This window comes from Carassius gibelio, chromosome A20 (genome assembly GCF_023724105.1).
Source record: "Carassius gibelio isolate Cgi1373 ecotype wild population from Czech Republic chromosome A20, carGib1.2-hapl.c, whole genome shotgun sequence".
Taxonomy (NCBI): Eukaryota; Metazoa; Chordata; class Actinopteri; order Cypriniformes; family Cyprinidae; genus Carassius; species Carassius gibelio.
The window spans coordinates 13,039,995-13,328,352 of NC_068390.1; the positions used below are offsets into that span (position 1 = coordinate 13,039,995).

General features: G+C 36.7%; 18 protein-coding genes and 1 non-coding gene across 32 annotated transcripts; 6 read left to right on the forward strand and 13 right to left on the reverse strand.

Moving 5' to 3' along the window:
• Window positions 1-1,615: 1,615 nt before the first annotated feature.
• Window positions 1,616-22,880, forward strand: LOC127938831 (fibronectin type III domain-containing protein 4-like). Its single transcript, XM_052535729.1, has 6 exons — window positions 1,616-2,094; window positions 10,808-10,923; window positions 12,485-12,689; window positions 18,137-18,226; window positions 19,309-19,442; window positions 21,538-22,880. Exons 1-6 carry the CDS (start codon window positions 2,019-2,021, stop codon window positions 21,577-21,579), a joined length of 663 nt encoding a protein of 220 aa, XP_052391689.1. The 5' UTR covers window positions 1,616-2,018; the 3' UTR covers window positions 21,580-22,880.
• A 318-nt stretch (window positions 22,881-23,198) lies between these two features.
• On the reverse strand, window positions 23,199-54,388 carry LOC127938830 (low density lipoprotein receptor adapter protein 1). Its single transcript, XM_052535727.1, has 9 exons — window positions 54,113-54,388; window positions 40,388-40,530; window positions 39,311-39,423; window positions 32,384-32,498; window positions 32,028-32,100; window positions 31,844-31,924; window positions 31,626-31,744; window positions 30,971-31,005; window positions 23,199-25,261 (listed from the first exon to the last, which is right to left on the reverse strand). Exons 1-9 carry the CDS (start codon window positions 54,195-54,197, stop codon window positions 25,165-25,167), a joined length of 861 nt encoding a protein of 286 aa, XP_052391687.1. The 5' UTR covers window positions 54,198-54,388; the 3' UTR covers window positions 23,199-25,164.
• A 1,842-nt stretch (window positions 54,389-56,230) lies between these two features.
• Window positions 56,231-72,132, reverse strand: LOC127938940 (E3 ubiquitin-protein ligase RNF19B). Of its 4 annotated transcripts, none has more exons than XM_052535866.1 (10): window positions 71,977-72,132; window positions 69,145-69,534; window positions 65,921-66,381; window positions 63,786-63,988; window positions 63,555-63,702; window positions 61,321-61,483; window positions 60,743-60,857; window positions 59,278-59,409; window positions 58,318-58,561; window positions 56,231-57,482 (listed from the first exon to the last, which is right to left on the reverse strand). In XM_052535866.1, the coding sequence occupies exons 2-10, from the start codon at window positions 69,301-69,303 to the stop codon at window positions 57,284-57,286; spliced, it is 1,824 nt and encodes a 607-aa protein (XP_052391826.1). In that variant the 5' UTR covers window positions 69,304-69,534; window positions 71,977-72,132; the 3' UTR covers window positions 56,231-57,283. The 4 variants fall into 4 exon arrangements, with proteins under 4 accessions (XP_052391826.1, XP_052391825.1, XP_052391824.1 ...); XM_052535865.1 differs by having other exon boundaries at window positions 56,231-57,479; window positions 58,318-58,582; XM_052535864.1 differs by having other exon boundaries at window positions 58,318-58,582.
• A 1,501-nt stretch (window positions 72,133-73,633) lies between these two features.
• Window positions 73,634-79,531, forward strand: LOC127938009 (zinc finger protein 513). Of its 3 annotated transcripts, none has more exons than XM_052534372.1 (5): window positions 73,634-73,962; window positions 74,179-74,297; window positions 75,764-75,898; window positions 76,990-77,685; window positions 77,750-79,531. In XM_052534372.1, the coding sequence occupies exons 2-5, from the start codon at window positions 74,258-74,260 to the stop codon at window positions 78,508-78,510; spliced, it is 1,632 nt and encodes a 543-aa protein (XP_052390332.1). In that variant the 5' UTR covers window positions 73,634-73,962; window positions 74,179-74,257; the 3' UTR covers window positions 78,511-79,531. The 3 variants fall into 3 exon arrangements, with proteins under 3 accessions (XP_052390332.1, XP_052390331.1, XP_052390333.1); XM_052534371.1 differs by having other exon boundaries at window positions 73,634-73,851; XM_052534373.1 differs by having other exon boundaries at window positions 73,635-73,851; window positions 77,756-79,531.
• Window positions 79,532-80,010: 479 nt separating this feature from the next.
• Window positions 80,011-102,321, reverse strand: LOC127938010 (sorting nexin-17). 2 transcript variants are annotated; one of them, XM_052534375.1, is made up of 15 exons: window positions 101,596-102,321; window positions 98,261-98,335; window positions 96,913-97,030; window positions 94,921-94,985; window positions 93,704-93,811; window positions 91,911-92,001; window positions 89,573-89,660; window positions 86,779-86,848; window positions 86,541-86,633; window positions 86,190-86,393; window positions 84,145-84,273; window positions 82,891-82,968; window positions 82,486-82,560; window positions 82,348-82,389; window positions 80,011-82,029 (listed from the first exon to the last, which is right to left on the reverse strand). In XM_052534375.1, exons 1-15 carry the CDS (start codon window positions 101,653-101,655, stop codon window positions 81,910-81,912), a joined length of 1,416 nt encoding a protein of 471 aa, XP_052390335.1. In that variant the 5' UTR covers window positions 101,656-102,321; the 3' UTR covers window positions 80,011-81,909. The 2 variants fall into 2 exon arrangements, with proteins under 2 accessions (XP_052390335.1, XP_052390334.1); XM_052534374.1 differs by having other exon boundaries at window positions 82,486-82,563.
• A 1,066-nt stretch (window positions 102,322-103,387) lies between these two features.
• LOC127938012 (all-trans retinoic acid-induced differentiation factor-like) lies at window positions 103,388-105,976 on the forward strand. The gene is made up of 7 exons (XM_052534376.1): window positions 103,388-103,540; window positions 103,751-103,878; window positions 103,937-104,005; window positions 104,100-104,171; window positions 104,694-104,815; window positions 104,899-104,999; window positions 105,082-105,976. Exons 1-7 carry the CDS (start codon window positions 103,424-103,426, stop codon window positions 105,184-105,186), a joined length of 714 nt encoding a protein of 237 aa, XP_052390336.1. The 5' UTR covers window positions 103,388-103,423; the 3' UTR covers window positions 105,187-105,976.
• A 15-nt stretch (window positions 105,977-105,991) lies between these two features.
• On the reverse strand, window positions 105,992-112,412 carry LOC127938007 (translation initiation factor eIF-2B subunit delta). 7 transcript variants are annotated; one of them, XM_052534367.1, is made up of 14 exons: window positions 112,266-112,409; window positions 110,838-110,875; window positions 110,372-110,537; window positions 109,563-109,760; window positions 109,286-109,368; window positions 109,108-109,149; window positions 108,574-108,665; window positions 108,278-108,392; window positions 108,123-108,199; window positions 107,911-108,013; window positions 107,693-107,820; window positions 107,431-107,608; window positions 106,802-106,982; window positions 105,992-106,689 (listed from the first exon to the last, which is right to left on the reverse strand). In XM_052534367.1, the coding sequence occupies exons 1-14, from the start codon at window positions 112,282-112,284 to the stop codon at window positions 106,490-106,492; spliced, it is 1,620 nt and encodes a 539-aa protein (XP_052390327.1). In that variant the 5' UTR covers window positions 112,285-112,409; the 3' UTR covers window positions 105,992-106,489. The 7 variants fall into 7 exon arrangements, with proteins under 7 accessions (XP_052390327.1, XP_052390325.1, XP_052390326.1 ...); XM_052534365.1 differs by lacking the exon at window positions 112,266-112,409 and adding an exon at window positions 111,364-111,831 and having other exon boundaries at window positions 109,563-109,757; XM_052534366.1 differs by lacking the exon at window positions 112,266-112,409 and adding an exon at window positions 111,364-111,830 and having other exon boundaries at window positions 109,286-109,365.
• trnal-cag (transfer RNA leucine (anticodon CAG)) lies at window positions 111,791-111,873 on the reverse strand. Its single transcript has one exon. It is a non-coding gene; the product is annotated as a tRNA-Leu (tRNA).
• A 1,883-nt stretch (window positions 112,413-114,295) lies between the features above and the next one.
• LOC127938136 (serine/threonine-protein kinase pim-2-like) lies at window positions 114,296-116,134 on the reverse strand. The gene is made up of 6 exons (XM_052534564.1): window positions 115,981-116,134; window positions 115,785-115,879; window positions 115,648-115,698; window positions 115,178-115,553; window positions 114,918-115,094; window positions 114,296-114,797 (listed from the first exon to the last, which is right to left on the reverse strand). The coding sequence occupies exons 3-6, from the start codon at window positions 115,663-115,665 to the stop codon at window positions 114,694-114,696; spliced, it is 675 nt and encodes a 224-aa protein (XP_052390524.1). The 5' UTR covers window positions 115,666-115,698; window positions 115,785-115,879; window positions 115,981-116,134; the 3' UTR covers window positions 114,296-114,693.
• Window positions 116,135-119,731: 3,597 nt separating this feature from the next.
• LOC127938134 (serine/threonine-protein kinase pim-2-like) lies at window positions 119,732-121,980 on the reverse strand. Its single transcript, XM_052534562.1, has 6 exons — window positions 121,828-121,980; window positions 121,648-121,742; window positions 121,511-121,561; window positions 121,058-121,433; window positions 120,798-120,974; window positions 119,732-120,677 (listed from the first exon to the last, which is right to left on the reverse strand). Exons 3-6 carry the CDS (start codon window positions 121,526-121,528, stop codon window positions 120,574-120,576), a joined length of 675 nt encoding a protein of 224 aa, XP_052390522.1. The 5' UTR covers window positions 121,529-121,561; window positions 121,648-121,742; window positions 121,828-121,980; the 3' UTR covers window positions 119,732-120,573.
• Window positions 121,981-126,428: 4,448 nt separating this feature from the next.
• On the reverse strand, window positions 126,429-134,129 carry LOC127938135 (serine/threonine-protein kinase pim-2-like). The gene is made up of 7 exons (XM_052534563.1): window positions 133,954-134,129; window positions 133,651-133,809; window positions 127,592-127,686; window positions 127,455-127,505; window positions 127,002-127,377; window positions 126,742-126,918; window positions 126,429-126,621 (listed from the first exon to the last, which is right to left on the reverse strand). Exons 4-7 carry the CDS (start codon window positions 127,470-127,472, stop codon window positions 126,518-126,520), a joined length of 675 nt encoding a protein of 224 aa, XP_052390523.1. The 5' UTR covers window positions 127,473-127,505; window positions 127,592-127,686; window positions 133,651-133,809; window positions 133,954-134,129; the 3' UTR covers window positions 126,429-126,517.
• LOC127938138 (serine/threonine-protein kinase pim-2-like) lies at window positions 132,227-133,385 on the reverse strand. Its single transcript, XM_052534567.1, has 4 exons — window positions 133,318-133,385; window positions 132,848-133,223; window positions 132,588-132,764; window positions 132,227-132,467 (listed from the first exon to the last, which is right to left on the reverse strand). The coding sequence occupies exons 1-4, from the start codon at window positions 133,333-133,335 to the stop codon at window positions 132,364-132,366; spliced, it is 675 nt and encodes a 224-aa protein (XP_052390527.1). The 5' UTR covers window positions 133,336-133,385; the 3' UTR covers window positions 132,227-132,363.
• Window positions 134,130-138,135: 4,006 nt separating the features above from the next.
• LOC127938137 (serine/threonine-protein kinase pim-2-like) lies at window positions 138,136-139,699 on the reverse strand. Its single transcript, XM_052534566.1, has 6 exons — window positions 139,560-139,699; window positions 139,364-139,458; window positions 139,227-139,277; window positions 138,757-139,132; window positions 138,497-138,673; window positions 138,136-138,376 (listed from the first exon to the last, which is right to left on the reverse strand). The coding sequence occupies exons 3-6, from the start codon at window positions 139,242-139,244 to the stop codon at window positions 138,273-138,275; spliced, it is 675 nt and encodes a 224-aa protein (XP_052390526.1). The 5' UTR covers window positions 139,245-139,277; window positions 139,364-139,458; window positions 139,560-139,699; the 3' UTR covers window positions 138,136-138,272.
• Window positions 139,700-151,229: 11,530 nt separating this feature from the next.
• On the forward strand, window positions 151,230-169,932 carry LOC127938066 (nucleoside diphosphate kinase 6). The gene is made up of 6 exons (XM_052534458.1): window positions 151,230-151,451; window positions 166,092-166,104; window positions 167,349-167,448; window positions 167,839-167,878; window positions 168,528-168,688; window positions 169,565-169,932. Exons 1-6 carry the CDS (start codon window positions 151,387-151,389, stop codon window positions 169,690-169,692), a joined length of 507 nt encoding a protein of 168 aa, XP_052390418.1. The 5' UTR covers window positions 151,230-151,386; the 3' UTR covers window positions 169,693-169,932.
• An 896-nt stretch (window positions 169,933-170,828) lies between these two features.
• LOC127938065 (brain and acute leukemia cytoplasmic protein-like) lies at window positions 170,829-175,380 on the reverse strand. Its single transcript, XM_052534457.1, has 4 exons — window positions 174,260-175,380; window positions 173,270-173,664; window positions 172,085-172,275; window positions 170,829-171,477 (listed from the first exon to the last, which is right to left on the reverse strand). Exons 2-4 carry the CDS (start codon window positions 173,451-173,453, stop codon window positions 171,304-171,306), a joined length of 549 nt encoding a protein of 182 aa, XP_052390417.1. The 5' UTR covers window positions 173,454-173,664; window positions 174,260-175,380; the 3' UTR covers window positions 170,829-171,303.
• Window positions 175,381-204,197: 28,817 nt separating this feature from the next.
• On the reverse strand, window positions 204,198-226,034 carry LOC127938199 (CD209 antigen-like). The gene is made up of 5 exons (XM_052534635.1): window positions 225,926-226,034; window positions 225,075-225,596; window positions 224,896-224,996; window positions 224,724-224,827; window positions 204,198-204,306 (listed from the first exon to the last, which is right to left on the reverse strand). The coding sequence occupies exons 1-5, from the start codon at window positions 226,032-226,034 to the stop codon at window positions 204,198-204,200; spliced, it is 945 nt and encodes a 314-aa protein (XP_052390595.1).
• Window positions 226,035-241,371: 15,337 nt separating this feature from the next.
• LOC127938949 (uncharacterized) lies at window positions 241,372-246,210 on the forward strand. Of its 2 annotated transcripts, XM_052535879.1 has the most exons (3): window positions 241,372-241,519; window positions 244,153-244,818; window positions 245,884-246,210. In XM_052535879.1, exons 2-3 carry the CDS (start codon window positions 244,307-244,309, stop codon window positions 246,029-246,031), a joined length of 660 nt encoding a protein of 219 aa, XP_052391839.1. In that variant the 5' UTR covers window positions 241,372-241,519; window positions 244,153-244,306; the 3' UTR covers window positions 246,032-246,210. The 2 variants fall into 2 exon arrangements, with proteins under 2 accessions (XP_052391839.1, XP_052391840.1); XM_052535880.1 differs by lacking the exon at window positions 241,372-241,519 and having other exon boundaries at window positions 243,402-244,818.
• Window positions 246,211-247,828: 1,618 nt separating this feature from the next.
• On the forward strand, window positions 247,829-256,465 carry LOC127938896 (neuronal acetylcholine receptor subunit alpha-2-like). Its single transcript, XM_052535804.1, has 6 exons — window positions 247,829-248,350; window positions 253,467-253,618; window positions 254,137-254,181; window positions 254,330-254,439; window positions 254,607-255,759; window positions 255,987-256,465. The coding sequence occupies exons 1-6, from the start codon at window positions 248,263-248,265 to the stop codon at window positions 256,110-256,112; spliced, it is 1,674 nt and encodes a 557-aa protein (XP_052391764.1). The 5' UTR covers window positions 247,829-248,262; the 3' UTR covers window positions 256,113-256,465.
• A 231-nt stretch (window positions 256,466-256,696) lies between these two features.
• LOC127938895 (protein-tyrosine kinase 2-beta) lies at window positions 256,697-276,389 on the reverse strand. The gene is made up of 31 exons (XM_052535803.1): window positions 276,260-276,389; window positions 274,053-274,285; window positions 271,918-272,096; window positions 271,752-271,839; window positions 271,585-271,664; window positions 271,261-271,323; window positions 271,117-271,171; window positions 270,182-270,322; window positions 270,004-270,078; window positions 269,794-269,895; window positions 269,567-269,699; window positions 269,278-269,317; window positions 269,059-269,087; window positions 268,884-268,931; window positions 268,657-268,751; window positions 267,623-267,704; window positions 262,318-262,418; window positions 261,706-261,821; window positions 260,929-261,029; window positions 260,659-260,748; window positions 259,823-260,027; window positions 259,407-259,509; window positions 259,250-259,309; window positions 259,011-259,133; window positions 258,719-258,868; window positions 258,589-258,615; window positions 258,420-258,444; window positions 258,233-258,279; window positions 257,985-258,119; window positions 257,803-257,883; window positions 256,697-257,673 (listed from the first exon to the last, which is right to left on the reverse strand). Exons 2-31 carry the CDS (start codon window positions 274,242-274,244, stop codon window positions 257,437-257,439), a joined length of 3,003 nt encoding a protein of 1,000 aa, XP_052391763.1. The 5' UTR covers window positions 274,245-274,285; window positions 276,260-276,389; the 3' UTR covers window positions 256,697-257,436.
• Window positions 276,390-288,358: the final 11,969 nt, after the last annotated feature.

The window sequence follows — 288,358 nt, forward strand, 5'->3', positions numbered from 1 at the left end:
GCATCTTCAGCTGCTCAAATGTCAGAGGTAAACGACGACTGCTATGTTCATTTTTACATCCAACAATAAAACACCTCAGTTGCTTAGGAGACATTCTTGTCTACCTCTGCTCCAGCGGTGAAACAATGGCGCACTGATGATGACAGCTCACTCAGGGCGGGTCTAAGATAAGATGTCAGTCCAGTCTGTGCTGAAACGCTACTGTCAATCAAACTATCATGGGAGGGGCCTGTATGTGTGACGTCACAAAGACAGGCATCTGAGATCTCCTCGATTTGAGAAAGGGGTAAAAATTTTAGTAGAAAGAAAAGGGTGGTCATCATAGGGTGGTTGTGTACACACACTGTCAACACACATTTCAGTGCAATCAACTTGTAAAAGTGCATGTAGAATCTGATTATCTCTTTAAAGTTTGTAAACCCCTCCCTTCTATAAGCCTACTCTGCTATGATTGGTCAGCTAGCCAAGTCTGTTGTGATTGGTCTTTCCTCATACAACACATGTCAGAAACTAAACGCCAATTACCATAATATATATATAAACAATGATACTATAAGGTTATAGAAATGGCATTGATATTACCTTATCAGTCTGAGCCCTAGTCGAAGATGTTGCAGTTACTCAATCGGAAACTCTATGGCAAGCAGGACTTGATCAGGAGTTTCTCAGTGGTAAGTTTAAACTTTGTATACACTTTACATGATGTGACAGCAGTTTTATTTATTCATTCATTATTATTATTATTTACTTATTTGAGATGCACGTGTGGGGAACTGTGTTAGAATGCCCATGAGGCTGAAAACACAGCATCTTCTTCACATTATGTAAACACATTAACTAGCGGAAGTCGGGGATTATGCAAATATTTTACCTTGTGACGTATATAGGCAGAAGATTCCTTAAGGAGGTTCAGAGTCAACTCTTTATTTTGAAAGATAGTATTTTTATTCATCATGCACTTTTTTGATTAACAACTTTGCAGACTGTTTACATCGCAGGAATGCTACGTTACAAACGGCAATATATATATATATATATATATATATATATATATATATATATATATATATTTTTTTTTTTTTTTTTTTTTCGAAAAACAATTTGATCTGCTCTTCAAGTTAGTTTGAAGCCAAGCAGCATTTTGTTGGTAGGCATGGTGAATTGTCTTAGTGACCAACAAAATGAGAAATCTGTCACGCGACATTCGCGATCGCGCGGGTTCTCCTTTTAAAATGGCTGTAAATTAATAATAATAATAAACAATTAAAATATCGGTAAATGTGACCGCACCTTTACAGAATAATTTCTGGACTATCCAATATATAAGAAACGATCTTCCTGTGAAGTCATTATTTTCCAAAACTGACTCCAAAACAAAATATGTTAATTTTTTACTATTTATTTATTTATTGGCTGCGTGAATGAGAAGAAAAGAAGATACCTTCTTCATGGAAATGCTTGGTTTCCGAAGGCTTTGAAATGAATGAGGGAACTCTCTTGAGTCTTGGCCATTGAGGAATGTAGTAACACTGAGATATCCACTATTGTCAGGATGCGCGCACATATATAAATAAATAAATCTGCTGTCTCTCTGACTCACGTTCGCGCGCATCAGCACTGGAGCTGACCGTGGTGCTGATCGCCGCACGCTCGTTCAAGAGCAACACTGGCACGGACGAGCATAAGGACGTGAACCCCTCCTGAACTTGACGCTCCCTCACAACCTTCAGTTTCGTAGGGAAGCCTGAAAGAATCGAGCATGAACCTGAAGTGAGACGGAAGCATTTTGGAAGTCGAAGAATAGTCAGTATTAAACCTGATGCTGTCATGGACGTTCCGGCACATGTTTTAATAGGATTTGCGAACATGATGTCCATCATGAGATTTTTACTGTATTTCATTTAAGATGTTTTTATTTGGATGAATTTATATTCAGAATGTTGCTATAAGCAAACCCGTTTAGAAGCAAAAGAAGATAAATAAATCTATTTGGATTCTTGGACATTTGAAGTGGAGATATGGCTCGCGTTCTTGTCCTTGTTAACTCAGTCGGACTGTTGCTCTTCGGTAGTGAAATGTTTCTGGCGGGAGCAAGTAAGTTTATTCTTACTATGAAACATTTGTCTGATAAGCAGCGTTCTTTCTTTGATGCACGTGAGCTTCTGCAGATGAGATGAGCTGAATCTTTACTGGTTTTGATTGGATGCTCTGTTTTTGGGGGTCTTTGTGCGTCTGTGAGCAAAATCATGGCATGCAATGTTACATAAATCGGTACTTTCACTGTAAGTTTTATAGATTACACCTGTCAAAGAAAACATAACAGAATAGTTCAATATTCATTCTTAACTGCTGTTATATAATTGATCTATTATCCATCTTTTCTCAGCCATGAATTAATATAAGCGCAATGTCAACATGAATGCATGCAAACTGCAAAAGGTCATGTCTCGTACATGCATGGCACAACAGACACAATTGATTAAATTTAAACAGAGGGATCTGTGAGAAATTATGATCATGCCATTTGAAATCTGTCCTAGTTTATCATTCAGAGCAGCTTCTTTGCTGAGATTTTGGACTGTAGAATAATTTAAATTCAATTTGGTTTCGTTGCCTTGAAAACTGACACCTGAAATGAGCTAGTTAATGTCATGCAGATGACAGCACTTCTCAAAATACTACAGTAAAATCACCCTTGATTAAAGGAATAGATCACCCAAAAATAAAAATCTACTGAAAATTGACCTATCCTCAGGCCATCCAAGATGTAGATGAGTTTCATCATTGGAACCGATATGGATACATTTATCATTACATCACTTCCTACAAATGAATCCTCTGCAGTGAATAAGAATTAAAATTCAAGCAGCCCAATAAAAATATTACAATTATTCACTTAACTTTACGTTTTGTGAAACGAAAAGCAGTGTGTTTGTTATATAAAAAAACCCATCAAGACAATATAAAAGGTATAGTTCACCAAAAAATGAAAATTACCCCCTAATTTTAGTAACCCCCAAAGCCATGTGGAGGAATTTTTATATTTATTTTAGAATGTATAGGCAGTTTATTGATATTCTTGGACTACTGAATATTACACATTCACTCCCCTTATAAAGCTTGCAAGAGCCAGGACATTTTATATTTTATATATTTGTCTGAAAGAAGAAAGTCATATATATATGGGATTGCTTGAGAGTAAGTACATTTTGGAGTAATTTTATGGATGAACTATCCCTTTAATAAAAAAATATTAAAATAAAAATAAATAAACCAACAACAACAACATGAGCCCTCTATCTAAAATGTGTCTCATCTGAATCTGGGGAGAAATATGCACAGATCATGCACCGTTTACAAGCAAAACCTGTCTAAATAAATCTGTTGGTGGATTTTGATGTGAAAAGACAACAATAGGCTTTTTCACTGCAGGAAGTTTTATTATGGATTATGGACAATATTTTTGACCAGAATAGATAGTTTAAAGTTAAAATGCTTTAATTATATATTTGTTTCTTACAAATATGCAGCTTTACACTTCACAACATATGAATTAATGGACTGGAGTCATGTGGATTAGTTATTGAATTAGTTAGTGAATTATTGCTTTTATATTTGTACTCTCATTCTGATGTTATACTTTCTGCAGTTGATCCATTGGTAAAGAACTGATGTAATGCTACATTTCTCCATATTTGTTCCATTGGCCTAATATTAGATCAAGACTGAGTTTGATGTTGGTGAAAAACAAAACAACACAGACCTGAACTTCACTTAACAAACTTATGAGTACCAGACCTGATGTACTTATGTCCAGATGGAAAGCACAGCAGAAGCTCTTATCGCTAAAATGTTGAACTTAAATGCACAGCAAGCACATATGGGTGTGGGTGTCATGTGTATGGCCATGTAGTGTATATCTGGAGGATTTGTGCTGAAATTGGCTGCCTGTAAAAATAATTGTCAGACTTCCAATACGTTATCTAGCCCTTGGTGAGGCGACAGGAGAACTGCATCACCGGGCCAGACCTGGTGGACCATGGTCATCAATTACACTGACCTTAAACTGCCACAATTCCCAATTCCACCTCTTGTGGACCCAGGGAGGAGAAGTGTTCACGGATCACTGCTAGACCCTACAAACCAATCAAATGAATTTACATAGCTAGGAACGTCACTGACAGCAGGAAATGAGGTCGCATTTGTGCACAGGTGACGTGGTGGAGCAGAAATGCATGACTGTGCCATCTCACTAGTATTCTTTCACTAGTATTTACTCTATTTGTCTGTAGAGTAAAAAAAAAAAGTTTAGTCCATGTACATTTTAATAAGTTTGGACAGACATTGGACATGTTTTCAAATCCTTTAAGGTTTATAGAATATATTATGAAACGAATCAGTTGATTTTATTGTATCTATAATTAATGAAATTATTGAAATATTCGATTTTTTTAAAAGCACACAGTGACAAATCAATACATGATCATGTTAATGGTACACTTTGAAACCACTTGTATTTCATATGCATACTTTTAAGATGACTGTATATGCTGTGGGAGATTATTGATGACATTTAGTTTAAAACAAAGAAAAGCAAAAATGCCTTTTCAAAAGGCGTTCAACATTTCCACACAATAAAATATGGACTCAATCTCCACATGTACAGCTTTGTTTGTGTGGATGACTTTTCTGTTATGTGTCTTTGAAAAGTGCTTTGCCTTGAAATATAAGGATATAAAAATGTAATTATAGAGAAACATCAAGTGTTGGATACTAGTTTCAGATCTAATAGAAAATAATACTCTACAAGGACAAGAAAAAAATATATAAACTCAGAAAAGGAAATAAAATATACCCTGTGCATTAGTGATGGGGAAAGTTTAGTGATTCTTTAATTAACTGAAGTCAATTTGTTACTTCAGCAGATGGCAAAAAGTGACAATTTTTATGAGTGAGTGCATAACCCTTTATATAACATAATCTTTACATAATCTTATGCGAGTGAATGTTATTAATAATAATTGTCACGCTCAACCTATACTTTTAAGTTTTTTGAAGCTGCTCAAAATAAGATTTTGGACCAATGGAAATGGTCTACAGTGAGCACCATTCTCTTGCATTAGATGGGGGAAAATCCTGGAATGTTTTCCTCCAAAATCATAATTTCTCTTCAGCTGAAGAAAGAAAGGCCTATTCTTGAGTTCTCCGTCTTGTCCTCAGAAAACCTATTGACTGTTCAAGGGCAGTGTGCGGTGTTGTTGTATAAACGTTGACATCTTGCTCCGTTGGGAAAGTGCAGTGTTCCCCTGAGGCTGAGATGTGCTCCCTCTGTGGCTTTGTGTTGATAGAACGCCCTGCAGCTCCATCTGTGAGCGCATTGTCTACCCTGAGAGGATCAGACAGCACATTTCACGAAATCTATCATGAAGCACTAAACCCTTACCAAAATCCATTGCATGCCTGCAGGTCATTAGAGCATGAGCTAACATAGTGGTGGACAGAGATGGTATGAGATAGATGTCAAATTTTTAGGCTGTGAAGAGAACTCTTTATTGCATTCACCAAACAGATCTCTTATGTAGCAAGAAGATTCGTTTAAATCCTCTATTCGGACGTTGTTCAAGCAATCAATAAGCACATTTGCAATTTAAACTAAAGTTAAACTTGCATGTTTAAGGTCTCTTTGAAGGAGATTTTGGAGCGGCCCGTGTCTGCTCTTAGATCATGGGGAACAGTTGAAGTGTTGCTATGTGCCCGTTTGCTGTGAATTACTCTGACAGGATGTCTGTGTCTCATGTGGCCTCTTGCTTTTTAACTGTATGCTCAGTGTTTTACCAAGGGTGACCTGTGCTACTCTTCCTGTTATGTAACAGATTTGAGTGCATCTGACTTGTGCTTGAGTGGTTTGAGACATGACAGAGATAACGATAGACAGTCTGATTTTACATCAAATGCATGCTTGCTTTTTGTGGGTTTAAGTTTAATCAGAGCTGTAAGCAAATCACTTCTTGTCAGATACTAATGGAAGTGTGCAAAGCTTGCATCAGTATATTCATCAGTGTTTGCAGTGCACATTTGTGAGATACTCCAACGTCTGACATTGTCCAGTTTAGTAACTGGATTTCTCTAAGGATACAGACAACATAAGTAGTTACTAAAGACTGATACTTTACATGTTGTCCTATATCTGCTGTAACAAATATATGCTGTTTTTCTTTAAACAGAAGTGGAAGCTGATTTATTTAAGATTTAAGACATATATATAATATATCATTAAATAATCTATTTATGCAGCTTAGCAGTGTAAATCACCATGTGTGGAAAACAAAACCATGGAGATGTACAGTATAATGCACTGGAAGATAATATTAGATTGAAAGAATTTGGGGGGGGGGGGGGGGGGGTGAATTATGTCTTTTTTATTTTTATTGTATATTTTAATTTAATTAGACAATAAGAAAATGCAATGCAAATGCTGACAGTACCACCATAACTCAAGTCTTCCTTTATCTAAACAGTTATTTTCCACATCACTAAAGAGCTTATGCCTGGCCATGTATCACAATTTATGGAAACTACCTTCAGACATGTGTAACCTCTATTACTTCAAGGACAATGAGCTCTTGCAGGGGAAGAGCGATGTTAATGTCATGGCTAAAATGACAAAAACCTGATGAATTGTTTCATAAGAACCTTCTATTGCTGGTCAGTGAAGAATGTTCATTATATTAAGTTAATGGACTGAAAAAAAAATTGACAGTTCATTATGTATCATTCATTAGTACTTTCTGGACACTGGCATCAAACTAGCAGAATGGATTCTTAGTCACTGGGACCTTGATGTGTTTGACATGGAAACATGTTGTTTCTGTTGCTGCTTTCTGTGACAAATTATCAGTTGTTTTGATGAGATATAATTTAACAGACAAACAAATACAATACGAGTTTATGAGAATCTTTCATTTTACACTTCGGTGAGCATCTGCTGGACGGATGAAATAAAACTGGCCTGGCATTAAGTGTGTAACAACAACACATTATAATACTGATGTGTTTTCCTCTTACACTAATAGACATAACCACCAGTATTTAGTATTTCTACAATCTGACAATTGTGTCTGAAAATATCTTTAAACAACTGATTTTTCACCCATTCATTACAACCACAAATGCAACAATTGACCATCTTTATAAGTTAGTACTGATTAATAAAAAATAAATAAAAAAAGTTTATTGAGTTAATTTGACTATGTCATTGAATCATTCACTCAACTGATTTGTTCAACACAGCTGATTGATTCAGGATCGAAACACTGCTACTGTGTGTCACTTTGAGATTAATGACAGCTCTAGGTTTGTTTGGCAAACTGGCAAAACTGTGTCTAAAATATAAGTTACTCTATATTAACTTAATGTTCATTCTCACAGTCATTCTGTTTTTAATTGTGTCTACAGTCCATGTTCTGCTCTGGTTTGCAGCCTTTTACACATGTAAAATTGTGGAAATATCTTATATAGCATATATATCTTTGGCTAGTGTTGATGTAGAGCTCATAATAACCCCTTGCAAGCAGAATTACACAAAAACAACAGTGTAGCTATATATCTCGGAACTCATTAAAACGGAAGGTTTGGTGAATGTGACCCCATAGACTCTCTGATGTCGCAAGAGGTGGCCCTCTCCTTCCTCAAAATGATTACCTTTGGTGCAGAGCTGGAGTCAGACCTCTCTCCATCCAATTTACACAGCTATTGCTTAGGGCAAGGAAGACCAGCATAATAAGCCCTGACCCCTGTTGTGTATGATCATAGCTGCATGGAGATGAGCGCTGCTTTACTAGTGACCTCCTAGGGCGTCAACACGGGGCATTGATTATCAGTCTGATACGGAGTATGATCCTTCAGCATTGTGATGCATCATGGGTTTTGTTGCTGATCATTAGCTCTGGAGAATAGCAGACAAATGACAAATTCTTTAAATCCTTTAACTGGATATGTTGTCTAATTTATCAGAGGCTACAAATAAGAAACTCCATGGAAGGTGTCGATTTAAAAGTAGGGCTTTTGCCAGGCAGTGCCTTCCCATATGCTTATGCGCGCGCACACACACACACACACACACACAAACACACACACACACATTACACAGACAAGATTTGTCAAGCATGGTGAAAACAAAGGGAGTATAGAAGACATGCTGTAAGAATAGTAATTTGTCAGTGGGCTTGAACATTTTTCACAAATTATTTTGCTTGAGAAAAATGTACAGTTATTTTCATTTTTTTTTTATTTTAATTTAATTAATTCATGATTTGCATCAAACAATAATGACAATTCATAGCAATAGAGCATAGACACCACAACTGTTATAGATCCGCTTACCCGAATGCCACAGATTTGTAAAAACAATTACCATTGTTTGGCAAATAAATAATCTACAGACACTTATAGTACGTACATATTCTCCAAATGTTATTATGCAACAATAACAATGGAATTTGTAGTAATGTTAATTTTAATTCCCCATTCCCCAACTCATTACTTGTAGTTTTCATCATTAAAAAATTAGTTTAATGCATTATTTGTTTTTCTGTTGATAGAACGTGCCTGCTCATGTTGGGATCTTTTGGTAAAAGATTTGGTACAGATCTGGATCAGAATCGTTGTACAACAAGCCACAACTCATTTCAGAACAGCTGTTATGTAACTTAGCTAAGAGTCTGTATTTGTTATTGTTGATGTCATTGCATTAGTTAGGGTACAGGAAAAAAAAACACACCCCTTCCCTTTTTTTTGCAATCGCCCACGCAGACACATAAAGTCCATTAGAGCACTGCTAAGAGGAGAAGCTAGAAAATGCTTTCTCAGTTCTGTCTAGTTCTCCTATCTATTTTCTCCAGAGTGACAGAGGCATGTGCTGGAGTATTGGACCTGCCACTGTTCTCCTCTGATTTTTGAGAGACTAATTAGCTTGTCCATTGCTTCCTAAACCATGATCAAGGACCCTACAGTTAAGCTGAATAAAAAAAAAAGACCCATATAAAAGTCTAGGACACATTGTGCCGAAAATCAGAAAGCAGTTTCAATAAATAGTCATGATGAGATCACTTCTGCTCTACAGTATATATTTAATTTCAATTTCTTTGTGTATTTTTTTTTATAAACCTTGTTGATTCTTTGATTAAATGCCTTTTGATTTTTGCCACTGTCAGTCTGATTTGAGTTAGTTTGCTTTGCAGCCACCTCTAAAAAGCAGACTCGTTTAATTATGAAAGAAGTGGTGAACTGGTAATATAGCAAACAGCATAATGATTTCAGTTTGCTTTTAGAGAGAGCTGTATTCCCTCAAAGAGCTAGTCGGTGAGTAAAGGTTTTACATTCGAAATCTGATTGGTCTTGGCAATCATCTCAGACAAGGACAGCAAATAAAACAGAGCATAGCAACATATTTCAAAACAGTGGATTTATTGTGTATTTTCATGGGAAGGTAATACGGTAGCTTGTTCATTACTTATTGCTCTGAAAATAGAGGGGAAATGTTGTAATAATATATCAGTTTAAGTATGGCAGTAAATTATTTCTATTGCTATTCCCCTATAATTAATAAGTTAGAATTAATAATTAGAATAAGTGGGCAATGAGCCCTGAGGAGTTATGAATGATATAAATTATTAGGGTTCAAAGATTCAAATGTTAATAGAGTAATTGGTAACACTTTATAATAACTGCATGCTATTAATCATTAGTTAAGCATTAGGAAACAGTTAATTAATAATTTATGAAGCATTAATAAACATTTATAAGCAGTTTATAAATACAGATATAAATGCTTTATACCTGATTCAAAAGCATATCTATAATGTGTTTAATAATAGTTTTTTCATAGTTTATTAATGATCAATTTATCATTTCTAAATTAAGTATAGCATTATTTACACACCAGTTATTAAGGAGTTGTCAGTGGTTCATAAGATCACTTAGAAATTGTAAGTAAATGATTAATAAATTATTTAAATGTGCATTCATACATCTTTTTATTCAGACATATAGTAATAGTTACTTATAGTGTTAATACATGGTTTATTAACATGTATTTCTACTGTAATTCAGGGTTAATTCAGGTAGTTATAAAACATATGTAGTTGTTAGTTAACTATTTTTGTGAGCTCATCTAAAGTAAGGACTATTTATGCCTTGTAAAACTTTTACAAATGAGATTTAAAGGCTGTTAATATTACTATGTTCTGTATCACTGTGTTGTGTTTGTTTCCGGTTTTTGTTTAGAAGATAACTGAGCCTTTAAATATCCTTTATAAATGCTTTACAAGGCATAACTAGTCCTCACTTTAGATGAGCTCACATAAATAGTTAACTGACCACTACTAAATGCTTTATAACTACCTGAATTTACTACATTTCTTGTGATCTTATGAATCACTGGCAACTCCTAAATAACTGGTTTGTAAATAATGCTATAATTCATTGAGAAATGATAAATTGATCATGAATAAAGTATGAAAATACAATTATTAAACACATTATAGATATGCTTTTAAATCAAGAATAAAGCCTTTATATCCGTATTTATAAACTGCTTATAACGGTCTATTAATGCTTTATAAATTATGAATTACCTGTTTACTAATGCTTAATTAATGATTAATAGTGTGCAGTTATCATAAAGTGTTACCGAATAATTATATATATATATATATATATATATATATATATATATATATATATATATATATATATATATATATATATATATATATATATATATATATATATAATTTTTTTTTTCTAGACCGTCCACCTGCTCCAGTTAATGTTTCAGTTATGCACCTGAGAGCTGATTCAGCAACCGTGTCCTGGGAGGTGCCTGAGGGTGACATCATCATCGGCTTTTCCATCTCTCAACAGGTAAATCATTTTACAAAAAATATTATCTGTTAATTCTAATATTTCTAAGTATATGGGCACTGACAGCTTGTCTTCTTCTTTGTAAAACAAGTAGAATACACATTATTATTATTTTTATCCAATGTTTCAGGTGGTCAAAGGTGCATCTGAACACCCATGGCACACAAATGGGCGCAAATGCATTTGCTATTTACAGTAAACAACATGGCACAGGATGTGAAAATGATAAGTGCATCAGGCTGAAACTAGCAAAATACTGGTATATGATGGGGACCCTAGATATCATGTGAATGTTTTAATCTGAATTAAATCATACCTGATTTTATTATGGCTGAAAAACTGTATTGACCAATCAGAAGACAGGATCAGAATTTTTATATAAACGTTTGTAAACATTCATACCTCCATGCTACCTTTTGTTAAAAAATGGTGTGGCCAGTAAATGTGAATTTGGTAATATTTAGATGTATATTACTTAGATATCGATGTGATTACTGTCCTATCCTCATTGTAAAAGATTAACATGGCTGTTTACTAAAATTCAGAAGCTATTTATTATCTAGGTGACTGACTGACTGATTTCACATTAGAGCAATTACAAATTTATCTTTATCATGTTATGCAATATGTTGTCTGCATGTCTGTAACGGCTGTGCAGGCGATGCTCACAGATTAATGCATTATTCATTTAGCCAAAGACTTCTATCAGACTCCCCCACACCTAGAGGCTGCTTCAGAGCCCAAGGGCAGAGGAAAGTGCCTTGGATCTATTTGGAGATTTTAAAGACCAACCAAGGCAAAGCTAAATGCAACATTAAGTTATAGGGCAGAATTATAGCTGAAATGAAAGGCTGTCGTGTTTGGCTCTCAGGGCTTCAAGAAGATCCTTTGGTGCCCTAATGTGTGATTTATACTTATTAGGTGACCTCATAGAAAGTGCTTACTGTTACTGTACTGCTGACCTCTAGACAGGGTGAGCCACTTGAAATGTCAGCAAATACCAGCGTAAAGCTGCAGGTGATGTTTCGGTGTTTGTGAAAGTTTTTGTTTGGAAAAACTTATAAATGTAGTTTAGACTAGGAAAGGATAGGACTACAAAACATCCCAGGAACAATAGCCCGTCACAACCCACAGTATATAATACCTCAATATAAATGCACCTCTTAATCATTGGATTTAGGTGTTTCAGTCAGACCCTTTGCCACAGGTGTATCAAATTTACTAATATTAGTGAAAAAAAAGGGTTATTCTAAAGAGCTCAGCGAATTCAAGAACAGATGGACTATGGAGCAGTGGAAACCTGTTTTGTAGTGTGACAAATCATGCCTTTCTGACTGGTAGTCTGGCAAGTCTGTGTTTGTCAAATTCTTGTGGAAAGCCTTCCCAGAAGAGCGGAAGCTATAGACCAACCCTATATATTAATGTCTATGCATTCAGAATGCAATGTCATTAAAGTCCCTGTTGGTGTAATGGTCATGTGTCCCAATACTTTATCCATATAGTGTATGTATATTTATATATATTACTGATCTATAGAGATCCAGTGGCTTAACTCTTTCAGAGAATGGATGGCAAAATGCAGAGGTTTATCAGAGAGGTGAACACCACTAGCAGATCCTGTGTGCTGTGGGACCTGGAGGAGGAGACGGATTACATCATCCAGGTGCAGTCCATCGGCCTGTACGGAGAGAGTAAGGCCAGCAATCGTATCCACTTCAGAACCCTGAAGAAAACGGACCGCTTTCCCTCAAACAGTTCAAACCAAGGTAACAGAACACTTTCACTCTTATAAAACAATGCTATGGCATTCTTCCCAGTTTTTATGCAGGCCACCATACTGGAGCTTGACATTTTGTGGGTTAAAAATGTGAAACGTCAAATGTGAACAGAGCAGTGACTGTTTACATTCTTAGCCGATTCTGCCATTGTGTTCAATGGATCCTTTTCTTACAACCTAATTAATTATTGATGAACACTTCACGCATGGATGCAGGTAGACCTTGTTACTGCCTCTCATTTTCAGCTTCAATCAGCTTGCTGCCTCCCAATATCCAGGGGGATATGCTGTATATTGGCACTAATAGTAGACCAACTGAGTGTATTATTAACATCCATTTTAATGTTGTGTTGATTCGAGATGTTTTTGAGAGATTTTCTCTTCAGTATGAAATCTAGCACAGCACTGAGAACCGGATAAATCAAGTTGCTTTCAACATGAGAGTTGCTATTTTTGCCAGCCATGTTCAGAACACCAAAACATCCAATCTCATGCACACCGACGCAGATGGAGTGCTCGAAATTAATCATCCAAGCATTCAAAGATGCACGTAGTTCAGAAATACACTCAATGTGACATTAATGCTCTCCTGCCTTGAACTGAAATAACATATTCAGCACATTAAGAATGTATCATCAAACTTGATTTGAAGACATCACTTTTGACTCTTGCTGACAGGAAGTTGTGTAATTAAGGAATTTCTCTGAAAATTAATTATTCCATAGAGCTTCATTTAAATTAAACTTCATTTAGAATTATTCCCAAAGCTCCTTTATGATTGAATCATATCATATCTCATATCTCTCTCTCTCTCTCTCTCTCTCTCTCTCTCTCTCTCTCTCTCTATATATATATATAAATATATATATAGTTTTTTTTTTTTTTGTAAAAGTTTGATTTTAGCTTTGTCTTGGCTGCCAGCTGTGTACAAGGCCAAAGTTTATGAATTGCATGGACAGAAGAAACCTGGGCGGAACTTACTGTCAACTCATTCTGAGCTATTTATATACATATATATATATTGCCATAATGACCAGCTTGCTTGCTGTACATTATCCTGCTTGTTATTTGGCTTATTGCAATGTGAGTATATTATTTTGATTTGAAACCATTTATTATTTCACTTTAGATTAGCTACTACTCTAAAAACAGTAAAATAGAAAACCAGACGAACACTGCCACAGTATTAAAATATTAAACTTAAAATTTCTGCATTTACATTTTTTATATGAAATTAAATGTTTCCATCCATGCTTTTCCCTGTACTGTTCAACTCCATTATTCTGTGACATTTTCCCCATTAAAAATGATGTATTTTAAAAGAACTGTTTGATCTTTCTGATCATGTTTGGTTATTCAGTTTACAGTGTTCAGTATTGAGAGTCATAGTTTAAAAATCGGTCATAGAAAAACCCATTCTGACCCCTATTCTGACTATGATTGTAGATTATTTCAGATATGATGTTCAACATCATCTGAATAAATGAATACATATATATTAGATACAAATGACAACACGGGAACATGTTTCTCCCAGAGAAAAAAATATAACAATGCATCATTCAAAGTTCCAATTAGTGTAGTCTCTCTCAATGCATCAGTGCATCTGTCTGTGCTTCTATAATAATGTCTCATCTTGATGCAAAAACAGTTAAATTCCAACGCTCCCATCTCCATCCTGCAGTGCATAGATTTGAAATTAGAAGCAATAGACTTAGCAGGGAGTATTTGCCATCTGCTTACAAGCAGGAAACACGATCCAATGCAGAGTTCTGTGTTTCAACTCTCAAAGTCAAATTGTCATGATCACCCGAGGAATCTGACCAGAATCCAAACAAATCCAAAAAGGAAAGAAGTCGTCTTCATAAAGATAATAGAGAGAGATAGGAAAGTGTGCCAAGTCACTGAGTAATGTGTCTTTTTTGTGACTCTATACAGTTCCACTCACATCTCCGAGGTATTTTTGGCCAATGCTTCTCATGTGCTGTCAGACTGAGTTGAAGATGATTCCCAGTGGACTCAATTACTGTGATACTTCAAAGAACTGTGTCTGTAGAAGCCGAGTCAAATATCAGGCCCTGCAGGTCTAACAAACAAACCTGTGCATCCTGATGAGTTTTTTTTTCTTCTGTTGAGCACAAAAGAAGATATTTTGAATAAAGTTGGTAATAAAGCTCTTCGTTCTATAGTTATGAAATGGAAGTCAATGGCGATGTCAGCTGTTACCAACATTCTTCAAAATATCTTCTTATAACATAAAATATCCTTTGTGTTCAATAAAAGAAAGAAACTCCTACAAGTTTGGAACTTCAGGATGAGCCTCAAAACAATCTGAACAATCTAAAGGCTCCTTATCCACTATAAAGTACTTTTTGTGCTAAGGAAATGTTCAATTAATGTTAATAAATCGTCATGGAACATCAATGCCAATAAATGCCAATAGAATTTTTATTTTATTTTTATTCACAAGAGTGTTGGATTGGAACAACGTGAGTCAGTAAATGAAGGCAATTTATGCAGTTGTATACTGATTCTCCTCATGCTACTCATAAGAATGTCACAATGATATATACATGTGCAATATTGTCTTCGAACTGATTTCAGGCTTGTGGAACTAATGAGCAGATGTCTTGCTTTTGGATCCTTGCACCAAAATTATGTTGTCTGGCATGTAGCAGATCCTTTTTAAAGGGCTCTAAAGAGATCCCCTGTTGGGCTTTTGGAACACAACCAGTTAAATAAACAGCACTGTGTCCCACATAAGGCTCTTATCTCTGGTGAGAGAGGTGGCAAGGGTAGGTTGAACCTGCTTATGGAGCACAGACAGCATTCATTTTCCACACAAGTGCAAAACCTCCACACTTATCGTTATAAATATTCATGGGGCTAATGAGAGGAGTCTATCCTGAGTCTTTAGCAGCAGAGAACATGAATGGGAGCGAGTGAGACTGCTATTGGAATTCACGGCCATGCATGTGATCCTTCTAGTAATTGGATGGGAAGAATATTCACCCGCTCCCTCCCCCTCCTCCTCCTCCCAACCCTTCATTTTCAATTTATGACAGCAGGTGTCTCAGTGACAGTGCTGCTTTCATCCAGAAAGCAACATCAATTGGAAAGAGTGGTGCTCTGGACCAACTCCACATAGGCTAAAACATATTTGGAGAAGGGAAATGGGCCTGAATTCAATCCCTTTAACACCGGATTAATAATAAAGACAGATGGCTGGGTGGATCAAGTAGTGGTGGTGATTGGGATGCTGGGAAATTGACCATCCTTAGGGCTTAACAAACGTAAAATTAATCACAAAAGCGGCTGACTGTGTTCTGCATACTTTTTTTGCTCTGCACAACTGTCGACACTCTCGTAGTTGAAGCATAGTTGAAGTTGCAGAGGAATATTGTTTTGGTCATCACATGAGTTGAGCTTCGTCTGTTCGGATTAATCTAATGGCTTGTACCTTTATTTATGGATATGACATAAACATGCACAAACAAATGCTGAAAGAATGAAGTTTCCAGTGAAATCCATCCTGACAGCTCTAAAGTATAGATAATTATTATTGGCTTACCATAGTGATTTGGTGTATAGCAAATACAGTTCGGAAGATGCATTTATAATGTAATTATTTACATTTTGTTAGTTTCAAATAAAAAAAATACATAGTGTAGCATATGACTTCTTATAAAAACATGTGACATTTTTTAAGTCTATAAGAAATGGCCAAAGCTACGCCAATGGCTTTGGAAATCCCTGAAAGTAATCAGGAGGAGAGGGAGAATTGTACGGGCTTGGAGATGGGCTGAAGGGTTATTTATACCCAAAGAGGAGAACTCTGAAAACTCTGAAAACATATCCTAGAGTAAGATATTTTTCAGTGTGGCCAAGAGACTCTCTCACTTCCTGCCGGGCAATAAATACATTGACACATGAGTACATAAGGAAGGCATATTCAGGGGGCCTAGAACATAGAGGCGTAGTGACTCAGCTCATCAGGGAGGCAAGAGATGACAGAGAGGACCTGGTGGTAATTTGGTTAGATCTGACCAATCCATATGGCTCAATACCTCATCAACTGGTAAAGATGGCGCTGGAGAGATACCATGTACCCCAGAAGGTGAAAGATCTAATCCTGGACTATAACAGCAAATTCAGCTTAAGAGTCCTATTGAACATGTTCTGAGCAGCTGCTCTCGGGTCCTGGGTGAAGGCTGTTATGACCAAGTCCTCGAGACCATTTCTAAGGGCAATCAGCAAGGGGATCATTGAGAGCAGAAAGCCCAGCACTACAGCCAGGATGATTACATTTGTTAAGGAGGGAGAGCAGCCCATAAGGAAAACCAACTTGCTCTTCACAGCACAAGATTGGTGGATGAAAGTTGACCTGAAAATTCCAGCTAACATCATTCAGACCACGCTTAGACCAGGAGTAATCTTGGTCTCTGAGTCAACAAAACAGTTCATTTTACTGGAGCTAACTGTACCTTAGAAGGAGAGGATGGAAAAGGCACACGAGAGAAAAAGGGGGAAGTATGAGGAACTGTTGGAAAACCATGTGCATGCCAGAGGAGGTGGGTTGCCGAGGGTTTGCAGATCATTCCCCCAGCAAAGCTTACAGGATGATGGAAATCATGGGCACAAGTCAGAGAAGAGCTATTAACAACAGCATGGAGGCTGCAGAGCGGGCATTGAGATGACTATGGCTAAAAAGGAGTGATGTGTGTAGACTGCGAAACACTACTTGGACACTGGCTGAAGCTTGATCAACTTCGGTCGAATGGCTTGGAAGAGGGTGTTTGTTGAAAAACCTGAAACACCCAATGACACCTGGAATCAACACTGATGATGTGTCCAAGTTGTGCATCATAGGATGTATAAACTAAATAAAGGTATCTAATTTAAATGAGTATCTTTTCATGTTTTCAAAACGAATGCTATCTCAGTCTACAGTTAATTTCCCTGAAAAAAAGACACATTTCTGAATAAAACATTCTGAATATTTTAAATAAATGAGTGTGTGTGTGTGTGTGTGTGTATACACCAGGAGTGTTATTTGTTTGGTTTTATTCCAGTTGATTCTACATTTATTTATTTAAATGGATTTATTTAAACTACCGTTGAAACGTTGGTGGTCAGTCACTTTTATTCAGCAAGGACACATTAAAATACACTTCAAATGAATGCTCTTCTTTGAACTTTCTATTTATCTAGAAATCCTGAAATGTATCACACTTTCCACAAAATACTCCAACATTTTTAACATTTAACATCTAACATTTTTACAGTACTGCATACAAAAGTTCAGATTCATACCTCAAGAATCAAAATCAAAATTTTTAATTTCAGAGTTGGCTTAGTGATAACTGTATCAGCTATAAATGATCATTCGGTTCTCAATACAATCACTCACAGATGACCCTCTGTCACCTCTAACAGATGACCCGACTGTCCAAGGCCTGGATAAAGCTCGACACTTGCAGACAGGAGAGATGATCATCATTGTGGTGGTGCTTCTTATGTGGGCAGGTGAGACACTGATGTCAGCTCAAAGGAAATGTGTCACCTGTTAATCCAAGTCGTGTAATTCTCTTCTGACTGTTTATGCCTACTGTTTGCAAACATTACCTCATGAATCGCTAACCTCAGAGAGAGACAAAAAGACAATGAGTTTGAGAAAGAAAGAGGGATCATATTTTGTCTAGGATCTGCTAATGGTTATTAATTTTTCACCTGAATAATTTCAACCTCACTTGAATTAAGTGGTGCTTAAAATTCCTCTATACATGCCAGCTCTAAAAGACTTCAAAGACCATAATATGCATTAAACTGATAAAATATGAATACTGGCAGAATACTGAGAAGGGTATGGGAAAGAGAAGCACTCCTCTGCTTACGTCAGGCACCGAGCCAGTCTGCCCCAATGTCACAAAATAATTCATGCACTCAATTGCAACTGCCACTCCAGCAAACAAGGAATGTCTTCACAACGCTATGCTTTGACTACTGAAAGGAATTCTGTCTGCTAAACGTGTCCAACATGAAGAGCAGGGGCAGCCCCACTGCCTGATTTAAAACCCTAGATCTATGCACATAAATGCTTAAAAATATTTAATAAATATCATTTCAAGTCCACTTGAAATGTGGTTAGTATTTTTGTGCCAAAACAGCCATATTTTCATCCTTTCTCCACACTTCCCCGCTGTGTCAATTTTGATCATACAAAAGGTGTTACTGAAATGTAAAGGATGTTCACTACAGTTCACATTTTTGGGATCACTAAGATTATTAATGATTTCAAGAAAAGTGTCTTCAAGGCTGCATTTATTTCATGAAACTGCAGTAAAAACTGCAGTGCATACTGACACTAAACTTCATACGAGACTCTCTATTAAACCACATGCTTTGTGATGAACTACTTAAGAATATGGGTCGACATACAGTGAGAGACAGATGTCAAATGAAGGTAAACAATCACAATCACACAATCACAGTTGTTTATTCAGTAATCCAACCCTTTTAGTCTCTATCAGGCTCTACCTATCAGTCTGGCTCTCCAGAGCTTTGTAGAGTTACAGTACAATGACTCCATGTCTTCTCTGTTTCTGCAGCTGTAATTGCCTTGTTTTGCCGGCAGTATGACATAATAAAGGACAACGATTCCAGCAACAGCAAAGAGAAGGTAAAACCATCCTCAGAGAGAACCACACCAGAGCACCACAGCGGAGGTCTGCTGCGGAGCAAGGTGGGACATCTGTAAACCTTTTCCTCAACATCAAACTGTCTTTCCTAATAACCTTTTAAAGAAAGATGAACATTTTGTCTGCATTTACTCTAAACCTGTATCACTCTTCTTCCAATTAAATTTCAAAGATATTGGGTGAACAAATGATGGACAGAACTGTAGTTTTTGAATTAACTCTTTGAATTAAACTCTCTCTTCAGTAAAGCACCCTATAAAATTAATTTTTTTGTTGTAGATGAATGTGCTGTAACATATTTTTACTTTCAATTAACATCTGTCACCACATCAGATCACATATCACCAGTTCTGTATATTTCAGTGCATAACGGATATGCATTTACACTTTCCCCTCACAATTCCCCCAATTTCCCTGTTTTCAAAACCTCACATTGAGTTGAAACTGAGACACTATACTTTCAGTTAGCTCTTAATGAAACGATGCATTTCGAGCTAAGAAGATGGAAAAACAACCAAATCCTTTTAAACACCTGCAGAAAGGAGAAAAGCATTTAGATAGCTATCCATCTCACTTTTCACAAAGACTGTCTTCCTAGGGAGACCAATTGATAAAACCTTTGATTGAAAAAAACTTTTTGTTATTGGTCGATTGAAACCTGCCAGCAATGAAGTATGAGGACAAACACTATAATGGCCAGAGCATCAGCCTGTCAACTCTAGGCCAGCCCTGCATTCCCTAACTCATGTGAAAAGCTTCAGGATCTCTATCTCTATTGTATCACATTTGTGGGGCCATAAACTAAGCCTGTGGAGCTTTATATTTGTGCAGACAATGCTACAACTCACTGTTAAGCATCTTTTTGGCTCTGATCAGTAGCGCTGAGCAGCTTGGAAGAGAAAGTGTGTCAGAATCATTATTTGTGTTGATAAATAATATAGAATAGTCAGACTGGGCTTCAATACAGATTTTTCCATTCACAAGGTCTTGAACTCATTCGGTTCTGATTCATATGTTTCAGTAATTTTATAAATAATTTTTCTGCTAATGCTGCAAATTAAACTGAGAATTAGACTGATTCAAATTGTTATCTCTTTTTGGACGATTTACTAAAAGAACCAGCTCAAAATAATCATTCATTTTGGGAATCAGACTCCACAGAAAGACATTCCTTGTCATTATTTTACAGTATTTTTTTTTTTTTTTTGTATAATTTTAATGATGCTCTTACTTTCTGCAAGGGATATGTAAATTTATTAATAGAACTGTAAATTATAACAATAACCATTTTAAAAGCTGACTACAGGGCCCAGATTATTAAATACTGTACATTAGCATGCAGCCAGACTGATTTTAGAATTTTAAGAATCAATATTGAAATTGTTCAAATTAAGATTGCAATTAATAAAAAAATAAAAACATTTTACCCAACTCTCTATAACAGCACATAAACATGAGTAAACTAATACTAATTATAACAATAATGGCCATAATATCATAATATTTACTACTTTGTAGCATCCATGGAGATACAGACTGGAGAGAAAAGTGGAAAATATTACGCATGGCACTTAATTTTAGAATCAGAGACTTTACAGCATAATACGTTCTATGGATCAAAACCAGAGCTATTGACCTACATCTAAAATAAACCATCTCAGGAAAACCACCGTGTGCCTTTTATCCTTCCCATATACCTTTAGCTCTTCATTTGGCATTTTGTCTGTTTTGGAAATTGAGAGCGATAAAAAAAAAAAAAACAGACACTTCACATTTCATCCGATCTATGTGCCAACATTAGTCCTTATAACACATGAAAAAAAAGGCCTTTTAGATGCATAATAAAATCAATATCAGATCTTTCTGATGATGTCATCTCTTGCACCAAGACCCAGATGGCCTCAATTTCAACATGCACTGCACTGCTACAGAGCCAAATGATGTGCATTAATCTCTGTGTGCTTACAGCTATATATACAATAATCTCTAGCTGCAAATACATCCAGAGGCGCTCTATCCATCCAGGAAGCCATCATGTTCCAGACTGCCACATAAACGATTGCAGACGTTAATGAAACAGGCCCCTCGGAGGAGAATCCCATTTTTCACTAGTTTCCTTCTTCTTCTTGTCTGTTGCAGTTCCACCAGTCTGTGTCATCTATCAGCATCATTGAGGTGTGATGGGAGTGTTGGGGACCTCAGTCACGCTCTCCGTCGCACCACCCGCAGTATCTGAATGAGTTTGTCGCCCTTTCATCAACACACGGTCAAAAATCCATAAGCAACACTGCAGTATTGGCCCACCCATAAACACAAATTAAAGCAATCTATTGGGATTGTAAATAACATATATTGTGTATATGACTGGATGTCTATATTTTACCATGGATGGAGAATTCCCAAACCTCTTACTGCAATATAACAAGACTAATTCTGGGATTTTTTTCACTTGTATAGGAAGGAAATTGTATTTTTGTAAAGGCATTGGTGAAGTATGACAGGGTTTCTACAATTTATTTAGCTTGTGTTTTGTTTATGAATGCAAGTTTCATGATCTGATAGGATGTGTACAGAAGCAGGTCTTTAAATTAAAGAAATAGTATACCCAAAATAAATACCCAAAAATTAACCCAAGGTATTGTAAGATGCAGATGAGTTGGTTTCTCTGTCAGAAAAAAAATATATCAACATTAGATCTCTTGCTCATCAATGGATCCGATGCAGTGAATGGGTGCCATCAGAATGAGTCCAAACAGCTGAAAAAGCATCACAATAGTCTGCAAGTAACTCCAATCCATTAACTAACGTCTTTTTGAGTGTATTTGTATTAAACAAAAAATAAATAAGAGTCATCTATCCATAATATTCCTTTTCAATTTTTTGTGTCATGCAATTTTTTTGGATTACTTGTGGATTATTGTGATGTTTTTATCATCTGTTTGGACTCTGGCGGCACCCATTCACTTCAAAGGATCCACAGGTAAGCAAGTAATGTAATGCTACATTTCTACAAATCTGTTCAGTTGAAAACTCATTTTGGATGGAATGAGGCTCAGTACATTTTCAGCAAATGTTAATTTTTCATCTGAACGTATCCTTTATGTTTGTGTTCTTATTCTCATTAGTTGGTAAGTGTGGTGGAATTGTGTCTGTTCTGCTTGTTAGAGAGAGCAGACTTATGCTAAATCTCTCTACTTGCAAATAGTTTAATTTCTTCACCTTCCATGACAGTTTTTATGTATCCTAAATATGACTACTAATGTTTATTTACCTATTTATCCATTTTGTTTTACTATATAATGATCTTAAAACTTGCCAGAATGAATAATGTACCTAATGTGTAAAAAATTTATATTGAATTATTGGTCGTTTTAAGAATATAAAGATGCTATAAACCTAACGATGAAAAGTGCATGGTTCTTTGAGTTAATTTTTTTCTTCTATTTCTCCATATCAGTTTTAATAAAGATAATGAATTACTGATGTAAGTTAGTTTTTTCTTGCTTTCTTATTGGCATCATAGCATATTTGGTGTATGAGAGAAGTACAACAGTACACAGAAAGCCAACCTAATGTTTGTTTCAACACAGACGTGCTAATGAAGTGGGAACTAATTTATTGGTGCATTCAACAACCAAACAAAATACATTAAGAATCATTAATGTTGACATAACTTTAGAGAATTTATCAAATGAACAATGTATTCAAAATGGAGACTTAAATCTATAATCTTTGATTATAAAAATATCCTAATGGCACAATTTGTTCATTAACTTCTAAAATCACAAGATATGAGACTATTGTATTTTTGAACAAATATTTTATTATATATTATTAAATATCAACCAATGTCTATGTACTGTATATATGCAAATGACCTCTTGAGCTCTGTTATGGTTTCATGATGGTTTAAATAATAAAAAAATTGTATGTGTACAAAGCCAAACATAGATTGCATAGTTTTTCATAAAGCACAAACTTCAATTTCTTTCTATAAAAAACATTATAAAAATCACACACAATATGCTATACTGATTGAACAATATATAAGAAATCATTTCAGACATTATGTAAATTAAAAAAAAAGGTTTTTACTATGTTTGTCCCTCCACAGATAATTTTTTTTTTATTTATTTTTTTTAATTTTTTTGTGGAAACTGCATAAACAGTCAAATCAGAACAAACATTAATAATTAACCCACAGACATATTCAATATGATTAATCAAAATAACCAGAACACCACTAATTGAACTAAGACAGAATACACTTCTATTACAGTATTTATTCTATTAAATTAAATTAAACTTATTTCAACAGGACAATGGTTAAAATGGTACAATGGTACAATATTTTGATCTGTAATTTTGAGCAGAAATAGTGCATGTTCAAAAATGCACGAAAGAGAAAAAAGCTGAGAGAGTCACTGAGGCCCAAAGACTTAATGTTTAATGATTTCAGGGAATGATGAAGAGATTTCTGAGCGTGCGTTTTAATGTAATGTAAAAAGGGCAGAATGGTAGTAGCGCTAGCTGCTGGAGACTGATTGGGACTCATGGGAATATGATTATTTTTCATTTCTGAGAGCCACAGTGTAATATTCTTTAGCTCTTATAAAGCAAAGAAATGACAGAACCTATAGAAAACAGTGATATCAATTTCTGTGCCTTTTCTATTCAACACCTATATTTATTTTTTACCAAATCAGTTATGATTTTGAAATCATTTGAACAAAAAAAAGTCAGTAAATATATGAAGTTGCATATATTTAAATGAATTCAAATTAAAAATAGGTTTCATTGATGACAATCAATAGGGTGAAACACTGTCCTGTAAATATAAACAATAATAATAATAATAATAATTCTAACACTTGAGGCTGGAAGCCAGTGTGAAAGGCTTTTACACGAGACTATCTTGGATTCTAAAGAAGAAAGAAATAAAAAATTTGTTTGAGGCATTTGTAAAATATTTCAAAATTTCACAATCACTTTCTGTTTCTGCCATGATTGTATAAGCAAACGTCACCCTGACCAACAATATATATCTGAAATTGAATTACATTTCTTCGAAATATCAGTCCTGAACAATTCTACATACTTCTATTTGAAAACGTTCACCTAGAGTGTATAACTGCACATCTAAAGCTCCCTAACACATGCGGCTCTGGTACTGTACATGTCTAATCACACTCGTCTGAGAGCTTTGCAGTGGGTTTGTTCAGCGCAAAGGACTCGACTGAAACAACCCACACACCATCTGACCTGAAGAACGCCGGGCTGAAGGACAGACGTCTGGTCTTTGTGGAATTAGGTTTCCCTTTCAAGTACATGTTTAAGTCAAGTCGAGTCTGCTTTATTGTCAATGTTTGCAGTTAATGTATATTAAATTAACACAACCCAAGTGTCTACAATATAGCACCAATGTGTTGAAAAGATTTACACTTTTTACATGATATAATGCAGTAGATTTGCTTACACAGATGCTTGAATACTACATAACAACTTACGGTTTCACACATGTTGCATTATCAAGTACTTACCCTGAACTTACAGTATTACAATGTAAGTACATTGGAATTTAATCGTTTTATAATTGAATTGTGCACGTTTCTGCTGCTGTTGTGTGGTATTGTGGCTGTTTTAAGTGGCAGTGGTGTGAATGAGTCCATCACTGAGGCATATGTCACACATTGTGTGCGGAGCTGGGGGGTGTTGTGTGACACTTTCTGATAGGCTGGTGAGAGTGATGTGTGTGTGTGTGTGTGTTCAGTCTGAGTCCTCACTGCTGAAGGAAAGGAGATCTTCTTCCACTGGACTCACAGCTGCATCCTCAGACATGGTTCTGCTGCGGGATGTTGCCAGTCTGATGGAGGGAAGAAGTAGAGTTATCTATACTATTAATTATTTTACTTTGCAATGTTTCCTTGTTTTAAATTTTTTCTAACAGTTAAAATGTTTTAATTTACAACTACATTTACACTGAAAGATGCACATGCAAAAAACTTTAGGAAAGACAATGCTTTTATCAGGGTTCCCATAGTCATCAACAACCTGGAAATTTCATGGCATTTAAAATGTCGTTTTTCAGACTTGGAAATTATTATCATGTATTGTATTATGTATTTTTATTTATTTTAGTAAATGTACATTTTTGCAAGCATAGCTCTACAGTCAAGACCAAATGTTTTGGCAGTGACATTCATTTTGTGATTTACAAAGTTTGTTGCTGCAGTATTTGTAGATTTGTCTCTTTTTTTCACATATCTATGGTATACTGAAAAACAATGATAAGCACATCATAAGTTTAAAAGGCTTGAATAGAATGAGTCAAAATTTACAGTGTTGACCTTTTTTCTTCATAATCTCTGTAGGGTGCTCTGGCAGTATCTGGTGTGACCACCATTTGCCTCATGCAATGCAACACATCTCCTTCACATATTGTTGATCAGGTTGTTGATTGTGTCCTGTGGAATGTTGATCCACTCCGCTTCAATGGCTGTGTGAAGTTACTGGATATTGGCAGGAACTGGAACATGCTTTCGTATACGCTGATCCAGAGCATCCCAAACATGCTCAATGGGTGACATGTCCGGTGAGTATGCTGGACATGCAATAACTGGGATGTTTTCAGCTTCCAGGAATTGTGTACAGATACTTGCAACATGGGGCCATGCATTATCATGCTGCAACATGAGGTGATGTTGGAATCTGTGGCATTGTGCTGTGATAGAACTGCACATTTTAGAGTGGCCTTTGATTGTGGCCAGTCTAAGGCCTGGTTCAAACGGGACAATTTTAAAATTGTCGGCCGATTTTCCAAACCTGAGAGACCCCACACACGGCGATAAAAAATCACGGGTCTAACAGTTTTGGTCGTTCAGTGTGTGGTGTGCAGCCACACGGCAATATCAACACATCACACACGAACCGATTTGACTCCTGAGCATTCCCAGGTAAGACGGGAAATCTCGCAAAATCCCTCGAGATCAAACGTGACTTCAGAGTAAACAATCATTGCGGACGAAGCGGACGCAGTGGCCATAGTTTGTGCTTTGTTTTTAACGGAAATAAAACATAAGAAAAACAAGAAAAGGCGATGGTCAAAGAGGTGGAGACAACGCGAGCATGGACTAACGTTATACTTGCTACATCATGATATGGAGGAAAGTTGTTGTTTTATCTCATATAAATGTTGTTACGTACTACACAGATTAATCGTTGAAATAAACGTTCATATATTCGTTTCCATGTACTCTGGTGGACTGCAGTTGTGGATGTAGTTATGCCCATCGACTTTATTTGTATTTGTTATATTATATACGCCGGCTGTTTTGATTTTGTTTCCCGGTACTTACTTCCTCACCACCTCGCTTTCTGATTGGCTACACGCCACAGTCCACAGGCTGCTTGATTGTTTGTCCTCGGGGGACACCACACACGAGAAGAAATCGGGCCAAATAAATCCAACATGTTGGATATCCCCGATTTGAGATCGGATCGGTCCCGACGTTCTTCCGAGCAGAGGAGAGCGGTCTTAACACACCACACACGGCAGGAATATTTGATCAGATTATTTTACGATAATCGGAGCATCCTAAGATTGTCGGAAGGGGTGAATCGGGGCTAAAATCGGCCCAATTATCCTGCCGTGTGAACCAGCCTTAAGGCACATCTGTGCAAATAATCATACTGTCTAATCAGATATTGATATGCCACATCTGTGAGGTGGATGAATTATCTCAGCAAAGGAGAAGTGCTCACCAAAACAGATTTAGACAGATTTGTAAACAATATTTGAGAGAAATAGGCCTTTTGTGTACATAAAAAAGTCTTAGATCTTTGAGTTCAGCTCATGAAAAATTGGAGCAAAAACAAAAGTGTTGCGTTTATAATTTTGATCAGGGTAGTTCTCTAAGTTGATCACAATTTGTGGGCTTCTGCTTTTCCACTCTCCTTTTCAGGACTGACCAAAGGTACTCTATGGGATTGAGATCTGGGGAGTTGCCTGGCCAAGGATTGATAATTTCAATGCAATAATCTTCAAGTCACTTCTTTATGGCTCTTGCTTTGTGACATGGTGCTCCATGGAAAATGCACCGATCATCACCAAATTGCTCATGGATCGTTGGAAGAAGTTGCTCTTGCGGAATCTTTTAATACCATTCTTTATTCATGGCAGTGTTTTTGGGCAGAATCACGAGAGAGCAACTTCATGCATGGATGGTCTCAGGATGCTTCACTGTTGGCACAACACAGGACTCATGGTAGCGTTCAGCTTTTCTTCTCCGAACAATCGATTTTCCAGATGTCCCAAACAGTCTTCTGCTGTCCAAATATTGTACCTCCTGCAGAATTTCAGTCAGTCCTTATCTGTTTTTTTGGAGATAAGTGGCTTCTTTGCAGCCCTGGTTGACACCGGCTGTTGTCCATTTTTTGGCCAATGAAGCTTTTAGCAATTATTTAAAAATCTGATCAGTCACAATAATCTAGAAACAAGGTGAATGAACACCATAACAGTTTAAGCAGCAATATCTAACAAACACATTTATTTAACTGCCAAAACTTTCGGCCATGACTGTATATATTTCATCAGCTACACTACCATTCAAAAGTATGGGGTCAGTACAAAAATGTTTTCTTTGATGAAGAGAAAGTTTAAAAGAACAACATTTATTTGAAATAGAAACATTTTGCAACATTATAAATATATTTACTGTAACCTTTAATCAGCTTAATTCAACTGAATAAAACACTGCTGAATAAAAGATTTTATTTATTTATTTTTGAACTGTGTGAAAAAATTTTCTGCTGACCACAAACTTTTGAACAGTAGTGCTGATATATTGTGCACGCAATAATCTGTGAGCAAATCATTAGTTTGAGTCAGTTCTTTTCAGTGAATAATTCAGACAATTGGTAACACTTTACAATAGAGTGCCATTAGTTAATGTATTAACTAACATGAATGAACAATACATTGATTACATTGTTTATTAATCTTTATTAATGTTAATTAATGAAAATACACTTGTCCATTGTTAGTTTGTGTTAATTCACAATGCATTAACTAATGTTAACAAGCACAACATTTGATTTTAATAATGCTTTAGTAAATGTTGAAATGAACATTAACTAAGATGAATAAATGCTGTAGAAGTGTTGTCCATTCTTAGTCCATGTTAACTATAGTAGTTAACTAATGTTCCTTATTGTAGAGTGTTACCAAATTTTTATTTACAAATTATTATCCAGTACTCACAAATGACTCGACAAGTCATGAAAATTCACCAGGAACCCTCTTGTATGTTACTGTTTTGAAGTGCAGTGGAAACTAAGTTTGATGCATGTCTGAAGTGTAATGATATTAGTCTCTGGCTGGCTTGATGATAACTGAGGCTCATCTTTAAGCGGTACGGTTTCTCTCACCTCACTTACCTGCGTCCATCTCCTCCACCTCCATATTGCTGCATGGCAGGTGAGAGAGAGCATGACACATGCTGACTGTAAGCTATGGTTAAACCATCACATCCTTCCCAGCATCCCACTGTTCAAACTATAGCAGCCTTTGTCAGCCAGTGGAGATCTAAATCTAATATTACAGTGTTTATTCTTTATGTTCAGTGAAAGGAAAGAGCTGACTATTTGGATCCACTTCATCTGATTCACTTAGATGAATCATGGTCCTTTGGCCCCTTGCAGGATGACAGTACTGTTTTTGACCTGCTGTATCTCAGTAATAAAGTCACAGTAATTCACTGGCATCACAACCAGTTACAACGTAATGGCAGCAGAGAATGTGGCAAGCAATCATAGAATGACTTGTATCGGGTTAAAATACATTGATTAGAAAGCACATCCCTGTGAAATTGTACAGAGGAATGCCTGTAACTCACTAAGCAATCAGTTCCTAAACATTAAGCAATGAAAGCACTGATGTTCATGATTTTATTGCTTGGCGCCCCTTTAAAGAAGCCCATACAAGCAGAGACAGTGAGTTAAACTAAAAATGTTTCCAAAAATCTAAAACATTTATTAAATTAAAACACACACACACACATTAAATACATTGATTGCATATTATAAAAATTTTATATTTACTTAACAGTTCTAAATAAATAAAAGTAAAAACTATTAAATTTTATTTTGTTTTATCTATTATAACTAATTTAAAATCTTTTTATTAAAATTATAATAACAAACAAGAATTATTAATAAAATGTCAGCTTTAATTATAAAATTCATCCTAATCACAGAACAGATTATACTTCACCTTAAACTTTTTTTTAATGCATGCTGTATTTGTATATGTAGTACATAAAGGGTTTTTTAATTTTACAGATACAAAACTGTACTGAGTAAGTGCAGAATCTTGTTTTTTTTTTCTTGTAAATTGTTTTTTAATTTTTCAAAATCCTAAAAGTTTCTTTATTTTAATAAATAACAGATTCACAATATGACCCAACTGAAGACCACTTTATGTGTGTGACAGTGTCAATTGTGTATTGAAATCTTTTAGTTTAATCACCGTTCTATTTTAATGTGCTGCTTCTACTGACACACACACACACACACACAGAGATTAGAGATCATACTGCGCACACAAATAAACATTCAGGAGCACAGAAGCTTGTTGTAAACGCTGCCCTGCGACTTCTATTAATTAAACAGATTCGATACAGAATCCCTACATTATTTCTCACACTCACAAGGGGGTAAAATAGCTGTTTTGGAAGAAACTAAACTCAGCTTCATTGTTTGTAGTGAGACATAGATGCAGGTAATTCACACACACAACTAAACTATTATTTTTAGTAAAATATGAATTAATTAATTATTATAAAACTATACATTTCATGCAGTGGAAGATCAGATTCTTTATTTGTTTTTGTTGTTCAACTTTGCCAGTTTCACTATCTGTTAATAAAAACATATTCATTATTTTTGGTCATTCTCGTTTTTGTATCTAATATCATTAACAGTTCACACAAAAGCTTGAATTTTGATATTGAATTTTGATATTTAATAACTGCGAGACACTAAGAATAAAATTATTCTCCACATTCATCTGAATACAGCATACAGATGGGCTCAAAACTAACACACACACACACACACACACACACACACAGAGAGAGAGAGATAATATGTTAGAAAAACCCATATTTTGATTTCTTGGTGTCTTTAAGGAAGCAAATCAGCCCTTTCGCCTCTTGCTAATAAACAAAGAATTTTAGAGCATCCCGGGGGAAATCATCTCTTTTTTTAAATGCTGTATTCGGATATTTGCTGAGCCGCTCTGCAGATAAAATGCTCTTAGAATAAACACAAGTAATTAAATAACATTCAGACCTTTTGGGGTCAGTAAGATTTTTAAGTTTACTGCATTTGTTTTTTACTACCATAATCAAATCTTTTCTTCTTTTTTTTATTTTGCATATGTATGTGAGTGTATTTTAAAGCACAAGTTGTGATCAATAAGCACAATATCTAAAACAAACACTTCACTGGAGGATCAATCTCTGATGTCATAGACAGGTTGACTATGTATGAGCAGAAGGGAACAGAAAGTTACCTTGAAAATGCATCATCGAGGCCATCTTCCGCATCCTGGAAATAAGAGAACATGAAATAACCGTGTGAGAAAAACCATCAGAGATCACATCTATATCATATCAAATACAGATTCACAGAGTAACTCTCAGCACTAGCATGCTGTAAAAACTGGAATGGCCATTCCAAAAAATGGAATCACCACCTAGAGGTCATGTATATTGCATTTAAGCAGAGAATGCCACTTAGTTGTGAATATGTGCTGTATCAACAGGACAGGACGTGCTGACTGATAATATAATGGCAATTAGCCAAGGGCAATAGAGTAATAACTGCCATGGCATGCTCTTTGAATGCTCTTTGAATGCTCTATCAGAACAACTGACCTTCATTTTGGAGCAGATACTCTGCACAATAGTGGCACTCTTTCAGTAAACATGTTTATGTGTAAAATTAGTTCTGCTCTAAACTGAGTTCATAATATTTATTAATATTATAAATATAATAAGATAATATAGTAATAATATTTGACAGAACTACTATTTTACTGTATTGCTGACCAAACAGAAGCAGCCTTAATAAGCATAAGAGACTTCTTTAAAAACATTATAAACTCCTACCAACCACAAACTTTGGCATGGTAGTATGTGGAAAGTTTAGAAAGGCTGGCATCGTACCCAGGAGTCATGTTTGATTGGTCGTCTCCTAGCTTTGCTCTGTGGGGATGGTGAAAGGAAAGAAGGAAAGAAGGGCTTCCTAAGTTTGTGCTCCATCAGATCCTGAGTCTTGTCCTCCTCTGACACAAGTAAAGAACACAAATGAAGAGTATTCCCATGAATTCAACAAAATTAAGACAGACATCCAGAAAACCTTTGTGTTCAAACAATTAATGTACCTGAAACACTGTTTGGTTCAGATTCAGGCTGAGATTCAGGGTCTGAACAGGAGTAGCACGTGCGAGCTTTCTTACTTTTGTCTGCAATGGGAAAATGAAGACACAGGAATATCTTCTTGGGATATATATATATATATATATATATATCGACCCAAGACAAAAAAAACAAAAAAAAAAAACTCACCTTCCTGTGCGACCTCCCACTGATCCAGAGCTACTTTAAAAGCTTGGGCAACTGTCAGTGTCACAGCCTGAGCCTGTGAAGGACACGTGATCACAAAATCAAAGACTGCCCTGCATGGGTAACATTGTGAAGAATCATGCTCTTGTCCACTAGATGGCGCTAGATACCAACTATAAATGCAGATCTAAAGAAAAGACTGTGACTTTCACAATAAGAGTTTGTCAAATATAATGCAAAACCTGTAGCAAGAAAATAGACAATCATGATCAAAATAGATTTTTTTTTTTTAAATGTAGATGGACAGACAAGGCAGGCAGGCAGGCAGATAGACATTATGTGCATCTGAAGAAACTTACTATTTTCTTTTTTTGGCACAGGAAGGCATGGCACTCTAGAGTTTCATTGAACTGGCTTTGGGAGACGTAAGCAAAGACCTTATCCTGAGTTTTGTCAGTTGTGCAGTAAGATATTCTGCAGAGGCAATAAAATACAGGCTTTTCACTGTTTTGTCCATAAAGACTCATATAATCAAATAAAATTTATTTGGGAAAGTATAATGTACAAACAGGGTCACGGTTATGAGGTTATTGTGTTATAGAGAAATTACAAGCTTCTTGGAGTTCAGTAACAAAAAAACAAAAACAAAAAAACACTTTTGTTATATATCGAGTCTTTTCTAACTTTCAACAAGAGTGATAAATGCATCTAGCCATGTAATGTAGGTCTATAAGGTCTGTAGACCAACCCAGACAACTTTGTCATAACCAGATTTGTAATTTTTAAAAAGTAAGATAGGTTTGAATTCTCTAAGATTCACATTGGTCAAATCTGTCGGTGAAGTGTACAGTAATAGCACCCATTTCTGTATATAAGTTGTAAGTTGTGTCTGCAAACGCATAAAATGTTAATAAAAGTCGATGAGGACTCGAGCTGCCAAGCACCAAAAAGAACCTAAAGAACATTGTTTCATTTTTTTAAAGAACAGACTGAAATTTAAGATGTTATTCTCTCAAATGAAACATTGCCATTGAAAATGTAGCTTGCCAGTCGCGGTCACCATTAACATTCAATAATAATGGAATATGAAAGTGAGTAAATGCTGACAAAAGTTTAATTTTGGGCTTTATTTTTTTCCACTAGACTGTGTTGATATCCTGTCAATCTACTTTTTTATTATTATTATTTTACAGCATTTCGTTTTTGTAAAGAAAGCCAGTGTGTATATTTTAGGGCCAATTATCAGATATAATATCAGACACAATTATAATTAAAATTAAACATGAAGCATCAAAAATGTAATAGAAAGTGGATTGTGAATGTCATTTTAGGAAAAGGAAAGAAATTCAGAGCACTAACCCAAATGCATTTGTCCGAAAATGATGAGATATATTAGACCAAGCCCAGGGAAAGACAGAGCTCTGATCTCACTTCATCTTCAATTGTTAGTGTACTGCTTCTGATGCCCGACCTAAATAGAAATGCCCAAGACTCTCTCTCCCCTTTCTGTCTCTGAACACAGGGTGTGTGTTGAATTATCATTTATTCCAATCTGTCGTGTATTGCACACCTTCATTATTGAAGAGTGAAAAGCTTAATGGGAAGGAAAGTATAAACTGGCTGATTGTAGCTTGTTTGTAAATCTGTTTAAATAGACTTGAACATGGGGGACATTTTATCCTTGGTTATACTGACAAGAACTTCTTAATCTTTGCTTTCATGGAAAACAAATAGGAAATTTTGAAAATAACTTCATGGAACATTTATTTACGTTTTACATATTTACATCCAGTCCTAGATTTTGATTGTCTGTGCGGCATAAGAGTGCTGATATATGCATAGTCCAACAAAACAGTTTGCAACTCTCCACTTTCGTGTTTCTGAATTCTACAGGTGAAATCCTTTTTACTATTTCTGCAGGTTACATTGGTTCACCAGAAGGTGGCAACAAGTGACCATTTTTATGAGTGTGTCATTGGAATCGGTCACTCAAAGGACTTGTTTAGAAATGTAGGCTGCATCCATATATGCTTACTCTCCTACTATTTAGTAGAAGCAGTATATTGAAGAGTTTATGATTGTGAAGATTATGAAGTGTGTGATGTCAGCACAGGAGGATTTGTGAATGGCAGGAAAGCAAGGCTGACACTGGTAGGTCACATGATAATAACAACATGACAAATGTAGTACCAACCATATGTCCAAATTACATTCATTCTACATAAATTCATCCTATATGGTACTTTTCACAGTCACACATTAACTACACAAAACACCTACTTAGAATGCATGCACTTTTAGATGCAGCATTTACTAACAAAACAAGTGACTATGTTTATGACTGAGTCTTTGAATCAATCAAGCTACCGATTTTGTACCAAATTATTCAGGAACAAAACACCTATTGCCTGTTGCTTGTGTAAGTTCGCAACATTTTTTTATTTATTTTTTGCAATGAAGTTAATGGCAATGCTGTGTTCAAAATGTAAGATATTTATAACATATTAACTGAACTGTTTTTTTACTGTCATTATGTTTTCAGACATTTGCACTCTACTCTATATTTATGAGAAAGCATGAGGTGGGTCATGTAAACAAAGAAATGTAATCCAGGCAAAGTTAAAAGCAGAGATACAATAAAGTCGAAATGCACATCAAAATAAGCGAGTGAGGCCTTTGCATGAATGCTTTCTGCTTTTGGAAACTATTTTTAGGTAAAGAGGTGACACACTTGTTAAATTTTAACAAATGTAAATAGAGCCTTAGTCGGGACACATTCAATGTACAGAAAAGGCTTTTACGTTAACAACTCAAGGGTGACAAACGTGGCTCTCTGACTACCATAAGAGCTTCCAAAATTTCTAAATGTTTCTGATTGAATTAAACAAAGCAATGCAAAGCAATTATTACTTTATACAAATATGTATATTTATTTTCATTTAATTAATATTTTACAGTATATATTTATAATTATATATATATATATATATATATATATATATATATATATATATATTAGGGGTGTAACGATACGCGTATTCGTATTGAACCGTTCGGTACGACGCTTTCGGTTCGGTACGCGGTACGCATTATGTATACCGAACGGTTCGTTTGAGTAATTAATTATATTTGAAAAAAAAAAAAAAAAAAGAGAGAGATAGAAATATAATGATATGCGTTCAACAAGGTAGCCCAATAACCCAAACAACGTAACAGGCAACGCCCCTGACACTCCCGAAGAAGAAAAAAACACCATCTTATATGTTTATGTTAGGCTACTCAGCAGGCGCTCGCTCACTCAGTACACGCTGAAGGCTCGTTGCAAAATAGCCAATGCGTTTAACAGACTAGAAATGAGAAGATCCCCCAATAACCAACAGGTCTGGTGTTTGGGTGCACTTTGGATTCCCTTTAAGCTATAATGGTGATGGCAAGAGAGTGGTGGATAAAAAAACAACGGTATGTCGCATCTGCAACATGACTGGGTACACCAGCGGGAATACAAAAAAAAAAAAAAAAAACACCAGCGGGAATATCTGGGATATATGCGTCAGTACTATCTGGGAAAAGACGAAAAAAAGGAGAAACATGCACGCAGCAAACTATCCCTGCAGCATTTAGACACTATAGCTTACAGGGAATCCAACCCAAACACCAGACCTGTTGGTTATTTTAGGATCTTATATTTCTGGTCTGTTAAATGCATTAGACATTTTGCAACGAGCCTTCAGCGCGTGCTGAGTGAGCGAGCGCCTTAGGGGCCGTTCACATATCGCTCCTAAAAACGCGTGGAAAACGCTAAGCACGTCTTTCTCCTCCTTTCCAAAGCGCTCGGGCAGAAGCGCTCATGAGGCGTCTGTCTTTGCTAAGCAACAATGACGTGCTCTCTCCATGAGACGCGGAAATTTCAGCGAAGGATAAATGGATTTGCAGCTCTAAAAATCGCTTGCAGTAGCTCTGCTACTAAATTTATTTCAAAATTGCAATCCATATACAACTATGATCAGCTGTTCCTTCATCTTGGCTGAGCTCTCAACCTTGTTACGGGAAAGGATGAAGCTGATTGGTTGGTTCTTGTCACATGACCCGCGGTGCGCTTGCGGCATTCTGAAAAGTTGAGATGTTTTTACATTTTGCTGTATCTAAAACGTATCGAACCGAACCGAACCGAACCGAACCGTGACATCAGTGTATCGTATCGAACCGAACCGTGAATTTTGTGAACCGTTACACCCCTAATATATATATATATATATATATATATATATATATATATATATATATATATATATATATATTAATTTATTTAATAAATGAATGAAAAATAAGTGTATTTAATAAAATGATTCAAAATATATTTTGATATTTCTATTTCTATACATATATAAAACATTAAATTAAAAAAAAAATAAAAGTAGATACATAAAATTACATATAAAAAAAAACAGTCAGTGAATATGTGAAAAAGCCCTTTCTTATTTTAGCTTTGGCAGTGTTTGCATTTGCAGGGCCACATCAGTGATGACCTACTGGCTCCTCTCTCTTGCTGAACACATAACAGTGGAATATGACATTCCCAGATCAGGAAAAAATGAAAGTGGGGTTTAATGTTTTTATGAGTCCCTATACAGTTAATGCGGGGCCACAGTGAATCTCATTACACAAATCACTGTGCAAGATTTCTGGCTTAGGAAAATAAAGTGTTGCAAACAAATATAGATGTTTTCTTTTCAAGAGACAAGCTGGCAGTAGAAAAGCTTGCACATAAAAAGTCTAAATTGCAGTGAGCATCGACGGAAATGCAACAAAAGCATAAAAAAAGACCCAGAATGCCCTTCAAACCTTCACAATTTCTAAAGCTGACAGCTTCTACTGAGCCTAGACAAACAACATCATCTCATATTTTTCACTAAAAATAGAACGGCTGTTTTCTTTTTTTCTTCATTATTTGTATATTTGGCTGTGGAGAGGGGGATGGGACTCAAAGAGGTGAATAAGATGAGGAAGAGTATTCACATTATCAGCGCTAATGTGTTTCCTTCTTTTCAAACCCCCAGCACTTCATTCAAAATGCTCTCGTTTTCCTTGCTGTCGGTGAAAAGGCACAGAATACCCATGATTCTGTTCTTCACCCTTCAAATGGCTGTCCTGAACCCCCTCAGGGTTTAAGGTTGAAATAGCATTTATTATAGCATTCCGTCTGAACTCTGATTTCATGGTCCCCTGGTACTTGTGTTTATTCTCCAGCCTTCTTTGAAAGTCAAACTTAGGCTGTATGATCAAAGTGTGCTCTGATTATATTCTGCAGTATAAGACATTTCACTCCAGGGTGTTTTCTTTTATCCTGAGGTGTGCTTCACCTGGATCAGACCAATAATACACTGTGGAAAATAAGCAGAAGTTCAGTGCAGTGGAGAGGAGTTTGTCCTGCTATGTGAGCTCTCAGCATTTCTCTGTGTTACACAGGAGTCCATATGTCTTCACACTAAATAGCCAGAACCCCACAGTGCACCTGTGAAGGGTGCAGGCAGGACGGTCCCGCGGGTGGAGGAGTTCCAGGTGAAAGGACAGAGTATTCTTTTGCAGACCTGATGCTCTGCTGACATACATTGTACAAATCATTTAAAAATTATTTCGGATTTTTGTCTTTCTTACCACTGAAAAACATCTAAATATCTGTATTTCATATTTATTACCCATTTAGAAAAAAATATATATTTGTATTTATTATTTTTATTTAAAAAGGTGCTTAGAACAAGTAGAAACAAAAGGAAAACATAATGTAAAAACAAATTTAAGAAATATGCGATTTTTAATTACTGTAAACCTAAAATAAATATATTTAAAAATATTATTGCGCTTTAGTTTATATGACATTTTAATTTATATTAAGACTAGACAGAGTACACAGTATTACTGTATAATTAAATATATAACAAAGTAATATTTAATATTTGGAATTTTTCTTGCACTTTGTAAAACTGTTATCTTATAACTGAAAACCTTAGTAAATAGTGCTTAGAACAAGAATTAACTAAATAAATAAACAATAAAAAATTGTAAATGAAAAATATAAGTATAAAAATGTTTTCTATTCTAAATATAACTATTTATTTTATTCACGTAATATCTTATGACATTTTTCTTTCAAAATATTTGGCTTTAATTATTGTTTTCATTTTAAGTTCATTTGTATTAAAGACTTTTCCTTGTGTAGGTATAAACTTCAATAAAAAGTGCTTAATATAAATATAAAAATGTGCTTCTCAAATAAATCTAGCTTTTCAACCTTTGAATTTAAGTTTTTACTATTTATTTTATTTCTTTGTATATTTTTTGCATTGTAAAGCGGAGGTGCGGTGTATGTACTAGATAAAATAAGAATGAGAGAAAGGAAGAATAGGAAGGATGTGGTAAGTTTTCTTACGGGAGAGGATTAAAGAGATGGGTGATTCCCGTGACTGTGTCTCTGGTAAAGCTGATAAGGGGATCAGCATGGGGGCTTCTCTCATGCCCACTGAATAATACACCTCCCTCCAACACGGGTATGATACTGACAATCTCAAATACATGAACACGATTCATGCATGTCACCTCTTGCATCAACATTTGTTTGACATACTCAAATGTTAATGATTCACTGGTTAGTGATGTCACTGCAGAGTTCATGTTGTTCTACAGACCTTGACTGACTAAAAATCTTTGAACAATTGATTCGGAGGGAGTGAAGTAAACAGGCTCATTCCAAAAAGTGACTCAAAGGATTTTTTTAATTCTAAGAACAATCATATTTATATAATTATTGTATAAAATATACATATTTTATAATCAAATAAAAAAAAAACTCTATACAATAAGTAATTTGTAAAGAAATTTGCATTTCATTGATCAAAAAGTGACAGGAAAGACATTTACATGATAATAATGATAATATTAAATGATAATAATAAATATTTATTAAGCAGCAAACCATCATATTAGAATGATTTCTGGAGGATCGTGTGACTGAATACATTTTAAAATATGTGTATTAAAATAAAAAAACAAGTATTCTAAACTGTAATAATTATAATAATATCTCACAATATTCAGAATTTGACTGTATTATGATCAAATTAATGCAGTCTTAATTAGTATAAGGGAATTTCAAAAACATCCAGCACATTTTAACAATTTATTTTTATTTTAAAGCATATTAAGGATACCTTTCAATTAGCACCACACTGGGATTGTCAAATTATGATACAAAAGAGGACAGGTTTTGTGATTTTGGTATGGTTTCATACCTGTAAATGGAGACGTCCTCGATGAGGTCATTGGTCTCTGTGTCTGAGATGATGATTCCTTTGGGGGAGACAGTGAGGGTCACTTTCCGAAACTTCTTTGTACTGGGCCGAGCCTGCATGTGGTTGACAAGCAAAAACTATTTGTGTGAGCCCTGGACAAATATCTTTGTCATTGTCAGCTTTAAAATGTCACAATAACTCACTGACCATAAACAATAACTTCTAAAGGTCAGCAAACTCTGTGTGGGCTATTAACTCCAAATCTATTGGTAAGAGCTGAAAAGAGATGATGCTTCACATATAAAATTGTTACTATATGATCCCGGCATATGAATTCACTGGTACATCACTGTGTGCTGGCAGAAAAAAAAAGAGGCCAGCATGGATGAGAACGAGGGGAAATTATGGTTGAAATGCAGCAGAGGAGAGAGAGGACTCGTCAAGGACAAAGGAAATCAGGCAAAGCATATCTGGAGGGTCTTTCTCTCTCCCCAGGAGACAGTAAACACTGATTTAAAACAAATGAAACTCTTCTCATGGATTCACAGTCTGACAGTTGTCACATTCTGATTTGATCGTGCCGTTACAGAAAGCAAAACTGTTTTTCATTTGCTTTCTGAGGAAAAAGGAATCATTTTGTGTATTTGGCATATATAAAATAGTCAGAAAAATCTTTTTTTTTTCATTATTAAAGCTTCAGACAAAATGTTAAAAAAAATTGTCTTTTTTTATTTTTTGTCTAATTTGATATAGCAGGTATTTATGGCTTATTTATTGTAACTTCATATGTGCTCACACTTGAGAAGAAAAAAAATATTATTCAGAGGACCAAAAAAAATAAAATAAAAGTGAAGATAATTCTGATGTCTGAGATCTTTGTGTTGCCGTAATCTATTAATAAAAAAGCATATTAATATTATTATTATAATTGCATGACAACATTATTTTATTCCACTTTAAATTGTCAAAGGCACAAAAATGATGTAAGCAAGATCTTGTGCCAAATTGGATCATGATCATTCCTTACAGTTCTCAATTTCTCAAGTCCTTTGACCCACTTTTCCGGCGATGACTGACCGTGGCTACAATCCTCCTGATAGCAGCTGCTGCCATGTCTTCTCCTTTAGGCTGGCCAACCAGAGTCATGCCCAGATACTTCACGTTGAACACCATCCCTTCCAAGAGTGTCTCCTTGGTGTCCGTCCAGTTCTCTGGGAGCTCTACACCACGAAAATAAAACATTTTCATCATTTAAAGAGTAATTTAACAGAATAGTTTACCAAAATACGAAAATGACTTATATGAGTATATTCACAGAAGGAGACACTGAATGACACTCTCAGTCACTACATGTATATGAAAAAAAATGTATATGAAAAACAAGTGACTGAATCTCTGTCTCTAATATTCTGTCAAACATCTCATTTTGTGTTCCACGGAAAGAAAGAGTTTTAAAAAAAATAATGACATAATTGTCAGTTTTGAGTGAACTGTCCATTGAAGAAACCAACTGAACATTTAAGGCTTCAGAAATGAAAGGCTCAAGAGAAACGTGAAACGTGAAAGCCTGAAACGTGAATGTGTATTTATTGATTAACATTGCAGGATATCAGAAGAAAGATGTATGCCAGCAACTATGAAAAAAAAATGAAAAGAAAAAAAAATGAAAAGAAAAATTTGATTAAATAAATAATGATCAACTGGAGGCAAAAGGTCCATTTACATATATAAATCTAAAAGTATATCCATTAAACATAGATGACAGGTTTCACACCTTTCCATTAGGAGAAGTGGGGCTCATTCCCATGTAAGGAGAAATTGAAAAACTGTGCCACACAGTGAGCTTTAAATAGCTTGCGGTCCCATTTGGGCCTAATACAAAGCCCTGTAGGAGTGCAGAGCTGGATCGAAAGATATGCAGAACGAACCTGACTAGACATCCACAGCCCTGCTATTGCAATTCTGAAGAAAAATCTATATAAAGCAAGCTCTGGAGTGCTGGACCTGTTGTGTGAATTATTGATTATTATCCTTCCAAAACAACAAAGATCCTCTATTATTATTTCATATACTACATTTCTTATGAAAGAAAAACCATCAGAATTAAAGGAAGAAAGCATTTAAAATAGTGCCTTCTTGATCATTTATATTCATCGTGACAGGTAAGCCCAAGTTTGACTCTTTATAAATTTCTTTTTGTGACCTCCAATAACTCTAACAAAGATATTTAAGTCCCTCCTTCTGACATATGCAGTCTGCTCTGATTGGCCAACTGACCCAGTTCATTGTGATTGGACGAACACCGCAAGCACTCGTCGGAAATGTAATGCCCCTTTACTTAATCGTGAGCTTCATCTTTAAGAATAAATGTAGACAGTTAATAATGTCCTTAGTTTAACCATCATTTCAAGCCTGAAATAGCTTACATGCACCAAGAGCTTGTAACACTCCAAAGAGAAAGGACAAATTGAAATCGCATCATATGACCCCTTTAAAAAAGTACTTCCTTGATATCTGTCATGACAGGTGAGCTGAATCAATTTTAAATCATGCAATTATGTGTGCCACTTTTCTTAAATTACACATACAGTAACTGATTACTTATACAATATGTCCCTTTGCCTAAAAAGGCAGCTATGGAGGACAGAACCCCATCTAATCTGACAGTCCCGTATCCTGCTCTGACAGCTCTGCTCAGAGCCATCTGTCCATCCCAGCAGCACCAGCTGTTTGAGGCCAGGAAGACAATACAGCATCATGGCTTTCTCAACTGCAAGTGAATTATTAACCTACAGGGACACAAAATCTATTTTAGCACTCAATAAGCCGGAAAACGAACCCTCAATACTCACACAGCAGTGTAGCCATCTCTAAATGACATGTTATAGCCCATTTAGGATGGGCCGCAGAGCATGGAGACATAACAGAAGTAGCTAAAAAACTCTAAGGGTGACTCACATGTATAATCTCCTTGAGCTGTTGCAGCACATTTGTCATACTGAAATCCTAAACTGGGAATGCTGACCCTCACAAAACATGGTCCTCGATAAAGCTGCAACTAGAACTTGAGGGATGCACCATACGTTCAGCAGGCTCCTAAATGAATAATTGATCAGATTCTTGTTGATGCTCCAGGCCTTCGCTCAGATTAGATTGAAGTAGGACATGCTTATGTTTATAAAACTTTGCAAAGGTTATGACAATAAAGTGAAGCAAATAAAGCAAAAAGGCCATAAGGACTGATAGTAATTGGATTTTTACAGGTTTGGCCAAAGGCAGGATGATATATGAAAAAATATTTTTAACAGCACATAATTTGATGTCTGGGTTGGTGCATGTCTGCGTGATAGAGTGATCCGATTTGTGCAAACATAAAATGCGATTACCACGGATGCTGAGATGTGCCGTAACCACATTTGTGTCTGCGCTACACAAAAGCTGCATGGCATTTCTCCAGACTGATCTTGCAGTCGTGGAAAGGTCCCTGTGAGTGCTTATGCTTTTGAAGTTTTAAATCGAAATATATCTACCTAAATATGTTGTTTAGAATATTATTATTATTTCAGATCTAGAATCTCCCAGCAAACACAGAACATTCCACTAACGTTACCTTGTGGTCCCTGTTTGGAAAAATTTACATGCAAGGTTCTCTAATGGTTATTTTCAGGATTTTGTTTTTCTAAACAAACATTCTCAAAATTATGTTTTTGTGTGCTAACCTAATAAGGACGCATACACAGCATTCTCTCAATTATCATATATTGTTTTATGAAAAGACTTATGTCATGACATACGGAGCCCCGCACATGACATGCAAGAAAAAATAAATAAATCGTCACACGATTACTATTGCGTTCCCTCGATTTACTATTGCGTTACAATTTATCGATTTAGCAAATCGAGGGAACGAATTAGTAAATTGTGTGCACTATTTATAAATCGAGTGAACGAAATAGTAAATCGAGGGAACTCCGTAGTAATCGTGTGCACATTTTAGTACATTGAGGAAACGAATTAGTAAATCATGCACACGATTTAGCCTACTATTTTTTAGTCATGTGCGGGGCTTCGTAATGACAACTCCCAGAGAGTTTAGCATAATAATGTGCATGACAATTTTAATGTGTTTGGGCATAGATGCAGTGGCTGAGAAAGTACCAAGACTTTCTGTTGCCAATACATCCACACACACACTGCTGTGAGCATGTAAGAAATTCTGCTGCTGCACATTTAATGTATATGAAATAACCCCAGTGTATAACATACATGAAATCAGCCTGTAGCAGATCTATACAGGTGGAGCTGGGGAAGTTGGAGGGGTTCTGAAGTGTGCTGCAAATCCAATAGCAAGCACAAGCCAAGTATCTGAATTTTTTTCATCTCAAAATTTTGCTGGAAGGTTTTTGTGTGCTCACATAATAATAACGTGATTCATTCATTCATCTAAATTTAAATTTAGGTTTTATTATTTTAAACAAATAAATTTCCCATTGACTTCCATAGTATTTTTTCGATACTATCAAAGTCAGTGGAGATCATCAACTGTTTGGTTACCCGCATACTTCAAAATATCTTTGTTTATGTTCAGCAGAAGAAACTCATGCAGTTTTGGAACAACTTGAAGGCGAGTAAATAATGACAGAATTTTCATTTTAGAGTGAACTGTCCCTTTAAATTTCTTAAGGGTGATCATTTTGTTTTTTCTTGAGGACATAAGAGTGTATTCACTGAGCCCATGGAAACCTTAAACTGTGGCACTGAAGGAAACAAGTAAGACGACTAGTCACAGATCAATTATATATGAATACCACATCCTTAATGGTCTCATTTACACTCAAAAGTCACATGAATACTCAAGCATGCTGAATCCCAGTAAATATAATGACTGCATTTACATGATGAGATGATTAATTAAAACATGAGCTCACACATGGACACACTGGCAGGACAGTTGCCCATGGCAACGAGTAAATAAAATGCCTAGATTCCTGGAATGATTATGCACTAGCATTTTTATGCATCATGTAAATATTGTTGAATATAAAATACCTCATAATTGAATGATTTGAGCCATCTGAGAAAAATTGACTGTTTTACTTTGTGCTGACGGCAGGTGAATAAAAGGCCTCTGATCTCTGCTCTGCATTTAGTGTCTAAGAATCTAGGACATTACCTTGACAGAATATAGGACATGATACGGCAGAGAGGGAGGGAAGAGGAGTTCCACTATTTAGTGGAATACACACTAAAAACTGAAGGGGCTGTAAAAACAATTGAAGAAGCTTTATTTTAGATCTTTTTTTTGGGGGGGGGGGGGGGGTGGGGGTTGTGCTGTATGGTACATGAGTTGGCTATATGAGTGATTACAAAATGTCTTAATGTTTCTTTAAGCTATTGGTGTACTCAAACATATCAAGTCGTAAAAAAATTTTCATTCTATTTAAAACCTTAATTTCTAAGAGTGAAAATGGCTGTTCAATCACATGTGCTTTGCTAAGGAGGAATTAGAGGAAAGTGTCAATATTTAATTTTGTGTTCTTAGAGTCGGAGCTGTTTGAGCTGTATTGAACATGCCATATATTCATCAAATATCTGCACTCGGGACAGCCACGCTAGTGTCAGGCCATGCTCCGTTGCCTAGCAACAAAAGTCACTGGGCATGAGACAGCCCTACAATGGGGGATGTTTGGATTTAAACATCAGCGGTCACATTAACACACACTAAACTCTGAGAAAGAATTATAATCGCTAAAAGTGCATACATAGATAAACATAAATATATTTACAATATTCTCTATACATACATTTTGTTTTTACTAAATGTAAAAAAAAATGGTGAAAGTTATAAAAAAAAAACTGTTATTATTTAAATAATTTCTGAAGAGCCATTATTTAAAAATAAAAATAAAAAAAAGAACTGAAATAGAGTTACAAATTACATTAAGGTCCATCTTTTTAAATTTATTTATATTATTTCAGTGCCACTGAATCTAATGATTCAAACAGCTGATTATTTGAAAATAACCTTCAGTCATCTCTGTTCAGTTTGCAGTCTGCAGAGGCCTGTAGTTAGGAGTGTTATCACTCATATTCATGACAGCATGAATGGAATTTATGAACAGAAAGCGAGATCTGTCTTACAGTTTTACTGAAAGAAGAAAGACAACATCTCTTGCCTCAAGGCAACAGGAGGAATTATCTTCCAAATCTGAATGAATTAATGGCTTTGCTTGACTTGCCAACCAATGGCAACTAACACAAGTGGGCTGCCTTATTAACATATAACATACATTTATTTACTATTACCTTTTTTACATTTTTGTGATAAAATGGCAGACTCCTTTGTCCTACTAAAGCTCATGTCATAGCTATTTATTTTATACATAATAGTTTATATTACATTAATAATTAAGGCATAATTTGACAAAATTACTGCATGATTGTAAATTACAAAATATTCGGTACACATTACTTACATTGATTGATTTTCAAAAAAATTTCACATCAGACACAAAAAAGTAAACTAACTTTAAAAAAAGTGTCCAAGCTTCAGTAATGATCTGCATGAATTATAATTTACTGCAACAAAATAAGCCATTTTTCTTTCTCAACTTTTACTAACTGTTCACAACAAAGTGTAAACATTTATCATAAAGACGTTTTCACCACAAATCCTCATACAAAAAAAAAAAGTGGATTATTTGCTTTTTTGATCCCAAAGTAATCCAAATGCAATGCAAAATGTTTCTTTCTCAAAATCACAGAAGCTTTGAGTCTTATCAGCAGCACAACAGCGGCTCAGACTTTGTGCTCTCAGGTTCTGTTTATACTGAACAGCATGCATATTAACATTTGGCTTTAAGAAAATGTTAACATGTTTTGTGTGTCAAAAAATAACTTCTTCTCCTCAGTTGTATTTGAAGCCAGTCACACCTTTAACTTGTGTCTGAAATTATATGAATGCAAAAACAAAACAAACAAAGAAATTAAAACAATGCATTAGATTTGTTATGCAAATTATTTAGCAAAAAGTAAGATTAAATTCTGATTATTGCAAAAGCACATCAAGTTATAATACAGGTACAAGTTCAAACAATACATAAAATAAATTAAAGTTTGTATTGCTCATTTCAGATTCTATGAGTTATGGGTGCTTCCTCAGCACTTTTTATGTTTTGTTCTGTTAAGGAAGCAGGCAACACTATTGGCTGTAGGTCAACTATATGCAAAGGTCATGTTTAAAACCATTTATCAAGGTCTGCTATTCAGGGGGATGTTCTGCTAGATAAGAGAAGGCAGGCGAAACTCGTCTCTTTTACAAATGAGTTGGGAACCCTGAAGTGGGAACACACAATTTTAAAGAAAAATGGTATAGGAAATGTATGGAGAAATCCGTATATTGACAGACCCATATGAGATGGGTAACAAAGTTATTTACAGGGATAGTTCATTCAAAAGTTTTCTGAAAGATTATACTGAACCTGCAGGCCATCCAAAATGTAGATGAGTTTGTTTCTTCATCAGAACAGATGAATGTATCATTACATCATTACGGCTCACCAGTGGATCTTTTGCGGTGAATGGGTGCCGTCAGAATGTCCAAAGAGTCCAAACAGCTGATATAAACATCACAATAAATCACAAGTAATCCACACAACTCCAGTCCATCATTTAACATATTGTGAAGTGAAAAAGCTGAATCTTTGTAATAAACAAATTCATCTATGACAAATATGTTGGTTGACTTTGCAGAGGATCCATTGGTGAGCAAGTGATGGAATACTAAATTTCTCTAAGAAACAAACTCATCTACATTTTGAATGGCCTCTGGGTAATAACATTTTCAGAAGGTGTTCATATTTAAATTAACTATTCCTTTGAACATTATTTATTGCAGACTTTTGTCACTATATATTATACATACAACATCATGCCTTCATCTGCTAATGTTAGATTATGTATCTAATGTCTTAGATTAAAGTTTAAACTAATTGTCCAGTGAAAATTTAGACCCACAACCACAAGAGATTCCTCCTCTAAAAGCCCAGCAATAGAATACAACTGCATGTGTATCACAGGGCCTCAGCTGGTGTGTGTGCTGTAAGTGATGTCCCATGGGGGTTTGGCACTAAAGCAGCTCCTCCCTGTGCTGCAGACTGGTGGGTTTCGGCTGGTTCCTGGCAGCCCTTTTGAACACCCTGCCTGCATTAAGTAATGGCTGAGGCTAAAGGTCAAAGCACTGAAGACACTAAGGTGAAGCAGCAAGCGCAGCATGCGAAAATGAATACTACTCCAAGTACGCCTTATGACCAACTGAGGAGGTTGAGTCTAAGCATTACACTATATTTATTGTCTGAATTTATGGCCTGGATAGCAGATTTCATTTCAAATTATTGTCATATTTTACAAGCTCTAGTTTCAGGTGTTCAGTCTGACTGAGCGGAGCTGTTTGAATCCCACTGAGACCAACAGCACAGATAAAAGACACAGAGAGCAAGTGTAGCTGGAGTGACGGACAGACGAAGAGAGACTATCAGTGACAAGGTTCACTAGGGGTAATGCTGGCAGCAGGGAAGGACTAAAATAGAATAAAAGACTGCTTTTTAACAAGGGAATATTTTATAGGAAACCACAAGCACCTAAAATCAACAGAGGAAAAGTGAGCTGTCAGATGAGCAGGAAGGACAGAAAGAGAAACAGGCGCAGAGAATGAGAAACGGGAAGAGATACAGAACGAGTGTCAAATTTCTCTCAGATGCATGTCTAGGTTGTCAAACAGGAAGGAAGGTTTGGATGTCATGGATCGCTCTATGGGAGGATGCGACGGCTGTTTCTCATGCAGTCAGTGTGCGGCTGTGCGCACTACTTAACTCTTTCTATACATGCTGTTAGAAGTTAGAACTACTATGGGAGAGTTGGAGTGCATGTTAAAAGAGAAATAGTAATATTTATAAGAAAACTAATGTAATTTAGAAATAACAATATAATGTTGTCACTCAAACACACTATTACAACTATTTTATATAACTAATATCAGTACATGTCTAAGCCTTCATAACCTGGCAATGGATGAACGTAATCTAATGCAGGTGTATTTAATGCTATAATGTTTTGGTGAACATGAGGAGAACAAAGACAATCAATATTTGGGAGGACTGTATAGTTTCCCTCTCTCTCAGTCTAACTGAGAAAAAGCCGGTTCAGGCTAATGAAAAAATTGACTAGAACGACTAGAAAGAACCACTTTCTATTTTACATATGAATTTAGAGAGTGTGTGTGTGCTGTTTAAGGGGAAACTCATCAGATAAAGGTATGCAACTGTATCAACATACAATAGCCTATTCATTGATGCCATGGAAAATGGTGAATAATATTAGAAAATATCTGACCACTGAATGCTATGATTGACCAATCAGAATCAAGTATTCAGAGAGCCACTTAATGCATGCAAGTTTGCATAATGAAGACCTATACATTACTTTTCAATAGTCTATTGCAAAATATTGGTATTACTTTCACATCTTTTGTGGTCTCTCTCTTATAATAATAATATATTAATTAATACTATTAATATAAATTAATATTAACATTGTTGCTATGTAACTTTACTTATGATTATCTATGTTGTATTATATAATTAAAACTCAATTAATAATAAAAAAAATAAAAAAAATAATACGTAATATTCATATATTTCTGTACTTGGTAAGACCACCTTGATTAGCATGTTATTTCTATTTTGAGGAAATTAAATCATAAAATATTCATACATCGCCAAACATATCACTGTACTAACATTTAAAATTACAGTGCTTGTGTTAATCATATTGCATTTTATCAATTACAGAAACATTACATCTAATTAGAATTTAACATGAATGTGAAATATTATTGTGAAGAATGGCCCTAATTCCTTGTTTGGTTTAAGCAGATTGTGTCTTGAGTGTGGACTCACACACATGGTGCATCCGTTTATCTCTGCAAAATAATTTTCTCCTCTTTTATTCAAGTCTAGCAGGGAACAAACCACAGGGAGTCTGCTCACGGACACTAAGGAAAAATAATGACAAAGACAGAAGAATCGAGACATAGAGAGGGGAAGAGACCTACGTGAGGTCTGAAGGGATTTTGCTCTTATTTGTTAGTGATTTGAGAGATACATAACAAGCAAACCAATCAAAAGAAGAAAGGAAAGCAGAGAGACTGGTTGTCATTTGGTTTAAAAAAGAAGGTATTTTTCTTTGCTGACAGATCTGAGAGCTGGCAGTTCAAACTGAATGCATTTATATTTGATCCAGGAAAAAAAAGTTAAACTGTCAAATTGTTTATATTTACTTTAGAACACATCAAAAAAGCACAGCTCACTGCTTTTTTTAAACTGACATCCAGATATTCACATCTAGAGCATTAAGACAATTGTTTGGCTGAATCTGATTCAGTGGAGGAAAGAGGTTCCATATATTGAAAATGGGGTTTCTTAACCTTAAATTAAAGTCAGTTTACTGGCAATAGTGCACATTAGTGATGGGTGCATTTAAAGCACTGCTTTGCAAAGCTTTTAAATGTTTGTGAATCTAGTGTTTCCAACCAGTGGCATGGTGTGTGTGTCCATTGAATTTCCATGTTATTTCACTAAACAAGACTTTGTTATGCCATAACTGTTTCAAAACTTTTTGAAATTTCAACGGTTGAGTGATCTCAAGGAAGTCATAAACCAGTGTTAAGCCCAACAGATTAATCAAAGAACACTTATTATGCAGACACTTTATGTTTAATTTACCAATGGATCCTCTGCAATGAATGGGTTACTTGTGGATTATTGTGATGTTTTTATCAGCTCATTATCACGGCACCCATTCTGCAAAGGATCCATTGGTGAGGAACTGATGGAATGCTATGTTTATCAAAATCTGTTCCCATGAAGAAACAAACTCATCTACTGTACATCTTGAATGGCCTGAGGTATTTTTTAACTATGCCTTTAACATAACTGAACATTAAACACTAACCAGTTCACAGTTTTTTCCTCTTGCTCAAAAAACACATAAATACAACTTTATTTGAGTTAATCATGTCAAACATGCAGCTAAAATTCCCTGATTTCTAATTTATAATGAAAAGCATTCATATACTACTAGACATTTCTGTTTATTTAGTCATTTTAATTAAGTAAATTAAGCAAGTGGCAAATTTATGTTAATTAAAAAGATGCAGTATGAACAGCTGTTCATTTATTCAGGTCCTGATTCACAGGCTATGTTGAGTTTGTCACTTAGGGGATAAGGTCTAATGTGTTTTTTAAGAAATTGCAACATTTACTGTTGAACATGAGCGGCTGAGTCTTTCTAAGACAGACAGGCTGTTGCACACGGATGTCACAGTGTTTGAAGGTGATCACAATAACAATGTTTGGGAGTCACCGAGGCCAGAAGTAATAAAGGAGTGTCTTTTTTCTTTCTCTCTCTCTCTCTCTCTCTCTCTCTTTACTTGCCTTCCAGGTCAGAATTAAGTCCTAATTAAGGGAGATGAAAATAGTTTCAGTCTTCAACTATGAAACGAATCCTTATCAAACCTAATAGGGTCTTTTCACACAGCATTGCTCACTCTTGATTTAGAAAAATGGTTGTGTTCGTGTGTTTCACCCAATGTGTATGAACTTTGGTGCTTATTGTTGTGGAAAAAGATTACAAAGCTTTCTTTATTACAAGAGTTCCCCATCTGAAAAATCTAACAAGCACCTCAAGTGCCATCAGAAAGAACACAAAATAGCCTCTTTATAGCTCATTACACAAGGAACTCACAGAGGAAACAACTGCTTATCAGCTAACCTTGAACATAATAGATACTCTTGAAACTCCCCTGACACCAGAAGAAATGAATGAAACCCAAACCTGGCACAGATTCATACTTATTCAAACATTTAAGCATTTAACAAAACACAGTCACTATATGGGTGAAATATCAAAGTAAATGCCTGCAAAAAATTTATATAAAGAACATGTTTTGACACTAACTTATAATTTGTATGATAACAAGCATAGGCTGAATAATAAAATGTAGAGACTGTTAACGAAACAGCCAAGAATCCTTCACCTTCTAGCAACAGAACTTGACACAAGAAACCATAGATCAAAAATAATGAGAAGAGTATAACGAGTATGCTTTTTCACCACATGCGCTTCATTCACTGATTCTGTGTTGTATTGGATAATTTTCTGCACACTATATGATCAGTATTTTTCCATCTATGAAAATTCAGCCTTGCCATCACAGGAATAAATGACATTTTAAAGTAGAAACCAGCTTATATGTATTTTATGAATTTTTGATCAGATAAAGTGCGTAAGAGACATTTTTCTTCCCAAACTATTAACAATCCTCACCAACCCCAAACTTTTGAACTGTGGTGTACATGAGCATATGTTTATGCATATGGGTATCAGTGTGTGTAAAAATGTTCTACCCAGTGTTCGTGTAGGTCAGTCTGTGTGCACGGTCACCTTATCCACTTCTGATAATTGAAAATAACACATGGAGACCACTTCTCTGATGTCAGTGACAATGTATCTTTCTTGTCCTTCACACTGTTCCTCTTCACAACGTGATACATTTGCTGGCATCCTTCCTGTAATTGGTTCATCCAAAGCTAGAATATCTGCTTTACTTAAACATGGATTGACACGACTGTACCAGCTCAGAGGGTCTGGCATACTGATTTATGATCGAACAGTAAAGTATAAACAATAATTGTGTTTATTTAAAAAAATAGCTTTCTTTATGTCTACATTAGATCAGCAGGGAAGTTACTGCTCAAGCTTGTTATTTTCCACCGAGGGGTTTTTACACTAGAAATTGCAAAAGCTTGCAATGTAAAAAAAAACGGTAAGGGCGTACAACACTTGCAGCAACTACTGTGACCTTTGGAACTGTCAATGTCATTTTAATGACACAACCACAATTGATAGTGACTTCTCTTTGTGTGCATGACATTACACACACCAACTCTGAAAAAAGACAGAATCTATAGGAAACCAAACATGATATTTTAGCTTGAACTTTCCCTTTTCTCAACATAAAACATGAAATTTCACTTTTAATGAGTGCCAGTGAAAACTCTGACCTTCATCAAGTCAAATGCACACTTCAGAGATAACACCAGCCTTTCATGAATATTCATCAGACCAGCACAAAAACAGTTCATTATTCACTTGTTTGTATGCTGTACTAGAATCTGCTCAGCTTTGAGTAAAACATTTTTCATTTCACTGTTGTTTTGAATGAAAGCACAAAGGTTTAATCATTTTCAAAACTGCATGCTCAGAGTGTTTCAAACCCATAGGCTAATAATTTGAAAAATGCTCTTTTTTTGTACACTACACTTTATAATTTGGGGTTGGTACAACTTGTTTAATGCTTTTGAAAGATGTCTCTTATGCTCACAAGGCTGTATTTGTTTGAACAAAATACAGTAAAAAAAAAAAAAATAAATAAATAAATAAATGTTTTCAATTTGAATATATTTTCCAAAGGTAATTTATTCCTGTGATGCAAAGCTGAATTTTCAGCATCATTACTTCAGTCTTCAGTATCAAATGATCCTTCAGAATTCATTCTATACGATGCTGATTTGATGCTCAATAAACTTTTCTTACTATTATCAACGTGCTTTCTTTGTGTTCAACAGATGAAAACATATGCATTCAGGACTGGAATTATATCAGGCTGAGTAAATGAAAATCCAATTTTTACTTTTTACTTTCAAAAAATAAAATAAAAAATGTAGCTGGCATCATATTCAAGATTTAGGTATACAATAGTCCTTTGTGAGAAATCACGCCTTCCTTCTCACTCTGTCTCTGAAATACAAACCATTGCTAGAGAGACAGCCATCAAATCATTAATATTTAATCCACAGGGAGCTCATCTAAATTCCCAAGACACAACTGTTGAGTTGAATAATTCATTATGCAAATGTTCTTGGTTTTTAGTAAATATACATACTCTCAGCAACAAGAGACAAGCGGGCTTCCTCCAGCTGTATGCCTGGAACACAGTTCAATTGGGAATGAGGATGTTTTGTCCCAGAGTGCCTCATGAACTTCACATCTCACACGTCAGAATGACAGTGTGTCGAGCCTCAGGCTCCTGTCTGTCACCGCTGATGTGACACGGGCTGTCAAATAAAACCACTGCCCTCTTTTCCATACAAGAGCTCTCGATTCTTCCTCCTGACAGAACAAAAGCTGACAGCAGCGGCCAACTGATTCAATCATTTAAAACATAAATGAATGAAGTGTGATTTAGAGTCAGCGAAAGTGTGAAAGTTGGAACTGTGATTGTATTTGCACAGTGTGGCCAGCTGTCTCTCTGAGCCTGACCAAGTTTCAACACATTTCATAAAGCCAGTCAACCTTGAACAGTTCAGTGGTAACATCTATGTGATCTAATTGGATTTTCTTACACACATGGGAAAAAGTGAGGATCTTTTTAGAGTACAGACTTCTGTAGGGGTTAACATTGGACAAGGATACAACGCACTGCAAACATTATAATTGGAATTAATTGTAGATGTGCAATTAAATTCAGAGATGAGTATCTCACACTATGCAGAGACAAATAAAAGCTAGCTATATGAACAATTAAGCAAATAGCACTGCATTATTTTTATTTATTTATTTTTACACTAAAACGACAAATAAATGTTGCTCAGGAAGCCAGTGTTATCAGAGCATCGCGTGATCATCAGCACTGATGCAGTTGTATTCAGTATATGTAAACAGAGATAAACGCAGGTTACTCACTTTCATGCTTGGACGTTCCCCATGTGTGCCGCGGAACTCCGGGACTTTTGATTATTGCTCTCCCGGCGGATTTTAACGCATCCATGCTGGAAGGTGTAGAGCTCTTCTTTGGTGCCCACTGTGGGAATGGAGAAAGTAGAGTAGCATGCAGCGAGTAATGGAGCGAGTGGACACGAGCTCACAGTCCTGTATCTGTACTGTAACATTAACCCTTCACTGCCCGACTCACGGAGCTCCACGAGCTGCACCCTTCACACACACCCACTGACGCTTCATGATGGAATGAGAAGCGAAACTTCGAGCGAACCATAATTAATCATCCGGGTCATTCTGTGACTAAAGTAAACGAAGACTGTAACAATGAAACTTTTAATAGACATGTTATTAGCGCTTTATGCATTATGTAGCGATAACATTAAGCCTACTATATATTTATATCAAATTATATATCATATCATGTATTTATTTGAATAAAATATCATTAAATCCAAAATATAGTTGAACTTGTGTCTCCATGTTGTACGTAAACCACGCTACCATCATCATTTCCTCTTATTAAAATGACAGTACCAGAAATACTAATAAAAACCCCTCATCATAAACATCATCATAGCCTACTTTCAATACGTGAACTTTCTTTTAGAAAGTAATTGTTTTTCTTTTTATTACTTTATTTTATGTAGCCTATTGTTAGGTTTGTTGTGGATGATCTTAAATAGTCAACCCTGTTACCTCAGTTAAGTGCAGTACACAATGTTTCATCACTGAAAACTGCATGTTGTAGAATTACTGATTTCAGTAATAACCTTCCTACAATTTTTTTCAATAGTTGTATTTATTTTAATCAAGTAACATTATTCCATATAATTCCATATAATAGCTAATATTTTATTTTAAAATATTTAATTAAAACATTTGTACTTGAAGTTGTATCCCTATGTTATTCAACAACCCTGTTACCATCATAATTCCATCTGATGAATTTAAACATTAAAACAACAACAAAACAGTAACATCATCTTACTTTCAGTTTATGAACAATTGATTTCAGGAAGTAATTATTGTACTTTAAAGTACCCCCCCCCCCATCTCTTTAATGTTTTGTTAGGTTTATAAGTAAAGGGCGATTTTGAATGGTCACCACTGTGATTTTGCACTTTTTCTTTTTCTTTCTTTTCTTTTCTGTAATTTTATCAAGTTGATCCAACCATTCACTGGTTTACAGTGAAGTCAACCGTTACTATGATTTAAATAACTTTTGACTACTGAAAACTGAATATTTGTCGAAATACCAGTATTAATTTTCTAATAAACTCATTGTAGTGTTACTAAAATATAAAAAAAAAATCTAAAACACAGAATAAATATAGTAATTAATGACTGGTGGTGACATAAGATGAATTAAATTATAATAATAGAGAATTATAATATTAGTAGTGTGTTTATTATTTGACGTCCATTTTAACTACTGTGAGTGTCAAGCTTGGCCACATAATAATAAAAAATATATATATATAGCCCATATATATATATATGTGTGTGTGTGTGTGTGTGTTTATATATATATATATATATATGTATATATATATATATATATATATATATATATATATATATATATATATATATATGTATGTATGTATTTGTATATAAATTATTTTAAATTGGGGTAATAATTATTATTTTCTTATTATCTGTCTTTCTATTTATTTATTTATTATGGTGCTACTGTTCTGAACCAATTTCTAATAGACAATAGAAATATTCAAGTATTATCATCAACAAATAAAGCATCGATTATGCCCCAAATCATATTTAGGGTCTGTATTAATTAGTTGGTAAGGTATTTTCTTAAAATTCTGTATTATTTTTTCTACTTTTTAGAGCTGAACATATATAACTCTGAACTGTTTGGATTTCTTTGGAGTCCAGATGCAGCAGGTATCATTAATCACGTGCGTTTTTAGAACTCTGGCGCCCTCTGTCTGTTTCTTATAGAACTTTTGATAAACAGATTTAAACAGAAACTACGTAAAATATAAAATAACATCCCACCAATAAATGAAAACGAGAAATAGTGCTCATACGAGAAGAAAACTTAACTCTCCCAGTCACCACTCAGTGCGAATGTTTTTATTGACATACTGTTCCAGTCATTGTTCCCAATCTGCAGTGCAGCTATGAAGGTTCAGTTTTGGAAACTCGTCACATCATGTACGTCACATCACTATCCAACTGTTGGCTCTGGGGTACCAATACAAGGAATTCCTTAGTAAACTGATCCGGTGTAGATATTTGAGATAAGGTGCTCTCTTTAGTTAGTGGACTTTTAAAACTTTTGATTCATTAACAGAAACAAAAACAAATGCCTTTACTACAGAAATAAAGATCTAAAGGTGAACAGAGAGAAACAAGATCATCAGTTTTGTAAGCATCAATCAAAATCAGAGTCCTCACAATGTTTAAGTTCCCTAAGATTATCAGTTTTGACCTAATATTATCATAATCGGACCACATTAAAAACAGCATGATGCTGAAGGCTAGTTCTAGACATAAATCCATATTTTGCTGCTCCTTCATGAAAATGCAATAGTTATGTAAAAAAACTGCATAATTCAAATGAATGAATACCATGAGGGAAAAGCCCATTACCCAAGTTAGTATTAGCCTGAAGCACAAGAGTTAGTGCATTTCACCATGTTTCTAGTCACACTGTATATCAGGCTAGCAACTGTGGCAGAATTAAATATGCTATTAATCCATAGTTTAATTATTTTTCCTTTTCCCCCTACGAATAAGTTAGGGGATATGAAACATATGGTCATTAGATAAAAGGGTATAGCTAAAACAAAAGCTAATTGAATAAATTAAACAGACCAGCATCCAAATAGGCAATTGTCTTCTATACAGTTTAAAATTGGTTAGCTCTCCTCAAACTTGTTGACAAACATGCTCTTGGTCATTTGAGTTCATCTGATCATCTTTAATCCCCTCTGTGACATTTGGGCAGCTGCCCTGGATTCTCATCTTCATCTCCCCCTCTCTTCTTTTTCTTTCATGCTCTCTGTGTTGGTTTCCATGTCGCTGACTCTCTGCGTTTGCTAGCAGAGACTGGAAGCACCCGGTGGGAGTGTAGGTGAGCCGTGGAAGCAGTGGTTTTCCAGGATTTGCTCAGACGTTGTCTATCTCAGGAAATGGCATGGGATCAGTGCTCCCTGTCTGTTGAGAGGCACACAGGGGTTCACAGGGCTGGCTGAGCGATTCCATCGACAGGCTCTCGCTAGACAGAGTACTGTTGAGACTCGGCTTAAGGCCGTCCCGTGGCTGGGCCTCGATCTCCACACGGACCTCAATATTAGTCCCTTCCCTGCTGTAAACAACAACAACAACTTTACAAAAAAAAAAAGATTAAGGAAAAATAAATAATTGACGTTCTAATAATTCAAAGATGAACACATTAACATGAAATCTCCAATTCTTACTTGAATGCACATATTCTATGATTAGCTATTTAAAAAAATCATTTTGATATATTTTTGAGGAGATATAAATGTCAGGACCATTTTGATAACATCATGAAATTAGAAATCTTGAATAAAAGAACTAAATATTTCAAAAGAAAACCTTAAATAGTTTTTTATCATTTCATCAATCAAAGGTTTGGGGTTTGTATTTTAATTTTTATTTTAAAGAAATAATCACATTGTTCTAAAGTTAATGTAAAGACATTTATAATGTTACAAAGTATTTATTTTCATGTTACGGAATCTTCTATTCATCAAATAATCCTGTAAAGTAAATAAAACAAATTATGAAGCAGCACAACTGTTTTCAACATTAATAAATGTTTCTCGACCACCAAATCAGCATTTCAGAATGATTTCTGGAGATCATGTGACACTGGATGACTGAGTAATGGCATCACAGGAATAAATTGCATTTGGAATATATTAAAATATAAAACATTTTTCACATTTTCACAATTTTACTGTATTTCTACTTTAATTTAATGAATGCTGCCTTGGTGAGCATAAAAGACTTGTTTCAAAAACATTAATTCTTGCCCCAAACTTTTGAATAGTAGTGTATACATTTTAACAGAATTTCTTCATTGCTTACTGATATTACTTTTTTTTTTTTGGGGGGGGGGGGGGGGGGTTGTGGAAGAAATCTATGTCTATGTCTAATCTATAAAATTTGCTGACCTCAGAACAAATGTTTGTGTGCTGCTGAAGGCACACTCTTCAACTACATCCACATGGTCTGACTGAACAACCTGCTCAGTGCTGTCAACATGTCCATCATTAGAAAGTTCAACTGAGCCCTCTGCTCCAGACTGGACCACACTGGTGCTGGGAAGCGGCATCACTTCCTCCACATTTACACTCACTTCCTGTATGCTTCCGTTGGATAGAGCTGGGTTGGTCTGGCCGGTCAAGTGATCGCTGACTACATGAGAAAATAGAAGATCTTCAAGAGAAGTTTAAATGTCATCAGATCAGGCCGAACTGTGAGATTAATAAAAAATAATAATAATCTTAATGAACTACAGTAACAATGTTTCCATAATCAAAACTCAAATACAAACTTATACATAATGAATGGCAATTTATAAGCAAAACAGTGTCATGAATAATGTACAGTATAGTTTTGGGTAAGCAGCAATAAAACTGCAGCTTTCCAAGCTAAAAAAATATTTAGAATCTAAAAATACTCTTTTAAACGAGTTAGCTAAAAATATTGCTAACATGTAGCTAGCAATTGCAGTTGCTCTTTAGTTACATGAAAAACACCTAGTTAAAAGCAGCAAACTACAAAGAAGCTGTTCAATGTTGTTAAAATACTCTTAAAATTATTTAAATCTAAAGTTGTTAAACGACAACAAAGATACTCTTAAAAGTAGTTCGCTAAATTAAAAGATCTAATATATCTGTTACACTATCTCTACATTGGTGTATCAGCTATATTTCTTGGGCACAAAAACAGAAATTTCCGTTCAAAATCGCTAGATAAATAGCCTCTAATTTTTATAATGGAGTTAAGAACAGTGCTATTTTTAATGCAGCTGAAATACATCAGGTTACTGAAATAAAATGAGCAGTACAACATTTAAGTTAACTGTAAATGTATATTCATATAACCAAATTTAAAGGAGTTGGACTTACAATTTGCCAGATCTTCCAATTGTATGTTTCGTACTTCAGGAAGTTCAGTTTGTGGCCTGCACCAGCCGTTACGGCACAACGCCATGGGCACGACCCCGTAGACATACGTCAACATAAGAGGCACCCCCACCCCTTCAAACACAGATTTACTAAATTAGAACTAATTTATAATGACATTTTTTATTATTAATCAAAGAAAATTTTATATAAGTGTGCAACTTAGGTCCCTAAATGACATATGGAAATTCTCAAATCACAGACATATTTAGCTCAAAAGTGAACTTATTTTCAGCTGAATTATCTTAAAGAAGGAGAGCAAGATACACATAATGGCAGCATAAATACGCAGAGGCATAATGCTAGCAGCAAAGACAAGAACAACACACAATAAAGGAGACAAAAGGCCATGATCCTCCTGGTTCTGGACAAGAACAGAGTGGCATTGTTGATGAGGACATTGAGGGGGACAAGGCCTCTCTGGGGCTCTCCTGAGGACAGGGCTATTCATCGAGGAGAATGAGAGGGAACGCAGGCTTTGGGTTTGAGAGGAGAGCACAGAATGTGCTGTGCTCAGGACTTCACACTATGCCATGGAGATCACTGTGGCATTTTAGTTGCATTTTAATCTTTCCAGAAAATAGAGGAGTCATGAGAGACGATGTATGCACGTATGTAAGCTTAAATGTGTGCAATATTGATGTTAAAGGATTAGTTCAGCTTCACAAAATATTGGTTGTTCATCCTCAAGTCATTCTAAAGTCGTATAAAATCATTGCTTGCATTTGTGGAACATAAGAACTCTTGAATAACGGGCCAGTTGCTCAATTTTATTCCATTTTATCCAAAGCGACTTAAAGTGCATTCAGGCTATCAATTTTACCTATCATGTGTTCCCAGGGAATCGAACCCCCAACCTTGCGCTTGCTTGCTTGCTAACGCAAGGCTCTACCAGTTAAGCTACAGGAACACGATTTTTACATAATTAATAACCTTCCAAGAACATTTAAGCTTCATAACATCTGAGCTTGATGAGCGCACCGGCTTGCTTCCAATGCTTGCGTGTCTTAAAACGATTGAACAGTGCTGCCACTTCACCAACTACAATGTCCAATAAAACAACAGAATACTCAAAAAACGCTAAAATATTGGGTGGTGAGTTACTGCCGAATGTCCCTGTCAAACTGATTGTAGGAATGTAACTTAAAACAGGACAACCTAACAAAAATATTAACCACTGTGGAACTCCACAGTGAGGTGGCCATCTGTGGCGCCATCTTGGGACCAGCTTTAAAAAAAAAATTATAATAAAACAGTAATGTATATCAAAAAACTCTTTGTGCATTGTGTAAAACATATGTAGAAGAATGTATAGAAGTAATAAGTACTGCCAGGTTAAATAACCACGGTGTTTTACATGTTCATCATGTTATTTGCAACCAGTAAGGTGGATGCATGATTTTCTTACCCACAGTGATGGCTGCTATGACTGGAGACACAAAAACAGACATCATGACCCCACTGGCCACTGTCAGATAATGCTTACTTCCTGAGGTATTGTTTTTCTTACAGCGACCATGAACCTGGTAAAGCAAACAGACGCAAAGTCAACATAAAACAAATTACAAATCTTTTCACATGACTCATAAATAAGGATGTTCATGGATAAATCATTTAGAATAAACACTGCAATATTCCATAAAAGAATAAGAATCATCAATCCTGATTTCATGGGGAGGTACTGTTCCTGTCTTTGTTCTTAGGGCCCTAAAGAGCATAATAGCATCCATAAACTAATAACACAGTGAAACTCTCTGTACTTTCTTTTCAAACATTTTCCATATCACATTTACCGGCTGTGTGAAGGTGACAGGTCTGGTGGATTTACATAAATTTACATAAATGCATTCGACATCACTTTTCTATGATGCACATACAGCCAAGGGTATGACCTTGTCTCATTATCATACAAGAGCTATTAAACAGTCTCCAGATACATTTCACGACAGAAAGGACATAATAATGCAGCAAACTTTAGGTCTTTACCTTGCGGCCCATATATATTGGGATGCCCACAATGATGACGGGTATCGCAATGCCTGCTATGAGTGAGATCATCACCGGAGCCCCGAGCAGCATGCCAACCTGCCACAAAACCTTGCGAGTCTGCGACCACGGCTTCTTTCCCCAGAAAGTGCATCCTGAGGGACTGTGAGGAAGATAAATTAAAGTATTGTTTTTCATAATCGCACATATATGTGGCATGTGCATGTCATGAGGTTAAAGATAAGACGTGAATTACAACTCTCTAAGCTCAATGTCACTTCCTGTTCTGTTCCGTGTTGTAAAGTATTACAGGCTACCAGCTTAAAATCCAATCTGAAGTAAATATTTGAACAACACTTTATTACTGATTAATGCTGATTATCCACTTATAAAAATAGGCAAATTTCCATCCAAGGTTTTTTTTTTTTTTTTTTTTTGCAAAACACATTTGAGCACCAATGTGTTACAGATATAGCTGATAGAAATGCTTCAAATGTAGCAAAAACACCTTTTGTTAAAAAAAAGGACTTTAATCACATCCATATGTTAATCCTATTAAAGTGTTTTTTCTCTGTAATGTTCAAGGGTTAAATCTAGGCCTTTTCAGACTTTACACACAATGGCCTAACAAAATCCAAATTCTGAACAGTTTTTTACTGTGTCTTGTCTTACCCAATAAAAATTCAGTCAACATTTAATCACCGTCATGTCATTTCAAACCTGTGTGACTTTATTTCTTCTTTGGAACATAAAGAATATATTTTTAAAACAATCAAAGGGTTCAAAACAACACTGGAGTCCACGGACCAAAAAAAGAAAAAAAAAACTCAGGCATGTTTCTAAATATCTTCTTTTGTCTTCCGCAGAAGAAATAAAGTCACTCAGGTTTGGAATGACATAAGTGTAGAATGATGACAGAATTATTTATGTATTCTGTAATTTCTCCACCCGACTGGAGCCCAGCAGAATAGGGTGTTCATTAAATTAAGAACCCCGCTTCTGGCAAATCGTGGGGGTTGGGTTGCATGGAAAGGGAAATATGACCAGACATTTGTACTGATTAATTGACGTAAGTTGCTGGCTGGCATCCAAGAATGGAAAAATCTATCAGGAATCAGCTTTGGCGCAGCGATACCTCACTGAAACTGGTAACAAAGTCACGATTTTAAAGATCAGACCTCTGAAACAGCTCAGATTCCGCAAGACTTGTGTTGATTAAGAGTAATTAAGCAAATCTGATAATCTGCTATGTTCATGAAGTCAGCCACACAAGAAACTCAGCAGAACCTCAGTACTGTAGGGCCAGAAAAACATATCTGACATTCTTGTGCTGCAGAATTACTTGGACTGCATGGGTGATGAATGTGGGCTGTGTGCTTGCAGGCAAATGTCCTATGCTTGGCAGTGTATGCTCTGCAAACTGGATAAATATTCTGTAGCCTAAACGTTAATTAATGATTTTACAATTGCTACAGTAACACAGTTAATAAATGCAGGCGGTTTCATTTACAAACACCCACAGACCAAATTCTGCATAAAAAACTGCAGGCACTTTCAGAAAATCACTTATTCTATGATTCTAGCTTTTAACAATGTCCAAAGGGAGAATTTTAGTTCAGTCTGCCTGCACATAAAGTATTTAGAAGGTACAGGTCAAAGTCAGAGGGATCAAATCTCTGAAACAGTTTGAGTCAGCATGTAAACTATATTCACGATCAAAACTGCATTGTCTCTTATTTTCAGATGTACGTCTATGAAATAATCTGTACTTAATTTTGTGAAACAGAAATGTTATAAATATGTAAATTAATACACAATTAAAGTTTTTTTTTTAAGGTTTTTTGCACCATTATTGAATCATAAGTTCAGTCTTCAGTGTCACTTGTTCCTTCAGAAATCATTTTAATATGCTGGTTTTGTGCTGTTTCAATTTTGAAACAAATTGTGTTGGTTTATGATTTTATGGAAACCATGATACTTTTATTTTCAGGATTCTTTGATGAATAGAAAGTTCAAAAGAACAGCATTTATTTGAAATATATAATGTTATAAAAGTTTTCTATGTATTTAACAGTCTCTTTTAATCTTTTAGTCTCTTAATCAATTTAAAGCATCCTTGTTAATTCAAATGATTAACTTATTTTTTCTATTTTTCAACTTTTGAACTCCAGTGCATGTCAAATAAACCCACTCTAACTGTAACTCTATGACTGTGTGCGTGTGCGTGTGTGTACCTGAGGTAGTGCACATCAGTGATCTCCTGCATGCACAGCCAGCAGAACTGACAAGCACAAACGGTACAGTTCATTCTGTTGCAGCTGCCATCATTAGTCTTCATTATGTAGGCACCACAATGTGGACAGGGCTTGATCTCCTCTGCATCTTCAAGATTAAAGCAAAACAAACATCTTAGCCGGTGGACACCAAACAGATATTAGGTTGGTCTCACAAGATTTGTGCCATACCACCAGGCTCCTCATTGAACACGTAGAGCGTGGAAACCTCACTGGCTCCTGACGTGTGGTGAGCGCGCTGACATCTGGCTTGGTCACAAGTCTGGTCTGGGTGCCACAGCTGGCGGCAGTGGTAGCAAAACTCAGTTTCACAGCCTTCCCGACCACAGCTTAGCTTGGGGCACTCAGCGCAGCTGTAAGCGATCACTGCATAGCTAATGAATGACAAAAATGCTTTTGTCATTCAAGATATGAATTGTTTAATTTTTGTATTGTGAGACGATGAACAGTTATACAATGCTATTAAATCAATATGTAAAACACATATAATTTTAGATATGATCATATGCCACCAACTAGCACATTTAGCGGTTGCTACCACTATCATTGTTATTGTTTTGCTTCTCAGTCACAGTAGTAAAGAGAGAGGATGCTCTCAGGTTCATGTGGAGAGACTGCAGGTGATACCTCTTACCATATTGTTGACAAGAAATGTAAAACAGCCACGGGTTCCCATCACTACCGTGATCACGTTACCATTACGAAACCTAAAACTATACTGTACATAATGCACCACAGAGGAGCATGTGCTTCACGCTGCAGCGCACGTGACACAATGATTCTAGCCAAAACCAGTTACAGCTGGTAGACACTTAGCTGGTTGAAGGTAGTTTGGACGGGTAATCAGCAGGACTATTAGCTGGGCTGCGTTCAGCCCCGACAAAATGTTGCACAACGTTTTTTTAAACAGAAATGGTGGTGCGTTGAACACACTGTTCTGATGACGCAAGAGTTGCAACTATGGCAGTTGAGAAGGCCATTCTTTGGTTTCTTTGTGAAGAATTTTTGGAGCCATCTATTTAGCCTCACAATCTGACTTTATTTGTAGTTCATACGGTTTTAATTACCTGTATTCTCTTTCTCATTTTTAGAAAAAGCACTTAATTACCATTGTTTGCAATGAAGCTAAAAATATTAACAACTACATCATTATGTTGATATCCTATATTTTTTTACAATAAAACTTACGACAAACATGTCTTCTAATATCCTCAGTTGTTGCGTATACCTAGCTGCAATGAACACATGTGTACATTATTTTCCTTGAAGCCATTGTGCGAGTTCACTTTAATACCGCATGCTTTATATACATGTTGCTGCTGATTGGACTGCAGTTCTGACACACCCACCAAACAAGAGAAAATGCATTTCAAACCCCGTTGCACACCAGGAAACATGACGTTCAATCTGGAAACCGTAGCAAAACGTTGTGCACCGTTTTGAACTTGAACATGCCCCTGGTGTGACTGGGGATGACCATGTGTCAAGCTGATTAGAGCTGATCTCCACCACCTTGGCTAAACTGGTGGAGAACCCATAGTCTGAGAAACTTCCAGCAACCATCCAGACCATGAGCATGACCACATTAAACTTTGAGAGACATCTTTTTTTTTTCAGGATAACTCATTTTATAAAAAAAATACATTTATGTGATATAGCAATTATGTGGTGCCTCTTTATCAGCAAGTTTGCTTTATAAAGCAATCTAACCTAAGTTAGCTAAGCAACAATATATAGTATCGGTACCATATGAGAAATGGACAATTTATGTATGTTAAGGTTTTGTGTATAATTTTTTTTGTCATTGTCTGACACCCACTTCGATTGTTAAATGTAATCTTTGGCAAATATCAAAATCTAAATTTCCATACCATACATTAAAATCTTATGATGCTTAAATTCACTTATAGCATTTAAAAAAACTGATATTAAATTTTATGGTTTTTATATATTTTTTATTATTATTTAAATTAAATCGTATTGAATTTCAATATTGGCCATAAATGTAAAAATTATTATCTGCCAGAATCGGCCAGAATATAAATTCTGCAAACTACAGTTAAAATTCTAATTTATATTTCAAATTAATGTTACGATCTGCAGTGATAAATTCTATGCACTTTTTCTACCACTTTAAATTTAAATTACAGATTTAAAAAACTGAGCAATTATTGTGACATGTTCACCTGTATGAAATTAAGATGTTTATGCACAATAATATGATATGTCAATAGTGTAAAAATATCTCTAAGGGCACCAATGGTACAGTGGTGGATGTGCTTCATCAGTCACATTTATGTGCTAACCTGCAATCTGGCGCCGGGCACCAGCGCGTGTCTGGGTCAGCAGCCAGAAAGCGTCGCAGCTGGAACTCTTCGAAGCGCTTCAGCAGTGCACCATCATCAAGAATGGCACGGACATCGGGCAGAGCCAGAGCTTCAGGGCACTGCGGGCAGGCGATACCCACGCGGCTCTCTGAGATCTCGATGCGTAGGTATTGGCGCAAACAGTCGTTGCAGGCACGATGCTGGCAGGAGGACAAGCGAGGGAAGTGGCCGCATGGTTGACTCAGGAGGCAGAGTGGGCACTCGACCAGGTGCTCCAGCAGCTGGTCCTGACTGGAGGAGGACAAGGACAGCACACCCATCGAGCCACAGCTCCCACACTCTGCACTTCCCTCGTCATCTCCCACTCCACCTCCTTCCCCTTTCCCAGGATCTCCTCCATCCCTAACGCCCTCTGATCCAACATCACTGTGAGCTCGGTCCTGAGAGGAGAGACAAAATCACTGAGGCCAGCAATGAAAGTTATGACTTTTTAATCAGTCTAATGAAGATAAGCAACTTTTTGTATTTTTGTTGTAAAAAATTATTGTATTTTTAATGGTAAAAGACTACTATAGTAAAAACCTGCTTATTGGTTAATGGCAAATTCCCTTACTATACAGAGTAAAAACTTGTAATAAAGGTAATGGGACATCTCATAATTTTATAGTAAAATACCATTAAAGTTTTTGGAGGTGTAAAATCTCATAATTTACAGTAAAAAAAAAAAAAAAAAAAGTAAATTGTCCGAATTCCCAGTGTGACAGCACTCACATTTGATGCTTTATCATTGACAACCGTTTTTTTTTTCTTCTTAGTTTGTTCTTATCAGTTATGTAGATCTTATGTTGTTAAATTCATGTTCATTGCATTATTTTAGTGTCATGATGGTGTTTTGTATTTGTGTATATGACACTGTGCACTTTTTGCATACACCGTCTACATATTATATCTCTGTTTGTTTGGTGGTTCTAAGTACAAAAGGTACAAAACAGATACTACTTCAGTAGGTTGGTATAGTAACATTATATGCACATACACTTTTTTTATTTATACATTTACTGTATATACAGGTGTAAATTTAAATATGTAAAACCTAAAGTGATGATACCGTATTTTTATTATTATTTAATTTTATATTATTTATTTTTTTTACTGTGAAGTTCTGGCAAACACAGCTGCCTTATTCCCCATACATTTCACTCATTTGTCCTGTTGCTTGATAAAACTGTTTTATCAAATAATAAAATGACAGTCTAACCACTGTTTCTTGGCAACAGGACAAATAAGACACTCCCAGTAAAACAAATTGGATAAAATGGTTTGGGGGAAGGGAAATGAACAGCATGGATATAATTTTTCCAGTCATTTAGATCTCTGTAGTGCCCCAAAGGAAGTGGTCCATATGGCGGTCCAAAATTTAATTTATGTGGGTAGATTTATTTATTTTCAATTGTATCATATGTAAAAGAGCAGGTTGTGTATTTTGATAAACATTTCCTTTTGTGTTCCATGAAGAAAAAGTCACACAAGTTTGACAGATGATAACGGTTTAAAGTGAATGAATTTGCAACATAAGATTTTATGCAGTATACTTACAGGCTCAAATTGTGAAACTCACATATTAAATAAATTCATTGCATACAGACTGAAGTAGTTTAAGTCTTTGGTTCTTTTAATTGTGATGATCTTGGCTCACATTTAACAAAAGTCCACCAATTAACAATCTCAACAAAATAGAATACTTCATTCAATTTTTAGTGAATTGTTGACCTTCTGGAAAATATGTTCATTTACTCTACATGTATTACTTGGTAGGGGCTCCTTTTGCTTTAATTACTGCCTCAGTTTGGCGTGGCATGGCGATGATCAGTTTGTGGCACTGCTGAGGTAGTATGGAAACCCAGGTTTGTTTGACAGTGACCTTCAGTTCATCTGCATTTTTTGTTCTCTTGTTTCTCATTTTCCTCTTGACAATACCCCATAGATTCTCTCTGGGGTTCAGGTCTGGTGAGTTTGCTGGCCAGTCAAGCACACCAACTATGACTGCCAAATTTTGTCAGGATCCTCAAAAAGTTGGTCAGCAGAAGGAAGCATGAGGTGCTCCAAAATTTCTTGGTAAATGGGTGAAGTGACTTTGGTTTTCAAAAACCAACACCAGCAGATGACATTGCACCCCAAATTATCACAGACTGTGGAAACTTAACACTGGACTTCAAGCAACTTGTGCTATGAGCTTCTCCACCCTTCCTCCAGACTCTAGGACCTTGGTTTCCAAATGAAATACAAAACTTGCTCTCATCTGAAAAGAAGACTTTGGACCACTGGGCAACAATCCAGTTCTTCTTCTCCTTAGCCCAGGTAAGATGCCTCTGACGTTGTCTTTGGTTCAGCAAATTCCTTGACACATCTGTGTGTGGTGGCTGTTGATGCCTTGATCCCAGCCTCAGTCCATTCCTTTGTTCACTCATATTCTTGAATCGATTTTGCTTTACAATCCTCATAAGGCTGTGGTTCCTTCGGTTGGTTGTGCATCTTTCTCTTCCACACTTTTTCCTTCCACTCAACTTTCTGTTAACATGCTTGCATACAGCACTCTGTGAACGACCAGCTTCTTTGGCAATGAATGTTTGTGGCTTACCCTCCTTGTGAAGGGTGTCAATGATTGTCTTCTGGACAACTGTCAGATCAGCAGTCTTCCCCATGATTGTGTAGCCTAGTGAACCAAACTGAGAGACCATTTTGAAGGCTTCGGAAACCTTTGCAGGTGTTTTGAGTTGATTAGCTGATTGGCATGTCACCATATTCTAATTTGTTGAGATCGTGAATTGGTGGGTTTTTGTTAAATGTGAGCCAAAATCATCACAATTAAAATAACTTAAACTACTTCAGTTTGTGTGAATTTAATTTATTTATTTAATACACGAGTCACAATTTGAGTTGAATTACTGAAATAAATGAACTTTTCCATGACATTCTAATTTAATGAAATGCACCTGTATTTATTTATTTAGGAAGTTGCATCCAAAAAAATCCACTTGGCTCAACAATCTGAGGAGTCATGATCAAATAAGCATAATGCTTTCGAAAGAAAGATGATAACTTGTCTACCAGGTGAAATAAAGTATTACACCTACTGCTTACAGAATACAGAGATTAAACAAACATATGTACTGGTTATAGAATAAATGAAGATGTTGTCTTACTTGTTCCACATGCTTATGCTCATTGGGCGTGAGAGTGATGGCCACGTCCTCCTTGTTCAAAGTCCCGCTGGGCTTTTCAATCCTGGAGTCAGATTTGGGCTTTCGGCTGAAGAAGCTGAGAAAACTGAGGGACTGTGACTGCTGCTTGGGTCTCTTCATTGTACAGAGCTGGACAGCCCAGCTAAAACAGCATGAGAGGATCAGGGCCCTTTTGTTAGTGTGTCTTTGTTTGTTGCTTATGGTCTAACACTGAACATTGGCAAAGAAAACATTGTGAGGAAAAACGAAAATTGTCCACAACAGAGTTCCCTGATCAAGGTCATCGTTTTCTTCTCACATGAAAAGTTTTCTGTTCCTTCAGTTATCCAAACGCACCACAAATGTTCATCCCTGAAAAGAAAAACATGAACAGAATTAGGAAATGCTAAAGTAAGAAAACATCTCTCAGTGGACATCCATTTAAAGCATCCATTTAAATAAGTTAGTTATGCTCACCAAGGCTGTATTTATTTGCATTTACAGTTATGCAGTGAAATATTATTACAATTAAAAATAACTCTTTTCTGTTTGAATATATTTTCAAATGTAATTATCCCTCAATTTTCAGAATAATTGCTCCAGTCTTCAGAGCTGCTCTATATTTTTTGTTTATTTTTCTGCATTCTTTGATGCATACAAAGTTCAAAAATTTCAAAAAGAAATCTTGTGTAATGTCCTCACTTTTATACATTTAATGTTCCTTGCTAAATAAAAGAATACATTTCTTTAAAATAAATAAATAAAGAAATAAAGAAATAAAATCATCATGTCATTGACCCTGCAAACAATTTACAAAAAAAAAAAAGTGACGTGACATTCAGCCAAGTATGGTGACCCATACTCAGAATTCTTGCTCTGCATTTAACCCATCAGAAGTGCACACACACAGAGCAGTGAACACACACACACACTGTGAACACACACCCGGAGCAGTGGGAAACCATCAGCCCTAAAAACTATTCCCATCTTGTTTCTCATTTCCAAAGCAGGTGTGACTAATTAATAAACTACAAAGACCATGATTATTATAAGTTTACTGTATACTACTGTATTCCACCAACACACAAAGACACCTGCATAGTGCATAACTGAGAGGGAGTTATTGTGTATATCTAATATATAAATATCAGATTAAAAACTTTCTAGATATTCAAATATTTTTATATTAAAAGTAGTAAAACTTGCACTGAAATAAAAAAAAACTTAAGCTAAATAAAATTATTAAAAAAAACTAAAACTAATAAAACTGACAAAAGCACAAAACAAAATTACTACCCTTTGCTACTGTAACTTAAAATATAAAAATGTAAATCTTTCCAAATATTAAATATAAATACTACAATCGTAAATAAATTATACTAAAATAACAATGCATTTAACAAGTTGTTCAGTTCTTCTGCTAGCTATATAAGAATGCTTCAAGAATACAAATTCTTCAATTTGCTAATGCTAATGCTGCAATAATAAAATTAACAATAGAAAGCATATAATCATGAGGATCAATTTTCGTTCAGGATTCAGAAAGACAGCGTTGCAAAGGGGAAACATTCTGACAGGGTCTCACATTTAATAAGAATAAATTTGACATTAAATGGTATTGCCTATTAAGCTACTTAGTACTTTAGTGTTACGTTCATTAAACATAAAATGGTCATGAGAGAAAATCAGTGACTTATTCTTTTTGTGGAAACAACTGCATTTCTTAAAGATTATCCATGCTAAAAACAATCTTGAGATACATTTATTTCTAAAGATATACATATTAAATACCTGGGCCAAAAAAAAAAAAAAAAAAAAAAAAAAAGAAAATTCAAGATTCTCAACAGAACAGAAACCAATAAAGATGAGAGACATATCGCTTAATATCAAGGTCATTCAACACACTGACAATCAGGGTTTTAAAATGCACTGGACCAAGATTTAACCACAAAAGAAAGCATTATGCAATTATAATGGAGTTCAAAGCTTGTTTTTAATGCTTACATGATACATCAACTAACGACTTGTTAGAGTATCTGGCATGCATGGAAAATAAATACTCTTATTGTGCATATTGCAGTGCGTCAATGATGAGATAGAGCTCAAATGTGTATTATAGCTTCTCTGGTCGTAGAGCAAAATCCTGTGGCTGAGATCTTTGGATTGGCTTCGGTGTGTTTTCTTTCTCTCAGGACTATTCCTGGACATGCACTCAGCAGTTTTCTTGTTTGACCACATTAAGCAAACTGGGCAACAATTTGGCAAACCAAAAATATCAAAGGCCGATGCAATGCAATCATAACTGTGTTTATAATATATCAGTCTCTTTTGAAGAGATCTCATTAATATCCTGACTAACAACTCAAGAAAACATCGTGGGTTCGTGGCAATGCCGTTTAGGGCGTTATATGAGGACACACCTCCACATTTGGGCCACGAGTGGTCCGTCATTTACATCAACTGTTACTTCAAGGATACAGGACGGACCTTTATATTACATGTATTTACGTACAGAATCTCACGCACTTCATACGACCTCTCGGTTGTGCTGAACTGTGTCTGTTTAGCGCCACTTTAAATTTAATGCACTAAAATAATTTGTCTAATGTCAGAATTTGTAATAATTAATCAGAAGGTCTGACCAGGGCATCACAGCACTGCAGGGAGTGGCAATGTTATTACGTATTGCCGTTCCCCCTGCCAAATAATATACTTTTATGCTTAAATGCAGCTTATAATACCCGAACGCATGAGGAGAAAAACATCCTCGGACTTAAAGATAATAATAATAATTGAATGTAATCGGTCTCTTACCTCCGCTCAGTGCGTTATCAGCTCAGCGCCATCGGTTGGCTCCTCCCACTGAGCGGATGAGGACCTCTTGTAAGGAAGCGCAAGCTCTCGAGGCTCCTCCCACTGCTGTAGAACGTCGCCTATTTGCGTGTCTTTGAGTGTTTTTCTGGACTCTGGTCCAAGATTCGCCACATGCAGGGGCGTAGCAAGCTTTTCAAAAGTGTGGGGGATGGATGTGGTTTGTTTATAAACAATAAAAATTATGAACACATTGATTGACAGAGGGGTACAAAATGCAGGGCTTAAAAAGGGCTGGGAAAAAAATAATCCTACATTAAAAAAAAAAAAAAGAAAAAAGAAAAAAAAAATCAGAAAAGGGGAGAAAAAAAAAACACAAAATCAGAAAAGGGGAGAAAAAATGCCCACACAAAGCTTTTTCTCTGGTGAAATAAATAATGTAACAATTTACTGTTTTTAAACATTAAAATAATATACACTTTTATTTCATAGTTCTTCAACAGGTATGCAAACAATATCCCAATAATAGCAATTAGCATTAGTCTAAAAAACGAAATATAATACCGAAAACACTCGACATGTCCACAAAACGATTAACAGAACATCTTCCCAAACACATATCAAGCTTATTTAAAAACCTCTAAAGCATAAACACTCATTCAAAGTACCTGGATAAGGGGGATGTAAATAACCATAAGTTCCCGCCTCCTCAGCACGAGCTGACCGATAACACCCCAAGAGAGGCGGGACTTAAGGCAGAACAGCCAATCATCAGCCGGTCACACTCAAAGCCGGTGTCAAGTTTGAGGGGGGGAGGCAGCCGCGGCGAGCGCAGACACAGAGCGGTCAGAGAAACGGAGGAACGACTGTAGTAAGGCGTTTGTGCAAAACTGCGGAAAAACTGCAGAAAATGTGCGGGTGTCGAACCCTCTCACCGGGAAAAGTGTGGGTGTTAAAACCCCCACATCCCCCACGGGTGCGACGCCCCTGGCCACATGATGTTGGCGAGGAAATCCCCTTGAACCCCGAGGTTCCCTCCTTAAGCTCCTCTGCTGCTTGACAGGTTGTAATGGCCTTCAGGAGATTGTGTGAATAATATTAATGTAATATATATATATATCTCATATCTCATATCTCTCATATATATATATAGTGCAATTGTAGTAAAAGCATGTTATATCTGTGTAGTAATTTAGCAAAGTATTAATTTGCAAATAAATATAATTGTCATGTCATTCTGAGACTTGAGCACCAATAATAGCAAACTATTTAATATAATGGCTACTATATTTTTTTTACATAACATTACAATAGCCTATACGTATAATTAACATTATTATTTACTAATGATAATTTGGACGACGGCTGTGTAGTTCGTATTGTTCTAATCTTATAGTAAGAAAATATTACAAAATGTATAATATAATATAATATAATATAATATAATATAATATAATATAATATAATATAATATAATATTGTTGTCATAAGCGAGATTTATTCATAGTTATTGCGCCCACAAAAAACATGAATCAAATGCGGTACAAAATTAATTTAACCTCCCTAAATCTAAATGCAGATTTTCCTTTATTTTAGCTTTAATATCGAACAACAATCCATAAAAAGAGAAATGTATAAACAGAGCAGCAACGTCCCCGGAAATGCGTAGGCGAGGAAACGGATATACGCAACGTAGCGGAAGAAAATGTATACAATGGCAATTTGGAAATCAATTAAGTTATGAAAAAAGAGCATTAATTGCCTTTCTTTGTGGTCGATGTGTTGCAGTATGGCGGACTGTGAGCAGTAGCGCCCCGTCAGACGCCGCTGTTTGCCTCGACGGGAACCGGTATTTAACGTGTCAGCTAGAAAGAACAGGTATATTTATGACATCTGCTGAGCTTGACAACAGAGCTGGAGTGGAGTGTTTAGATCTGTGTGTTGCATATCGACTGAAGAAACACACAAGCTGGGCGCTCGTGCACTTCAGTACGTGTAGCCTACTAACGTACATGAACACAGACGTGCATTCTGTTGCACTGCGAGATTAATATATATCTTATTTACTGTAAATGACGCAAGTCTTATTTATCTTATGTGTCACTGTAAGATTAGCATGTTAGCTCCTAGACGCGCAATGCATTTGTTAAATGAGTTGTTCTGACGTGTATATCAGTAACGTGTGTTATTTCAATGCTTTTAAAGGATATGTACCTTTGGAGAATGAGTTGATTGGTTTCGAGGGAACCCAGAGGAGGTTGCAAATAAAAAGGCTGACTGGAAGATGCCAAGAAGAAAACAACAGAATCCACAACCAGTCAAGTGTAAGCTGCTTTCTCATTTAATCTTGGTATTCGTTCACTCCTCTCACATGTTTAGTATTTGTTGGTGTTTACTAATTCAGAGAAAAAGTATGGAAATTGGTCATGTGTCTTGTTTTTTATGTGCTCTTTTATTTATGTGCTCTTGGAACCTATTACACTTGGTTACGACTTGTTGGTTATATGATTATATTTAGTTTATATATTATATATAATATAATATGAGAAATCTATTTGTATTGACAGAAACATAACAATTGCACTGCACTGTGTTTTGACTTGATTTTGAATTGTGATTTCAGGTGTCAGACAAGCTGACTGGTAGATTCTTCTGATGATTTTATATGCTGTGTGTATCCACTGTCCTTTATTTAAAAAGTTGTAATGTGTCTAACAAAAGTAGGAGTTAATTATATGTTTGTGTCAGATTAGGAAGAAATGCTGAATTTTGCCTGTAATTCATATTAATATTAAGCAAGTTTTAAGATTTTCAGACGAATGTGGTAAATCACTGTTATGGTAACTGAATGAATACAAATACTTGCTGTAAACATAGCCTGCTTCAAAAGTATTGGTTGTGTTCTTGTTTCTTCTTTATTAAAAAGTTGTGATTTATTTTTTTTTAGTTTCGCCCAGCAGATGGCAGTAAAATTACAGTAAAGCCAGAGCCTGTTACTGCCAAGTAAATGCTGCTAGATGGGCTGTTTCTTTAACTTATCCTTCCTCTTTTGTTTTATGAAATCACATTAAAACTGTCTTGAAAAAAAAAAAACTATTTGCCTTTGTTTATTTTTACAGTTTTTTTTCAGACATGTATAAAGCTGTTTTTTTTTTTCATCCAAGTAATGATAATTAAAACTCAAAGTTGTGGTGTAATTTCTACCGTGACTAGCAATTTTGCCATACAATAGTTGAAATGGATGAAATATGAGATGTGTGAAGAAGAAGAAATCAACACAAATTGGGTTATTTTATGTCAGCATAAATTATAAATTATTGTATTTCCAGTCCATTTTTAATTTTGTCATATTATGAAAAATATCGTGTGAATATATTAACAGGAACCATTAAGTTATTAATTTCATGTTTTTTTTTCCCTTCACAATACATAAATTGTGGCTTGGTGTAAATGACTTATAAAATAATTAGAATTGTTATTATTATTAAAAAAAATTCCAAAGGGCGCAATTCTATGATTGTTTTGTGTTTTTTGAGAGTTATATTTATTTTAATTAGTCATTAACCCAAGAGTTATTTCAAATGAATATAATCCCACAACATGGTGTGCAGTTTACTGTAAATCTTATATTTGTATAATCATGACTTAAAAGCTTACAGCCACTGTAGGGGTTTCACATGGGTTTAGTACACATTTTTACATCCTTTTTTATATGTATTTCATCTATATCTATAAAGATGTTTTCCAATGCCATTGCAGCTGTATTTGACTTTGGACTCTTTGCTTTCAGTGGATTTTGAAGATGGTTTAGGAACTGTACGTTCAGCAAGCCTTACCTTTGAGAGCGACTTCCTCCTGGGACAAGAAATCGAGTTTTCAGATCCTGACAATGACAACAAGATCATAGGCCTGGAAAAGTTCTCAGGTGAGTTACGTGAGTTTCTAAGCCTAACTTTGGTAGGGAATATTAAAAGGGTTTAGACTCTCATGGAAAAATCCAGAAATCTTGAGGAATTTTACATATTTCATTAAAATTTGTTTCTAAGTGAAAACAATTTCCATATTTTTACATAGGTCTTGTGACTATATATTTTTATAAAATGAGTTTTCGAAATAAATTAGGGTGCTCACTGAAACTTTTATGATTGCTACTGCTAATCTTGATGATTTTATACATATGCTTTAGTTTGCTGTATTGTTGGCATTCGTAAGGGGCCATATGTGCTTAATATGGGACATTAAGTGTGAAGACTGACTTGTAACATAAGTGCTGTCAGCAAGCAGTGTGGTCTTCATTGTACAGTTGAAAGAAGTGAGCCTAACGTTCTGGAAAATTTCAATGGTTTTGGCCTTCTGACAGAACATACTATTTCAAAATGTCAAATCAGGAAAAAAATACAGTATGTTACAACTATTATATAAAGGTCATCAAGACAGTCATCACCATCAAGGACACATTATAATAAGGCATTTAGTTGTGATCATCAGCAGCAGGACCATTATAGTCATCATCATCATCATTATCATTAGGCTGGGTAATCACCCACCTGGGGTTTCCGAAATGGGCACTATAAACGCCCGTTCAGACTTCAGACTCACACATTTCTACACAGTGCATGTACATCAGCAGCTTGCAGAAGGAAAACTACGTTTCATGGAAAGACAATGAGCAGAAACACTAGAATTTAGTTTTGTTGGGGTACCACCTTTTATTTGTTACTATCAGAATTTACTTAACGTTTGTCAGCTGGCTTAGTGGGTAAGTATAAATGCCAAATATTTTTCAGCTGATGATATTTTGTGCTAAATTTGTAGTGTTTTTTGAAAATTATAGATGCACGCAATCTTGCTTCATCAGCTTCACATATTACAGATGCTGAAAGAATGTCCTGTTATTAGCACTAAATTGTTGAAATTTCTGTTTTAATTGAATGCTTGCACACTAGCTCAGATTGCAGAAAATCTATCTATACAGCTGCATAATGTAATGCAGTGTCTTGCTGTGGTCCTGTACAGCTGACATCAGTTTGCCTGGCTTCCCCCTGGGAGACGAGGAGAGCTCTCCCTTCAGCCGCCTCAGTATGGAGAGTGACGCTGAAGACCTGCGTGCGACCGAAAGCGAGCGTGAAGAGAGGGTTTCTGAGTCGGCCTTTCCCTCTTACCTCTCTTGCAGAGGGTGTGGTCAGCTCCTGGAAGACCCCCTGGGATCCGGCGTGGACTTGGTGGGGCCCTTCTGCATGCGCTGTTGCAAAGGGAATGTGAATGGCGTTGCAGACAGGAAACTCTGCTCGGACTTAGGCTTACAAGTCGAGTCTAGAGGGGGAGGGAATGAGGGCGCTGGTGCGGAGGATGGTTCCCTGAAGCTCCACTCATGCACGCTCTGTGGTTTCACGTCACGCTACACCAATCATGTTAAGAGGCATATGAAGACGCACAATGGCGAAAAGCCATACGGGTGTCCGCTGTGCTCCTACGCATCAGCACAACTAGTGAACCTGCAAAGGCACTTGCGCATACACACCGGGGAAAAGCCCTATAAGTGCAACAACTGCACGTTTGCATGCAGTTCCTTAGGGAACCTGAAGAGGCACCAGCGCATGCATGCAGCTGTAAGCCCGGGTCAGAGTGCCCCTCAGCCAGTAAGTGGCAATGGTTTAAACCACACTACCCTGAGTCAGCAGGAAAAGGAAGCAGCTCCTGCCCCCACCGAAGGTAAGTAAGCTTCTGCTTTGTGTCCTGAAAGAATACTGAAAGGAGAGTTTTACAAAGAGTTCAGTTGCAGGTGCTGTGCAGTCTGCCTCGCGACCCCACGTGGGAAGGGATGGGAACTACTTGCACACACTTGATGGCCTGAGGCTTCCACAGCAGTCGTCGGCAGGGGTGTTGCAGTCAGGACAGGCTGCTCCCCTGCCCCCCATGTTCTTCCCCTTCACTTGTCGGCTGTGCGGCATGGCCCTGGATGACGAGGATGGATCCTCGGCCCAGATATGTGCTAAGTGCACCCTGGAAATGTTAACTAAGGACACACCCGGATGCCCCGCTGAACGAGGGGACAAAGTCTACACCTGTGCTGCCTGCCCTTTCATCACCCACTACCCGAACCACCTGGCCCGCCACATGAAGACGCACAGTGGAGAGAAGCCATACAAGTGCCCGCAGTGCGACTACGCCTCTGCCCACTTCGACAACCTCAAGCGGCACCATCGAGTACACACCGGCGAGAAGCCCTACAAGTGCCACTTGTGTGACTATGCCTGCGGCAACCTGGCTAATCTCAAGAGGCACCAGCGGGTGCATTCAGGCGCCAAACCCTTTCAGTGCGCAATCTGCAACTACAGCTGCAACCAGAGTATGAACCTAAAGCGGCATATGTTGCGCCACACAGGCGAGAAGCCCCATAAGTGCCAAGAGTGTGGCTACACCACTGGCCACTGGGACAACTACAAACGACATCAGAAGAAGCACAGCCTGACTACAGATGGCTGGGTTAAAGTGCAGATGCCTGGAAACGAGGAAGTGGACGAGGAAGAGGTGTAGCCTCTTATACGGGCGACCGTCTTGCAAATGAGATTTTACTTTTACAGCATACGTTTTGTCGGTTGTTCCTTCTTTTTTTCTTTGTGCCCAGAGTCATTATTTAAGACATTTCTTGGAATTATCCACAAGCTGCTACATGAAGTCATGCACAAATTAAAAGACAGTAATCTGAATGTCCTAATGCACGGTTTGTCCACTTCTGCTCCTGGAGGTCCAACCTTCCCGCAGACTCTAAATAAACACACCTGAAACGGCTAATCAAGGTCTTTAGGATTACTTGAAACTTCCTGCCAGGTTTGTGAGCGATGGTTGGCACTAAACTCTGCAGGAAGTTGGTCCTCCTGGAGCAGGTTGGGACACTCCTGATTAATGCCTTTGAACAAGGCAGTTTGTATTACCTAAAGCTCTCTAAGAGTATTCTGAGCCTGACTGTGGTTCATTTATCAGTGCCAAACAGACACTACTGCCATAGGAAGTACTTCTTTAAGCCTGGAGTTACATTGCATGTACTTTGACCTTGGTTGGCTTTTTTTGAGGTTTTATGTGATTGTTCATTTGTCTGTCAGAGATCTTCTCGAGCCTCCTGATGAAAATGTCTTCACAAATGAGTATTATGTTGTGATCTCTGATCGTCTTGTTTTTGCTCTCAATAATTTTGGGGGGTTGTGTTGCCTTTTAATGTGTGTATCATCTTGACTGTGAAAAACGCTATTTGTCCGAGTTTACATGAAGCAGAATGGTGCATAGTGGGTATTCGTGTCATGCTGAACATAGAGCTTTTATTTTTGTACGTGTTTTTATTATTTATCTCCGAGGGATGTTTGGCATGTACTTGCCACCCATGGCATTGTTAGCTAATAATGAAGGACGACAGAAACCAGAAACCCTAATATGCAGTTAAACCTTCAGGTTGCCAAAAACTCTTGTAGGTGTGTGACGCTTGAGTGTTTTCTTGTTATTATGCAGTGGTTTCATTAATGCCTTAAATATTCTCAAATAAAAGAGTTTGTGTTGAAACTTCCTTGTCTAGATTTATGTGTCATCTTTCAGTCACAACACTGCTCAGAAGCAAGTTACTAAATAACCAGCAGGATATGATTAAGCTGCTGTGGCAGGCAGTGTGTAATCCTCAAACTTCCATAATGAAAGCTGTAATCCTTCCTGCTCTCTGAAGCGAACAGCTCCGGAAAACATGCTAATGAAGACAGAGCCCCGTCTGTGCTTCACCAGAGCTCGAACAACTCTTGCAGAGATCTTCATGCTGTTAAGATTGTGAGGATGAGTTTTAGATAATTTTTTTCTGAAGTGTCAGAACCTGTTTTGAGGCAAAAGCTTACCTTAAAAATAAATTTGACCTTTAGCGGTGGGTTTACTGGGTGGGATTTTATTCTCCAGCTATGCATAGGAGTCATTGTGTCTATAGACAGTCCCCATATATGATGAAATACCCATCATGCTTGTGTTATTAATCCAAGGAACAGAAAACAACACAGAGTAGCATTGTTTGGCACCTAGATTTATTGAAACCCAGAAGGCTCTAACTTCCATTCTTGGATATAAAATGAAGTGAGAATTTGAAATATCATACTGATTTAAGAGAGATGCACAGGATTTAAGAGTACAGAGGGTTTACCCTTTTCATTCTAGATGATGATGATGCTGGTGAACATACTTAACATGGCAATCACAAATTACAGTCATCATCTCAAAAATAATAATCAGCCGTACAGCACACAGACATGAGAACAATCTTCGCATTAAACATATGTTGCACATGGGAGGCATCATATGCATTTATATATATGTCCAGGATGACGAAAAAGGGAATTTCATTCAGTATGACTATCATTGCAGTTAAAACCCCAGCATAAAAGTGAAATACAGCCGTTTCCCGAGCACCATGTGATCACAGTCCTCTGAGATGATTGGCACTATGTATTTAAGAAAATACAAAATGGATTAAATGTGTATAATAAAATGAAAGACTGGAATGATATTCTTCAAAACAAAATTTATAAAGTGTACGAAGACAATCACTGAAATTTAGACATGAAATTTGTAAACACTTGTTTTTCAATAGTTTTCTACAATTTGTAAACACTGATTAATGTTAGATTCTGATCTTCTATTATATATTTTTTAATTCGCCTGGATTATATTTGGTCAACTGTAATTGCTTGTAATATGCTGAGATAATACAGATATTAGTAAATATTCAGAATACTTTTAAAATTCCATGTACATTTATAAAAGTGACATTACCATGATGTTTGTGCAAAATGCTTTAGTGAACTATAATTTTGGCATTTATGAGAAACCTTTTTAATATATTGGTTTGAATAATCGAACAGAAACTAAATGCATTCACACATACACACACACACACACACACACACACACACACACAAACAGAGCTACAAACCTCTTGCGAATGTTCCAGGATGTTTTCCCACAGTTAATATCTCAATAAATACCCAAGCCATCTACCTTTCTTAATAATGTGCAAAAAAGACGTGAGTTCAGCTAGTGCAAGCGGGCCTGCCGAACACCCCCAAACAAAGCCAGATTTCAGGCCAGAATGAGAGAAGCTTGTTACCAAAATTGTGACGGGCGCTACATTTAAATTTGAGAAGTTAACACTGTAAGGCGTCTGAATCAGCATAAGGCAGAGAGAAAGCAGGCCACAATAAAGAGGGTCATTGAAATTCTGAACTTAGGATATGCAATGAATATGCAGTAGGAATCGGGTCGCAGAGATCTACCACGCTATTGGTCATATTGTCGCCTCCATGCAAAAGGTTGAGCAACATTGGCACACTGGACAATATAAAGCACATCTCTATAAAATAATATTCTCAACTGATTTTAAAAGGAACATAATGTTCTTGTATGGATCTTACTCTAGTAAGCAACTACAATCAAAAACAGCCAAGAGAAAATGAGATAACAGGAATTTTGTGCCAGTCAGTTTATGACATTTGAGAGGAAAAAGCACAGTTTTGTGTCTCTAGTAAGGAAGTACGATCCAAATAAAGCCCATCTTCAGCAACTGTCATCACAAGATTCAAATTAACGTCTCTCTTGAATGTAATAACTTGCCCTGAGGTGCCTGTATTAATTTAACCATTGAAATTGTCTCCAATTATGCCTCAAATCTGAAATTATCGTATTCTTGTTACTTTAAATGAGAGAGCATTGTCTTTGAGGCCTCTCATAAAACTAATGAGAGACTTGAGTCAAAATTATGTACTACAGGCTCATTTTGAGACCCCTGATGTGACTTTTTTTCAGAAAGGGATTACGATATTGCAGAACTGGGCATCTAATGAACTACACTCAGCACAGAGAAACCGCTAAACAAATCTGCCTCCTTTAGTCCAGTTTTTGAGGACGGCTCCATCACAGGTCATCGTCCCCTATTCCTTCAAAGGCATAGTTTCCGTGGAAATCATTGCCACGGATGTCACCGGTTGAGTTGGAAGAACTAAGTCCTCTCAGGGAGACAGAAGACAGCTTGGTCTGTGGAAATAAAAAATCAACAGAACAGCATGAAAAAAGTTGTTACTGTTAACTGAAATAAAATAAAAGATGAATATTAGATTTAAAAAAAAAAGGTGCCTTGGATGTAAAGTAAGTTTAAATTGAAGTACTAAAATTACTGAAATTAATAATAATAAAGTTAATCTAAATTACAATTAGAAAATGTGAGAATAAAAGCTAATTTAAAATAGTAGATACTATAATTCCGTGTAAATAATATTAAAATAAGATTGGTTCAAAACAGGATATTTCAATTGTAAGTTGATTACAAGGAAATGAAAAACGTTGACAACTCACAGAGATTTTGACTACTTGTTCACGGCTGGCATCAGGGGAATCCTGAAAAACAGTCATGCATGTCATATTTCAACAATAGTACCATCTTCCATATCAAAAGTAGAAGTGTTCTGTATGAACAAAAACCTCTAAGCCCACCAGTAATGGAGGAGACTTCACAGCTTGCTGACTGTCAGAGCGCTGGAACGAGCCATTCAGTCGCTTCTTCTGCATCTGCTGGAAACACATTATCATCATAAACGTAGAGAAAAAAATAAAGAATTCCCTTTTAAATTAAGACAAAATACAAACTGACCACATTTATTTTTTAAGTGCGCTCAGTTTTGCAAGTCTCTCTATTAAACAAAGATGATTTAACGAACATTTAACAACAGATTATCCTGATGGGGTTTATCAAGCCAAATCCACGTGGAAAAAATGTTTTAAGACTCAAACTCTTAAACGAGGCAAACACAGACACACACCCACCGACTGAAAGACATTTCAGAAACTCCACAGATATTTGGCAGGTCTTTACGAGAAGACAAACTTAGACCTACTGACCTTTTTAAGGCTTCCGCCAGATTTCTTCACCATCAGCTCATCCACCATAGACTGCAGACAGATACTCATCATGATAGCCTTGGGGAAAACAAAAAACCTCTTAGTCCAGTCATTCTCAAACCGTTTTTATAATTATTACTATTTATTGGTCAATATTGGATATTTATTTGTTAAAGCTTATTCACTATTTTTACCTTTGGCTTTATCTAAGCTCACTTAAAGGCATACTCCACCCCAAAATGAACATTTTGTCATTAATCACTATTACTAATACCCCCTTGTCGTCCCAAAACCGTAAAAAATGTAAGATATTTTGGATGAAAACAGGAGGCTTGTGACTGTCCAATAGACTGCCTAGTAAATAACAGTGTCATGGTTCAGAAAAGTATGAAAGACATCATCAGAATAGTCTATCTTCATCAGTGGTTCAACCGTAACGTTATGAAGCGTTGAGAATAGGGCTGTGAAAATGAATGAAAAACTACATTTGAATTGTCTACTTAAGCATTATCAAAATTCTAATTTTATTCAAATTTAAAAGACATAACTTCAGTTAGGGAAAAAATATTTTAGCATCTCTCGAGGCCACAAAAGGGCGCATCGCGCAAAATATTATGCACGTTTCTTCAAAGTGTAATAAGATAACATTTTACACACACGGATGCGCTGTTTTCTTTCAAATCAAAGTGTAAATACACGTAGAAAATGTAAACTTGTGGCGCAGCTGATACACAATATTGTAAGTTGCCTGCTGTGGTAAAGTGGTGAGACACAGAGAAGACACATTTTTTTAATAAAGTCGTTATTTTTGTTAGTGTATTAGTGTAAAGAAAAAAGTATTCCCGATGATAATAATGTTGCGGTTGTACCGCTGATGGCTGACGGACTATTCTGATGATGCTTTTCATACGTTTCTGGACCTTGACAGAATATTTTACTCGGCAGTCTATGGGTCCGTCACAAGCCTCCCGGTTTTCATCCAAAATATCTTAAATTGTGTTCCGAAAATGGAGAAAGCTTTTACATTGTGGAACGACATGGGGGTAAGTGAATAATGACCATATTTTCATTTTGGGGTGGAGCATCCCTTTAAAGTTAATCTTTAAAAACACTAATAATTTGACGAAATTTGAAATCTTCAGCAAATCACAAAATGAATGCCTGAAATAACTTTTAAGCATTTTATTTTCCATTAATTTAGACAAAATAGTTTCGAATTTCAATAACACACTCTGTGATTGACTCTGTTCTGACCTGTTGACTTGTGATGGTGACCCACTGCAGACGGTCTTTGCTCATCAAGTACTCGAAGGCCAGCTCTAGTTTCACGTCACATTTACTGGAACTGCTTGGGTTTGCGGTACCGTTCGTCACAGGCACCTGCTGTAGAATTAGGCCAGGTCATCACAAATGCGATCATTATAATCATTGTTATTTGTGTATTGCCAATTACAGATGCCAGTTTTTTAAACTCCTTTACATACCAAATAACCTCAAGCTCAATTAGTAATCATTAGCTCTGCTGTAAATGTCATCGTCCTCATAATTCCACAGCATCGCCAGCACAACCACACAAAAGTGTCTCATAAGAATTCTCTCAGAAGACACAAAACAGACAACTTCTTTACACACACACAGGAAACTCTGTCAGTTCCATTAGACAGACATGGCTATGCAGTCCCAGCATCCTCAGCGTCAGGTCCTGGTCTCAGAGGACAGCCGTTCTGAGCTCGTTAGTAACACTACTCTGCTTTTCCAGGGCAAAGACCAAGCCAAGACCACTGCAGAGTGGAGCAGAGACAACTTCCTCTGGCTAATGAAATGCCAGAACGTGCATTAAACTGTTTGTACTGGACCAAAGTGCAAATATTCAAAGCCTTTTCACATTCCCACAAGAAGTTGTTTAGATATTGAGCCGTTTGTTCATTAATCTACGGTTTAAAAACAAGGGACAGAGTAAAAACAAACACTTAATACTATTTAATAGATGTAGAATAAAAATTTTGATTGTCTTTATTTCCTTATTCTGGTATAATAAAATGCATGCAGAAAACCATGAAGGAATACATTTAGTCAATTCCCATAAAATAAATATATGAATGGATAGACGGATGTAGCTGATCGTTATAAGCGCGTAGGGAGACAAAGAGCACAGTCTATTTTCCTGTGGAAAGCGGCGTTTCTGTTCATCCCCGTTTCAACTTCCCATTTTCTGAAATGAAACAACCAGACATGCCTGAAGAGACGGTCATTGAAAGAATTTGGAGGAAATGGTTGTCTGGAGACACAAAAGGAAGTTTTCCTACATCCTTTCTGTAAAACGTAGTACATATCATTTGGAAAAATCAGGCTTTTGTGTTTAGTCGTAATACTAAAATACTACAAAATACTACAGAAAATTACTGTAAAAAGTGCTACAGAAAGAAAAAAAACGTTTTTTTTTTAAGTCACATTTTTGCCTTTATTTCACTTAATCTATTTTCATAATGTACATTATAATGTTTTTTTTTTTACATTTAATTTGTATTTTTTTTTTTTACTTTTTTTTTTTAAACAAAATAGCATAGAATTTCAATTTTTACTTATGCAAAAAGTAATACATAAAAAATACGTTTTTTTTTAAAGTTACATTTTGTAGCATGTTTGCCTTTTATTTTACAACTAATTAACAACAGCTTTTTTATAGAGATTTGATTATTACATGCTAAAATAAAGTTGTTAAGTTATTTCCGGTTTAATTTAAGAAACTGTCTAAAATACAAGTGGCGTGGTCTTTCTTCTAAAATGTGACCTCCTTTTGACAACTATTCAGTACTTTAGGAATGAACTCAGGAACTGCAAAATGACAAGCTTTTGTGGATTTCAGGTCAGATGCAGGCAGCCAGACTCTGCAAGAAACTGGAAATATCGAATCATGACAACAACACACTAAATAGTACCAGGTGTTTTCAACCTTAAGTTGGTTGCATGCACACAGTACAATTATTGGTATGATTACGCTAAATGTGTGGTTGCATTTACCACTGTTTGGCAAAATCAAGTCAATTCAGTAGGAATCCACTTGATCAGGAGTTCTGCACTGGGGCGAAAGGTTCCCCATGCAGATTTTGCTTGTGTTGGTCAAACAAATTTGCAACACTGACCAATAGAATCTGTCTGGTTTAAAAGTGATTTCTGTGTGAGCTGTGCTTCATACATCGCTATGCTATCAACAATGGACCTTTCTGCCTGCACAATTGCAATACTGTCTGCAATATTGTAAAATATGTTTATTTTATTTTATTATTAATTCAACTTACAGATGACGTGACCCGCCAGCATCTCATGCGTGTGACTTTGAAGCTGCCCTCTTTCATCTGATCATTGGGCAATTTGATGTGAAAGTTGAGTTCATTGTTGCCAGCGCTGACTATAACATGACAGCCCTTCTCTGGAAAATCTGTGATGCATGGATCAAACTTGATATAGCCGTAGTACTTCAGTGTCTGAGCCAATCTGATGAACTGTGGGACAAAATAGAGTTAGACACTGATAATTATCTAACAAACACAAATTACTGGACTATCGAGGCTACAACATAATACATACAGGTCTGAGAATGGACTTCAGCTTTTAGCTCCAGCTCATAGATGCTAGATCAAATAACGTACCTCCTTCTTTGAGCCTTTCTCCTGCAGGGATTTCAGCTGTCTGTGCTGCTCTTTGTTCACCAGGATCCATCCCCGCTCTATGTCAGACACCGTCTGAGTGAAAGGAGGAGGGATTTTTTACATTTTATTTTAGTTCGTTTTGGAGTCATGAAAATGCATTAGTTTTAATTTCTTTAGGACAACTTTTTTTGTGCAATGGACCATACACAGAGTATCTTTCAAACTAGGAGACTTTTACCTGAGAATATAACAAGTTGAGTCCCACGCGGTCGTCCATGACATCACTGTCGTATGCTGTGTCCCAGTAGCTAAAAATGGTGCAGGAGACAATGATAAGTTATGCAAGGGAAATACTATCATTTAACTTATTCATCTTTGATCACATCCATTTTCTGATGTATCATCTAAAAAGTTAATTAAAATCATGTGCACTGCATAATCACATAATTTCTGTAAACACGCCTGAACATCTCACAAAACGGAAGCTTACTTATAGTCTAGAAGAATTTTTATTAAATCTTCCTTTACGTTAAACTTAGCTAAAAGAAATGTTCTGTCCTGTAATAAAGCTTCTCTTTTATAGCTACACAGCAAGTTGCTGAACAAATGCTGCTACTGCAGTGAATGTCTCCATGAAGCAAATGACAATCTGGTAAATGAGCAGTCTTCAGCTTAATGGGCATCCTGACCATCCATATGTCAAAAACTATTCTCATCACGCCGTGGGCAGAACGAGGTCTGATAAATACGATTTAGCAGAGTCTGCAAGAGCACAAAGATGCAGTCCTGCATAACAATGGATATTGTTCACACAGCAGCCAAAACTGGATATGCATTAAATCTCATTTGAAAGCTTTTAGCGGTTGATGCTGGAACATTTTTTAACTATACATGACAGGCAACGAAAAGAAAAAAGGCATGGGAGCATTCTATGTGAAATTTTTGTTGTTAAAAAATGTACCCTAAAGTACTATCTTTTCACAGTAAGAACAAAATCCCATCAGCAGCCAGAACTATATTCCATTCCTGATGTAGTGAACAGGTGGGATCTGGCTGAAGGCTGTCTGTAGTCTCCTTTAAAGTAGGTCAAGTGGCCTGCGGTTCTCCTGAGGGGACTGAAAAGAAAAACACGGCTGCATCTTGTGCACCTTTTTCAACAGTATATGATGACGAGGTGTGAGATTTAGTGGGAAGGATGTATAAAGTGGGTGAAAGGTAAAACATTTTTAGCAAAATAATCTCTGCTAAGCTGTGCTAATGTGCTAAAAAAGGGAAATTTAGATTCACCTAACACTTTAACACCTGCTTCCAATGCACATGGTGAAACACGTGGTTTTTCAATGCCCTTGCTGGAGATTTTACAGAAATAAATCTCCCCTGATTCTCGCTAATTATTCCATTACATAAACCTCACACTCCAAAGGGCATTTGATGAATACTGCTGTTAATAAACCACTAGGATCATCAACATTTACACTCTGTATGTGCACTTTTCTGGGAATAAATAATGAATTTTGTTTTGTTTTAACCACTTCAGAGATTCTGTAAAGCAAAGGACTTCAGAAACCGTTTGAGTAATAAAAGAGGTGTCTAAATCCAGCAGTCGTCAAGTCCAAAAAGTCTAAAGTGCAGATATGAAAAACTGCACAGAACCACAGGATCAGACCGCTGAGGTAATGATCATACCCATGTCTACAACAGGAAGGCAAAAAGTGTTTCTCTACTCATTTAAACAGAGGGAAGATAGAGCCTTGTGGGACACCTCTTCCTGAAACAAATATCCATGAGTTGAATAGCCCTTTGAGAGCTGTTACAATGTTACACTTTGGGTAGGACTTATGAAGTTTCTGAGAAACGATTTTGAACTGGAAATCTGGAGAGTTTAAGGTTGCTTTCACACCTGTAGATCGATTGCTTTGTTCCAAAACAATTAAAATTATTACATTGTTGCTTTAAATTTTTGGTGCGGTTTACCTTCACACGTCAAAGTTTCTAAATGGACCAAATTTGTTAATACAGCTGTTCTCTCATTGGTCAAAGTTCCATGGTTTATTTTCGGGGATTCCACTTAGCTGTCACGGCAGTCATCCATTACTATCAAACAACAGCAGCTTTGCAAGCTTATTTTTTGCTTTTGTTTTTTTGAAGGTGTCCTTATATTAAATTTATAATTTTGAGCAGGAGTCCAGTATTCATTTGTAAAACATTTTTAAAATGCACCTACTAGGAAGAGGAGCAATAAGAAATGTTCCAAAACAACAGGCCAGGTCTGAAAGCACCATAAGCTCTATTAAAGGGATAGTTAAACAACATTCTATCATCTTTAAAAGCCTGTTCACAACAAGAGCAAGAACTATATAAAGATAACTATTTTAGCATCCTGACCAATGCATGATAATGCTCTGTGGTCTTCTTAGCATGCTCTGCAATTATGTTGTCTGCCACTTTAAATGTCAAGCACTCTAAAGCATGGTGGATTCTGATTGGCTGTCAATGTTTTTGCCATTCATCAGCTGAAAAAAAAAAGTTTTAAAAAAGTGATTCCCTAAAATGTCCACCTTTTTCTTGTCATTAAAATGGGCGTGGATTTGTTTTGCTGCTTGATATTGAAAGTTGGTGTGGCTTATCATATTATTTGAATGTATTATCTTAATTATTGTTTGTAGTGCAAAGAGTTTTACGTTTACTGCATGATGTTATTCTCATCATTATTTAACTATAGCGGCTATTGAACAGGAAGTCTCACCCATAGGTTTACTTCCGCGTTGAAAAAAAAGGTAGATATGCATATGCTTTCTCATATGTTCTCCAAAATATCTTTAATGTTCCACAGAAAGAAGACTAAATGATTTTGGTGATCTGTTCCTTTAAAAAGGCTGTTTTTGTTATAGATTTAGAAGCATTCTAAGGAGTTAACAAACTGTATAAGAACTTCCTCTCTAAGCTAAATAAGTGTATATTCTTATTATACCTGTATATACTTTGCTGTTTGACCAAATGCTTAACCAGTACACTCGAAATAAGTTATGTACCTTTTACGGAGGACGATGCGGTAGTCGGGACTATGCAGGCTGGTGATGGACACGTAGGGCAACTCAAATTCTTGTAGTTTTCTCACGTCTGGGGCCCCATGGGAGGTCAGCGAGGTTTGGACGAGGGAATGAGAGACCAGATGAATGGTATGAGTGCCTTCAGACTCAAGGACATTTGCAGAATAACAACAATGACAACAACTAAAGTGAAATGGGGGAGAATCCATCTGGCTCAAGCCATAGAGGGAACAATAACATGTTTATCACTTTGTGCAAGAGAGTAGAGGAGGAACAGAGGGAGGGAGGGAGAGAAAAAATGCTGCAGCTGTTCGAAAATACGTTTTCTCTAGAGATGGGAAAGGGGGAGAGACGGAAGCTTGGAACTGAACTGAAATGGACACTGAGCTTTTAGAAACATTAAAAATAGGAGTGTGAAAAGAAGAAGAGACGACAGTAAGATCTCTAGCATAGTGCATGCCTTCACAACTTTTCATTCTACTCTCTGGCTTACCCTTTCAGAGGTCTGACATTAGACAGCATGTTAAGACAAGAATGGTTTTATGTGCTAGGAATGTCTCAAAAACACATGTACTACAACAACAACATCATCACCACATTTCTAATTGTTTTTTAATGGTTGTCACTGTAAAGATTTCAAAAGCGTTATATAAATACACATTTTCATTATTTTGTTTTTAGCATAACACTGCCATGTTTTTTTGGCAGATTTCTTGATCTTGGCTCCACTGCTGGTCAATTGAAAACCAGGTTTTGTTTGTAGGCATTTATCTTTCTAAAAAATGTTTTTGCCAAGATTGGGTAGGATGTCAGATTCCTTTTTGTGCAGGATTCTTCTGGGGACTGTTGTTCATCAAATCTGACCCCGTATTAAGCCTGTTTCAGGTGAGGATCTTGCAATTGAGTGAGAGGCACATAGCATGTGGGTGATTATGTGCTAAAACTAGTCAAACAATGTCAGCTCAAAAGCAGACATGGAAAGTTCCACAAGCAAAATGACAACATTACATCCAGACAAGGAGAGAGACTGCCAGACATCTGCATAAAATCAGAGAAGAGATGCCCTTAAGTTTCAAGACTGGAACCAAGTCTGTGAAGTCTATATAAAAAAAAAAATTCCACTTCCAAAAACTCTACTGCTCTCCTAGGGGGTCATCCTTTGATAGATGTAACACGATGACGGCAGAATTGGAAACAGAACAATTGAGGGGAGAAAAAAAATTCTGGACTCCGGAAATATTTTTATTTTCTCTATATTGTTATTAGAAAAATGATACATGTCATTCGAAGCCAGAATATTATTAAATATTATCTCAAGCAAACAACTCCTCATAGTGAGTGTATAATCGGTTTAATTCCAGATGGAGCAAGTCATATTTCTCTGCACAGGGCATTTCAGGCCATACGCAATCAATCAATAGAGTGACAACCAATTAGAATATCGCTGTGGTTCCATTTACTCCTGCCAACAACATCTCAACAAACATTGTTTATCATCACAGAATAAGGAGAAAAGCAGATCTGTTTCTAATGCACCATTGTTTAATGTTGATTTTTAACCTCCAGTACTTTCTTCCTTCTCAGAGTTCTAACTTCTAATTTGCGGTTTAACACAAAGCAGAGATTGTTATTATTACAAAGTTATTATGCATACTAATATATATATATATATATATATATATATATATATATATATATATATATATATATATATATATATATATATATATATATATATATATAACTTGTTAGCTACTATTCCTAAAACAAGTGATGTATCAAAATCCGAAGAAAAAAAATTGTGTCCATGACATCAGAACAACATAAGGATGCATGTAAATTATTAATGTATAATCTCAGGGTTTGGCTGCATAATTTGAGGTATCATCCATATCTGGAGCTGAAAGAGTATGAGGCAGTTACACACCACATTTAATACTTATGGTTTGGGATTAGTTCAATCCCTAACCCAGTATGAGCAATACTAATAACCATGTTTGTCTAACATGCACTACAGGCCGACAGCAGAGCTGTGTGTGCCATGCCAACAACAGCTCGACCAAAGTTTGATCTACTTGACCTCAGTTTACTTTTGAGAAGAGTGGGCAGACATCTCAACAGAACAAAGACTTCTCTTTTGAGCTCCTGGGACTGCACTGACATTCAGTCCAGGGGAAGTACGTTGACTTTTAGACATGATTTACTAACAGCCAAACCACTAAAGCTAAAGCCAGCAGGTCACATCTAATGCCAACAGAGTTCTGCTTATGTTAAATGTTAAAATGGTCTTAAAATTAAAAAAGTCAAATATTATACTCACACGTGCAGCCCCCATCCCCCCTCTCCTGAACCAGGAAGAGGCTGAAATATCCCACCAGCTCATCAGGAAGGTCAAGCTTTGAGGCCACAGCCTGATGAAGATATTAAGAATCATCAATCTTGATAAATTATGTCTCTATGTGACTAAAAACAAGTAATTGTCCTTGCTACATTGCCATGCTTTTCTTGGGACAGATTTTCTCTTCAGAGAAAACAAACTTCATATTCCATTCTGTGTTTCCTTACTATATTTGCTGCATCATTCTATAAAAATACAAGCTTTTGTTTTGTGCCCAAACTTTTAAAAGTGCTTTGGAAGTTTTGTGTTTTAGGTGTTAACCATTACATCCCAGCAGATCCCATGATCAGATTACACTTACGTTTATGCCTGTTTTATGTGTAACACTTGACTTTCTTGCTTTCATCAGGTGCTAAAGTGTACTTTGTGTCGTCAGTGTGCTTGAATAACACAGCAGAGAGCTGAATATGGGTGCAGGGTGCATTTTAATGAGAGCTGTGTAGTGCACATGGGAAAGCTATGATCCACGAAGAGCTCCTTAAAGCCCTTAAATCCCAGGCACAAACATGTGTTTGCTGATTGGAGAGCAAGTCTAAGTGAAGAATCAGTGAAGAAACACATGATTTGTTTTTTGTTTTTTTTTAACACAGACTAAGTACAACACATATTGTATGAATTAATTTATTTGAAAAAGGAATAAAGTCTATAATAATGATTCATCTAAATGTTTAGACTTGTAGTTAATGTTCAGTGTTGCCTTCTAAATGTTTCATGCATTAATTTGATCAAATATACAGTAAAAAAAAAAAAAAAAAACAACTACTTTCTATTTGAATATATTTTAAAATGTAATTTATTCCTATGATGGCAAAGCTGAATTTTCGTCACCATTACTCTAGACTTCAGTGTCACATGATCCTTCAGAAATCAACAGCTGTGCTGCTAAATATTTTTGTGAAAACTGTAATTATTATTTTTTCTGAATTGCAGTGAATCCTTTAAAATTATAAGGGAACACTTTAGAATAAGGTTCTGTTAGTTAATGTTTTAATTAACATGAACAAACAATGAACAATACATTACTGTATTAATCAATCTTTGTTAATGTTAATGAAAACACAGTTCACAGTGCATTAACTAATGTTAACAAACTTTTCAACTGTAGTGTATATAAAAATGACACTACATAAATGCACATCTCATTTGCAGAAATACAAACTGATTAATAAAACAACTTTGGCCACACTTTTAATTCATAATTTTGTATTTACATTTAAAATTGAAAGACAATCTTGCTTTGGTTTATACATGATAAATGTTTTAAATTATTTAATTTTAATCTTGCTTTAGTTTATACGTGATATATGTTTTTAATTACTTAATGTTCAGACATATACATTTTATTTATTGATTGATAACAGCTAGAAATCACATTCAAATTGTGGCAAAACAATACGGGTTTAGTTTGTATCATAAGACTATATCTATAGCTGAGCAATAAACAAATGTAATGGAGTTAGAACAGTTTTTAAAGGCACTAACAAATATAAATCCTTTACTTGTAAAATCAAAGAAAAGTGTGCATGTCTTGTTTTTATCTATTTCTGGCCTTGACCATATCAATTAGAGACAAAGTTTAGAATTTGAAATATTCTTGCTAGCTCCCCATTACAATGAAAGGTGTCAGTAAACCACATACATTACTATTCAAAAAGACAAAGGCATAAACCTGGCAGATGTGTGCTTTGGAAACAATAACAAAACAACATTCTCACCTCCAGAACATCTTCGGTCTGGTCAGATGTGAGGATGTTGACTTTAACCTGGCCATTGGACAGGTAGATTTCCAGCTGCACCTCCTCAGTGGGGATCTGCTGGGTCTCCTGCAGCACAGACAAACAGTGTTCGGGAAAACAACTTCGTGCTGAACTCTAATTCAACTTCTGATGCTTCCTGTCAGATTCAGCTGATCTCAGAATAATCTGATGAACATGCAGTACGGATAACATTAAAATCATACCCTTACACTCACTCCAAGAGCACAGAACAGAAAAAACACACATAGTCACAGCAGTTTCATTTCCTGTGTATCCCAGCTTTTACGTCTGAGAACGCTTTCATTTTAGAATAAATGTAATGTTTTGAGTTGTGTGTTTTACTGTACAGATTCAGGCTTAATCGCAAGATATACATGCCTAGAGAAGAGAAGTGATTTGGTGATAGGTCAAAACAAGAGTCAAAACAACACATTGCTGACTGTTTTATTGATAAAAAGTAGCGTCACTGTTCTTTTACTGTCGTATCTTCTGCTTTTTGCAAATTCACACCCCACCCACCCCTCTTCCTACATGTTTCATCTCCCACTGCAGCAGATCTTTACAGAAATTGGAAAATGAAAACACAAGGCCAAGTCTAATGTCCTATTCTGTTCCTGCAGACTGCTCTCTGATGGGCAGCCGGGGGACGGACGGGATCTGACTGCGAAATTGCCAATATCTATGTGGGGTGGGGAACAAAATTCCTGAAGAATGAATGCAATCTATGCGATTCAGACAACAAATGTAGAACAGGATGGTACTGGAATGTAAGGAAGTGAACACAGAGGCACATTTACTGGTTCTTCACTCAATGCACTTGAGTATATCTTAATAAGGAAATGAGATAAATCAGACCCACCAGTGTTTGACCCTTTTACTGGAAGACTAAGAAAAACATTTTTGGCAGGGCGGAGGTTTTAAGACAGACAACTGCGTCACTTCTATATTTAGAAACCATAAGGTTGTTATACAAATGTTGACTGTTGAAGGCAAATGTAGAGGCTAGTGATGCAGAAAAATTACAAGGACATTTTTAAACATGGAAAGGAAAACCTACTTCACAGTATTTCAAAAAGCAGCAATTTATATATACTAGATTTGCAATTATGATAATTACTCAAACATTATAAATAATTGACCATTTTTACTAACTAAAAAGAATATAGAAATTCTACCTGTTGAGCTTTTCTCAAAAAGCTGTTGAACATATCACTGGATCCCAGAATGGGGTCCTGACGCACTGCGGGGAGAAAATAAAAAGCTCTTCATTAAAGGTGTTAAAACTTACAACTTGACAACCAAAGTACTTTTTATTAACCTTTCAGCTACAATGAAAGCTAATATAAACATGTATTTAAACAAGCTGAAGCCACTTATAGGGGCAACTCTTTTTAAAATTTTACTCAATAGCATGCTATTTGTGGAAGCACATGAAATTGCTTCAATGCATATAATGAAAAAATAAAAATTTAATTAAACTTTTACACTACCATTCAAAGGTTTTGAAAGAAATTAATGTAAAAACGCTATTACAGTTAAAGTAGCACAACTTCGCCATCAGAGAAATAAATAACGTTTTGCAATATATTATAACAGAAAACCATTAGAAAATAGAAAAAGCTCATCAAAACAAATATCACAAACAATTCACTTAAGCAAATAGAATACATCAATGCTACAAGGTACAAATTTCCTCTGGGAAAGTTTGTAGAATGATAGTCAGAATGTTTTTGTGTATGTTGAGGTAATAACACAACTTTCTTATTCTTGTGTCTTAACTGAACCTTAATGTAAACCTCAATGTTTTAAACAGTTGTCAAAGTCATGTAAACTTAAACTAATCTGGTAAACAATGCAGCCTTTTCTTTAAAAATATCACAATCCCTCCCTGACTGATAAAAACCTTAGTTAAAAAAAAAAAAAAAAACTAGTGAGAAACAGACCAACATAAACTATAATGTTTATTTTCACTTCAAATATAGCAAACAACCGCAAGGGATTTGCACAAACTGACAAAATATTTGCTCTGAACAGCTTGTGTGTTTGTGTCGGTTAATTTTCCATAACCATGTTTCTCAATGATGTAACTGAAGGGAGCCCCAGCCAAGAGCAGCTCCAGACTGTGAGCAAATAAGCTCAACAAGGCTTAGCTTGTTCGATGGAAAGAGCCAGTGCTGGAATGGATTAGAGCGAACGCCTCTTGGTGCTGCCAGCACTGCTGATTTCCTTTTGTGTCCATCTGTCAGTGGATCACCAGCTTCCTGACAGAAAGGCAGCAGCTAGTGAGGCTGGGAAAACTCACATTCAACACCTACACCATCAGCACTGGAGCACCTCAGGGCTACGTTCTCTCCCCACTGCTCTTTTCCCTGACTGCACCTCTACTGATCCCTCTGTCAAATTCCTGAAGTTTGCAGACAACACTACAGTCATCAGCCTCATCCAGGCAGCGACAAGTCTGCTTACAAACAAGAGGTTGAGCAGCTGTCTGTCTGGTACAGTCACAACAACCTGGAGCTGAACATGCTTAAAACTGTGGAGATGATAGTGGACTTCAGGAGAAAGCCCACAGCGCAATGTCCAGCTTAAACAGCTAACACATGAATCATTACCTGTGATCTGTAATTCATTCTCCAACTATAATTACTGCATCTTTCTCAAGAATTATGTAAATACATATTCACATGTCTTTATTTATACAGCTGTATAAAGAGTAAATAATGCACAAATCTGTACATAAATCTACTGTTCCAGATTCATACACATTATTATAATTCATTGTTAAGTCTTATTATTTAAATGATTTTCTGTTCTTATGTCAGATGTGTAAATTCCTCGTGTGTTTGCACAAAACAGGACATTTGAGTGGGATGTTTTTTTTTTTGATAACCAATAGGCTTCATCACAGTTGATTGCTAATAGCAAGTCAGCTGCAAGCAGTATTAGGGGAAGGGCATCCTAATTTTAGAGAGCTTCTGATTGGATAAAAAACTAGTGCAGAATTAGTCATCAATATTTTTGCAATATTTGCAATAAGAGTTTCTCAGAAGACTCAAAATGTAAAGTAATGATGCTGAATATCCAGCTTTGCATTACAGGAATAAACTGCATTTAGGAGCTAAAACACTGAGTCTAGTCTCAAAACTTTTTGTAAAAATAAATCTCACCAGCTTGCATGTACTTCTCCAGCTGTTCCCTCCTCTGTTCGACTTCAGCCGGTGTGAGGGTGAAGATCTTCTTTGGTGGAAAAGCTGGCACCACATTATTTCCATATTCTTTTTTTATCTGAAAGGACACAGGGAGAGAAGTTCATTTTAAATTGATGAGGTCAAATTCTGAAAACAGAATGTTTGGTTATTCTGAGAGGACAAAATTAAACTGACCACTGCCTGCCCTTGACCGCTGTGCACTGCTCAGTCATACATGCTGACTGCGGGTCTCACGGGCACCAAGCTAATAAATCTGTTTACACTTCACAGCATCTACCAAAATTATGCCTGCTATTGCTCCATCGGTGTTATCGGGTTTTTATTCAAAGGCACAATAAGAAAATGACATGGAAATATATATTTTCGATAGTTAAATTAAATTAAAAATTAAATTAAATTTATGCATTTTGCAGACACTTTTATCCAAAGTGACTAACATTGCATTCAGGCTAACAATTTTCTACTATCTTGTGTTCCCTGGGATTCGAACCCACAACCTGCTCTACCGGTTGCACAATTTACACGAAAACTAGAAATGGTGAATAAATAAATAACTTTAAGTTAAAGAACTAAAATTAATAGAACTAAAGATAGATAGAGGTATCTACAAATACAATTATTGAAAAGAAAACTTTAAAAAACACAAAAGTTCATGCTAAAGTATGATTTTTAAAAAAAATTTTTTTACAATTATTATCATTTGAAAGCCTATTTTAAGGGTTAACTGCAAGCCTCACACCACGACAGCTTTTATGGATTGCGTCATATGACCACGTATGATCTGACTAGGCCCTCAACGCCCTGTTACCTAGCAACAGTGGCTGCGAAACACAACATGCTCTTAATGGTGAGATCACTGAAGTTCTCTCTCATTCATGAGGAAACTTAGTGTCTGTAAACCTGGTAGGTGTTAGATAGGTAAGCGGATCCTTTTATGAGAACAATGTGTGACTTTCAGTGTGTGACCACTCAAATTATTTCCCAACATTGTGACTGTATGATCATAGCTTCACCACTTCTCTGTTCACACGAGAAGTAAATGTGTGTTTCATTGGTGGACTTTTGGATTTTAATCCTGCCCACAGATCAAACATGTCTGTGTTTTTCTTCACACAACTTCAGAAAATATTATTAAGCAAATTACAGTTTTTTTTTGGCTAACTGCAGAGTGACTAAAAACGACTGTGCTTTGTGACAAACAGCTTTTAATGTGCCAGTATTCCGAGGCAATCCTTGATGCATTTTAAAAAATGTGAGTGCAATACTGATTTCTGAAATGAAGGTCATGATGAAAATGTGTGTTCACCTGTTCATGGAGGCCTAGGAGTTGGCTGTAACGTACTCGACAATGCAAGACACCATTCACATGGATATTGTAAGCCTGCAGAAGGAAAAACATAAAAATAAACTGTCAGTAAAATTTTTAACCAAGGCTACAACTGCGATATTGTGAAATTTATATCACAAATCAAAACATGTCTATGTATTACGGGGACTTTGATTTCACAATAGAAAAAACAAATGAAGGGTGCCGTTTCAAAAACACTTAGCGGAAACATAAGAAAAAAGATTTCTTAAGGCATTCTAGCAGGTCATGTGGTCTTTAAAATTTGCAAGCAAATAGAGTAACACACAAAAATGCTTTAGTTTGTTTGACGTTGTTTTTAGGAAGTTGTTATGTAAAGTTCTCCATCTTACTGTGGCATACTATAAGAATGCTCTCAACAGACGCTATTCAATACTTCTACAAATATGTACAGCATGCGATGAACCAATTATTGACAGCACGGCACGCAACCTCCGCTACACAGCTAACACATGAGTCATCAAAGCTGGAACAAGTTTACAGACACAGGGAGGAAGAAACTGCCAGGCCTTTACTTGTCGTCAAACATAAAAAAGGAAGAATGAGTATGCAAGTCTTCACGAAATTCTGTACTTTTTTGTCCTTGTGTTTGAACAGGAAGTCTGACATTTAAATCGCAGCCCACTCTCATTTTTGTGGCTCTTCTGCAAAGTATGCATATTTGGTGACATGAACAGCTCCACTGCAAATATGCAACTCCCTGTCGAATATAGAGCAAGACAACATTACGCTCTCTGAAGAGAAATCCCTCCGACTGTGAGAGAATGCAGAGAGAAACAAAGCAGCTTTTAAAATCGGTTTTAGCTGACTTTCGGAAATTCAGGTAGAACTGTTTTCTTAAAAAAAATTACAAACATCTGTATATTGTAATAAAATAAAACATAAATATTACATGAAAAACAAACTAAATTTTAAATGTTCAAATGTTGTCTTGCCTTCTAAATAATAATAATAATAACATTAAAATCATTTAAAATTTAATTAAATAATTTATACATATTTATACATAATTTATACATAATTTCTACCAGTCAAAAGAATTGGATTTTTTAGTTTTATTTTTAAGTTTTTGAATGTCTCTTCTACTAAGGCTGTGTTTATTTAATCAAATATTATTAAAATTTTAAATTACTGTTTTATATTTGAAGATATTGTAAAATATAATTTATTTATGTGATAAAAATTTCAGGATTATTTAATTAAAGCTCAAAAGAACAGTATATATTTGAAACAGAAATACATTATAAATGTCTTGACACTTTACTGTCATTTCTGATCAATGCATCAATGCATATTGATAAATAAAATGACTAATTTATTTAAATTTCACCCCAAACTTTTAAAGGGTAGCGCATTATTGTTTCCACAAAATATGAAGCAGCACAACTGCTTTTAACATTCATAATAATCAGAAATGTTTATTAATCAGGAAAATCAGCATATTAGAGTGATTTCTGAGCCATTTTAAATTGTAATAATATTTCATAATACTTAATGGATTTTGATCAAATAAATTCAGCCTTGCTGAGCAGAAGAGACATTCAAAAGAAATGAAAATATCTAACAGATCCCCCTCTTGACCAGTAACAGGGAGAACTAGTTTATGCAAAACCAGTATAAATTATGCAAAACAACAAATATCTTGTCATCAAAGAAAATGAAACAAAAATATTAAGCAGTAAAAAGTGAGTCTGATTCATACATATCTCATATCTATATCTCAAATATGTTGTCATCAAAGAAAATGATAAAAATATTAAAGTAGTAAAAAGTGAGTGTGATTCGTACATCTGACCAATTTATATCTCGGTGGCCTTGAAAGGCTTAGCTATTGAAAATGTTACTGGTGAGAAATTCGCTCTGAATCACAGTCACAGGTGGACACAAACAATGTCAGCAGTCAATGTGTTAGGAATGATTCACAATATCTTCTTCGTGTCAGTGAATTAAAACCTTTGCGGGTCTACTGGAGGTGTTTTAAGACTGCTAAGAGCATGCATGTGCAGTGGAGCTCAAAAATGATCTCAGCCTCTTAATCAAATTATGTGTTGGTTAAGGAGAGTCAACATTACATCTGCAGACACCAACGAGAAAGAATTCAGGCAAAATATGCTTTGTAACCAATCCACAGTTCAGTACAATACAGATGAAACTGGAGCTGTCTGTTATTGATAGACTCAGTGTTTCATAGAAAAATAAAGTGTCATGTCTTCAGAGTATTAGGCCAGCTATGTTTCCAGTTATGCTAGATAACTGTTATGCTGAAAGAAATGGCAATCTTGCACTGCATATGGCTGAGGGAGAAACGCCAGCCAGGAGAACTGAGACACTGTGAATCCAATTCACACAACAACTCAAGAGTGTTTCTGAACGACCAAAGCTTCCTAATCTGATTCCACCTTCAATTATTTTGTGCCTGCCATTTTTATTATATATAATGAAAAACAAAAAATGCAGGCACAGAGTTGTTGTGTTAATTGGATTCACAGTATATATATATATATATGAGAACACTTCGGAATAGGTAACACCTATTAGTTGCTTATTAGCGTGCATATTACTAGATTATTAGCCATGTATTAGGGCTAAATAAGAACATATTAATGCTTTATTCTAATTGACCTTATTCTCCATCCCTAATCTTACCCAATAACTAAACCTAACAACAACCTTACTGACTATTAATAAGCAGCAAATTAAGAATTTATTGAGAAAAATGTCTTAGTTAATAGTTAACAAGTGTTACCTATTCTAAAGTATTACCACACACACACACACACACACACACGCACACACACACACACACATATATTGTACACAGCAGATGCTTTCCAGACGTATGTGTGCTATCTGGGTACAGAGTATTTCAAAATTTAAATTGATCTTGTTATCCTTTATTGAAATTCTAAAAACTAGATTTACTAGACTACTAAGAGACTCAAGAAAGAGTGTCAACAACGTACATGTACAATTTTGCTCTATTTTGTCAACTAGGAAGGACTTAAAAAATGACAATAGCCAACATACTAAATTAACTAAAACAGTATGCCCATATGTCATGTTATTTCTAGTTATCAGTCATTTTAACATATAACTGTTCCTCTTTCTCTTCTGAATGAACGGACATGTTCCTCTCATTCCATCAGTCAGAGAAAGATCCGTTCACTGCAAAGATTCGTTCACAACAACGATTCAAAGCAGCTCTGTTCTATCTACAGCGTCACCAAACCGAATGTAAAAGCTAGGCGCATCGCTTTGACCTCCACCACACTTACCACATATGTCGATCCATTTTCATCGGAACGGACCTCCGTCTCGGGGATGGAGAAATGCATTTTCTACTTTAAGTTTAAAAGTCTTTGATCAAGATGAAAATGCTGTTAAAAGCGAGAGAGTTCACGGAAAGCCCTCTGCTGTCATGCAGGGACTAAACTGAATGACTGCGAGCTACACTCGCTCCGGATTCCCTGTCCAGTCCAGTTCAGTCCTGTCCAGAGCGGAATTAAACCAGAAAACGTCTCTTTTGCGACGTGGGTTGTTTTAAAACTTTCTTAGTGTTCAGGGCTGAACTTTTCCAATAAACATCTAAGCAGCAGCCATGTTGCAACTGGAGGTAATTCCACGTTCATTGTCAGCAATGTATCGTCTAATCTGTCCTCTCACTTCCTCACGCACTGAAAACAACGTTCTGGTCGAGTCTGCAAAACACTAAAGGGTCGTCGCCAGGCTCGCGATCCAATAAACTTTCAGATTACTCCACGTAAAGGTGCTCCGCGGATGTGTACAGTCCCTCTACATACATTGGTACACACGAACGAGAGGAAACAAATAAAGAAATCGTTTGTCGTTTCAAGATACCAATTCTGTACTCCAACTTGTTATGGGGTTAAGATGAACACACACCAGTCTGCATTGTAACGAAACCTTCCAACACCATAAACGGAACCGCTCTGCTGTAATGTATTCAATATGTATCTGTTCTCCGCCGAAGCATTGCAACAGTCTGGATCAAACCATTCTTCTAGCGCGGGGGGAGGTCATTGCGTAAAAATATTCGTTCGAGATGAACCTTTGGCATGAACAAGTTCCAAGCGTTGTTTGTAGAAAACAATCTCTCCCAAACTATGTAAACTTATGTTTAATTATGAATGTAAGTGTTTTTAACTTAATATTAGGTTTAGCAATGAAATGGATTTAAAAATGGTTGATACAACAAGCAAAATATGAGGTTAAACTGCATCAGAGTATTTAAATATTAACTAAACCATATTTCTCAAGAAAGCTTTGTGATTGAGGTAGGCTATTTAAGGCGCTATTTTTTTCTCAGAAAATTGGTCACTGAAAAGACCGAGGCGCTTTATATATATATATATATATATATATATATATATATATATATATATATATATATATATATATATATATATATATATATATATATACATACATGTGTGTGTGTGTGTGTGTGTGTACTGTTTTTAACTGCTATGTTTAATACGTTTTACAACTTCATAACAATAAACATATAAAAAATAATAAAGAACAAAAATAATAAAATATGTTAATTATAAAACACCAAAATGACTAATAGAGTTGCCTAAATTAATAGGGCATAATTTAAATAAAAAAAATAAAAAAATCTAAAAATTCTTTCTTTCTTTCTTTCTTTCTTTCTTTCTTTCTTTCTTTCTTTCTTTCTTTCTTTCTTTCTCTGACCTGGGGCAATCCAAAATCCACATAGGATAAAGACACTTTTGTAGCCAAACAACTTGTTGTTATTGGAGTTTAACTTTATGTTTGATAATAGTAAATTAAACATTAATGAATTGAGCAACAAAGAATTTGTGCCTATAATGTTTTTTTTTTTATTTTTTTTTTTATTTTTTTTAAGTAATCCGTATTCGTGGAATGTGCGTTATTTTAAATAACCAGACTGAATATAAATGGCGAAAAAGATCTATATCAGCTCAATGACGTGAATTGTGTAAAAGCAACCTGGGTTTTGAGAGTGTTTCGTCTCTAGTGAGAAATGCACATTATGTGCGCCGCCTGGTGGTCACGAATGGAGTCGCGACTATAGACGTCACATGATCATCGAGTCACATGACTTTTCTTTTGGCGAAAATGACAGCAGCCGCTACAGCATCTATTGTGTATTCATTTACTGTTTTTATTGTTTTATTCAATGTTTATGTCGATAGCCAGGATACTGATGCACAGGTGAGACAGTTCGCCATGTCAAATGAATTCAGTCAATGTAACAGATAACGTTACTATAGTCATTTTCGAAATGACTGTAATGAAATAATAATACATGCTACGGTAGATAAGTTACATTGTTTTCATCTGTCTTCACTGTTGGAAAGTAAAGTAAAATGATGCATGTTGTTTTATAATATTTTAAAAGCTTTCACCTTTTTGTTTTGCTAGTTATGTAAAATGTGTCAAGGGACTGTACGGCAAGATAGTCCTGTCTGGGATTTTTGCCAAACAAAAGGCCATATTAGAGGACGCTGCTGTTTTGGAAATGAAACCAGCGATGTAGATGCCATTATAGGGTAGGAAAATTTTTATTAAATTATTATTATATATAATCTAACTGTACGGCTGTTTTAGGTTGGACTTGGCGAACTGCTCCATCAGTCGTGTAGAGCACCTGTACAATTCATCCACAGCTTTCATCATGTATGTACGAGAGCAGGTCTGTCATGATAATCTGCATGTGTCATTGTAGCACTTAAATTGAATATCTAACTGTTGTCATTCTTTATTTTCACAGCGATCTCTCCAACAACCCGATCTCCAATCTGAGCGATTTCATATTTCAGGGTTTCAGCAATCTTAGCCAACTGTAAGTTTTGCATGAGCACTGTACAGTATATTATGTGTAAAACATTTAAGTCAGGGATTTTCAACTTGGGTCTGGGGACCAGGGGGGCTGCAAGGTAGTGCTAGGGGGTCCATGGAAATAAAAATAGTGAAAAACTGTAAAATAGATTATAAAATCATAATTAATACAAGTATAACAATAATTATAATAAGCTATAATGTATTAAAATAAAAACATTGAAATAAACAAATAAACTATATAAATAAATAATAGATCTAACAGTCCGGTGTAGTGGGGGAAAGATTATGTTACTGATAAAAAAACAAACAAAAAAAAATGTTTATGCATATTTATGGTTGGGTAGACTATAAATTGGGTCCTTATACATGAAAATAGAAAGGTGTCTTTTACGTTTTCGGACGGGTGTCTCTTTGACAAGGATATTCATCCACGGGGTCCATAAAAGATCTAAAAGATTGAAAATCCCTGATTTAAACTAACACAGTTAGCTAACACAAGTTAACTTGACAAATCTTTACTTAGTTTACTACCCTTAAAACTGGAGTGTCCAGGGGGCAATGCATCATGGGAGAAGGTTGAAGTGAAAAACAATGCCAGAATCTGCGAAGGACAGAAAAATATTTGCAATCAGACTGCGCAGATGTGTAAGTAACCAAAAGACCTTGGATCTCAGTCTACAAAATGTATGTATTTCAGTGCATTTCTTGATTATGGTTTGTGTCTTCAGCCTGGGATTGCCCTGAAAACTCATTCTGCAGCCCATACGGACCAGGGTTCTTCGAGTGTAGTTGTCTACATGATTTCTATGGATACAAGTGCATGAGACAGGTGAGACCCCCCTCAAATCATTCCAAACAGACTGGCCTTTTCTCCTTTATTACAAACGTTTATTGTTCTTTAACAATTGCAGGGGGAGTTTCCTGTATTTAAGGTGCTTGGGATACTAACCGGATCGACAGTTGTGGGTTCATCTTTACTCTGGTTCACACAAAGACGAAAGGCCAAGAACATTTGACTTCTAAAGAAAACTGACTGTTGGACTGACAGTGGAGCCACAAAGTGCATCAAGCTTATTGAAAATGTTGCAGTGCACCAACCAGCTTCATACACTGGACGATTAACCATCTGCTGAACATTGGGATTTCTTTTTTATTTTTTTTTTATTTGCCCAAAGCAGGTTTGCATGACAATTTTTTCATGGAAACTTTTGTAGTTTGTGTGCGCTTCACTTTCTTTTGAACCTCATTGCCCTTAAATGTTTTTACTTATACATTTTACAATAGCTTTCATGAATACTGACACATTTTCACAGCCTTGACAAAGCTGGTTTGTAAAGAGAAAACTGACCATAGACTGACCTCGCTGACTGTGTTTGGAGGTCAGATGTTTTAAAAGCACCGAGATATTTTAGCAATGATTATTAAGGGCAAATATTTTGTGTAGTTATATTTTAAAGATGAAGTGTTTTCTGAAAGAATTATAGGTTAAAAAGAGGGGAAATGGATGTCATAGGACTTATTTTTTGTGAAAAATATAGATTGTTACTGTCACTTGCTGTTTACAGATTGCTGTTTACATTTCATAACTGACAACTCTTCAACTGTATGTTTTTCTTCTTGGCAGTGTAAGAGTGTAAAAGAGAATCTGTTTGATCTGCTAATATGAGATATATAGACGGACACACTATCAGTAGAATACTGACATAAATTACATTGTGAGTTTTTGCCAAGAATGTAGTATTGTGTTATGAAATTCAGCATGTACCTTGGCAACTAAAATAAAGATGTTACAATATCACAAAGAAATAGCCAACAAAAAACTTGTTTTTCTTTGTAATCTTACCCATTTATTTTTCTGTAGCATTTCCAAGGTTTTGATATATATAAACAAAACCCCTTATGCAACATAGTTAGCTTCTGCATGGTCTTACACACATTTGCACCATGTTCTGTTTCCCTTTTTCATATCTATGAAAGGACTTCGGCAAGAGCAATGATCCAAAAAGGATGATTGTTCTTATGTTTATGTTAATGCACTGAGCACCATGATGAGCCGAAACTGAAAGCACAAATCCTTTACAGACAATTTCGTGGATCTTGTGTACGACAATTTTAAGTACTAATTTGAGAATTTTCTGATTAGAAAATCTCATAAGATGGGCTTTTTTTTTTTTTTAAAAGATGGAGTTGAAACAGATACCACCAGTAAGGATGTAAACAGTGGCTTTGTTCCTATTCATAGATACGTATAAGCCCCATGTGCACAGACTCTTTTTATGTGCGGATGCAGAGGGAAGCAGAACTGTGTTTGTCTGTTCTTCACTGATCTACGTTCTTTACTCGCAGTACCACAGGCACAGAGGTGCAGGGGATCATGCCCAAGTCAGTGATCACAAGGTCCACAAAGTCCGGTGGCGTCACATCATACACCAAGTTCAGAAGCCCCAGGGATTTAACAGTCTGCCAGTTCTCTAGGTGGGTCTTCCCATTTCTGGTCACAATCAAATCATCGGGGTCATCTGTATATATAAAAAAAAAAAAAATGATTTGTGTGTATAAATACCTATATGTGTCACTTACGAAATAAAATAATAGTCAATTCACCATTCAAGCTAAACATCACAGAGTTACCTAATTCATTAGATACAAAAGAGTCCGTCTGCACTCGTTCACAGAACTTGTAGGTCTCACAGCAGACCAGCACTGGTACATTGTAGGCCTTTGCTACCAGGGCAATCTGGGAAGTTCCCACACGTGACATCACGTATCCATTGGCAAGAAGTGCATGGGCACCAAGAAATACCTTGGATACCTGGAAATAAAGAGAGCAAAGTCCAAGTCCTGATTCAGCATGTTTTTAATGACAACATAAAGGCCAGTTAACTTTAGTGCAATCATATCACGGTTCAAAAGTTTATTATTATTTTTTTATTAGTACTTTTATTCAACATGTATGCATTAAATTGATCAAAAGTGACAGTAAAGACAATTATCATATATTTCTATTTTAAAAATGCAGTTTTTTTTTAACATTCTGTTCGTCAAAAATAAAAAAAATCAAGTGACAAAAAACAACAAAAAGTTTATAAATATATTAAAACAGTTATTTAAAATTGCTATATGTTTCTACAATATTTCTGTATGTGTGTTTTTTTTTTTTATCAAATAAACAGCCTTGGTGAGCATAAGGGACTTTTACAAAATCACTCATGAGCTAAAAACGATGGTTGGAAAAAGCTTTACTGAAAGGAATGACTCACTTCAGGCAGAATGTAGGACAAGGCAGATATGAGGACGTAAGTACATCGGATGCCTTTCTTCACCAGACGCCTCAGCGCCTCTCTGCCCTCCAGCCTGGGCCGACTGTCCACAACTATGACTCTGAACTTCCTCTGCTTTTCAAAGGCTTCGCACAGAATGTGGTTGACAAGTGAAGAGCTTTAAAAAAAAAAGAAAAAGGCATTTCTGAATGAGATAATCCAGATTATTACAGGATTACGTCAATTCACCGAAAGATCTTACCAGCCATAAACAAGAATAACATCTCCATCACTTATCTTCTCGATAGCGTACTTAGAAATGGCTTGAGAAGCCAAAATGATCTTCTCGTTTATGTAACTATCAATACATTCCTGAAGTCTCCTTTTCGCCTGTTGAGAAAACATTTATTTTAGAAATTCAAAGGGATCCTATTGTATATAAATGTCTCTAAACTCTAAAGTGACTGTGATTACTCATACCTCTTCTTCTTTGCACTGATTGGGTATATTTGAAATCTCTTTCTTGATGTACTTGATGGCATTGCCCATGCTGGCTGAAAGCGGCCGACACTGGCTGAGAAAACTGCAGGTGTGAAGAGCATTTGCGGCGTTTGTTAAACATCTGTTTCCATGTAGGATCAGGGTTCAACTCAAATATGTCTATATCAGTATTCACAAGAAAGAAGGTGAACCTGATATAGGGCGACAGCTTGTTCACAAGGTCCCTTGACAACTCCTCATTTGGAGGAGTGCTATAGTCTTGAATAACCTTCAAAAATGATTTAAATGTTGATTAAATCGATAAATGACGAACTTCTGAGCATGTCATAGGCTTATTGTGCATTACCTGTTTAAAGGCATGTAGTAGGGCCACAGATCGAGCGTTGGATCCTGCTATAATGCCCTGAGAGTACTGCAGGCCCAACCGAACAATGGATGGGTGAATAGCTGTGACAGGGATGCTACAAAATAAACCATACCAAATAATAAATCAACCAACTATATCATTCAGGTTAAACAAGCTTAACTGCTAATGTCACTCCTGACTAACTGAGACTTGTCAAAAGATTAAGAGAAAGGGAGAAAAAAAGTATAACTAAGGCAAAATTATAACTAATGTAGAAGATACAATGTTTACAGTACCTGATTTGCTGGGTGGGAGGGTTTTTTCGGCTGTACTGGTGTAGATGTGAGAACAGGCTGACCTTGTAACCATAATCAGACCTCAAAGGAACCTAAGAGAAGTGCAGAACAACAGCATTCAACATGAATTTTTGTTTTTTCCCCTCAAAGATAAATGCTCTAAAAGGTCACATCCTCCCTCCTCAGGTCAAGAGCTGAGGCTGCAACAGAACATACATGACACAAATGTGCACAAATGAAGAAGAGCTCCACGGTGGACTTTAATAGCTTTATTCTAGTGTTATAGATCTACACCTAACAACATAAAATAATAAATAAAGAATAAAAAAATAAAAAAAACACTCAAAAGTTCACCCACACAGGACATCTAGCTCATCACATGTGCACAATGAAAAGACAAAAATCACTATGAAATCACCTCCAGCAGACATTAAAGCCAAGAAGAGTCAATAACTATCACCAAGAATAAAAAAAAACACATCACAAATAGAAAATATTCAACAATACACTGCACACAAAGGTGTGGAGCCAGACCTTGACTCCAGTTATATTTAAACTGCATCCCTGCCCTGACTTCTGTAAGACATCGGAAGGACCAGGGTTAAAAACGCTGCAAATTGGATCTCAGAAATCACCTGGGTGAATCCATCATCTGCCAATGGGCCACAATCAGACAAGGGGGCAAAGCATGACAATATTGATTTTGTCTCACCTGCTGTCTCTCAAGCTTTTTGGCCAGCTTCTTCAATGCAGCAGGGTCGTCCACCTGAACGTGCTCTGGTAACCTTTTCACTACTGAAAAAAATGGCAAACCTGCTCAGTCACAGATTCTCCCTAAATGCAGACACTGTAAATGGATTTTTATAAAATATTTGAATTAAGGGGAAAAAAATATTTAAAAGCATAGGAATGGCTGAAAAAAATTGGGCCAGTGTGTGAATGCCCAAACTTCCCACCCTGGAATAACCTTTTATGAAGCAGTGAATTACCTGGCTGAAGCTCACTGGGGGTAGCTTTAGGTTTGCTGGAGGTGGACTGCTGCCCCACTTCTTTCTTGCCCGGTTTTGATGCCCGTTCTGAGTCTTGCCTTGCCCGACGCTCTGCTCGCAGCTCTGCTTTGCTCTTTGCAGGCTTCTCTGCAGCCACAGGAGATTCAGATGCAGATGCATTTACAGGCACAGGAGCTGCTAATGAGATCAAAGTGCACCCAAAAAAAGAGACTTTAAACTTACAGTTGTGTTTACTCGGCAGGTTTGCTTCCATTAAAATGAACTCCGGTGTGGTCGCTTTGTTAGTGTGGTTAACCCTGCCATCTGAACCTTGGTGCACACCAGACAAAGCTAGCTGTGCGCTTCCACACAAACTCTAGTGTGGTTCAACTGAAACTATTTTTTTGCTCAAGCATGTCTTGCTCTTCTCCTCGGGGGGTCAGAGCTTCATTTGTGTGTCCAACAGAGGAATTCAACCTGCTGTTTTGACCCAATTATACATTTCAAAAGTTTTCCAAGCAGGTGTCACCGTATCCTTGTGTCTTTTGTTTTGTATCTTTAGTTTAGGCTGTAAGCAAACCAGAATGAAACGGATGACTTTTTTTTTTTTGGTCTGGACCAAATACTACATATTAACATCTTTCTATCCTAAAAATAAGAACAGATAACTCTGAAAGTCTTACTATTAATCCGATCTGAAAGAAATATTATATAAAATAAATAAATGTCTGTATATCCAATCTAAAATGTAACCATAATTACATTAGTTTTAATCAACTTTGGATGCAGAAATTATTCTGAGGCGGTACCTTTATGTGCTGGGCTCTGTGTGGCAGGCTTTGAAGGAGCTGGTACAGATGCTTTCTCTTTCTCCTTCTCTGGAGGACCCCTATCATCTTTTTTATTCTTTTTATGCTGTTTCTTCTCTTTCCTAAGACGCTGCTTTTCTTCTTTGGTCAATTCCTTACCTTCACCCTATAGATAAAATTAAAAGAAGGGAATCACAGTTTGCATGATTTAAAATAATCCGGTGTCACTGTAAATGTCTCTTAAAAGCTAGTCTGCATTTTGGGCAACTAGGCACCGTGCATGTCTGTTGAGAATGTGGCTATAATTCCCAAAATGCTGTCCAGGTAAGGCAGCTCACTAGGGATTGAGACAGCCGTTATGACCGTCATATTTTATAAATAACAAACAAAAACACATTTTATACATTAAAATACAATTAATTAAACTATGGATATTGAAGTTATAGAAAATAGAGACTTGACCTACCTTAGCTCGAATAATTTCTTGCTTCTTTTCATCTTCCTCTGTGACACACGTAAACATATATTTTTAAAACATATTCGAAGTTAAAACTGCTCTTTATTTGCATGAACACTAGTGGTAGGAAATACTAATTTACTGAGAAGTCCGTATACATTTGAATGAATGTCTCTGGTGACAGAAATTCTCGACACTGTCTTTGCTTCGACAAAGTTATTTCATCATGTTGGCTCATTCGATCTTTACCAAACTAAAGAATGTTCCACAGAGACTGACTTCGTCTTGCAGACACATCCAGTAACACATGCAAACAATATGGAACATCGCAACCGTGTCTATGTAGCATGAGTCTGATTTCAATACAAGTTCAAAATGACAAAAACCGCATGATGTAATTTCCACTGTGCATGTGTCATCATGGCAGAGTGAAGCAACAGCAACACGAGCTCTCCGTTAACGACTATAAACGACTGCTTACGTACATGTTTAATTAACAGCTCGGGTTTACAAAGCTTCAGTCTGTATATTTTACCTGTAGCGTGGTTGATGCTGTCAACCTGTCTCCCAACCGAATCCGCCATGTTTCATTCCTTCGTGACTTCGCGCTGGCAAACTGATGTGAAAAGCAGTCGTGATGAATTACGCCGCCATCTAGCGATTGAAATGTGTGAGCTGACTTTTCTTTTTATTATGTAGCATTTATGAACGTATGTATCTATTTTATTTGTACTAGTGGAAATAGTCTACGCTGCTTGCATAACAATAAAATAACAAGTAATGTTACAGTACTTGTTAACATGGTTTTAGATGGTGTAACACCGTTCCCAAACAAACACCAAGGATGATAAACTTCCGGTCAACCTCTTTTATGGAATAGATCGGAGGAAACACATTCGCTTGCAACAACAACACGTTCTCGTCGTTTCGAAGAAAAAAGGGTAAAAAACAAAAACATTTGTTGTCAGAAGTGGGATTCGAACCCACGCCTCCAGAGGAGACTGCGACCTGAACGCAGCGCCTTAGACCGCTCGGCCATCCTGACGTATTACATGTGATTACGTCATCACGTTATATAGTAATAACAGTGTTATAACTGTGTTTTCATACATTTAACCTTTTTGATGACATTTTATGAGTTAAAATTATGCTGTTTTTGACCTATGATTAAGTTATGCATTTAAGGATGCTATATTAGATTATTTTTAAGTATTTAAGTTATCAATAACTTAAGAAATTAATTGAAACAAGCGTCCTAATGAAACAGTCACTAACAACACTATTTCAATGCATCAAACACTAAACACGACTAACCGTGAGGATCACCGGCTTAACCAACGGCAAAATAGCTAAGTTTGGTTCTCTATTAAGAGTTTTAAACTCATATGTCGCTATGTAACTTACTTCTGTACATTTTAACTTAACAGTTAACGTTACCTGTAACTAGCATCGACATGTTGTCAACCTGTCTCCCGTCCGAGTCCGTTATATTTCATTTCCAAGCAACTTTTCGCTGGTTAAAAGTCTGAAATGATTTGGGATCAACAATGCTCAAATGTATCACCTTTTCACACAAACGGTTGCCTTTCACTCAAACTTTTACAGGGTTGAAGACGATACATCTTCGTTTCAAAGCGCTCCAGAGCCCTCTGCTGGTCAAAGGAATGTAAATATAATGCTAAAAAGCAACAGCTAGAAACAAATGTTTGGAAATCACGGTCACGTTAAATTTTTCAGGGTTAGTCTCAAATTCTTGTATTATTAGATTTGTATACTAATATAATATTTATGCTTCTCTCTCAGGTAAATTCCGAGTGGGGGTTCGATCATAGACAGTTCGATCTTAAGCTGGCTAAAAGGCTATAATTTCATAAAAAAAAGAGCGCTGCACGTTTCTGTGTCACAAGGTGGCGCTTTAGACTGCTTTAATGTGATTCTCAATCAATGGATAGCGAAATTTTATGACAAGCTGTTGCTCGTCAACTCGAGTTTATGACACTGTCTAAGTTATGACATTTATATAATATATTTAAGACCGTTGTAAGCATATTTTAATGTATATTTTATCACCTCATCTGAAGGAACAGTCCGCGACATTTCAAAATAAGAGTCCATGTGTATTTCAGGCTTGTTTATAATTAAAAATCAAAAGTATTTTTTTTTTTTTTTTTTACGGAGCCCCGCACATGACATGCAGGAAAAAAATATCAGGCTAAACAGTGTGCATGATTTTTTTTTATTTGTTTCCTCAATGTACTAAAACGTGCACACGATTACTATTGCATTCACTCGATTTATAAATTGTGCGCACGATTTAACTTACTAGTAAATAGAGGGAATCGTGTGCACGTTTTAGTACATTGAGGGAACGAATTAATAAATCGTGCGCACAATTTATTTTTTCTTGCATGTCACGTGCAGGGCTCCATATTTTTTAACAATACATTTTATTTAATTTTAAATCCATTTAATTCATTGGAAACTACTGTAGTGTTTGGCTGTGATGTTTCCCCACAAGACGAGTCAAAGAACATTATTTGATACATATTCAATATATAGATTTTACCCTTTCACTGATAGACACTCCATGAGAAAAGCGAGGAGAACTCTCATTTGAATGCCGTAACATATACAGCTCACCCCTAAACCATCTCGATTGGACTGTGGAGGCCAGGTCATCTGGCGCAGCACCCCATCACTCTCCTTCTTGGTCAAATAGCCCTTGATGCCTTCGATGTGACTCTAGAATTTCCATAGTCATGTAAATAAAGGAAACTCATTGAATGAGAACGCATGTCCAAACTTTTGGTCTGTACTGTATATAAAAAATAAATAAGTCAAACATGGGTCGTATTTTGTGTGAAGTATATCATTTAATATTAGTTTTCACTCTAACTTTTGTCTTATGGATTTTTATGTTATTATTTTTTAAATCCACAGCTTTCCAAAATAATAATACATTACAGCAGTCAACAGGAGAAAGAAAGAGGTCCAGTTTATAGACACTCTAGGAACACATAGCCTAGTGCATAACTATCTGTAAAGATAGGAAGGGCAATGAAGCAAATGCAAGTGAATGTAGTTTTAATGAGTAGATAAACAAATTAACAGAAGATAACCAGCAGGAACAGGATGGAGAGAGATGAAGTCACACGTGGCCAGGAAGTAACGGTGAGATGAGACCGCAGGAGAGCGTGATGCAGGAACTGAGATGAGTGATCCGGTGGAGAGGTGAGTGGATGGGGCTCCAGAAGAGCTGTGATCCAACGTAGTGAAGACAGTCAGAAACAGGGACGAGAAACCAGGCATGTAACAGGGAGCTTCAAACAACAATCTGTCAAACAAACCGAAAGACAGGGCAATAAATAGGGAGCAGATAATAAGTGGCAGCTGAGGCTGATGAACAGAGACGCCCGTTTGAAAGGATCAGTGCAGACGAGAGACACAACAAAAACTCCACGCACATAGTGATCAACAGAGACGACGGTTTTACCAACCATGACAATATCTTAACACAAATTTATTATTAATACTTAATATTTTAATACTTTTTTCTTATAAAAATGATTCTTAATACTCAATACAAATAACTAAAACAAATGATAAACATAAATAATGCTGCTTCAAGGGATGGAAAGGCCACTCATGTCAGTCTGCTGGACACAAAGCTGACTGGAGACAGAAAACAACACAGTGGTCCTGACAGGGGAGTCGTTTTTGGTTGTTTCCCATGTCTTACAGAACCTGAAACATAAATCAGTGTTATTAATCAAAATACCTTACATTTAGAGCAAACTTGACTTTTAAATGTTTAAAATGATTGTATGAAGAAGAAGAAGAAGAGAAGAAAAACATTTAGCAAATCTTAGACTCTTAGTACCATAAACCAGTCATGAAGCAGCATCTCCTCCAGAATAAGTCTCTGCTGTGGATCATGCTGCAGGCAAGAGCAAATCATCTGGCAGCACTCTGTTCAAAAAGATGAGTGGGGTGTCTGATTGTTAACTTGACACTGTTTTATATGTAGATTGTATATTTTTATGATTAGAGCTCAAATTGTCAGTCTTCGTTCTATGATGAAGATCTCACCTTTTGACAGGTCAGGGTTGGACTGAACGTTCTTACTGATCATGTGCAGGTCTTTGTCTTCTGGAAAATACCCGCACACCATCACAAACAGCAGGATCCCCAATGACCAAACTGTCGCCGGCTTTGCATGGTACCTGCCGTCGACATCAAACTCCGGTGGACAGAAAATTTCTGTGCCTAGAAAGAAGAGATTTTATATTTAATGCATTTATACAGCAGGATGTGTTTCAGTGAGCTAAACACGCTGCTGGCAAACATACCATTGAAGGCCACGTAGGCAGAATCCTTCATGAGCGTGCCGCACCCGAAGTCGATCAACTTGACCTCCAACGTGTCGGGGTTCACTATGAGGTTCTCCAGTTTTATATCTCGATGGAAGACTCCACGCTCGCAGCAAATCTTAGAGGCATGAATGACCTGAGACATAACATTTCGTGCCATCTCTTCATTGAGCCTTCGTTGGAGCTTCACAAAACTAAACATGCTCATGCTTGGCACGGGCCGCTCAAAGACCATGACATAGTGGTCCGGGTCATCCTGCCAGTCCAGCAGCTTAATTATCTGTGGAACACGGGGGCCCTTATTAGCCATGAGTGTCAGGCCGATCTCCATGGGAAGGTGTTTGGGATGACCAGGCTAAAAGGACAAAGTTACATTAACATGAATTTAAGATTTCAGAAATGGAAACAGTAACTGAGAAGCAATGATATACAGAGTGCAGGCTACTCACAACTCTTAAATATGGCATATTTGGAGTCTTTTCAGCAATTTTCACAGCCACCTGAGCAACAAGGCAAAGAATTAACAATAAGCATTTGCACAGAGGTCATTCCATTCATAAATCGGAGTAAAAATAAATAAATAAACCTTAAGGCCATCCTTGCAGCGAGTCCCTGCATGTACGTGGCTGTTGCTTCCTTCACCCAGCTTGGAGCCAAATTCATATCGCCAGAAAATGTGGTCTATTAGAAGATAAACAAATGTAGGTAGAATGAAATACATTTTTTAGCATTTTATCATTTATAATAACATTTTCTACTTCACAAACATGTATTATCCTTACTGTTCTCCGGCTCCTCCGCTTCATCATCTTCAGAGGAGCTAGCTGGAGTGTGGACGTCCTGAGGTTGGAGGACGCCCTCCTCAGCAGCAGGGAGGACTTCAGAGACTGGAGCTTCTCCATGATCATGAATCTCTACAATTTGCTGTAGAGAAATCTGGTCTACAGAGGGGAATACCAATAGTATGAATCCAGTCTGATATGAATACACTATTGCTTACTCAAATTAGTCAAATCTTTATTTACGGCACTTTTGAAAAATTGTGAATGTGATAATTGTTTTATAGATTATGGCAGTAAACTTACCCTTGACCAGTTCTGCTTTGTCATCTTCAGCAGAATTTACTGGAGCATCGATGTCCTGATGTTGGAGGACGCCCTGCTCCAGCTGATCCTCAGCAGCAGGGAGGACTTCAGAGACTGGAGCTTCTCCATGATCATGAATCTCTACAATTTGCTGTAGAGAAGACTGGTCTACAGAGGGGAATACCAATAGTATGAATCCAGTCTGATATGAATACACTATTGCTTACTCAAATTAGTCACATTTTTATTTATGGCACTTTTGAAAAATTGTGAATGTGATAATTGTTTTATAGGTTATGGCAGTAAACTTACCCTTGACCAGTTCTGCTTTGTCATCTTCAGCAGAACTTACTGGAGCATCGACGTCCTGATGTTGGAGGACGTCCTGCTCCATCTGATCCTCAGCGATGAGGACTTCAGAGACTGGAGCTTCATGAAGATCACAGATCTCTATAATGTGCTGTAGAGATGACTGATCTAAAGAAGGGAATACCAGTAATATTTATAGAATATTGTATAATCAGATTACAGCAGTTTTTCAAGGGGTCTTTTGAAAGAAATAAACATCTCCAAACAATGTAAATTGATTGGTTTCTAAATAAAAGTGTGTACTGATTGGTTTGTTAATGTACTGTGTGTACTGATTGGTTTGGTTTGGCAGTAAATTTACCCTTGACCAGCGCTTCCACTATGTCCTCTTCAGTCAAACCGACTGGAGTGTGGATGTCCTGAGATTGAGGGACACCCTGAGGTTGAGGGACGTCCTGAGATTGAGGGACACCCTGAGGTTGAGGGACGTCCTGAGATTGAGGGACACCCTGAGGTTTAGGAACATCCTGCTCCAGGTGTTTCTCTAAAGCTGGGAGGACCTCAGAAGCATGAGCTTCTTGATGATCATGGATCTCTACAACAGGGATGTGTTGTAGAGAAGTCTGATCTAAAGAGGAAACATTAATAACATAAGTTAAAAATTATGAAGAATTAAAAAGTATTGAACAATTCAATTTCTGTAGACAATGTAAACCTATTTATTTTTGGTTATGACACCTAAATAAATTTGTCTCTATAATTTATATACAATTTTATTTCAGTTTCAGTTTAAGTTATTTTAGTAACTTACATCAAGTTAACTAAGTGAAAATAAGAGATGTTGCTCTGGTAACATTGTTTTAAATATTTGTTTTAATTAATTTCAGTTGACATTTATTTTATTTGAAGTAACAAAAATGACTTTTCTGGTTTTGGTTGTCTGTAATAGTCTAAAAAAAATAAAATGTCATTTCACTTGTGATCTTTAAGCTCTCACTCTAAAATGTTTGGGATGATAATCTTTTTTTTCTTTTTCTGGTCCAGTTATTTTTCTTTTGTAGGTTTTTGCTTATAAAAATCTGTACACAAGAACAACAAAAGTTTCCCTAGTGAAAGAAATACAAACCTCTATCATCATATGTGATTTTACCATCGGTAAGTCCCCGATACGACCCCGCCTCACTTCGGTACACTTTCTCAGACTTAGCCAGGTCGTATTTTCCAGTTCTTAGGCGAAAGAGATTAAGAAAAGCTCTACAAAACCTCTTCTTAATTCTCTCTCGTCTCCCTGCCTCCCTTTCCCTATCAACGATCTCATCAGCACCACCAGGCGTCTCATCAAGAGGGTGAGGATGCCCGTGGTTTTCCGCCGTGATGGTCGTGTATTTGAGCAGCACACAGGTTTGGGGTGCGTCTACACGCTCCACTTTGCAGGCTTTCTTCAGTCGTGAAAACAGTCCCATGATAACACAGTTTTTTCCACTCTGAAAAACCGATTACTCCGAAACTTCAACCAACAAAATGTGCAAGTGAGTTCAAAGCCTTTAAGATAAGCGACACGTTCTAATTGTTATGTGACGTCACAGGGGCTCATACGCGGATGAAACGATAGGAATGCGTGACCTGTTCCTTTTGAATAAAAACATATCCATAACATAACAACGTATGCGTGGCCATTAAGTTACAATTATATAAAATAAATAAATGAATACATACAAATTATATGTGGAAAAATATGTAGCTAAAATGTAAACAATATTTGTTTCTAAACTATTACTCGGATGTTTGTATATGTAAACATATATTGGTAAAGATACCTGATTCAGCTGTTTATTTAAAACATTAATACATTAAACACAATAATAAAAATTAAAAAGTTGAGTTGTGATCTTATCACTTTATTTACACATCAATTCCACCTCGGGATATTTGGGGAAAATACCTTATGAGTTAAAAACACTGAATACATACACATTAGGCTTTATACATTTGAATAAAGTTAACTAAAAAATCAACACTTGTTGTCTTGAGCTTAAAAAATGTCTAGCTAATATGGGATGTGTTTTTGGATTAATATATATATATTATATATATATATATATATATATATATATATATATATATATATATATATATATATATATATATATATATATATATATAAAAGTGTGTGTGTGTGTGTGTGTGTGCATGTGTGTACACCCCACACAAAAATTTTGTGAAATGGGTGAGTTGGGATTTACAGTGTATTGTCTTCTCAAAATCAAATCCACAAACAGTTGCTGTTTTGGACAGTTTTCACTTATAAGCTTGATCTGTGCTGGAGTGGTGTGGATTATACTTATCATACTCTCATTCTGACTGGACCAATTCACTGTAGTAGTTTGTAATATTTTAGTAAAATTTTTGTTTATTTTTTGTTTTGATACTGTGTCGTTGTCATTGCAACGAAGAACCAATTGAGAAACACTGTCCTACAAAATTAATTCATGTTTCTAGTTTAAGAATAGTTAATGAAACAAAGGTAGGTGTCCACCTGCTTCTCCTGTAGTCTATCCAATGAACCACACAGATCATTCCAGACTCTGGGTATAATTCATAAACAGTCGGAGATGGAGTGACCTTGCTTTTGCTCTTCTTCTCCAATCTCAGATCCTCTGGCAGTCTCATCTCTTCTCTGTTCGTTACAAAGCAGTGATGCTTGAGAGCACCTGTCCTGTAAAAACACTGCTTGTCCGTCTGCTCAGCTCACCCCTAAACCATCTCGATTGGACTGTGGAGGCCAGGTCATCTGGCGCAGCACCCCATCACTCTCCTTCTTGGTCAAATAGCCCTTGATTCCTTCGCTGTGACTCTAGAATTTCCATAGTCATGTAAATAAAGAAAACTCATTGAATGAGAACGCATGTCCAAACTTTTGGGCTGTAGGCTACTGTATATAAAAAATAAATAAGTCAAACATGGGTCGTATTTTGTGTGAAGTATATCATTTAATATTAGTTTTCACTCTAACTTTTGTCTTATGGATTTTTATGTTATTATTTTTTAAATCCACAGCTTTCCAAAATAATAATACATTACAGCAGTCAACAGGAGAAAGAAAGAGGTCCAGTTTATAGACACTCTAGGAACACATAGCCTAGTGCATAACTATCTGTAAAGATAGGAAGGGCAATGAAGCAAATGCAAGTGAATGTAGTTTTAATGAGTAGATAAACAAATTAACAGAAGATAACCAGCAGGAACAGGATGGAGAGAGATGAAGTCACACGTGGCCAGGAAGTAACGGTGAGATGAGACCGCAGGAGAGCGTGATGCAGGAACTGAGATGAGTGATCCGGTGGAGAGGTGAGTGGATGGGGCTCCAGAAGAGCTGTGATCCAACGTAGTGAAGACAGTCAGAAACAGGGACGAGAAACCAGGCATGTAACAGGGAGCTTCAAACAACAATCTGTCAAACAAACCGAAAGACAGGGCAATAAATAGGGAGCAGATAATGAGTGGCAGCTGAAGCTGATGAACAGAGACGCCCGTTTGAAAGGATCAGTGCAGACGAGAGACACAACAAAAACTCCACGCAATAGTGATCAACAGAGACGACGGTTTTACCAACCATGACAATATCTTAAGACAAATGTATTATTTATACTTAATATTTTAATACTTTTTTCTCATAAAAATGATTCTTAATACTCAATACAAATAACTAAAACAAATGATAAATATAAATAATGCTGCTTCAAGGGATGGAAAGGCCACTCATGTCAGTCTGCTGGACACAAAGCTGACTGGAGACAGAAAACAACACAGTGGTCCTGACAGGGGAGTCGTTTTTGGTTGTTTCCCATGTCTTACAGAACCTGAAACATAAATCAGTGTTATTAATCAAAATACCTTACATTTAGAGCAAACTTGACTTTTAAATGTTTAAAATGATTGTATGAAGAAGAAAAAGAAGAGAAGAAAAACATTTAGCAAATCTTAGACTCTTAGTACCATAAACCAGTCATGAAGCAGCATCTCCTCCAGAATAAGTCTCTGCTGTGGATCATGCTGCAGGCAAGAGCAAATCATCTGGCAGCACTCTGTTCAAAAAGATGAGTGGGGTGTCTGATTGTTAACTTGACACTGTTTTATATGTAGATTGTATATTTTTATGATTAGAGCTCAAATTGTCAGTCTTCGTTCTATGAGGAAGATCTCACCTTTTGACAGGTCAGGGTTGGACTGAACGTTCTTACTGATCATGTGCAGGTCTTTGTCTTCTGGAAAATACCCGCACACCATCACAAACAGCAGGATCCCCAATGACCAAACTGTCGCCGGCTTTGCATGGTACCTGCCGTCGACATCAAACTCCGGTGGACAGAAAATTTCTGTGCCTAGAAAGAAGAGATTTTATATTTAATGCATTTATACAGCAGGATGTGTTTCAGTGAGCTAAACACGCTGCTGGCAAACATACCATTGAAGGCCACGTAGGCAGAATCCTTCATGAGCGTGCCGCACCCGAAGTCGATCAACTTGACCTCCAACGTGTCGGGGTTCACTATGAGGTTCTCCAGTTTTATATCTCGATGGAAGACTCCACGCTCGCAGCAAATCTTAGAGGCATGAATGACCTGAGACATAACATTTCGTGCCATCTCTTCATTGAGCCTTTGTTGGAGCTTCACAAAACTAAACATGCTCATGCTTGGCACGGGCCGCTCAAAGACCATGACATAGTGGTCCGGGTCATCCTGCCAGTCCAGCAGCTTAATTATCTGTGGAACACGGGGGCCCTTGTTAGCCATGAGTGTCAGGCCGATCTCCATGGGAAGGTGTTTGGGATGACCAGGCTTAAAGGACAAAGTTACATTAACATGAATTTAAGATTTCAGAAATGGAAGCAGTTACTGAGAAGCAGGCTACTCACAACTCTTATATATGGCATATTTGGAGTCTTTTCAGCAATTTTCACAGCCACCTGAGCAACAAAGCAAAGAATTAACAATAAGCATTTGCACAGAGGTCATTCCATTCATAAATCGGAGTAAAAATAAATAAATAAACCTTAAGGCCATCCTTGCAGCGAGTCCCTGCATGTACGTGGCTGTTGCTTCCTTCACCCAGCTTGGAGCCAAATTCATATCGCCAGAAAATGTGGTCTATTAGAAGATAAACAAATGTAGGTAGAATGAAATACATTTTTAAGCATTTTATCATTTATAATAACATTTTCTACTTCCTTACTGTTCTCCGGCTCCTCCGCTTCATCATCTTCAGAGGAGCTAGCTGGAGTGTGGACGTCCTGAGGTTGGAGGACGCCCTCCTCAGCAGCAGGGAGGACTTCAGAGACTGGAGCTTCTCCATGATCATGAATCTCTACAATTTGCTGTAGAGAAGACTGGTCTACAGAGGGGAATACCAATAGTATGAATCCAGTCTGATATGAATACACTATTGCTTACTCAAATTAGTCAAATCTTTATTTACGGCACTTTAGAAAAAATTGTGAATGTGATAATTGTTTTATAGATTATGGCAGTAAACTTACCCTTGACCAGTTCTGCTTTGTCATCTTCAGCAGAATTTACTGGAGCATCGATGTCCTGATGTTGGAGGACGCCCTGCTCCAGCTGATCCTCAGCAGCAGGGAGGACTTCAGAGACTGGAGCTTCTCCATGATCATGAATCTCTACAATTTGTTGTAGAGAAGACTGGTCTACAGAGGGGAATACCAATAGTATGAATCCAGTCTGATATGAATACACTATTGCTTACTCAAATTAGTCACATTTTTATTTACGGCACTTTTGAAAAATTGTGAATGTGATAATTGTTTTATAGGTTATGGCAGTAAACTTACCCTTGACCAGTTCTGCTTTGTCATCTTCAGCAGAACTTACTGGAGCATCGACGTCCTGATGTTGGAGGACGTCCTGCTCCAGCTGATCCTCAGCGATAAGGACTTCAGAGACTGGAGCTTCATGAAGATCACAGATCTCTATAATGTGCTGTAGAGATGACTGATCTAAAGAAGGGAATACCAGTAATATTTATAGAATATTGTATAATCAGATTACAGCAGTTTTTCAAGGGGTCTTTTGAAAGAAATAAACATCTCCAAACAATGTAAATTGATTGGTTTCTGAATAAAAGTGTGTACTGATTGGTTTGTTAATGTACTGTGTGTACTGATTGGTTTGGTAGGGCAGTAAATTTACCCTTGTCCAGCGCTTCCACTATGTCCTCTTCAGTCAAACCAACTGGAGTGTGGATGTCCTGAGGTTGAGGGACACCCTGAGGTTGAGGGACGTCCTGAGATTGAGGGTGTCCTCTTCAGTCAAACCAACTGGAGTGTGGATGTCCTGAGGTTGAGGGACGTCCTGAGATTGAGGGACACCCTGAGGTTGAGGGACGTCCTGAGATTGAGGGACACCCTGAGGTTGAGGGACGTCCTGAGATTGAGGGACACCCTGAGGTTGAGGGACTTCCTGAGATTGAGGGACACCCTGAGGTTGAGGGACGTCCTGAGATTGAGGGACACCCTGAGGTTGAGGAACATCCTGCTCCAGGTGTTTCTCTAAAGCTGGGAGAACCTCAGAAGCATGAGCTTCTTGATGATCATGGATCTCTACAACAGGGATGTGTTGTAGAGAAGTCTGATCTAAAGAGGAAACATTAATAAAATAAGTTAAAAATTATGAAGAATTAAAAAGTATTGAACAATTCAATTTCTGTAGACAATGTAAACCTATTTATTTTTGGTTATGACCCCTAAATAAATTTGTCTATATAATTTATATACAATTTTATTTCAGTTTCAGTTTAAGTTATTTTAGTAACTTACATCAAGTTAACTAAGTGAAAATAAGAGATGTTGCTCTGGTAACATTGTTTTAAATATTTGTTTTAATTAATTTCAGTTGACATTTATTTTATTTGAAGTAAGAAAAATGACTTTTCTGGTTTTGGTTGTCTGTAATAGTCTAAAAAAATAAAATGTCATTTCACTTGTGATCTTTAAGCTCTCACTCTAAAATGTTTGGGATGATAATCTTTTTTTTATTTTTCTGGTCCAGTTATTTTTCTTTTGTAGATTTTTGCTTATAAAAATCGGTACACAAGAACAACAAAAGTTTCCCTAGTGAAAGAAATACAAACCTCTATCATCATATGTGATTTTACCATCGGTAAGTCCCCGATACGACCCCGCCTCACTTTGGTACATTTTCTCAGACTTAGCCAGGTCGTATTTTCCAGTTCTTAGGCGAAAGAGATTAAGAAAAGCTCTACAAAACCTCTTCTTAATTCTCTTTCGTCTCCCTGCCTCCCTTTCCCTATCAACGATCTCATCAGCACCACCAGGCGTCTCATCAAGAGGGTGAGGATGCCCGTGGTTTTCCGCCGTGATGGTCGTGTATTTGAGCAGCACACAGGTTTGGGGTGCGTCTACACGCTCCACTTTGCAGGCTTTCTTCAGTCGTGAAAACAGTCCCATGATAACACAGTTTTTTTTCACTCTGATAAACAGATTACTCCGAAACTTCAACCAACAAAATGTGCAAGTGAGTTCAGTGCCTTTAAGATAAGCGACACGTTCTAATTGTTGTGTGACGTCACAGGGGCTCATACGCAGATGAAACGATAGGAATGCGTGACCTGTTCCTTTTAAAAAAAAACATATCCATAACATAACAACGAATGCGTGGCCATTAAGTTACAATTATATAAAATAAATAAATGAATACATACAAATTATATGTGGAAAAATATGTAGCTAAAATGTAAACAATATTTGTTTCTAAACTATTACTCGGATGTTTGTATATGTAAACATATATTGGTAAAGATACCTGATTCAGCTGTTTATTTAAAACATTAATACATTAAACACAATAATAAAAATTAAAAAGTTGAGTTGTCCTCTTATCACTTTATTTACACATCAATTCCACCTCGGGATATTTGGGGAAAATACCTTATGAGTTAAAAACACTGAATACATACACATTAGGCTTTATACATTTGAATAAAGTTAACTAAAAAATCAACACTTGTTGTCTTGAGCTTAAAAAATTTCAAGCTAATATGGGATGTGTTTTTGGATTAAATATATATATATATATAAGTGTGTGTGTGTGTGTGCATGTGTGTACACCCCACACAAAAATTTTGTGAAATGGGTGAGTTGGGATTTACAGTGTATTGTCTTCTCAAAATCAAATCCACAAACAGTTACTGTTTTGGACAGTTTTCACTTATAAGCAATGCTTGATCTGTGCTGGAGTGGTGTGGATTATACTTATCAGACTCTCATTCTGACTGGACCAATTCACTGTAGTAGTTTGTAATATTTTAGTAAAATTTTTGTTTATTTTTTGTTTTGATACTGTGTCGTTGTCATTGCAACAAAGAACCAATTGAGAAACACTGTCCTACAAAATTAATTCATGTTTCTAGTTTAAGAATAGTTAATGAAACAAAGGTAGGTGTCCGCCTGCTTCTCCTGTACTCTATCCAATGAACCACACAGACATTCCAGACTCTGGGTATAATTCATAAACAGTCGGAGATGGAGTGACCTTGCTCTTCTCCCTCTCCAATCTCAGATCCTCTGGCAGTCTCATCTCTTCTCTGTTTGTTACAAAGCAGTGATGCTTGAGAGCACCTGTCCTGTAAAAACACTGCTTGTCCGTCTGCTCAGCTCACCCCTAAACCATCTCGATTGGACTGTGGAGGCCAGGTCATCTGGCGCAGCACCCCATCACTCTCCTTCTTGGTCAAATAGCCCTTGATGCCTTCGATGTGACTCTAGAATTTCCATAGTCATGTAAATAAAGAAAACTCATTGAATGAGAACGCATGTCCAAACTTTTGGGCTGTAGGCTACTGTATATAAAAAATAAATAAGTCAAACATGGGTCGTATTTTGTGTGAAGTATATCATTTAATATTAGTTTTCACTCTAACTTTTGTCTAATGGATTTTTATGTTATTATTTTTAAATCCACAGCTTTCCAAAATAATAATACATTCCAGCAGTCAACAGGAGAAAGAAAGAGGTCCAGTTTACAGACACTCTAGGAACACATAGCCTAGTGCATAACTACCTGTAAAGATAGGAAGGGCAATGAAGCAAATGCAAGTGAATGTAGTTTTAATGAGTAGATAAACAAATTAACAGAAGATAACCAGCAGGAACAGGATGGATAGAGATGAAGTCACACGTGGCCAGGAAGTAACGGTGAGATGAGACCGCAGGAGAGCGTGATGCAGGAACTGAGATGAGTGATCCGGTGGAGAGGTGAGTGGATGGGGCTCCAGAAGAGCTGTGATCCAACGTAGTGAAGACAGTCAGAAACAGGGACGAGAAACCAGGCATGTAACAGGGAGCTTCAAACAACAATCTGTCAAACAAACCGAAAGACAGGGCAATAAATAGGGAGCAGATAATGAGTGGCAGCTGAGGCTGATGAACAGAGACGCCCGTTTGAAAGGATCAGTGCAGACGAGAGACACAACAAAAACTCCACGCACATAGTGATCAACAGAGACGACGGTTTTACCAACCGTGACAATATCTTAAGACAAATGTATTATTAATACTTAATATTTTAATACTTTTTTCTTATAAAAATGATTCTTAATACTCAATACAAATAACTAAAACAAATGATAAATATAAATAATGCTGCTTCAAGGGATGGAAAGGCCACTCATGTCAGTCTGCTGGACACAAAGCTGACGGGAGACAGAAAACAACACAGTGGTCCTGACAGGGAGTCGTTTTTGGTTGTTTCCCATGTCTTACAGAACCTGAAACATAAATCAGTGTTATTAATCAAAATACATTACATTTAGAGCAAACTTGACTTTTAAATGTTTAAAATGATTGTATGAAGAAGAAGAAGAAGAGAAGAAAAACATTTAGCAAATCTTAGACTCTTAGTACCATAAACCAGTCATGAAGCAGCATCTCCTCCAGAATAAGTCTCTGCTGTGGATCAGGCTGCAGGCAAGAGCAAATCATCTGGCAGCACTCTGTTCAAAAAGATGAGTGGGGTGTCTGATTGTTAACTTGACACTGTTTTATATGTAGATTGTATATTTTTATAATTAGAGCTCAAATTGTCAGTCTTCGTTCTATGATGAAGATCTCACCTTTTGACAGGTCAGGGTTGGACTGAACGTTCTTACTGATCATGTGCAGGTCTTTGTCTTCTGGAAAATACCCGCACACCATCACAAACAGCAGGATCCCCAATGACCAAACTGTCGCCGGCTTTGCATGGTACCTGCCGTCGACATCAAACTCCGGTGGACAGAAAATTTCTGTGCCTAGAAAGAAGAGATTTTATATTTAATGCATTTATACAGCAGGATGTGTTTCAGTGAGCTAAACACGCTGCTGGCAAACATACCATTGAAGGCCACGTAGGCAGAATCCTTCATGAGCGTGCCGCACCCGAAGTCGATCAACTTGACCTCCAACGTGTCGGGGTTCACTATGAGGTTCTCCAGTTTTATATCTCGATGGAAGACTCCACGCTCGCAGCAAATCTTAGAGGCATGAATGACCTGAGACATAACATTTCGTGCCATCTCTTCATTGAGCCTTCGTTGGAGCTTCACAAAACTAAACATGCTCATGCTTGGCACGGGCCGCTCAAAGACCATGACATAGTGGTCCGGGTCATCCTGCCAGTCCAGCAGCTTAATTATCTGTGGAACACGGGGGCCCTTGTTAGCCATGAGTGTCAGGCCGATCTCCATGGGAAGGTGTTTGGGATGACCAGGCTTAAAGGACAAAGTTACATTAACATGAATTTAAGATTTCAGAAATGGAAGCAGTTACTGAGAAGCAGGCTACTCACAACTCTTATATATGGCATATTTGGAGTCTTTTCAGCAATTTTCACAGCCACCTGAGCAACAAAGCAAAGAATTAACAATAAGCATTTGCACAGAGGTCATTCCATTCATAAATCGGAGTAAAAATAAATAAATAAACCTTAAGGCCATCCTTGCAGCGAGTCCCTGCATGTACGTGGCTGTTGCTTCCTTCACCCAGCTTGGAGCCAAATTCATATCGCCAGAAAATGTGGTCTATTAGAAGATAAACAAATGTAGGTAGAATGAAATACATTTTTAAGCATTTTATCATTTATAATAACATTTTCTACTTCCTTACTGTTCTCCGGCTCCTCCGCTTCATCATCTTCAGAGGAGCTAGCTGGAGTGTGGACGTCCTGAGGTTGGAGGACGCCCTCCTCAGCAGCAGGGAGGACTTCAGAGACTGGAGCTTCTCCATGATCATGAATCTCTACAATTTGCTGTAGAGAAGACTGGTCTACAGAGGGGAATACCAATAGTATGAATCCAGTCTGATATGAATACACTATTGCTTACTCAAATTAGTCAAATCTTTATTTACGGCACTTTAGAAAAAAATGTGAATGTGATAATTGTTTTATAGATTATGGCAGTAAACTTACCCTTGACCAGTTCTGCTTTGTCATCTTCAGCAGAACTTACTGGAGCATCGATGTCCTGATGTTGGAGGGTGCCCTGCTCCAGCTGATCCTCAGCAGCAGGGAGGACTTCAGAGACTGGAGCTTCTCCATGATCATGAATCTCTACAATTTTCTGTAGAGAAATCTGGTCTACAGAGGGGAATACCAATAGTATGAATCCAATCTGATATGAATACACTATTGCTTACTCAAATTAGTCACATTTTTATTTATGGCACTTTTGAAAAATTGTGAATGTGATAATTGTTTTATAGGTTATGGCAGTAAACTTACCCTTGACCAGTTCTGCTTTGTCATCTTCAGCAGAATTTACTGGAGCATCGACGTCCTGATGTTGGAGGACGTCCTGCTCCAGCTGATCCTCAGCGATGAGGACTTCAGAGACTGGAGCTTCATGAAGATCACAGATCTCTATAATGTGCTGTAGAGATGACTGATCTAAAGAAGGGAATACCAGTAATATTTATAGAATATTGTATAATCAGATTACAGTAGTTTTTCAAGGGGTCTTTTGAAAGAAATAAACATCTCCAAACAATGTAAATTGATTGGTTTCTGAATAAAAGTGTGTACTGATTGGTTTGTTAATGTACTGTGTGTACTGATTGGTTTGGTATGGCAGTAAATTTACCCTTGTCCAGCACTTCCACTATGTCCTCTTCAGTCAAACCAACTGGAGTGTGGATGTCCTGAGATTGAGGGACACCCTGAGGTTGAGGGACGTCCTGAGATTGAGGGACACCCTGAGGTTGAGGGACGTCCTGAGATTGAGGGACACCCTGAGGTTGAGGAACGCCCGGAGATTGAGGGACACCCTGAGATTGAGGGACACCCTGAGGTTGAGGGACGCCCGGAGATTGAGGGACACCCTGAGGTTGAGGAACATCCTGCTCCAGGTGTTTCTCTAAAGCTGGGAGAACCTCAGAAGCATGAGCTTCTTGATGATCATGGATCTCTACAACAGGGATGTGTTGTAGAGAAGTCTGATCTAAAGAGGAAACATTAATAAAATAAGTTAAAAATTATGAAGAATTAAAAAGTATTGAACAATTCAATTTCTGTAGACAATGTAAACCTATTTATTTTTGGTTATGACACCTAAATAAATTTGTCTATATAATTTATATACAATTTTATTTCAGTTTCAGTTTAAGTTATTTTAGGAACTTACATCAAGTTAACTAAGTGAAAATAAGAGATGTTGCTCTGGTAACATTGTTTTAAATATTTGTTTTAATTAATTTCAGTTGACATTTATTTTATTTGAAGTAAGAAAAATGACTTTTCTGGTTTTGGTTGTCTGTAATAGTCTAAAAAAATAAAATGTCATTTCACTTGTGATCTTTAAGCTCTCACTCTAAAATGTTTGGGATGATAATCTTTTTTTTATTTTTCTGGTCCAGTTATTTTTCTTTTGTAGATTTTTGCTTATAAAAATCGGTACACAAGAACAACAAAAGTTTCCCTAGTGAAAGAAATACAAACCTCTATCATCATATGTGATTTTACCATCGGTAAGTCCCCGATACGACCCCGCCTCACTTCGGTACACTTTCTCAGACTTAGCCAGGTCGTATTTTCCAGTTCTTAGGCGAAAGAGATTAAGAAAAGCTCTACAAAACCTCTTCTTAATTCTCTCTCGTCTCCCTGCCTCCCTTTCCCTATCAACTATCTCATCAGCACCACCAGGCGTCTCATCAAGAGGGTGAGGATGCCCGTGGTTTTCCGCCGTGATGGTCGTGTATTTGAGCAGCACACAGGTTTGGGGTGCGTCTACACGCTCCACTTTGCAGGCTTTCTTCAGTCGTGAAAACAGTCCCATGATAACACAGTTTTTTCCACTCTGAAAAACCGATTACTCCGAAACTTCAACCAACAAAATGTGCAAGTGAGTTCAGTGCCTTTAAGATAAGCGACACGTTCTAATTGTTGTGTGACGTCACAGGGGCTCATACGCGGATGAAACGATAGGAATGCGTGACCTGTTCCTTTTGAATAAAAACATATCCATAACATAACAACGAATGCGTGGCCATTAAGTTACAATTATATAAAATAAATAAATGAATACATACAAATTATATGTGGAAAAATATGTAGCTAAAATGTAAACAATATTTGTTTCTAAACTATTACTCGGATGTTTGTATATGTAAACATATATTGGTAAAGATACCTGATTCAGCTGTTTATTTAAAACATTAATACATTAAACACAATAATAAAAATTAAAAAGTTGAGTTGTCATCTTATCACTTTATTTACACATCAATTCCACCTCGGGATATTTGGGGAAAATACCTTATGAGTAAAAAACACTGAATACATACACATTAGGCTTTATACATTTGAATAAAGTTAACAAAAAAATCAACACTTGTTGTCTTGAGCTTAAAAAATTTCAAGTTAATATGGGATGTGTTTTTGGATTAAATATATATAAGTGTGTGAGTGTGTGTGCATGTGTGTACACCCCACACAAAAATTTTGTGAAATGGGTGAGTTGGGATTTACAGTGTATTGTCTTCTCAAAATCAAATCCACAAACAGTTACTGTTTTGGACAGTTTTCACTTATAAGCAATGCTTGATCTGTGCTGGAGTGGTGTGGATTATACTTATCAGACTCTCATTCTGACTGGACCAATTCACTGTAGTAGTTTGTAATATTTTAGTAAAATTTTTGTTTATTTTTTGTTTTGATACTGTGTCGTTGTCATTGCAACGAAGAACCAATTGAGAAACACTGTCCTACAAAATTAATTCATGTTTCTAGTTTAAGAATAGTTAATGAAACAAAGGTAGGTGTCCGCCTGCTTCTCCTGTACTCTATCCAATGAACCACACAGACATTCCAGACTCTGGGTATAATTCATAAACAGTCGGAGATGGAGTGACCTTGCTCTTCTCCTCCAATCTCAGATCCTCTGGCAGTCTCATCTCTTCTCGGTTCGTTACAAAGCAGTGATGCTTGAGAGCACCTGTCCTGTAAAAACACTGCTTGTCCGTCAGCTCAGCTCACCCCTAAACCATCTCGATTGGACTGTGGAGGCCAGGTCATCTGGCGCAGCACCCCATCACTCTCCTTCTTGGTCAAATAGCCCTTGATGCCTTCGATGTGACTCTAGAATTTCCATAGTCATGTAAATAAAGAAAACTCATTGAATGAGAACGCATGTCCAAACTTTTGGGCTGTAGGCTACTGTATATAAAAAATAAATAAGTCAAACATGGGTCATATTTTGTGTGAAGTATATCATTTAATATTAGTTTTCACTCTAACTTTTGTCTTATGGATTTTTATGTTATTATTTTTAAATCCACAGCTTTCCAAAATAATAATACATTCCAGCAGTCAGCAGGAGAAAGAAAGAGGTCCAGTTTACAGACACTCTAGGAACACATAGCCTAGTGCATAACTATCTGTAAAGATAGGAAGGGCAATGAAGCAAATGCAAGTGAATGTAGTTTTAATGAGTAGATAAACAAATTAACAGAAGATAACCAGCAGGAACAGGATGGATAGAGATGAAGTCACACGTGGCCAGGAAGTAACGGTGAGATGAGACCGCAGGAGAGCGTGATGCAGGAACTGAGATGAGTGATCCGGTGGAGAGGTGAGTGGATGGGGCTCCAGAAGAGCTGTGATCCAACGTAGTGAAGACAGCCAGAAACAGGGACGAGAAACCAGGCATGTAACAGGGAGCTTCAAACAACAATCTGTCAAACAAACCGAAAGACAGGGCAATAAATAGGGAGCAGATAATGAGTGGCAGCTGAGGCTGATGAACAGAGACGCCCGTTTGAAAGGATCAGTGCAGACGAGAGACACAACAAAAACTCCACGCACATAGTGATCAACAGAGACGACGGTTTTACCAACCATGACAATATCTTAAGACAAATGTATTATTTATACTTAATATTTTAATACTTTTTTCTCATAAAAATGATTCTTAATACTCAATACAAATAACTAAAACAAATGATAAATATAAATAATGCTGCTTCAAGGGATGGAAAGGCCACTCATGTCAGTCTGCTGGACACAACGCTGACGGGAGACAGAAAACAACACAGTGGTCCTGACAGGGAGTCGTTTTTGGTTGTTTCCCATGTCTTACAGAACCTGAAACATAAATCAGTGTTATTAATCAAAATACCTTACATTTAGAGCAAACTTGACTTTTAAATGTTTAAAATGATTGTATGAAGAAGAAGAAGAAGAGAAGAAAAACATTTAGCAAATCTTAGACTCTTAGTACCATAAACCAGTCATGAAGCAGCATCTCCTCCAGAATAAGTCTCTGCTGTGGATCAGGCTGCAGGCAAGAGCAAATCATCTGGCAGCACTCTGTTCAAAAAGATGAGTGGGGTGTCTGATTGTTAACTTGACACTGTTTTATATGTAGATTGTATATCTTTATGATTAGAGCTCAAATTGTCAGTCTTCGTTCTATGAGGAAGATCTCACCTTTTGACAGGTCAGGGTTGGACTGAACGTTCTTACTGATCATGTGCAGGTCTTTGTCTTCTGGAAAATACCCGCACACCATCACAAACAGCAGGATCCCTAATGACCAAACTGTCGCCGGCTTTGCATGGTACCTGCCGTCGACATCAAACTCCGGTGGACAGAAAATTTCTGTGCCTAGAAAGAAGAGATTTTATATTTAATGCATTTATACAGCAGGATGTGTTTCAGTGAGCTAAACACGCTGCTAGCAAACATACCATTGAAGGCCACGTAGGCAGAATCCTTCATGAGCGTGCCGCACCCGAAGTCGATCAACTTGACCTCCAACGTGTCGGGGTTCACTATGAGGTTCTCCAGTTTTATATCTCGATGGAAGACTCCACGCTCGCAGCAAATCTTAGAGGCATGAATGACCTGAGACATAACATTTCGTGCCATCTCTTCATTGAGCCTTTGTTGGAGCTTCACAAAACTAAACATGCTCATGCTTGGCACGGGCCGCTCAAAGACCATGACATAGTGGTCCGGGTCATCCTGCCAGTCCAGCAGCTTAATTATCTGTGGAACACGGGGGCCCTTATTAGCCATGAGTGTCAGGCCGATCTCCATGGGAAGGTGTTTGGGATGACCAGGCTAAAAGGACAAAGTTACATTAACATGAATTTAAGATTTCAGAAATGGAAACAGTAACTGAGAAGCAATGATATACAGAGTGCAGGCTACTCACAACTCTTAAATATGGCATATTTGGAGTCTTTTCAGCAATTTTCACAGCCACCTGAGCAACAAGGCAAAGAATTAACAATAAGCATTTGCACAGAGGTCATTCCATTCATAAATCGGAGTAAAAATAAATAAATAAACCTTAAGGCCATCCTTGCAGCGAGTCCCTGCATGTATGTGGCTGTTGCTTCCTTCACCCAGCTTGGAGCCAAATTCATATCGCCAGAAAATGTGGTCTATTAGAAGATAAACAAATGTAGGTAGAATGAAATACATTTTTTAGCATTTTATCATTTATAATAACATTTTCTACTTCACAAACATGTATTATCCTTACTGTTCTCCGGCTCCTCCGCTTCATCATCTTCAGAGGAGCTAGCTGGAGTGTGGACGTCCTGAGGTTGGAGGACGCCCTCCTCAGCAGCAGGGAGGACTTCAGAGACTGGAGCTTCTCCATGATCATGAATCTCTACAATTTGCTGTAGAGAAATCTGGTCTACAGAGGGGAATACCAATAGTATGAATCCAGTCTGATATGAATACACTATTGCTTACTCAAATTAGTCAAATCTTTATTTACGGCACTTTTGAAAAATTGTGAATGTGATAATTGTTTTATAGATTATGGCAGTAAACTTACCCTTGACCAGTTCTGCTTTGTCATCTTCAGCAGAATTTACTGGAGCATCGATGTCCTGATGTTGGAGGACGCCCTGCTCCAGCTGATCCTCAGCAGCAGGGAGGACTTCAGAGACTGGAGCTTCTCCATGATCATGAATCTCTACAATTTGCTGTAGAGAAGACTGGTCTACAGAGGGGAATACCAATAGTATGAATCCAGTCTGATATGAATACACTATTGCTTACTCAAATTAGTCACATTTTTATTTATGGCACTTTTGAAAAATTGTGAATGTGATAATTGTTTTATAGGTTATGGCAGTAAACTTACCCTTGACCAGTTCTGCTTTGTCATCTTCAGCAGAACTTACTGGAGCATCGACGTCCTGATGTTGGAGGACGTCCTGCTCCAGCTGATCCTCAGCGATGAGGACTTCAGAGACTGGAGCTTCATGAAGATCACAGATCTCTATAATGTGCTGTAGAGATGACTGATCTAAAGAAGGGAATACCAGTAATATTTATAGAATATTGTATAATCAGATTACAGCAGTTTTTCAAGGGGTCTTTTGAAAGAAATAAACATCTCCAAACAATGTAAATTGATTGGTTTCTAAATAAAAGTGTGTACTGATTGGTTTGTTAATGTACTGTGTGTACTGATTGGTTTGGTTTGGCAGTAAATTTACCCTTGACCAGCGCTTCCACTATGTCCTCTTCAGTCAAACCAACTGGAGTGTGGATGTCCTGAGGTTGAGGGACGTCCTGAGATTGAGGGACACCCTGAGGTTGAGGGACGTCCTGAGATTGAGGGACACCCTGAGGTTGAGGGACGTCCTGAGATTGAGGGACACCCTGAGGTTGAGGGACGCCCGGAGATTGAGGGACACCCTGAGGTTTAGGAACATCCTGCTCCAGGTGTTTCTCTAAAGCTGGGAGGACCTCAGAAGCATGAGCTTCTTGATGATCATGGATCTCTACAACAGGGATGTGTTGTAGAGAAGTCTGATCTAAAGAGGAAACATTAATAACATAAGTTAAAAATTATGAAGAATTAAAAAGTATTGAACAATTCAATTTCTGTAGACAATGTAAACCTATTTATTTTTGGTTATGACACCTAAATAAATTTGTCTCTATAATTTATATACAATTTTATTTCAGTTTCAGTTTAAGTTATTTTAGTAACTTACATCAAGTTAACTAAGTGAAAATAAGAGATGTTGCTCTGGTAACATTGTTTTAAATATTTGTTTTAATTAATTTCAGTTGACATTTATTTTATTTGAAGTAACAAAAATGACTTTTCTGGTTTTGGTTGTCTGTAATAGTCTAAAAAAAATAAAATGTCATTTCACTTGTGATCTTTAAGCTCTCACTCTAAAATGTTTGGGATGATAATCTTTTTTTTCTTTTTCTGGTCCAGTTATTTTTCTTTTGTAGGTTTTTGCTTATAAAAATCTGTACACAAGAACAACAAAAGTTTCCCTAGTGAAAGAAATACAAACCTCTATCATCATATGTGATTTTACCATCGGTAAGTCCCCGATACGACCCCGCCTCACTTCGGTACACTTTCTCAGACTTAGCCAGGTCGTATTTTCCAGTTCTTAGGCGAAAGAGATTAAGAAAAGCTCTACAAAACCTCTTCTTAATTCTCTCTCGTCTCCCTGCCTCCCTTTCCCTGTCAACGATCTCATCAGCACCACCAGGCGTCTCATCAAGAGGGTGAGGATGCCCGTGGTTTTCCGCCGTGATGGTCGTGTATTTGAGCAGCACACAGGTTTGGGGTGCGTCTACACGCTCCACTTTGCAGGCTTTCTTCAGTCGTGAAAACAGTCCCATGATAACACAGTTTTTTCCACTCTGAAAAACCGATTACTCCGAAACTTCAACCAACAAAATGTGCAAGTGAGTTCAAAGCCTTTAAGATAAGCGACACGTTCTAATTGTTGTGTGACGTCACAGGGGCTCATACGCGGATGAAACGATAGGAATGCGTGACCTGTTCCTTTTGAATAAAAACATATCCATAACATAACAACGTATGCGTGGCCATTAAGTTACAATTATATAAAATAAATAAATGAATACATACAAATTATATGTGGAAAAATATGTAGCTAAAATGTAAACAATATTTGTTTCTAAACTATTACTCGGATGTTTGTATATGTAAACATATATTGGTAAAGATACCTGATTCAGCTGTTTATTTAAAACATTAATACATTAAACACAATAATAAAAATTAAAAAGTTGAGTTGTGATCTTATCACTTTATTTACACATCAATTCCACCTCGGGATATTTGGGGAAAATACCTTATGAGTTAAAAACACTGAATACATACACATTAGGCTTTATACATTTGAATAAAGTTAACTAAAAAATCAACACTTGTTGTCTTGAGCTTAAAAAATGTCTAGCTAATATGGGATGTGTTTTTGGATTAATATATATATATATATATATATATATATATATATATATATATATATATATATATATATAAAAGTGTGTGTGTGTGTGTGTGTGTGTGTGTGTGCATGTGTGTACACCCCACACAAAAATTTTGTGAAATGGGTGAGTTGGGATTTACAGTGTATTGTCTTCTCAAAATCAAATCCACAAACAGTTGCTGTTTTGGACAGTTTTCACTTATAAGATTGATCTGTGCTGGAGTGGTGTGGATTATACTTATCAGACTCTCATTCTGACTGGACCAATTCACTGTAGTAGTTTGTAATATTTTAGTAAAATTTTTGTTTATTTTTTGTTTTGATACTGTGTCGTTGTCATTGCAACGAAGAACCAATTGAGAAACACTGTCCTACAAAATTAATTCATGTTTCTAGTTTAAGAATAGTTAATGAAACAAAGGTAGGTGTCCACCTGCTTCTCCTGTAGTCTATCCAATGAACCACACAGATCATTCCAGACTCTGGGTATAATTCATAAACAGTCGGAGATGGAGTGACCTTGCTTTTGCTCTTCTTCTCCAATCTCAGATCCTCTGGCAGTCTCATCTCTTCTCGGTTCGTTACAAAGCAGTGATGCTTGAGAGCACCTGTCCTGTAAAAACACTGCTTGTCCGTCTGCTCAGCTCACCCCTAAACCATCTCGATTGGACTGTGGAGGCCAGGTCATCTGGCGCAGCACCCCATCACTCTCCTTCTTGGTCAAATAGCCCTTGATGCCTTCGCTGTGACTCTAGAATTTCCATAGTCATGTAAATAAAGAAAACTCATTGAATGAGAACGCATGTCCAAACTTTTGGGCTGTAGGCTACTGTATATAAAAAATAAATAAGTCAAACATGGGTCGTATTTTGTGTGAAGTATATCATTTAATATTAGTTTTCACTCTAACTTTTGTCTTATGGATTTTTATGTTATTATTTTTAAATTCACAGCTTTCCAAAATAATAATACATTCCAGCAGTCAACAGGAGAAAGAAAGAGGTCCAGTTTATAGACACTCTAGGAACACATAGCCTAGTGCATAACTATCTGTAAAGATAGGAAGGGCAATGAAGCAAATGCAAGTGAATGTAGTTTTAATGAGTAGATAAACAAATTAACAGAAGATAACCAGCAGGAACAGGATGGAGAGAGATGAAGTCACACGTGGCCAGGAAGTAACGGTGAGATGAGACCCCCGGAGAGCGTGATGCAGGAACTGAGATGAGTGATCCGGTGGAGAGGTGAGTGGATGGGGCTCCAGAAGAGCTGTGATCCAACGTAGTGAAGACAGTCAGAAACAGGGACGAGAAACCAGGCATGTAACAGAGGGCTTCAAACAACAATCTGTCAAACAAACCGAAAGACAGGGCAATAAATAGGGAGCAGATAATGAGTGGCAGCTGAAGCTGATGAACAGAGACGCCCGTTTGAAAGGATCATTGCAGACGAGAGACACAACAAAAACTCCACGCAATAGTGATCAACAGAGACGACGGTTTTACCAACCATGACAATATCTTAAGACAAATGTATTATTTATACTTAATATTTTAATACTTTTTTCTCATAAAAATGATTCTTAATACTCAATACAAATAACTAAAACAAATGATAAATATAAATAATGCTGCTTCAAGGGATGGAAAGGCCACTCATGTCAGTCTGCTGGACACAACGCTGACGGGAGACAGAAAACAACACAGTGGTCCTGACAGGGAGTCGTTTTTGGTTGTTTCCCATGTCTTACAGAACCTGAAACATAAATCAGTGTTATTAATCAAAATACCTTACATTTAGAGCAAACTTGACTTTTAAATGTTTAAAATGATTGTATGAAGAAGAAGAAGAAGAGAAGAAAAACATTTAGCAAATCTTAGACTCTTAGTACCATAAACCAGTCATGAAGCAGCATCTCCTCCAGAATAAGTCTCTGCTGTGGATCAGGCTGCAGGCAAGAGCAAATCATCTGGCAGCACTCTGTTCAAAAAGATGAGTGGGGTGTCTGATTGTTAACTTGACACTGTTTTATATGTAGATTGTATATTTTTATGATTAGAGCTCAAATTGTCAGTCTTCGTTCTATGATGAAGATCTCACCTTTTGACAGGTCAGGGTTGGACTGAACGTTCTTACTGATCATGTGCAGGTCTTTGTCTTCTGGAAAATACCCGCACACCATCACAAACAGCAGGATCCCCAATGACCAAACTGTCGCCGGCTTTGCATGGTACCTGCCGTCGACATCAAACTCCGGTGGACAGAAAATTTCTGTGCCTAGAAAGAAGAGATTTTATATTTAATGCATTTATACAGCAGGATGTGTTTCAGTGAGCTAAACACGCTGCTGGCAAACATACCATTGAAGGCCACGTAGGCAGAATCCTTCATGAGCGTGCCGCACCCGAAGTCGATCAACTTGACCTCCAACGTGTCGGGGTTCACTATGAGGTTCTCCAGTTTTATATCTCGATGGAAGACTCCACGCTCGCAGCAAATCTTAGAGGCATGAATGACCTGAGACATAACATTTCGTGCCATCTCTTCATTGAGCCTTCGTTGGAGCTTCACAAAACTAAACATGCTCATGCTTGGCACGGGCCGCTCAAAGACCATGACATAGTGGTCCGGGTCATCCTGCCAGTCCAGCAGCTTAATTATCTGTGGAACAGGGGGGCCGTTATTAGCCATGAGTGTCAGGCCGATCTCCATGGGAAGGTGTTTGGGATGACCAGGCTAAAAGGACAAAGTTACATTAACATGAATTTAAGATTTCAGAAATGGAAACAGTTACTGAGAAGCAATGATATACAGAGTGCAGGCTACTCACAACTCTTATATATGGCATATTTGGAGTCTTTTCAGCAATTTTCACAGCCACCTGAGCAACAAAGCAAAGAATTAACAATAAGCATTTGCACAGAGGTCATTCCATTCATAAATCGGAGTACAAATAAATAAATAAACCTTAAGGCCATCCTTGCAGCGAGTCCCTGCATGTATGTGGCTGTTGCTTCCTTCACCCAGCTTGGAGCCAAATTCATATCGCCAGAAAATGTGGTCTATTAGAAGATAAACAAATGTAGGTAGAATGAAATACATTTTTAAGCATTTTATCATTTACAATAACATTTTCTACTTCACAAATATGTATTATCCTTACTGTTCTCCGGCTCCTCTGCTTCATCATCTTCAGAGGAGCTAGCTGGAGTGTGGACGTCCTGAGGTTGGAGGACGCCCTCCTCAGCAGCAGGGAGGACTTCAGAGACTGGAGCTTCTCCATGATCATGAATCTCTACAATTTGTTGTAGAGAAGACTGGTCTACAGAGGGGAATACCAATAGTATGAATCCAGTCTGATATGAATACACTATTGCTTACTCAAATTAGTCAAATCTTTATTTACGGCACTTTAGAAAAAATTGTGAATGTGATAATTGTTTTATAGATTATGGCAGTAAACTTACCCTTGACCAGTTCTGCTTTGTCATCTTCAGCAGAATTTACTGGAGCATCGATGTCCTGATGTTGGAGGACGCCCTGCTCAAGCTGATCCTCAGCAGCAGGGAGGACTTCAGAGACTGGAGCTTCTCCATGATCATGAATCTCTACAATTTGCTGTAGAGAAGACTGGTCTACAGAGGGGAATACCAATAGTATGAATCCAGTCTGATATGAATACACTATTGCTTACTCAAATTAGTCACATTTTTATTTATGGCACTTTTGAAAAATTGTGAATGTGATAATTGTTTTATAGATTATGGCAGTAAACTTACCCTTGACCAGTTCTGCTTTGTCATCTTCAGCAGAATTTACTGGAGCATCGACGTCCTGATGTTGGAGGACGTCCTGCTCCATCTGATCCTCAGCGATGAGGACTTCAGAGACTGGAGCTTCATGAAGATCACAGATCTCTATAATGTGCTGTAGAGATGACTGATCTAAAGAAGGGAATACCAGTAATATTTATAGAATATTGTATAATCAGATTACAGCAGTTTTTCAAGGGGTCTTTTGAAAGAAATAAACATCTCCAAACAATGTAAATTGATTGGTTTCTGAATAAAAGTGTGTACTGATTGGTTTGTTAATGTACTGTGTGTACTGATTGGTTTGGTAGGGCAGTAAATTTACCCTTGTCCAGCGCTTCCACTATGTCCTCTTCAGTCAAACCGACTGGAGTGTGGATGTCCTGAGGTTGAGGGATGTCCTGAGATTGAGGGACACCCTGAGGTTGAGGGACGTCCTGAGATTGAGGGACACCCTGAGGTTGAGGGACGTCCTGAGATTGAGGGACACCCTGAGGTTTAGGAACATCCTGCTCCAGGTGTTTCTCTAAAGCTGGGAGAACCTCAGAAGCATGAGCTTCTTGATGATCATGGATCTCTACAACAGGGATGTGTTGTAGAGAAGTCTGATCTAAAGAGGAAACATTAATAACATAAGTTAAAAATTATGAAGAATTAAAAAGTATTGAACAATTCAATTTCTGCAGACAATGTAAACCTATTTATTTTTGGTTATGACACCTAAATAAATTTGTCTATATAATTTATATACAATTTTATTTCAGTTTCAGTTTAAGTTATTTTAGTAACTTACATCAAGTTAACTATGTGAAAATAAGAGATGTTGCTCTGGTAACGTTGTTTTAAATATTTGTTTTAATTAATTTCAGTTGACATTTATTTTATTTGAAGTAACAAAAATGACTTTTCTGGTTTTGGTTGTCTGTAATAGTCTAAAAAAATAAAATGTCATTTCACTTGTGATCTTTAAGCTCTCACTCTAAAATGTTTGGGATGATAATCTTTTTTTTCTTTTTCTGGTCCAGTTATTTTTCTTTTGTAGATTTTTGCTTATAAAAATCTGTACACAAGAACAACAAAAGTTTCCCTGATGAAGGAAATACAAACCTCTATCATCATATGTGATTTTACCATCGGTAAGTCCCCGATACGACCCCGCCTCACTTCGGTACACTTTCTCAGACTTAGCCAGGTCGTATTTTCCAGTTCTTAGGCGAAAGAGATTAAGAAAAGCTCTACAAAACCTCTTCTTAATTCTCTCTCGTCTCCCTGCCTCCCTTTCCCTGTCAACGATCTCATCAGCACCACCAGGCGTCTCATCAAGAGGGTGAGGATGCCCGTGGTTTTCCGCCGTGATGGTCGTGTATTTGAGCAGCACACAGGTTTGGGGTGCGTCTACACGCTCCACTTTGCAGGCTTTCTTCAGTCGTGAAAACAGTCCCATGATAACACAGTTTTTTTTTTCACTCTGATAAACAGATTACTCCGAAACTTCAACCAACAAAATGTGCAAGTGAGTTCAATGCCTTTAAGATAAGCGACACGTTCTAATTGTTATGTGACGTCACATGGGCTCATACGCGGATGAAACGATAGGAATGCGTGACCTGTTCCTTTTGAATAATAACATTAATATCCGTAACAACGTATGCGTGTTCCGTTTTATAGGCCATTAAGTTACAATTATATCAAACAAATAAATGAATACATAAAATTATATGTGGAAAAATATGTAGCTCAATATTTGTTTCTAAACTATTACTCGGATTTTGTATATGTAATAATTATATATATATATATATATATATATATATATATATATATATATATATATATATATATATATATATATATATAGCCTATTGGTAAAGATACTTGACTCAGCTGTTTATTTAAAACATTAATACATTAAACACAATAATAAAAATTAAAAAGTTGAGTTGGCATCTTATCACTTTATTTACACATCAATTCCACCTCGGGATATTTGGGGAAAATACCTTATGAGTTAAAAACACTGAATTCATACACATTAGGCTTTATACATTTGAATAAAGTTAAATAAAAAATCAACACTTGTTGTCTTGAGCTTAAAAAATGTCTAGCTAATATGGGATGTGTTTTTGGATGAAATATATATATATATATATAAATGTATATAAGTGTGTGTGTGTGTGTGTACACCCTACACAAACATTTTGTGAAATGGGTGAGTTGGGATTTACAGTGAATTGTCATTTTCTGTTTTGGACAGTTTTCACTTATAAGCAATGCTTGATCTGTGCTGGAGTGGTGTGGATTATACTTATCAGACTCTCATTCTGACTGGACCAATTCACTGAAGTAGTTTGTAATATTTTAGTAAAACTTTTGATTATTTTTTGTTTTGATACTGTTTTGTTGTCATTACAACGAAGAACCAATTGAGAAACACTGTCCTACACAATTAATTCATGTTTCTAGTTTAAGAATAGTTAATGAAACAAAGGTAGGTGTCCACCTGCTTCTGCTGTACTCTATTCAATGAACCACACAGACATTCCAGGTATAATTCATAAACAGTCGGAGATGGAGTGAGTCTCGCTCTTCTCCTCCAATCTCAGATCCTCTGGCAGTCTCATCTCTTCTCTGTTCGTTACAAAGCAGGGATGCTTGAGAGCACCTGTCCTGTAAAAACACTGCTTGTCCATCTGACACACACACACAACACACACACACACACACACACATACGCACGCACGCGCACACACACACACACACACACACACACACACACAGGGACAATGTGCATGATGCAGGTATAGACAGACAGACTATTTTAGTGCATTTATATTTGTTTTATTTCTGTTAATTGAGAGCTCAAACATAAATAAGGTACAAAAGAAAACTCATATTTTTCCCCCTTCATCAGCCAGTAAAACAAGGCACTTACTGTAACATTTAAAAAAATTAGATCATTAATTCTAATTATATTCAAAAAAAAATTCACTATACATTTTTCGAATAATAAAATGCAATAATTTCATTATTTAATCATTTATAAAATATAATTAAATAGACTATTTTACACATTCAAAACAATTCAAAAAGTTCACAAATTAAGCACCCTTCTTTTTCACAAGGGCAATGAATGACAAGCTCAGGAACCGAATGATTTTTCTATAAAGAATAACTTATTACTATTAAGAAGGAGAAAATAAACACAACACTGAAAAGGAAAATAGTTTATTGAATTTTAGAAGAAATCATAGACAATAAAATAATGAAATACTTTAAAGGACCAGTACATTTTAAATGACAAATATCAGATTTTACTGAATGACTCTCTTATAATATTTGCTCTTTGTGGGCTGTATTCACGACGCAGTAGCTGGTTGAAGGGGACCAAACCTTGCAGAAACACCTGACTTGGTTCCATTTGACCAGCCACAGCAAGACGTGCTTCTTCAAAAAGAGAGAACGGCGGGCAAAGGGAGGAAGATTAATGAAGTTTATGTTGACAATGTTCATCAAATCACTCTTGCAGTTTACCTGTTGAGAAGATAAATGTAAAATGTAATAATAATAAAACAAATAACAAAATGAAATCAGCTTGGCCCCATTTACAAACTGTGTCTTCAGTAAAGTGTCATTTTATTTTCTGTGCTGTTCAGTGAGTGAACATTGCCAGATAAGTTCAGCATTGTTAATTACTGCCTTTTTGTTAAATGTGCTGATATTTGGGAAAGAATAATCTAGTGCCCTCTTTAATAAAACCCATGAGGTTTAGTGAAGTGAGGGACAGTTGTACTCTGTCAGTCTGCCCTGGATCTTCAGTAGCTATGGGTCAGTGAGAGATGATCAGGGTGTGGATGCCCCAAACGTGCGTCTAAGGCAAGCCAGCTCACTAAAACAACAGCTTTACCACCTGATCCAGAATACTTCATGCAGCTCAAATGATTTTTGTCATCTGAGAATACAAAATGACACAAATGTATGTCAGTGTTGGGATTAAAACTGTTCAGTTTATGTTTAATGAATCATTTTATATCCATCATGATGTGTTTTATTTGCATGCTACAGTCCTGTGGTGATGGATTCCTCCTGAAACCACACACTTCCTTACATTCCATAACTTGAATATTCATATGGGATTATAAGGAAGCATGTCATCACAAGCGGCAAATTTTAGTTTCTTCACAGAATAGAAAAAATGCATATGTCGTATATAAAGAAGATAAATGTTTTAAACAAAATAGAGTGAGGAGAATTTTGCTGCTTCATAACAATATTAAGTTATAGAGAAAATCAAAGGAAAATGCTGGATAACGCCAAAGTGGATGCATAAATATTGTCCAGAAACACATAAAAAAAAGCAGTTTTTAGCATTCATTCACAACAAACATTTGTTGCTCACAAAAAAAAACTCTCTGTAAAATAAGTTATATTACAGCTCAAATGCAAAGAAAAACAGAATTTACCTGTATTTAGTTATTTCCTCCTTTTCATTATTATTTTTGTGTTGACAAGTATCCATACACAGGGAAGTACATGGAGGTTAGCCAGCCAAGCGGGAGAGGACTAGCACATCTTTCTCACATTCAAATAGAACAGAAGGTTTCTCATTCCACCACATGGAAAGCTAAAAATGGGCACACTGCCCCCTTTTTACTCCTTCTTGATATAGAGACTGATTTACAGTAGATCAAAGACAAGCTATGACACCTCAGGTGAAAACCCTGTAACACGCTCATACCTCCATTTCCTTTATCAGCACCATTTCCAGTGGCAGAGGTGTAAAATCTTCCATTTGCTGCCTCGTAAAACAGAGATGTCACCCAGCATCTCAGTCCAAACGTAAAATAAAAATGGAGCTATATATAATATACATAGCTTTATATATATATATATATATATATATATATTTCTGTGTATTAGAAAGAGTTGAAAAATTTCATCCCATACATGGAATGGGTACGTGTTTGTCTACTCTTATTTAATTAAAAAATAATTTGATTTTTAACCTTCACTGCCTTGCCAATAAAGAATTTATATATATATATATATATATATATATATATATATATGTATGTATATATGAACAAAAATAGATTAGAGAGGTAAAAAAAAAAGTTATTAATAAATAGTCCCAATATAATATAAAATAATATAATTATAAAAAAATCAAACAACAAAAACTTGCCTACTATTGCCAACTCAATCTAGCCACAAATGAAAACTCTGCCCACACCTTTCTGTTCCCATCTTCCTTCTTCTGCTGAGTGCTACAGAGTATGGTCCTCTTTACATGACTGGTGGATTCTGCCCAGACATAGCCACATGCTCCCGGCCTTTTCAAGCGCTCAGCCTCCCTTATACTCCCCCCTCTGCCCCGTGGTCCTCCACCTGTTGGTGTCCTTTAGAAGCCAGGGCCTCTCCTATGCCTGCTGTCCAACCCAATCAGGGCAGTGACAGGGGAGAGCGAGCCTGTGAAATCACACCTCAGCTGTTCACATTCGCCTTGAGACACCCTACACCCACTGCTCCTCTTTTTACACCAAATTTCAATGGCTCCTTTAGGGAGAGAGAAGAGAAACCAGAAATACAACTGTGGGCAAGTGACTTCTGTACAGTTGTGGGTTAGTAGTCACAGCTGAAACAAGCTAGTGTTACTACAGTCTTGGATTTGATAAGCTAGCGGGTTTTAGGCTCAAGGCTGGAAAGATTTGAGATCAAGATGCTTCAGTTTACTTTGATAATGGCAAACATTACAAGCACAGTTTTTCTGAGCACCAACAATAATGTTTATATGACAACACATTTTTCTGAACATTTGTTTTGTGGCATTTTACATAATGCTGTATAGCCAACAAAACACTTCGATGATATTCTAACTTAATAAAATATTGTCTTTACAGTGGGGCCCGAAAGTCTAAGACACCTACTCAATATAATGCTCATAATACGGTTATTTTGTTTTGTCTTTTAAACAATAAAATGAAGTCTGTGTTTGTGGTGATCATGTTATATAACAAGATGATGACTATATATATATTTAAATCATAATCTTGTTATATAACATATATATATGACATATCTCTCTTTCTCTCTCTCTCTCTCTCTCTCTCTCTCTATCTCTCTCTCTCTATATATATATATATATATATATATATAAATTAAGAATACAATTTATTGCATTTATTAAATCAAAAATACAATCAATAATTTTGAAACTTAATTTCAATTTAAAAGAACTGTTTCCATTTTAATATATTTTCAAATGTAATTTATTACTGTGATTTCAAATTTCAGATGATTCTTCAGAAATGTCATATATTTAATATATAAATTTTATATATTAAAATATTAATAATTCAGTCTTACAACAGTTGTCACAGACATGAAACTTCATAATAAGCATTAAAAAAAAATGTAGTACAGACTTTTGTTCATTACATTCTTTTTAATGTGAATCGTTAAAAAATGATACTCATTTGATACTCTTATTAGTTTGATGAACTGTCCGGTTTTGCACTGTGCTTGAAACCACATGATTTCATGAGCCACCCACAGAATGAACCCGACCCAGTTCCATGGAGGAAATGGGAGAGGTCTGGTACATTTTCCCCTGCAACAAGCACACCAGTACCCCTGAAGTCAGCACCTGTGTTCTAAAAGAAGCCCAGGCAACAGGAGACCCAGGGCCAGAGATGAGGCTTGCTCTGAAACCCAACACTCTGCACCCTTTTAACAGCATTAAACTACCACAAATAGCCAGCAGCATTGCTCTTCTCAGGAATAGTACCATGCATGCTCAACAATTACTGTTTCCTGTGGCTGCACATGACAGTAACAAATTAGACATTTCTATCTATATCATTACCGAGGATTACAACATATGCCGCCAGTAATAACCACAGGTCATTACACCTGTTAGTGAAGATAGTTTTGCTTCTAAAGCTAAAAATATGTCGTAGTTTCCCATAATTTTAAATTGTTTACTGTTCAAATGAACATTGAGTTAAAAACATAATCCATACAATAAATATAACAATTAAAACCATGAACCCTGATCATTGATCCATGATCTACCATGACCAGTCATTTTTAGTAGCTAATCCAATGGAAGCTGTGAAACAATTGTAAGGTTATGTCTTTAATACACTATGGAAACAATACAGAGCAAGTGTTCACTCATGTCAATGGGAAAATAGTGAACGAAAGAGAGAGGGAGAGAGAGAGAGAGAGAGAGAGAGAGAGAGAGAGAGAGAGAGAGAGAGAGAATGAGAATGAGAATGCTCAGTGTTTGAGGAGAACGTAAGCTCCAAATCTGACCGCTCTGTTTATTTTTAATGCAGGCAGTCAAGCTGGGCCCCACGGTGCTAATAACTTTGTTACTCTCTGACACTAGCATTTGGTCAGCAGCATCCCAGTTTATTCTAAGAGGTCATTTAGCTCTGTCTTTTTCCGGAGGCTGACATATAATTTTTCAGGCAGTGCCATTTAAACAGCTGATTCCCAGGACAAACGCACATCACAAGACTGGAAGTAACTAGCTATAATCTTTTATTATATTTCTGCTCCGTTGCATAGAAACAATGATACTGTGGTTGTTGTGTTGAATGGCGCTTACTGATCATATAACTACAGTTATACATACAAAGTTATACATATAAACATCCACCCATAGGCCTATAAATATACATATTAACATTCACCCATAACTAAAGCCCTTAGTGTTGAGAAATAATTCCTTTCTTTCACTCAGACCCTTAATCTAGAGGCCCTTTATGACAGATAAATGCAAAAGGTTGTGAATCATGTTAGGTCCCAAATATAATAATTTGACTGAAAAATTTGAATGTGCATTTTGAAGTAATATAACAAAAGTAATACAATATATTAAATGTATTTTTTGAGCAATATCAAAAAACATCAATAATGTGTCATCCACGTTTAAATTTAAATTGTAAACCTCTGTTATGCAGCACTTTGTTTGCCCCCAAAAGTTACATTTTAAAAAGTTTATTAAATTGTTTAGTTTTATGCATTCAACTGATAACCACATTTTGATAATTTGTATAATATCATAAAACACATAAAAATTAAATCAGACAAAGCAGAATTTCAGAAAAATAAAATATTTTTTTAGAGTGCTATTGCTAAAATTTAAATAAATTGCTAAGTTGTTAAAGATTTATGAATGTAATTGATTAGACATATTTTTGATTGTTAAAATGTAATTTATTCAAATTGAATAAAAAAAAATCTAACAGAATCTGGGAAACAATTAAATGTTTTTTTTTAGGACTCTAGACAGTCCCGCTTTATATTAGGTGTTTGAATAACTATGCACTTAATTAATTGTTGCAATTTATTTACTGTTACTAATCCTGTTTTATTGCAAAACACTGTTGTTGTTATTGAGGTGGGATATGGTTAGGAACAGGACTGTTGGTACGACTAGGTTTAAGAATGGGTTAAGGAGTAAAGTAGGGTCAAAAGTGTAATTACAGATGTAATGCAGATATTTTTTTATATATGCACAATGTCAAAACATATGTGCACAACAAATGTACTGTATCAAATGATTAATTTAAATCTTAGTATATAGTAATAAAAGACACTTGAATATGCAGACAGAAGCATGGCACTCGAAAAAACAAGGTCAACGCTCAAACAGTCAAGCATGGTGCTAGCAACCCCAAGGACATTGGTTCAATTCCCAGCAAAAGCAAGTAAATCTATACCTTGAATCAGAAAAAAAAAATCATAATAAAATGTAAAGCATAAATGTAAATGTGGTTTCTTAAAACAATGGAAGATCATATTTTTAATCCGGAAAAGTAAATTCATGTCTTAGATGTATGACAAACATGATTTTTAAAAGAGGATATTTTAGATCACCTGGGAAAACATAAATGCAGTTTAATTAAAATTTACTCACACTCATGTCATCCCAAACCTGCATTACTTTCTTTTGTCTGTGGAACATAGATATTATGAAAATCTCTCTCTCTCCCTCTCTGTGTGTGTGTTTTCCCTGAGTACACAATGGATGTCAATGGGGTCACACTGACTTTCATTGTATGGAAAAACACTTTAAATATTCATCAAAATATGTCTTGTTGTGAAGAAGAAAGTAAGTCATTCAGTTTTGGAATGGGTAAATGATGACAGAAATGCAGTTTTGCTTGTGTGTGTGTGTGTGTGTGTTTGATACATGTGATTTCTTGTGTAATATGAAAGTCATCAATACACATCTAAAGTGGAGCTGGTTAAGGCACATCATAATTCTTCAGCTTTAAAAGTCTTGTCCTTCTGTAGGTATGACAGTTGCTCCCGCTGAGGTTGACACAGCTGTCTGTGAGAGTCTGGTGCAGCGCTGTGAAGAATGGGAATAGAAAAGGTCAAAGGACACTTGCATTTCAGTAGATGTCAAAACAGGTGCTAGCAACTGAGAGGTACACAGCTTACTCCCTGCCCCACAAAGATGCTCTTTGAATAAAAATAAATAGTTTTGTTTTATGTTTTTTTATTATTATTATTATTTATTCGCAATTCACATTACATGTGAGAAGCATTTCTGTGATTTGCTGTTAAATCTCTGACTAGCTGGTGAACACCTTCACATGTATTTTTCCAGTCACAAGTAGGCTACAGTTTTAGTAAATGAAGGCTAGATTTTACTAAGCAGCAGACCAAATGATCATATGGCAGGAAATGCACCTCTGACCCCATCCTGCCACTCCTTAAAACACCCACAAGAAATAGGCAGGGTGTCAAAACGGGATATGGATTGGTTCAACTGGTGTCAGCAATCTCACCGAAAAGCGGGGGGTTCCCAATGAATGAACGTGTGAGCATTGGTGGTCAGGTTAAAGTTGGGGTAACTAGGTCAAAACTGACATAATCGTACTGCCTGGCAAATGAACGAAGGACAATATGCGTGTGAAAATCAATGATTCTATTCTCTGCAGCCTGAAGCTGTGACGTGACAATAAAAATAAATATACCATGATTATAATATAATCAGATCAGTGTTAAGAAAATAATTCCCAAAAATCATCAATTCCCAAAAATCTTTTTTGTTACTGCATCATCACTATAGGTTTCACGGCTGTCTTAAAACAATTTTCATGCTTGATCCCTCACATGCATGTAAAGACAAACTCACATGTAAAAGCATGGGCATAGGTTTGGTCTCAGCTTTGGTGGGGACACCCCCCCCCCTTTTTTTTGTTGTAAGATACCAGTGATTTCATGACTTCCTTTTTTTATTTCAGACTGTTGGCAATACAGAATATCACAATAAAGAAGTGAATCTACTTCATCTCATTATACTGTGCCCTGACCCCGATATACCATCCTGTATACTGTCCCTAAAGAGCTAGTATAACTGTATAATATCAAAAATGCACTCTCAAAAAAAAAAAATAAACACCTGAGACTGTGTAATGCTGAACAACCAAACGTTTATTAACATAACGTTTATTAACATAAATTATTATGTCTTAAACGTCTTTATTATTCTTATATATATATATATATATATATATATATATATATAGCTGCTCCTATTGCCTACAACAGGGAATGTGTAACATTGGGCTACATCTGTAACAATTATTTTCTGTATTTTGTTGAAAGTTTTCCACAGCATTGCTAGGAAATGGGTTGTTGTACATATTATATATTTTATCAAACATAATATACTTTTTTTAGCACTAAAATAAAGAAAAGCATGCATTGATCCCCTGTTAAAATGTGTTTAAACCAGCAAGATTTTTATTCGAGGTACAGTTTACTTCGTTAAAAACAAATATCAGCTATTGTGCTGGCTAGTTATAGATTTATTGTCAAAAAAGCAGTTACATTGCAAGGGTTGGTCGAAATAGAATGACTCTGGTGAGAGCTGCGCGTGTGCGCTGTGTAACTTCCTATGTTTACTACCGGGCAAGATGGCGGCGCCCATGTAACCACAGCGCAGAGCACGTTTATAAAACAAGCCTTATTTCTCTTGAGAAATCAGACTGAAAACTAGTTTTTTTCGATCGTTTTTTTTTCGCCTATCGATTAATGTATCATGTTGCACAGAGCATTGGAAAATGAAAGAGCTGTGAAATGTTCACGAGCATTTAAGTGTTTCAAGAGCTGATGACCTTTGATGATTTTTAGTAGAAGTGTAAGCCCTGAAGCATGCGGTGTGTGAAGGCATTGCAGCTCACCCTCGCGGTCGTCAAACCCGATGCTGTGGCCCACCCGCTCGTTCTACTGCGGTCAAGCCAGCCGCCAAGTAGAAAAGCACGGTCAATCTAGCCGCCACGTTATTTCGAGGGTCGCGCATAAACTACGTATTACGGTCACACCGTCAGAGAACTGATCTGAATGGAGTGCTCTTCCAGCGAACGCTACTTTTTTCCCCCAACACACAGTCCGTTACTGTCTGATGCTCAATACCAAAATAAAAACCCTCTAATACTCATATTACAAAATAAGAACAATAATATATGCTTGTTGCATCTCTACATTCGAAAAGCTATACAAATAAAAGTTCTAGAATGCACAGACAGAAAGTACAGTGTCAGCTGCATGCTGCTGCATCTACTTTAAAAAATTTATAAAAATTAAAGTTATAGATTACACAGGCCACTTTCACCTCAGATTGAGAGTACACCTTGCCACGATGTCAGATGCATCGTTTCAGGACAGTCCGATGTGGAATTACAATATAAGAGCCTCTCAAATCTCATAAATGGGATGCTGCATCTCTATTTTCAAAAATCTATAAAAATCTAAGTTATAGATTGCACAGGCCACTTTCACCTCAGATTGAGAGTAGGGCTGAAACGATTCCTCGAGTAACTCGAGTAAATCGATTACAAAAAATGATCGAGGCAAATTCCTCTGCCTCGAAGCCTCTTTTAATAACTTTTAATCTCACGTCAGGTTCTTTCGCAATGATTGTTTTAATGTGACACAACGCGTTTACGTCACCCACAAAGCGGAAGGAGACACAAGCGCTGCGTCTGAAGTCGCATACTGCAAGGAGACAGCAGTGTTTTGATTTGAGGGCGCGGGCAAACGTAAAGAGAACGTCGTGGTGTGTGTCCACTGCAAGATCGAGCTGGCATTCCACAACTAGGGCCCTATGATTTCCGCGATGCAGAAAATACGGAGGAAATCGCAGAATCCAGTCATAAAAACGGAATTTACAGTTTAATGCGGAATGCCACGGAATTTGCCAAATTTTGAATGAATTAATAAAAAATAGGTCATTGCACTTACATCAAATCACGATATGGACTAATCTCTGTAAATATTAAGCCGGAACAGTCTATTTAAATATGAATCCTGCATGTTCTGCATGTCTGTGTTAATGAATGGAGCAGAAGCGCGTCTTCATTCATTAAAAACACTGAATCGCGCGTGACGCTGCGGTGAATTCAGCGTCTTTCCTCTCACTAAATAAGGACGTGAACACATGAACAACATCTCCAGAACTGCTCTGACAGTCACTTCATGAGCATTTGACCGTTTGATTTGAGTAAAACTAATATCACATCACATACACAGAACTGTACGTTAAGGTACGTCAACCCGTCAAAATAAAAGTCCGGTTAAAGACTATTGTTCAACAGAATGTACATAGCCTACTACTAAAAAAAATATATTTTTTTTTTTAAGGTTTAATCACAAAACATTTCTTCCATGTTTTATTTTTTATAGTAAATCCCTTTTGTTTACTAAAAAGTTAAGTTTGCTTCATTTTTAATAATTAAAAGATAAATTAAATTAATGTTGTATGTGTTTTAATGTTTAATGTTTTAATAACAAATGTTATTTTTGATGTATGCATTGCGTTCTATGCATTTAAAATCTAAAAATATTTTTTTTCTAAAAAAGGAAACTTAGTTGTTCATTTTAAGAGACCCAGGAGTCTTATCTCTTGCATAATTAATATTGCACTTTAATTAAGCAAAAACACATTTTATCCGATTACTCGATTAATCGATGGAATTTTTGGTAGAATACTCGATTACTAAAATATTCGATAGCTACAGCCCTAGTGGCCAGTGCAATGTATAACTGTATTTTTTATAGATTTTTTTATATAGAGATGTAGCATCTCATTTATTATATTTGGGGGCTCTTATCTTGTAATTACACATCAGACTGTCCTGAAACGATGCAGCTGACATTGTGGCAAGGTGTACTCTCAATCTGATGTGAAAGTGGCCTGTGCAATGTATAACTTTAATTTGTATAGATTTTTTTATATAGAGATGTAGCATCTCATTTATTATATTTGGGAGGCTCTTATTTTGTAATTCCACATCAGACTGTCCTGAAACGATGCAGCTGACATTGTGGTAAGGGGTACTCTCAATCTGAGGTGAAAGTGGCCTGTGCAATCTAGAACTTAGATTTTTATAGATTTTTGAATATAGAGATGCACTATCCTATTTATGAGATTTGGGAGGCTCTTATGTTGTAATCTCACATCAGACCGTCCTGAAACGATGCATCTGACATTGTGGCAAGATGTACTCTCAATCTGAGGTGAAAATGGTCTGTGCAATGTATAACTTTAATTTTATAGATTTATTTTTATATAGAGATGCAGCATCCCATTTATGAGATTTGGGAGGCTCTTATTTTGTAATTCCACATCAGACTGTCCTGAAACGATGCAGCTGACATTGTGGCAAGGTGTACTCTCAATCTGAGGTGAAAGTGGCCTGTGCAATCTATAACTTTAATTTTTTATAGATTTTTATAGATTTTCTAATATAGAGATGCAGCATCTCATTTATGAGATTTGAGAGGCTCTTATTTTGTAATTCCACATCAGACCGTCCTGAAACGATGCAGCTGACATTGTGGTAAGGTGTACTCTCAATCTGAGGTGAAAGTGGTCTGTGCAATGTATAGCTTTACTTTTTATAGATTTTTTTATATAGAGATGTAGCATCTCATTTATGATATTTGGGGGGCTCTTATTTTGTAATCTTACATCAGACCGTCCTGAAACGATGCAGCTGAAATGGTGGCAAGGTGTACTCTCAATCTGAGGTGAAAGTTTCCTGTGCAATCCATAACTTTTTTAAATATATAATTTTGAAAGTAGAGATGAAGCAGCTTGTTTATGAGATTTGGGAGGCTCTTATTTTGTAATTCCACATCAGACCGTCCTGAAACGATGCAGCTGACATTGTGGCAAGGTGTACTCTCAAGCTGAGGTCAAAGTTTCCTGTGCAATCCATAACTTTTTTAAATATATAATTTTGAAAGTAGAGATGAAGCAGCTTGTTTATGAGATTTGGGAGGCTCTTATTTTGTAATTCCACATCAGACCGTCCTGAAACGATGCAGCTGACATTGTGGCAAGGTGTACTCTCAAGCTGAGGTTAAAGTTTCCTGTGCAATCCATAACTTTTTTAAATATATAATTTTGAAAGTAGAGATGAAGCAGCTTGTTTATGAGATTTGGGAGGCTCTTATTTTGTAATTCCACATCAGACCGTCCTGAAACGATGCAGCTGACATTGTGGCAAGGTGTACTCTCAATCTGAGGTGAAAGTGGCCTGTGCAATCTATAACTTTTTTATATTTACATTTTTCAAAGTAGAGATGCAGCAGTTTTTTTTTCTTAGATGTGAGAGGCTCTTATTTTGTAATTACACATCAGACTGTCCTGAAACGATGCATCTGACATTGTGGCAAGGTGTACTCTCAATTAGGGCTGTAGCTATCGAATATTTTAGTAATCGAGTATTCTACCAAAAATTCCATCGATTAATCGAGTAATCGGATAAAATGTGTTTTTGCTTAATTAAAGTGCAATATTAATTATGCAAGAGATAAGACTCCTGGGTCTCTTAAAATGAACAACTAAGTTTCCTTTTTTAGAAAAAAAATATTTTTAGATTTTAAATGCATAGAACGCAATGCATACATCAAAAATAACATTTGTTATTAAAACATTAAACATTAAAACACATACAACATTAATTTAATTTATCTTTTAATTATTAAAAATGAAGCAAACTTAACTTTTTAGTAAACAAAAGGGATTTACTATAAAAAATAAAACATGGAAGAAATGTTTTGTGATTAAACCTTAAAAAAAAATATATATTTTTTTTAGTAGTAGGCTATGTACATTCTGTTGAACAATAGTCTTTAACCGGACTTTTATTTTGACGGGTTGACGTACCTTAACGTACAGTTCTGTGTATGTGATGTGATATTAGTTTTACTCAAATCAAACGGTCAAATGCTCATGAAGTGACTGTCAGAGCAGTTCTGGAGATGTTGTTCATGTGTTCACGTCCTTATTTAGTGAGAGGAAAGACGCTGAATTCACCGCAGCGTCACGCGCGATTCAGTGTTTTTAATGAATGAAGACGCGCTTCTGCTCCATTCATTAACACAGACATGCAGAACATGCAGGATTCATATTTAAATAGACTGTTCCGGCTTAATATTTACAGAGATTAGTCCATATCGTGATTTGATGTAAGTGCAATGACCTATTTTTTATTAATTCATTCAAAATTTGGCAAATTCCGTGGCATTCCGCATTAAACTGTAAATTCCGTTTTTATGACTGGATTCTGCGATTTCCTCCGTATTTTCTGCATCGCGGAAATCATAGGGCCCTAGTTGTGGAATGCCAGCTCGATCTTGCAGTGGACACACACCACGACGTTCTCTTTACGTTTGCCCGCGCCCTCAAATCAAAACACTGCTGTCTCCTTGCAGTATGCGACTTCAGACGCAGCGCTTGTGTCTCCTTCCGCTTTGTGGGTGACGTAAACGCGTTGTGTCACATTAAAACAATCATTGCGAAAGAACCTGACGTGAGATTAAAAGTTATTAAAAGAGGCTTCGAGGCAGAGGAATTTGCCTCGATCATTTTTTGTAATCGATTTACTCGAGTTACTCGAGGAATCGTTTCAGCCCTACTGGCCACTTTCACCTCAAATTGAGAGTACACCTAACCACAATGTCAGATGAATCGTTTCAGGACGGTCTGATGTGAGATTACAACATAAGAGCCTCCCAAATCTCATAAATAGGATGCTGCATCTCTATATTCAAAAATCTATAAAAATCTAAGTTCTACATTGCACAGGCCACTTTCAACATAGATTGAGAGTACACCTTACCACAATGTCAGCTGCATGGTTTCAGGACGGTCTGATGTAAGATTACAAAATAAGAGCCCCCCAAATATCATAAATGAGATGCTACATCTCTATATAAAAAAATCTATAAAAAGTAAAGCTATACATTGCAGAGACCACTTTCACCTCAGATTGAGAGTACACCTTGCCACGATGTCAGATGCATCGTTTCAGGACAGTCCGATGTGGAATTACAATATAAGAGCCTCCCAAATCTCATAAATGGGATGCTGCATCTCTATTTTCAAAAATCTATAAAAATCTAAGTTATAGATTGCAAAGGCCACTTTCACCTCAGATTGAGAGTACACCTTACCACAATGTCAGCTGCATCGTTTCAGGACAGTCTGATGTGTAATTACAAAATAAAAGCCTCTCACATCTAAGAAAAAAAACTGCTGCATCTCTACTTTGAAAAATGTAAATTTAAAAAAGTTATAGATTGCACAGGCCACTTTCACCTCAGATTGAGAGTACACCTTGCCACAATGTCAGCTGCATCGTTTCAGGACAGTCTGATGTGTAATTACAAAATAAGAGCCCCCCAAATATAATAAATGAGATGCTACATCTCTATATAAAAAAATCTATAAAAATTAAAGTTATACAATGCACAGGCCACTTTCACCTCAGATTGAGAGTACACCTTACCACAATGTCAGCTGCATCGTATATGGACGGTCTGATGTGGAATTACAAAATAAGACCCTCCCAAATCTCATAAATGGGATGCTGCATCTCTATATAAAAATAAATCTATAAAAATTAAAGTTATACATTGCACAGACCATTTTCACCTCAGATTGAGAGTACATCTTGCCACAATGTCAGATGCATCGTTTCAGGACGGTCTGATGTGAGATTACAACATAAGAGCCTCCCAAATCTCATAAATAGGATAGTGCATCTCTATATTCAAAAATCTATAAAAATCTAAGTTCTAGATTGCACAGGCCACTTTCACCTCAGATTGAGAGTACACCTTACCACAATGTCAGCTGCATCGTTTCAGGACAGTCTGATGTGGAATTACAAAATAAGAGCCTCCCAAATCTCATAAACAAGCTGCTTCATCTCTACTTTCAAAATGATACATTTAAAAAAGTTATGGATTGCACAGGACACTTTCACCTCAGATTGAGAGTACACCTTGCCACAATGTCAGCTGCATCGTTTCAGGACAGTCTGATGTGTAATTACAAAATAAGAGCCCCCCAAATATAATAAATAAGATGCTACATCTCTATATAAAAAAATCTATAAAAATTAAAGTTATACAATGCACAGGCCACTTTCACCTCAGATTGAGAGTACACCTTACCACAATGTCAGCTGCATCGTATATGGACGGTCTGATGTGGAATTACAAAATAAGAGCCTCTCAAATCTCATAAATGAGATGCTGCATCTCTAAATTAGAAAATCTATAAAAAATAAAGTTATAGATTGCACAGGCCACTTTCACCTCAAATTGAGAGTACACCTTGCCACGATGTCAGCTGCATTGTTTCAGGACGGTCTGATGTGGAATTACAAAATAAGAGCCTCCCAAATCTAATAAATAGGATGCTGCATCTCTATATTCAAAAATCTATAAAAATCTAAGTTATAGATTGCACAGGCCACTTTCACCTCAGATTGAGAGTACACCTTGCCGCAATGTCAGCTGCATCGTTTCAGGACAGTCTGATGTGTAATTACAAAATAAAAGCCTCCCAAATCTCATAAAAAAGCTGCTGCATCTCTACATTCAAAAATATCTAAAAATAAAAGTTATAGATTGCACAGACCACTTTCACCTCTGATTGAGAGTACACCTTGCCACAATGTCAGATGCATCGTTTCAGGACGGTCTGATGTGAGATTACAACATAAGAGCCCCCCAAATCTCATAAATGGGATGCTGCATCTCTATATTCAAAAATCTATAAAAATCTAAGTTCTACATTGCACAGGCCACTTTCAACATAGATTGAGAGTACACCTTACCACAACGTCAGCTGCATCGTTTCAGGACAGTCTGATGTGTAATTTCAAAATAAGAGCCCCCCCCAAATATCATAAATGAGATGCTGCATCTATTTCAGAAAATCTATAAAATTTTAAGTTATAGATTGCACAGGCCACTTTCACCTCAGATCGAGAGTACACATTGCCACAATGTCAGCTGCATCGTTTCAGGACGGTCTGATGTGTAATTACAAAATAAGAGCCTCTCAAATCTCATAAACAAGCTGCTTCAGCTCTACTTTCAAAATTATATATAAATAAAATGTATAGATTGCACAGGCCACGTTCACCTCAGATTGAGAGTACACCTTGTCACGATGTCAGATGCATCGTTTCAGGACAGTCTGATGTGGAATTACAAAATAAGAGCCTCACAAATCTCATAAATGGGAGGCTGCATCTATTTTCAAAAATCTATAAACATCTAAGTTATAGATTGCACAGGCCACTTTCACCTCAGATTGAGAGTACACCTTGCCACAATGTCAGCTGCATCGTTTCAGGACAGTCTGATGTGTAATTACAAAATGAAGGCCTCCCACATCTAAAAAAAAACTGTTGCATCTCTACTTTCAAAAATGTATATTAAAAAAAGTTATGGATTGCACAGGCCACTTTCACCTCTGATTGAGAGTACACCTTGCCACAATGTCAGATGCATCGTTTCAGGAATATATAATTTCGAAAGTAGAGATGCAGCAGCTTATTTTTGAGATTTGGGAGGCTTTTATTTTGTAATTACACATCAGACTGTCGTGTAGACATTTTGGCAAGGTGTACTCTCAATCTGAGGTGAAAGTGGCCTGTGCAATCTATAACTTAGATGTTTATGGATTTTTGAAAATAGATGCAGCATCCCATTTATGAGATTTGTGAGGCTCTTATTTTGTAATTCCACATCAGACTGTCCTGAAACGATGCATCTGACATTGTGGCAAGGTGTACTCTCAATCTGAGGTGAAAGTGGCCTGTGCAATCTATAGCTTTAATTTTTATAGATTTTCTAATATAGAGATGCAGCATCTCATTTATGAGATTTGAGAGGCTCTTATTTTGTAATTCCATATCGGACCGTCCTGATAAGATGCAGCTGACATTGTGGTAAGGTGTACTCTCAATCTGAGGTGAAAGTGGCCTGTGCAATGTAGAACTTAGATTTTTATAGATTTTTGAATATAGAGATGCAGCATCCTATTTATGAGATTTGGGAGGCTCTTATGTTGTAATCTCACATCAGACCGTCCTGAAACGATGCATCTGACATTGTGGTAAGGTGTACTCTCAATCTGATGTGAAAGTGGCCTGTGCAATGTATAACTTTAATTTGTATAGATTTTTTTATATAGAGATGTAGCATCTCATTTATTATATTTGGGGGGCTCTTATCTTGTAATTACACATCAGACTGTCCTGAAACGATGCAGCTGACATTGTGGCAAGGTGTACTCTCAAGCTGAGGTGAAAGTTTCCTGTGCAATCCATAATTTTTTTAAATATATAATTTTGAAAGTAGAGATGAAGCAGCTTGTTTATGAGATTTGGGAGGCTCTTATTTTGTAATTCCACATCAGACCGTCCTGAAACGATGCAGCTGACATTGTGGCAAGGTGTACTCTCAATCTGAGGTGAAAACGGCCTGTGCAATCTATAACTTTTTTAAATTTTCATTTTTCAAAGTATAGATGCAGCAGCTTTTTTGTGAGATTTGGGAGGCTTTTATTTTGTAATTACACATCAGACTGTCCTGAAACGATGCAGCTGACATTGTGCTAAGGTGTACTCTCAATCTGAGGTGAAAGTGGCTTGTGCAATCTATAACTTAGATTTTTATAGATTTTTGAAAGTAGAGATGCAGCATCCCATTTATGAGATTTGGGAGGCTCTTATTTTGTAATTCCACATCAGACCGTCCTGAAACGATGCAGCTGACATTGTGGCAAGGTGTACTCTCAATTTGAGGTGAAAGTGGCCTGTGCAATCTATAACTTTATTTTTTATAGATTTTCTAATTTAGATGCAGCATCTCATTTATGAGATTTGAGAGGCTCTTATTTTGTAATTCCACATCAGACCGTCCATATACGATGCAGCTGACATTGTGGTAAGGTGTACTCTCAATCTGAGGTGAAAGTGGCCTGTGCATTGTATAACTTTAATTTTTATAGATTTTATTATATAGAGATGTAGCATCTCATTTATTATATTTGGGGGGCTCTTATTTTGTAATTACACATCAGACTGTCCTGAAACGATGCATCTGACATCGTGGCAAGGTGTACTCTCAATCTGAGGTGAAAGTGGTCTGTGCCATCTATAACTTTTTTAAATTTACATTTTTCAAAGTAGAGATGCAGCAGGGTTTTTTTTAGATGTGGCATGCTTTTATTTTGTAATTACACATCAGACTGTCCTGAAACGATGCAGCTGACATTGTGGCAAGGTGTACTCTCAATCTGAGGTGAAGGTGGCCTGTGCAATCTATAACTTAGATTTCTATAGATTTTTTTTTTAAAATAGAGATGCAGCATCCCATTTATGAGATTTGGGAGGCTCTTATTTTGTAATTCCACATCAGACCATCCTGAAACGATGCATCTGACATCGTGGCAAGGTGTACTCTCAATCTGAGGTGAAAGTGGTCTGTGCAATGTATAACTTTAATTTTTATAGATTTTTGAATATAGAGATGCAGCATCCTATTTATGAGATTTGGGAGGCTCTTATGTTGTAATCTCACATCAGACCATCCTGAAACGATGCATTTGACATTGTGGCAAGATGTACTCTCAATCTGAGGTGAAAATGGTCTGTGCAATGTATAACTTTAATTTTTATAGATTTTTGAATATAGAGATGCAGCATCCTATTTATGAGATTTGGGAGGCTCTTATGTTGTAATCTCACATCAGACCATCCTGAAACGATGCATTTGACATTGTGGCAAAATGTACTCTCAATCTGAGGTGAAAATGGTCTGTGCAATGTATAACTTTAATTTTTATAGATTCATTTTTATATAGAGATGCAGAATCCCATTTATGAGATTTGGGAGGCTCTTATTTTGTAATTCCACATCAGACTGTCCTGAAACGATGCAGCTGACATTGTGGCAAGGTGTACTCTCAATTTGAGGTGAAAGTGGCCTGTGCAATCTATAACTTTACTTTTTATAGATTTTTTTATATAGAGATGTAGCATCTCATTTATGATATTTGGGGGGCTCTTATTTTGTAATCTCACATCAGACCGTCCTGAAACGATGCAGCTGACATTGTGGTAAGGTGTACTCTCAATCTATGTTGAAAGTGGCCTGTGCAATGTAGAACTTAGATTTTTATAGATTTTTGAATATAGAGATGCAGCATCCTATTTATGAGATTTGAGAGGCTCTTATGTTGTAATCTCACATCAGACCATCCTGAAACGATGTATCTGACATTGTGGCAAGATATACTCTCAATCTGAGGTGAAAATAGTCTGTGCAATGTATAACTTTAATTTTTATAGATTTATTTTTATATAGAGATGCAGCATCCCATTTATGAGATTTGGGAGGCTCTTATTTTGTAATTCCATATCAGACCGTCCTGAAACGATGCATCTGACATCGTGGCAAGGTGTACTCTCAATCTGAGGTGAAAATGGTCTGTGCAATGTATAACTTTAATTTTTATAGATTTATTTTTATATAGAGATGCAGCATCCCATTTATGAGATTTGGGAGGCTCTTATGTTGTAATCTCACATCAGACCGTCCTGAAACGATGCATCTGACATTGTGGCAAGGTGTACTCTCAATAAGAGGTGAAAGTGGCCTGTGCAATCTATAACTTTACTTTTTATAGATTTTTTTATATAGATGTAGCATCTCATTTATGATATTTGGGGGGCTCTTATTTTGTAATTACACATCAGACTGTCCTGAAACGATGCAGCTGACATTGTGGTAAGGTGTACTCTCAATCTATGTTGAAAGTGGCCTGTGCAATGTAGAACTTAGATTTTTATAGATTTTTGAATATAGAGATGCAGCATCCTATTTATGAGATTTGGGAGGCTCTTATGTTGTAATCTCACATCAGACCATCCTGAAACGATGCATCTGACATTGTGGTAAGGTGTACTCTCAATCTGAGGTGAAAGTGGCCTGTGCAATGTATAACTTTAATTTTTATAGATTTTTTTATATAGAGATGTAGCATCTCATTTATTATATTTGGGGGGCTCTTATCTTGTAATTACACATCAGACTGTCCTGAAACGATGCAGCTGACATTGTGGCAAGGTGTACTCTCAAGCTGAGGTGAAAGTTTCCTGTGCAATCCATAACTTTTTTAAATATATAATTTTGAAAGTAGAGATGAAGCAGCTTGTTTATGAGATTTGGGAGGCTCTTATTTTGTAATTCCACATCAGACCGTCCTGAAACGATGCAGCTGACATTGTGGCAAGGTGTACTCTCAATCTGAGGTGAAAGTGGCCTGTGCAATCTATAACTTTTTTAAATTTACATTTTTCAAAGTAGAGATGCAGCAGTTTTTTTTCTTAGATGTGAGAGGCTTTTATTTTGTAATTACACATCAGACTGTCCTGAAACGATGCAGCTGACATTGTGGTAAAGTGTACTCTCAATCTGAGGTGAAAGTGGCCTGTGCAATCTATAACTTAGATTTTTATAGATTTTTGAAAATAGAGATGCAGCATCCCATTTATGAGATTTGGGAGGCTCTTATATTGTAATTCCACATCGGACTGTCCTGAAACGATGCATCTGACATCGTGGCAAGGTGTACTCTCAATCTGAGGTGAAAATGGTCTGTGCAATGTATAACTTTAATTTTATAGATTTATTTTTATATAGATGCAGCATCCCATTTATGAGATTTGGGAGGCTCTTATGTTGTAATCTCACATCAGACCGTCCTGAAACGATGCATCTGACATTGTGGCAAGATGTACTCTCAATCTGAGGTGAAAATGGTCTGTGCAATGTATAACTTTAATTTTTATAGATTTTTGAATATAGAGATGCAGCATCCTATTTATGAGATTTGGGAGGCTCTTATGTTGTAATCTCACATCAGACCATCCTGAAACGATGCATTTGACATTGTGGCAAGATGTACTCTCAATCTGAGGTGAAAATGGTCTGTGCAATGTATAACTTTAATTTTTATAGATTTTTGAATATAGAGATGCAGCATCCTATTTATGAGATTTGGGAGGCTCTTATGTTGTAATCTCACATCAGACCGTCCTGAAACGATGCATCTGACATTGTGGCAAGATGTACTCTCAATCTGAGGTGAAAATGGTCTGTGCAATGTATAACTTTAATTTTTATAGATTTTTGAATATAGAGATGCAGCATCCTATTTATGAGATTTGGGAGGCTCTTATGTTGTAATCTCACATCAGACCATCCTGAAACGATGCATTTGACATTGTGGCAAAATGTACTCTCAATCTGAGGTGAAAATGGTCTGTGCAATGTATAACTTTAATTTTTATAGATTCATTTTTATATAGAGATGCAGAATCCCATTTATGAGATTTGGGAGGCTCTTATTTTGTAATTCCACATCAGACTGTCCTGAAACGATGCAGCTGACATTGTGGCAAGGTGTACTCTCAATTTGAGGTGAAAGTGGCCTGTGCAATCTATAACTTTACTTTTTATAGATTTTTTTTATATAGAGATGTAGCATCTCATTTATGATATTTGGGGGGCTCTTATTTTGTAATCTCACATCAGACCGTCCTGAAACGATGCAGCTGACATTGTGGTAAGGTGTACTCTCAATCTATGTTGAAAGTGGCCTGTGCAATGTAGAACTTAGATTTTTATAGATTTTTGAATATAGAGATGCAGCATCCTATTTATGAGATTTGGGAGGCTCTTATGTTGTAATCTCACATCAGACCATCCTGAAACGATGTATCTGACATTGTGGCAAGATATACTCTCAATCTGAGGTGAAAATAGTCTGTGCAATGTATAACTTTAATTTTTATAGATTTATTTTTATATAGAGATGCAGCATCCCATTTATGAGATTTGGGAGGCTCTTATTTTGTAATTCCATATCAGACCGTCCTGAAACGATGCATCTGACATCGTGGCAAGGTGTACTCTCAATCTGAGGTGAAAATGGTCTGTGCAATGTATAACTTTAATTTTTATAGATTTATTTTTATATAGAGATGCAGCATCCCATTTATGAGATTTGGGAGGCTCTTATGTTGTAATCTCACATCAGACCGTCCTGAAACGATGCATCTGACATTGTGGCAAGGTGTACTCTCAATAAGAGGTGAAAGTGGCCTGTGCAATCTATAACTTTACTTTTTATAGATTTTTTTATATAGATGTAGCATCTCATTTATGATATTTGGGGGGCTCTTATTTTGTAATTACACATCAGACTGTCCTGAAACGATGCAGCTGACATTGTGGTAAGGTGTACTCTCAATCTATGTTGAAAGTGGCCTGTGCAATGTAGAACTTAGATTTTTATAGATTTTTGAATATAGAGATGCAGCATCCTATTTATGAGATTTGGGAGGCTCTTATGTTGTAATCTCACATCAGACCATCCTGAAACGATGCATCTGACATTGTGGTAAGGTGTACTCTCAATCTGAGGTGAAAGTGGCCTGTGCAATGTATAACTTTAATTTTTATAGATTTTTTTATATAGAGATGTAGCATCTCATTTATTATATTTGGGGGGCTCTTATCTTGTAATTACACATCAGACTGTCCTGAAACGATGCAGCTGACATTGTGGCAAGGTGTACTCTCAAGCTGAGGTGAAAGTGGCCTGTGCAATCCATAACTTTTTTAAATATATAATTTTGAAAGTAGAGATGAAGCAGCTTGTTTATGAGATTTGGGAGGCTCTTATTTTGTAATTCCACATCAGACCGTCCTGAAACGATGCAGCTGACATTGTGGCAAGGTGTACTCTCAATCTGAGGTGAAAGTGGCCTGTGCAATCTATAACTTTTTTAAATTTACATTTTTCAAAGTAGAGATGCAGCAGTTTTTTTTCTTAGATGTGAGAGGCTTTTATTTTGTAATTACACATCAGACTGTCCTGAAACGATGCAGCTGACATTGTGGTAAGGTGTACTCTCAATCTGAGGTGAAAGTGGCCTGTGCAATCTATAACTTAGATTTTTATAGATTTTTGAAAATAGAGATGCAGCATCCCATTTATGAGATTTGGGAGGCTCTTATATTGTAATTCCACATCGGACTGTCCTGAAACGATGCATCTGACATCGTGGCAAGGTGTACTCTCAATCTGAGGTGAAAGTGGCCTGTGCAATCTATAACTTTACTTTTTATAGATTTTTTAAAGTAGATGCAGCAGCATGCAGCTGACACTGTACTTTCTGTCTGTGCATTCTAGAACTTTTATTTGTATAGCTTTTCGAATGTAGAGATGCAACAAGCATATATTATTGTTCTTTTTTTTGTAATATGAGTATTAGAGGGTTTTTATTTTGGTATTCAGCATCAGACAGTAACGGACTGTGTGTTGGGGGAAAAAAGTAGCGTTCGCTGGAAGAGCACTCCATTCAGATCAGTTCTCTGACGGTGTTACCGTAATACGTAGTTTATACGCGACCCTCGAAATAACGTGGCGGCTAGATTGACCGTGCTTTTCTACTTGGCGGCTGGCTTGACCGCAGTCTCGTACTGGAGGTGAGAGGACACTGCACTGCACCTGTCTGATTATACAAAAAAATTAAGAAAAAAATCTAACGAACCTTGTGGTGTCTGCTTTACATACACCATGTGGATGTGCTATTTTTGAGTCCCCCCTTGACATTAGCAACTGAAATTCAGGAGGGGTCTGTGACTTGTTACAAGGTATAATAATAAGATTTTGATTATAAACTCCAATTACTACATGAAAGAGTATTTTTTCCTCTAATAGTTGTTTTGGAGGCTATTTATATACATTATTGTATGGTCAAAAAAAAACAACAACAAAAAAAAAACAGACATTTTTCAAAATATCTTTTATGTTCCGTGTTTAAATTTTCTAAAATAAATACGAATTATAGAATTTTCTTTTTCATTTTTGGGTGAACTTTCAATATATATGTCTGTGTGTGTGTGCGTGCTTGTATATTAAATTCAAATGAGCAATAAAAATGAAACGATTACTACAAAAGATGAAATATACTTAATTGCATGTCATATGGCTATTAACCAACTTCAGAGAACTGTGAACGTGTAGATGTGATGAATGAAAGGCAAAACAATTATAAAAAAATATTATAAAAAAGATTGAAATAAATCTGAAAGTTTCAGGGGGTACTTCAAGTAAATATTTTCAGTCAAAGGGGTTTGCGTGACAAAAAAAATTGGGAATCCCTGGTTTACTTCTGATTGTTACTCATCCTGCTATAAAAAAGAAACCTATCATGAGCAACATTCACTAACAAGTAACAAGTGTGACACCTAGCCCGTCTCCCCAATACCCATCCTGCTGAATGTTACCTTTTTAATGAAGAAAAGATGGATGACTTATAACTCTATATGTGGAGGCTTAAAGCTACATAATCATTTGTCTTTACTAAAAAAATGAATCCAATGTATCGTCTGATTTAATTTCCACTGTCTTTTGCTTCAAAGAGATGAAGGTGCTTTTAATTAGTAACAATTTCCTCATACAAGTGGTTTAAAACCTGAAGCCCTGATTGCTTTCATTTACACCACCGAGACTAAACCTCTTAATTAACTACTTTTATTTTTGTTAAGATCCTTTGTCATCTTGTTTTTGAGGGCAAACGTTAAATGAAAAGACCTACTGCAAAACAGCAACAGGCTTCCATTAGCATAGCAATGCATTTTCACCGACAGTGAGTTTAAGTTTTAAGAGATGCGGATGGGCACAGGAGAACAGCAACATTTTAATATAATATTTGTTTTAATTTCAGGCTCTTCATCAGAAGATTCTCAAAAACTTCATTATAGTCAGAAAGAAGGATCTGATGTGGAGAACAGAAGATTCAGAAAGGTTTTATGCTGAACATGCAGGTAGAAAAAAATCTTTCTTCCTAAATTATGCAATGCATGAATGAAAAAGGTCTGTGTTTGTAACGGATTAAATGGTTAAGTACATGTGTGGGTGTCTGTGTGATGCCTGATTTTAAACAGGTTGAGTCATAGTAAAAGCTTTACACAACCTAGAGTTAAAATGTTGACACAGCATGTGGAGAGAGAACATGGTACTCAGTCTCAGCTTATCATATCCTGACTCCAAAGAAAAGCAGCTGCCTCACATTCATATGTCTGTATTTTGAATGCAAGAGCCTTTTCAAACCATATAAACAGATTAAACCACACCAACCTCGTTGGCTTAGTGGATAAACTGATCAAAAGATAAGCAGCAGTTTATTTTTGGTTATTTTTGTTTTTATTTTACAGGACGTTTTTTCTATCAAAGACTGGTTGAATTCATGGCAAGGTAAATGTTTACTGTCATTTCTACACTATTTGATACAGTGGCTTACAATATTACAGTATTTTGTATTACATAAATGCAACCTTGGTGAAGAAGACCTTTCAAAAAACATTACAAAATGTTACTGACCCTAAACTTTAAAGCGGTAGTGTATATTGAATTATTGTGAATATACAGATGCTGTATGCTGTACTGCTGCTCTTCCTCTCAAAAGGAGTAATTAATGCAGATATATGTTCTCTCATTTGTGGAGAGGGACATCAATGCTTGTTGTTAATGTAGCCGTTGATCCAGTTTAGACAGTGAGGCCGATGTTACCATGGCATCCTGTCCTCAGAACATGTCTCTGTCTGAGAAAGATAAATCATTAGCACAGTGCTCGAACTGACCTGTGTCTTTTAGTGTACGTCAGAGTCATTTCAAAATAAGAAGCTGATTATTCCCAAGCTTTTAGTTCCATTTGTGCACCAGCAGTGCCACTAAGGCAGTACTGCTCATCTTTTGTGACTAGTCCTGAATATACTATTAACGTCATAAAGGGAAAAAAAAATCTATGTTCTTTTGGATTCAATTATATTTAGCCATCTGTGCGAACACAAGGTTGTCACAGCTCCCTGTGTAATACTGCTATTCACTTATATTCCCGCAACAGTGGCCCAATGAGAGCATACATCCTAGCCAGGGAAGATGCTATCACTCACTGGAGGGGGATGATGGGTCCAACAAAAGTGTTTAGAGCTCGCTTCACTTCACCAGACACCCTGCGAGGCCAATACGGGCTGACAGACACCAGAAACACTACTCATGGTTCAGGTAGAGTAACACTGAACACTTAACAGTTAAAGCAATAGTTCACCCAAAAATTTAATTAAGCTAAAAATCTACTCATCCTCTGGCTATCCAAGATGTAGAACAGTTTTTTCTTCATCATAACAGATTTGGAGAAATTTAAATCACTTGCTTACCAATGGATCCTGTGTAGTGAATGGGTGCCGTCAGAGTGAGAGCCAAAACAACTGATAAAAACACAAGTAATCATTGTGACTTCAGTCTATAAATTAACATCTTTTGAAGTGAAGAGCTAAATGTTTGTAAGGAACAAATCCATTATTAAGGTGGTTTAACTTTAAACAGTTGCTTATGGATAAAATGCAAGTCCTTTATCCGTAATACCTCTTCTTCCAGTACAGAAGCAATGGTTTAAAGTTAAAAACATGTTAATGGTGTATATTGTTTATTACAGACATGCAGCTTTTCATTTCTCAAGATGTTAATTGATGGGAGTTGTGTGGATTATTGTGATGTTTTCATCAGCTGTTTGGACTGACGGCACCCATTCACTGCAGGGGATCCATTGGTGAGCAATTTTTTCCAAATCTGTTGTGATGAAGAAACATACTCTTCTACATCTTGGATGATCTGAGGGTGAATACATTTCCTGCAAATGTTCATATTTGGGTCAACTATTCTTTAAACTGGCTAAATAGTCTAGATCAAATACATATCAAATACATATACAGTTAATAACCTCTCTAGAAAAGGCCTAATCAGTGTTTGTTTTAAAACTCTAAATAAATCCTATACCATAACACATATTTTAAAATAAAAACTAATTTCTTAAATACATTAAATGAAAACAATATTCTTTTATTCTAAAGCTTCAACATTTTCTTATTTTCTTTCTCTCAGATTCAGTTGACTCTGCCAAGAGAGAGATTTCATTTTTCTTTCCAGAATTCAATGCCGATGAGTGGATGTCGAGGGAAGAGCCACGTCTTAGGTTGAGACAAATACATAATCTCCAACGGGACACATGATGATCACATGATGATCACTGGTTTGATGGTGCTTTTATAGGACTACATGAATGTGACTTTTCACCAGATATTTCAGCATTTTATGTTGCCATGTTACTCTTCTGTGGCCACAAAATGCCTCTACAGAAGCTCTGCCAAGACTTTTATATTCATTTATATGAGTTTTATATTTATGTATAAATTAACATTTGTTCTAGCTTTGTAGTAGATGTCAATAAATATTTACTTCGACGTAGCAAACTCTAAGCACAGTTCTTTTTTAAGTTAACACAGTATTCCTGTTATGATGTATTAACAGAATATAGTTAGAGGTTTTATATGCAAACAGTATTCCTCTCCATTTAGGAAAATTAGTACATTTTGTAATGATTGTCCATTCATTAAAATGAGTTATTGCATTAGGTATCAGAAACTAACAATGAACAATACATTTTTTTTTTAAGTTAATGTCAGTTTATTGTTATTCATTGTTACTTCAGTTTATTATAAACCATTACTCAAAAAATATTTAGGCCTATATATATTCAAGATTTAAATTTGTAATTGATCAAATTTCCATCCATCTGGATTAAACCGTTTTAATATTAATAAACAATCGGATGTATATTTGTCAGTTAATCATGAATGAAACACGAATAAGATTTATGGATCTAATAGTATGTAATAGTATTAAACCAAATGTTTTAAATGCACTACAACCAGGTTTATAAATTCATCATCCCTCAATTCAAGTCATAAATCACATACCATTTAACTAATACCACAACTTGCCATATTTGAAGTTCATACTTTATATTATATACCATTGTTTTCAAAATCAACCAATTTAATGCCAATTTTAAGGAATTTGAAAATATGACTTTATATCAAATAGATTCAAATTCTTAATAATAACCTATGCCAAGTATACCTAATGTTATTGTTTACAAATTGATAGCAAAATATCAGTTAAAAAATACAAATTTTAGTATATGTAGAAATCAACATGAACCTATATTAATAAATGCTGCTCATTGTTACTTTATAATACCTAATGAATTAATGTTAATATATAGAAACTTTTTGTCAATTGTTAAATCAGAGACTGAAGCAGGAGAAAGATTGGGATTCCGTAATAGTTATTATGCACTTCCAAATTACCACAATAGGTATTTAATAATTCAATTATAAACATCATCTTTCAGTGAGTAAAGCAGTAATATATCAAACAATATTGGAATAACAAAACAGAGCTGCTTTACTTTCTTGCACAGCACTTTTCGCAGTAGTGCTAGCTTGCTACAGAAACTGTACTTAGGTTTTGAACAAATGTTTGAACTTGTACCCCAAAAAGCTAAAGGCAACAATAGTGTGGTAGTAAGAGCCCTGATTTTAAAAGCAGTACATCAACTTCAAGCCACCCCTTTTCTGTATGTTATTAAATCAGTCAAGTAAAACAATGAATAATGAAACTAACAATTAACTGACCCTTGAAACCCGTTTATCATTGCACTGATGAACTTCTTCATTTAGGTGATCCCTGGTTCTTTTTTACTTCTCTGGTCCCTGACATCTTCACCAAATCTTGCCTGAAATCCAAGATACAGTCTTCATGAGATCTTGGCAAACACCTCATTGAGGCACTGAGTCAGCTGCTGCGTCCATCAAACCATCCACTGGTTTCATGAGCTCATAGGTGGTTTGGGATGTTTCCTTGATCTTCCCGCTCTTATCCACCTGCCGGATACTTTGAGTCACAGTGATGGTCACTTGCTTGGTGGACATCCGGTTGTCCTGCCATTTGGTCTAATGATGACATTGAAATATTATAATTATTATGACATAATTATTACCAAACCTTTTTAATTTTATTACAATTTCCCCTTTATTGCATTTCTTGAAACCTATTGCATTTCTCAGATAAATAATCAGAAGGTCACATTTTATTTCCTATTAACGGTATTTCTTATTATTGTTATTTTTATTTCAGCTATAGTTTTCAGTGCACAATTGCACATTATAATTTAGCATGTACTAAAATAATTACATCTAAAACTGAGATAAAAATGTATAAAAAAATGAATTGACAAAAAACTAAAACTTTAAATGAAATTAAATACAAAAATATAAATATAAATTATAATATTAATAAACAGTATCTCAAAGATACTAAAATAACACTTGTTACCATATCAATTGTTTAAAGATGTTTTAATGTGCATAATTGTAATACAGTCCACTTTAATAAAAAGGAACAATAATGCTAAATTCTATTCTGTATAATAAGTCAAAAGAAATAAATTTCTTCATACATTGGTGTGGTGTAGAAACACAGATATAGTGTCTTGTTCACGCATGCTGCATGCAGAAGACTAAACCAAAAACAACCATTATGTTGTATTAAAATACTCACTATTTCCTCAGTTCGTAACATGCTCCTCCTCTGCACTGTGGGGCCAGAAGAAGACAGCGCTTCCTGTTCTTGAGAAGAGAGCATTGCAGGTGTGCTGCCAGGTTTCACATCATTCAGACCCACCTCAGACATGGCAGAACACACTTTCAGATACGCCTGAGCTGGAGCAGGCAGAGCATCATCAAAGAGATCTGTGCTCAAAAAGAAATATGGAAGTTTTTTATTCTCTTTTACAAAATCACTGTAGTAGTGATAATCAAATTCATATCTATCTATCTATCTATCTATCTATCTATCTATCTATCTGTCTGTCTGTCTGTCTGTCTGTCTGTCTGTCTGTCTGTCTGTCTGTCTGTCTGTCTGTCTGTCTATCTATCTATCTATCTACCAGTAGATAGCATTCCTTTAAGTGTCATATTATATACCGAATTAAAAAAATAAAAAAATAATTTAAGATATATACATAACATAGGCATTCATAAATATATGTAAGATATAAATTATTTATAAATCATACATATGTACACCACTGGTGCATACAAGGCCAATTTGTTAAAAAATAAATAAAATAAAAACAGTAGTACTGTGAATATAATACTATATTTACTAAAAACATACTATTTATATATTTATAATATATACTTTATATGCTATAATTACTAATACAATAATATATTTTAAAATGTAAGGAATCACTGGAATAAATAGCATTTCAAAATACATTCAAACAGCTATTTGAAATTGGAATAAAATTTCACAAATGTTACTATTTTACTTTTTAAATTCTGCGTTGGCAAGCATATAAGACAAAATATTTATTATTTACATAATAATAATAAACAATTATTTAAAACTTTTGATCAGTGTGTGTGTGTGTATATATATATATATATACACACACCTATGTATAAAACTAACAATTGTGCCATCCTTGCTCGTATTGTTGTACTGAAGTACTAAAGGGATTTAACCATCTCCATGGCAACAAGAGGCCTACTTGAATGATTTCACCAACAGCAGCCTCACAACACTTTGCCTCTCCGTTTTGAAAGAGAATATCATTCGAAGAACATGACATGTAAAACTGGAGTGGCTAGGTGAACTGATGAGCTAATTAAATACAAAGACATTAATTTCAGATGCTTTCAAAAATGAGATATGAAATATGATCTCAGTCAGTCTCACCGAGGTTGGCGTTGTTCTCTGATGGGAAGCCCTCCTCTGTAGAGTTTTCTGAGGGGATGCTCTGGATGGAGGACAGGGGTATGTCTGTGTCCGTGCTCGTCAGCCAAGTGGACTCTGTCTCTTTGGTCCAGCTCTCCATATATCTGGGCTCCAACACATCTGTCCTGGAGCCTCCACAGCCCATGATGTCCAAAACAAATCCACACCTACACAGCCTTGGATCCTAGGTCCATTATAACACCTCCCGAAGAGCAAATGAAAGGTAGAGGTTTGTTGTATGGTGTTCACTCAGTGATGTCATTTATTATCAACAACCCATAGCAGCATCATTTTGATGTAAAAATCAGTCCTCCACTGGCCTGGTGTCAGTCGAACATGAAGATCCGGGACTGATTCTGCGGAAGAGAAATAACTGTAATGTTTGCTGTGATCCTAAGCAAGACAACAAGTGGGATTTAAAATACTAATTTGATGTTATAGTATTGGAAGATTTAACATTTGATTAATATAGGTAGCCTATAATTTTGTTTTTTAAATATTTTAATATTATGCATTATACGCCAAACAAGCTTAATAAGTGATATCTGAATGATGAATAAGATGTATTAAACCGTTTCCAATTTCTAGGCACATGATGTAAACAAAGACGAGTTTGACATTTTCTCTCGTTCAAATAATAAGGAAAGCATTAATTATATGCCAAAGAGATTTCTAATTTAAATCCAGCGAAGCACATTCAACCTTTTTTCTTGTCATGCAATCATTAAGCGAAAGATAATTCATTATATGAGCGCATCGTATTTTTCTTTGCTGACGCAGCACGCTGCTTTCATATGCAGATATACAGCGGAGTATATAGTATATAGCCTACTAATATAATAATGAGTAGAAACATGCATTACGCTTATTTGTAAACAAGTATTAAGTCTATCAAATGTGCTGGGTGCGTGGCTTGTGGTCTTTCGCGCGAACGAAGATTTTTGACATTACCTTAAGTCGACAGAGAGCCGTGTCAGGACAGTTTTCTTAGTCATACGTTCACTCTTTACAAAACATAATTCTACAAAATTCGTAGTGTGGCTCTACCGAGACGAAACTCTCTCTCTCTCTCTCTCTCTCTCTCTCGATGTGAACGATGCTGACCCTTCCATCTCTTGTTCTTAAAATGTACAGCACATCGAGATTACAACGAGGTCTATGTGTGGTTCTTTTTGACAGCGCTTAAAATTCCAAATTTCTGTGTTACAGCGTTGTGATATCATGTCTCTCTGTTCAAGTCATTCAGTTTTTTTTACTGAACACAAAATAATATCTGATAATAGTTTTGTAAACAGCAGTTTGTTATCTGTTGTTATTCAGGACCATTCCATAAGAATTGATGACATTGAAATCGCAATGAATCAGAATTTGATTGCATTTCTGGAAGATGCCTTTTGGATAATGACAACTGACCTCCTAATGTGATTTAGATGAATAATTGTTTGACTGAATGTGCAACACTGGAGGTTTTAGCTATTGATATATCAATAATTTTGTCTATTAAATATTTTTAAATATTTTATTATGTAGCTACATTATACATGATTAAATAATTATGATAGAAATTATTATTTCAGGTTAGGCTGTTAGAATGGTTTCCTAAATTATTTCTTTTTAGAATTTTTTGTTTGTTTGTTTGTTTGTTTTTATTTCAATTTATTTCAATTTTTTATTTCATTTTTTTTGTATGCGTGTCTGAGCGTGTGTCATTAAAAAACAGTTTGGTTTAGAATATCTACTCTTGTGCTCTGCAAAATAAAAATGTCATACATGTTTGTAACAAAAACAGGGGGAGAAAATGAAGAATATTTGAATGCTGCAGTAAAAATTTTGCAGTTGACATTGTTTTTTCCCTCCAGTATGTCAAAGAGAAAATTACAGAAGCCTTCTATCCGCAATGGAATAAAATGTTTTTAAAAGGTTATGGCATCATTTTTTCCACATTTGTCCTTTTAACCACAATTCTGAGATTATATTTATAGTTTATATTCTACTTTCTTTCTTTCTCTCACAATTCAGACTTTTTTCTTTGAATTCTAGGATTTCGTAATGATTTTGTGTATGTGTTTCAACTTTTTTACCTCACAATTGATACTTTTCAAAATTTTTGTACGTTTATACCACTTCAATCAGTCACTTGGTGTGCCCATCTCTCCACATAAAGGATATCCATTCATTCAGACAAGGTTCAGTCCGTTCGACATCAAATTTATATTACCCAAATGATCTTTAGTTGGTTAACTCTATATACCTGTGTCAAAAAACTTATATGAAAACATGTATCCCTTTATAATACCCCAATCCCAATATCCGTAGTTACACCAATTTGTATGTGTGATTCTGATGATTACGGTGTGTTTTTCTGTTCCAAACCCATTCACCATATGCTTGAAGTTGCCATTGTGTTAATGAAACCCCTGCTAAACAAAGGAACCAATGAAAAGAGAGACAACATTTCAGTAATGCAAATGTTTAAAACTGTGTATGTGTGAATGCACTGTGTATCTAAAAATGACTGTGTAAATCAGAAAACTAGAGGATAAAATGTAGCTGCAGTATTATAGTCATCAAACATTTTTCTGACAGTATATTACATGCATGTCTCAGCTCTTTTAAGAGAATGAAACAAGTGACTGAATGTGCTTGAACACTGTATAGACATCATAACTGTGAATATTAAAGCCCAATGGGAAAAGGAAAACCTTTTTATTAATCACTGTAACTTGCAAAACTAAAAGATATCGTAAAATGCTGATGGAAAGCAATGTAATTGGGGTTTAAAATTCAACACACAGCCAGTAAAACACCAAGTGAGCATAGCAGTTAAGTAAGTCTGAGTCCTGTAGTGTGGTGATATTGTGCACTTTTTTACAGATGGGGGCAGTGCAGGCACTGTTTTGAGAGGATCACTTTTGTCTTTTCTAGTTTTGACCTGCATTAACGTTTTGAAGTTGTTCTAACTAGGGTTAAAACTGAGGCTTGCACTACAACATTGACTGCTGTGCCACCTGTCCCCTTAAAGTAGAGGAAAGAACAGCAATATTGAAATATTATTTCAATTTATAAGAATAGGTTTGTATTTTTATATATTTAAAAAATGTGTTTTATTTCTGTGAAGCTGAAATTTCAGCATCATTACTCCAGTCTTCAGTGTCACATGATCCTTCAGAAATCATTCTAATATGATGATTTGCAGCTCAATAAACATTTGTTATTATTATCAGTTTTGAACAAAGTTGTGCTGCTTAATAATTTTTAAGGAAATGGTGATTTTGATAAATAGAAAGGTCAAAAAAGTGTAACAAATCATCTGTAACATCATAAATGTCTTTATTGACATTACTGCCGATTTAATATGTCCTTGCTAAATAAAACGATCATTTAAGTTTTTATTTATTTATTTGACATCTTACTGGCTCCAAAGCTTTTAGTCTTTATGTCATAGTATGCCATAATATGATTTACTACTTGCTAGTTGCTGGTGGTATTAAGAGGATGGACACTGAAACTAGAAAGCATCCGATTGGACCAAAATCTGTGTAGTGCAGGATTTTACATCATATCTGTCAATGTTAAGAAGTACACTTGCATTTAGATGCGCTCAAAGCTACACACATGCACTACAAGCGTGATCGGGGCTTTAATAGCATAAAACATTACTCAAGCTCATATCTGCTATCCACAGACATCCTCTTATTGTATTTATTTCTGACTTGTTTTATGCTTGTTGTTTCCCCCTCCAAATACAGCCCCTTCTTTTCAAGGCACAGTCATTGTGCTCAGTGCAGCGGTGCAGTTGACTTTGAAATTAATGAAAGGGAACTTTTAGATAAATGAAAGAGAAAACCATGCCAGCTGCATGTTGAACAAGCTCTTTTTTTTCATCTGGCCAGAACTGTTACTTTTCTCACAATCACACTTCCCTACTTTATATGCAGTGAGAGTATAGTTGCCCACACTGGATTTTGCTTCGTCAAGGTGATGGGGTCCTGCTTTCTGTGGCAGCTAAGATTCCCATCAAGACTAGCTTCTCCTGGCAGAATACTCCACTCTTCTGATCCCACGAGTTTTCGCTCATTCGAGCCAAGCCCAGTCCACACAATGCTGGGAGCTAAATCCACCTCATCCATCACAGCCGGACCTAATGCAGTCAGCACACACATATAGTGTATATGAGGAAGAACCAAACTACATAATCTCACAGCCCTAAAACAGGAGCAGGTGTGAACAATTTTTTAGGGATGTATGATATCCAGGCACGTGCAGAGGGAGGGGGCTTTGGGTGCTTGAGCACCTGCCCCTTTGCCCTTTGGTGCCCAAAGTGCCCTTTTGTCAAAGCAAAATTTCCTCAAATTTTTTTTGTCATAACGTTTCCTTTTGTGAATGCCTACTCATGCCCAATCTAAATATTAGTAAAATTTTGAATAATAATTTAGCCATCAATAAGCTGTCCAACATGATGACCTTTGACCTGACGACGACTACCTCCTCACCTGACTGGGACGATTCGTCACGCCGCACGCGCATTTTTAATTGTCAGAGGATATTTTCAACACTGCAGAAGCTGGTAAGTGGTGTTTCATTCTCAGCGAAGTAATTTTTATTTTTATTTACTTATTATTATTTTACAAGAACGACGTGATGTGAGAACATGCAGATATGTTGTTTATATTGCGGTGTGTAGCCTGTAGTGTAGAGTAACGTTAGCGTGCTGTTTGAGGGAGAAACGTTTCACAGGCATCGAGGGTAGAGGCGTCATGCCCATTCAAAGATTTCAAGTTGATTTTAAATGCAGCTTCCAAACGACAAAAAAAAAAAGAACAGCATAATAATATTTTTTATATATTGGATATAATCACACTGTTGTGATTAGATCGTTCAGTGCACAGCATCAGCTGCTAAATTCAAATCTGTGTTCGCTGGCTGGCCGCTGAGCCAGAGATGTTCGTTCGTACAACGCTTCATCATAACCAATCAACGGTTCTGTTGCGCGAATGCAATGGCCAATCGGAGACGTGCAGAAGAGTCATCATGAAACGCGGTGTTTTTGTCCACTTGCTCGCTGACTGAATTATTTAGCAAATTCTTTCTTCAGGGAGAGAGAGAAAAAAAAATCCTGATGTGGATAATGTAATGTAAAGTGCTTCAGTGATTTTAATGGGAGTTTTTGAGAGTGCCTGAACTCTGGCTAGACTGAATGTAAATGTTCTTTACTCTCTGTAAAATTTTATGGCATGATATGGGAAGTCGTGGCCTAATGGTTAGAGGGTTGGACTCCCAATCGAAGGGTTGTGAGTTCTAGTCTCGGGCCGGACGGAATTGTGGGTGGGGGTAGTGCATGTACAGTTCTCTCTCCACCTGCAATACCACGACTTAGGTGCCCTTGAGCAAGGCATCGAACCCCCGGGCGCTGCAGCATAAATGGCTTCCCACTGCTCCGGGTGTGTGCTCACAGTGTGTGTGTGTGTTCACTGCTCTGTGTGTGTGCATTTCGGATGGGTTAAATGCAGAGCACAAAATCTGAGTATGGGTCACCATACTTGGCTGAATGTCACTTCACTTTCACTTTCACTTAAGTCGGGGCTTTATGTGTAGTTAATAGATTACAATACCTTTCCATTTATTGATCAAATAACAATCTATAAAGGTGCAGAACGCGTTTACTTACACGTTTGAGAATCGAGATATTTCCTGATATATTAAGCATGTTTGGAATTGTTTTGAATAAAAAGGAAAAATAAATAAAACATAAGCCTATATAAGTTATACAGTGCTTTCATAGCATGACTCAGTTGTTTATTGTTTTGTATCAATATTTAAGGTGGACTTATTGATTAGGTGCAAGAATAGTAGTGATGGTTAAAATAATAGATTGATAATGAAATAGTAGATTGTGCCTTGATCCTTGATGGGCATAGACTGGAAAGTAATAGATCAGATGAGGAGATGGAGATAGAGGAAGAAAAAGAGGCAAATGTAGACGCACAAGTGACAGAAAGAGCTGTTAAGCAAGCCAGGAGACAGAGGCTGGTGAGAAAGAGGAAAATGTAGAGCGTTTTCTATAGTTTTTACTATAACAGCTGTTCTTAATTATTCGGTTGAACAGAGAAGAAAAAGCCATCAGGTTGGGACAATTTAAGACATTTCAGTTTCTAATGCCAGAGTTATTATTAGGTGGAAATAATTTTTCTTTTTTTACTTTTAAACTTAAAATTGTCTCTTCTAATCTTTTTCTTTTTCAAAATTGCATCACAGCATTTGCTGTTCCAAAGAATCTCACATGGACCAAGAATGAGTGCATTTTCAGCAAATCTTCTTTTTTTGGATTAACTACTTCAAGTCAACATTTAAAATCACTAATAACTGATTTTAGTTTTAGTGCTTTCATTTCTTTAGGCAAAATAGCATAGATCTCTCTATTAATTAGTTATCACTAATTATCGGCTTATCAATAATGGCCAGAATTTTAAGATCAGTGTCTCCCTAGCATTATTACTTATTTACAAAAATCAACTAAGTGCAGGCAGTGCAAAATAAAAAAATACAATAAAATAAAAAATCTGAAACTAAGGAGTTATTTTTCAGTATTTATTTGGCCCTGCATTTTTAAATGAATAGCTGTGCATTGTACATTTCAGCAAATGTAAATCAGCAGAGTCAGTCTGCTGTGGTTATATTCCCGTCAGTACAGACTCTTTAACTTGGGAAGAAGAATCAATGGTATTCATTAAACCTTGATGGCCTCTTGTTGATGGGCCTTTCGTCTGTTTCCTTTTACTACAGTAAAAGAAATGTGGACAGCTTATTTAAAAATGCTGACCCCTGCGCTGACTAAGGATTTGAGCAGAATAAAATAACTTGGCATAAACAGTAATGTTTAACTTAAAGAGCTCAAGCATATTAGCATAATAAGAGCTTACATGTTGACAGATGGAAGCAGTCTGTGGATGTCAGCTAGCCAGCTGGCTCTTTCTGATATTTTGGAAATGTTCCGATTTTTATTTATTTATTTATTCATTTATTTTTTTTCGTCAGGCATAAAATTGTTTGGCTTTTGCATGTTCTGCTTTGCGTTACTTCATTTTCTAGCAGACAACAGAGTTCAGGAATGTTCCAGACTGAGGATTATCAATAGCTTGTTAAACAATGATGAAAGGAAAGTCTGTAACAATTTAGCTCCATATGAGCATTTTTGAGAAAACAAATCTTTAATAAACAAAAAGCCAGACAAAGCTTTTCATTAAACAGACATTAAGAGTGATGCACAACAGTTTACAGAATAAATGTGCGGCAGTCTTTGGCATGGCAATATTAGTTTGGCTCTCTTTGTGTTTTAGTGACAGTTTCCACTACAAGAAGCACATAATGCTCAGCTTCACTGTTAAAAGATAAACCTTCTTTTATAAACTAGAAAATATGAGCAATATGCTTTGTTGAGATGTACATTATATATGTGATGTAAATAAAAAGAAAGAATTGTTCTTTCATTTCACATCACAGCAATGTTCACGCATATGAAAAACAAGTGTACCTAATTGTATTGAAAATGCACTTGTTGTGTACTTCACATTTTCAAAGTATATATATATATATATATTTATCAAATCTGTATAGGTTATATAATACGAAATTAAATAAAAGGCCTCTTGATAGACTACTTTTTATGACTATAAATAAATCATTATTTAATAATCTTTTGACCTGCTTTAAAAGACACTTGATATTCTGACTAATTTCCTACTAAAGAACATTTGAAGTACTTTAAAATAGATTTTAATTTAACTGAAATGTGTTTTTCAATATTACATGTAAAGTATGTATATGTTTGTGTGTGTGCTATATTGTTTATATTAGTTTACATTAAATGCTTTTCAGTGCACTTCAACCATTTTTCAAAGACAACAGAAAAAAATTATGAAACTACATATAAGGTCCTACTTACAGTAAGTGGGTCAAAACAGTGTTTTAAAGTTTAGCTAATTGCATCTAATATACCCTGTTAACCCTTGCTGTATTTTCTAGGGTAAATAACTGTAAAATAGCCAGTGTTTTGCTGTATCTTCTGGGAACAATATCTTACTGTAATATGAGGTGCATCTTTAAGAATTTATGCAGCTCAAATAATAAATTACAGTAAATTACTCTATGTACCCATTACAGGTACCAACTGTAACATTAATCAGTAAATTACTATCCTCCAACACTACTCGAGTGCATTATGTCAAATTATATTGTGAAGTGTACACATATTCATGGAGAAACCAAGGATTTATGCAATATGCATTAACACACACACACGCACTGACTGCCTTATCCTAAAAGTGAAGGTGTTGCCTCTTTAAGGCAGCCTGGAGGTCAAGTCATTTGTTTACTTTTCAGCGTGCATTGTAAGTCAACCAGTTGCAACATTTTCACGTTTTAAGCCTTAAAATTGAACCTTACACAAGGAGTAAGTAAACTGTCCAAATATAAGTGTGGTTTCTAGAATACTTTATGTGAAGTTAAATCGTAATTATTTGTTCTTGGACTTCCTTTGTTTCCAGAATGCTATGTGGTTAGTTGAGTTTTGAGCCTCTCCTCGAAACTTAGAGTGACATCCCTTGGTGTTGCAAAATATTTAATTGATCAAAAATTTACCAACTCAGATTGTTTATTTATTTAGTAATGTTTTATTTATTCATTTAATTGGTTAGTCAACATTTGCCACAATGTACAGATGCAAACTGTGCAATGTGCCTTTCCACCAGCTTAGTGCTTTTTATGCCCATATAAAAAGCCACCAACATAGAGCAAATTTTCAATATGCCTGTGGAATGTAGAAGTTCACTTGTACATTTAAGAAATTCTCCTAGTTTAGGTCTCAAATGCACAGAAATCACAGGCAGTCACAAAAACAAGATAAAGTCATACATAGGCATCCACAGGCGAACCTCCACTGTCAGGTCCTAGGGTGTGCATTTGTGGCTTGTAACTTTTCAGAGCTGTGCTTCCACTTGCAAATTCATATGAGATGGTAGAAAAGTTTGCTCACTCCCTTTAATGCACTATTTTTTATTTAAATAATTAAATAAAACTATTAAAATAAACCCCTTTAAAGGGAATATTGCTATATTGCTTTTATTTAAGGAATATATTTTTTGCCAATATGTATTTGTTGTTGTACTTGGTTCTCATAATACAGGTATATATATATATATATATATATATATATATATATATATATTTCTGTGTATTATTCTTTTTCTTTTTCAGCGGCAAATCTGGGTCTACAGTTAAAAGAAAGGTTCAAAATGTGAATCCACATGTCCATACATTTTTGCAGAGCCTTACCGTATATGAATAGAAAAACGTAAGCAAAAGCAGTATTTCTTAAGACTTTCATTATAAAGACATAAACTGGTAATTTAATTTTTGTTGAATTATTACAGGTATTACACTGTTGCCAGTTAGTTACTGTTAAAGATTCATTACAGCAACTAGCTGGCAACAGTGTTGCCAGTATTTTACTGTAAAAAAACAGTAAAAGGTCAAAACAGTGTATAGTAAATCTAAACTATGATAAATTTACCATCAAGTGTCAAAAAAACATCACATTCCGTTTACACTTAAATGTATTCTTTTAAAGTATATTATTTTTGTAATACTCTTTTTAAAATAATGCTGAACTGCACTTCTTTTTCACATGGTGAAAATTATGGAGATGTATGTGACAATTAAAGCCCGTCTAATTCATGTTTTGGTCTTGTTTTGTTTTGTACTGTATACTGGCAGACGTGACCTTGAATCAGCAGTGACATATGTGTTTAGATGAAAACATGTGAAGATGAGTAAGATGTCTCCTTTGCATGATAAATTATTCTTTATATAATGGACAGCATAAGAGCCTATATACAGCATCAAATCAGTCTTTCTAAAGCTTGTCAGCTGCATTGATTACCTGTATTGAATGAGTAGTGTTTATGAATTAAAAAGAGTTAAATGCATGTCTAAAAGTAGCCTGCTACAGGGCATTCACATCAGGCTGGATAAATGGAGAAGAGAAGCAGCTTGACACATTCTGAATCCTTAATGTGCAGCACAGCATTCTGACTGACAATCCATTCATCAGTTTCTTTAGCCTATTTAAAATGATCTTCTACTTTTTTCCTCTTATTCGTCCAGATGTTGCACCAAAACTCAAGCATGCAGGTTTTGGGAATAAGCTGCAAACTGCACTTTTGCAAAACTGCAGGTGTTGCTGTAATTTTAATTACAAGGTCATGGAAAAAGTTGTAGTCCCGAGAGCCAAAATGAAATTAATACGTTTATTATTAAATTTGTATCATTATGTTTCAGTGGTAGCGGAGCTCTAATCTACCCACAGGTTTTTCACACTATAATTATGTGTATCCTCTGGTGATAAATATTAATGAAACTATGCAAAACTGTGCAAAAACATTGCATTGTCTTGGGTGCTAAAATGGCACTATTATATGATTTTCTAGCTTGCACAAATCTAATCCATGATCTGATATTTAATTGCACTAATAATTGTTAAACTGAGCTCTTAATCTTCCTTAAAGGGACTGGATATGATTTTACTGTCTCATTAACTTTATTCTGTCATGATTTACTCATCCTCACAGTTCTCTATTCTGTGGAATAAAAATAAATAAATAAATAAAAAGTGAAAAAAGAAACTATTTTGAGAATAAAGAATAAAGAAGGTTTTTTTGAAAAAATGTTTTAACTATTTTTGTTCATAAAGTGAAAGTCAACCGGGTTCAAAAGTCTAAAGTTTGAAAAGAGACATAAAATATTCCTCATACTCCAATCCAGGTTAATCCATTCAACTCTTTATTGTTTTAAAAAGTCTAAGAGATAAGATCACTGATTTTTTTTCTTCACTTTCAGATTAAATCAAATCCTTGATCATTTTACATATACAGAATTCAAATAAAACATTGTGTCATGAGCAATACCATCAAATCTCATTGGTTCTTGTATGTCACATGACATATATCCGGACATAAGTGCCAGTGAGGTTTAGTTTCTTTATTGATTATACTACTTTTATATAATTTTTGTAGCTTACAACTTTTGGACTTTCATAATATGAACAAAGCAGCTGAAAATGTTTTCAAAATATCCTCTTTCGCTCTGCAAAAGTAAGAAAGTCACGTTTGGAGCAGCATGAGTAAATGATGACAGTATTTATTTTAGGGGTTAACCATCCATATAAATTTGCGCTCTTCAAATGACAAAATTAGGGTTTAGCATTAAATGAGTGGATGTTGTGTTGTGTTGTTTGTTTCACTGGGCTCTTTAGGTGTTTCGTCAGTATGGTGACTAGGTTCTGGGGCTATTTTGCAGATAAATGCTTGACAAAATGAGAACAGACAGGCAAGCTGATGACAACAGCACTCTAGTTAACTAACCTCTTCTATCACAATACCTTCAGCACAAGCTTATTTTTGTCTTGCTCTGACTGCAAACCTCAGAAAACGTTACATCATTGTATTTGCATAAACCAATGACTTTTAAAAGAAAACCTGTGTTAATAGGGAAAGAGCAAGTGATTGAGAATTAAAGAAAGCAAAGAGAGAGCGCAATGATCCGGTAAAGAATGGTAAGTCTGTTCTTGATGAGTCGGCCATGGATGACGGCTGAATGACTCTTGCTAAACTCAATATGCAGAGTCATCAGTGAGATCTGACAGACAGAGATGATTTAAAGCTTGTGAGGACAGTGGTGGAACTCCTCTTCTATTTGCCCTTTATCTTCTCGGCCAGAGAGTTTAGTATAGTTTAGTAGAAGTCTGTGCTGATTTATGTGACTGGAGAAGTTGGAACCTGCAGTTCTCTGCTCCTATAGATATAGGGAGAGAATGAAATCTGAGACTGAATCGCTTAAAAATCTCTTAAAACACACTTCGCACTCACACTGGCTTAGTTAATTGATCTGCTAAAACTGAATAATGCACGACAGGGGAACTGTGACATTGTTTTTCTGAAAGTAATAACAATTTTCACCTCAAGAGCTCCATTTCTGCATTCCATAGCATATTGAGTTGGGTGGTGGAAATTACAGTTTACCCCCACCCCCCCAAAACATAACAAATACATATATAAATATCCTATTATCGATCTTTACTGTTGTCTCCTAAGAAAGTACACTGATATTATTAGTTTAAAATAGTTTGGTGTGGCAGAAATGATGCCACAACTGCAGATCAGTTGTACATTTTGAATGTTTATTGCACTCTTTGTTTATATTTTACACTCTCTGTTTACATATGCACTCTTTGTTAATATCATTTTTTAAATCATATTTTTTTCATTTAGCATAGTCTGAAAGGCCAAAGGTAAAACAATAAATATTTTACATAAAAGGTATTAAAAAATAAACAAATAAAACAAAATGTAAATATGTAAGTTATAATTAAAATTCACACCTGAGACATAAAAATGCCAAATGGTGAAGAAACACCCATATCTTGATTTTAACCTCCACAAATGACCAAATAGGAAGCAAACACATTTCTGTACAAGGATAAAAGAAGAAGAAGAAGAAGAAGAAGAAAACATTGGTAAGCCTGTGCTATGTTGTGCTGTTGCATGTATGACTGCACATTCTCAAAAAAAAAAACAATACTTTCGTGACACTTCAGGGTCTCAAGCTATAAACTGCATGCAGAATATAAATGCAGACATAGGTGTTGAAAAGCAGCACTTTGTAGAACTTAGAAAGTTTATTTCTTTTTGAGAAGTTGTAGGAACAGTTTTAGTAGTGTATTTTCATTTACTCTACTGGATTACCACATCACTCATTTGGATCTGAAAAGGATTCTAGTCATAAAACAATACTGGACATGGCAGGACACCACAGTAATCAGTACAATACAATACATTATGTCATGTCTATTTTCAGGAAAACAGATGGTGTACTTATGTTAGTAGTCCAGAGTTTGTCAGCATTGCACTTATTCCGACACCCTGCATAAATAACCGAATGTGTGAGAAGTAACAAACCATAAACAAGTATGATTTATGTCATTAATAACAAGTTTGAAACAACAGTCTCATATATAGAGTCCGCTAATGATGACGAGGTATAAAACAGAGATCGACAGTCTATTTCTATTGCCTAAGAGCCTGCAGTGCAGTGCTGCCATATAATACACAGCCTGTGAGTGACTCAGTGAGCCATTGATGATTGGACTCACTAAAACAATAAATATTGTAGGTGGTTCTTACAACATGAAAAGGTGATACTGTTCTACATTCTATATAATCTCCTGCTTCATTATAAGCCAGGACATAAGAAATATTTCTTTCCAGCCTTACGTTCTTGTTCTTTGTATACTCACTGCTTGACTTACAAATCTTTCTTATTTGGTTTAGTTGACATTGTGCGTGTCTTTGTGCAGAGTTTTCCAAAACTGTAATTATTTTTTCCAGACTGTAACACAGCTGAAGCTTTGCAGGTCTTGTGGGATTTTTTGCTTCTGGAGGACATTTGTTGAGACTTACGACAGCAGGATTGGACAAGATGTTTTCCATTTCTCTGAGGCGAAATGAACTGCAGGAAGCAAGAACATTTGGGATTGGGATTAGGGAGATTTCAAGTCAAAATCTCCCTAATCCCAATCCCCCCCAAAAAATGAAAAAGATTTCCTGAGAGACAGGGACAGAGAGGAGAATTTGTTTAGCACACATTTTTGAAGAAAGGAGAAAAGCTTTTATTTCACATCTATGTCCAGATTTTACAATAGTTCTGGAAAAATAGATAAACACCAATAAATCTGTTTAAAACATTAAGACATTTTTCTATTGTGTCAGGAGAAAGAGACAAGAAATCCTGGGATATCAAATAAACATATTTGACTGCAGAAAATTGATTGATCAATTTGACCAAAAGTATTCTAAAGAGACGTGCAATAATAAATCATAATGAATAAATCACACAGCCCTCAAGAAAGCTTGGACTGAAATATCTCTCTAAATTAGCACAGAACAGGACCATATTAAATTTTACATCTTTTTTAAATGTATGCCACATGGTGGCAACAGTATAACACATATGAGAGCAAAGAGTGTTTGACCCCACCTCAGTTTAACCAGTTGAAAAAATATGTAAAACAAACTTATTTAAATTATGAAATAAACTACATTTTTTATTATAGATTTTTATCAATTTGATAAACCTCAGTTTTATACAACCACAAAGTAACCTCAGTTTAATACAGCATTAATAAGAATCTGACTTTTGACATTTCTATTCCACTCACTCTAATTAGAATTACAATGTGTCATTATTTACAGCAAAAAAAAAGAAAAAAAAAAAAAAGAAAGAAAATTGGAACTAATGGAATTAATGTAGATTATTTATTAAGCTCAGTGTGACACAAGGTTTCATCTGGGCTTGTCTGGTAGGCTTCCACTTATGGTGTGCTATTTATATAAACACAAACCAGTATAAAAAAGAGTGATTAAGTTTCAATATTAATATAATGGATATTATGCAGTCATGGCTTCTGGAATCATTCTGCAGAACTGTGGCCTTGATTACAGCCAGGCCACATGTACAAATTACCTTCATTTATGCAGGGTAGAGTAAAAGAGCATCTCTGCTCACTTATAGGTCCACTGTTTTTAAAGCAATCACGTTTCTAAATGTTAGTTTAGAAAAAGCAAAATATGCAATATATGCTAAAGAGCTCTTGAGGGCGGATTTGTCTCCCTGTTCACTGCTCCTTTGCAAATAATGTATAATGGTCCCCTAATGATTGTCAGCATCAAAATTTGTTAAATGGACAGAGGTATGAAAGGAAGAATGCAAATAAAGTAATACATAAGTATTACAGTCTAAGATATGCATGTCATAAAGTCCCATTTCAAGTGCCAATAGTAAATATGTGCACATGTAGGCTATTTACACTTTGAAAATATATAGTATATTTGTAAATGTGATTGCTGTGACTGAAATGAGATTTTCAGATGACATGTTCATTCAAAATAAATGTACACTTTGTTTGCAAATGCTTGCAGCAAATGTGTGTGGCTAAATGGAGGAAAATAAAAATAAATCTCATTTGTTATCTAAATGGGCTGAATATTTAGATTCAGACAGTAAAGAGATGCTAATGAATGTGACTGAACACACAAATATTTCATTTCCAATGAAAATAAACTGACCACAAATCTACGCTCATTTTTTCAGTGTTAATAAGCACAAGAGTTTAAGCTGATAAAAAAATCTGTTGTCACTAACATCCTGTTGGCTATGAAGTATAAAGTGGACTATAAAGTGACAGGGTCTAAAGCCCAGAGAGAAGAACTTGCTAAGGAATTCAGAAACGTTGAGAGACAAAACAAAAAGGAACATATGATCCACCTCTTTCCCATCTGGTGGATAAATGTTTAAAAGATGATGAGTCTTCTGAACTCCAGCTGATAATCTACAGCAGCCGCTCCGGCACAACTCATTGAACCAAACTTATATGACACAAAATACTTTTTAATAGAATATTTTAAGTGCTATTTTCCATATAACAAATGCAAAGGACTGATACTGTTGCTCTCCAACAATTAAAAAAAAAAAAAAAAAAAACTCCTGAAACATTGATATAGCACATAATACATCACTGTAATCGCAATTTGTGTGAAAAGGGATAAAAGTATGTGTGTGTACTGTCTCTATTGTTCACTTCAGCTGGAAACTGCAGTGATTGTATGTAAGTACATTTTTGGAGTTTTGCTAAAATGTAGACAGAGGCACGTTTTCATTCAGTCATTCAGTCAGTCATGAGGACTGCAAGATAGAAACTGAGGCATCTACATGGATAAATGTGTCTCGTGGCAAAAATTTTAAGACAGAGTTGTGTGTGTTTAAAGGCAGATTTTATATGGACATTAATTACCATCTGTAGATTTAGAGCCTTTAAATAAAGTGCTAGATGTAGTGCCACCATTGAACTCAATATTCTTATTCTGCATCTACGTGTGGAACATAAGTGGGCCAAAAATTAATCACTCAGGGCTAGTTTTAGAAAGTTATCAAGCTACACTATTAAACAATTGTGTATTTTTTTGATTATTAATGAGGTTGCTATGTGTGTGTAATCAATAGTTTATGTGCAAGCATTTTACTTGTGTTTGTCTGTAAGTTTATCTAAGTAAGTGATCCTGTAGCTCAATTGGTAGAGCACTATGATGTCAAGTGCAAGGTTGGGGGTTCAAATCCCCGGGAACACATGATAGGTAAGGATCGATAGCCTGAATGCACTGTAAGTCGCTTTGGATAAAAGTGTCTGCTAAATGCATACATTTATAATTTAATTTATAATTTAATTATTATTAATTTATAATTAATTGTGAGCTCTTATTTGGAACTCTGTTATGTAAAAGGGTTTTAATTCCTCAGTTAATTAGGTTGAAATCCTTAACTACACAAAGCAGCTCATTAAGTATGAGCTAATGCTAACACAAAGCTAATTAGCCAATTTTCCCTCCTAAAGATTACAATACTTTGCTGGCCATATATGTACATACACTATCATTCAAAATTTGACCCCCAATCGTTTAGGGTCTATTTGTTTTTTGAAAGAAATTAATACTTTTATTCAGCACAGACAGATTAAATTGATCAAAAGTGACAGTAATATATACAGTATATATATATATATATATATATATATATATATAAAATAAATGCTGTTTTTGAACTTTCTAAATATCAAAGAATCCTGAAAAAGTATCATGTTTTCTGCAAAGCAGCTCAACTTTCAATATTGATAATAAGAAATGTTTCTTGAGCACCAATTCTGAATATTAGAATGATTTCTGAATCATTGTGTGTTATATATATATATCTTCGGTAAAGACTGAAGGCAAAGAACATAAGACTGGACCTCCAAAGCGCATCTTGAGGCTTTAAACTGATAAACTATCAGCATCACAACCTTTTCAGTTGATTCACATGGCACATGGTGTTTATAGTCCAGTGAGGAAATCCGTTATCCGTTATCAGACAGTGGCTTCCATCTTAACGGCTTTGGATTAATGGTGCTCGACTGCTCGTGGGTCTGCCAGTGGACAGGAAGCTGTACTTTTTTTTTTTTTTTTTTTACAGCAGGTATCCAGAATGGACATAAATCATGACTACCTGTTAGACTGACAATAAAGTAACCATACTTCCATTTCTATACACAAAAAAAAAAAGTGTGGAAGTGAGTGAGACAACCACTTTTCTGAGGTTTATAACCTCAAAACATTCCATCATTTGCTGAGGCAGAAAAATGCCATAGAATATATATATATATATATATATATATATATATATATATATATATATATATATATATATATATATATATATATATATATATATATATATCTTGTATACAATGAATCCATTTGAATACTTGCAGAGACAATAGCTGTGTAAATGAAATGAGTCTGTGTTATGATACACTTGCCCGATATTAGTCTCATCACAATTGGCTCTTCTGCACAAGACATTACCATTTGAGCGTCCCTTTTATATTCTCACTTGAAATTACTTTGAAGTTATTTTGCCCCAAGTTAACTGAATGAGCCTTTCAAAATAATGGCAAAAGTCTGCAATCTACAAATTCTAAGTGACAAGAAAAAGGCTGTTATTAATTTACAGTATGTGCTGTAACTTTTTTTGTTCCATCATCTCTCTCTCTCTCTAAATAATTTGTCCGTCCATGTTTTATCTGTTCTATAAATTCCCTTTCATAAGGCTTTCATAATTCATGAATATTAAAATGTAATCATTTTGGAATTTCACGGTTAAAAATGTATCTAAAGCAGATTTGTTAACTGTACTGACCAGTATGTGGTTAAAATAATGGATTCTCTGATAATGAGCATCTGGAAATAATACTAAAATAAAAACCCATAGGTCTGTGGAGAAGTCCTGATGTTGAAGTAAGGGTTATCAAATCAAAGCTCACTAAAGCTCAGCAAGTGTAATTATAGCACAGGATGAGTAATGCTGCTGCAATGGGTCATGCTGAGAAGAGCATACCTTAAATCCAGACTTCATTTGTTTATTAAAAATCTGGTTAAAAAAATCATTATAGCACTAGTCAGAAATGATCTAATAGGAAGGTAATTAACTGAAGGGCTCAGGTCTTCTGAGTCAACATTCAGTTTTAATGGCTTGAGCTTAATGAAATCTACTGTGAAGAGAAATCACAGTTCACGCACAGACAGATGTAAAATGGCCACAAGATGATGTATGATGTCCAGTGATGTAAAGGTATAAATAAAAATGCAAAACCAGGTCACAAGACTTTCACCCAGGCTTATTGTCATTTTAAATTCAAAGCAAAGGTCATAAAAATAGAGCACAATAAAAGGGGTTTTAAAATGAGCGGTTAGTATTGCTTTTAAAACTGGGTCATGGTGCCAAACATGTGGTACCTTACAAGTTGTTTAACAGCAGACAACAAACATTAAATGTGTCTTTACTTTCCTCATTAAATATTCCTGGCCTTAAAACACAGCAAAATTGCATGCTTAACTGTCGGGTAAAAAAAAGAACAATGACAGCATTATCACGGCTCAATCCTTGAAGTACAAAATGAAACCCATTACCTGGCTCTAACTAATCAAAACAGCTTTTCATATTCATCTATTTTTTTTATATAATTTCATAATTCTGTTGTCTTTAAAATATGGTTAAAGTATGTACTGACAAGTGATTATGGAAGCTAAAAATACTTCAGTGTAATTTCTATTGATACTTGTATGATGTTTTTAAATGAAACTAAAAACTGTACACATTTTTAATGGTGATATGACATTAAGTACACTATATATTATTAATAATAAACATTAAATCTACTAATGTTAAATGTAATCAAATACCAAACCACAGTTAAAATCATGTTGCATGTGCTTTAGAATGTTAGTCAACACATAAAAATAAGTGTATGCTTCTTAAACTTAATTAAAAAAATACTTTTAAGGTACACCTTTAAATAATAATAATAATAATAATAATAAGAAATGTTTAAGATTTGAAGTACACTACAATTAATAAATTCACAATCCAATCGTTTTCTATAATACCCCTAAAAATTCTTAAACGTAGCAACATGTTTACAGGGTCAAGCAATTATTAAAATAGACTACATGTAGGTACAGGTATTTACCTTATAAATATGCAAATAAGAATGCTAACCCAGGGTTTACTAACGTAAACAGTGAAATATTGAAACCAGAAAATCTATTTTGCACACTATGTCACAAGATATTATATCATGAGGGAATTAAAGCAAGGCAAGATATTCTAAACTTTTAGGCCCTGGCTATAATTCTGCATACAGCTGCCTCTTGTAAATGGCTGACATGCATGAGAAAGCTGGACAGATGTGTGACTTCTGCAGCATCTAGAAGGCTGTTCATTGATGGTGGCTGTGGATAGCTGTGCGGTGGCATGGGAGTATAATTCATCCTAACATACACTTTCAGAGGTTAATCAGGTTGAGTTAGACTGTGTTTGATAAATGATGCAATACTCTACCTATTTTAACAGTCCTGGGGATCAATGCAATCAATGGTGAGAGTAATGCGAGGGGATAGTTTGGACAGGTGCCTTTGAGCATGTCCCCTGTGATAACACACGCAATGAACCTCCGTTCAGAAGTCAAACCAAATAAGTCACATTGAGCTGTGTGACGTGCAGGAACAGGCCAGTGATTCAAAGATCTAATGGATTTCTAATCCAAACCAGAAAAATGATCTCTGAATCAAAGCTATTTATATCTAATAGAGAAAAGAGATGAATCATGCTTTGAGATCATTTTTATTATGTTCATCATTGAGGTGTAAATTGTAATTGTGACATGAGTGAAGTTAGCCATTTTAATTGAAAAATGTAAAATAACTTTCGAGGTGAAATTTTTGGGACCTGATGTGCAGCATTTTATGTCTTTTTAGTGTTTCCTCGTGTATTCACAATAAATACGCTGCATATATTAACTCAATATGAATACAATTTGTGTGCTCTTTTGTGGGAGAACTGAGTGAATAAGCCAAATAAAAGAACCAAAGTCATTACATACATAGATAACAAGACAATAATAAAAAGGCATAATATCATCTGGCTAGATTTTTTGCATGAAACTGGCTTCTTATAGGCAGGTTAAATGAGCATACAAATAGCCCAAAGCATGGTCCTTTTATGTCCTTGCACTTCTCTCCCTCCAGACAGCTGCTACAGGCTCACTGTCTGATTCTATAGACATTTATTTATACCCTGGCAACACTGGGCTGCTGAGGTGAGAATGATTGTGATCCATTTTTCCAAACGATGCTGGAGGCTATGGCTAGAAAGTAAAACCAATGCTGCAAAAGTGACACAAGACTGAGACTTGTAAACATAGAGACTGAAAGCATGTATAGAGATAGCACAGCAAAGCCCTGTTCAAAAGAGCTGATCTGGCAAGAGTGATAAAGCGATGGATGTGTATTACTGAAAGCCCATTCCTTGGATAAAAAGCAGAAATAGGCTAAAGTAAATGAAACCATTCTAATCTGGTGATTTGAACAGACGAAGATAAGGGGAATATTTTCTGAAAGAAAACACTTACATTTTGATCTATTTAAAGTTATTTTATGACTTTTTACAATACAGAATCCAATGCATATGAACTGATTTTATGGTACTTTTTGACAGCAGTGGTCTAACTGCAGCAGGGGTGGGGAATGTGTATTTCTTACAATATCTACATCCTTGCAGTGATACAGTGCTGTCAGACAGAGTCCAAGCAGCCATTTTCTGTGAGAAAAGCAGCAAACAGTATCTCTGTAGAAACACATAAAGAGAATTCTGTGTTTAGTCGGTGCTTTATAGTGACATAATACCCATTGAGAAGAAGAGACCTCCAATTCAAAGCCAGAGCTGCTAAATGCTTCAATATCAGAGCTCTGACCCTAAAAAAAGGGTTGAAACCAGTCTAAATAACTCTAAAGTTAAAAACTCCTCACTGTACACAGCAGAGTATTTTAAAGCTGATCCAAACTCCTCAGATTCCACTAGTGCTCTTAATGAAAAGCTGGTGGCCCATTATTCTCCACATTATCTGCTGGGCACAAGCTGTTTCAGATTCTGCCCTTGAGATATGGCAAGTGTTAGAGGACCAGATTCCAAACACTGAGCCTCAGAAATGTGTGCAATGCCAGAAACAGGATTCCAGGCTTATACAGACAATAATAATGAAAAAAAACTGTGGCTTCAAAGACATTTTTAGTTTTATTTTTTCAAATGCACGAATAACAATAAAGAAATGTTTTTTTTTTTTTTTTTTTCATAATACACTTGAGGAACTACTGGAAGCTGTGTGGAAATGAATCTCACCCATAGCAAAATTTTATAGTCACCTACAAGTACTTCATGCATGGACATATTAAAATAGATTTCATCCGTCATCTATCCGTATCCACTTCACAGCGGATGAAAAACATTTTGCTACACTGAATTTACAGTGCATATCAATTTATGCACAATTTCTTCCAAAGCTATCTGGGAAAAAACTGTATATTTATGAGGACAAAAAATTCATACAATTTAAAATGAGAAATAGCGTGCCACTGTGAGATTGTCGACTGTTTGAAATAAAATAGCAATTACAATATTTAAAGTCATGGCCATCTTGGAAACTAATTCTGGCAGCTATTTTCAGTCATAAAAATCAAGACACATGAACTAGATAACATGACATATAGAACAAAGGAACCAATAAGAATGAGAAACATGAAGGAACAGGAAAACACTTGACTAGGTCAGGGAAACATATGAGAGGGTAAGAACCAAGACAAGAAAGTACAAAATAAAATATAAGAAAACCTAAAAAAGAAACAAAAACCAGCGTGACATACAACTATCTAATTAAACGTAAAAATAATTAAATCTAGCCAGACACCCATTTTAACATACTTTTAATCACCAATAAAATCTGATATGAATGGTATAATACATATATATATATATATATATATATATATATATATATATATATATATATATATATATATATTGCCTCATAATAAATTGCTCAAGCTGATGTCTAATGAGGTGTAGGATAAGGTATGTACTGAAGAGTAGCATTCCAGCTCTGATACAAAGACTGCTCTTTCACATCTGTCTCAGTGGAGAACCTTGTTAATGTGCACTTACAAAGGGCATGTCCCCAATATTCACTTCATTTTATTCAGTTCATCCTCTAGCCCTGACTATGACTCAAAATGAACCTTGACTACTACTCTCTAGGAGCCTTTTGAAAGACTTCAGCCGTAGACAAGAGTTCTTTATTGAAATGAAAATGAGAGTCGTGGATGGGTTGAGGGAGATGGTGGATAAAACAAATTTAGGGACTTTCAAGCGTTTAAAAAAAAATCACATGAGTGAGTCTAGCCCTCCAGATTCCAGGCTTTTTTCCATTAAAGAAATGAAAATTGTACTCTATGACTGAATTTTAAGGATTGTGTGTCATTCTAAACATCTCAAATCAGAATTTGTGATTGGTGCCATCCATTACATGCCATAGCAAGAAATGTTTCTAAAAAGAATTTGGCAGATAAACTGTTGTAATTATACCACAATGTACATAAGCAGAGATTACATTTCCAGCATTTTGCCAGCTAAGTAAAAGTCATGCATACATAATTATTGTAATAGCTGATGACAGAAACCCACTGTCTGGGAAGGCTGTAGCTTGCCAAGCTACAATCTACTCATAATTTAAAGTAGTGGAAAATAGTGAAACTGAAGTCAACACAACAAAAACAAAAAGCAGCTAACTACATTGAAATTATTTAAGATTATTTTTAGAATATAAAACACAATGTAATTAATGTATCATTTTAATGAATAAAGCTTTACAAATATATTATAACACACACTAATGTATATTAATCAAAACTACAGCTGCATGTAATTAATAATTTGGTGTAAAAACGTATATATATATATATATATATATATATGCTATTGGCACAAGCACTAAACACCATCATGGTGAGACTCATTAAACTGACACATGCTATAAACATATGCACAAAAATATTCCTGATTTAGGCCCATGAGACCCCAAGGTGACCAGCAGGTATGCAGAATTGTCAACCAAGTGTCAAATGTACAAGTCCTTTTTCATGAAAGCTCCTGCCACCTCATTTAGCTGGACCGGGCCGAGACCTCCCGTGCTTGGCACTGGAGTTACCACAGCAAAAATTCACGACTAATTAAACAGTCCCACCAAAACCCCTCACATGCAGCCCATTACTAATGTAGCTGTTGACAGTGCGGTGCCTGCAGCACACACACCCAGCTACTGGCAGCAGGGTCAGGCACGGGCCACCATGTGTCATGTCAGTCTCCTCTGTGTAAATCCACTAGTTAGGCACAACCATCGACTTCCTGTCAGCCAAGACAAATTTGCAAAGACCTCCTCTGATCATCGATCCGACACTAGCCTAGCACTTTTTCCGATCCTGAGTTGTTTAGATGTTTAAAAATTCAATGTTAACGAATTGGTTACAAAGAAATCCTTTAAATCCATGCACGAGTTGGGCATTTAATAGAAACTAGCAATACATCAGACATTTTTAATTTATTTATTTTGGACTAATATTAAAGGGGGAGTGAAATGCTACTTCATGCATACTGAGTTTTTTACACTGTTAAAGAGTTGGATTCCCATGCTAAACATGGACAAAGTTTAAAAAATTAAGTTGTACGTTTGAAGGAATATTTTTGTTCCCAAAATACTCCTTCCGGTTTGTCACAAGTTTTGGAAAGTTTTTTTTCGAGTATGGCTCTGTGTGACGTTAGATGGAGCGGAATTTCCTTATATGGGTCCTAAGGCACTTCTGCCGGAAGAGCGCACGCTCCCGTATAGCGACAGGACACAATGGCTCTTATGCATACACTTCCCCTGTGCACGAATGCCGCAGGTTTTTCCATGCACGGTAATTTAATGTGTATTACAGCGTTGCAGAAAGTGGAAATTTTGAGACCACTAGTATGGTTTCGGGCCGTGTGGAACGCTTGCCCGGCATTTCTCAATGGGTGTTACGCACAATTTGTCACGGATACACTATTCAGTTTTTTAAGAGGTCCGCCTCTTTCCGCTGAATTTTTTCCACGGTGGTAAACCGATGGAAATAGCGGAGTTGCGACAGGAGATGTCAACTCTGCTGAGCAAATGGGCTATAGAAGACGTACACCCCTCTCAGATGGAGGCAGGGTTTTAAAGACGTTATTTTGTAAAAAAAAAAAAAAAAAAAAAAAAAGACGGCGGATTGTGACCGCGTACTTCTCAAAATGCATGGATGCAGCTCTGGCCCCGTTGTGGCTCCAGGGCGTCCGTGTTTGAACCACTTAGACGATTGGCAGGTTTTAGCGCAATCGCAGACTCAAGCACATTCTCATCGGGTTCTTGTGCTGAATCACTTAAGAGCCTGGGCTTACACACGAATTTTCAGAGAACTGTTTTATCTCCTCTCAACGGATAATCTTTCTGGGAATAGAATTGGACTCTCGCGTGATGACAGCCAAGCTTTCTCTCCCGCGCGCTCAGTCGATTGCGTCATGCATGTGGCGCTTCAAAGTGGGTCGCACAGTGACAGCGAGATTGTGCCTCAGACTTTTAGGTCTAATGGCAGCGGCATTCCCCGTAATTTGTCTGGGGTTACTTCACATGCGCCCTTTTCAGTGGAAAAATGGGCGAAAAGATGAAATATTTCTCCCCGTTGTCTTCCGCATCGGACGATTTCGGTGACACGGAGTTGTGTGATGTCGTTAAAACTTTGGATGACAACCGAATTTCTCCTACCGGGGTTCGGCTGGGGATTTGTGCTTTCCCAGAGACCGTTATGACGGATGTGTCTTTGACCGGATGGGGAGCTGTTTGTCAAGGGCGACCAGCCCACGGAGTGTGAACAGCAGCACAACACAGTTGGTATATAAACAGGTTGGAATTACTGGCAGTTTTTCTGGCTCTCCGGCGAATCTGCTGATCGACCGTCTTGTGCTGCTTAGATCAGACAACACAGCGGTTGTGTCATACCTGAATCATCAGGAACGATTACACTCTCGCCCCCTGTGCAGGCTGGCGAGACATGTTCTTCTTTGGTCTCAGAACAAATTTCTGTCGATCTGAGCTGTTCATGTCCCCGGACGTTTGAACTTCGGAGCGGATATGCTATCCAGACAGGCTCTGGAACTCGGGGAATGGAGATTACACCCCAAACGATCTCTTATGGCCTACGCATTGCCCACTATGCTTCTCCCCATCGCCCCTGGGCTTTGCTGCGTTAGCTCACAGTTGGCCCAGGACCAGTCTGTATGTTTTTCCCTGATTCATTTGATCCCAGCGGTATTATCCTAATAAGGCTGGATGGAGTGGAACAGCTACTACTGGTGGCTCCGCGATGGCACACACAGCCGTGGTTTGCGGACCTGATCAGTCTGTTAGCAGGCTCTCCATGAAGTTTCCCCTCAGACAGGATTTATTATCACAAGCACAGGGACTGATTTGGCACCCGAGGCCAGATCTTTGGAAACTGTGGGCGTGGCCTCTGAGCAGAGTGAGTTGGTATGTCCCGGTCTTTCTGTTGAAACTACCGAGACTATTCTGAATTCTAGAGCAGCTTCTACGAGACGCTTATATGCTTTCAAGTGAAGACTGTTTACGACCTGGTGTGAAAATCGTAATGTGGATCCAGTTTACTGCCCAGTGGTTTCAGTGCTGGAGTTCCTTCAGGATCGTTTTTCGAATAGAGTGACGCCAGTCACTCTAAGGTTTACGTGGCAGCTATTCAGCTTACCACAAATATATAGACGGTACCTCAGTGGACCGTTATCCACTGGTTTCTCATTTCATACAGGGTGCGTGACTGCTGAGGCCTTTCTGCCCCGTGCGAGTCCTTCATGGGATTTATCCATTGTGTTGCAGGGTTATTAGGGCATCTGTTGAGCCCTTGGAAACTGTACCAGTTAAAATCCTGACTCTGAAGACACTTCTTATGGCTTTATCCTCCCTCAAGAGAGTTGGGGATTTACAGGCTCTTTCTGTCTCACCCTCGTGCATGGAATTTGCACCGGGATCTATGTAGGTGTTGTTGCGACCGAGGCCTAATTATGTTCCTAGGTCGCATCTAATCCCTTTCGCTCTCAGCAAATGGTCCTGGAAGCTTTATCCCCTGCTGAGGCAGGGTCAGAAGATCTAGGTCTTTGCCCCTTAGGGCTTTAAAGACTTATGTGTATCTTACAGCCCCATGGTGTGAGTCTGACCAGCTGTTTGTCTGTTTGGACTTAAGAGTAAGGCCATGCGGTTACAAACAGCGCATGTCCCATTGGCTGGTGGAGGCAATATCTTTAGCCTACGTTCCCATACGTGGTGACGTCACCGCAGCATCGAAGTGACCTATGAAAGGGAACATTTCGGTTACGTATGTAACCATGGTTCCCTGAATAGGGAACGAGATGCTGCGGTCCTGTCCGTGCAATACCTTGATAGCATTCTTCTTCTTCAGTCATGAAATCTGAGCGAAATGGCGTGCGGCACCCGGGTATACGATGCGTACACATGCGTAGGGCGGTGCCAAGCGCTATTTGGCCAATAGGATTGGCGGGATGGTATAGGGCTTCAGACATTCGTCACACCGAAGGTGTTCCCATACGTGGTGACGTCACCGCAGCATCTCGTTCCCTATTCAGGGAACCATGGTAACATAGGTAACCGAGATGTTCACAAGGCCCAGTTTGACGACGCATTTGCGTATCGTTTATTTCTTAAGGATGATGCAATCCCAAGGAAAAAGGGTCACGATCGTGTGTTGGAACCGCAGGCGGTGAGTAAAACTGCTTCAAATATCTCTGCCTCCTTGTTAGTGCGTCCCCTCCCATGCCAGAGACCCGGGTTCAAGCCCCGCTCGGAGCAAGTCATTGCTGCTGTTGCTTTCGTTCAGTTTCAGCCTCTGGATCTGATTCTGGATCATAAATAAACGGCTGAATCTGACTGTAAGCCATGGTTTGTTTTGGATGATGGGTTTTCCCTCACGGTAATGTCACAGCTTCCACATGCTCTCAACGCGAAAGCTTACTGGCGCTCGTGATTCTTTAGCTCCGCCCACACGTCACGCCTCCAGCCGGTCGTGTTTTTCCGGGAAAAATCGGTACAGACTATCTTTCTCTTATGAATATAATAAAACTAAAGACTTTTTGGATTTATGAAGGATGCAGTACTACTCTATATGTACTCAAGATTAACAGGATATTGAGTGAAAACGAGCATTTCACCCCCCCCCCCCCCCCTTAAAGTTAAGGCTATATTTTAGATTTATATATAAGTAGTGCATATATATATATATATATATATATATATTCGTAAAATAAGTAGTGCATATATATAAAGTGGAGTTAAATCAATATATAGCTTAAGTTTGTAACACTGACTAAATGTGAATCTCAACTCACTTCAAACACTTTCTTTCTTCTGTGGAACATAAAATGAAAAATTCTTAATTTACAATGGCAGTGAATGTGGATTGAGGCATTTAGGCTTCAAAAAAGATGCAAAAACTTAAACAAATTAATAGCATTTTCAAGAGAAAAACTTATTTTAATATAAACCTTATTTTAGCTTGTTGTTAACTTTCCAAAATATTTAAAACTGAAATGAAAATTTATAAAAACTATTTAAACATATTTAACAACGATAACAACAAGCTTAAACAGGTGACAAAACAAAATTACTAAAACTTTAAAATTAAAAAAGAAAACAGAAAATATATAAAGATTTTAGTCAACTTATTAATAAAAATTATAATAGTATTATAGTGATAATAAAACAACACCTTTGCACCTACAGTGGTGGGAGTAGCAAAGGTTTTCAAAACTTTGACTAGTTTTGCTAAATTATTTAATGGTTTCAAAATAATCTAAACTCTAGACATCTACTGACAAAAGCCATCTAAATGCATCACAGCAGATGATTTCAATTACATGCTTTACAAACAAATGCAAGTGTTCTCTTTAAAATCTAAGCTATAATATCAGTAAGTTACACAGCTTTAAAGCGTCATGAGGGTGACTGAATTATTAAAATGTTCCTTTATCCTTTAGTATTCTGTCACAAAGATTGTATTAATGACACATTTAACACATAAAATAGCAGAGTTCTTGCAAGATTAATTTCTAGATATTTGATATGATAATACTGAATGAATTACAAATCAAAAGGGATTATTCCTAAAAGCAACACTAAATGCACAGTAAAGTTATGAAATATATGCTTGATACGTCATGGTAGATGTTTTTGTTTTGAAATCTAATAACCAAATGTGTTTCTCAAAATAAAAACCCCAAAGGCACAGCTATATTGGCTAATATGCTATGAATCTTTTCCTTTGTGGTAAAGTCAAGGCAATGTCATCAGTCATGCAAACTCTGTGTTTTGAGTCTCTCAGCTCTTCATTTAATAAAAACTTCTAATCATATCCAAAGTAAGAGACAGAACAGAGAAACAGAACAGCTAAATGCTTAGTCTAAATTGATATAAAGCAAAACAAAATGCCATTTTCTGGACAGCTCCATAGTCCCAATCAGTCTGGAAACAGTCAGCACAAAAACTGATAAATACTCTCCAAACCTTATCCCTGTAGTTTTCCCAGATTTATTAGTCACAGAAAACCAAAACACATTCAAGCCAAACAAACAGGGAGTGTATAATGACCAGCAACTTAAATCTGACTGAATGAAACAGTGACTAAACTTCTTCCATGTAAAACAGCAAACACACAACTGAACACATAAACAGTTTGCTGTGGTAAAAGTGTATGTTGCTGTCTTAATGATTCCGCTGAATGATTTGCACCAGATGGCAATTACCTCCACATCCCCAGCTCTCTGCTTCTGAGGCAAATGATGCTTGTTAAATGAGCATCTGGCCCCATAACAGTTGTGTACAGACACCAGTCACAGAGAAACTACCATTCAAAAGAATTCAACCAAATAATAAAATGTAAATAAATAAATAAAATGTACCTGGCACCACTGCTTGAATTGACTCAGATCTAATGATACTACTAAACTTATGAGCCTAACAAACTAACAAATAGCACAATTAAATAATTAATTTGTTAACATATATTATATTAATAATTTTAAATAATATAAATAATTTTACTGAAATATTTTTGCTGTATAATGCACTGAATTGCAAGCTGTGGACATGTGATAAACAATTTAATTTCTATGTGACACAGAAATGACAATAAAGTATCTATCTATCTTTAGTATGGTGGCTGAGAGAGCTCAGTGCAGTGCAAATGAAAAAAATAAAAAATCACCTGCAAATTATGGAAACATATTCATCAATTTGACAACACACATGCTGCAAATACTCACAACACAAACAAAAACAGAAATGCACTGCAAATTCTCACAAGTCCTTTTCTTCTGTATTCGTGAGTATTAGCAGCACGTTTCTATATTTTATTTGGTTGTGTTGTATTTGCAGTGCATTTCTGTATTTGATTGTGTTGTATTTGAAGCATATGTGTTGTCAAACTGATGAAGATGTTTTCTTAATTTGCACTTGTTTTCTGTTTGCATGTGTTTTTCATTTGCAGTATGTTGAGCTCTCTCGGCCAGCGTATATTAGGGTCAAGTAAGATTTCAGAATTGTTTTTAATAAAACAAGATGTAATACTATTAACAGTATTAAATGTAATAAAAAATCTGATAATTTAGTACATAACCCTGATAAAAAAAATTGCATTTTATTTTACAGTTTCATTGACCGTTGTATGGCTCTCTTACATTAGCAATTCATTCCTTCCTCGTGTTTTGGCTTCTGCAGATAAGGAGACTTTGTAAAAGCAGTCACATTGTGACAAAGTCAGAATTGTGAGATATTACAGGGAGTTAAAAAACAGTTAAATGAAATTAAGTTGCAAAGTTGAAAGTTACACTATAAGAAATAACTTCCCAATTGTGATATATAAAGTTATATAAAGTCATATAAATGATAAGAAATAAAAATGAAACTGTGATATAGAATCAGAATTATGACAAACAAAATGTTGCAATTGTATAAAGTCACAACTATTGCAATCGTGATATACAAAGTCACAATTACAAGAAACCAAGTTGCAGTAATGAAGTATAAGTCACAATTATGAGAAACAGTATTGTTTACAACATGTAGTTGTGATATGCATAAAGTCACAATTCTGAGAAATAACATCATAATAGCGAAGTTGTCAGGGACCAGGCAAGTCCAACCCCAGCCAACCCACAACGATCACGTGTCACAGTGTCTGGTCTGTGTATCACTGGGTGTCCACTAGTGGTCTCGCTCCCCCATAGTCATTCCACTGCAGGAACTACATTTCCCACAAGCCTTTGTCCGATTCATCACTGTTAATTGTACACCTGTTAATTGCACTCAGCTGTTTCCCCTTTATCATTTTCACCTGTCCATACATACCCGGTTTGTTTCTATCTATTTCATGGAGCCCTTGGTTTATGTCACCCTAATTTCTTGTGTTCCCTTTAGTGATTCCTTTTTTTTGGACTGCTTTTGTTATTATTGACCTCTTGCCTGTCTGGACTAAGATTTTTGGATTCTCACTATTAAACACTGTGATTGGATCTCTCTGTCTGGGTGTACGTTCGTGACATCACCCTCCCCTGAGTATTAATTAACCTCACCTGGTCATCATCAGCAATCTCATCAAGGCACTATAAAACACTTACCTCAGCCCCAGTTCAGTGTCAAGCCTCAAACAGGAACAGACCTCATGCTTCCGTCCTCTCCTCTCCCCTGTCCCGTGGAAACACTACTTTTGAAACCCTAACCTTTGTGTCATTGTTCTGCTGCCTTTAGGATTCCCGAGCCATTCCTGTTACCTGATTTCCCAACGATCTCCTGAATCTCCTGTGTTCCTGTCGAGCTGGCTGGAAAGTTTCCTCTCCTGTAAAAGAAAAGGGACAAGCATTAGTGAACCGTGATTGTGTGGCATTGACCTCTCTTCTATGGACGTACTCACCTGCATTCAGCCCCTCACTAAGTGATCTGCACCATATCCATACCTGAAATTATTACTCAGCGTGCACTTGATCTTGTGAAAAATAAATGTTGTGTTGAATTCACTTACCTCTGTCTCCCGTAACTATCCTGACAGATGTACTGAATAAAGTCAAAATTGCAAGAAACAAAGTTGCAGATGATTTTGCAAATTACTTTTTATTGATTTTATAATTATTCATCATTATTTAATAATTTTCACATCTCATAAACTTGGGGACTCCCAAGTATTTTCAAGCAATTTCAATGTCTATCACTGTGTTAAAATTATTAACCCTCTCAGGCTCAAATTAAGTTTTAGTAACAAGTTTTTAATAAGGTTTTTAGTTTTTAACTGTTGCAAATCAGCAACGCCTGCCTTGAGAGGGTTAAGTTACATCAAGTAAGGCTGTAAGTCTTTTGTGCAATTTTGAGCAAATGTAGTATATTTTCTTGATTTGAATGACAAATGCAGTAGAAATGGGAAGAGGAGAGGTGGAGATAGGAGGTAGAGCAAGATGAAAGAAATGAGATGACTTTGACTGTTACAGATGTCAGAGTGTCATCATTGTAGAGGGGGTGTGTGAGAAGCTGCCACTCTGTGCACATCACCTGGCATTTAACACATCAGCCGGGCCTAACAAAGTGTGACAATCCCAGTGCCTCGTGGTTGGGCTGCATATCAGTCTCTCCACACACTTCTACTGAAGCTGACATGCCAGACAAATGATCTGAGAGAGACACCAAACACAATCTTCCTTTTAACGCCATCATTTCTGAGGGTTAAAGGCAAGCCAGAAAAACAAGAAAGGTTATCAGAAGATAAAAAGGAAAGATTCTGAAAGGATCGGCAATGAGGAGGAATCTCATTCATGATTTTATGCATATTCACACACATTATTAAACTCTTGTGAAATGCAGCATTCATTTATCTTATGATTAGACATTGTCAAAGGCCTGTTTTCTCCCAGAATGCTTTGAGATATAATTCCAATGAGGTCTTTGATATATAAAGGTCACTAATGAAGGCCGCTCACTTGTGAAATTTTAATAGTAAGTGGCCTGTAGAAAATTGAGATAGGAATTATTTTCATTCTTGGGTATGCTTGATAAATTAAAACAATAATTAATCTAACCAGCTATTATACAGATCACAATTACATTGAATGATAAACAAAAGCTTTGATGTCATTATTAATGTGGCAATATTCACTTTTCATCGTGTGAGTCAGCATTAGTCCACCAGGAATTTCCAGGAAAATAAAGCTCCCTCACATAATATTTTAGTATTATAAAGACGCATCTTCTATCCCAGCAATCAGAAGCTTTAGGCAATTAGTAATCCATGCAGCCATAGACCTGGAAAACAAATTCAAATCCTAATAGTCATAAAGAGGTCTTAAAAAGTCTTAAATTTGACTGATTAAACCCTGCAGAAACCCTGACAACAACTCGTCATACACAGGGCAGGAGGTTTGGGAAGGCTCAGCTTCTTCGCTGTCCTCAGACATCTCCTGCTCTTCATGGGGTGAACCCAGCAGAGCACTAGCCCCAGGATCAGACGATGTTGAGGAAATAACATCATCCTCCGGCGACTCTCTCTCGTCCAGAGCCGATGACCGCAAGAGGCAAAGCCCCTCTTTAAAGGGGGGGTGGGGGGATGAAATGCTATTTCATGCATACTGAGTTTTTTACACTGTTAAAGAGTTGGATTCCCATGCTAAACATGGACAAAGTTAAAAAAATTAAGTTGTACGTTTGAAGGAGTATTTTTGTTCCAAAAATACTCCTTCCGGTTTGTCACAAGTTTCGGAAAGTTTTTTTCGAGTATGGCTCTGTGTGACGTTAGATGGAGCGGAATTTCCTTATATGGGTCCTAAGGCACTTCTGCCGGAAGAGCGCACGCTCCCGTATAGCAGAGCACTGAGAGGCTGAGCACAGACATTCACTGATCAGAGCGAGAGTGTCGCGAAAAGTCACAAAAGGAGTGTGTTTTTGGTTGCCAGGGCAAGACAACCCAGCACAGATTACCAAAAAAAAAAAAAAAAACACCATTAAGGGACCAGTGGATGGAGTTTATTTTTACAGAGCATCGACGGAGTTGTGCACGTGTTTGTGTTTGTTCCCTGCATTTCGAAGATGCTTGTTTTACAAACAAGGCCCAGTTTGATGCCGGATTTTCATATCCTTTATTTCTTAAGGATAATGCAGTCCCAACGAAAAAGGGTCACGATCGTGTGTTGGAACCACAGGCGGTGAGTAAAACTGCTTCAAATATCTCTGTGTTGTTAACTTAGCTATTGGCGCGTAAACACATCAAGTAAACAACATGCGATGTTGTCATCAAACTGCACTTTCCACATGTATGCTTTAAAAAAAATAAAAAAAATAAAAAGACGACATAAAGTGGAACTAAGTCATTTTCCAAAACCGCTAAGCAAATATATACAGTTTCAATACATACCACATAGAGACGTCGTTGCTGAGGCTGCTCTTGTTAAATTTCAGCCTCTGGATCGTAAATATACGCTGTATCTGACTGTTAGCCATGGTTTGTTTTGGATGATGTTTTGTCCTCACGGTAATGTCACAGCTTCCAAACGCTCTCAACGCAAAAGCCTACTCACGCTTGTGATTCTTTAGCTCCGCCCACACGTCACACCTCGACTATCTTTCTCTTATAAATATAATAAAACTAAAGACTTTTTGGAGTTATGAAGGATGCAGTACTACTCTATAGGTACTCAAGATTAACAGGATATTGAGTGAAAACGAGCATTTCACCGCTCCCCCCCCCCCCCCCCCTTTAAACTCATCGGTCAGATCTGCCTGCGACCCCCACAAGCTCCTTCTCCTCTGTGCCTCATCAGCAGCAGTTCCTGAACCGAGAGAAGCAGATGGCTGCCCCTCTTTCCTCGAAAAGGAAACAGTATGCACCGAACCGAATCAAAATACAAAATCTTTACTTTACAGCCTATTTACACAAGTGCCTAAAACTTCTCACTGTACTGTTGCTTTGGAGGAAGGTGTCTTAAAATGTCTTGAAGACGTTTCTATAGTTCTTCTGGATTTAGTTTTTCTCAGTTTCATCTGTTTCTTCATGTAATAACAGACAGATTTGATGATTATGAGATCTGCTTGTGCATTCAAAAATCTTTGGAAATGTAAACTGATATTTCCTACTGACACAAAATATATAAATAACTGTCTTAAAAGCCTTTTTGGGGTGAAAATACTAATGTGCCTAAGACTTTTGCACAGTACTGAACTTTACAAACGACATTGTTGCTACATTATAAAGAATGACCATACAGTCATTCACAGAACTGATTAAAGACAGTGACAGACAGCACTCATTTTAATTAAATATCAGAGTGAGTGACAGAGATACAGTAGAAACATTACATTTGGTTTTGTATTAAACAATGACCCAGATCATTAAATACATTTATTAGCCTTAGAGCAGTGGTTTTCAACCTGTGGGTCCCAATTGTATTACAGGTGGTCAGCCAATAATAATGTTGTTAATATATGTAAAATGTCTAAGTCATAACATTATAACATAATTTCATATATATATATATATATATATATATATATATATATATATATATATATATATATATATATATATATATAATTAAATAACAAAAATAAATATTAAATTGTAACTATGCTTCCACTATTCGAGCTCGCTGATTGTTTTAAGAATAAATCGTATCTTTGTTTTTGTTTTTCCATTCAATGCAGTAGCTGCATGCAGCGCAGCTGCTCATTGGTTTCTCACCAGTTTTTTTGCTCTACGGGTGTATCTGCTCTCAGTTTGCGCTTGTCACTCAAGTCTGACTCTAGTCTTGCTTTGTCCAGTGCTCCAGTTCTCTGCCAATTTTGACTGCTCATCTCAACACTGCACTGCATGTTCCCTCCTGACTGCTTGCTGCACTGACTTTCTGCCGAGCTCTGCCTGGATCTGGATTTCCCATTTATTCCCTAGTTATTTTCTGTTCATTGCCAGTTTATTCATTAAGACAGTTAACAATATAGCTTCTGAGTACTAAGTTATTAACCCAACAATTGCGGGGTCAGTAAATTTGGACCCACTTTATATTAAGTGGCCTTAAATACTATGTACTTACATTTTAATAATAATTTAGTACAATGTACTAATTGTGTACATACATGTTTTTACATTGTACTTATATTTAAAAAATAAAAACACGTAATTACATCTGTATTTAATTTCTGTAATTACATTTATAATTACACTGTTGACCCATACTTTACACCTTAACCCACCCTTAAACTTACCCATACCTCCAACCTTCTCCCTAACCTTACCCCTATCCCACCTCAGTAGCAGCAAAAGTGTTTTACAATACAATATGAACACAGTAATTACACTGTACTTATTATTTTATGTAAGTACATAGTAGTTAACCTAATATAAAGTGGGACCGTAAATTTCTTTGCGGTAGGCTGCGCAAACATGTGTTTGGTTGTGTGGGCCGCTAGTTGAAAAAGGTTGGGAACCACTGCCTTAGAGTAAGGGAAGCACAACTTGGAAAATCAGAGCATCCAAGAAGCGTGTGAAAGCTATGGATTTATTTTAAATAAGTTTAATGTTCTTTAATTTTTTTTTCATAGTTTTTTTGTGGCTCTTTTCTTGTTTTTAAGTATCGGTTCAGGCACTGTTTAGGTACCATTAAGCAACCCTAGTGAAGACGAAGAAGAGGATGACATGTTCTCCTGGCGCCTATATATAGTTTGGGTTTTTCAATGTATTCTTCAGTCAGTGTATTCTTTTATCTATCTATCTATCTATCTATCTATCTATCTATCTATATACAGTATCTATTTTTTTCTGTGTATTTATTATTTTTTTTCTGTGTTTTTAAGCAACAAAAACGTTTTTATTGTTTCATTTTTCGTTTTCGTTTCAGTTAACTGTAATAATCCATCTTAACCATTAGATCTCATATATTGACTGGCAGAAGCTGCTGCACTTTGGCAAACATCTTTAAAATTATCATTTTATGAAGTATCAAAATGTTCTTGATTTAGTTTTTATGCTTTTTACTTACTATTAAAATGGAAACATATGTAAAAGACATAAGTACAACCATACATGCATGAAAAAAGAAATATTCAGACCTCAAAATTCCCTGTACCAGTACAAAAAGTAGATACTATTATTCCTAAACCCCAGAAGGTAGCAGACTTTATAGGTCTGATGTGCTGTTCGTGGCTCTGTAGGGTAACACTCTCACGGTTGCAAACAATACCGGACAAAGACCTCTGAACAAACACTCCTTAAGAACACAACATAATCCAGGGAAGGTAATACACACCAGGAAACAAATTATAAGCAAATAAGGGCAAGGAAGGGGAACAAAACACACACAAATCACGAAACAGAGACTGACACACCTACAGCTCTACATTTTGAGATCCTTCTAAAAGGAAAGAGTGCTGGTTTTTGATGTAATGTAAAAAAAAAAAAAAATCAAGACTAATTGGTAAAATAATATTAATAATAAACCCATGCACATAATTTCTTATACAAATATTCACAGAGCTATGAACTGTTAAAATATTAGTGCATATTATTTTGTCTGTTAACAGCCACAAGCATCATATTTCTGAGATATGACTTGTTTTGACAGCACAAGAGGGTAGGATTCATGTTTGGAATTGAAACACATTCATACAGTATAGTTTGAGCAGAGAACTGACAGAATTCATATCTTTCCTTTTATTTGGTACAATATTACATTTTTAGCTTTTCCTTGTATTGCAGTACAAACAAGTTGAAACACAAATGGTGAGACAGAAGAGATGGATAGCGTGTATGTGTGTGTGTGTGTGTGTGTGTGAGAGAGAGAGAGAGAGAGATAGAGAGAGAGAGAGGGTTGTTTGTGTGAGGTTAAGAGAGCGAGACAGCAATTTTACAGAAGGGTGTGAGTGGAGGTACGGAAAAGGCAATCCCAGGTGACAACTGGTTTTGTCATCCATCACAGTCCAAAAGGCAGACAGGAAACCGGTGAGCCATCCTCATCTGTCATCCAATCACAGGCTCTGCCTTTTCTCCATCACCAATCTCATTTGTTCCTCTCAACAACTCATTCCATGCATGCTTGTCGCACACAGTGAGAAGACACCTGGTTGTCACCTTGAATATGTTCATTTATTTTTGTTTTCCTCAGCACAGGCAATGATGACACAAATTAAACCTCAGCATTCTAACCAGGGCAAAGATGCAAAAATTGAGCTGGATGTTGTTTGTGTAGTAGAACACACATTTTATTTATTTATTTATTTATTATTATTATTATTATTATTTGTTTTTTTTCTTGGTTGTTGGTTTCAAATTTGATTTAGAGTAAAATTAAGCAGCTTCTCAATCCATTTATTGTGGCTTCAGAGTGAATTCAGATTGTTTAAAATGCAAAAATAAGAAACAAGAAAAAAAAAAAATAAATAAATAAAAAATAAAAAATATATATATATATATTGCACCAGCAACACTAAACATAAGGGTCACAGCAGGTTGAAATAGCTCCTTTGGGTAACAATTGCAAGTTATATGTTCTTGCACAATCTCAAAGTGAAAGAGTTTAATATTAGTTAAAATAATACTGTTGCACATGGCAATGCACACGTTTTATATCTGAAAATTTCCAACTGATGGCATAGGAAACTTGTTTTGAGTTAACAATCCTTTTCATGTATTCCTAAATTCCATAAACTGCTTATTATATTAAAGCACTTGTATTTAATAGAAAGTAACATAAATGTATGTCCTTAACTGCGGTCCTAACTTGTGATGCAGGAGTTTCCATTTGAATGCAAATCATCAGAAATTTGCCTTTGAACACAACAAAGTCTTCCATCAATGTCAAGAATTTAATTTTTAACATAATTTTCACAGACGGCCAATATGGGCTGGTTTATGATTGATTTACTGTCTTCTGGGGAAAAACTGTTTTCAGAAGAACTGCTTTTATAAGCACAGTTCATGCCAGTGAACCAATTAACCAGTAAAGTACATGTGTCACTTAAGATAGAGAAAGAATCAGTATAATACAAGTAGGGCTGTAGTACTCGAGTCCGGTCTTGGACTCGAGTCCGGACTCGAGACATTTTTCTGTCGTCTTGGACTTGTCTCGGACTCGTTGAATTTGCACTCGGACTTGTCTCGGACTTGGCCATTGGACTCGCCAAGTCTTCTAGTTGGTCTCGACCGAGTCCAGCAAAAAAAATAAAATAAAAAATTTCTCCTTCAAAACAAAACCACATTTGCATGATGTCGCGACTGAAAACGTGTGGAAAACGCTAGGCGCGCCGCTCTCCTTATTTCCAAAGCACTCTGTAGCCTGCGCTTGCGCTCCAGTGGCGTCTGCTGTTGCTGGGCAACCATGACCCGCTCTCCATGATGACGCAGAAGTTTCAGCAAAGAATAAATGGAATTCCAGCACTTAAAATCACTTGCAGTAGCTCTGCTAATAGATTCATTTACGAAATGGCTATCCTTGTACAACTATGATCATCTGTTTCTCCATCTTGCCTTAGCTTTCATTATTGTTCCGGGAAAGGATGTGCATGACCAGTGGTGCACATACTGCGACCTGAAAAGTTTAGATGTTTCTAATTTAATTTTCTACCTGTTAGATTGTGTTTTACCTAGATAGCCTTTTTTTATCAATAAACGCGTATTAATGTATAGCCTTATGCAACAATTACATATGTAAATTTTAAAAACTTTATATATGACATTACATATTTACATTTTCATGTAACAGCCAGTATTTGTATCTGTAACAATCACAAATTTTTTCCTATCTGCATTCGGATACAACATCGTACAGTTATTTGATAAGACTGTTATGACATTTTATATATTTTTTTCGTAGTTATCACTGAACAAGTATGTCGTGTTAAACTGAAATAATTATTAATTTCTAAAATAATATTTATCATGCAAGCAGAGAGATGTCATGACAAACGTTTAGTGATCATTTGAACACGACTGAATCCATTCAATGCACACATTCTCATTACGCAGAACGCTTTGAGCGAGTCTTAATGTTAATGAACTTCACTAAACAGATGTGTGTGTTCCGCGCAAACCAGCAAAAGGTAAATATGCAAACATGTAGGACAAGTAGACAATGTATCCGTATCGAAGCTGATTATTAGCCTACTCTTGAGAGAGAACTGATTTGGTTTTTGAGAGACTGAGACGCGCAGCGCGGCTGTTTGATTGGTGAGCGCGCTATGCTTATTCCATTCATTCGTATCATGGTAGCCTAAGCTTTCAATATTTGCCTTTTAAATATATACAAATAATATAACGTGTAGCTATGATGTATTATTATAGGTAAAATTACTCTTGCAACGCTCTGATTTCTGAGAGATAAACAGAGAGGCGACAACAATGCGGTGTTTGATTTGCTCTCTTTTCACTCATAAAGTTTACATTCATTCACTTCTGGCGCTGATTCCCTGGTTCACCTGTTATCTAGCAAACACCAGACTGTGTCAGCTTCAGCCGAGTATTCAGGCAGAATTATTCCTTGTGCGTTATTCGTTTTTTAAGTCATTATCCTTGCCATTCCGAATAAGGTATTCGGCTTCAGGCACAACCCTAATTATTACATTACATATTTTATTTTTACATGCAACATAGATAAGGTCATATAGTAACAGCTCCACGCAATATTGTAATTCTAAAATTCACGTCGTACTTGCAAACACTTTGTGTGAATTATGGTTAATGCATGCTGGAGTAGACGATTGTTTCCGACAGAGCTCGACTAGTCTATGCAAACACTAGCACAGTATGACAAAAATTTCGCTGTATTTATGTGCGCATGTCCAGTAGAGCCAAACGTATCCCTTCCTTGTTGCGCGCATTTGTCATATCCCGAGCTTTGCGTGTGTCTGTGCACTGTGCCAATTAGGCATAGTCATATACATTTTTGACCACAGATATAATGTCAACAAAAAATAAAGTACATAAAAATTATTTGACCTTACAGTTCCAAACTTTGTTTGTTTATCCAAGTTTAGCTCCCAGGGTCGGACTGGGGGTAAAACCAGTACTCATTAGCAAGGCCCCAAAGGAAGAGAGGGCCCTTGAAAAGTATGAATCTGAAATATATATTTTTTACCTGGATATTTTCATGGGTGGGGGCCTTGGGCGCCCATCAGGACTGCCTATAAATAGGGCCCAGGATCTTGTTTAACGCCCCTGTTAGCTTTAACCCTAATTATACACAATAGAGCCTAATCAAGCTCTTACTAAACACACTAATCTTCCAGGTGTTTTAAGGCCAGTTGGAGCTAAACTTTTCAGGACATTGGCCATCCAGGATGTAATTTGGAGACCCCTGTCCTACAGAGTTGTTACTTTGCACATGCTTTTGATCATTACAAATAATAATGTAAAATGATTTTCTTAGAATAGGAGATATGCTTTCTCTCGCATCACAAACATTATCAGTAGTTAAGTATGTGGTCTTGAAGAGGACCCTTTTTTCTTTCATTTGGACTCGGTCTTGGACTTGGACTCGAAACTTTTGGACTTGGACTTGACTTGGACTCGAACCTCTTTGGACTCGGTCTTGACTCGGTCTCGACTAGTCCTGGACTTGGACTTGACTTGGACTCGACAAAGCCGGACTTGACTACAGCTCTAAATACAAGATATCATTCCAATCAAACGATTAGAAATGGACCCAGATACATTAAGACTTTATCTACAGGTATTAACTAAGCTCTGCACAGTCCAAAAAGGCATTTCACTTTTTGGATGATAACAGCTACATGGAGCCACAGAGTAATGTAAAATAATTTAGCATTCATCCTTTTGCAGGGTTTGCTGACTAATTAACACAAGTGCAAAGCACAGTGAACCTTGCAAATTAGAGTGGTGGAGAATCATTGCAAGTTCTTAAGAGTCCCGATGAAATATGGATGTCCTGCTGTCTTGAGCTTTTTGTGGATAACGGCTGATTTCAGCGAATGTGTCAGAGGCAATCTCATAATGGCCGAGATCTGTAATGGGATAATTTTAAGGTGCAATTTCTTTGACCTATGAAAAGATGAATCAGTTTTGGAATGAGAGGTGCTTTAGCTGTGATGGTTCAGTCAAGATTTTTGCATTTCGCCTGACTTTACAGAAGCGTGATCTGTCTAGAACACATTAACCGTATGGCGTGGAACGAGCAGAGCTGAGCAGGCATTTTCAAGTTACAGTGCGTTTCAAACGGCACAAATAATGACTACAAAGGGGACAGAAGGGAGAACAATCATGGAAGCCATAGAAGGGTCATTACAAGGGCAAATTGAAGTTGGAAGTGGGAGCACGGCACTTCATAATGTAGCTGTATGGAATGCACTTGGCAAAGGGAAAAAGCAAGGTAGCGTTATTTGCTCATTGTCTTCATTATTATGACAACACTGTGTGGCGTCCATCAGCCCCTTAGTTGGTCTTTAAAAAATAATTTCTTATTATTGTGGTTAATATAATTGTAGCAAATAAATATACATTTTATAAAGTTTTTAAAATATGGTTTGTATGTGTGTGTACTTCTCTGGTCTTAACTTTGGACGGTCCAGGTAGTCATATTTAAGGAATCTACTCTTACTTAAAGTGGAAAAATATGTCAAAGCATTTTCTCTTAATTTAAATATGTCAGAAGCTCAGGACAAACAGGCAATCATATGAGTAAATGATATTTGAATAATATGCTTATGTGCTGATGATATATTTCCTAAAACAACAGAGAGAACGATAAGCTGATCATATTCAATAACATGTCAATCATAATCAAAGGTTCTGTATTATTATCTGTAGCAGGTAGTTACGTGTGGTTCCATCTCATATTTCACACATAATCACTGTTTTGTGGACGACAGCTGCTGATTAGATCGTTTGTGACAAATGTGCAACTTCCATGATAGATATTCTTTGCTTCGCTTTGCCAGCGTCAAATCTTTGTTATTATGTGGGAAATTAATGCAGGGATTTCTCATGTCATGCTCTAATCTTGACAGAGAAGAGAGCAATTTTCTATTGATTGGATATTACGCTGTTGTCACAATAATATTCTTCACATCACAAATAAATCAACAGAATCACTCATATGCATTTCATCATGAACTACAAGTGTAAACAGATAGAATGTCAAGGGATGAAATCCAGCCCGTTTCATAATTTATTATTCATGCTATCTGAACACATCAAAAAAGTGTCTCTTATCCCCTTCAGTGTAATGAGTTTAGACTAAGCAATATACGTAGAAGTGTCACATGTCATTCAGTTTGGACTTTTGTTTTCCTCTTTCACAGTTCCTACTGAGTTAATTGTTTCATTTTGTTCAGGTGTGTGTAGTCAATTATGCTTGTTTGGTCTGTGTATTTAAGTTCCATAGTGTTCAGGTCTAGTTTGTCCAGTCTCGTCTTTATTAATGCTAATCAGTGTGTTGGATTAAAGACTTTCTAGATTAAACATCATCATCATCATCATCTTCTTCTTCTTCTTCTTCTTCTTCTTCTTCTTCTTCTTTGTCTTTGTGTGTTTAATACAGTGTAGCTGTGACAGAAGAATGATGAAAACCCCTCTTGTAGTTCAACTGCTGTCATGCTGTATTACCAGAATATCCCATTACAGGTTTAAAATGCAAATATTCAACTTATGTTATATTCATGCATTCATACATACATATGCAAATTACTATTCAAAAGGGTCTGAAAGACTATTGAAATGTCTCTTATGCTCACCAAGGCTGCATTTATTTGATCAAAATACAATAAAGCAATAAAACACAAATATTGTGAAATATAATTGCAAATATTACAGCACTTTTAAACAACTATAGGCTGTTAGATAAAATAATAATAACAATAATACAAAAAAATCTTGTGATGCTGATTTAGTGTTCAAGAAACACTTATTATCAATGTTAAAAACTATGCTTGATACTTTTTGTGGAAACTTTTTTTTTTTAATTATTCTTTGAAACTTCTGCAGGGGTCCTATATGACATAATTTCCTGTTTTTTTTGTTGTTGCATGTTTGCAACACATAACATTGAAATTACATGCTGTGAAAAACTTGCTCATAATAAAAGAGCTGTACAGTATTTATGTCACTGTACAGTATATGAATAGCATATTTCACTTAAAAAAAAATTATAGGAAAAAAACGATGTCATGTAACTGATTGGTGCCGTGACCCGGGTGAGAGTGAGGTTTAGGGGGGTGACTGTAACGGAGGCCAGCTGGTAGGTTCTGTGCAGGTAAACCTCACTCCTCTCAACTCAGGAGGCGCACTACAGGCAGTGGTCTTTAGCCTCCTTGTTAGTGCACCTGTCTCCCATACCGGCAACCTGAGTTCGAGTTCAGTGGGACCCGGGGGGTTACAAGCACATGATAAAAATAAAAAGGAACACTGATTGTGTTAGACAGATCTAAAGAAGTAGCTTCTTAGGTTATTAAGTTCTTTGCCTTTGGCAAGGTTACAGCTGCCCGTATCTTTATATATTAAATTAGATCTGGTGTGAATCTAGTGAAAAGACAGTTAAGAATATGGATGGAACTTTAAAGCACTATTGCCATCCAGGTCTTTGACTATTAGTAATGCTACAATGACTGAGAAGACATCTTTAAAAGAGAAAAAAAAAAAGGGAAAAAAAATCAAGAAAACTCAAAAACCAGCAAATGTTTAGAGGACAAAGAGTTTAATTGATTTTCCATGATGACATTTTCAGGACTGGACGATGATCTGGGTCATACTCTGGATGCCAAAGAGTGGGCGTGTATGTGTATGCAATACAAAACCTGTCCCAGAGCAAATGCCAATGGAAAGGGTTCAGCTAGATAAAATGTCTTAATCTGATAATGCAGATTCGATTTAGGAGGCTGATCTCTCTAGGCACTATTTTACTACAGTAACCAATCAGAGCTTCTGGCAAGTTACTAAGCTTAACCATGCTGTGGTAGAAACTTTCAGGATTTTTCATGATTTGTTTTTTTATTTGGTATTCCTCTTTGAACAACTGTAGTGTCTAGTAATAGTAAGTATGGTATGGTATTTCTGTAGAATCAGAGGCTAAATTAGAGGCTCAGTGCATGTTCGAGTGCAAGTCATGACATTTGCCAAGTATTGTAACTCATACTCAGAATTGATGCTCTTCATTTAACCCATCCAAAGTGCACACACACAGCAGTGGGCAGGTATATATCCAGCACACAGGGAGCAAATGGGGGTTAGGTGCCTTACTTAAGGGCATTTTAGATACGGGTATTGAGGGTGGAAGAGAGCACTGTTTATTCACTCCCTCCCCCATCACAACTCCTGCTAGCACCAAGTCTCAAACCGGCGACCTTCGGGTTACAAGTCCAACACTCTAACCATTAGGCCACAGTTACCCCAATTTTTTTTTAATGAAAATTTATCATATTGTGTAAGTATAAATGTGTAAGCCAGGCACAGATTAAATTTCATATTGCAGCACAATCACATCAATTCATAAATATTTTGGTGAATTGGTGGCAAATTTGTATGAAATTGTTTATGCCCTAGTGACGATTATTTTGGTGGATGGAACTTCATGCTTACTTTTTTCTTTTCTAAAATGTATACATTTTCATTAAAAAATTAATACAATATTGCCATCTCATTAGTTACGTTTTCCCATGAGATCTGGTACAGGTTTAAGAAAATTAAAGAGCTTTGAGTTAAACTCCACCATATCCAAAGTTTTTTTTTTTTAGAACAAGAGATTGATTTATAACTGTAAGATTGCTGTGAAGATTGTCCATCAAAAACTGTGAATAAAAAGAAAAAAAAAAGTTTTAAAGAATCCTTTTTTCCTTCTATAGTGTGCCATTAAAAGAGTTTCTAAGAAATTCACAATGGAATATTTCACAAAACAAAATTCTAATGCATATAAAAATTAAAAAAAAATAACTTACAAATTGGTTAATCAGAAAAGTATTTTAAGTAGCAGCGGGTAAAAGAACATGTCAAACAGTGTAAGGATTACGGTCTCTGAATGAACCTACATGAACTCCATTTCCTCCTGTCATCTCCGTATCTGACAGCTCACATTTCACCTTTGGCAAAGTGTCCTCAGCAGGGAAATGTTTCTAACACCACGCCACCATCTGTTTCATTGACTGCGATGTGCCCTGAGATGAAACGCATGCTAATCAATACTGTTGCATCCCGCATCTACTTAAAAATCTCAATTACATCTAATTGTAATCACAGCAGTTTTGATGTCAGGACCCTGTCAAAACAGAGGATGTGCCCTGGCAAAAAATAAAATGAATTATGCAAGGAAACCGACAGACATTGGTTTTAAGCTGTAAAAAAAAAAAAAAAAAAAAAAAACACATACTGCAGACAACTTCTGTTTACTTTTATAAAGAAGACATCGCAGGGGAATTTACATTGAGCAGCCATAAATCAGGAACAGCACCTGAAAACTGTAGCATGTGGCCTCAATCTGACAAACTGCCCTTGGAGCTCATCTTATTTATTTTCTTTTACCTTAAAACAAAAGATTTATGAGATGATTTACAACCCCTGAACCTCACCTTTACTTCTTTAGCGAATGATTGTTTTCTCCTCTGCCAGCCAATTTAAAAACAATCAAGCCCTGCTCCTATTTAAAAAAGTAACGCAAAAATAATGTGACCCATTAATTTCCATAAAAAGTAACTAAGTAACGCAATATTGTAATTAATTACTTTTAAAAGAATTTTTCCTCAACAATGGTCACCGGTCTATTAAAATGCACATCATATTAAAGCGTCTTTGGGTTCTTCCATGTTTACTACAAAACAAAACCATTGAGGGGTTATGATGTCACTGGCAGGCAAAACAATGACACTGTGGACACGGTCTGTGTCACTAGTTAAAATAATCTCTAGTTTCATTCTTTGAAACATTTGGGATAATGTATGTACACAAGTCAGCAAAATATATAACACTGTTCTATTCATTTTTGGATATTTTAATAAATAAAACAATATATATACATATTGTATATATCATGCCTTTAAGTTAATGAAACATTATTTCCTCATGAGATTGGAATATAAAGTGTGTCTGAAGACACGCATGCTGCAGAATCCTAAATGACACTTTAGTCTATATTATTGACATTAAAAAGCTTGTATTGGATTTATATTTAGAAAAAGACCATAGCCGCCTCTCTACTCACCTCAAGCTATTTTTTATGCTACAAATGGCTGTCAGTAAGAATTTTGGTTAATATAAGAAGTTTTATTTATTGCAAATGTAAAATTTCTTTCACACCAAAAAAGTGTAATGAATAAAACTGAAGAAAAAGTAAATTCACATCTGTACAGTGTACAGGAGAAGAAGGTTCAACACTGTCCAGCAATAAAAAAACAGTTAGTTTATCTAAAGTAATCTTTGCTTATTAGTATGCATCAAAGGTCAGTGGCAAAGCCATTGGTTAATAAAATGGGATTAGTTGGTGTTATTTAACATATTTAATTATTGCAGGTTTTCATTATATTCTGAGTTTGCATTTCACTGTTTTAATTTATTTTGATAATCACTAAATGTTTTTTTTTTTTTTGCTAGTGGGATGAATTAATGCACTTTCACATTTAGTCTAGAACAACATCATTTTCACACAGTGCACACAACTCCTCTATACTTCCAATTTCTCCCATAATGGGGACAGAAGACTTGTCAGTCAATAAATGGGAAAACAAAGTAACTGGCATAACTTTTTTGAAGAAGTAACTCAGATATTCTCTTGTAAATTAAAAAGTAATGCATTATTTTACTAGTTACTTAAAAAAATAAAAATCTGATTACGTAACTCACATTACTTGTAATGCATCACCCCTAACACTGCTGGTGATGACCACACAGAGTAGCATTATAACAGAACTTTCAAATTGGTAGAGTCAGTGTGTCACTGCAGCTGCCGTTTGTCAACATTTTGAGATATGCTCTTAGGACTGCGCATGCACACTGGCTGATCTAGCCTGAAAATATGCTTTTTATAAGGCTATTTGTGGAAAAGAAACAACATTTATGACAGTTGTTGTCAGATTTTGAACGGTTTTGTAGAACTTGATGTTTCCCCATTTAAAGAGATAGGAGTTGCAAATGCATGCCCGAGAGGCATTTTAAAGATGGCCACCGAGTGACATGACCTGTCTTAAAGGGAATTTGTCTATAATAGACGCTGAAGCTCCGGCTGAGATCAGTCACTTGTTCACAGTGTAGTATTTCCTCTATAGTGAATGCCTCGGAGTGCACAGTGTAGGTGATAGGGAATTCAGACAGTGTACTATAAATATGCTTTTGATTGGTGCAAATGAGGGCTGCTCGATATGTCCTGCCCTTTCTTCCTGTTTCAGTTGAAATTGAGTGTTGTTTATGGAGTTAAGAAATTCCATCAATATCTTGGGGAAGAACATTTAATTTATTGACTGATAACATACCTTTAGTGACTCTTCCCAATGTTGGCTGCTGCTTATATGCAGAGGTGCATTTGTTATCATAAGGCAGAAACCATTACACCACAGGGGCAGCTGTGGCTTAATGGTTAGAGAGTTGGACTTGTAACACAAAGGTAGCAGGTTTGAGTCTCAGTGACAGCAGGAGTTGTAGGTGGGGGGAGTGAATGAACAGTGCTTTCTTCCACCCTCAATACCCATGGCTGAAGTGCCCTTGAGCAAGGCACTGAACCCCCAATTGCTCCCTGGTCCCTAAAGCAAATAGCTGCCCTGTGTGTGTGACATATCAGGACACAACTTTGTATGACACAGGTATTACAAGGAGAGGGTGACTTATGAGGACATAACCCATGTCCCAATTTTTCTAAACGCTTATAAATCATACCGAATGAGTTTTTTTGAGAAAGTAAAAATGCACAAAGTTTCCTGCCAGGGTTAGGGTTAGGTGTAGGGTTGGTGTAGGGCGTTAGAATATACAGTTTGTACAGTATAAAAACCATTACGCCTATGTGATGTCCCCACTTTTTACAAAAACAAACGTGTGTGTGTGTGTGTCCGCGCGCACACTTGGATTAATTAAATGAAGAGCACCAATTCCAAGTAGGGCTGTCAGGATATAAGATTTTTCATATCACCGTTATTGTGGCCATAAGAATTCACGATATCAATATATCGTGATATCTTTAGAAACCTTGGGGGGGGGGGGGGTATATTAGTCAAATTTTTTTTTACTGTTTTATTTTTTTACTTTATTGAGCTTTTCTTTTTCGCCCAATGAACATAAGGATACTGATAAACGCGGGGCGCAAGACTCTGGCTCTCTCCGTACTCTTTGCATCTCTTATGAAATATCTTTCAGTATCTCTGCATTCAACATTTTCATAAATAGCCTCTAAATCCATTGTCCACTGTGTTGACCAGTACGTCTTTACAGATGAGCTATATTGCCTTTGAAATGTTTATTAACATCTTCAAAAGTGTTAAGTCTACACAGGAAGTGGTTTCATTTCTCACTGTTCTTTGACAAGAATAATCTTTCATTTCACAAGAAGCATCTGTAAGCACTCAAATGGACTCAGCCTTAAACACAACAAACTTGTATTTATGATGAAGGAAACGCAGCAGCAATTGCTCTTGGTGCTTCTCACTACTCAAAATGATGCTTCCTCGTTTCCTCTGGAGAAGGGATCTCCAAAGAGAACAAAATACACCTCTCCCCTTTCTCATTTACGACCCCCTTTCTCCCTATTTCCTCCCCTCCCTGATCTCACTCTTCTCCTCCAAAAGCAAGAATATCCATATGCCCCATGTGTTATATCTTGTGAACCTGTTGTTTTCCCCTCCATGTTTAGTATCATTTTAAAGGTCTCTGTGCAATTAGTAAATTGGTCTCAATTTCACAGTCACTTGTATTATAAGAAATATTGAAAACTTCGAGGAAGGAGTGTATTCCACTGGTCTGTGGGAATGCTTCCAAGCCAGGTGTGACCCTGGGGCCACAAGAACCTAACAAACCAAAAAGGTTTTATGTTTTTACAACTGATTTGAAGATTTATTTGTTGTCTGGTCTGAGTATATAAGGGAAGTGACTAAACACTACTTTTTGATTCTGTAGTCAGAAAGTCCGTATAAGTGTATCCACACACTCTGTATACTATGTCATTTCCTGAAGTTGGGTATGCATTCTTTACTCCTAGATTTTTCTTTGAGAATTTGATGTCTTTTATTGATTTGATTACAGGATGCATGTTGATGTTATTTGCTGGTGGTTTGACCTTGTTAATACATGATACTATTTAACTACATTAGTATGGAATAGACGGTGGAAGATTTAAACACATAAATATCTATAATTGGACGAAAAAACTCTTGGAGCATCACTTTGGAGCTCATGTTTCTTGAGCACTTTAGTCTGATAAACCTGCTTTCTGCTGCGTCATCCAGGACTGGAGGAAATCTCTCCATACGGAAATTAATAATTCAGTCATATCTGCTAAAATATAAAATTAAAATGCTGTTTACTATGGTAACTGACAAATTTATTTAGAGAGAAAGAGATTACAGACACTCAGCATCAGTATAAGAGGGTGAATCAGAGTAATCTGGAATCTTTAGACTTCTGTAGTTTACTGTGTCTCCTCAACACTTGAGATCAACAAATGAGACTCATGATAACTGCTAGAATAAGACTTAATTTATATAGAGCTGCTTATGATGGAGCAAAACATGGACACAGGTTTTGTATCCCAGATCACCCCAATTCACAATATGAGAAACATGTTTTTTTTTTTAAGGCAGGGACCATGGGCGGAGTTTGGGGGGGGGCTAAGGGGGGCACTGCCCCCCCAGACCAGAGCCAATTAATGCCTGTCTTGTGCTTTCAAAAAATAAAAATGAATACAGAATTCATATTTTCTAATTTTATTTGTCCTATCTTATAATTTTTGTGGATATAATGAGTAAGTTTAGAATTCATTATTTTTAATTACTATATTGAAAAAGAAGCTTATTTGGTGGACTTCAAAGTATCGCGGTAAGTTACGTGAGTGGATTCTCTTCTCGTTCTGTTCCCGCTTTAGTCTACAAGCTAAATAAACAAAATGGACATTCGTCGTTTTTTTAATAAACCCACTAGTAAAAGTGTGGAGTTTTCTAACTCTGGCACTTCAACCATCAATTCCACTGCTGCAACTGACACAGCAACCGAGGCCGGTGTAGCAGTCGATTCTGTTCCCCTCTGAATGTCTGTTTCCCCTCGGGTTGCCAGGTCCGTGTAATAAACCCAACCAAATAGTTAATCAAACATATTCCCAAAGTAGCCTAAATTCCACGGATTTGGCAACATACCCGCATGCAAATGCACCAAACACACCTGGATGTAAGGAAAGCAAAAAGGGACAAATTTCTTGCTACACTGCAGGATAGTAAAATGATTCTCACACTCCCGTTTATGTTCTTTTTTTTAAATTGTTCATCTTGCAGTTGTTCCGTTATTTTTGTCTTATGGTTTTACATTTGAAGTTGAAAAACCTATCGTCTCTAATTTTATTTTCAAGTTTAAGATTTAGGACGGTATTTTGAACTATTTGACTTGCCGTACATCCAGTCACGCTTCTTGCGCACGCTAGTTCTGATCGTACGTATAGTAACTCGCCAACTACGCAAGAACTGTAGTATGTTTGCGTAAATGGAAACAGACATTCCGAGGGGAACAGAATCGACTGTTACACCGCATCTGCTGGTACGTGCCCCCCCACGCAGAAAAGTGAAACTCCGCCTATGGCAGGGACCTCAATCAGAACTTATGTGAATACAATAAGAATTAATATATTAGATAATTATAGCAAAACCAGAAGATGGTATGAACCCTATTTCTCACAAATCCCTTTTTTGGTTTCAGAACATGAAATATCATTCCAGCTTTTCAGTGGTGACCATTCCTTCTGCATTCTATTGTAATTCAGTTCAATACAGTCTTCAGTGCCACCGTAGTTGTTTGGCTCACCTTTGATCCAAAACCTGAACAACATGTATCAGAGATTCAGTTTTTCAGGAGCAAAAATGTACAAATCAATAATACTCAGTATAATAGCACATTTCGAGTTCAAAGTTTTAAAGATGCTGGTGCGGACGTGAAAAGTAGAAGACAGAAGAAGAGTTTTCTTTATAATATTTACAGTAAATGTCTTTAATTGTGGTTGTGTTGTTTGTGGAAGAGTTTTCACTTCTACTTTCTTCTGAAGGTTGTGATTTTATACTGCGAATCAAAAGACTAAAACAAATGAATACACAGTGAAGTTTAGCACTTACCCTTGTTTTAATGCTGAATTATCCACCCATTTCATGGTGCCCTCGTTCTCTGTGTCAGACAAACCAATCCACACTCTCTCACTGACTAATGAGGATATGAACCTCTGTGTGAATAAAAACAGGAAGAATTGTGATTGCTCTCATTTATTAACAGACATTCACACAAACTTACCTGCTTCTCTTCAGTGTTGATAATGACCAGATCAGCACCATGATTCTTGCAGTACTGTCTGCTGGCAGACCAGCTCAACTCAGTGGACATGAAGAACCAACCTGAACCACACAGAAACATGCACTTTATAAAACTGTGTTCATTAATGATAATAATGATTCTTTATTTAAGTCCCTCACTCAGAGAAGCGACTCTGGTCTCCAGGTCCTGTTTCTTCTGACTCAAAGATTCAACATTTCTCTGTAACTGGGTTTTCGCAGCAGTGAGAACTCTGACTCTGTTTACCTGTTCCAGGTTCTTCTGACTCAAAGATTCAACATTTCTCTGTAACTGGGTTTTCGCAGCAGTGAGAACTCTGACTCTGTTTTCCTGTTCCAGGTTCTTCTGACTCAAAGATTCAACATTTCTCTGTAACTGGGTTTTCTTAGCAGTGAGATCTCTGACTCTGGTCTCCTGTTCCAGGTTCTTCTGACTTAAAGAGCTGAAGTTGTTCTGCAGTTGGTGTTTTTTAGTCATTAGATCAGTGTAATTGTCCTGTAAACTCTTGATGGTTTGATTAAACTCTTCAAGAGTGTTCTTGTAATTATTTGTCAGATCTCTTTCCGTTGTGATGGTGATGTGCTGCAGCATGATGAAGACCACCAGAAGAACACTAATGAGCCCGAGACCCACTGTGATCAACCCCAAACATCTACTTCCTCCTGACCGTCAGGAAAAAAAACACAAATATCAGTTAATATTCTTCATATAATCTGAATTTAAGTTTCAAATCAGCCTCTGTAGGTAATCTACTGTTGATTTTGGTAATAGACATGCCTTTTTATGTTTTATGAGTTTTTTATAGGTCATCTGGTTTTGCTATTATAAAATATGCAAACAAGAACATTTTGAAAAAGTCCAAACTGAAATACTGACTTCATTAATATACATATTTGAAATTGTATGTGGCGGTTCTCATTTTCCTTATTGTTATACTATTACTAACATCATCTGCGAAAACATTTCTGCTTTCAAGTAGTTTTCTTCTTACTGTGCTTTAGATCTTTTCCTTCATCCTGGCCGTGACTCTGAGATTGAGGTCCAGTTGTGTTTTCAATATCTCTGCGTTCAACATTTTCATAAATAGCCTCTAAATCCATTGTCCACTGTGTTGACCAGTACGTCTTCACAGATGAGCTAAATTGCATGTGAAATGTTTATTAACATCTTCAAAAGTGTTAAGTCTACACAGGAAGTGGTTTCATTTCTCACTGTTCTTTGACAAGAATAATCTTTCATTTCACAAGAAGAGTCTGTAAGCACTCAAATGGACTAAAACAGCCTTAAACAGGACAAACTTGTATTTATGATGAAGGAAACGCAGCAGCAATTGCTCTTGGTGCTTCTCACTACTCAAAATGATGCTTCCTCGTTTCCTCTGGAGAAGGGATCTCCAAAGAGAACAAAAGACACCTCTCCCCTTTCTCATTTACGACCCCCTTTCTCCCTATTTCCTCCCCTCCCTGATCTCACTCTTCTCCTCCAAAAGCAAGAATATCCATATGCCCCATGTGTTATATCGTGTGAACCTGTTTCTTTCCCCTCCATGTTTGGTGTCATTTTAAAGGTCTCTGTGCGATTAGTAAATTGGTCTCAATTTCACAGTCACTTAGTAGTTATGATAAATATTGAAAACTTGTAGAATTGTTTTATGCCGAGGAAGGGTTGTATTCCATTATAGGGTCTGTGGGAATGCTTCCAAGGCAGGTGTGACCCTGGGGCCACGAGAACCTAACTAACCAAAAGGTTTTTTACGTTTTTACAACTGCTTTGAAGATTTCTTTATTATCTGGTCTGAGTATATAAGGGAAGTGACAAAACACTACTTTTTGATTCTGTAGTCAGAAAGCCCGTAGAAGTGTATCCACACATTTTATACTATGTCATTTCCTGAAGTAGGGTATGCATTCTTTACTCCTAGATTTATCTCTGAGATGAATTGACTATGTAAATTGGGATAATAAATATTTACCTGACTGATGATAAATAGTTATATTTGATATATTCTGATCTCTTCTGAAATCATTTTTCAAGTAGATTAAACGTGTAGTGGTATTTCCGTAAATCTTCGTTCAGGAAAGATAATACAGAAACATTAATGGATGATCCATGGGAAACACCATAAGGGACTTCTGATTTCTGACTGACACTGGCTTAACATGGTGTTCCTCTTGTGGTTATAAAAAATTACACTTTTTGTTATGAGCATGCAGGGGGCAGCTCACTTAAAGGTATTATAGACGGTTTCAACGGCAACAATATAAACAAACGTTACTGCCGGTATTGTGGACCTAACTTAACTTCCGGTAGACTTCCAAATAGAATAAATAACAACAGCCAAGTCCCTCTAGAGTAGATATTTTTTTGATAACAAACAAAATATGTTAGCTGCGTGGATTAGGCGGACTTAATGAATATGCAAATTCATTATTTGCCAGCAGGAGATGTTTAAAAGCATAGACATAAAGCGCTAGAAATAGAGGTTTCCCCAGTAACAGCTGTAAACAATGCAGAGCTGGTACGCTCATACGCTGCTTTATCAGGCATATAACATGCAAGTCTTCCTTCAGAAATACAGCGATATAAAAACACCTGTTTTTTTGATATTTAAACATATAAATGTAAGGAATTATTATTAATAAAAGTGCAGTACGTAAAGTTACTCATGTTTATTCAACGAAGCCTTTTTGAAAATTGATCAGTTTTAAAATTGTGGCGAGTCTCCAAATATAAAATAAATGTATGGGAAACACACCCCGCAGCACAACCACCTGAGCCCAACTTCAGTCTACTCATCACCTTAACTTTAACTGCGTTTGTAGAAGGCAAGGCACTGCAGCCAACAGACCGGAAGTTAACTTAGGTCCAGGCGCGTGCGCCCAATGAAACCGTCTATAACCACTCTGTATCCTCTGAGTAAGTTCGGAACTGACAAGTTTTTGTTCGTGAGTTCACTAAAATCGGACAAATGTGTAATTCCTGTGCGATACCTGGTCCCTAATGAACAATAATTGAAAGTATAAGGATTTCCAGAATACTCAAATGTCTAAATTAATAAACAATCGATATCTGTGATCAGCTTTTGATATAAATATTGCCCAAATCTAATGATCACATGAAATTGGAGTCTGCATTGTTTACAGCTGTTACTGGGGAAACCTCTATTTCTAGGAGCTTCATCACTGTGTCTGTCATGTGACTATGTTCCCTTTGTGGGCTTGAACTGGTGGTAAAACTAACTGTCTTTACATTTATTTTGAAAGATGAAGCCCGGGATTATGGAAAGGGGCGTTACATTTCCAAATAGTGCTTGCGGTGTTCGGCCAATCACAATGCACTGGGTCAGTTTGCCAATCAGAGCTTGTCAGAATGAGGGACTTTGTAGAAAATTACGTGTTTGAGAGAGGAGCATAGAGGACCTACAATAAAAATAATGTGTTTTTTAAACATTGAAGCATTTTAACATATTATGTTACACCAAATACTCAAAATGATGATCTTTAAAAAAGCATCATATGACCCCTTTAAAAAACTTAAAAAAAAAAACGTAAACTTAGAAAGGACCACGTGTCATGAACAACATTAGTCTGCATCACTTTTAGCACATCTAGCATGAACTCCATTATTAAACATGCTTAACAATATCAGCAACATTCATTTTCTAGAATTTGCTTTCTGGTCATTCATTAATTTAATTTCTCCATTTGTGAACTATTTTGGCCTTGGTTCAGCATTGCATATGCACTTTTCATCTGAACAGCAATAAAGCCAACCAGAGCATTTTGAGGTTTGTGGGTGATGACTTTGTATTGATGTTTGTGCAAAATAGATACTATAAATGATGCATTGCAATGTTAAAGAAATCGGTCTCTAATTCTTTGTTCATTTTACACAGGAAATGTTTTTCAGCATACTGTATCTCACTTACCTATCAATACAATCCTATTAATGCAAAACAAGGCACATGGACATAAGCTGTTTGATACTGGTCTCAAATGCTAAAACAGCTGCAGGACAAAAAGCTGCTTTTCATCTTGTCAGCAATCATCTTGCAAAAAAAAAAAAAAGATAGAAGATTTGACTCTAGTTTTGTATCAGATGACTGTAATATACACCCCCAAATAAATGGCTTGTGACACCATGTCACAGTTTGAATCTGGTGCTCGATGGGAAATGATTGTGTTAAATAGTATTTTGTGTACTTATTCATAGGGAAAAGTTATGTGAGAGAGACAGTCAGTGACTTGCCAAGAGAGCTTATATACAGTTCAACAGCACTGAAATTTAACAATTTGTTCCAGACAGACTATTGGTCGGATTGTTTAAGATTTTTTATCGTTACACCAGTACAGTAAGTGAATACCTTTATGTTTATTCATTCACTAATTAATTCATTTATTCAGAAACAAAACATGCATGTTACGTAAGACAGAAACAGGATGTAAATGCAATAACGCACTTTATTAGTACTCAGCACAATGGCCAGAAACACTGAACAAAGACGGCTGTCGGCACAGCAGAACAGACGGACGGACACAACTCAGGGTGGAAACTGTGACGTGGGGACCTCGGTGGACAACTGGTGAAGGTGCTCAGTCCAGTGATGAACTGAGTGAATGGTACTCTGGTTCAGTGCAGTAGACCCTCGTGACGGTGCTCGGTGATTCAGTGCAGAGCATAGAATCCTGGAATGAACACGACGACGACAAAAAAAAAATTCAGCACATTATTAGTTTTGTGTGAACTTTTACTGCTGTAAAATTCATTAATAGTTAAACAAAATCAATCAATTATTTAACATATTTATTGTAAATTGGCCCTACAGTGAAATATTGTGTGATATTACTTAAATGTAAAACTAATAATTGATTAAATCTAAAAGTCAATCTAATAATAAAAATCTTTATAAATATATAAATAAATATTAAATAATTACATAAATAAATACAGTACAGACCAAAAGTTTGGACACACCTTCTCATTCAAAGAGTTTTCTTTATTTTCATGACTATGAAAATTGTAGCATCACTCTGAAGGCATCAAGAGCTATATGACCAAGAAGGAGAGTGACCTGGCCTCCACAGTCACTGGACCTGAACCCAGTCGAGATGGTTTAGGGGTGAGCTGGACCGCAGACAGAAGGCAAAAAGGCCAACAAGTGCTAAGCATCTCTCGGGGAACTCCTTCAAGACTGTTAGAAGACCATTTCAGGTGACTACCTCTTGAAGCTCATCAAGAGAATGCTGAGAGTGTGCAAAGCAGTAATCAAAGCAAAAGGTGCTACTTTGAAGAACCTAGAATATGACATATTTTCAGTTGTTTCACACTTTTTTGTTATGTATATAATTCCATATATAATTAATAGTTTTGATTTCCTTCAGTGTGAAAGAAAACTCTTTGAATGAGTAGGTGTGTCCAAACTTTTGGTCTGTACTGTATGTACGGAGCCCAGCACATGACACACAGGAAAAAATATAAGGCTAAATTGTGCGCACAATTTACTAATTCGTTCCCTCAATGTACTAAATAGTGTGCACAATTTATTTATTTTTTCTTGCATGTCATGTGCAGGGCTCCGTAAATATTAAATAATTTAATGAATCAATAAGAATATTTATTTGACAGCTCTGATATAATATAATAGTGTTATAGAAAAATCTTATATTCCTGTCCTATATATGTGTATATATTACTGTAAATGATATGGTAATATAATAAAACACACCATCAAAAACTATTATTTTTTGCAGTTATTAGCATTTTCACTCAATAAATGCATATTTTATGTTTTCCACTGTCCCCAATCAATCCAATAGTAATTGCCCTATAACATGGGTGCTAATCGTAGTTGCTTTAAAGTGTGATTAGGCATTGAGTGTGAAAAAGTGTGGCATTGCAAGAGGAACGCTTGATGGAAAATCCATTGCTCAGACAAGGTAATGAGGTGCCAAGGGTGATGAAGGCAGAGGTACACAGTGTAGATAGCCAAAGCACTGGAATACTGCCTTGAGCACAGGCTCATGTCCCCTATGATCTTTCTCCTTGATCACGGCACTTTGTAAAACCTGCAAAAGCCAAAATGACCAAACATGACCATTTTAATACTCTAACATTACACCATACAGACAACTAAGCCAGGATGCTTTGATCTCTGCAAACCAGTAACACAAGTTTTACCTTGTGGAACCAGAAAGAGGGGGTTACTTCTGACCCAGTGAATATGTTCATATTCGTTTTGTTCATATTACATTAGTTGTATATACACATTATTTGAATTAAATTAATTTGACAGACAGCATTCTGTCAACATCATTGGTAAACATCAGACAGCTGATGTTGACCAAGCAAGTGCCAACCAACGTAACCAGAGCTGCCAACTCTCAAGCATTCACTGTGAAACACACGCAATTGACTCTTTTCACACGTTTTCACGCCACACATCAATTTTCTCACGCACAGAAAAAACATGAAGCAAAGAGGACATGGAGACCAACAGACTAGACAGAGCAGGTTAGTTATGATATAAAAAATGGGTAAGTTATAGCTAGCTTATTATCAAACGCAGCTACGGTTAGCCATCGCTAACATTAGCACATTTATCGAACAGCCTTCGACACATTTCTATGTTATAACTTCCCGAAAAAAATACGCAAACATATAAAATAAACTTCTAGCGAAATACTAACAGCATCTTACTTACCAATCCAAAAGAAATGTTGCAAGTTAGGAGTCGAACCTCATTTCTTTCAAGTCCATCAGTTGTCTCCAGCGATGGAAAGCAGTGCCGATGTTTACTCTGGTTCGGCTCCTTTTCTTATCGGATTTGATTTGTGTTTCCGAGCGCGGTTGTTTCCCTGTAGCGGGTGACGCTCTCTTCCCTGAACTGAATTGAAGTAGTGGGCTGTACTTTCCACACGATTGACATCAGGTTCAAGTACGCCCACAAGCCGTGCGAGTTATTCGTGTATTGCAGGTTGGCTGGTGGTTATGTTGCCCGCATACCGCCGAAACTGGTATTACGACACCTGTCAAGTCGTGGCTAGTAATGCTAATGCTATTTAAGGTTGATATCTCTGCAACACTATAACTTGACATTTTTTTAATGACATCATCACCCTTATTTCTTCTCATTCTTTTGATGCGTTTAGGTCATTTTTTTTTTATATTTTTACCTACATTTTTACACATGGCACCTTTAATATATATATATACTGTATGAAGAGAAGTGGGCACTCATGCAACATAATCAATGACGTACATCCAAGTAAACGAGACATAGGGAAGGGAAGTTTGTGAGTGAAGGGCATAAAAAACGGGCTGGAACGCAGACTAGTATGCTTAGTAAGACTGCAATTAGCTGGTTCAGGTGTGTTCAATTAGAGTTGGAGCATAACTCTGCAGGACAGCATCCCTCCAGGAGCGAGTTTGGAGAACCGTCCAGTATGTATCCAAATGTCCAGTATTCCATCAATACAATTCTGATGAGAAGACATTTGTTTCCTGTTGACTCCTGCTGTCCATATTTGTCATCACCCACTGAGTTCTTGTGTGAATTTCTTTGCACCATGGGCCTGTCAGCAATCAAACCACCTCAAATCCCGACAACATGATTCCTCAAACCCCCTTTGTTCATTTAACACACAGACAATTCTTCACTCTGTCACCCAGCCCAATCACCTAAATCTGGACTTAATTAGATCCTAATAGAGCCATTTCTCACATTACGGTGGAGAGCTTTCCCTAGGTAGAGCCTGATTAAGCAGACAAGGAAGTCATTGTTTTAGTGGAAAGGCAGTAAAAGCTTATAACTGCTTTAACGGTTTATCTTTATTCAATAAAAATAAAAATCAACAATCTAGAAATCCCTTTGGGAAGAATTATTAAATTACAACAGTTGTGCGTCACACACACACACACACACACACACAAACACACACACACACACACACACACACACACACACATATACAGTATATGAACAGTTCATGGATAAAGACTTCTGGCCTAAAGCTGCATGGTGTATGGTGGAGTTCCTTTTATGCTCTTTTAAAGTAAAGGACACATCTCATTGTGATAAGTAAAGGATAAATCTCAACAGATTTATGCTTTTCTTGACATGCTTGATTTCATTGACCATTTCGACCCTGATTCTGACACAAAGTGAGGTAGATTACTCCATAAAACCTTGTATTTGTACTGATGCGCAAAAGACGAACTGAAACTGCTAACTCTCAAACTGCCCTTGAAATGCGATAAGAGAAAATGGAGGCACCAGATTGTTTCTCTCACTGTTTGAAGAGGAGATAATTACTTTAATTGCTGTTGTAAAAGTCATGTCACATGCAATCAGGGCCTGGTGGATCAATATACTGTATATCATCCTGAATTCCTCATTCATTTTTCCACGCAGGGACAGTAAAACGTCTTCATGAGGAGGATGAATTAAAAGGGTCATATGATGTTGCTAAAAAGAACATTATTTTGTGTATTTGTTGTAATGAAATGTGTTTATGCAGTTTAAAGTTCAATGTTCAAAAAACACATTATTTTCCACATACTGTACAATATTTTTTTCCTGTATGCCACATCTTTCTGAAATGTAATTATTTTTACAAAGCTCATCGGTCTAAAAAAGTGAGGTGTGCTCTGATTGGTCAGCTATCCAGTGCTTTGTGATTGGTTGAATGCCTCAAGCGTGTAACAGAAATGTTATTCCCCTTACCATATTGTGATGCATGTCCCAATCTAAACAACAGTGCGACAAGACAAAATCAATAAAACCCATTACAAATAAGTAATTTGTTGCATAATTACATAATTACGGATTATAATGACTTATACTGTGTTTTTACGCATTGCATCGTGCCGTGTAAACATAAAACCATCTGAGAAATGACAAACAACAAGCGCTCCTCTGCACTGCTCAAAATTCGTGTTTGAATCATCAGTGGCAAATCTTTTACATATGAAAATGTATTTACAGTCTGTGAGACAGAACAACTGGCATTGTAGTCTACTCTTCCAGGAAAAGGAAACAGTCCTCCATAAAATGTGCTGCAACCTTTTGAATATTTGGGTTGAATTGTACTGGTACATTGTTGTAAATACAACTTAACCACTGATTTCTAGTTGTGTCCTCTTTTGAAAGGTCAAACAATGTAGTTTCACTTTCACAAGAAACAGAGTCTCCATGACATGGCTTTGATGGCAATAGCGAGAATCAAAGGTCACGCCATCTTTCTTTGCATGAACATTTGGGCAGTGTTATGCAAATCTTCCCACATCATGACGTAGATATGTGGGGGCATTTTTAAATGAGGGGTTTTAGGGGAGCATGGACGAGTCTTAACTTTTATAAAGAATATCTTTTTGGGTTTGATACTTGAGTCTTTGCAACTTTACAGATCTTCTTTATGCACCAAGAGCTTGTGACACTCCAAAAAGAAAGGAAAACTTTAAATCTTATAACATGACCCCTTTAAATGCATGCTTAGATATATGAAATTAATGGCACCTTAACAGCATGTATTAGCCGGCCCTGGCCCGCTTGGAAGAGGTGGGCCAGGGCACGGTTCAGTTGGACTCGGGCGCGGTTCACATGCAGTGTGAGCGCTAACCGTGCTGGAGCACGGAAAAGGACGCTTTGCATCACGGTTTTGCGACGCTCCAAAACCAACATGGCAGGGAAAGGGTCGCTTTGGCCTACGGCAGAGGTGCAAAACGCATAAAAACTAAAAACTGCAAAGTCCTTGCTGCACTTCAGCTGGTACCTTGCAAACATCCTCATACGAGCAGCACAATTACGTGAAAAATTTTGCGCCACTAAGGCGACACATTTGTTTAACAACAGGCTGTGGACCAAACAACACAAAATTATCCACAAAGAAAACACAGCGATGCACTCCATTGTGTTCAGAGAGCGCCGCTCTTCCTGTTTATCCCGAAACCGTCGCACCATAATAACGTAAGCGTGCTCCGGCACGAATGCTGAAACCCTATATGTGAGTGCAGGCCAGAGGGGGAGTGGGGAGGGGGGACAATCGTACTCGGGCCCGGTTCATGGCAACCGTGCCTAGTGTGAGTACACCCTAATATGTTCAAATGGTGAAATTCCTTGCTTCAAATTGAAGCCTGTCAACCTTTGGTCATTTGGACATGTATACTGTAAAAAGCCAAAATGTGAATTTTTTTTTTATATTTAAGAAACTATTTTTACCTGTTTGCTTAAGTGATATCTCTCTATCCAGGGCTGGATGCCAAACAGCAGAGGTTTGCACCCCCCCAATTAATCTCAGACTTCATTGTCTGGCAATAAAACTCATGTCTGAACATAAAAGATCATATTATCCATCAGTGCCACTCAATAAATGGCCACAGATTTAAACAATGTATGGCCTCGTGATAAGGCCTTGTTTGTAGACTGTCTTTCCGATTGACGAGCCCAGATAACCACCTAAAGCTTTTTAAACCTGTGGGCTCTGTAAGGCTGCCACAGCACACAATAAGATGGTGACAAATTTCAAATCCTCAGTGACACATATGTCTAATGTTAAGAGAGGTTTCAGGGGAAAATGGAACAAACAATCTGTTGATCCTATATGTCGGAGGATAAACAAAGAAAATCAATATAAAAATAAATTAGATCTACTGCATTATATAACACTTTTTAACGTGCTAAAGATTGGCTGACATTAGTGAGGACTGATTGCATTGACATTCTAATAAACCAAAGCAATGAGACCAAAATCAAATCATGACCATAAAACACAGCTTCCTGCACAAAATATAAAATTCATTGTTTTCAGAGTTAATGTTTGGAACAGGATTGTGATGTCTTTGCCAGTATCCCGTATAAACGGAGGAGCAGCAATCAGCCTAATGTACTCGAGTGTGTCCAGCACACAAAGCCTCCTCGCTGAAGCATTAGCTCAGCAATCTCCCAAAGTAAAACACCACTCATTAACATGAATGACCAGAATCTATCATCATCAAGAGATTGTGTTCTTTTTTGTCCTAAAAACAGGTTCACTATATTTGCACCCTTAGAGAAATGTTGAAGGAGATTAAAAGTCTCCCTATTTGATCCTTCCAATTGAATTAAATGTGATATGGCTATAGTTGTTAGACTGTGAGCAGATCCCTGCCATCAGCTAATTTAGTGTCCGAGCACAGTAATGTGAGCACTGTTCTCCAGTGAACCCATGATTTCTTTAATTTAAGAGCAAGTGCAGTCTAATGATGGCTAAGCAAACCACACATCCCAAGGTGAACAAGAACAATGTCTGGACATTTACTCCATTAACACTGTGCAGACAAAATGCCATACACAGAAAGTAGAAGACAAGCTCTGTTGTGCTGTGACAGCACTGTATACAATATACACTGGAGGTGATGTGGACTTGCATAAAATCTGTAAGCTAGAATGTATAACACAGAATTAGAATGTCAGACAGAAGATAGAACCATTCAAAATGTCGCAAGTCTCTGATTCTGGAAATCCTTGTGGTTTTATGATAGTGTTAAACTGCTGAGAGGAAACCGTGAAGATGTTCTGTTCAAGCAGAGCAGCATCTTGTCTGTCCTGTGCTTATGAAATCAATTTTCTGAACATCTGCCAAAGCACTTAACACAATATTGCAAATCCACTGAGTTGGGTCCCATGAATATAGACTGTTCTAGCCTAAAGTGGAACTGTATATGATAATTGGATTTGAACCTCCATTGCACGCTGAACAAGAGTGTTCCACGATATTTATGTTGATATTTGGAGGAATAGCTCAAGGCCAGAACAAGACAATTGTGCATAAAATCCTTACAGCTGATAAAAGCCTCACAATAATTCACAAGTAATCCACATGACTCTAGCCCATCATTATGTGTGTAGGAAGTAAAATCTATCTTAAGGCACTTTAAACTGTCGTTCTTTTAACAGAGTCTATCATACTTCCTCCAGTGAAAAAGTAAATCCCCTGTTGTCCTCTTACATAAAAAATCCACCAACATGCTGTATTTGTTTGGAATTGTTTAAGACTGTATTCTGTAATCGTTACTTGATATGTGCATTTTTCTCTCCTGATTCAAGCAAAATAACAATTTCACTAGAGAAAGCAAAATTATGGATTGGGGACTTTTAGTTGGAAGCAACAGTTTAAAGATGTTCTAGGTTCAAAATATCTTCATAATGGATTTGTTTCATAAAAACACAGCTTTTCCCATCACAAGACTTTAAATGATGAACTAGAGTCGTGTGGATAACTTGTGGTTTTCATTGCCTCTTTTTGCATGTTACATCATTACGTCAGTAGGTGAAAATTCCACTCACTAACCCTAACCCTAATCCTAAAATAAAATAGACAAAATGTTGACTGGCAGTTGTGTCTAAAATATAAGTAACTCAGTAGTATTAATTTTTTGTTAACCATTGATTATTGTATAAAAACAATCCAAAAATCTGGCAATGTCAAGATCTCCGAAATGCTTGGAGAGACATGTGAGAGCACTCATGTTTGAAAGATTAAAGAGATTATTTACTGCTGTTCTATGTGCAAGAGATATATTAGATGTTCAGCTAGTCCAATCCATTGACCAATCCAAGATATTGAATATACCATAAAATATTTCCAATCTCAGGAAAAGGTTTTACTGCTTACCAAAGGCAAGTTGTCCTTGAGGAGAAGTCTGACAGAAGCAAAACGGTTTAGTGGTTTATTAGTCATAAGGTAACCTGTTTTTCACTGGTCTTTTCATGTTACAAATGTTACACAACATCTTTCTCCTCTTGCACTAATTTAGGAAGGACATAAATCACTGCCTAAGAAGTTTTTTTTTTTTTTTTTTGGTGGAGAATCTTGACAAAATGTGAATAACATACCGCTGTATCCTGTCAGCAGTACTCTGTGGGACATTCTGCCATTTAATGATCCAAAGATAATGTTCCAAGTAAAAGATTTCGCTTGGAGGACTCTTAAAACAGCACTTGGGGATTTTAAATTATTTTCTTGTCTTTTAAAGATCTTTGATCCTGAACAGCGAGGGGCTAAGGGTAAATGCTATTAATTTGTGTTTACAAAATGAGATGAGACCTATGTTTGCATAATCAAGCTCCCATTCAATTTTGCCCATATCTCGCTTGTTTTCAATAGTATTTAATTTCAGGCTGAAGTGGTACCGTGGGTCTCTTCAGTCTGAAAGTCTTAAGAGGAGAGTCACGTAAAAAAAGATTGAAAGGAAAATAAAAATATAAAATGATTCTTAATGGATAGGGAGAAGCAGCCATCAAATCATGAACAGAAGCCAGTCAGCCCATTCAATCTTGTGCTTTATGAGCCGTGCAGGGTTTTAGCACTTTGTGCAATGAAATGGGACTCAGTAAAATTGTAATTTTGAAATGCTTTTAAACTCGTAATTAAAACATTTTTTATTATTTATGTATTTATTTACTATTTTTACATTTCATTTTATTTGACAGCCCTATTTTAAGTGGCAATTTCATTACCATCAGTACATTTGAATAATTCAAATTCAAATGTTAATTTTAAAATGTTATTTTTAGATTTTAAATTCGTAAACAAATGTTTTATTTATGTATGTATTTATTTATTTATTTTAACTCTTCATATTTATTTCTATATTTACATCTACATCTATATTTTATTATTACTTTTTATTTTATTTGACGGTGCAATCTAAGTGTTTTCATATAGTACATTTTAATTAAGGTCCACTGATGAATCAATTAATCAAACTTATATGTAAATAATTTGCTTAAAATGTAAATTTTATGTACGCATTTATTTATTTATTTTAGATGTTGAATTTGTAATAAAGTAACTGTCTTTTAACAATCTTTGCATTTTATTTTATTTGACAGCCCTATATTAAATGTTCTCATACCATTGGTGAATTTGAATTACAGTTCACTGATACTTTTTTATTTAAGCATGCAGAAAAGGACAATTAAAAAGTGAACATGTAACTTTAAAAAAACAACCTGTCTCATTTTCATAAGACAAATGTGAATCATATCGGATGCAGGTCTTTTTCTTGTCTGGCTCATGTTCCACTCCCCTGACCTTGGCATTAGAGGAGAGGATGCTGACTGGGACGCCCTTTGACTTTGACTCCCATATGTGTGCATGGAACAATGCTGACCCACTGGATTTGTTTATACACCAGAGCAGGCATATGTACTATTCTGGGGTGAGCGGTCTATTTATTATCGAGTCTTAAGAGACATGTTGTCGTCAACAGATGACATCAGCTGCACTAGAGATTCATTGGATGACAAAACATCAAGAAATAGTTCAAACAGAAATGTAAAATTATCTGAAAATGCTCCGAATCTCCGTTTGTTTCTCCATCTGAAGAGATTTGGAGAATTTTAGCATTACATCACTTGCTCACTGATGGATATTTTACAGCGAATGGGTGCCGTCAGAATGAGAGCCCAAACAGCTAATAATAGCTTCCAAATTGAATTTTGAGACTGACTAAATAGAACCATTTTATCTAACTGTTTTTTTTTTTTTTTTTTTTTTTGGTCAATTCCAAAACCCTTTTGTTCTTAACTACTGTCAAAGTGATCTCTCTTGTTTCAGAAAAACCAGGAATTTATATGATAGAATTAGAATCACAAAGCTGCTCTGATGTACAGTACATCTATCTGGCTAAAAAATTAGGGGTAATGATGATTATTAGATGCATCCTGCAATGGATCTGTAAAACATCTGGTTTATGTGCTCTGGTTCTTTTAGTAGAGGCAAATGGTAAATAAATTCATTATAAAGCTGATTTACAGTACACTGAGTTTTAAAATTAAGTTTAGATGGGTGAAGAAGGACTGGCTCCTAAATAAAAGAAACCAAGGAACATACAATAGAGTATGTCTGTATAAAATGAACATGGTAGAGAATAACACGCACCACAGTTAATCAAAAAAAATAAATTCTGTCCCTTAAATGAAACATACCGAAGTCACATATATAAAGAACAGTGATAACTATAAGTTTTCTGTTAGATATAATAGTAACTGTTGGGTACATCTGTAATATTTACTGTGAGATTTTTTTGTGTTGTCATAAAAGATATTTGGCCTGCAAAATGTCATATTTAAATCAGCTCTTTTTTTTTTCTTGTTACCCTGTAAAAATTATCTTTAAACAACAGAATTTGGGTTAAAGACACCCTTCCATAACAATTAAAAGTTTCTTTATGCAACCTGGTCTCATGAGACCAAGTTATAGTTTTATTTGCTCTCCAGAGATGACTGAAGGTCCACAATTGTGAAAAACATTAAATCTCATAAAAAGGTTTATTTTTCTATCCTTCCAGGTAAACAGAAACAGTTGAACCCCACCAATTAAACATATAAAATACAGCTTGAAGCGACTTGAATCACTATAGGTCAGCACTTGGATAATAGCATCTGCCAAAATTGCTATATATCTAGTTGTTTTTTTGAAATTTTAGCCATTTTTATCGCTTCATCTCTGCAGTCATTTAGTGTTTAAACAATTACAATTTAAAGTTCAAATTTTAAGTGTGTGGGGGGAAGATATGCTCCCAGTGTTCTAAATGTAACTGCGAAAGAATATAGTTTATATGGTGTTTAGTGCTTGTGTGAATGACACATCTTCTATGTGTCTTATTATTTAAAAGCTGCTTGTGATGGGCTTTGTTTATTCACGTGACTTTCTCATCACCACCTGCTTTTGGTGGTTACCAGTACATTAAAAGTTACAAAACAAAATTCAGTACTTAATGGTATATTAACATTACATCAGTTAAACTACAGTATTAAAACGTAAATTTAAGGAAAAAACGTAAAATCTAAAATGGTGTTACAGTATTTTTTACAGTATAATTCTGGCAACCACAGTTGCCATTTTTTTACCATATATTTTAAAGATTTTTTTTAAAAGTGTGGGAAAATCAAATGTTTGATTGCATGCAATTTAAGGGTGGCTTAACATCTGATCATAGAGCTTTAGATTTTTATCTTTTGCCAAGTAATGATGGATAAATGTTAGGTTTGAGAAGCTCATGAGATGTTTTTAGAACTGGGCTTCATTCGTATTTTCAAATGTATTGTGGATTTGAAAGCTTTTGTTTGTTTTAACAACTTTCTTTCCCTTCATTCATTCATATCTTGTAGTTTCTATTAAACGATAGGCTGAGTGAAAATCTGGTATGATGACGAAAAGACCCTTTTCTGTGAAACTCGTACATTATCCGACATCAGGGCACAGATGTGAACTATATTATTACCCCACACTCCTCTAATATTCTTGTCCTGCTCTCTCTCTCTCTCTCTCTCTCTCTCTCTCTCTCACTCTCCTGACCACAAAAGAAAGAAATCATCAAGTTTCTCCCTTTTTATAAACACTCCCTCCCCTTTCAGTAATCTGAAAATAGGGACACAGACTTTCAGGTTCCCAAACTTTGTCTGAAGAAGTGAAAAGAAGTTTAAGGCAGACTGATTATGTGTGCTCTGCCTCTCGGTCTCTCAATGGCAAAGCAAAGAACAGCGCTTTGAACATTTTGACCAGACACATGGCTCTACCTTGCGACATGGCAGAAGATTCTGGTGAGTTCTGTCAACTTTTGGCTTGTGCATCTTATTTTATTCATGTTTCTACCTTGAAAAATGAGAGCTATGTCTTGAAGAATATGGCAGAGTGTATACATTTTTTCTGCATTCAAGGTCTAAAAAAATAAACTGACCAATAATTTGAGTGCATGACTATAGATTGCTTTATTGACTGGTGTAAATATATCTTTGTGACATTCTTTTAATTATGGCAATATTGCCTTTAATTAATATGCAGTGATAGTGTGAAGTGGAAGACACACACTCAACCTTTAAACAACTACACTTTTCTTTTCTTTTGCTGCACATGAAATACTCTTTCATGTAAGTAATACTAAATTAAACCCAGAACTGGAAAAGCGACTTTGTACTTTCCATTCACAAAGAGTTGTGGCCTATTTGCATAGTCTTCCAATATTGCAAATGTGATCATCTGCTCTGAAGGTTGAGTTTCAGCACAAGAGTGAACATGACAACTTCCAGATACTTGGCATTATTACTGAAGGTTAATTGTGACTTTTTATTTAGACTTGGCATCAAAGTTTGTTATTATTAAAAATATATTGCATCTCCGCAGCTTTGAACTGGTTTGGCATGTATTTTTAGGAATGACACAGTGTTACTAAAAAGGTGCCTGGAGGAAACATAAAAGTCAAAGCTCTGTTTGAATGGGCTTTTATGGTTCCAATCGAATCATTTCAGTGTCTAAAAGGTTTAATCGTTTTTTCTGTTGTAAAACATTACAAGCTCTGGATTGGCAGTGCGGGCAGTTGTGTGGCATCAAAGCAGAATGGCTAATCATATCAAGACATTTGACATTTTTTTTTCTTTTATTATTATTTTTTTTTCTTTTATTATTATTATTTTTCTCTTTTTTATGGCATTTCTTATTTTCGTCTAAATACATTTGACAATTTCAGAGTGAAGTAAAAAAAAAAAAAAGAAACCTTGCAAATCATTTCAGTTTTTAATTTTCAGTGAAAAAATAATAATAAAAGAGATTAATTTTCTCAAAGTGCTTCAGGACTAAATGAGAAATAAATCACTGCATGCACAGCAGAGCAGAAGTTCATTACAAGCTGTGTCGGTCTGCAGAGTTACAGATATTATCCTACCTCCATGAAGCACAAATGTCAATCAGCAAGTATGAACGACAAATTACTGCCGTTGCGAGGCAAAGATGCTCTCAATGGTACTCCTTTAAATTATTCTTTACCAAAATAGCTTGATAGCGATAGTGTCTTTGACAGACAACTACTGACTTTAAAAATTGGAAATGTACAAATGCAAACCTGCAGGTCAAGCCTTTAAAAAAAAGGCCACTGCAAAGAACCCAAAGATTAGATTTTTCTGCCCAGAGAATGCACAGAAAAATTTGTTTTAGCCATAGCGAGCTGAACTACCGCAGAATCCAAAAGTGCTCACACTGTGGAAAAGAGCTGCCGTCTTCCCTCGAAGACAGAAATTGCATTTCACACATTTCCAGATGTTGAAAGGAGTGTTGGGATGCCCTAGAGTAAGAGATTGTGTGAGTTGTCAGTTCGGTCACATCTGGAGACATGAGAGATGAGGTGCAGAGCCCTCTCTGCGTCAGAGAGCAGAAAAAAAAAATACCCCAAATTTTTGTTATCCAGCATTTTTACTTGTTTTGCAACAACCTTAAAGCAACCTAAGATGCAAAACTGCCAAAGATAATTTAATTTATTTTCAGAGAATACATCTTGAATTATTTTTTTTCTTTGCCCAACAAAAAAAAAAAAAAAAAAAAAAAAACTTTTGGTCATGTAAATACTCTTTATTCAGCAAAGACATATTAAATTGATTCTTTGATTCTTGTTCTTTAGCTTTTCTTCAACTGTATTCAACAACAACAACAAAAAAGCTTTTATGGAAGCTTGTTTTTACCATGTGATCAAATAAATAAATCAATAAATAAAAAAGGTAATTCTGACTTTTTCCTCACAATTCTGAGTTTACATCTGATAATTCTGACTTTTTTCTGGTCTATAGTCTAAGATGTTTTTTTCTCACAATTGCAAGATATAAACCCAATTATGTGAAATCACAGTTGTGATTTATATATTCACACTTCAGAAAAGAGTCTAACTGGTGAGATAATTCAGAACTGTGAGATAAAAAAAAGTTGTAATTACCAGTTATGTTTTATTGCATGGTGGAAACAAGAGAATCCTGAGGGAAAAATTCAGAAAGTCAGCGTTTATCTCGCAAATCTAAATATCTCACCATTTTTTTAGTCTGTGGCGGAAACAGGTTAACAAAGTTTTCAACACTGATAATGGCAAGAAATGTTTCTTGAGAGGCAAATCAGCATATTAGAGTAATATCTGAAAGATCTTGTGACACTGAATACTGCTGATAATTCAGCTTTGTCTTCACATGAAGAAATTACATTTTAAAATATATTTAAAAAAAAAATTTATAAAAATATTTCACAATATTACTGTTTTACTGTATTTTTGATCAAATAAATGTAGTCTTGGTGAGCATAAAGAGATTTATATAGTGATAAAAATATTTTTAAAAAGACTCCAAATTTATACGGAAAAGTGTTGGTCTGACTCTGTTCTCAAAGCAAAACATTATTATAGTGTCTGTTTATTTCTTCACAGATGAGGTCAGAGCTTTGCAGCAGTGGTGACTGTGGGGAAAAGATCTGTCCAGGTTTCAGGGGCTCAAGAGTGACCTCACATTTGCCATCGCTTGGGTGCTCATCCATCCCTCCGTCAAGTCCCAGGTCATAGAGGTTACTCCCTCTTCTGGGTCATGAGGAGGCTTCACTCTACTCTGGGCACTTGGCTCTTCACACTCCTAGTGATGCCAGTCTACTGTCAGCATGGTGATGATGGAGAGCGGGGATCAAGTGACATCTCTGGGACTGCGGTCACTGGCAATTCCTCCACTTCAGACTTCCATGAAGTCGGGGATGAGCGGGACAGGACCAGGCCAGTTTTTCAGACCCTGCCAGACACAGAAAGCGGTGACTGTTATGTCCACTTTCACACCAGTCAAGTTATGTCACGGCAGTTACGAGCTTCCAGAGAGGAAGTTGCTTATCTAAAGGCCCTTCAACATGGTAACCAGGCAGTGATGGAGAATCTGGTCCAGTTTGTAGGAGCAGAAATGGGAGATCAACGCTATGAGGAGGTGATCCAAGAGAACATAGTTGGAATCAGGGAGGATCATGTGAGCTGTGAGAGCGTTGTCACAAAAGCAGCAGAGGAGTTGGAGAGTCAACTGGAGGGAGATGCTCAAGCCACTTTGGCTGGAATTCAGAAGTGAGATGAGTTGAATCTTAATAAGACAGTCGTATGCTCTTATCTTCGAGACAAAATTAACAATTTAACAATTTATGATGCTCTAAGGTAACAAACCTGAATAATAAAGAGAAGAGAAGAGAGTTTAATACATTTACATAATATTTAGTGTCAAAATTTTACAATTTGCTCCAAACATAAGAATTGAAAATCAAATTAGAAGTGAAAATATCTATATTTTTCTAAATATATAGGGTGTACTGTGCATCCCATATACATATACATATTTTATATACAGTATTAATATAAAATACTAATACTATAAAATTGCACTCATTTGAAAAATACAGTAAAACTGTAATATTATGAAATATTACAATTTACAATAACTGTATTCTTTTTTAGTATATTTTAGAATGTAATTTATTACTGTGATGCAAATTATCTTTCAGAAATCATTCTAATATGCTGTTTTGCTTCTCAAGAAACATTTCTTTTTTATTTAAAATTATGTAAAAATTTAGTGGAAGCATTTTTTTTATGATTCTTTGATGAATAGAAAATTCTAAAGAACACCATTTATGTGAAATAGAAATCTTACTCTGACTTTAATTTCTAAAGATTAATTTTAATATATAATTAAAAATATGTAATTATTTATTCCCAGTACATAGAGAGTTCATTTATAGACTTTAATATCTGAAATTGCAGCTCAAGAGTGTTTCAAGGATGCATGCATAGTAACACTTTAAAGGTAAAAACAAAAACCAAATAAGACTCTCAGGTAAACTGTTAAAATGATCCTTAAGTAAATGCTTATAAACAGAGATTAGCAAATAAAAAAAGGAACAGTTGCTCGTAGACTTAGAGCCTCAGACTAACCACTATAACTTGATTCGATTCTTGTCTCTGCGTTTTCCATCACCAGCATGGACAGATGAAAGGATTGTGATTTTCTGCTCCTTTGAGGCCAGTGGTTCAAGAAAAACTAAGCTGAGGCCCCTGTTAATTTTCTCCTTCTCCTCTTATTTTTATATAATTACTTTGATTATTTCTGATGTTGTGTATACTTTGTCTTTATCTAAGAATAAAAAAGGAGTCCCTTGTCTTTGAAGAAATGCTGCGTGCCTCAACAGACATTGCCTCTCGACTGGAGAGCTCCTCACGAGCCCTACATGTGGAGATGATCGAACAGCTGAGGAAGAACATGAGACAGCCGCGCAAAACGAAATGACTCGGTGGGAAGCCATCCAACCTGGAAAAAACGATCAAAGCAGCCTATTATATGGCATGTAACATTTATGTATCTATCCACAATGTTTTCATAACATTAAACAATGTTGTCCCCTTAAACAGTCCATATGTTGACCATTTTATTAAATTAATTCAGTTTTTTTTTCAATTTTATCTCCCTTACTAACCATTAGTCGTGGCCTAATGGTTAGAGGGTTGGACTCCCAATCGAAGGGTTGTGAGTTCTAGTCTCGGGCCGGACGGAATTGTGGGTGGGGGGAGTGCATGTACAGTTCTCTCTCAACCTTCAATACCACGACTTAGGTGCCCTTGAGCAAGGCATCGAACCCCCAACTGCTCCCCGGGCGCCGCAGCATAAATGGCTGCCCACTGCTCCGGGTGTGTGCTCACAGTGTGTGTGTGTGTGTGTGTGTGTATTCACTGCTCTGTGTGTGTGCATTTCGGATGGGTTAAATGCAGAGCACAAATTCTGAGTATGGGTCACCATACTTGGCTGAATGTCACTTCACTTTTTGGGAGAAGAACTGAAACTCTCTTGTCCGATGTTCAATTGTGAGCCATATTGAAAATATAATGGCTATGTGTACAAGGAAACATGATCATGATGAAACATGATGAAAAAAAATGATCTTGGCAGTGAGGTGATATTTTAAAAGAATATTCTCTTTCCAAAAACAGACCAGCCTGCATGTTTCGGCGCTAGGGAGCAGATGGTGAAAAGACTATATGAGGGTCTGAAAATCAGCAAGCATGAACTCACATGCATTGGAGAGAGAGAGAGAGAGAGAGAGAGAGCAAGATAGAAAAATAAAAAAAGAAGGGGGAAAAAAGACATGACATTGATGTCACTGAGGAATAAATAAAAACATGACTTGGCAGCTTGGAGCCAGAATCCAAAGAATCAGAAAACATTGCGACTTAATATTAATATTTTGTTAATATTTTGTGATTTCTCTAATCGACGATAGAAAAATACTGTAAGTATAGTGTTCAAATATAAGTGTATTACTCTAGTCGGTTGCGGTCACTTTTGCTGGATGTGTATTTTTGATGCAATTCTCTGTGTATGCTGGGAGCTATGATCACAGATACAGTTTGTGTGAAAGAATGACTTTCAGTGACATGAACTTAAGACTGTATTGAGGGTTGTATATTTATAAACTGTTGATATTTAACAACATTCTTGATGTGGCATTGTTGAATATAATATTCACATAAAGTGTTATCAGGGTATAAAAGGTGTGGGAACCCTGAAATGCAACTTAATTGTTTAGGCAGCTTTTATTAGAAAGATTTATGTGAAATACTGTAACAATTAAACATAATTAATAACTTTCAGGATTCAGGATTAGCATAATTATTATTAATAATAGATGTTTCTGTCTCTAAAGTCAACCAGAGTGTTTCACCTTCTGAGTTCTTGTTTCCGTCAGCATTTATTCAGCTCCACTGACCTCTAGCGGCGATCTACTGCAATAACGATTCAATCACTTGACGCAATTAGGTTTGGACTTTTTTAACAGTGTCTGCGTACGAGTTTGCGAACTTATCCATTTAGCGTGATGCTTTATTTATTCATTCATTTTTATCATTGTTATTATTATTGTCATTATTATTCAAATAAAATCAGACTGGTTGGAAACAGAAATCAGGCAGTTTGCAATGTGGTCAAGCTCGTGAACTTGTGATGTGGTCCCTCCCTCCCTTTCTGTCTGACATGAGAGTGGATGAGCGGACTGAGAGAGAGATCTCAGTCTGGAGTGAACCCTGAGGAACAGCAGGAGCGAGGTCATGGGGCCATCTATATTTGTGATAGAAATGGAGTTACTCTGGGATATAACTGCTTCTAAAAATCCTTTTTGGATGCACGTGGAAATAAATAATACTTTTTGCAGCACGGAATCCTTGTTTATGATCTTTCGCTGAACAGGAGGCAAACCTTAAACTAATCATCGTAGAGAAAGAAAATATCATTTTGGATAAATATGGATAAACAATGGATGTATGCAACTTAACTAGATTTTTTTTTTCTCGAAAAACTGACTTTTGTCAGCACTTAAAATGCACGTGATTAAAAAAAAATCTCTCACCTTAAATACAACCACCAACCTCTGATGTAGAGTATGAAACAACAGAACATACAGAATCCACTGAATGATACCGAAACTGCCTCGTGGAATGCAGACGAATCTATAGAAATGTATTGAAAGTATGCTAACTGACAGTACGATGGAGCGCTTTGAGAATCAGCTGTTCTTCCTGAGGATTACTCTTCTCTGCACTATTCTATATGAGTCAGGTGAGTTTCACTTCTGATTTTTTTACTTACATTTTAAATACTTAAATATTACTCGAATTTTTCCATAAATAGGCTACTGCTTGAAAAAATAAATCAAAGAGGTGGATTATAGTCCATCGGACTATTAATGTATAAACTTGTTTTGACTGCTAAACTGCTATGGTCACAATGGACCAGAAACGCAGATATATTTTGTAGAAGTCTTAAAATAACATAAGACAAAGTTTATATTTGTTTGCGTATTTTAAGCATCCCCAAAGTGCATGTATTAATCTGATCAATTTGATTCATCGTCAGAAAAAAGAAAAGAAAATAATAAAACATCCAGCCTAATCTGGTTTTCAGCTGGTCAAAATGGGACACCATATTATTTTAAACCAGCTAGGACCAGCAAACTATCATAAACTGTTTTAAGACGAAGGAGCTTGGCTTTCACATATCTACACTCAGAGATGTGTAGGCATTAGAATGGCACGCACGATTTCCAGTAAAACGAAATGTCCTCTCCACGGCCAAGCTGGCGCTTAAATCAAGGCAGATTTATTGGGCTTGCTCATCACTCTGCGTTTACGCTCGCACTCTCCACGAGCGTGTCTTCATTTATGTGTCCGCTCGCTGTCAGCAGCCACTGAACTACTGATGAATGAATATCACTGCGGGCATCTGACGCCTCCCGCGCGCGCTCGAGCTTGCAGCTGGATGCACTTTACCGCCGCTTTCATCAGGATTTGCTTAAGAACATCCCGAGTTCTGGAAAGTTTTAGAGTTGAACGGAGATGCACGAAGAAGACTGTATAGTGAAATCCGTCCACCTGCTCTGCTCCTCACAGACTGGAGAACAGATGCGCTGTTATCGCTGTTTTAGAGGCTGCAGAACTGACGCAGGCGTCCTGTTCCAAACTGGAATTGAGAACGAACAAATACAGTAATTATTTATCATATATACATTTAAGTTATACATGTACATTAACATTTTACATTATTATTTTTTTTAAATAAAACATATTAGATAGATAGATAGATCTAATTAAAGCATGTTGCCATAAATAAAGCATAAACTATAAATGTATGTATATTAATATCTCTACTATATATATTTAATATATATATATATATATATATATATATATATATATATATATATATATATATATATATATATATATATATATATATGCAGTATCAGTAAAAAAAATTATCAAACTAATTAAGATCAAAATGGAATATTTAACATTTTTGAGATGCTGAATTTTTAATTTCCCTAAGCTGTAAGGACTAACCATCAGAATAAAAAAAAAAAAATAACAATCTTGAAATATTTCAGTTTGTGTGCTATGAATGTAGAATATAAGAAAGTTAGCTTATATTAGCTTATATAAAAAATAAAGAACTTTTCCATGATGTAAATTTTTTTTGAGATGGACTGTATTTGCTGTTTTCTTCTAAAAATATTAAATTCCCACCTTTGAACTGCATGGCATGTCCATAATATGCTTAAAAAAGCCAGAAATGTGCCAGAGGTGAGAAAATATTTTCCTCCTCGTCTGCAGGCCGCTGACTGTAATTGCTTGGGTTTCATATCATGTCCCAGTGTGCTAATGCCCTGTGGTGCAGACCCTAAATTTGACTTGTTAATGACATGTTGTCATTCGCCCAGAGTGTGACTCATTGCGCCAGCATGACCCAAGGGAGCTCAATTCTCCACACAGCAAATGACTGCGCTCAGAAAGCAACTCCAGCCACGTACAGCACTCATATAGCAAACCTGCAAACATTGTCCTCAGGGTTCTGTATTAATGCCTCCTCAGCTCAGAAATAAGACCTGAGTGGGCCACCTTAATGGTGTCTAGCCTCTGTCCTGCATATATGAGTCACCCAAAGGTGCAAAGATTACAGGACATCTCCTCCTGGAAAAAGAAGAGAATCAGTCATCATTCAGCCACACTGGCCCACGCATCATTAAAAAGTGTTGGCTTTTCATATATCAGGTTTTTGAAGCAATGTTCCTGGGATATTTTTTTTTCCTCAGTATATAGGTCCAAATGAAAACTGTACATTATTGTAGGTCCTCTATAACCCCGCCTCTCTCAAATGGGTTTGTTTTCTACAAAGTCCCTCCTTCTGACAAGCGCAGTCTGCTCTGATTGGCAAACTGACCCAGTTCATTGTGATTGGCCGAACACCGCAAGCATTTGTCAGAAATGTAACACCCCTTTCCATAATCGCGATTTTCATCTTTTAAAATAAATGTAAAGACAGTTAGTAATGTCCTTAGTTTTTCCATCAGTTCAAGCCCGAAGGAGAAACAGAGTGACGTAGAAGAAAGTGATGAAGCTTGTATGTGTTTGCAGTACCCAGAAGGTTAAGAGAGCTGACAGTGTGACCCTCTCTCTCTCTCTCTCTTACACACACACACACACACACACACACACGGCATGCAAAATTCTGCTTTTGAACAGTCAATAGCAAATACTTAAACTAATAAAAAAAACACAATAGCTGATTCAGAAGCGACAGATTGTCGTAGCAAAGTCAGAATTACCTTCTCTCCTAGGTTATAGGTTTACTTTTCGAAGACCAAATAAAATGCTTTTTGTTTTCTCCTAGATACACACGGCATCTCCCTGACATGGCTGCTTCAACACTAACTGCGATCACTGAAACCATGCCTTCTTTCTTTGCGTGAACATTTTTGGCGGCATTTTGCAAATATTTTCACATAGTGACGTAGACATGTGGGGGCGTGTTTAAACTAGGCGTTTTAGGGGGCGAGGCAGAGTCTTAACTTTGATTAAGAATATCTCTTTGGTTTTGAGACTTTAGTCTTTGAAACTTCAGGGATTCTATCTTTGCACAATCAGCTTGTAACACTAGTAAAATATGAAATCGCATTATATGGCCCCTTAAAATAGAGAACATTGAATGTATTCATTACACAATAGTTGGTTATTGTTCTCGAACTGAGCAGCATTCCAGCTTACCAAGAAGCACCGGGACTTCAATATTTGTATCTCTTCGCCTTTCCGTGTTTGCACACTCCAGACAGACAGTAACTGTGTCCAAAATTGCCCCCTGTCTAGGCATTACATTTGGTTAGAAATTTGGTTGTATATGATATTAATATATGTAGTATTAATAAAATGTAAACGTATTATATTTATCATGTAGTCACTGTCACATGACCTAGCAGTGTACTATGAATTATGACATACTACTACTCTTTTGGCATAGGCCTAGTGTTTTTCCCATATGTGACCCTGGACCACAAAACCAATCTTAAGTCACTGGGGTATATTTGTAGCAATAGCCAAAAAAAACAACAACAAAAAAAAAACATTGTATGGGTCAAAATTCTATATTTTTCTTTTAAGCAAAGGATATTGAGTAAAGATCATGTTCCATGAAGATATTTTGTAAATTTCCTACTGTAAATATATCAAAACGTGATTTCTGATTAGTAATATGCATTGCTAAGAATTTCATTAGGACAATTTTAAAGGCAAGCTCTCAGTATTTCGATTTTTTTGGACCCTCAGAATCTAGATTTTCAAATAGTTGTATCTTGGCCAAATTTTGTCATATCATAACAAACCATACATCAATGGAAACCTTATTAATGCAGTGTTTGGATGATGTATAAATCTAAATTTTGATTCTTAAGACTGGTTTTGTGGTCCAGAGTCATATATTATATAGCAGTGGTACTCAGTTCCACATTTTGTATGTCTCTCTTATCACTTTAGATGTGTGTTCTGTTGAGCAAGTGCCCTGCAAAGTGTACTTCAAAAGATATTCCACCATGATTCCAGTCTGAAGGGAGCATATGTGTTCCTTTCAAAGGGCATTAAAGTGTGCACCACATAAATTTAGATTGTATTTATTTACAGAGGTATATTATGTCAGACTTCACACTTCTCTAGTAAGTTTCATCTGTGTGTGATGACTCTGCAGCCCATGGGATAGCACAGATCCATGACTGAAATGTTCAAAAGAGAAGTAAACTGAAATGGATTTCCTATCCTCAGAAAGTATAGGGAGCAATAAACAGTGTAGAGACCATGCCATTTGGAACAGAGTTCATGCATGGAGCTTTCTTCTAATGAGCTGGTTCTCTGAATCAGGTGTGTTACATAAGAGACATGCAAAATATGCAGAACAGGACTGGAATCGAGAACCACTGCTATATATAGTATGGAAGTAGGCATTTTCAGATCATGAGAAGCATGGCCTTGGAATGAGACAAAAAAAAAAAGCTAGTTATAGACGTGTTTTCTTTTTTGATACATATAAAATTAACAATTCTTATTTTCATTTTCTATTTAAATTAAATACCGAGGAATTTATTATAAATTATTTTTCAACAGACATCTTTAATTAAAAGAAATGTATAGGCATTATCAATGTAATATTGTTGCTTAAAATGTGAGTTAACCATTATTAATTTACTAAACTGTTGTGTATAGGCAGTATCAGAAGGCAACACAAATCATGTGATCGGCTGTAATTAGCCTAGCTGAGGCACTCGGCAGATTGGAATCACAGCACTCTTCTCACGTGATATTGCTGAAGTTTAAACGCTTTTTGAGCAAATCCATTACAGTTGACAGATGATAAGTTATGACGCATGTAATTATATTTGATTAAAGAAATAAAGGGGAGTTAATCCCCTGATAAAGCGCTTTAATACTACCTGTTATTTAACATGCAAATAGTGCGGTCAGCGGGCATTAGATACGTTAATAGACTGTCTGTCCAATTAGTTTATTTAAGCATTTAAACTCTAGCTCTGTAGATTCATACACTTGCTTAATGATTTGATATGCCACACTCAAATCTATAAGAAAACTTACCAATATGCTGAGCGTGCGAAACCTTACATCTTTGGCACTTCAGTAATGAAGCAAGTTCACTATCAGATGTAAGATCATACGTGAAGAGCCTTATAGGAGTCCAAATAGACTGGATATACATTAAGTCTAGACATAAAAGAAGTCCAAACAGTAGGAGCGTTACATGTACAATAATATTTCTGGTGGTATAAGATAAACATTTTATTTGTCAACTCTAGGACAAATATTGGCTGTACATAATGTAATGTCTTCTTTTCAACTTGCAGTTTCATGTTGTGAGAAGATTCATTCACACACTGAAGATGACCTCTTCAAAAAGCTTTTCGATGGCTACAACAAGTGGTCAAGGCCTGTACCAAACACCTCTGATGTGGTCATTGTCAAGTTCGGTTTATCTATTGCCCAGCTCATTGATGTGGTAAGTTAAATGAACTATTTTCAATTGGAAGATATTTTAAAATGTTATTTATTTCTGTGAATGCAAAGCTGAATTTTCAACGGCCATTACTCCAGTCATCAGTGCCGTGTGATCCTTGAGAAACTCTAATATCCAATCTTAAATATCCATATTGAAAACAGTTATGCTGTTTAATTGAAACATGATACTTTTCTCAGGATTCTTTGAGAAAGCATTTATTTGAAACAGAAATCTTTTGTAACATAAAGAATGCCTTTACTGTCAATTTTTCATAATTTTTGTGTGCTGATTTTTGATATTAATTCCATAAAGGCAGTAACGCCAACATCCTACTGTATATCGCCCTAAAACATTTGAATCTCGATGAATTATGGTACATGGTCCTTGAAGGCTCCAAATCCATCAGAAGATTAAAATTAAAAAGTGTTTGTGACCTCTCTGAACCAAACGCTTTCTGCTGGAGCAAACCCAGCATCCTGACTCATACTCACCGTCCTTCCTTGTTTTCTCCTCCACAGGACGAGAAGAATCAAATGATGACAACAAATGTCTGGCTAAAGCAGGTGTGTGCAGCAGGAAAGCTGTATCGAATGGAGAAAATGATTAAACCATGTTTAATAATATTAAATGACATTATAATAGAATATGAATAACTATTATATTATAGTGGTTTCGTTTTAATGTCCTGAACATTTTTGGCCTCTCACTCAGGAGTGGAATGACTATAAACTACGCTGGAAGCCTTCAGACTATGACAATGTGACTTCTATCAGGGTTCCGTCAGAACTTATCTGGGTCCCGGATATAGTTTTGTACAACAAGTGAGTAACATACAATATGTCATATAACTAAAACAACCCAATAACTTAAATCCTATAACCAAACTGTGTGCATTTAATGTAAAATGAATCTCGCAGAATTGTATGATGTATGAAAACAACTTTTCCTCTAGTAAAACAGCTCAAATAAATGTTGTTGTCCTCTTCAGTGCAGATGGGGAATTTGCAGTGACCCACATGACCAAAGCCCACCTCTTCCACACAGGTAAAGTCCGCTGGGTTCCACCTGCCATCTACAAGAGCTCATGCAGCATCGATGTCACCTTCTTCCCCTTTGACCAGCAGAACTGCAAGATGAAATTCGGCTCGTGGACTTACGACAAAGCCAAGATTGATCTGGAGTGCATTGAAAACACAGTTGACTTGAAGGATTACTGGGAGAGCGGCGAGTGGGCCATCATCAATGCTGTTGGCACCTACAACACCAAGAAGTATGACTGCTGCCATGAGATCTACCCAGACATCACCTACTTCTTCATCATTCGCCGGCTGCCACTCTTCTACACCATAAACCTCATCATCCCTTGCCTGCTCATCTCCTGCCTGACCGTGCTGGTCTTCTACCTCCCGTCAGATTGCGGTGAAAAGATCACGCTGTGTATCTCGGTCCTCCTCTCGCTCACTGTCTTCCTGCTGCTCATTACAGAAATCATCCCCTCCACCTCGCTTGTGATCCCACTTATTGGTGAATATCTGCTCTTTACTATGATCTTCGTCACCTTGTCCATCATTATCACCATCTTCGTGCTTAACGTCCACCACCGCTCGCCCAGCACTCATAAGATGCCCCGTTGGGTTCACTCAGTCTTCCTGGATTTGATCCCACGATGCTTGTTTATGCGTAGACCTGCACCGGGCAGCCGTCACAGACAGAAACTCCTCCTCCTGCAGCAGCAGGGCCGAGGAATGACGTCACGGGTGCTTGGACCTGCAAACGCACCCCTCAGTACATCTACTAGCTGGTTTAGAGGGGAGAACTCTGGGGATGACGAGTTTCGCAGGCACTTCTGTTATAAGGACTTAGAATTGGGAACGCTGTCCTCTGCAATCACACTTTCTCTCCAAACACCTTCACCGTGCCCTCTCAGCTCGACTCCACCTTCACTACAGAAATTCGGGCCCTCCTCTAGATTGGATATGGGCGTAACTTCCAGGCAGCCTGGTGGAAGCGTTAATGTCACAAAGCAGCCTGACATGACATCAGACAACCCGGGGTTCCTTCTGTCCCCCAGTGTCCTGCAAGCTCTGGAGGGGGTTCACTACATAGCAGAACACCTGAGAGCAGAAGATGCTGACTTTAGCGTAAGTTTTCTATGAAAAGTTTCACGAAAAAATTCTAAAATATTCTAAAATATATATTAAAACGTTAAATATCTTTAATATTTTATGCTGATGCTGAAGGGAGAGGATGCAGTTGAAGTTGCCTCGAAAGAGATCATAATCCAAACTTAAAAAAAATATATATATATATATTTATAGTTATGTTACTGTTATAATAATCCACTAATTTGTCTCGTCTGTTCACACAGGTAAAAGAGGACTGGAAGTATGTTGCTATGGTAATAGACAGAATCTTCCTATGGATGTTCATCATAGTTTGTTTGCTGGGCACAATCGGACTGTTTCTCCCACCCTGGCTCGCAGGCATGATCTAGAAAACACACTTCTGAGTACATTATATTAACAGTGAAGACTTCTAACTTACAGGCTTCCATGGGAAGAACCAGCATGGGGACACAATACCCCTTCTAGCAGAAACATCACAAAGTGCGTGCTGAATTTTCCCCTGCATGGGGTCAGATGCATGTTTGACATCAGGAATGTGGCTTCACATACCTGACATTTTTTTAAGTCAGAAATTGAGAGAGCCACAAAGCTTGTCTATGAAATGCTTGTATTTGAATAAATAACTGTTGAACTATATAACCCTGAATATTATTGTCAAAATTAAAAACTGTAAGAGACTCAGTGGCTTACTGTAACTGATTACACAAATAAAATCAGTGAGGCTGGCATTTCCCATGTCTTGTTACTCTTCATGTCCCACCCTCCTGATATATTGAAGGGATGTTTCATTTAATTTGATCTCATGTCATTATAAAATGTGCATTTCTAGCCTCTATAAAACATGAACAAGATATTTTCAGATATGTTTGTTTATCATGCAGTGGATGTCACCAAAAATGTTTGGTTACCAACACTCTTCAAAATGATTACTTTAATGCCCCACAGAAGATAATAAGTAACAACTCCTTAAGTAACAACACCTTTTAATGTTGTTTGCAAGCATAAAAAGCATATTTGTGCATTATGTGATTCGCTTACATTGTTTTGGTCTACAATATAAACATATATTTAATAAGACGAGATGTCAAGAGGAATGTTGGGTCATGTAGAGGATTCAGCAAACTAGTTGTTATTAACTTTTATAAAAAAGAAGAAAAAAAAGAAGATCTAGAATCGAAGTAAACAAAAAAACAAAAATTCTTGGGGAGTATTCCAAAAAGTAGGTTATGCATCATAGCTGGGCAAGTTCATGCATAAGTACATGAATAACCTCAACTTTCATTTCCATAAATGAGGTAACTTTCAAGTTATTTAAGTAGCTATCACAACTTATTGTCTGAACATAACCTGCTCTGGAGCTTATTATATAGGTAAGTTTTTCAGAGGTGTTCAGCACATACATTTATTACTATTGATGAGGCTCCAGTGACAAATGTTTTATTATAAAGCACTATTACAACATAAAGCCACATTTATTTTATCTCACACTTTGTGAATATGCATTCAAAATGACTTTTTATATTTTTTTACACAAATGTAGAAGGAAAATTGCTAAAAGAAAATTGTAAGCATAATTTTTTGTTCAATCAAGTCTTACACAGTCATTCAATCTTGATTTTTTAAATATATATATATCAAGCTGAGTATAGGACAGTTGTGTATACTCAAGTCAGCATGTCCCAAGCTGCTCTTTTAGTCTGACAGTGAGTCTACGTCCTCAGGTTTGGGTTTGGCCAGGTTTGAGCGCACTCGTGCCTGGTCTACAGCATCTAAAAGGTTCTTGGCATCCATGGCCAAAGCGTGGGCTGCTCCCAGCATCTGTTTCTTGCACTCTTCCTTTAGAGAGGTGATGGCATTCTGTTGGGCCAGCCGCATCTTAGTGATGAGCTCAGCCAAGTCCTTATTCAACAACTTCTGAGTGCCTTCAATCTGAGGGAAACATTTGTACTCCTATTAAAATCTTGGAAAAGATTAAACTCCCTTTTAGCGCCACTTAGTGGACATTTTACTTAGAAACTGCATTGATCATGTTTGATACATGTACATGGCAAATAGTACCTCTGTTCTACAGGAAACGTGCAAAGTTGGTAGTATATCATCCACACTGTTGATCAGATTTCTTAATGAGAGTCCGACAGTCTGCCGACAAAAATGTTAAAATGACAGTATGTGAAACTGTTAATGGAAATATTGACCAAAAACGGCATCAGACTTAAATCAAGGCTTTTGTTTTTTGTCACCTTGACAGGAGAGATGTAATCAGTAGATGGCAGTGTGTTTATGTCGTTTTTTAACTGCACCACCACCTTCACCACGTCCATGACATACTGGTACACACTATCCTCTGAGCGGTCCAGCTCAGCTGTAGGTGTAGGCTGAAGACACATGCAACTGAATTATGCTTCCTATCATTGTACTGGGAAAGTGGAGTCAAATATTTAACATGTACGACCTGCATACTGTACATGCGTGTAAAATGAGTCCATACCTGCACTGCGATTCTGGGTGGTTTTGAAGGAGGCAGATGGAGTTCAGCTTTAAGTGGATACAGGATAGTATAGGATGAAACATGATAATATGGTACAAGAACTCAATTAATTTTCTCAGCAAATACTGATATGTTAATTCATTAGAATTTGTTGGCATTTTTCACCTGCAAAATGCAGAGGACTTACCATAACTGAGTGGCAGTTCAGGGGTCTGATAATAAATAAATAATAATAAAAAAAACTTTAAATAAATAATAAAAACCACATTTTTTAAGAAAAAGAAAGAAAAATGCATCAGATTTATGAAATGGTATGAAAATGTTATTGATGAAATGTATATAATAAAAACACACACCTTTGAGTCTTGATGAACCATTGGGTCCTGAGAAAGAATAGTAAGCAATGCAATGTGCGTGATAAATAATATTAAAGGCAAACCTATATTATCATATATAAGAGATTAGTAAATAGGCTTTCCTCCTTACCAGAAGCTTCTCCTCCGTCTTTAACCATTGTGTGTCCTCCTCCATCTGCTCTTTCTGATTCTTCAAAATATCCTGCATGCGCTCCTTCTCTGCCTGCCACAGCCGCTGAGCATCTTCCTTACTTGTTGGCCCGAAGCTGAACTCACCCTCCTACCCCATAAACACACACAAACACAAACCTTCTGAGGTTCTACAAAGCTTCTAATGAAATATAATTCAAAATCAAATCAAATAAACAATACAAATATTAAATAATGAAAACTCATAAAAAATAATTTATTTCTATTTTTACCCCAAGACTGCGGCGACGGGGTGGGGATGTGGTCATGGTGAGGATGTTGGTTGAGTCCACTGGTGACTGGTAATCACATGGGCTGGCCAGGTCTGGTGAACTTGCACATAAAGCCTCATTAAGCTGGTGAAAATAAGAGAAGAATATTTCAAACTTATATAACACACACACACACACATATATATATATATATATATATACATTTAGTGTTTCATGTTTAAACATAATGAACACACTACCTGAAGATGCAGGCCAACACCAAGGGTATTTCCGAAGCGACTAGTATTGACTCTGGAAGGCTGAAGATGTAAACAAAATATACTGACTGTTAGCTTGGATGTGCTGCTGTAACTGAGTGTAAGGGAAAACAAACAGCAAATGAAAGCTGACAGCTACCTTTGGTGGAGGTTCACTTAACTTGGCCTCCATGATCCGGATGTTACGGGCTTTTTCTCTCTCTCTCTCCACCTCCAACTCCTTCTCCATTTGGTGGACATCACTGTTAAAAAGAGCAAGTTTGTAAAAAAAAGTGGGAAAAGATTAATATTTTTGACCAAAGAAATACAATACAATATATATATATATGTATATATATATATGTATGTATGTATGTATATATATATATATATATATATATATATATGTATATATATATATATATATATATATATATATATATATATATATGTATATATATATATATATATATATATATATATATATATATATATATATATATATATATATATATATATATATATATATATATATATATATATATATATATATTGTAGATGCATGAAGGGAGAAACCTGATGTTGCAGGCTAGTTCGGTGAAGGTGGGTCTCTCGGGGGGGTCGTAGCTCCAGCAGCGGGTCATAAGAGAGTACAGGGCAGGAGGGCACTGATCAGGTTTGGGCAGCCTGTTGCCCTGTTCCAGCTGGTTAATTACATCACGGTTATCCAGCCAGTGGAACGGCTGTTTACCTTGACTCATAATCTCCCACATGCACACAGCTGGACGGGAGCAACATGAGAGGATAAAATGGAAGTGAGAGGGAAATCACAAGGAAGGTTTGACAGACTTTTGTGCATTTTACACTTAGGGGTCAAACTCTCTAACCACTAGGCCACGCCTTCCCCTTTCATTGGAAAAACTATAAATTGCAATATAGAAACTTTTACAGTTGTTTTATAGCAAAATAATTAATTGATTATTGCACCAAGAAATTAGTTTAGGTAAAATGAATTGGCAAACTGTAAAAAGTTGAGATGGAAATGAAAGTCAGTTATTGTATGACAATTTGTAAAAAAAAATATTTAATAGTGGCCCTGAAGCGCTGAATAATGTTTGTAAGCACAGGGTGGTTAAGCATGCCAAAACTGTAAAATGGATTCATAAAAATGAATTATGTGCCCTCTGAGAATTTTACATTGACTAATAAAGATCCACGAAGGCAATTTTAGGAATACTGGTTTCTGAAGACCTTTTTAGCCTTATAATATTTGAAGTATAAAATATTTACTCAAAATGTTGGCAGTATTAATTAGTCAAACAAGCAAGTGTCTGTCTAAATTACTTTAACAGTGTCATTGTTCGGTACATTGTTTCACATGCTGAAATCTGATGTTTTACTTATTCACTCACCAAACATCCACACATCACTGGCCGCGGTGAAGCGTCTGAAGTTAATAGATTCAGGAGCCATCCATTTGATCGGTAAACGAGTAACAGATGCTGCAGACATATTGCAAGGTAATGAGAAATTGCTATGCTTGTTAAACAGAATATAAACAACACAAACAATATTTTAGAAGATTATAGATGATAATAGCTGCACCAGAGAATGAAACTATTTATCATAAAATTATTAAACAAATTACAACTTTTATGAATGTGTAAAACCGCTGAGGTAACCTTTATAATATTCTTCATCCTCTATGTATCTGGAAAGGCCAAAGTCACCCAGCTTCACTGACTCAGGTGTGGCAACAAGCACATTTCGTACAGCTATGTCTCTGTCAAGCAGATCACACCAACACACACAACAAATAACAAGGAAAAAATCAATTCAAATTATATTATCAGCATAACAATTTGATTAAAAAGGTGGTTCATTTGACATAGTAATAAAAAAAAAATTCATAAAAATATCATATCATCTGTTTATTTCCAGGCATTGTTTGTGGTCAGTAAGATTTTATTTTTAAACCAATTAATACTATTATTCAGCAAATATTCATTCAATTAAAAAAGTGACAGTAAATTAATTTTTCATATTACAATAATTCAAATGAATGCTTTTCTATTGAATTGTCTGCAAAAATGTATCAATATTTGCACAAAAATATTACACAGCACAACTGCTTTCAACATTCATAATAATAAGAAATGTTTCATGAATAGCAAATCAGCATATTAGAATGATTTCTGAAGGAGCATACTGAAGACTAGAGATGCTGATAATTCAGCTTTGCCATAATTACATTTTTAAATATATTACAATAAAAAAAACAGTTATATTCATTTGTAATAATATTTAACAATCAAATAAATGCAGCCTTGGTGAACTTAATTTTATTTTTGGATTTTCTGAAAAACATAAAAAAAATTGTACCAACCCCAAACTTTACAATTTTAGTTTTATAGCAGATGGATCATAAAGAATGAAAAATATTGAATTGCATGCCATACCTGTGTACCATGTTCACTCCCTGTAGGTAAACAAGCGCTTTGCAGATCTGTAGGCTGAAGAGAACCAGAGTAAGGTTGGTCAAACTCTGCTGGTTTTTTGTCAAGTACTTCCCCAGCTGTAAACACAAAACAAACATTTTCAGAGAAGGATCAGTGTAGCAAAAATACAAAATAAAATAAAAACATATACTGTAGAAATACAGACTTTCTGCTGACCTGAGACATTCTTAACACCACTAGTTGACTCCTCAAGCAAGTCATTCTGTACTTATCAAGACTCAGTGGTGTTGATTCATTCAATATTGAACTTTCCTTAGAGTTTGTAAACAGTTTATGATAGTTTACAGAGCCTGAAAAATTTAATAAAGCCATATCTATGGCATTCACTTAATTGAGCCTGCTAGATCAATCACAGCGGTCATGGCAAATGGAATTAGACTATGGATTGAAAGTTACGTAAACCTCTCTATCTCATATAATATATTAACACTCTCCCCAAAATAATAATTTATATAGTGACAACACTATTGGTTCTGCAATTTTCCAAAAGACATGTTTTGATGTATAATAGAAGTAAGAGTGATAACATCCAGCATCTGGGCTGTTGTTTACCTCCCCGTGCTGACACAGCTCCATGACGATCCACACCGGCTCTTCCTCAATCACTCCTATCAGTCGCACTATGTGTGGATGGTCCAGTTTCTTCATGATAACTAGACAGGTGGGACATTATAATCGAAAAAGAATACATTTACTTAATATTATATTTTTATATTTGTGTATTTTATTGTTCATTTTTGCTGCATTTCAAATGTCTGTAATATAGATTGCTTCAGTATCTGGGGCCCAGATTTTCTTAAAATATAACTAGAGTGGCCATATGTGCCATTCACAAAGGACACATCTGGGACAGAATTTTTATATTGCCTAAAACATCCATAGTAGCTTGACAAATAACATGCAGGTACTGTATATAATCGACCGATCAAGGTGCGTGAGAAGGTGAGATCTACAGCGAACAATCAAAGCAAATATGTGCACGTGTTTGTTCATTCGTTTGACTTGAAGCATCGCAGCATACTGACCATTAAATGACTTTAAAGTACCACGAGAGAGATTTGAAAGCATAAGGAGCTGTCTGCTCTACTCTCTAGCTCTTGTGAATGTCATACAATGATCGATCAGCACAGTGCAAACAGCCAAAATCTGGATATTTACAGGCAATATAGAAATCCTGGCAAGGGTGCGTCCCATAAAAATAGCCTGTATGGTCACCCTTACAAAAAAACATTATAAAAAATGAACTACTGTATTATACAAAACTTCCGAATATATCATGTGAAAACTTTTTATTATTATTGCATAATTTTGTAAGACTTCCTACGGAGCCCCGCACATCACATGCAGGAAAACATAATAGACTAAATCACGTGCACAATTTATTAATTTGTTCCCTCGATTAGCTAAACCATATGCACGATTTAGCAAATCGTAGGAATGCAATAGTAATCGTGTGCATGTTTTAGTACATTGAGGGAACGAATTAGTAAATTGTGCGCACAATTTATTTATTTCCTCTTCAGGAACTCAAGCTGCGTCGAGAACGAATGGGGAACGCGTCCAGCGTGACGTCTCTTAATGACGTGTATAATCAGTCCAATGGAAGGGCGAGACGTCATAGGCGGGTGATGTCAGAGACCAGGAAGCATAAAAGCATGAGCGGCGAAGCCGGTAATCAGCCTTGTGTCTTCAGCAAGCGCTCTGTGTGTGTGTTGGTTGTTATCTGTTTGTGAGTCTTATTTAGTGTTGTTTGTTCAGAGAAAAACTCCTTTGTCAAAGTTTCAAACAAGAGAAGTTTTGGGGGAGAGCAGGCAGCGTTCAGGCTATGTGTTTTCCCTGCCAAAGAAAAAAAAAAATAATAATAATAGGTAGGGACACACACAGTTCGTTTGTTGTCTACTTGAGAGTGAAGTGCGCAGTGTCAGCTCTCAAGGGAGTTGACGGCTGCGATGCGAGCCTTTGCTTCACTCTCAGAAGGCTCTCTTTGAGGAGAGAGCATTCACTGGCATTTCTCGCTTTTGCCGAGGCGAAACGGTGGTTGTGCTCACTTTCGGATCTGCTGGAAGGAATGTAAGACGGCCAATTTCCTATCTTCTTTCTTAGCCACCATATCCGGCACCCGCTCTCGGGGGTTTGGAAGCCCGCATTTGCGGTACTTTCTCCCCGATGAGAGGGCGCAACGCGCTGCCTGTTTTTCTCTGAGGAGATTGATGTGGAAAGGCGTCGATGAACTCTCCAGTTGCACAAGCATCAGTTGCACAAGCAGTATTATAATAAGCAGCATTAATGAAGAGTGGAGCTCGTGCAGTTGGCTCTCGGGGGGCTAATTGTGCTTTTCTCGCTGTTAAGCGATCCACTCTCACCGGGCACACTCCGAGGAGTGTGTCCGTTCATCCGATCTTTCGGTTGAGTTCACACATGATCTGGCAAACGGTTTGGAGACGGCTCGTCCTATCTCCACCCGTGTTCACTAGATCTAGAGCTCATTCTCAAGGCTTGGATACCCGTGCTGTGGTTTCTTCATCCTCTGAGGAAGAGCTCGGTGCAGCATTCATCTTTCTCTGAGGAGATTGATGTTGTTTGTGTGACTGAGTAGCAAAAAAAAAGACATGTGTACTGCTGAGGCAACGCGTGTATTACATTGTTTCGTTTTTATGTGAGTTTTTCTACACAAGACAGTGTTGACTCGTCTGGTTGTTGACTACATTTAATTCTAAGGAATAAAATGACATTTATCTGACTGTGTGAAGTTATATGTAAAGGGGAGACGCCTACGGCCTAGGACATTTTGAGGGCCAGCTCCCTCTGGGGAAGAGTGGTGTACACCGCATTACACGGTGCCCGTCTCTCCTCGGTGCCCTCAGGAGATTGTTCTGCCAACCCTGCCGGTGTTCCAGGGCACAGCGATCTCCGTCGTGTGCTTCTTTCAGTTACCGCCCGGAAACGTAGTGGTGCTGAGAGGCTCGCTACCTCTACGGAGGTCTCTAGAGCAGCTAGTACGGTCGTTCCCTGCTGGTCTGCCACTTCAGGGCACCAAGCTAGTTGCTCTAGGCACACCAGAGGCCAGTCTCGCGAGACTGGTTCCCTTAGGAGGTTACATGGCGGTGTGGGAGCCCCTGCCAAGTGTACTTCACGGGGTCCTGCCCCGAGCAGGCTCTGGTCTAGTCTTCCGAGCAGACAACGTGGGTCTGAGGACCGTCGATTTTAGGAGACTTCTGCTACGAGAGTCCTGATTCTGTTGCTCAGGACCTTGGAAAGCAGGCCCCTCTGGGGAAGAGTGGTGTACACTGCATTACACTGTGCCCATCTCTCCCCAGTGCCCTCAGGAGATCGATCTGCCAACCCTGCCGGTGTTCCAGGGTGCAGCGGTCTCCAGCGAGGTCTTCTCTCAGTTACCGCCCGGAAACGTAGTGGTGCTAAGAGGCTTGCGACCTCCTGGGAGGTTTCCAGAGCAGCTAGTTGGGCCGTCTCCTGCCGGTGCACCACTTCAGGGCACGGAGCTAATTGCTCTGATGCCACCAGAGATCAGTCTTGAGAGGCTGATTCCCTTAGTAGACTATTTGGCTGGATGAAAACTACTGCCAAATGTGTCTCAGTGGGTCCTGCACACTGCAGTGAGAGGCCACAGAATCCAGTTTTGGTGGGTTCCAAGCAGGCTCTGGTAATGGAACAGAAGTAGACTCTCTCTGAGGACAGAGGCCATCGAGGTGGTCCCGCCTTGGGTTGCAGAGTCCGGGTCCTAGAGCCAGTACTTCACTGTTCCGAGGAAGGATGAGGTGTTGTGTCCTTTTTTAGATCTGTGCTTTTTGAACCTCTCAGTCAGGGGACTGAAGTTCCACATGCCTGCACAGGCCAAGTCCAAGGACTGGTGTTTCACGATCTATCAAAAAGATGCACTTATCTCCATCCTTCTTCATCGGAAGTTCCTGAGGTTTGCTTTTGGGGGCAAAAGCCTACCAATACGGATCTTCCACTGGCCTTGCACTCTCACCCCACACTTTAACCACATTGACGATTGGTTGATATCAGCTCAATCTGAGCAGATGATGGTTCGGCACTGATGTGTCCTTCTCGCTCACATGAAAGAGCTGGGGCTAAGACTTAACGCCAAGAAAAGTGTGCTTTCTCCATTACAGAGAACCACTTATCTGGGTATGGTGTGGGATTCGACCACGATGCAGGCACGTATGTCACCTGCTCAGATCGAGTCGATCGTCACCACAGTCCCGAGAGTGAGAGAAGGCCGGTCACTCATTGTCAAGCAGTCACAAAGATTGCTGGGTCTGATGGCAGCTGCGTCGAACGTGAACACTATTGGCCTGCTGTACAGTGGTGGCTCAAGACCAAGGGTTTCTCCCTGAGAGGAAACACACTTTGCATGCTAAAGGTCATGTGGCGCTGCCTACGTGCCTTGGATATGTGGAGGAAGCCTTGGTTCTTGTCTCAGGGCCCTTTTCACCACATGATGCTAGCAACTGATGCGTCCCTCACCGGCTGGGGTACGGTCATGAGTGACCACCCTGCCCACGGTCTGTGGAGTGGTCGCCATCTTACATGGCACATCAACTGCGTGGAGATGCTGGCCGTGCTTCGCGCACTTCATTATTTTCTCCCAGACCTAAAAGGTCACCATGTGTTGGTGCGCACAAACAAAAACAGCGGTGGTCTCTTACATCAACCACCAAGGAGGTCTACACTCACACCGTTTATACAACTAGCGTACCAGATCCTTGTGTGGGCCCAGGATGAATTCCTCTCGCTCAGAGCAGTTCACATTCCTGGGCATCTTAATATTGGAGTAGACATCCTGTTGAGGCAGGGGCCAAGGCCTGGGGAATGGCGGCTTCAAACCGAGGTGATGAAGCAGAGTTGGAGAGTGCACCAGGATGGAGTTCGGCTGCTGTTAGTAGCCCCGTTCTGGCCGGGCCGGGTATGGTTCCTGGGCCTGATTTCTCTTTTTGACGGCACTCCATGGGAGGTTCCCCCCAGGAGAGATCTCCTCTCGCAGGCGGGGGGTGCGCCCCTGCATGGAACTTAGAGGCTGTAGGTGTGGTCTCTGAGGAGGCCCAACTCTTAGCTTCCTGTCTCTCAACCGAGGTTGTAAGACCGTTCTCCAATCCAGAGCTCCCTCAATGAGGAAACTGTATGCCTTGAAGTGGAAGCTTTTCACTTCTTGGTGCAGAGACTGCCAGCTCGACCCAGTTAACTGCCCAGTTGGTACAGTGCAGGAGTTCCTGCAGGCTCTCCACAGGGCTGACCCACTCCACCCTGAAGGTCTACGTGGCGGCCATCTCCCCTCTCGGTGGCCAGTCAATGGGCAGAAACCCTCTGGTTACATGTTTCCTCCATAGTGCACTGAGGCCTCCAGCCAGAGAAGCTTATGCTAAGCGGTGATCAGGATGCTATCCTAAGCCTCGAGTCCTCTGATCTCCCCTCTCCTGGGGGTCAAGACTCACTCCTTCTGAAGTTTGGCTATTGGACGTGTTGTTTACCGGTTGATTACCGGCTTCGCCACTCATGCTTTTATGCTTCCTGGTCTCTGACGTCACCCGCCTATGACGCCTCGCCCTTCCATTGGACTGATTATACAAGTTATTCAGAGACATCACGCTGGACGCGTTCCCCATTCATTCTCGATGCAGCGTCTCATTCCTTCTAGGAACCAGGGTTACATACGTAACCTCAGACGTTTTTCTTGCATGTCATGTGTGGGGCTCCGTAACTCCGTAAAAATATTTATTGTGCATAATTTAAGTAAAGATGTTGTGAGAATTTACTGTCTACAGTTCCAAAAGTTAAAGAAACACCAGTCTATGTCAATGGCTATAATAATTAACTTGAGTTTTCATTCACGTACCTGCTTCACCCACAAACTTCTCTCTGACATCAGGTGCACATTCCTTACAGGTCTTCACCGCAACACTGACCTTCTCCCCATTCTAACCAATATAATTTACAAAAATATTCTATTAAAAAATAATATTGATAATCATATTAGATCAATTAAGTCACTCATGATAAGATTTGTCAATGTTATTGTCAGGGGTGCACATAAGTGGTCCACAGGTCTGCATGCGTGACCAAAATAAAAAATGCGAAATATGTTCTGACAGCGCATTTGCGTACCGAAATGGTTGACAGCTGTTAATGCACAATTACCATTTTAGATCACAAACTGTACTATAGAAGTTTTATTTTCAACCTGAAAGCATAAATCTAGGCTATGCCTACCGTTTCAAAGCACAGAGAAAAACTGTGACATTCATCCACTGACGCTCTTTAATCAGCAGCAGCGCTAAATCCAGAAGCGCGTATACTTATTTACCGGCAACATGCCAAAATAAAAGCCTGCTGATTTTAAGTTTGAATATGATGAAAATGCTTTTGTTTATTTATTTTTAGATTCTTTTTTCCAAAGCGACTTAAAATTGGGGAATACATAAAGAGATTCTTCTTAAAGAGACAAACAAACAAAGTAGTAGTAAATATTAGCATTTTGTTTTTAAGTTTATTTACTATAAAATAAATGCATTTGTATTTAATACTAGGACTGCTTTTAATTTGTAATAATATTATCACAGACTATTATTTAGTTGATTTACTATTATTTAATTTTAAAAAAACTAAATAAATAAAGTGTAATAATATCATAATTATTAATAATTAATTTTTTATAGTTGCATTTAATGGATCATGCTATATGCAGTGTGAGGACCAAACCAAATCTCCAGGTTCTCTTATGAGAACCAGGCTGAAAAAATGATATGCACCCCTGGTTATTTTAAGATATCTAACATCTTTATGCTAAATGTAAAAGAAAAAAAAACAGATCTGACCTACAAAAACTATTTAGTTGTCATTGCATCATCACAAATGTCTAGTACTGCTTGCCTTTTTCTGATAAACTCCTTCATGAACCTCTCCAAAGAAGCCTTCACCCAGCATACGTTTCAGGATAATGTCTTTCCTTAACAGTCCAACCTTTGCTGTTGCGAAACACATGAATAATAATGAAAGCACATCAGTAAAAACAATAATGATTAAGTGCATGATTTTACAGTGATACTGACCATGAACACATAAAAAAAAATTATTTCAAAAAATATTCCCATACATACCAGGTGGTGGCGGCTTTTCATCTGGGATTTCACAGTATATATCAGAGTCTAAAAGATAAATTTGATGTTATCACTTTGTGGTGAACTTCCTAATGTTGTGAATTTATCATAATTCAGTAAATATCAAGCTAAGTGTCTGATTGTGATTGTATCTAAAGAAGGGTCTGATACTCACTGCTGTATCTGAAACTTTCTGTCTTCTTCCTAACAGCAGGAAAGAATTAATAGCATTAAGGACTGTGAAATAAAGTATCTAAAAATGTATGTCCAGCTCCATTTCACTCTGTAAATTATTCAATAAGAGATCACTTTAGAGTTATAGCAATTAATATTAATTCTGTGTTGTTGTCCTGAGGAGAAGAAAACAGAGATAGAGGACTGCTGATGTACTCACCCGGAGGGAATTTCAGGAAGAGAGTTGCGCAACTGCACATCTAAGACATCGAAGATAAATTTCAGTTTGCAATACAGAGAAATATGGCAATCCTCAAACCCACATTAATCAGAGGAGAGCTGTCATAATCTCTCAACATTTCAGAAAACTTTAGTCATTTATGACAATAATTGTAAAAATAAACAATGATCCATCCTCTGGAAGCAATTCACAAGCAACTCTTTTAATTGCCACTTTATATGAAGACTATTGACATTCACAGACATATAGTACATTCACTGGACCTTACCTTTGGGAGATATACTTTTATTTGGACCAGCTATCAAAGATGAGTCTGTGTGGTTAAGCAACCTACAGTAGCCATCGATCAGATCAGCCATGTTCTCCGCAATGGCCAGAGACGCCACACTGATTGAAAAGTTCTAGGAATGGAAAAGTTCATGGCTAGTTTAATACAAGAGTGGCATTGTGGAAATAAAGTATAACAACCTAAAACTGAAGCAAGAATGTTCTCACCTGTTTTGCACCCTCAATTTCGATAAGTAACAATGTTTTGCCATCACGTTGTGTGTTGTACTTGATACTTCGGATCTGTCTAAATTCAGCAAGGCAGACAGACTGGGAAGAGAAAATGAAAATGACTTTGAAACAACATTTGGAGACTGACAACTGGCATTAAATTAAGGAACAAATACAAGATTGGAAATAAAGTATGAAGTTGCTCACGGTGGAATCTGCTTTGGTACGTTGCCGAATGCCTTTGGGACCAATGACTAAATCCACTGCTAAACTCCAACCTTGCTGTGTAGATTAAGTAGGACTTTAGTAAATTAAATTTAGTACATTATATTTTCCACTTTGAATAAACCCCAACATTTTTTAACACCTAATCTGAGAAACATACCACTAGCTCACAAGGGAATATTTCCTCATCAAAGCTGGAGAATTCTCCATAGGTCTCAAAGAACTTGATCATACACTCGTCCTCCCTCAGTAATGCATACTGCTGAAACGTATGCTGGATGAGCTTCCTGAGTTGCTTAGGCTGTAAAAAACAAAATATTACAGTTTAGATGTAGAATTTCAGTGTATTAAGCTCTCATTAACTGCCTATTCTTTATTTTTTTTTTAGTTTATTTTGTCAGTGTGCTGATCACCCAGAGGGGGGTTATTTTGTGGTGGTGACTGGCTAGCTGCATATTATCACTTACTTCTGTACGTTTTCTACATCCATTTAAAAATACATTACATATGAACAAATCTGAATTCATGCTGAATTTATGGGCCAGATTTACTAAACATGGCATATTAACGTTACAGTGCAAAAAAAAAAAAAATTAAAGAACACAGGCACAGCCAGATCTTTTCCATAATGACTAGCACAATCTAGCAGCGCAAAATTTGTGTCTGCTTTAAGGAATTTTTTGGAGCATTAAATAATGGCGCATATAACAGGAATTTTGAAGAAATGTTAGTACATTTTGTTGCATGTTTCATTTTAATACTCTCCTCCCATAAACTTTGCGTCTAAAATGGAAACTCCTACAAATGCATTTTCATAAAGGTCAGGCACAAAAAATATCTGTTTCCACACCTGCCTGTCCAATCCTGACAGTACTATTTCAACGCCAAAACACTGTTTGCGTTGGCGCAAGCTGTTAGTAAATTTGGCCCCATAGGTTTTATTGGCAAAAGGTTTGCAGTTGATATTATTATTGGTAAAGGAGAAGTGACTCAGTAACATCAAACACAAACAATTTAAGTTCAACTTTAACTCAGGAAATCAATACAATTTAAATAAAATACTGGCACCGCAGATAAGTGGAAAACAAATCTAACCTTCATACTATCAATGAGGCCCTTAGGAAAGAACAGGTCCAGACCAACATCTTTTCTAAATAACAAAAAAGCCACAATATTAGCAAAAAAAAGAAAATCACCTTTTAAAAAAGACTTATGTACAAATGAAAAACATGAACTTACTCTAGCAAGTCAAAGTTGGACTTTTTCTCTAGGCCTTTGGCATTCATGTCTTTATAAAACCTCCTGAAAGATAGAACAAGCCACATATGTGATGCAATGCTCCGAAATTACCTCACAATTCAACACATTTCAATAATATTTGTTACCTAGAGTAATGTAAATTGAATTATTAAGTCATTGAACAGTGCTAATTTTAATTCTAGGATAACTCTGTTTATTTACAGCACTGGAAATATATACTCATTTGCTGGGCATGAAGTCCAGCACTTACACTGGATAATCAGACAATATCAATAAAAGCAAACAGACTATGCCATTTCTTACCTGATCTCCAAACAGCCCAGATGAAGAGCCATGCCATCGCTAACTTTGCTAGCGTGATGCTGCATGTAGTCACAGCGCACCTGGCAGAAGAGGAACAGTATTTACATGAACTGACCAACAAAATGTGACTCTCAAAAATTCTCTCAAATCTAGAGATGTTTGCTGACCTGTTGATAGAAATACAAAAGGAACGTCCTGTCATCTTTTAACCTTCTTATGAAATCAGCAGGAATGTAACGAATCCTAAGATCATATCTGAAATAAAACACACAAACATATATGAAAAATTCAAATAATGGCCAGTATATTGTTGATATATACTTCCTCCCTCACCTCCACTCTGCCTCGGCGTGATGGCTCTCATAGCGTTGCTCAACCTCTCCTACAGTCAGGTCTGGATGAAGCCAGTGCAACTCCTCAGATTTGAGGTGTTTGAGTCTCAGCCCAAAGCATCCTGGGTTTTGCACATTCGGGCCCAAACGTCCACTGATCAGAATAGACTGGATGATAGTCTGATGGATAAGCAAAATACAAGGTGTTCAGACAAGGTATTACAACATTTGGAATAATATTACTAGAAATACCATGATTCAGTTTTTCCAATCATACAGATTACCATTCAAAAGTTTGGGGTAAGGAATGGAAATTTAAAATGATAATTAAGACATTTAGAATATTGTAAAAGATTCATATTTCACATAAATGCTGTTCTTTTGAACTCCACAAAAATATTAAGCATCGTATCTGTGCTTAACATTGATAATAATAAAAAACTTAAAAAACTTAATAAATTATCTTTATTTAACCAGGAAAAAAACTCATTAATATGAAAAAATTATTTTACAGGATTGTCCTGGCCAACCTAGGTAGCCAAGTTTGCAGATAAACAACATAGTTATGACATACAATACAAAACAAACATACCAACATTTTACCTATTAAAAACATTTACACACTATTAACTCGTTCTCTAGATTAAGTTGTAAATACTTAAAATAATTATGACACACTAAGTTTTGTAACTTCGTCTCCTTATGGAGAAGATCTGAAGTGGCGGCATAATTTACGTTTTACCAAGCTCAGTTCTGACAGGAGCACACAAAGATTATAATTTGATTTAGAACATAATGAGTAACTACCAAATGTCCTTTGAATGAAACACAACAGAGATAAAATGGCAAATAAGCCCAATATGGCTTTATATATCAATAGATACCAATGCATTTTTGTCCAAATACTCAAAGAAGGCCATGCAACTCTTTTGTATAGTTCACAATGATGAGTTTAAAATTTACAATCAGTTATAAATCTCAGAGCAGCACGATTCAAGCAACCAAGGAGACGTGAAGGTAAGAGGGGGCATGCTGATAGGCTACATCACAATAATCAGGAAACAGTAGAAAAGTAGCAGATACTTATTTCTTCCTCACACTGAATGAAAAACAAAACTTATTTCTAAAGTAAACCCTAATCCCCCCCCCCCCTGAAATACTTAATGTGTGAACCAAAACATAGTGTGTTATCAAGTATTTGTACTCAGACACTGAAGTAATCTGGCTCACCTGAGAAGTCATAAGAAGTTTTCAGAAAATACATTTTAGAATTTGAAAATCACATACATTGTTTTTTCAACATTTAAAACAGCTTCAAAAACACATAACATATTTTGGATAATATGAAAAAAAGCAGACTTTAAAGGAGCCACAGATTGTTGCTTAGAGGGGGCTGAGGAATAAACGATAGTATCATCTGCATAAAAATGGAAACTTGAATTATCAATATTTAAATCAAGGCAGCTTATATATATATATATATATATATATATATATATATATATATGCACATATACATACATACATACACTGAATAAAACGGCCTCAACACAGATCTTTGTGGGAGTCTCTTAACAATCTCCAAAGGATCTGACTGAACACAACAGGGCAATATGATCAGGACCTGGCGATTTATTCATATCTAATTATGGAGAGTCATTTGTTGAAAAGTGAACTCTCGTCCATAAATTATGTTCAGATTCCAGGAATTCTAAATCTGTGTTTATATCATTACGTGTTTAAAAAAATAAAAAAAAAGGATTTTTTTTTGTCCTACAATTTTGGTAGAATCTGTCATTATACAAGTAATTGTAACTGTAATTTTTTTTTTTTTACCAGTTAGAAATGTAATATTTCACCATAACTTCCTAGGGTTTGTCAAATTTTCCATAGTTTAATCAAGAAAGTAGCCTTTCTAATTGCAACTATACACTTCTTGTGCACACCAATCAGAATTTAAATTTGTTTGTCTAGCCTTAGCCCATGGTGCATCCCGCTCTTGAATAAGATCACTTAAGGCAGTTGAGAACCATGGATTATCATTTTTTTATTATATACATACAGCCTTGGAGAACATAACACACTTAAAACATAAAAAATAAAAATAAAAACTTCATAGCAGTATGGTATGTATACCTTGATCTGCCATGAGCTGTCACATTTGACTAGTTTGAAGTTTCTGCTAAGGTTGCTGCTGCTGCTGAAGCACACTTTCATGATCTTCACAGGACCGCCATCTCCAACAGGTCCAAAGTCAGGACTTTTGATGCCCCCATCTCCGTCCTGGGTGGGAACGTTCCAGGAAAGGGTGCTTGCATCACTCGCCATGTCCTCAAAGATATCCACACACCATTACACAATCATCTCATCTGGTAGGAAGGCCAGTTTGGAAACACAAGAACAGGGTTTTTTATAGTTAGTTGAACCATGTGCTAAGGCATTTTCTATTAATGGCATTAATGGCAATGGTTTATAATACTTTTTTTTTTTTTTTTTTTTTTACACTTTTAGTGTTTTGTCTAAATAAATTACAAATAAAATGCAGTCATTTTTAAAAGTGAAAAAAAAAATGAAGTTATGCATGACATTGTAATTTACATTACACAATGATATACACATAAAAATAAGGGAAATTAGCGAGAACAATTATATATACAATATCAACGGTTATAATAAATTAAAAAACTCTAAAATCATCTGATAACTAATATATGGTACCCGTATACTGTGCATTTCTATAAGACACTCTAAAAAAAAAAAAAACATTCCAGATTAAAAAGCCTTCACACATAACTTTCACTTACTTCAAAACATCCATTAGACCAAAATTTACACCGTGTTTGCTCACACTGGTTGTGTTTCTGTGCTCAAATAATTATAATTATAATTTATAATCATAAATAATCTCTCTGTCCTCACACGCATGTGATTGCACTTCTGAAATGCAAATCTGATACAATATGGACTGATGTGCAGTGTGGTGTCACACACTGTTATTATAAAATGATCAGAGGGTGTTTGACAAAAATTTTAAAGGCGCAGCAAGATGCTAGTATAAATGAGGTTTAGAACTGTATGTAGTGCCTATCTTGTTGTGTTGTTTGCCTGAGGCAATGAATTCCTAGAGGTAAGGCTACACGTCCTTTTTAACGCATGACTCCATGTGTTAAATACCGTGAGATTAACTATAATCCCTTATTGTTACGATTTTAAAATTTTCCATGAATGGCAAAAATAAATGTGTCATCTTTATTTGGTTTCAGTTTCAAGTCTTAATTTTAAGTGACTAATCATTTGTTTACACAGGGCTAAAGTTGTGTCACACTTGACTAAAGCGGAAATTGCTTTTAAAGTTAGGATAGTAAAAAAAAAAACATCAGACCAGATTGACTTTACTTAGATGTTCTGAAATAGTTAATCCATTCTAGATAACAAGTAGGTGGGATTTGACCTCAGTTTTTGCAAGCAAACACCAGCTCCAAGCTACAAAGCACCCAAGGAAAGCAGGACTAGAACAAGGGAGGAGCCCTATGAAAACAGATTTTTGTTTACCTGGAAAAAAGTATTCGAATGTTAGTTATTTTTATGTGTCTAACATGTTTTTTAATTATTATTATCAGATATTTATAAGCAGGCTAATTAAATTATGTATAGTTCCATATTTTTAAACATATTTCCTGACTAAGTCCAGGAAGCAAACAAACAAATAAATATGGATAGACACTCTTGTGTTCTGTTGCTCAAGTTTTTAAAAGTTGAGATTCTAGATGATTTCCCCCATGAACCTAAATAATGCTTAGCTTTTAAATATATAATTGTATGCGGTTTCCATGAAACATAATCCTCCTCACCCATAAAATATAAAGTACAAAGGTAATGTATTGTCTTCCAGTTGTCATTTAACAAAAGCATGAAACACTTAATTCAGAAACTGACAACCTTAAACCCCTCTAAAGACGAAATAAGCACCAAGGCAGACCGCACTAATAATTCCTAGATAGTAGGTTTCGTGCGCAGCTATGGAGACACTGGAATGCGCGTGCACATAAATGTACCAGCGGAGACTTGCCCTTCCAAAACACACACATATTGATTGCCTACATATATATAAGCACGTTAAAAGAGTTTTAATATAAAGTTATGTCTTATAAGTAATATTATATCGACATATTACTACGTTTTTTGATCCTTCTTGTATACATTGCACGTTTTGTGATTTAATGAGTAACGTTAAGCGAACTATTTGATTAACAAATTGGTGTGACTAGCCTATTCGTGTGAAATACAGCTAGTGCGATGTTTCGCCCACCACTGTGTTCAATTACGTTATATTGCCCACTAACCTTGCGAAGTTGTGGTCTTGGTTTTTTCCCTATTTCCTCCAAGTTCCCCAGTCAAAGTCCAGCTCTCAGACTCAGACTTAGACTCAGGTAGACAGAGACACGGCTGCTGAAGCCACTCCCTCGAGTCGAGTGCACTTCTTTTTCATTAGGTGAGAGCAAACGGTCACCACCAATAACGAACAGCTATTTTAGACTTTGCCCTTTAAGGTGACGCAAAAAGTCAGTAGTTACCTTCTTTTACTGTCTATGGTAATTACCTGAACTATAAATATCTTAGCCTACTTTACGTTACTTTGTGATTGTTTACACTGTAGCCACATCAAATAATAATTAGTGATGTGCAATGTATTTTTACGTAACACATTTGAATAAGATGAACAAGGAAGAACAACGTTTTTTATTTTTTACTTTAGCCTCTAACATTATTAGCATTGATTGATATTAAATTCCACCGTTGTCTTGTGTTGTTATTGTTAAAAAAATTTAAACTATATAAAAAATGGTAAATGGTAAATTAGAAATAAATTGTAAATGTTAGGTGAGAAAGTTAAACTTAAAAAACTTTAAATGTATAATTTTTAAAAAAAATGAAATAAATATGAGTAAGTACAAAAATAAATAAGATATAGAATAGAAATATAAAATAATATAGATTACAAAAGCACATAACAAAGTATAATAAATAAATACAACTTTCCAAATATTAATAAATTGTTCATAAATAATACTGAAACAGCACTGTCATCAGCACTCTTGGAATGCCGCTCAGCCACCAGAATCACTGGAACTGTTATGGGTTATATGTTAGTTGGTTACTAAGTAATGTCTGTGAATAAATCCACAAATTTCTGCAGCAAACTTGAATTAGTCATTGAACCACAAACTGTTTGCCTCAGTAGATGGCAGTATTTTCACAGCAACACTGGAAAAACATCCCTTCATCCTTTTTGATGAAGAAAAAAAAAAAAGCTGAACATAATTCTTTGTGCAGTGTCTAGAAAAATGACAATATGGTTAATTTCCTGGTCACGGTATTTACATGGACTTCAAACTTATTTCTGACAGCTTGAGCCCTTCAGGATGAATGAAGCTTGCGTGAGGAACTCCAGTGCTGTGGGCAGATGGAAGTCACACTGATCAGTCGTTAATAATCAGACTGTTTAATGTGCAGAAGAATCACAATAGACATGCACATCAAGGGCAGACTCATTTTACAGAGCTTCCTGCTTCACTTAGGCTACCTTTATTCTACATTATCAATATTTTTGTCCTACAGTTTTAAATGTATCATTCTTTGATCTTTGATCTGTGTCTGACGATATAATGACTGCGAAATTAAAACTATTCCTACACCAAAGGTTGTGCATGGCAGTAACTCGACGAAGAAGAATTCCAGCTGTTAAGCATTAATGAGTTAAATTTAAATGCTCATTATATTGATGGTCACACCTATTGCTCTTTTTGCTGTCTTTCTGTCACCACATTGGCAGAAATGGATTGAGCAGTCATTTAACTATGCAAACACTCTCTCTTATTCGTCCTCCATAATTTTTTAGTATAATAGAATAGTAATTTAATTGAGTGTATTTTATATAATTTTTTTTTTAATATGTCTATATAGTTTTTATTTCAGTTTTAGTTTCATATAACCCATTTTGAATTTTTTTTTAATTTATTTATTTATTTATTTTTTTTGTTAAACCATGTTAACTAAACTATACTAGTAGAAAAAGTATGAAAGTATGAAAAATATTGCCTTAACATATAGGTAAAAAAAAGGAAAAAAAAGTTACATTTTATTTTATATACTGAAATCTTTTTAATTGTTTTACTTTTAGTTAATTGAAATAACCCTGGTTAGGATCAGGATCATAAATGTTGAATAAACACATTCACACATGATGGTACATGAGATTCTGTATGATTAAGTAGTAAATGTACTGATTCGCAAGCAAACTAGCGAGCTCTTCCTGAAGCAGCTCATTTTAATTAAAGTCAGGTATAGCTCATCCAACATTGCTCAGAAAAATGTAGGAAGGCATCCCACCTGTGGCTTATGACATCCCAATTACTGCTTTGCTGCTTATCAGAGTGCAGGCTGGCTATTACTGCTGCTTCTCACTGTACCATGAGGGCCAAGTGGGCTGTGCTGGGACTCCTATGTCATAATTAAATTAGAATTCATTACAGTGACATTGAGCTTGTGAGCAAGCACACATACACACACACACACACACACACACACACACACTCACATGTGCATTTAAGAGTAAAGCATCAATGGAATAATGAAGCTACACAATCACATCATCTGCCATCTGTGTAGTTGCATAAACCTGAAAATAGAGGTGGACAGTTAATATTTATAATAATTATTCATATTAACTATCATACTAATTACACAATAATTAGTTATGTACTTCAAAATGTGACTTTGATCAATTCAATGCATCCTTGCTGAAAACATACATTTCTGTAAAAAAGCCAAAACACACACACACACACACAAACTGGTCTGGGCTGGATGCTTGTAATAATGTTTAATAATGTTACTAATTTTACTGTATTTTTTTATTTTAAATTCAGTTTTGGTGAGCCTAAGAGACTTCTTAAAAATCTTAGTCCTGGACTTTTGTGGATTTACAAACAAGTATGGGGCAACTCTTTTTCTTTCAATATGACTGGTTCTGGTTTTCTGGAATTCAAGCACATGGTCACCATTCATTACACTATGCACTAACAAAACAGAAACCTCTGCTCGTCAGTTTCCACTATTTGCCATAAGTGTAGGGGCAAGATCACTTGGTAAAAAGAGGTGCTGACAGGTCCCCGTTATTAAGGATGCCTATGGACAGACAGTTCACACTGAAATAACATTTAGCACACCAAGCCACATTAATGTTAGCGGAAATTAGATACAGAGTGAAATCCCTTTTCCCTGCTGTTCATGGCAGATTACGTGTGTTGCTGTTTTGCACATTTAAAGTAATTCTGGAGACATTGCTTCACTGTACAGAGTCACAACTGCACCTGGCACAACAGCTAGTGGGAGAAAGTAAAGGACAAAAAGAGATTGACAGGCAGAGATATACAGAGGGTGAAGATAAAAACTTTAGTAGAAAGTATTCAAACCAGATATAACCGAAAGAAAGAGACAGGCCCTTACTTGAATTTGGAGCAAGGCATGCAAGAAATTGCACTGCCCTCAGCCATTTTCACAAAGGCAAAGTATAAACAAACAGTTGGCAAACCTCTAACCTTTCCAAACCAGTTCCTAGATATAAACTGGTTTTATCTACTGTTGGCTGTCTGGACGGAGTAGACGGACTTCTGGGACAGGGGACTCAGAGACTGTAGAGGGAATATGGCTGAGAGACTCAGTGAGTCCCGTCACAGTCATGCCTTGAGACACACACACATACACAGGGGACTTGAAATGCACTGATGTGTATCAGCTTAGAATGCCTGTCCCTCCAGAACACTAGGGCCCAAGTGTGTGTTTCTGGAGGTGCAATTCTTAAGAAAGTGTACTTCTGTTTATTTCACTTCTTAGCCTGTATACTGTGAGACCATGTGACTTTTTTCACTGACTATGTTTCTTGTCTAACATAAACTGAACTTACAATCTGTTTCTGGGCCGTTGTTCATAACTGTTGATTGTAAATTTTTATGTACCATGTCTTTGTTTAAAGATGTCAAACCTCTGAGATGAAAGCTATTCATTTGTTTTTTAAGATTATAATGAATGATGAATTTGAATTGCTTGATAATGATGACAGTATGTCTGACATTCAGGACCACCATAACAACACCATGGCAATTATGTAAGGCAATTACATAAAGCTTGGCAAGTTTCAGACAAGGCTTTTTTAAGTTTCCACCCCCTTCGTGCCATTTTCTTTCTTTTCTGTATAATTGAATACAAAGCAGTTTTTAATTAATACCTTTTTAATCTCATTAGTCGAATTTGCCATGTTGACCAAAAGAACGCTGCTTAAAGTGACTTCTGTGTGAGATTTGTGATCAATGGACCTTTCTTGCCAGCAAAAATTTGGTGAATTTTGCTAATGTTGCTAATGTTACCACACCTTTAGGATTTAATTTAAAAAACTCTTTAGTTGACATTTGATCAACTTGCATCAGAAAAGTATCTTTTTTTCCTAAATGTCTTCAAAATATTGAGCCCCTCAAAGCTTCAAAGTCTAAATTATTGTATAATATGCTAACAACTCAAAGCTGATTCTCCTCTGGTCTTCTTCTTTCTATCATTTATCTATGAGTCTCTCTCAACATCATCTTCATTTTTCTTCTTCAGCTCTTCTTTCACTCCAGTTATAGGGGTGGGGGAGAGCCCTTAAGTCAGCGGGACAGTTTTTTTGAAGCATTCAAAAACCTCTCTATCTTCAATTTTATCCACTGTTCCATTCATACAAACACAATCAGAGTCTACCGGAGATCTCAGCGATGGTTCCTGACCTTTCTCAGCCTTCTGTTTGCACTCTGAGGGGTAAACAAATGGAAAGCACTCAAAATAGAATGATTACTTTCACAGACGACAGTTTCTAGACTCTCCCACTGCAATTAAACTGCATTAAAGTTTAAGGTGAATTGACATCTTTAAAAATTAAGGAGGAAACAATATTGATCTGCTACTGTACTGTATGAGAGTCCCTGCGAGAAAAAAAAAAAGAGAGATACAGGGAAAAAAAAGCTTTATCATTGTGGACATATATAGTTAGCAATTAATTGATAATTACTAATATTTAAACTCTAAAATAATTAAATAAAATTACTACAGTGTAGCTCAAACTTGTGCCCCCTACACATACACACACACACACACACACAAGACATTTTGTGGTACAGCATTATTATTCACTGGAAGGAAATTATATCAGATGGCTAAAAAACATGAACCTTGACAAGTTATACAGAGAATAAAAACAATGTCCATTTCCACTGGTTAGGCTGTTTGTTAAAACTGGAGACTGCTCACCCAGTTAATTTGCCTTTGTTAGAGAGAAGAATGAAATTGCATGTTGCCTTGGCAGAACTGGGCAATTAGTTAGTTTATATGACAGCCAAGACACTGGAAATATTCTCCTTGCAATGTGTCAGTAAATATTGTTTATTTGCAGGACCTCAAATTCTTATTTTTCCCACATGCATATGCAAACACGCACCTACATTTTACCTGGGTCTTATGCTTTTTGCTGCAAGCTTTGTGAGTTTTGCAAGTTGTCATGTAAATCAACATTATGACCACACAAACATTTCCCCGTGCACAAACATTGGCAAAGGCCATTCAATATTTCATTCTTAATGTACTTTCCTCAGCACTTACTCATGCAATACTGTCAGCCTGTGTGTTAATGTGAATTTACCCACTTTTTCATGCTGTCTTTGCATGTTTGCTATGAAGTCTTGACACCTAAGCAAATTGGAATGTGCTTACTGATGCATTTTCTTGATTTAAAAGTGATAAAAGTCACTACTTTTCTTTTCTTTTCTTTTGATGAAATTCTTCCCCACAAATAATCTTAAAATAGCTGCAACAAATGTTCTGAACTCGAGGTCCCTTGCTTATTCCCTTGGGAAACCGAGGTTATAGCAGGGCCAGTGCTACCTAGCATATTCATAGTTTTCAGTCACATGCCCTAAACCTGTCAATTTAACTTTTGTTTCCAATCCACAAATATTTACATCATCTCTTAAAAGAAAAACAACAACAAAGATATGTGATCAAAATGCAAGTTTTGGCCATTTCAAATACATGTATAAAACACCTGCCGCAATATGTGACGTTCTAAAATGAAAGACCCATTTAAACAGTGATATTAAAAGATCAAATTCAGTAAACCCTTTATTGATGATGCTTGCTTCTTACAGGCAAGCAGACAAGCTAGGAATATGTTTTTCTTTATAATGGTTTTCTGTGAGAAAACATTTAATGTGAAACTTTGCAATTGTGTTTAGATTCTGGGTTTATCTGCTTGCCTGTACAAAGTCTGCATTATTAATAAGGTGTGTACTTAAGTTTGCTTTTAAATATCAGTGTCTTAATGCAAACCTCAAATAAAATAGCTGGCAGTCAGTGAAGGAAAGCCTTGTTTTACCCTTCATGTGGGTGTAAGAGTGATATGTCATATGAAAACTATTAATAGTCATAGCAGGCAATTGACTATATGCCCGTTTACTTTCCATTTTTAGATAAGCCAGCTCAGTCATTTCCATTCAACACTGCTATAATGGGTAGTACCCTATGATCGGTTTCTCTACATAATGTCTAAGAGGACTAAATGTCCATTTACATGAGAGTGTAAAAAAATTAAAGATGTCGATAAATTGTTCTGCGAGTCAATGCTATGATTGACAGTGATAAAGCAACGGACGGAACAAAACATCTGATAAGCCTATGTCAAAAGCAGAGATGTGCATTAAGTAATTCAGGTTGGAATCTCTATCCTTATTTTGCTTTCCCTCTGCAGGTGTAACACGTATACACAGAAGCAGAAGGTAAGTATAAACAGAATTGTTTATTTTCACAGGTGAGCACAGAGAGGACTTGAGAGGGAAACAGGTGAGCAGATCAGTGGATGATATAATTACTTGGAGTAGAATTTGATGAGTAACAAGCTTTTCTTTTTTTCATGAGTCTTGGATGATGGAGTGGAGAGTGGGAGGAGCACATACCTCAGTGTAGTCGCTGGGGCTTGCCTTGGAAGGATGATGGAGGAGATCTACGCTGGAGTAGGGGAGAGGAGGTAAGAAGTCAGGTAAGTCAATATGTTCGATTCTAGTAACAAGACCAGAGGTTAATTCCACTGTGTATTTAAGAGATCGGATGGTGATGAAGCTGAACTGTGTGCTTATGTGTGGTGGCTGAGTGGTGAATGAATTGAGATCAGGTGAGATGGGGAGGGATTGGCTGGGTAATGAGCCTGACCAATCTGGGACAGTACCCCTTCCTCCATGGCCCACTCCTGAGGGCCGAATACCCTGATGACGTGGTGGTCTTCCTCTACCCCGAGGGGCTGGACGATCAGGGTGTGCCATGTGAAATTAGAGCCTCCGGAAGTGCAGCATCTAGGATATCGTCTCTGGGGACCCAAGAAGGCTTTTTCGAGGCTATAGACCTGCCAGTTGACTAGATACTCCAGTCTACCACCACAGCACCAGGATTTCAGGATTTACTTGACCTTGTATATGAACCTTCCTCCAGGAGTGATGGAAGAGGGGGTTCCTCTCTCTGGTCAGGTTCTGTGTAAATAGGAGAGTGACAAGTGAAAAGTGGGATGAATCTTATATTGTGGTGGAAGTTGCAGTTTGTACGTTACTGGATTGATCTGTTCCAGGATGGTGAAGGGACCAACGAATCTGGGGCCTAACCTCTTGCTGGGCGGTGCAGCCTGATGGTGGACAGCCAAACCTTCTGACCTGGTTGGTAAGTGGGGGCTGTGGCACTGTGAAGGTTGGCTGTCATCTACTCTCTGCGCTCTTCCCATTGTAGATTGTAGTGAGCATTGTCCCAGACTCTCTCGCTCTCCCGGAACCAGTAATCAAAGGCAGGAACATCCAAGGGCTCTCCAGACCAGGGAAATAGTGGGGGCTGGTAAACGAGCATGCACTGGAAAGGAGTGAGTCCAGTTGATGATTGACGTAGAGAGTTTTGTGGGCGACTTGGCCCAGCCCAGGAAATGGTTCCAAGAGTCCTGGTGGCCATGGCAGAAGGTTCATAGGAAACGCCCAACTTCTTGTATCTTTTATTCTGTTTGTCTATTAGACTGAAGGATGATAGCCAGAGGAGAGGCTAACCAAAAGCAATCTTTTAGCAGCGAGAGAGTGGCGTCAGCCCCGGGGTGGGCCAGTGCCCAAGGAGGAGTGTATGGTGTGGATAAGAGGAGTGCGCTATGTCTGTGGTACATATTGGTGTCCTGGGGGACAGCCCGGCGGAGTGGCAAGAACTTCATCAGAGGCGACTGAAGGAGCTGTCCATTGGATTGGACTGGAAATGAGATTAGTGGGGATTATCCTTTAAGGTTCTTCAACTATTTCCTCAGAGGTATGGATGCAGGATAAGGCATCTGCCTTGGTGTTACGGTGACCTGATCGATAGGGAATGATGAACTTGAATCTGGTGAAGGTGCACTTCTCTGCTTTTAGGAAGAGTTGAAACTGTCGTAACCACTTCAGGACCTCTGCTACGTGCTGACAATGTCCGGCCAAGCCCCGGGAGAAGATGAGTATATCATCTATATAAATGATGACGAAATGGTGAAGGAACTCCCGGAGCACCTCATGCATAAAATCCTGGAAGACAGAAGGGGCCTTGACAAGGCCATAAGGCATTGCCCTATATTCATAGTGGCCAGTAGGGGTCACAAAGGCTGTCTTCCATTCATCTCCATGGTGTATGCAGATGAGGTTATATGCACTGCAGAGGTCTAACTTGGTGAAAATAGTGGCACCATGCAGTTGTTCCAATGCTGCTGGGACAAGGGGAAGAGGATAGCTGAATTTTATGGTGATGTCATTCAATGCCCGGTAATCTATGCAGGGCCTCAAGCCTCCATCCCTTTTGGCCACAAAGAAGAAACTGGAAGCATTGCTTGAGGGCTTCCTCCACATACTTTTCCATGGATTTCTGTTCCAGCAGTGGGTAGATTTTACCAAGGGGCACTGGCTCACCAGGAATCAGATCATTCGCACAATCCCAGGGTTGGTGAGGTGGTAATTGTGATACTCTTTTGGGACAGAAATGATGCTGAATGATGCATAGCATGGTGGTATCTTGACCAATCACTTCTCCAGAGGACTTTCAATAGAACTAGTATTCACCACAAGGGTTTCACGAGTCTTGGTGGGAGGAATGGGAAGATCTGGAAAGCACTCGGGGAAGCAGTCATCAACCCACCATAGGATTTCTCCAGTGGCCAAGGAAAGAATGGGATTATGCTAAACCAGCCAGGGGCGTCACAATATGATGTCTGTGGTGGCACCCTCCAGAACTAGGAGTCAAATGGATTCACGGTGAAGTAGTCCCAGTGTAAGTTGCACAGTCACACTGTGTCTGACATGCTGGTGACTGAGTGGCTTTCCAGTGATCGTTAAGATTTGATAGAGTGATTCTGTGGGGGTCGTCGGCAGATGGAGCTGGTGGCAGAGGCTTCCTGTGGTGAAATTTTCAGCTGACCCAGAATCGAGTAGAACGGTAACGGCAACAGTAATGTTGGTGAGTGGATTCATATTTATTAAAACAGCAGTACAAGCATAGACCATGACCTCTGCCCCTCAAAAGATGTTAAATGGTAGGTATATGTCTGCATGGGTTCTTTTTCAGCTTCTGGAGGGTTACTGATATCAGGACGGCAAATATGGGGAGTCAGATTGACAGTAGTGTGGTCTTGTAGGCAGGACTGAACACGGTTGGAATATCTGATTGCCCGTAGTTTGGGTTCCAGACCCTGACGAAAAGCCATTAAGAGCGAGGCTTCATTCCATCCACTGGCAGCAGCTAGGGTTCTGAACTGGAGAGAAGATTGGTGAATGGTCATTTTGCCTTGCTTTAGATTGTACAATTGTTCACCAATGGATGAATCTCCCTCAGTTTTCCCAAAAATCTCCTTGAAATGGGCTAATAGTTATTCAGAGATTGCGTAGCAGGACTGGCCTGCGTTCCAAATGGTTTCAGCCCATCATAGGGCAGGACCTGCGAGTGAGGAGATGAAGTTGATCAGTGGAATACAGTTGAGGAAAGGGAATGCTAGGAGAGGGAATGCTAGGAGAGTTAGCAGTAGCTTAAGAGGGGCTTGCCCTAGCGGGCAATACTGGAGGAGCTGGTGGAATCGGTACATGGTGGAACACTCTTCGGAGAGAGTCCACGAGTTCCTGGAAGGGGTCGGGATTGCTCATCATGTAAGTGATGTTGGGTCCGATCTTCTGTAACACTTATACTCAGAAACAGAAGGTAAGTATTAACAGAATCTGTTTATTTTTACAGGTGAGAGGACTTGAGAGGGAAACAGGTGAGCAGATCCGTGGATGACATAATTACTTGGAGTAGAATAGGATGAGTAACAAACTCTTCTTTCATAAAAGGAGTCTCAGATGATGTAGTGGAGAACGGGAGGAGCACACACCTCAGTGTAGTCGCTGGGGCTTGCCTTGGAAGGACTACGGAGAAGATCTGCGCTGGAGTAGGGGAGAGGAGGTAAGTTGTCTGGTAAGTCAATAAGTTCAATGTTTGTAACAAGACCAGAGGTTAATTCCACTGTGTAGTCATTAGATCGGACGGTGAATGAGGTGTGTGCTTATGTGTGGTGGCTGAGTGGTGAATGATTTGAGATCCATGATTGAGTGCCAGTAACTAGTACTCGACAGATGGGATGCGCTGGGATTGGTTGGGGAATGAGCCTGACTGATCTGTGAGTGCAGGTTAGTGTTTCATCAGTTGTAAATGTCACTTGTTTTGTTTTTGAGTAGAGTTAACATGGCTGGTGTGCAGATACACTCAGAAATTCTAAACCGAATATATAGTATGCTGATGTGGCACTGGGAAGTTATCCTTTTATTTCTGAGAGAAACGTGATAAAAAAATAGCATTACTGTAAATACATTTGCCTACACAAAACAGTCCTGAGACATTTGTTATAAATGTTGTGGCCACATTAGATCTTCTAGAGTATTGTTTCATTGCTTGAATATATCTGTAGAGGCATACAAATGAATTAAAAAAATAAAACAAATGCAGGAGTCCTTTTAATTTGGGAAGCTGAATTGAGTGCAACCAAATTGGAAAAAAATAGCTGACAACTCAAAACTTAGCAACTTAGTAAGCAAATTCAAACAAAATAATGACTGAAGATGAATGAAAATCTAAAGGAACAGCAGGTGATGAGCAATCCATCTTCATTTTTTTCACCTTCAGGATGTCACCATTGTTTCTAGAGGATTCATCATGCTATTCAGTACTATCCCAGAGACATATTGTGCCAGACTGATGCTCATAACTCATCAACTGCTCTAAGTGACTCACACAGTGTCATCAGAAAATGGGCTTAGTGTAAATGTGTTGATCTTTAAAATGCGGGACTGTACAGTGGATTGTGGTTCCTCGGTGTTAGTTGGGAATATCCAACTTTCATCTGGTTGGAGGAGGCAAGTTAATTGTTCAGTGGCATTAAACCTGCATTAAGCATGGAGCTTGTTAAAAAGCCAAAGCTCCCCCATAGCTCTATTTGAGTTTGACCAAATTATAAAACCCTTTTCACAAATCACATTTAATAAATTTGATTTGAATTTTTCATTACCTCATGGAGCTTGAATCATGGGATAGACACAATACAACAAGGCTGCTTTGTGATATTCAGATTTACGAATAAAATAACACTTAAGAGCGAGTTATTTTTAGTGCATTACTTCAAGAAGCATAATTGTGATGTTGTCCACACAGAATACAAACATACGAAATGTAGAGCCAATAATTACCCAATAAAATACCCAAGAGGCCCCGGTTTGAATCAGTCTAAAGTAAGTAAATAGATGTTATAACTGAACAGACACAAATGAATCAGAATCTAAATGAATCAAAGAGAAATCCAAAAGGGAGTTTGAATCTGATGTTACTTGTATAATATAATTGAAGTAATATAACACAGTAGTTGCTGACTTATCCAGAGGGTGTCAGATATATCAGGTTAAGCACATTTATTCCAACTGAGGTTTACTCTGCCCCTCCTGATAAACCTGACTCAAGGGATGAAACAATTTAATAGAGCTGAACATGCAAGCCCTCTCTGTATCTAGGTGAGTGGCTTCATAAAAATGGAATTCTGTTTACTCAAGCAGGTAAAAAGAGAGGAACCTATTTTGAAGATGCTGCAGTTATGACATCTACCAGCAAGGGTCTACAGGGTCAAGCTTAGCCAAACTTTGACCACAATTTATTGTAACAAGGGTGACCAGTGTGGCAGTGTGTCCGAAATATCAGCATATAATTTATTGCATATCAGCCCTCTTCCCATACTGAAGGCACATTCCTACGCACCATTATATAATGCATCCATTTACACACATTTATATACACACTCATTAAATGAT

Coding starts and splice junctions, on each gene's coding strand:
- LOC127938831 (XM_052535729.1), top strand. CDS start 2,019: ATGGCTCGCGTTCTTGTCCTTGTTAACTCAGTCGGACTGTTGCTCTTC. Junction 2,095..10,807: donor AATGTTTCTGGCGGGAGCAA/GTAAGTTTATTC, acceptor TTTTTTTTCTAG/ACCGTCCACCTGCTCCAGTT. Junction 10,924..12,484: donor GCTTTTCCATCTCTCAACAG/GTAAATCATTTT, acceptor TAACTCTTTCAG/AGAATGGATGGCAAAATGCA.
- LOC127938007 (XM_052534364.1), bottom strand. CDS start 111,412: ATGGCGGATTCGGTTGGGAGACAGGTTGACAGCATCAACCACGCTACA. Junction 109,369..109,562: donor CCCCAGTGAGCTTCAGCCAG/GTAATTCACTGC, acceptor CATTTTTTTCAG/TAGTGAAAAGGTTACCAGAG. Junction 107,609..107,692: donor GTTATTCTTGTTTATGGCTG/GTAAGATCTTTC, acceptor TTTTTTTTAAAG/CTCTTCACTTGTCAACCACA.
- LOC127938010 (XM_052534374.1), bottom strand. CDS start 101,655: ATGCATTTCTCCATCCCCGAGACGGAGGTCCGTTCCGATGAAAATGGA. Junction 89,661..91,910: donor GGGGGATGGGGGCTGCACGT/GTGAGTATAATA, acceptor ATGGGGCCCCAG/ACGTGAGAAAACTACAAGAA. Junction 86,634..86,778: donor TCAACTTGTTATATTCTCAG/GTAAAAGTCTCC, acceptor CCTTTCACTCAG/ACGGTGTCTGACATAGAGCG.
- LOC127938012 (XM_052534376.1), top strand. CDS start 103,424: ATGACTTTTCTTTTGGCGAAAATGACAGCAGCCGCTACAGCATCTATT. Junction 103,541..103,750: donor GCCAGGATACTGATGCACAG/GTGAGACAGTTC, acceptor TTGTTTTGCTAG/TTATGTAAAATGTGTCAAGG. Junction 103,879..103,936: donor GATGTAGATGCCATTATAGG/GTAGGAAAATTT, acceptor CGGCTGTTTTAG/GTTGGACTTGGCGAACTGCT.
- LOC127938949 (XM_052535879.1), top strand. CDS start 244,307: ATGAGGAGGCTTCACTCTACTCTGGGCACTTGGCTCTTCACACTCCTA. Junction 244,819..245,883: donor ACTTTGGCTGGAATTCAGAA/GTGAGATGAGTT, acceptor TCTTTATCTAAG/AATAAAAAAGGAGTCCCTTG.
- LOC127938199 (XM_052534635.1), bottom strand. CDS start 226,034: ATGGATTTAGAGGCTATTTATGAAAATGTTGAACGCAGAGATATTGAA. Junction 225,597..225,925: donor AGGAAAAGATCTAAAGCACA/GTAAGAAGAAAA, acceptor CCTGACGGTCAG/GAGGAAGTAGATGTTTGGGG. Junction 204,307..224,723: donor AATTCAGCATTAAAACAAGG/GTAAGTGCTAAA, acceptor TTTCTTTTACAG/GAGAGGAAACTTTCCAGCCA.
- LOC127938066 (XM_052534458.1), top strand. CDS start 151,387: ATGCGGTGTGTGAAGGCATTGCAGCTCACCCTCGCGGTCGTCAAACCC. Junction 167,449..167,838: donor GTTTTATGCTGAACATGCAG/GTAGAAAAAAAT, acceptor TTTATTTTACAG/GACGTTTTTTCTATCAAAGA. Junction 167,879..168,527: donor CTGGTTGAATTCATGGCAAG/GTAAATGTTTAC, acceptor TTCCCGCAACAG/TGGCCCAATGAGAGCATACA.
- LOC127938065 (XM_052534457.1), bottom strand. CDS start 173,453: ATGGGCTGTGGAGGCTCCAGGACAGATGTGTTGGAGCCCAGATATATG. Junction 172,276..173,269: donor AGAGAACAACGCCAACCTCG/GTGAGACTGACT, acceptor TTTTGAGCACAG/ATCTCTTTGATGATGCTCTG. Junction 171,478..172,084: donor TGTTACGAACTGAGGAAATA/GTGAGTATTTTA, acceptor TGTCATCATTAG/ACCAAATGGCAGGACAACCG.
- LOC127938134 (XM_052534562.1), bottom strand. Junction 120,975..121,057: donor TGCCTACGTGGCCTTCAATG/GTATGTTTGCCA, acceptor TCTTCTTTCTAG/GCACAGAAATTTTCTGTCCA. Junction 120,678..120,797: donor CAACCCTGACCTGTCAAAAG/GTGAGATCTTCC, acceptor CTTTTTGAACAG/AGTGCTGCCAGATGATTTGC.
- LOC127938940 (XM_052535864.1), bottom strand. CDS start 69,303: ATGAAGAGACCCAAGCAGCAGTCACAGTCCCTCAGTTTTCTCAGCTTC. Junction 60,858..61,320: donor CAATATATATGGGCCGCAAG/GTAAAGACCTAA, acceptor TTGCTTTACCAG/GTTCATGGTCGCTGTAAGAA. Junction 57,483..58,317: donor ACACAAACATTTGTTCTGAG/GTCAGCAAATTT, acceptor TGTTGTTTACAG/CAGGGAAGGGACTAATATTG.
- LOC127938137 (XM_052534566.1), bottom strand. Junction 138,674..138,756: donor TGCCTACGTGGCCTTCAATG/GTATGTTTGCCA, acceptor TCTTCTTTCTAG/GCACAGAAATTTTCTGTCCA. Junction 138,377..138,496: donor CAACCCTGACCTGTCAAAAG/GTGAGATCTTCA, acceptor CTTTTTGAACAG/AGTGCTGCCAGATGATTTGC.
- LOC127938138 (XM_052534567.1), bottom strand. Junction 132,765..132,847: donor TGCCTACGTGGCCTTCAATG/GTATGTTTGCTA, acceptor TCTTCTTTCTAG/GCACAGAAATTTTCTGTCCA. Junction 132,468..132,587: donor CAACCCTGACCTGTCAAAAG/GTGAGATCTTCC, acceptor CTTTTTGAACAG/AGTGCTGCCAGATGATTTGC.
- LOC127938896 (XM_052535804.1), top strand. CDS start 248,263: ATGCTAACTGACAGTACGATGGAGCGCTTTGAGAATCAGCTGTTCTTC. Junction 254,182..254,329: donor CAAATGTCTGGCTAAAGCAG/GTGTGTGCAGCA, acceptor CCTCTCACTCAG/GAGTGGAATGACTATAAACT. Junction 254,440..254,606: donor GATATAGTTTTGTACAACAA/GTGAGTAACATA, acceptor TGTCCTCTTCAG/TGCAGATGGGGAATTTGCAG.
- LOC127938830 (XM_052535727.1), bottom strand. CDS start 54,197: ATGGATGCGTTAAAATCCGCCGGGAGAGCAATAATCAAAAGTCCCGGA. Junction 39,424..40,387: donor TCAGGAGGATTGTAGCCACG/GTCAGTCATCGC, acceptor AACCACATGCAG/GCTCGGCCCAGTACAAAGAA. Junction 32,101..32,383: donor TGTGCCAAAAAAAGAAAATA/GTAAGTTTCTTC, acceptor TGTCCTTCACAG/GCTCAGGCTGTGACACTGAC.
- LOC127938009 (XM_052534372.1), top strand. CDS start 74,258: ATGCCAAGAAGAAAACAACAGAATCCACAACCAGTCAAGT. Junction 75,899..76,989: donor AGGCCTGGAAAAGTTCTCAG/GTGAGTTACGTG, acceptor GGTCCTGTACAG/CTGACATCAGTTTGCCTGGC. Junction 77,686..77,749: donor AGCTCCTGCCCCCACCGAAG/GTAAGTAAGCTT, acceptor CAAAGAGTTCAG/TTGCAGGTGCTGTGCAGTCT.
- LOC127938895 (XM_052535803.1), bottom strand. CDS start 274,244: ATGGCGAGTGATGCAAGCACCCTTTCCTGGAACGTTCCCACCCAGGAC. Junction 269,700..269,793: donor AAATTGAGGGTGCAAAACAG/GTGAGAACATTC, acceptor TTCCATTCCTAG/AACTTTTCAATCAGTGTGGC. Junction 260,749..260,928: donor GGATGAAGAATATTATAAAG/GTTACCTCAGCG, acceptor ATATGTCTGCAG/CATCTGTTACTCGTTTACCG.
- LOC127938136 (XM_052534564.1), bottom strand. Junction 115,095..115,177: donor TGCCTACGTGGCCTTCAATG/GTATGTTTGCCA, acceptor TCTTCTTTCTAG/GCACAGAAATTTTCTGTCCA. Junction 114,798..114,917: donor CAACCCTGACCTGTCAAAAG/GTGAGATCTTCA, acceptor CTTTTTGAACAG/AGTGCTGCCAGATGATTTGC.
- LOC127938135 (XM_052534563.1), bottom strand. Junction 126,919..127,001: donor TGCCTACGTGGCCTTCAATG/GTATGTTTGCCA, acceptor TCTTCTTTCTAG/GCACAGAAATTTTCTGTCCA. Junction 126,622..126,741: donor CAACCCTGACCTGTCAAAAG/GTGAGATCTTCA, acceptor CTTTTTGAACAG/AGTGCTGCCAGATGATTTGC.